Consider the following 288,358-nt stretch of genomic DNA (forward strand, 5'->3'; position numbering starts at 1 on the left):
GACCTGATGCAGGGAGATATTGGGAGAGTTTTGATGTTCTGCATTAGATTATATTGTAAATCAGTGTTTGTCCAACTTGTGGACTTTTAAAATGTGTGGACTTCAACTCCCAGAATTTCCTAGCCTTCTTAAAGTTGCCAAGTTTGGCAAACTTTTGTAAATGAAACAGAAGAACGAACAGGAATTGTAACACCCCACCACCACCACACCTCCCCAAAAAACCCATGGGCACGATCTCTTTGTCGAAAATCAGAAGGCATTTTTAACCAAATTTATTCTGTGAAGAAAAACAGTGAAGAGGTTTGATCTGAATCCCTGATTAGCCTTTACTCTGGATCTTAAGATACAGAAGCTTTTATCCAGTTGCTAATCAAAATAATCTCCCTCATCCTACAAATATTTTCAGTTTCATCTCTTATCTGAATTCTGAACCTATAAATGTGTAGGATTTATTTCAAAGACAGGATAATACAAAACTTTATCTCTCTCGAAACTAACATAGGAGAGAATGAGAAAGCTAGCTCTAACTGGAGGTAAAGAAGCAAAGGATTTGGTTAAAATTCTTCTTCAGCATTTTTGCTGTGGTCGTGCTTTAGCTGCAGTAGCCTTTCTACTGTTTCAGGCACAGTACGTTCACCGTGAATTTTGTTGTCTCTCGTACGGATATTCACAGTCCCACAGGCCTTCTCTTTCTCACCAACAACTAAAAGGCAGATAGAGAGAAAGAAAGTGAAGAAAAACGTCAGAAAAGGAGATGCAATGCATTGCTATAAAATACTCAGGAATGCTTGAGATTTTGAATTTGGACAACCTAGAACTATGGCGCCTATGGTTTGACTTAAGCATAGTTTATAAAATAATCTGCTTTAATGTGCTACCAATCAATGACTTTTCCGCCTTCAACTGCAACAATACAAGAGCACACAATAGATATAAACTTAATGTACATCACTCCAAATCTGATTGCAGGAAGTACGACTTCAGCTACAGAATGGTCAATACCTAGAATGCACTACCTGACTCTGTTTGTTACATCCTCTAACCCCTACTCCTTAAACTTCAAACTAACCACTATTGACCTCACCCCCTTCCTAAGAGGTCTGTAAGGGGCGTGCATAAGCACACGATCGTGCCTACCGTCCCTGTCCTATTGTACCCAATTATCCGATTTTCCTGTATTTATACTTATGTTTATTATCTTGTAAGCTATTGACAAATAATAAAAATAAAATGATGGTGCCTTCACTATTGTACTGAGCCACGGTGGCACAGTGGTCGGAGTGCAGTACTGCAGGCTACTTCTGCTGCCTGCTGGCTGCCTGCAATTTGGCAGTTCAAATCTCACCAGGCTCAAGGTTGGCTCAGCCTTCCATCTTTCCGAGGTGGGTAAAATGAGGACCCAGATTGTTGGGGGAAATATGCTGACTCTGTAAACCGCTTATAGAGAGGGCTGTAAAGCACTGTGAAGCAGTATATAAGTCTAAGTGCTATTGCTATTATGGGCAAAAAAGGATCCTTGTCATTACCATCATAACAGTATGGAAAAACGATAAGAGTTTCCTTCTATACAATTCTGAATATGATGTACGGAAAAAAAATCTACCAATAAAATGTACTGTTTGGGGAGGGTTTGTGCGGAAAAGAGTAAGGAATCTATCAAGATAATTCATACAAAGGAAAAATAATCTGTAAAATATTGACAATGGTCATTTGAAAAAAGCACTGAAAATCAGAAGACTAAAAGTTGAATCAGAATTAGAAGTTTCTAAATTAGAAGAGTGGAAGTTAAATGTGATCATTTAACGCAGTGTTTCTCAAAATTGACAACGATGTGGACTTCAATTCCCAGAATGCTTCAAGGCAGAATTCTAGAAGCTGCACTCCATACAGCTTAGAAATGCCAAGTTTGAGAAACACTTAATCTCATTTTAAGAGATTAAGACTGGAAATAAAATTGTTGGCTTAAGGGGACAATAAATACTTTCTGGGCATTTTATCAGGAGCAGCTTATATTAGAAATATTTGGAATTGCTGTATTACTGTTTCTCTGCCCTTCTGACTCCACTGTTCTTATGACAACTGCAGTATAGATATGTGACTCAAAAGAAATCTAAAGAACAGCATGCAGAAAATCCACTGCTGATATGCAGCTCTATGACAGAAATAGCATCAACTGGATTTCATTACCAAATTAATAGCAGGAAATCAACAATTGATTATTGTGCATTTAAAGTAGGATTTGCATGCTATTTGTATTTCAAAGCATTTACACACAAGCAAAATATATGCAAATTCATGAAGTAGGATTGGCCTATTTACACTTGCTCCCCTCTCTCAAATAAAGTCATGAGAAAGGTGTTAAAATAGAAAGGAAAAACCATATAGCATCAGAATAATAGACAGAATTGCAGAGTTGGAAGGTACCTTGTAAGGTCATCTAGTCCAACCTCCCCATCCAGCAGGAGACCATACACCATTTCTGAGGGTGTGTGTGTGTAACAATTGTGTTTGATGTTGTTTATGTACTTTGGTATGAAAACAGCATGACATTTTTGTTAGTTCTTTCATTAGCAGTGTTTCTCAACGAAGGCAACCTTAAGACAGGTGAACTCCGACTCAACAGATATGTCAACTTTTACGGAGTTTATTTAATACACACATGTTCATTTTTAATGTTTTTTTAACTGTATATTTTCTATATTTTAGCTTTAAAATTATTAATTGCATTTCACCCTTCTTATGTTGGTCTACGACAATAATAAAGATTCGATTGATGCAACTCTTAAAGTTAAATAAAGTCTACCATGGACCTCACCCCATTCTTAAGAGGTCCTTAAAAGGGCCGTGCATAAGCGCACCAGCGTGCCTACTGTCCCTGAGTTACTGTCCCCATTTATCTGTATTTACTTCCTTTGTTCATGTTTATGTTCTTACCTATACTTGTTATCTTGTACATGTTTGGCAAACAAAAACTTGACAGGTGGATTCTGGGAGTTGAAGTCCACCTGCCTTAAAATCACCACGGTCAAGAAACACCGAACTGGAGAACAGCTTCCAGTATAGCACAGCTCTCAGCATTTTCCGTCAATCTGAGAAGCCAGCGGAGCAATTGGCGAAGGTCTATTGCTACAAATGAAGACCTAGTGCAATTTAATAGCTATACAGGCCAGGAAGCTCAGATTTGTTCCAAAAGTGGCACTCATTAAAAGGAGAACTCGTGCATCTAAATAAACGTGCTTTCCTTGCATGTCAGAATGCTGCTGGCAAAACAGCAACTTCGTACATTAACATGCAGGCAACCACTAATTAGCTTCTGGATGATGCTTTAAAGTGGATATTGCTCAAATGGAGCTAGACATACACACACTGCACAGACACTTTTACCTAAAATAAAATTGTACTGAGCAAGCTGAGCGTTTCTGATCTTCTTATTCAGAGTGCAACCAGGGTCCACGTCAACATCCACCCTTAAACCAGCATCATGGAACTGTTGCTTCACCTTTGGGAGAACCAAATCAACAAAGTTTTAGGATTATGCATGAAGCAAACATCTGGAAGGAAATACATTTGGGGGCTTTGCAATTCTCCAAATCAAAATAGCAAGCTTTGTTTCCACCAATATGACATTTGAATAGTCAAGAGAGTCTGTTATCAAATTAACACTTAGAAGTTAAGCCCTACAATATTTATGTAGTAAGTATTCGCAATAGCATGTTTTTCAAAGATATTCAGATAGATGCAGACAGGAAAACAAATTGTAATTAGGATCTAGATTCATTTCTCAAGAACATAGTAATAAAGTTTTGCCATTGGAAACATTACATACATGCAGAAACACACATATAACTGCACAGTCATAAACAACGAAGTTTTCCCCCATGTCATCACTCTGCTAAACAACTAATTCCCAAAACATTGTCTTATGCTCTGGACAGGGCTGTCAAATTCCCTGCCTGCGGGCCGGATGCATCATGTGCTGGCCATGACCACACCTGGTTAGCGAAGGGGAAAAAAGTCCCGATATGTTATGACACCGTTGTGACGACGTTGAGTTGACACTCCTGCCCTAGGATATTGAGCCATGTCGTATGGCTGTATTACGATTATCCTTTTCGTCATTCCTATTGCCTACTCCTTAGGACTATCGCTTTGTTGTTTCTATCTTATGATTTATGTTGGTTGCTTTTATTTAGTATCTTATGACTATCACTGAGTGTTGTATCTTATGATTTATGATGATCGTATTATGATCATGATTTATCACTTGTTGCTTGTATGTACACTAAAGCTTATGTACTGTACTACTGTACTCTATTCCTATTCTCTATCCAAAACCCCAAGCAGAATTGCACACTTAAATAGACAAATCTCCCCAGATATCCCTCTCTATTGGACAGCTAGGAACCCACTTCTCAGTTCCCCTTTAACAGATGTTCACTTTCAAAATAGATTTGTAAGTAAGGAATTAAAACATTGGTCAAACTGTGAGCTACATACAAAATGTTCCTTTGCAATGGAAATAGTTCGCATCTGTTCTTCTGTGGATTTTGTTTACATGTCCTAAAAGGACTTCTGGATTTTAGTCTCGGACAGCATAGAATCCATCTATGCTGCTCTCAAAAAGCAAGACTTTTTCTCTCCAAGAAGTTTGCCGTTCTCTTTTTTGATATGTTCACATCTTTAGAGATTCCTAAGTTGATTTTGCGTATAGGAGAAAATAAAAATTGAAATATACCTTTTGTGCATATTCCTCACATGTTGGTCCAACTGGTATTACCATCACTTGCTGAGGAGATAACCAGAGTGGCCTTGGACAAAAGAGAAACAACAGAAGTCACTGCTATATGTTTAAAGATAACAGCAAATTCCTGCTAACTTTAGGGTGGGCTAGCAACAATGACCTTCTGCACTTATATTAATTGTATTTCTTAGAATGTGTACAAATGGGCTCCAAAACTGTGCATTTCTTACAGTATCAGAAAAAAAGAATTATTCTTCGTAATTCAGAATAGGTCAGATCCTGATTTGATATCCTAGTTACCAACTAACTGAGATTGAACAAATTTTCTAGGTCAAAACGCAACAGGTTTCTTACATGGCTTTAATAAGACAATGTCGTAAGTTACTTTTTTTAGCACTGTTGTAACTTTGAATGGGTGCTAAACAAATGGTTGTAAGTCAAGGACGACCTGTAACTCAACTATATAGAAATTTGAATAAGAGCTGCAGAGGGATTGGAAGGCCACCTGTTCTCTAATAGTTATGGCTTCCAAAGAATTAAAAATCCCCCACTGGGTGGTTGACAGATTCACAAGCTGCTTGTAGACTCAAGCAAAACCAGATCTCACTAAATCCTCCATTGCAGTCTGGCTGTAAGGCAAAAAAACTTTTCCCTCCGTTTGAGAGCAGCTGTAGCTAAATCTGCAAGCTGGAAATGTGGTTAATCTTAATCCTGGCAAATTGAAACTGCTCATGGTTTGAAGTTCACAAGCTTCCGACAACTACTGAAATCAGTTTGTTGACCAAGATGTGAGCTGTTTAGAAGTCACAGCCAAGTGCCTCTCAATAGCTGCACAGAGGAGAGGGAAAGAGGAAAGGGAAAATCCAGGAAAAAGTTATTTCCCATGTTACATTTCTCGACTCATTTCTCATCTTTCCTACTATCTCCTACTGGTTTCTTATGAATTATCAATTGTTCTTTGTAATTTATGATTAATGATTGTAACTATGTCCTATGACTTACTGTTTAGATGTACGCTGACAGCCTACGCACCGAAGACAAATTCCTTGTGTGTTCAATCACACTTGGCCAAAAAAAAGAATTCTATTCTAAAAATGTTGAATTTATTGCAATGTCTAAACGCAGCCCCTTTATTTAGGGTTGCTGTTGTGGGGAAAATAGCAAGCAGAGACATTATATACACCATCTGTAATTGTATGAGGTACGATATAAAAGTCTGTAGAGATTCTCAGTCATCCAGGTCACAATTGCCCCAAAGGTGCTTTTTCAAGAGGTAACTGGACTTTCTTTCTTTTTTTTTCTTTTGAAGACGTTTTGCTTCTCATCCAAAAAAGCTTCTTTAGCTCTGACACAGGATAGTGGGGAATGGAAGGATTTATTGTCTGCAAGGAATATAAATCTTTCCATTTCCAACTATCCTGTCAGAGCTAAGAAGCTTCTTGGATGAGAAGCGAAATATCTTCAAAAGAAAAAAAACAAGAAAGTCCAATTGTCTCTTGAAAAAGCACCTTTGGGAGTACGATATAATAATAATTATAACTGACAGTTACGGTTTCATATTTTTGTGTACAGGTAGTCCTCGACTTATGACTACAATGAAGCCCAAAATTTCTGTTGATAAGCAAGATAGTTGTTAACTGAGTTGTGCCCCATTTTACACCTTTTTTTGCCACAGTTACTTAACCCATTATGCAGTTGTTAAGTAAATCTGGGTTTCCTCCATTGACTTCGCTTGTCGGAAGCCAGTTGTGAAGGTTATGCATGATTATCACATGACCCCAGGACAGTGCCACTGTCATAAATACATCCACTCGTCAAATCATCCAAACTTTGATCACTTCCCCATCAGAATGTTGAAATGGTAAGTGCGAAAACTGGTCATGAGTCCCATTTTTTTCCAGTGCTGTTGTAACTTTGAACTAAATGAATGGTTTTAAGTCAAGGACTACCTGTACAAAATAACAATACAATACCATTTGCCTCCATAGTTTTCAGTCAGGATAGCAATCATCCTCTCCACTGATCCCAAAATGGCACGATGTATAATCACCGGTCTCGTTTTGTCATTGCCATCATGGCTAGAAGATAAAATCAGTGTAATTTTCAAAACCCAGTTAACTAGATGAGAATTATAAAATGAAGAATTAAAAAAAAAACATAGGATCTACTTACCTCATGTATGTGAGGTTAAATCTCAGAGGGAGCTGGAAATCCAACTGGATGGTGGCACATTGATGGTACCTCCCGATGGCATCTTTGATCTGGATATCAATCTTTTGGGAGGTAAAAAGGAAGAGGATTAAGACAAACAAACATGGACAGAATTCTTACAAACATTGAAGAAGTGAAGAAGCTTTGTGGATAAGAAGTGAAATATCTTCAAAAATAAAGGAAGATGAGTCATTAACTCCTTCATTTAACGGTACGGTGCCTATATCTGGCTTATTTTATTTATTTCATTTCGTTTCACAATTTTTGTAATCAGCAGCCAAGCAAAAGGTTTCCTAAGATATTTCATTAGGAATTTTTTTTTTAACTATCTTGCTTTACAATCTAGTTCATCTTGGTACGAAAATGGTAAAGAACTGTCTTTGTCTCTAAATTATACAGGAATAGGTGTGTTCCCCTCATTTTCATTTTGCAAAGTGTCAGTAGAAGACTATCAAGCACTGTACTTGTCAGGCCCGCAAAACAATGAAATGTGTTGATACTTCAAAGCTGAGTTCTTCATTGTTTTCTACAGACAGAATCTTGCCAGATGAAAGATTCTGCCATATACTCTGAGGACGATTAGGGTGGGACTGTCTTCACCCTATTTATCTCATATAAAATATCACCACATTGCATCGCACATACAAATCTGTTACATGCAATTCTTATATATACAATTCTGTTTAGCTAATACCAAACAGAATTGTATATAGAAGAGTCTAGTCTAGTGTTTGTTTTTAATATAGTTCATGTTGGAGAAGACCTGCTCACATACTTATGTAGATTCGAAACAGGCATATCTCTGATTTTCTGCACAATTTCACTCTTGTTTTTGAAGTCTGCAAATAGATGTTCTGAAATCTTAATGATTCTTTTATAATCTCCGTCTGTAAACAGCTTCCCATGCCTGACTATTTCCTGAGCAGCCACAAAACTAGCATATGTTGTTGAATTAAATGTTCTGTTTTCTTCTGAAACTTTTCTTTTCTTGGATTTATCCATGGCTGGCCTACTGAGGGTCGAAAAGCTCAATAAATAGCATGCCGGCATGTGGCACATATTGGCAATTATGACGCATATTTTGAGTGACAGGAAGCCGCAGCCGAGGTGGGCTTCAAAGATTTTAGCAAAGGGTTCTCTGCTCATTTGCTGGGTGGGTGTGGCCTAGTCGGCCTCCTGCACCACGGTAGGGGAGCATTTTTGCTCTCCCCGGGCTCCGGAGGCTTTCCTTGAGCCTCTGGGGAAGGTGAAAATGGCCTCCCCAAGCTACGGAGACTCTCTGGAAGCCAGAAACGGGCCCATTTCCAGTCTTCCTGAGCTTCTGGGAGGCCCTTTTTTCACCCTCCCTGAGCCCCCGTGCGTGCCTTGCATGTATCTGCATCCAAATGAAGCCACGTGGGGACTCCTGGGAGGGTGGGTGAGGCCAGCCAGGAGTGGGATTTGGGGGTTCTCCGAACTGCACAGAATCTTAGTGGTTCTTCTGAACTCCTGCGAGCCCCCAGCAGCCTACCCTTGGCCGCAGCAGAGGGATAAAAGAGCCACATGTGGCTCCAGAGCTGTGGGTTGCCGACCCCTGGTCTAGTCCAATATTTCTCAACCTTGGTCGCTTAAAGATGTGTGGACTTCAACTCCCAGAATTCCCCAGCCAGTGTTGCTGGCTGAAGAATTCTGGGAGTTGAAGTCCACACATTTTCAAGTGGCCAAGGTTGAGAAACACTCCATTCCTCAGATCAGCTGCCCTGATAAGCATGACTTATTCAACAGGCAAATAGGAAGGCTAAGAATACATGAGCTAGCTTGTCACACACATACACCAACCTGTCCCCATTTCATGGTACAGGAGTAAGTAGATAACTTTTTTCACCCTCCCACCTGAATATTCTGCTAAATAACCTCAGAGCCCTGAAGGGAATCATGAGATAATGAGAGTCAAGCCCAGCTAAGCAAACAGTACACAGTTTCTCTAATAAAACAAATTACAAAAACAACTTCATGGAAAATGGAACAGTGTTTTAAAATATTCTCTTAAGGTGATTTACTAACCTTTGGCCCATAGAAAGCTCCATCTCCAGGGTTCAGTTCCCATTTCTCTCCAAACTCATTCAGGCTATTTTCAAGTTGCTAGTGGAAAATGATATGCCAAATATTAATGGATTTGTTCTAAGCAAAATAATTTGTTGTTTCTCTTCTTCACAACTCAAACATTAGAGGAATTTACTTCTTACTTTTGTGAGTGTGTGTGTGTGTGTATGTTTGCATATCCAAGTCAGTGATAACCCTGGTAACTGCTTTACTTCTGTTTTACTTTGTTAACTGCCTTAAGTCTCAAGAAGCTGGCAATATATACAACTCTATATCAGTAAATACTGTATTCACCTAGCTAGGCTGAATCATAGTGCTATCCTATTATCTGGAAGCTCTCTTCCTTCCAATCTCAGAATCTCTTAAGGTGGACTAAAAATATGCTGAGCATCAGTTAACTATATACTTAACATGTGCTTTTAGACTAAACTTACTTATATTATCCACTAAAATTATTTTGCCTGGCAATGGATTCTGCAGTCTGAATTATAGCCAAGTAGGAGAACCATTTAAATCTATAGTATCCCAAAGTTCATGGCATCCTATGGCTATGATAGCCAAAGATCAGAAGGAATCACCTCCATGCTATAGTTCACAAAATTAATAAAAGTTGTCAGTCCAAAAAGTTGTGTTAGATTTATCCAGTTCACACGGTCAGTTTTTAGACCAGAGGTCTCCAAACTTGGCAACTTTAAGACTTATGGAATTCAATTCTCAGAATTCTAGGAGTTGAAGTCCACAAGTTTTAAAGTTGTCAAGTTTGGAGACCTCTGTTTTAGACCCTTCAACCTTCATTCTAACAGCTCTTTTCTTTCCTGCTGCCTTTAATCTATATGGAACTTGTGCATCTAATGTTATAGGGGAAAAATTCACATAATGTGTTCTTTTTTCATCCTCTTTGAGAAAAGTTATTTGAGGACATCAGGGGCTGCAGATTCAGCACAATTTAACCCCCAAACTACAAATTGGAAATTATATATTTGGATACAGCTTGCTTAGACTGATTTACGTAGGCCTGTTTACTACATTATTATAGGAAATAAATGAACAAACCACTATATTTAGGACACAAATATACCTTTTCAGCTTCATTCCACACTTCAATATCTCCAAGGAACTTTTCAGGACGGGTAGAGAGGTGAAGTTTGAAGGAAAAACCAAAGACATCATACACAGCGCGCAAGAATTCCAGGCAACTTTTGATCTCCCCTTCAATCTGTCCATGAAATAAAAAGACCCAATGCAGTCAATATCCATTCGTTTTTATAACACTATTTTTCCTTAAATTACCCTAGATCAGGGGTGTTAAATTCGATTTCATTGAGGGACGCATCAAGATTGTGTTTTACCTTGGGGGCGATATGGCACGGCAAGGGGGCGTGACCAGTTTGACGTCACTCATGTCAGGGGCGCCAGTGGCCCAAGCACTCCGCATCTGGCCCTCCCAAGCTCTGTTTTAGCTGGCAGACACACTGTGGGCCAGTCCTTCACTGTTTCCAGGGCAGCCCCGCGACCCAGATCTAAGCACCCCGCAGGCCGGATCCAGCCCTCAGCCCTTGAGTTTGACACCCTTGCCCTAGATCATTTCCCACCTGCTCCATGGCACAAAATATGTGAGCATCATCTTGCTGGAATCGCCTCACTCGGGTGAGACCGGTCAGCGTTCCAGACAGTTCGTTACGGTGCAGAACTCCAAAGTCAGCCAGACGCAGAGGCAGCTCCCTCCATGATCTTGGCCGATGATCGAACATAAGACTGAAGAAAGTAAGACAAATTGTTGACATTTGACTGGGATGACACTGCTGAGAATAGCCACATGAAGAATCAAAAGCAGTCTTGAAAAGCAAACGCTTTTCTACAAATCTACCAGTTTTCCCCAACTGGAAACTTTCCCTTTCCTGCTCCTTCTGCCAGCTCCCTCTCCATCTCCTCCGACTCATCTGACTCAACTGCCATCTCCTCTGGCAGTCAACAAATCACAACATCATTAAAAGAGACATCACATGACTGCAGTAGACTGATTTATAGCCTCACTTCTTCAGCAGTTAAGCGAGTCACATGTGGCCATTAAACAAGACACCACTGTCATCATGACTTGAGATTTTACCGCCAGCTTATCCATCAATTCTGTTTGTTGGAAGCCATTTGTGAAGCACGCAAACAGTGTTTGCGGGATTGCAGAAAATTGTAATGGTGGTAAATTCCTGTTGGATGGAAAGTGCCTGATTCTTGATCATGTGACCACAAGAATGTTGCAATGGTTCTAAGTGTGAGGACCAGTTCTAAAGTCCATTCTTTTCAACGCTGTTGTAATTTTAATCACTAAACAGGACAGATATTAAGACAAGTCTTTCTGTAATTTACTTTAATATTCAGAACAAAAATCTGACTTTTAAAAAAAAACATCTTTTCCCTTCTTCCCCACTCAAATTTTACCTTCTTGAATCTCTACTATCCTCACTCATCTTACTAACAGATTCTCAAGATGTTAGCTTTATCTTTCCCAACTAAACTATACTGTGTTTGTGGCAATGTATACACAGATTTATAAACAGAAAACTGGGATTGTCCCTTGTGCTGACAGTTGTGTGCTTTCCAAAGGTATCAGACAGAAGAGAAGCAGCTAGCCAAGCACCGTATCAGACGGGGAGATACATGTTTACCTAAACACAGGGGTAGGAGTCTACCAGTTCGGACCAGTTCTATAGAACCGGTTGTTATGATTCTGTGCAGTTCGGAGAACCGGCAAATTGTGCCACTGGCTGGCCCCTCCCCTCCCCTCAAATTTCTTGCTTTCTAGCTAATCTAAATCACTGTTGTACTGCTTTGCCTTCACCCAAAAGGCTTCCCTGAGGCCCCGTCAGGAGTGGTATTCAGTGGGGTTGAAGGGTGAGGGAGAAGTGACCTGAGAGCAGAGCTGAACCTTCCTGAGGGCTGAAGCTTCTATTTTTCAGTGCAGACTCAGGCAGCAGATTGCAGAAAGGTAGATCTGTGAGTGAATCTGTGGTACAAAGCAACTTAATCTGCTTTGCCTGATTTTGGATAGAAGTTGCTCTCTTTTTTATATAAAAAAATCAATATTTACATAAATATTTATAATATTTACATATAAGCCACACCCACCCAGTCACATGACCACCAAGCCACACCCACAAATTAGGCCATGCCCACAGAACCGGTTGTCAAGAAATTTGAATCCCACCCCTGCCTAAACAGACATGTGTCAGTTATTAAATTGATCGCAGCCACAGCAACGAAGCATTGCTATATGGGCTTTTGGTGACAAATATCTGCAAGCATGTTCCAAGAGTAAGGTATTAAATTCTAGACCAAAGCAGAATAGGAAGAGGTGGGGGGGAAAGAGAGCAATTAATCTAAAAGTTGGCATAAATCCAGTACCAGTGTCCAGGACAGTTCATGGGCTTCAGAGCGAAGATCTCCTTTTCCACCTCAAACGAAAACATGTTGTCGCTGTAATGCTGCCAATGGCCAGAGGTCACCCAAAGCTTGCTGTTGTAGATGTTTGGAGACACAACTTCTTGGAAGCCTCGCTTTCGATACTCGCTCTGAAAAATCAAAGAGCCAAAGCCACATTTAGCAGAGAGAATCATGCACAGGTAGTCCTACGATCACAATGAGGTCATTTTCGTTGCTAAGTGAGACAATTGTTCAGTGAGCTTTGCCCCATTTTAGGACCTTTCGTCCCACACTTGTTACGGGAATCCCTGAAGTTAAGTTAGTAGCACGGCTATTAACCGAAAATGGCTTCCCCATTGACTCAGAAGGGCGCAAAAGTTGATCACGTGATCCTGGGACATTCCATCCAGCATAAATATGAGCCGGCTGCCAACCATCAGAATTTGGACCATGTGATCACGAGGATGTTGCAATGGTCACACGTGTGAAAAATGGTCATTAAGTCAACTTTTTTCCTTGCCGACATAACTTCAAACAGTCACTAAACAAATGGGTCGTAAACCAAGGACTATCTGTGCATAATTAAAGCAATTTTCTCCTAACCAATACAGATACATTCTACATTACAATCAATAATCTATAGTCATTAACATATAAAAGAAAATGTCTTTTATTTTATGTTTTTAAAATTTGAAAACTTTTAATAAAGTTTATTTTTTTTAAAAAGAAATGTGTATTCTTTTATTGTGACCAATGAGCCATACTAAGAATTAAAACAATTAAATCCACAGGTAGTCAGTCCCTGCTTACATTACTATGTCATTTAGCGACCATTTATATTAAACCATTTTTGTGACCAATCCTTTGATTATGCCTCCTGTCACAGCATCCCATAGTTACATGATCGCTGTTTGCTTACTTTCCAACCAGTTTTGTTTTGCTTAATAGCCAAATGGGAAGTCACATCATAAGCCTCTTCCGGTCACATGATTTTCTGCTTTGTGACTGAAGCATTTAATGACAGAACTGCTACCACTTGTGGTCATTAACTGAAGACCACCTGCACTACGGTAATCAGGGATGCATTCTTTGAACACATGTCTTCACTACTGCTACAGTAAATTTGGCCACAGTCTTAATGCCCCAGTCTCACCTTTCTATAGCTTTTCTCGCCTGCCTCTGAGTTCCTTGGCTTCTCCCCACTCTCGCCCCAAACCATTTCTATCACATCCATGCTTTGGATCGGATCGCCCAGTGGTGGGATTCAAAAACTTTTGACCACCGGTTCGGTGGGCGTGGCTTAGCGGGCACACTTTGCGTGCGTGCACACACTTTATGTGCATGCGCATACCAAACACACGCTTTGCGCAGAAGCGTTCCAACTCACCTTCTGCAAGCCTGCACTCTCCCGGTCGCTTCAGCAGCAGCTGCGCAGCGCTATTCTGTGCCTTGCAAAGCATCCGCGCTTCAAAAGCAGAAGATAAAAGGAGGGCAGGTGGGCCCAACAGCAGAGCGGCAGAGAGAAACGGTTCAGTCTCTGCTGCTCATCGCCGCTACCGGTTTGGCTGAACCGGGCCAAAGCGGTAGAATGCCACCACTGGGAACGCCTCAAAAACGTTATTCCACACATGGAATAGTTCATGCACGGAATATTTTGCATATTCATAATAATACCATATTCTGCAAGTTCCGCAAGTATTACCACGAACAATTAGAGATAATTACCAGCTGTGTTCTACAATCATGAGGGGTAATAAAACGTGACGGCTGGGGGATTCTGGGAGTTGAAGTCTACCCACCTTCAAGTTGCCAAGGTTGAGAAATAGTGGTCTATAGACTGGCTAGGCATTTAATCAGCTCCAAATTAATAGAAATGTGTGTAAATGAGTGGATTCTATTGCTCACAAGCTGCCAATTGTCAAGATATTTGGGGCGCTCGCTGGAGCCCTACAGACTTGTACAATTTATGACGTATCTATTTATGACATATCATAAGTTCAGGCTTATGAAATAGCCTATGAAAATTTTTTTCCCCATCTTTAGAAGGGAATACAGGAGGCATCTTATGTTCTTTGCCTGCTGAGTAAACTGTGGCCACAAGAAGAACAGATCTATTCTGTAAGTTCATTGACCAAGACAGCATGATTTTAATAAGCCTGTACATTGTGTAGAAACCTTAATGCAGCCAGGGTCATTTCTGCTGCAGCAAAACTTCTAGAAGAAGAATTGAACCAAAAGCAATAGCATTTAGACTTATATACCGCTTTATAGTGCTTCACAGCCCTCTTTAAGCAGTTTCAGAGTCAGTCTATTGCCCCCAACAATTTGGGTCCTCATTTTACCCACCTGGGAAGGATGGAAGGCTGAGTCAACCTTGAGCCTGGTGGGATCTGAACTGCCAAATTGCAGGCAGCTGGCTGTCAGCAGAAGTAGCCTGCAGTACTGCACTCTAACCACTGCTCCACCATAGCTCAAGGAGTGCTGCTGATACCACAGAGGTGAATTGTTATGACTTACCCTGATATATTCTATCAGTGTATTATAGATGTAAGCGCCCTTCGGAAGGAAGAAACAGCTCCCAGGACTCAGTTCATGGAAGAAAAAGAGTTCTTGATCCTTTGGGATTTAAAAAAAAAAATCAGTTTTCCTATTTATTTCCTTACCACATTTGCACTATTCTTGGAGAATATTCAGATGAACAATTTCTTTCTAAGATCACATGTATTGGTTACTTAATAATCAAAGACTCTGGGTGTCCCACAAACTGCTAAAACCAAGTGCATCACAAATAATAAAATGTAATTAAGGAACAAGTAAAACCACTAAAAATCCCTTAAACCATAAATAAAGTTGGCAGCATCCCCAATACTGATATACTACACCCTAAAACCAGTCTTGCAACCTGACTGAAAGCGATGTGGAGAAATTGTTTCATGAAACAAAGAAGAATGAGAAATGTTTTTTTTTTAAAAAAAAGCATATGCACTATTTGAGCAGAAATTCCTCTTACCCGTCCAATTTTCCTGTGATCCCGGTTCTTAGCCTCTTCTTGGAACTTTTCCCATTCTTTCAGCATTTTTGCATCAGGGAAGGAGATGCCATAAACCCTTTGCAAGGTTTCCATATCAGACTTTCCTTCCCAATAAGTAGAAGAATTCTGGAATTATAGAAAAGATTCAGTAACAAATAGTATTATTACGGAGCCACTCTAATTACTGAGGTTCACATATATGCTACATATCAATCTATGTTTAAACATATATATTTGCCACAATTCAGAAAAAAAATTAGGGTATCTTATTATGTGCAAATCTAACTCTTAAATAACAGGTTGATGAAAGGGAACATGAAAACATGTAAACTAGTGTGCAACAATAAACACAGCTACCAATTCTGAAAGAACCATGGAATGAGTTTAACAAAAATTTTAAAATGAAGTACTTTCTTTATTACAGCTGCAATAAGGAAAAATGATAAAGGGGCTCAATTTATTCACGTATAAGACCCGCTGATTTCAATGAAACCAAAGTATTCCCAGGTGTTTTAACAGTTACACTGCTCTACTTCATTTCAATAAGAGACAGAACTTTTAAAAACATTTTTACACTGCAGTGATTTCAAACTAAATGCCAATGATTCTAATAAACTTGAAACCAAATGCATCTTTCCGTGGAAGTTTTGACTGGATTTTAAAAACTCAACTAGAAAATTTGCCCCAAAGCTCTCATTGTGAGGATCTAGCTGCATATATTATAATTACAGGATGAAATTTAATTTCTTACCTTATGTATTTTTAAGGCCTTTATTTTCCCAGTATGTCTGACATGGGGCCCTCTACAAAGATCAATCAAAGGGCCACACCTAAAAGATAATGATAGGATTCAGTTTCTTGAAATTGTATCATAAACACTGACTACTTATTTTTATTAAAAGGAAAGTGAATGTGCAGCAATCATCCACTAACAATATCAAGACTGACATGCTTATAAAATAAAACAGTAGATTACTGCATATCATGGTTTTCTTTGGAACTATGTCCTCCTGCCCACAGAGAAAACAGAGGAAGATAAATGGTCAGACAATATCATGAGGGATTGCAGCCATGTTTTTCAACCATAACAGCTTTAAGAGGTGTGGACTTCAAACTCCAGAATTCCCATGGCTTATCTTAGTTACCATGATTGCAAAACACTGGATTACGGTATGCAATGGAGATAAATTGTTCCAATTGACCATATGGTGGTGTTATGACTGGGAAGACATTCCATGCTAGGTATTTTGTGAAAGGGCCTCTAATATACTTTCCAAATTAAAAGTGAGACAATTTTGTTTAAAACTGGGGACCCTACAGTTAATAATAGAAAATCTAGGCTAGGTGGGATGTTTGTCTTTTATTTTACCTGTATACAGTAGTAGTTGGAGTGGTGACTTTTTCATTTAAAATCCGACACTTGAATTTGTTGTACTGTTTGAAAAGACAATTTTAAAAAATATATAGAATTAATGTTAATTTTAAGATACAATTTCTTGTGCCTGTAATTTGATGTTGAAACAAATAATCTATTTACCCGCAAGAGACATATCTGTTGTTTGAAAAATAGTCTAATGAAGGCTAGTTTTTCATGCATTTGTGCTTTCCACAAAACTTCCACTATGAATTTAATCATACATTTCCACTTGCATCGCATTCATACTAATGTATTCAAAAGGCCTGGAAACCATTAAGATTCTCACTTATCGTCTCAGAATCCTATAAGACAGCATTACAGGGGTAATCCTTGATATATCACTATAATGGACTCTGTCGATTATGGTCATATATTGCAACAATTGTAAAGAGGGTTTTTGCTATAGTTTGCTGTGGGTGTGGTTTTTCCAAAAACTGATCACATGATTGCAGGATGTTGCAAACAGCTGTAGCTGCAGCCATATTGCAAGTGGCCAAAGTTCAGTCGTGTGACTTCTGAGTGGGCCTGACCATCAGAACTTCAAATCTGGGTTCTAAGTCCCTCTTTTACAGTTGACCAAAACGTTGAACAGTTGTTAAGCATTCTACTATCCAAGTAGTTGCAACTATCAAATTGGGAGGTGGTAAGCAATAATTATTGTTGAAATGTCTTTGAATATTAGTTGCTGGGTTTGGTAGTTAGGCTGTTGATTTGAGCTCCAAGCTTGGCAATTTGGTTGCAAACGTTTCAGTGCCATTCGAGGCGACATCGTCCATGTGCTTTGAGTTGTGTCTCAAACTCAAAACACACTGACGATGTCTCCTCTAATGGTGGCAAAATGTTTGCAACCAAATTTCCAAGCTTGGAGCTCAAACCAACAGCCTAATAATTGTTGTCCAATGTTTCCTACTTCGTCATTTTACAACTTTGAAAATGAAGGGGGTTTATATACAAAGCCATACTGTAGTGTTTGCACAGAGGAGATTCATTAAGGGAAAATTCATTATGGGGAAAGACTGAATTCTGACCATATTTCCTGCTTAGATCCCTGCAGCTTTCTTGTAAAAACCAGCCCTGCGTTTACACTTAATTTCATAGCATTAAGCCATTACAAGGTTTGCAATGTAAGGATTCTAGATTTAATGGGAAAAAGGGGATGTATAAGCCAGTAAAGCAGGATTTACAACCTTGGCAACTTTAAGACACATGGCTTTCAATTTTATGTCTGGCTGGGGAATTCTGGGAGTTGAAGTCCACACATCTTAAAGTTGCCAAGATTGGAAAACCCTTCAATAAAGGAAGGCCTATTTTGCAGACATGACATCCCACATTCAACATGAGGTCCAAGTAATGGAACTAGAAATAATGTAATAGTTTAAACAGAGGAAAAGGATGGATTCAATCAGCCTCTGGTGACACTCAAGGTTACAAAAACTGAGATGCTAAAGACACCAACTGAATCATAAAAATCAGTTGAAATATGTCATATGATTAGAGAAAGTGTTGCAAAAGTACCTAAATGCTCCGCTAGTAACTAAAGTTGGCATGAGAGCGTATTTTAGTGTCTACCTTAAACATTTCAAGCAAAGTTTCCTTCTTTACTTCCAGTCGCTCAAAAAGTTGTTTCTCTTTCATGATTTTCTTGCACAAGACTTCTATGGCAGGAAAGTCATTGCTGGACACACCCCTGAAACAAACAAAGACGGATCAATATCAATTGTACTTATTGTTGTCTGACTTCTGGGTTTTTGTTTTGCTTCTTATACAGTCATCACTAAAAGCAAATTGCCAGGTCAAGAGGGCTGCCCTGCACTGAAGGAGGAGGTAGAAAGAAAATCCTATTAGTTTGGAAACCTCCATCATTAAAGCAACAAATGTGTATTTTATTTTAAATCGTTTACAGGCAGCATCTGGCGAAAAACCAGAAACAATAAACTTTGCAGATAAAAGATTTATAACCATTTGTAGGAAGAAAAATCCTTATTAAACATCCCACCCAGAAAAACACCAAACTAGTCATAAAAAATGATGCAGAGATAAAGTCACAGCTGTTCAAGGAATCTTCTTATAAGAAAGGCACAGAAAATATCTGAGTTGCTAAGTTTTTGTAAAGAGTTGCATAAGTGAATCTGAAGAACTCATGTTGGAAGCCGATGTAGGTAGTCCTTGACTTACTTTATTTAGTGACCACTTGAACTTACAACAGTGTTGAAAAAACTACTTACAACTGGTCCTCTCACTTACTACCAACATGGTGTCCCTGCAGTCATGTGATTGTAATTCAGGAGCTTGGCACCTGTCACACCCATCATCAATCGTTGCGGAGTGCTGCAATCATGTGATCGCTACCTAGAACATTCCAAGATGGCTTCTAACATGCAAAGTCAAGGGGGAAAACTGGCAGGGAAAGTCACAAGTCTTAGGCATGTGACATCTCAATGAAAAGCCACACTGCTTAACAATAAATTATATTCCCTATTGTGGTCATTAGTCAAGGACTACCTGTCATTACATCCTAATCTCAATCAGCCAGGAAAATAGGATTTACCTCTTTTTCTCCTCATTTACCTCTTTTTCACCTCACACACAGACATAAACATATACACACAGAAAGCTTACCCATCTTCAAGGAACATATCATAGTAAAATCCATTCTCTATTGGTGGGCCATAACACAAGCAACCACCGTATATTCTTTCCATGGCTTCGCCCATTATGTGAGCACTAGAATGCCAGTACACCTAACAGAAGGGAAAAGATAAAGAGAGCAGATCAGGCCTGTATTTGTAGACTCCAATTAATGCTATGCTGTCAAATTTAAGTCTGCCAATGTAATTGCCTACCACCCTGAGACATTCATGAATTATCAGATAACACAGTTTATTCTCCTTGACAAAAAACAACAACAGGAAAACCCCAGGCCAATCATGGCCACCAAATGATGACCCTTCCTTCTGCAAACTTCAATAAACCCAAAGTTCTCCTTCCTCTCTATTTGTACTAGGAACGTTGCTGTGTTGTTTATTTACTGTACAGTCAGCTGTCAATCCATTTGGGGGCTTGACTCAATATATTAAAATCAATACTTGGGGGGAGACCACACAAGTAGATGGCCATACAGAAGTATACCCTGGAAGTCTCTCCATCCAAGCACAAACTAGGCCTGGCGTAGCTTCCAATCCTGGATGGGTTAGCCATCTGTTTCCACCTGCTGAGGCTGTTCCTTTAATACAACTGAATTGATGACTTACTGCTTGAGCTTCTTCATCATCAAACTTGAGTAATTCCAAGGAACAGTCTTTCTCCAGAGGACGATCAAGATCCCAAACCATTTTATCCACTCGAGCAATAACTGTGTTGTCTGCCAAACCTTGACTAAAAGTGCGAAACAGTAGTCATGTAAGTTAACACTATTATTATTTTTTATTGCTTGTTTATTCTCAATGGCAACAGGAAAAAAAATCCCCAAACACATTTTCATTATCTAAATATTATTTTATAAGGTAGTATAATCTGATGTCAGGGAATTATTTATGTATATGTTTGTATGTATCTTTTTCCAGTGCAAAGGTATTTCTGGAACGTGCAATGAGACAAATTTTGAAAAATTATTCAAACTGAATAAGTATAATATATCATAATAGGACTACTCATCAGATGTCACAAACATGCAAGATGACATCAAAAACTTATTGATCACAACAAATGAGACACTGATACGTTCTCTAAGTCAGTGGCCCCCAACGTTTTGGGCACCAGGGACCAGTTCCATGGAGAAAGGTTTTTCCATGGGGCCAGAGGGGGCATGGTTTTGCATGTTTTGCACGGACCGGTTTCTGGCATGCCGTGGATCCAGTCCACGGACCAGGAATTGGGGACCCCTGCTCTGAGTGTCCCTGGACCTTGTAAAATGCTTTCTAATGTTTTCTTGTTCAATGCATTCTCTCAGTATTTTTCATGGCAGTGTTACCTAGTTTTCATAGGCCGTTTGTTGCCATTTCTCACTTTGCACGTTTGTGACATCCGATGAGATGAGTAGTCCTATTCTGATAAATTCCTAATAATATACTTATTATTTGACAACTTTTTAAAAATCATACTACTTCCTAAAATACAAATGACAACAAATTGCCCTGAACAAATATAATTTGATAAGTAAATTCTACTGAGACTCTACACTGGCTATGTATCTGATTTCAGATTAAATTAGAAAGGAAACTAATGCTGAAGTACAAAATAAAATACACAAATAAAAAGCAACATCTGGACCATATACTTGGGGGGGGTGACACCTGTCACACTTCTGATCTCTTCCTAACTATAACGCCAGAAATGTCCACATGACACCAACAAGATCAGAAACAACATAGCTAGATTTTTTTTTAAATTACATAATTATCTTATTTAAATGTTGTTTCCTCAAAAATACTTTCCCTGAGCTGTACAAAGTAGCACAGAATACGTAGGTCTTGTATTACCATTGACCACTGTGTTACATTTAAATAAAAAAACCATTAACATCGGTGTATTCCTGTGTACAGCATGTAGAGAAGTCATTAAGATGTTCCCTCAATACAGAAAAACGGGGTGCTATAAATGACTGAGAAGAACATGGTTAGCAAATGATTAAAAATTAAATGCAGACGTCTATGAATGATAAATGCAATACGAATTTTCTAAAGTTAAATATACCTGATTCCACAGGCAATTTGGTATGGTGTAGTCTTCCAGGATTCAGCATCAATTTGTTTGCCATCAGGTAAGGTCACTTTAATGGGCTGACTGTCTTTAGCAGCACGCTCTGCTAGAAGAGCATCGTGTTCTGCTTTAAGTTTGTGGTACATTTCCAAGCGTTGGTTAATATAGTCAGGCCATGGACTAAGCTGCATGGGATCGAGAAAGGTAAAGAAAACTAAATATTCTGGAGCCTACATTTATTAAGTACCTTCAGTTTCCCATATCTTGGCAGTCTAAAGAATTTTATATATCAATAAAGGAGAATATTGGTAGCTCGGGGTTGAAATTGGATATATAAAATTGAAGGTCCCTGGTGGTCTCTGAGCTTTGTTGTTGTCTCGAAGATGTTTTATTACCAAACTAGGTAACATCATCAGTGCATCTAGAGCTTGTGTAATGAAACGTCTGCAAGAAAACAACTAAGCTCAGAGAGCACCAAGGACCCATCCATTTTATATATCCCTCTTCCCCCCAAAAGGAGACCTTTCAGCAAGTTTGAAGGAAGTCTTGAGGTTTACGACCATAAAATAATTTGATTTGAGGTTTACAAAACTTCCAAGAAGAAATAAACCTCAAGAATGACTCCTTTCTCCACTCCAAAGCTTTATAATGACTAACCATGTCATTAAGTGCAATGGACACAGAATGCTGAAGGATTCTTAAAAGAATGGTGGGCGATTGTAACAGAAACGCCCCAATGAGCAACTTCTTGGTAATGATCTCATGCATTGTGCATAAAATGTTTCAAAAGTGTTAAATGCACTAAAGACATTGAGTATTAATATGAATACAATCACACACTGAGTTAGAATTAGCTGTTTTAACCAAATAAATTTCTTGTATTGATAAGCACAAATTGCTAAGTAGCAAATGCTGGGTGAAATCTTGAATCTGTGTGCAATATTTCTAAGTTTCTGAAAGATATTCGGTCATCTAATGATGGAAACAAACTTTGGGACTTGTTGTTCTGATCCAAGGTGGTTTTGAAATATTGTCTAATAATCCCCCAGAGACGTATATTTAGAAAAATAAAGGATCTGCATATATCCTTGCAGTGTCCAGCACATTTCAATTAAGCCACCTTTCAAAGCTATACCCATATATACAAATATGCTATAGATATATCCAAATTTTTATGTATTTTTAAAAATTACATGAGTAAACCTGTAGAAATTGGGACAGGAAGCCATCATTTAACGGCTGCCTTGTTTAATAACCATTTGCAGTTACAACAGTGGTGAAAAAGTAACTTTGAGACCAATCCTTGTCTTTGTGATGTTTACAGGTCTGTAAAACAAAGGAATCCTGAAGTAAGTTCATAGGCATAGTTGCTTTGCTTAACAATCAAGTTGCCAGTTCCAACTGTGGTTGCTAAAACCATGACTACCTGTACAGGTATCTTCTCGTAAGGTTCTTAAGATAAGTTGAGGCAGTTAGGATTGGGGAAGGGAAGAAGAAAATGGAAGGGGAAATTAACTACTTGCTTGTTTTTTATTGTTTTGAATTGAAGACAAAATCATGAGCAGAAAAAGTAGACGTGTAAGTATAATATTTAATGAATTCAGGAAATTTAATTTCCTAATAAACACATTCAAGGTCCAAATATTAGTGACTGTATAATGTTTAATGCGTATGTTAAATAAAGAAGAGACAAACCTCAGAGCGACTGCTGTCACCAGTTCCTTCCATGTTTTTCTTCTCCTTAGGAACTCTCTTCTCCTTCTCAACCAGAATCTAAAAGAACAAATGAAAGTGATCAAACCACATAATTCAAAGTGTTCATAAATCAGAACCCTGTTCAAAAACACTACGAACTTCAAGGAATTTTTTTTTTACTAATGAAATGAAGAGCACAAATGCATGCGAACTAATATAAAATCTTAGCTATTTTCATTAGCTAGGGACAGCTTTCTTAATAAATCAAAAGAAAAGATAACACATTACAGATATGAATGTGCAGCTCTCACTTTTTAAGAAGCCCAAAGAAAGTGTCCAAGTTAGTTCTAAGCATGGCATCAGTTAGAAACTCACGTAGAAAAACATTTTGTATATTGAAGTAAATGTCAGTAATAAATCTGACATGCTTAGGTTTTTGAGGGTTAAACTGTGTCCTGGTTTTTAAAATAACTTCATATAAAGATTACTAGAACGATATCTCAGCTATCACATTTGAATTTCCCTTGTTCTAACATAAATAAAAGAATATCTAGACATGGGTCTTGAAATCGTTTGAGGATTTAAGGTGATGTAAATGAGATTCAGATGAATTTAACTCTGAATCGAAGTATAAAAATGGGCAATTTTGGGGGGATATGCTGGGTTACACTTTAGAGTAATGTAATTATGACAGTAGATGTGGAATTGAGAGGTAAACCCCACTGCTTTTCTATATGTGTGTGCAACATCAGCCCATATACAAAAGGATCAGAGGTAGTATCTCAATGTTCCATCTGATTGTGATTGCAGATTTAGGCATCTTCAAGTCAAAATAATGTAAAATAAAGGAAGATATGGAAGTGAAATAGCCCCCCAAAGGAGGAACTGGATTAGACCATGATATTGCAAAAAGCTAGGGCAAGGAAAACTGAAACTGACTAACTGCAGAACTATTTTTGTGGTCTCTAACTTCATAGGAAAGTTATTGACAGGAAGTTATTGAAACTGATAACAAAAGTTGGGTTGAAAATATTTTGAAATTCAGCTAATGAAAAAAAATCAACATAACTAGATGTTGCAACTTTTCTACTGAACATGAATAATCAACTCCAACACAATTAGAAATAAATTATATGACTTAGCTGACAAGATGGCAGGAGAGTAGCTCTATTTTTAGCCACCTCTTCAAACATTTCTACTATTAAAAACTGGAAGCTATATTTGAATGATGTAGGAAATGAGATATAATTCTGATTTAATATTCTGATAATATGATTTACAAGTCATATTTTTATCCTGGAACAATCGCAGCTTGAAAACCAGTGAACTCTCATTTTTGGATGTCAATGGAATTTAAATGGGAAAGAAGAGGAGGAGGAGAAAGGTGAGAAGGTGAAGAAGAGATCAGCTTTTTCCGTTCATGTTTTAAACCATGAGTTATTACTGCAATATATTTAGCACTGCCTAAAATTGCAATTAAAACATCTCTCAATTTGATCCAGACACATTAGTGGCATCTAAAACTCTTGCATCAGTATAAATAAAATATTGGAATTATTCCAATCAGAAAAAGGAAATAAAATATATGTTGCATTGAGATACAATCTGGTCACCATGGAAATTCTACACACAATATGTGATCACATGATTTCCCCAAAAAGCTCACCACCCATTATCGAAAAAGAGAAAATGAAAGTAGGAATAAACTCACAGGAAGAAAAATAATAAAATAAAATAAAAACTATGAGTTATTACTACAATATATTTAGCACTGCCTAAAATTGCAATTAAAACATCTCTCAATTTGATCCAGATACATCAGTGGCATCTAAAACTCTTGCATCAGTATAAATAAAATATTGGAATTATTCCAATCAGAAAAAGGAAATAAAATACATGTTGCATTGAGATACAATCTGGTCACCATGGAAATTCTACACACAATATGTGACCACATGATTTCCCCAAAAAGCTCACCACCCATTATCCAAGAAGAGAAAATGAAAGTAGGAATAAACTCACAGGAAGAAAAATAATAAAATAAAATAAAAATCGAAGCCCTTTCCCTCGATTTCAATCATTTGAAATTCTGCTTGTCACTTTTAAAGCAACAAGAACAATAATAATAATAATAAATATAAGATGCCTAAAAAGCTCACGCCCCGTGACTCGGGAAGAGAAAACGAAAGCACCGTTAAGAATTAAACTCAAAGGGAGAAAAACAAAATAACATTTCTTTCAATCGATCCCATTTAGACGTGGGTTTCAGTAGGCCAGTCTCTCCCCTCCGGGATCTCCCAACCTGCCCCACCTGCCTGATCCTTCAGCAGCCTTATGGGAGTTGTAATCCAGCACCCAGAGAGGTCAGGAGCAAGGGGAGAGGCCACAAGAGAAGGCAAAAGAGTAAAGGGACCCTAGGAAAAGTCGCGCCGCCGGTCCGCTTCACCAGACCGGCGTGGTTGCCTTTTGGAGAAGCCGGCGCGGTCTGGGAACCCAAATAAGGCCGACCGCCAGAGGAGCCGGGGAACCGAAGTCGGGCCCGGGAAAGGACACTCGTGGGGGGGCTGCTGCTTACCTGCTGCTCGGCCGCCTCCATCCCTTCGTCTACGCAGAATGAACCTGTCCGCAGGACTACTACTGTCAAGCGCGCCCGGGAAGCAGCGAGGAAACGCCGTCTGATGCAATGTGCTATGCCAGATTGCGCGCAGCTCTCCGCCCCTCGGCATCCGAGAGGGACGGCCTTTCCTGGGCGGAGCTTCGGGGCGGTGCAAGCCCGGCGCCGGGTCGCTGCGACCGGCCTCAGCGGCTCGGGCCGCGCCCGGAAAGTCCCCCTACCGATTTCTCGCCTTGCAAGCGGCGCCCTCCAGATAGGAAGGAAGGAGTGGCGTTCCCAGGATCCGCCAGCGCTCAGGCAGCGCTTTTTTGGGAGGTGCGCTTCTCGCTTGTCGGGCGGGCGCCGGGGTTTGAGGCTTATCCGTGCTGAAGGTTGAGAAACAAGGCAACATGCCGATTGCAGATTGGGAAAAATGCCATTTCGACGGCAAAAGGAGGAGGTGGGAGCACAGGAAGGTCATCCTCAACTTACGACCACAACTGAGCCCAAAGTTTCTGTGGCTAAATGAGACATTTGTGAAGTGAGTTTTGCCCCACTTTACGACTTTTCTCGTCACCTTTGTGAAGTGAATCACTGCCTTGTTTACTTAATAACCCCGTTGTTAAGTGAATCCGGCTTCCCCATTGACTTTGCTTGTCAAAAGGCCCCGGGACACTGCCAACCGTCATAAATGTGAGCCAGTTGTCAAGCATCTGTTGGAAGAAATATCCATCTGGTTCAGTCCCAGGCGGGAGAGAAAGACACTGGAAACACGGAGGCTGTTTGGAAAGATGGCTTCTTGATGGACATGGGTTTGAGGTCCTGGGCAGTTGACCATATGGAGTAGACAGTGAGGGTTATTTCTACCCTCTCTTGGGCCTTGCCCTTGAGCTTCCTGTTCCTATGCAGGAATATGTATTCTATTGGCTGTAGTCGGACTCCCATGGGGCCATGTGGGGTCAGTTCGGCTGAGATAAGTTTGGTTGAAGCCTGGAGGGTGATGCAGTGTCCCAGGTGATTTCACAATGCAGTGAGCTCTGCTGCTAGATAATCCTATTATGTCCTAGAGCAGGGGTCTCCAACCTTGGCAGCTTTAAGACTTGTGGACTTCCAACTCCCAGAATTCCACAGGCAGCAAAGCTATTTCATTTTGTATTTTCTATTTCACAAGAAGGGTTCTCCACTCCTAGTTGCAGAATACCTTATGCCACCAGACTTGAAATTCTAGACCTAGACAACCTAGAACTACGATGCCCTAGGTCTGATCTTAGTACATAAAATTATATATTGCAATGTCCTACCTGTCAATGAATACTTCCGCTTCATCCATAACAATACAAGAGCACACAATGGATACAAACTGAATATAAACCGCACAAAACTTGATTGCAGGAAATACGACTTCAGCAACAGAGTGATCAACGTCTGGAATACTCTACCTGACTCTGTGGTTTCTTCCCCGAACCCCCAAAACTTTAACCTTAGCCTGTCTACTATTGACCTCACCCCTTTCCTAAGAGGTCTGTAAGGGGCGTGCATAAGCGCACCAACGTGCCTACTGCCCCTGTCCTATTGTTTCTTTTTTTTTTCTTATTCATATCCATTTCATGTATTCATAATTATGTTTATACTTATATCTGTTATCTTATAATCGCTTGACAAAATAAAATAAATAAAGTCGCCAAGGTTGGAGGCCCCTGTCCTAGAGGGTCATGTCGTAATCCCATCACCCTGGAGCTGAAGGTCTTTTGTCTTGTAGATAGGCTGGCTCAGTCCTTCTCAATGGGCACCAAATATCTGCTGAAGCTTTCTGTCTCCCTTAAGATTTCTATTTTTCCTTTAGGGGAAATATAATATTGTGCCCTTTTAAATATTTCTTTCATTCTTCTAGGAGGGCTGACTTCCCTCACATCCAAATGTAAATCATGTGATCATGGGGAATTCTACAATGGTCATAAGTGTGAAAAATGGTCATAAGTCACTTTTTTCAGTGCCGTTATGAACAGTCGCTAAGCGCATTGTTATAAGTCAAGGACTACCTATATTGACTTGTGTGTCCTAATAAATCTCTGCCAAAGCAAATCAGCTTTACAGAACCACGAAGTAAACCATTCTAAATTAAGTGAGAGGCTTAGGCAGGGATTCCCCCATTAATGTTTAACGCAACTCTGATTTCTTCTGGTTATTTTTTTAACCGCTGCACTGATTTCTAAACAGATGACTACTGGTATTCCTCGACTTACGACCACAATAAAGCCCACATTTTTTCTTGCTAAGCTATGCATTTGTAAAGCGAATTTTGTCCCATTTTATGACCTTTCCTGCTACAGTTGTTAAACGAATCAGTACAGCTATTAAATTAGTGTCCTGGTTGTTAAGTAAATCTGGCTTCTCTATTGACTTGGTTGTCATAAAAAGTGATCACAGGACCCCAGAACACTGCAACCGTCATAAATATGAATCAGTTGCCAAGTAGCTGAATTTTGATCACGGCGACAATCGTAAGTGTGAAAAACAGTCATAGTTCACTTTTTTCAGTGCTTTTGTAGCTCTGAACAGTCATTAAACAAGCTGTTGTAAGTTGAGGATTACCTGTAATGTTTTCCATAAAAGTTTGGGTAGATTGAACACAGCTGTTCAAACTTGCCCCACAATATACAGTAGAGAATTTTTTTCCCTATATATCTTTGCCTCTATCTAGTGGCTGCTGGGATTTTTGCAATCTAAAACATAATTACAGGATTAGGAATCCATAGATTTGGATTTTTTATCCTTTGCAATTTTAAGATTTGTTCATTTCAATTTCTAGAATCTAGGCAAATAAGTTATAAATGTCCAATTTGTTATCCTCATCATTTTCTGGACCACAAAGAGGTTGGCCTGCCACATCGGAAAGTAAAGATTCCCAGTGTTACCATTTAAAGCAGACTAGTGGTTTTTGAGAGCCAATTTGGTGCAGTGGCTACAGCACCATGCTAGAAACAGGGAGACTGAGAGTTCTAGTCCTGCCTTGGGCACTAAACCAGATGGGTGACATTGGACCAATCACTTTTTCTCATTTCTAGGAAGGAGGCAATGGCAAGCCACTTCTGAGAAAGATTGGTCATGATTGGTTCACGATTCAACCTTTTGATACCTTTGGCCTGGATGATTTGAGTCTTCATCAGCACGCTTTTGAGAAACCTTGCCAAGGAAACTTGGCAAGTCCAGGCAGAAAATTGGACAAGCAGGGACTTGTCTAGGCAGCCTCCAAGAATTGGCCACGATTGAATGGAAGAAAAAGAAAGTGGTGTTCAGTTAGTATAGGTATCATGTTTCCCTGAAAATATGACCTACCCTGAAAAGAAGCCTTAGCCAGATTTTCACGCCTGTGCATAATATAAATCCTACCCCCCCCAAAAAATAAGCCTTAATTAAACCCTGCCCACCATCTGGTTGTATGAGGTGGGGCAAGGCGCATGCGTAAAAATCAAGGTTGGAGCTGTCCCACACACTCTGCACATGCTTAGGATTACCACAGCCAGGCCTCCCACACCCCGACACCTGCTCCCCAACTTCTTCTGCGGCTGCTTGCAGCCAGATGCCACGTGGTGCACCCCACTGGTGTTGCCGCTCACGGCAGGGCACCCCATAGCTCATCACGCCCATGCCAAAGCTCACAGCAGGATGCCATGAGGCTTACGCCAATGCCGCCATTTGCAACGGTGCTGCTGCTTGCATGCGCAATGGCACAATGTGCCATGGCAGCCTCCTGCCACGAGCGGTGATACCGCTGCAATCAGCCATGTGGCGTCTGGCCACGAGTGCCCGCAGAAGAAGTCAGGCAGCAGTGCGACAGGTGTCGGAGCGTGGGAGGCCTAGCTGCGGTGATCCTAAGGTAAGCAGGTAAGTCATTCCCTGAAAATAAGACATGGTGCTTATTTGGGGGCCTAAAAGAAAATAAGATTGGGTCTTATTTTCAGGGAAACACAGGTAGTCCACGGCTTATGACCATAATTGAGCCGAAGCAGGTCACAGTGTGATTTTTACAACTTTTTTTTGCAACAATTGTTAAGCAAACAGGCAATTGTTAAGAAAATCCATTTTCTAGAGTAGGCATTTTTTGCCAGAAACCAGAAATAAATGTCGGTTTCTGGCAAAAAAAAAAAGTCATAAATCACAGTCACATGACTGTGGAATGCTGCAAAATGCCATAAAGATGTGGCAACTGCTGAGCACCCAAAATGTGATCACGTGACTGCAGGATTATGTGGCTGGACCGTTGGAATTTAAAATTTGGGGTCAACCTGCTGGGATCCATCATAACTTTGAACGGTCGCTAAGCAACCAATCCTAAATGGAGGTCTACCATTATTCTAAATAACCAGCCGCCTGTGCAGGGGAGGTGTTTCAAAATCTGAAAGATGCTGCATGCCCGTCACAGTACTATTTTTTTTACAAAGAAGGCGGAGCTTGGATGACAATGCCACACCCTCCTTCTTGCAGATTACTCATCCCTGGATGCTCTCAATGGCGCCTTTTTTTCTTTCCCAGCTGAACTGTGGGATTCTGCTCTTTTTCCTTCTACCTTGTGAAGAAAAGAGATTGCTTTCAAAATATGGGCAGGGAGAGGAAGAAGAATTCATAACGCTAATGTATTAGCGAGAGAGAAGGAAAAGTAAGCTGTGATGGAATAATGGCAGTTTTAAGAGAGATGGGCTACTTCTATCCGGGTATCAGAACAACAGTTGGAAGGGACCTTGGAGGCCCTTCTAATCTAACCCTCTACTGAGGCAGGAAACCCTACACCAGGGATCTCCAACCTTGGTGACTTTAAGGCTGGTGGACTACAACTCCCAGAATTCCCCAGCCAGCTGATTCTGGGAGTTGTAGTCCACCAGCCTTAAAGTCACCAAGGTTGGAGACTCCTGCCCTACACCATTTCAGACAAATTGTTGTCCAATCTCTTCCTAACAACTTCCAGTGTTGGAGCATCTACAACTTCTGGAGGCAAGTTGTTCCACTAGTTTATTGTTCTCACTCCTAAGAAATTTTTTAGTTCTAGATTAGTTCTCTCTATCTCACCCTGTACACACAGAGTGACAACTTCAGGTTGTTTCACCTATGGGCTAAAAAGTGAGATGAAGACAATATGTGCTGCTAACGAGTTGCATATAAATTTTGTAGCTATTTGATATTGCTTGCAATATCCAAGCATGTGATGAGGGGCTGGTAATAGATGCTGCTGTCTAACTCATGTAGTGAGTCACACCCAGTATGAGTTGTGAAGTAGACCATATCACAATGCATTCATCAGATGTAACCCAAAAGCAAATAGCATTGTCATTAATCCAAACTAGATTAGATGAATTATGAAGCAAGAATCAAGTTCATTTTTCACTTTAAATATTTTAAATATGAAATAGGCAGTGTTCATTAGTGTGCAAATAGATACTTAATTTTAGAAATTGCTGTTTCACTCAAAATTGCATAGTTATGATTGTGGTACAACAAAAATATAAGCATAAAAGTGATTCTGTAGATTAATCATCTACATACCGTGTTTCTCCAACAATACGGCCTCCCCCAATAGGAAATGTCAGCATGATTTATAGGCATAAAATCAAATTAAGCCCCTTCCCCCCAAAATTAAGGCCTATATTAAACATGCAAACTGGGGGGGAATGGTGGGTGGGGGCTTGCTGTTAGGAAGTACTTTGGTTACATACCCGAATATGGTGCTGCCTGTGTTGACCTCGGCGTTGGTGGGGCACTTTGTATTGGGAGACCTTCCACCACCATTGCTTTCTCTTCTCTCCATGCTGCTGTGGCGTTTAAAGCAACGCCGCGGCATTTGGCGCAGCCATGCGTGGCCAGCCAGGGCTCCTCCCTGCAACCAGAGCCCAGCGGAGACACTCGGCTTCAGGTGCTCCTGTCGCCGCCTTCCCTTCGCCTTTGAAGGCAAAGCCAATTCTTTTAAAAATGACACCCTACTACTGGTACGACAAAGACTCCCCTGCCCCAGAGGACAGCCCAACCCCACGTGGGGAGGCGAATCTCCCAGGGCCGCAGCGCAGGATCGGCCCACCCCAGGAGAAACGCCCAGCCGCCATCCCTGCCTGGCGCCAGGCAGAGTGCGAACAGCTTTGCCTGGGGCACCCAGCGCAGCTGACAGGTGGGCCCTCCTGCCCGGCAGCAGAGCTCTCACCAAGGCAGCGAGCGCCTCCCCGCCAGACTCTCTGCTCATCCCGCCAGAGCCGTGCGGACTGAGCAGAGCTGGGAAAGCGAGCCACGGGTGCACACCCACCTGCCAACCGAAAGAGCCGGGCCAACCTGAGCTTGGCTTCCTTCCCAAGTCCCTCAAAGCCCGAACCTGAAGGGGCCACTGGGAGAGGCTGCCCGAGGCAATGATAGTGCCCACCCGTCCGCGGACAGGGATGCGAGGCGACAGCAGCGCTACTTCCCTAGCCGGTGGGTCCGGCAGAGAGAGCTCAAAGCCGTCCGTCCTTTCCACCCCTCGTCCAGCCCGTCCCCATGCATCTCCAAACGTGCTGGCAGCTCCAAACGCTGCAGCGGCATGGGCATCGAGCAGAGGCGCTCACTCAGTGGGGCTCAGCTCGGAGGAGGACGCGGCGCAGGCCATCGCCTTGCCTCCCTGTCCAGGGAAAGCAATGGTGGCAGAAGGTTTCCCAATATGAAGTGCCCCACCGATGCCGAAGTCAACATCCAAGCCGTCGCTGCCCGCCCGCCCGAGGATGCAAGGGGGGGGAATTAAGTCACCCCCGAAAAGAAGGCCTAGCCGTTTTTGGGGGGGGTCAAAAAAAAATAAGGTCCGGCCTTATTTTGTGAGAAACACTGTAGTACACTCACTTTCAATGAACATCTTCATAATTATTTTCTTTTTTCTGAAATTATCTCTGTTCTGATTATATTTATGGAAATGTGATTTTATGTTTGTTGGATTTAATGATAAAAAAATCGAGTTTGTATTTTCTGTTTTTGAGTTTGTTTTTACCTTTTTCTTTTCTAATAATTCATTTTTATTGTATTTTGCAAAAGTATTTGTCTATGACAGATTAGAAATTAAGCAAAAAAAACCCCTGGTCTTTATATAGTTTCAGAAGTGCTGCTCTAGCACATTGTTGCTGAATATATTAATGAGCAACAGTAGAACACAGCACAACAGTTTTTCAGTAATTTTCTTTTTTTTGAGAAAGCAACTCATGTATAACAAAAGAAATACAAGGATCAATTAATTAAATCCTCTCTTAAATTAAATTATCTCTTTTCCATCCAGACATGAGTTCTCACATTCATAGCCAAAAATCTTTTTTTCCCCCGGCATCTATATAGGCAATAATATCTTTGTGTTACAAGAAAAAATGTTTTTTACTCAAACTCATTAATTCATATTTAATTAATTCATATTTGGACTGAAAAAGGACTCCTTCCTTCCTTCCTTCCTTCCTGATTTTAAAGAAACATTAAATGAATTAAGTGGATTTTAGAATTGAGTATATCGTAAACAAATCTGACAGAGTCAAAAGAGTATTTAGCCAGGAGATGGCAGCAAACTTACACGTTTCAGAAATAATAGTTGTTTTTTTTTTAAATGACCATGGTTATAACTGAGACATTTTCTTTTTCCATTCACAATATATCTAAAAAATAGTGACCAGGTTTGAATAAATGTATCCTTCGTTGGTAGTTTTTCAATGCTTTTTGTGGAAAGATTTGTTTTTTTTATTCAGCTATTTTCCACATATTTAAATACCAATGATTCAATAAAAATGTATTTGAATTTCCCACAGTCCTTGCGATAACAAACCTGATAAAGTAACACCAGGAGGTTACTCACTTTCTTATTTAGTTTATTTATATATCAAATTTGGAGACCATTCATCCCCCTCACACACACTGTGACAATTAAAATATAAAAACCAAATGAATAATTATATTGCAGTAGAGCTTTCAAAGCACTAATCAATCCCAAGGTTGCATACTCCTCTGCAAATAACAGAATAGGAAGGGACTTCGGAGGCTGTCTAGTCCAACCCCTTGCTCAAACAGGAAACGCTACCATTTTAGACAAATGGTTGTCCAATCTCTTCTTAAAACTTCCAGTGTTGGAGCACCTACAACTTCTGAAGGCAAGTCAGTGATTAGTTAAACTACTGATTAATTCTTCTAACTGTCAGAAAATTTCTCCTTAGTTCTAGCTTGGATCTGTCCTTGATTGGTTTCCACCCATTGATTCCTGCCCTGCCTTCAAGTGCTTTGGAGAATGGGTTGATCTCTTCTTTGTGGCAGTCTCTTAAATATTGGGACGCTGCTATCATGTCATTCCCTAGCCCTTCTTTTCATTAAACTAGACAATTCCTGCAACTGTTCTTCGTATGTTTTAGCCTCCAGTCCCATAATCATCTATGTTGCTCTTCTCTGTACTCTTTACAGAGTCTCAACATCTTTTTTATATTGTGGCGACCAAAATTGGATGCAATATTCCAAGCTGCCCAACAAGTCAGTAGAGCCAGGACTTCAGACATTTCCAGGAGTCCAGGAGAGAAAGAAGGGTTCTGTTCCTGGACCTTACCAGTCAATATTCTTTAACTGATGGAGTCCGTAAGAAACCCTCCCTGTCTGACTGGGTGGGACAGGCCAATGTACTGAGAAAAAGGTTCCATGCCATGTAGGGTTTTAAAGGTCATAACCAGAGGTGATATTCAGCAGGTTCTGACCAGTTCTAGAGAACCGGTAGCGGAAATTTTGAGTAGTTCGGAGAACCGCAAGTACCACCTCTGACTGGCCCCGCCCCCATCTATTCTCTGCCTCCCGAGTCCCAGTTGATTGGGTCTTCTTTTGTTGCCCTGCCCAGGAGAACAGAGCTGGAAAGCAGGTTAGTGGGGTGCGGAAAGAATGGGATTTTGCAGTATCCTTCCCCTGCCACGCCCACCGAGCCACGCCTACAAAACCAGTAGTAAAAAAAAATGAATCTCACCACTGATCATAACCAACACCTTGAAGTCAACCCAGAAGCAAACTGGCACCCAATGCAGCTCATACAGCAAAGGTGCTACATGCGCCAACCTTAGGGCACTCAAGATTGCTTAATTTTTGACACCAGCTGAAGCTTCCAGATACTTTTAAAGGATAGCCCAATGTGGAGTGGTTTGCAACCGATACCATTATTCTGTACCAATGTGTGTGCCTTAGAAATTATGGACTTTGGACGGTTATATTTTGACTATAAAAGATCACCTCAATGAGCAAAAAGTGATTGTGTTGAGTGCATGGATGCTATTTATTTGACAAAAATGATTTCTGTTTATTAATTTCTGAGACACACACACAAGTATGCATTTGTGCCAGTTTCTAGGCATGGCAGTGATATTTACACAATCCACCCAGTGTGTGGCACCAGGGGAATAAAAAAATAGCCCAGTTTATCCAGGAGAAACCACAGCTCGCAAGCACAGAAGGGGCAGCGTTTTGTATAGGTGAAATGTCCTGGGTCAAATCCTTGGGTACAGACTGGCACAAGTACGAGACTGTATCTGTTTCTCCTACTTGGGGATCTGGTTTGTTTGGTCTCTCGTTAAATTTACTTTAAAATTGTGGTTGGAAAAATCGACTGGAATTAGAATGTTATGGAGTTCAGATTCTTCTTAAAACCAGCTGAAAAGAAGCCAGCCATGAAAATACAATCCAAAGTAATTATGGTGTGAAAAGTAGAATTTACTGTGCCAGAAAAAGGCCAAGAACTTGAAATGAGAGTAATGAAATGTGGAAAATGGAATAAAAGATCACAAAATCAGTATGGCCTATACAGTTTTGAAGAACTCCATCCCCCAAGGAATGTCAACTATTTCCATTGTTAAATTCAATTTATACATCCTAGAAAGAAAAAGAAAAAACTCTTCTAGCAAGGGAAGACCATTTAAGCACATAAAAGCAAATTAATGTTTCCAATCGGCCTTTCCAGAATGTGGACATCATCAGGAGATTCAGAAATAGGACATGATGGCAGATGGGCTTTTCAAACCCAACGATTAGTTGATACAATTACAAGATTTTTGGCATAAGGAAATTAGTTACTTCCATGTGTATACTATCTCAACAATTTAATCAGAGATATATAAATTCTTGGTTTGGAAAGATTAGAATTAAATTGCGGGGAAGAGAGAGGTTTTAGAAAACCCACAGAGTAGTCTGAAAAATGGAGTGTATGTGTTCTAAAGGATTAGGAATCACTGTAGAAAGTTTGTTCTAAGATTAAGCACAGCTTTCTTAACTGCAGTGAAAAAGAAAAAAAGAGGAATGAAGCTATAAGCCTGGGGTATAATGTGATATATTGGATCTTAAGAACCATGATGGCGCAGTTAAGAGCCCTAGTGGTACAATGGTCAAAATTCAGTATTGCAGGCTAATTCTGCTGACTGCCAGCTGCTGGCAGTTTGATTCTCACCGGCTCAAGGTTGACTCAGCCTTCCATCCTTCTGAGGTAAAATGAGGACCCAGATTGTTGGGGGCAATATGCTGACTCTCTAAACTGCTTAGAGAGGGCTGAAAAGCACTTGAAGCGGCATATAAGTCAATGTGCTATTGCTAGGGTATCTGCCCTGTGGACTTGTGGACTTCAGCTCTCAAAATTCCCCAGCCAGCATGACTTTTCCCTACAAGGGCAACCCCAAAAGACAGAAAAAAAAATGACTGATCTAAGGTCAACAGAGAGATGTTGTCTCCTCTTTTCCCTAATCTTTTGGGAAAGATTGGGAGCGGGATGGCTCACCAATTCAAGATGTTGAGCTTATCAGCTGGAAAGCTGACTGCCTGGGTTCGAGATCTGAGTGCTGCAAGACAGGGTGAACTCCTGTTACTTGCCCCAGCTCTTGCCCACCTAGCAGTTCTAAAACATGGAAATGCAAGTAGATAAATAGGTACCACTTCAATGGGAAGGTAGCAGTGTTCTGTACCCCTTTAGCTTTTAGTCATGCTAGCCACATGATCACTGAAGTGTCTTTGGACAATGCTGGCTCCCTTGGCTAAGAAACAGACAAGTACTACCCCTTAAGAGTCAGACATGATTGTACAGGGGAAACTTTTACCTTTACCTGGGATAAATTAAAATTTCTGCATAGGCCATGCCTCATTTCTAGCTTTGAATTCTTTTACCCTCCTAGAACATGGCTCAACCAAGATCCCAAACACACAAATTCACAGGCCGTGTCATTTTGTTATGACTGTCCTCTACATAAATGCTATTATAGAAAAGAAAAACAACTGGTTGAAGAAAGGAGAAGGAATGCAGTACCCATCTTTGCCTGCTGCATTAGATTAGAGGAGGAGAGGAGAGATGATTAAGACCAAACTATATGTTATACTACACACCAATGTGTGCCATGGATTTATGTTCTAAATGAAAAGCAGCCTTAGAGGAATGCAGTTTTAAGTATATGTGTGTGTTTAGGGACGGATTCAATTCTTTCTCTCACGAACTGTTCTGCTGCTCACAATAGTCTGTGAATTGCTTTCCCTTTTAGAGGATGCCAGAAGAGCAATCACAAGCAAGTTTAAGCATCTGGAACCCCCAAAGATAAAAAAAAAATAGCTGGAAGGAAAAATCACAGTGAAAAAATAGATGCATAAATTCCACAGGCTGCTGACCAGATCTTTGTTTGTTTGTTTTTTGCTTATTTATTTAAATAAAAAAGGCCCACTGAGGCTTCATTGTACACATTTGTGCCACATATAGTTTGACTCCTTCTGTACATCCCTTGTTCTTCTTTAGCTGACCCCATTCCAAGCTTCTAAGAATGGTTGAGGAATTCTGTCCTCTGCGTCCCACACTGATGGCAGTGTGTCTTCTTATCTTCCTTTCCTTTGGCTGAACCAGCTTCTGGCAGGTCAGTTCTCAACATCCTTCCCTCCTCCAAGTGTTTCAGCTCCCATCTTAACCAGGACCAGAGACACTGAACTGCAGTGTCGGATAGGTTGATGAGACCAGGAACTTGATAAGACTTTGTCCTGATACCTGCCTTTGGTGGGTTGTCATTTCCTGATTTGTAGGAAGTCTTTAATGCAAAACTGTATAGTGGCATTGTGGGAAATGAAATAGCAGGTTTCCAGGGAAGGACTCAATTCTGCCATTTTCACAGGTAAACTAAATAGAAATCTACAAATATGTCGATGGTCACAACAGGCTAATTTTGATGCCCCCCTCAAAATTTGCACAACCCAACACCTCAACTGCCCGCTTCACAGATTGGAATCCACCTGTGAAATCTCCAAGATCCTTCCAAATATATCGTTCACAACTAATGAAAACTTCTGGTGTTCTTGGCTTCCAAAACCTAAATTGGCAATGACAGCCATGCCAGAATACTTTGAATTAATCGTCTGTCATGGTCAACAACTTCACAGGATTATTCTGAAGATCAAAGAGGATAAGATGACCACCTAGCCATTTTAATTACTCTTGAAATAGAACAGAGCAAGAATTCTGTAGATCTAGTTGAGCTTCTGTCAACATGAGTTGTTCCAGTTATAAGTCATAAATTTCCCTACTGCGTAAGAACTGCCAAAATGTTTTTATCAGATGACTGATCATATATATTATTCTCCTTTATCCCCCTCCATTTTAAAGTAGTGCCTTGTCTGTGCATTTTTGTTATAATCTATTTTTCTGAATAAAAACTCTTCTCCCCAACCCCACCACTGGGAAAACAAAAAAACCCAGCATTTTAAATTAACAAAGGAGCAATAAAAATAAAGGGAAGAAAATATTTCTTTATTGGAAAACATCTGTTTGTCTTTAATGTGGTTATAAAAATTTGCAAGGCATCACTAAGCAATGCCTTCTGCATTTACAATTCCACTTTATTTTCCATCCATCTATAGGACTTCGGGAATTCTGCTGCAAATACCACAACTGTGTTTGTAGATGAAGTTTGTTTTCCCTCTGACCTAAATTTCAGCAAGAATTAGAAAACCAAATTAAAGAAAAGCATCTACAGAATGGCACATCTGTTGAGGCTGCTTGAGGACATTTGCATGATAAATGTTTACATTTTTGGACATGGGAATTCTGCAGTGAAACTGGATGTCTACCTCTGCGTGCCAGTGCCCAGCGTGTTTTCTCAGCTTATGGCTGTTAGATTGTTGTCTTGAAACTCTGAATAAAGCAAAAGTTCAGCCTTGTTTGCTCAAGGGGGCACAGAATGCATCTCAACAGTAGAACCACTTTAAGCATTTCTTATGTGGTCACTCGTACTGAGAAGATTACCGCGAGGCAAACCATACAATTTCAAATTTTGTTTTGCTGGGTTTCACCTAAAATTCACATCATGAGACCTATAAAACAACTAAAAGACAAGGAACAAGCCATCTGTTTACATGTTCCTTCTTATTTTCATTTATGTAAATGTTTTTAGTATCTTTTTATATCACAAAGTTAAACATTAAAATACAAATTAACATAAAAGGGAAAAGGAGAAGGAAATAACAAAACAAATTTACAGGGACCAAAAATGTAATCAACAAACAAATTTATAACATTATAAAGTTGAGCTCCAACTTTCTTTTGGTGCAGAGATAATGACAATTCAACAACTTCTCTCTAAATTTAAGCAAATAATGCCAATATCTTAAAATATTAATAATCAATTTTCTAAAATGCCACAATGTCATGGAATCATCAAAGTCGTGCTTCTTAAAATCAATGAAGAAAGATGTCCTAAGTTAGTAAGTCTTCTATTTTGGGTAAGTCTTTACTGCTTACTATGGTATAATGGGAATTGCAGTATCATGACATGCATGATCAAATTCTTATGTTAGATGATAGCAATACATGTTATTCATGTTAGATTGTAGTCACCATATTATACAATGTATAAGAGATGAAATTCTTCAGATTCCAGATATTGTTTTCTTATACATTTCTTCTGCTATTCTGCTCTTTTAATCTGTCCCAGGCCTAACATTGATTGCCCAGCTCATTTAATGGTTGTAACCATTCATTTCATAGCCATTTAAATCCTAAAATCCTCTGGTGCTTAGCCAAACCTCGGCGAGATCTGATCCAGAAAAATCCCAGAATTTTCTACAGAGACTAGATGCCTGGGAATTCAATCATTAGATAATGTGATCCCCAGAAGGCTTTCTATTAAAGGCTGTTAATGCAATTTTTTAAAAAAAAATCACATCCCTTTTATCTCAGCATTCCTTACATTTCTTACTGTCTGTCTTTGAGATGAGCATTGATTTTCATTTTCATTTCTAGTGTAGCCAGAGGCATTTGCAAGAGTGGTGGAATAGGAATTGTAATGTGCATTGTGGCAGAAGCCTTCACTTTTTTTATACATACGTTGTGTGATGTACATAAGAGTAAAGTCTAAGAAGATAATAGCAATAACAATTAGACTTACTATATACTGCTTCTCAGTGTTTTTACAGCCCTCTCTAAGCAATTTACAGCATCAGCATATTTCTCCCAATAATCTGGGTCCTCATTTTATTGACCTTGGAAGGATGAAAGGATGAAAGGCTGAGTCAACTTTGAGCCGGTCAGGATCAAACTGCTGGCAGTCGGCATATTAATCTGCAATACTGCATTCTAACCACTGTGCCACCATGGCTCATCAGTGATAACCATGTGATTACTGACCAACAAACCAGATGGGTTGTAAATGTTAAGATGTCTGGGTATGTGGGTATGAATATAAGTATGGATGTATGGGTATATATGTGTCTATGCTTGCACATAGGCCCTCAAGTCAGTGTTAACTCTGGTAATTTCCTAGATAAATCCCTGCAGTTATCTTGGCAGGATTTCAGAAGTGGTTTGCCACTGTTAGCTTTTTAGGGCTGAGAGAGAGTGACTGGCCCAAAGTTGGTTTCATGCTAAAGGCAGGACTAGAAATCATGGTCTTTGTCATAGCATTATGTTTGTTGTTGATTGATTGATTGCACCCATGGGGTGCTTAGATCTGGCCCACGGGGGTGCTTAGATCTGGCCCATGGGGTGCTTAGGTCTGGCCCACAGGGTGCTTAGATCTGGCCCATGCACCACGGGGTGCTTAGATCTGGCCCACGGGGTGCTTAGATCTGGCCCATGCCCCACGGGGTGCTTAGATTTGGCCCATGTGGTGCTTAGATCTGGCCCGCAGGGTGCTTAGATCTGGCCCGCAGGGTGCTTAGATCTGGCCCACGGGGTGCTTAGATCTGGCCCATGGGACGGCCCTGGAAACAATGAAGGACCAGCCTGCCAGTGAAAATGGAGCTTGCGAGGACAACAGGCAGCCTTCCCAAGCTACGTTTTCACTGGCAGAGGGTTGCAGGAGCCCGTCGCAGATGAAAACAGAGCTTGGGAGCCCATATTTGCTGGCAGAGCACCCGGGCCATCACAGGTGCCCCCTACACGAGTGATGTTGAGCTTGCCACGCCCACCCGTCCCCTGAAGTGAAAAACAACTCTGATATGGCCCTCAATGAAATCGAGTTTGACACCCCTGTCCTAAGTCAAAGGCTACTTGTACTTCGATCTTTCGTAGTTTCACATTTCATTTCCAGAAGAATTTTTATTTCTTTCAAAATAAAATCCCCCTTTCTATTTTGACTATGGCTGTTTTGCTTTGGAACATATGTGTTCCTGACTAGAGGGAAATACAGTTAGGTATATCTTCTGTAAAAAGAGGGAATAATAGTTGCTCTTCCTCTTGGCCTTCACTTTCCTCAGCCTGTAGATGGAGCTCCATTGCAGCAAATTCTTACTTTCTTTGACATGAAAAGTAAATTCAACATCCCTTGTCATATGAAAGAATGCTATACATTCCAGGAATAAAAGGACTGGACCTCATCGCTTTGAAGCCAACGTCTGCATTCCTCTCAGTTTTAAAAGATCTGGACGACACTCAATGAACACTAGAGTAAATGTAAAGTATGTATAAAATCAGGATGCATAAAATACATTGATGTGGTGGTTAAGGCATCAGGCTACAAAGTGGGAGGGTGGGAGTTCTAATCCTTCCTTGTGCACAAAGCCAGCTGGGTAGACTTGGGCCAGTCTTTCTCTTTCTCTGTCCAAGAAAGGAGCTGATCAATTCAAGGTGGTGAACATATTGATCAGTGGTGGGATTCAATTTTTTTTTACTACCGGCTTGGTGGGAGTGGCAGGGGATGGATACTGTAAAATCTCCAGTCAGAGGTGGGATTGGCCGGTTCTCCGAACTACTCAAAATTTCCACTACCAGTTCTCCAGAAGTGGTCAGAACCTGCTGAATACCACCTTTAATATAGATACTCCTGCCTTCTTCCCCCCACCCCAACAACAACCCTGTGAGTTGGTTTGGGATGAGAAAAAATGAACGGGCCCAAAGTCAGTCAGCTGGCTTTCATGCCTAAGGCGAGACTAGAACTCATACCCTCTTGTGTTCTAGGCCAGTCACTGCAACAAACTGGTTCTCTAATGATTTCACACTCTGATTGATTGGTGGATTGACTGACTGATCAGATGCATACACTACCCAGTTCACTGTCTAAATACAGGGGTGGGATTCTTTCGGTTCGGGCGAACCCCTACCTCCGAAGATCAGCTGGGAGCGAACTGATTTGCTCTGACATTCATGTGGGCCTGCCCGCCTGCTCGTGCACTGTCCTGATGTTTATTATCCCAGCTGATCAGCACGGAGGAGTGGATTGCCGCTCCTCAGCTGTGTTACTCCCACAAAGTAACATAGCAGGTAAGGATTTTTGCATTGCTGTTCACGTGTGCGCAGCGAAAAGCGTGATCACCGAACCAGTTGTTATACCTGTAGCATCCCACCCCTGTCTAAACATATCAGCAAATGTGAAAGCTGCTAAGTGCAGGAGGTTGAACAAAAGAAGACGACGTATATGGATTTAATTTGCATCTTCTGCCTTGGAATTCAAGATGGTTCAGCTTAAAAGCATCATCAGTAAGTCAATGTCATTTCCGTCTGATTTCACTTTCCGTGACTGTTTCTCCTTCTATGTGCCTTTTTGTTCGTGACTGATTGATTATGTGCCATTGCGTCATTTTTATCTTCTATTGACCACAAAGATATTATCCATAATGACTGTTCCCAATCGGGCCTTTTAGGTCTCTCAACAGTGCAGCCATGGTCACTGTAACTGAATCCATCCACTTTGTTCTTGGTCATCAACTTATTTACTAAGCCTGTATTACTATTATTCCTCTACTATTAGATTATAATAACACTTCCTTGTACCTATCTCTTCCCACTTATGACTATAACCGTGTTGCTTGTTATCTTTACAATTTATATTGTTTTATTTGTTTCCTAGTATGATTTGATTGCTTATTAGTAACCTATGACTATCAGTAAGTGTTGTATCTTATATGATTCTTGATGAATGAATTTTTTTCCTTTATGTACACTGAGAGTATATGCACCAAAGACAAATTCATTGTGTGTCCAATCACACTTGGCCAATAAAGAATTCTATTCTATTCTATTCTATTCTATTCTATTCTATTCTATTCTATTCTATTCTATTCTATTCTATTCATCTCCTTCCTTCCACTTTTCCCAGCATTACAGCATTTTCTAGACAGCTAGGGTTGTTGCTGTTTTGGGTTGGGTTTTTTTGCATAATGTATCAAAATATCATAATTTGAGCCTGGTCATTTGTGCCTTGAGTGAGCACTCTGAATTGATTCGTTTGATGATAGCAATAGCACTTAGACTTATATACCGCTTCACAGTGCGGTTTACAGAGTCAGCCTATTGCCCCCTAACAATCTGGGTCCTCGATGATCCATTTTTGTACATGCTTTCCTCCATTTATGTCATGCTGTGCACACATCACTTTGGTCCCTACTTTTTCTGTGGTAACATTTTGTGTTGTAAACCCCACTGCAGAATTCTAACAAATGCATATTTTGGCATGGATGCAGATTTTTGGTTAGGGTTAAGATTGGATATCCAGGACAACAAATCAACAAATGTTTAGAAAATTTCAGATTAGACAAATTTCAAATTAGACAGGGTGCCTGTGCTGTCTCATCCTGTGGCTGAATCCATTCCAAGTACAAATAACATTCCTTGATAATTTCTCGTCTAGCCACTGAGTAGATTCTGAGATGCTTGATGTAAGTGAGCTCGCCATATTGGATCCATTGCTGATGACAAAAGGGGCCCATTCAATCAAATTAACACAAAAATGGAGAATATGGGTTATCCTTGACTTACAAGCATTCATTTAGCATCTGAATCTGCAACAGCATGGGGAGAAAAGTTACTTTTAACCAATATTCTCCCTTAACAACGGTTTCAGCATTCCCACAGCTAAAGGTAAAGGTTCCCCTCGCTCATATGTGCTAGTCGTTTCCGGCTCTAGAGGGCGGTGCTCATCTCTGTTACAAAACTGATGAGGCAGCGCTGTCTGAAGACTTCTCCGTGGTCATGTGGCCGGCATGACTAAATGCCAAAGGTGCACGGATCGCTGTTATCTTCCCACCAAAGTGATCCCTATTTTTCTACTTGCATTTTTACATGCTTTCGAACTGCTAGGTTGACAGAAGATGGGACAAGTAGCGGGAGCTCACTCTTACGTAGTGCTAGGGATTCAAACCGCCTAACTGCTGAACTTTCTGATCGGCAAACTCAGCGTCTTAGCCACTGGGCCACCACGTCCCACAGCTACAGAATCAAAATTTGGACGACACTTTGCAACCAGCATGTATTTCCAACTGTTGCCATGCCCCACGGTTAATGATTGTCATTGGAGACCTTCCCAGCCAGCTCCCAACAAGCAAAATCAATGTTTAGAAAATGTTGAGAAAAGCAAGACTCACTAAACGAACTTGTAACTCACTGAACAACTACAGTGATTTGCTTAACGACTGTGACAAAAGAAAGGTTGAAAAATTAGATGTGACTCCCTTATCAACAGCCTTCCTTAGGTTGGGAACTGAAATTCTAGTTCCAATTGTAGCCATAAGTTGAAGACTTAACTGTGGTTGGTGGTATTAACATTCAATTTGATACAGCGTTAAACACCAAATGCAGCAATTCCTAGAATATTGATGGGTTGAGCAGTGTACAAATGAAATAAAGATGTTAAATAAATAAGTCACATATCCACAAGTGAAGACTTGCATACTTGAGGCTTCAATCTTTTGAATCATCTTCATTGTTATTAATGCAGTAAAAGAGAGAATGCAAATTAACATCTGGGGATAATTTGTATTACAAACGAAAGCAAGAATGCATTCCAGACAAATTGCTCCCACCCGCCTTTGATAAGCAAGAGAAAGCTAATACAGTTATATTTCCCTTTGCCTTGGAATATTTCAGTTATGTGAAAAATGAAAAACAAAACCCGAAACAAAACAGCCATACAGACACATCTAAATAAAATTATTTTAAGTAGCTAAACAAGCAGTCTGGCCCTAGTTATCTAAAATCTGTCTGAAGTTACATAGGTATATGAGATAACACGAGAATGAGTAAGTAGTATTTGATAGGTAATGTCTTCCCCTTGATATACATTCAACGGTATGTGCCAAGAAAATCAAGATGGCAGCTATGATCATGTGATTGAAGGCTCCTCTACTTTCTCATATGTTTTTTTCTCTCTCTACTAAAATAATAAGGCGATTACATTCTGGTTTCTTTCCTTCGATAAGTGGCATTGTTCCTATGTATTCACAATACTGTAAGGATATTACTGTACTAACTGTTTTTTTTTTAAAAATAACCTTTCGTGTTACTGAAAAATTTGACTGCTTTGATACATAAGGGATAGGAAAAAAATTGTCAGATGTGGTTTCCTTCCAGTTCTCTTTTTGTTCATTTCATCCCATTTTGAATGTTTTCTAAAAGTTCTTGAAGAAGATGGCTTTGTAACATGCCTGTTTCGGTCCTAACCTGCACATTTTTGCAAACACTTTTCCATAATTCACATTGGAGAAACCAGTTTAGTAAATTGTTCCTGGGGTTTTTGACCATTTTTGCCACAGATGTTAACTGAGTCATTGCAGTGGTTAAATGAAACATGATGTTGTTAAGCGAATACAGCTTCCCCTTCCCATTGACTTTGCTTGTTGGAAGCCTGCTGGGAAGCTATGCATAAGGCACTTTTTTTTAGTACCAATATTACTTCGAACAGTTGCTAAACAACTGGTTGTAAGTCAAGGACTACCTGTACATCTATGATTGCTTGATGTATTTAACATGAAAGGATGAATTAAACTGAACTTCAGTAACGCATACTTTAACTGGTCTTTAGGGAAATAGGGCAAGTTTTTAACATTAGACAGCAGCTTCATTCTCATCCCAGTTAAACTGAAGTTTCTGGTTTGCAATTTTTTTCAGAGCATGTATGTACTATATGCTGCTTTAATCAAAGAAAGTAACAGGAAGGATCTCACATTGAAAGCTTGTCACAAAGATCTAGAGTGGTCATTGCTGGCCAAGTTATAGACTAACATTTCACTGATTCATACAATCAACCATCTACTGATTCATTCATGCTGAAGTGGCCTTAATTGCTCTGAAATAAGCTCAAGTAATAACATTTTAATGTGTTGTTTAGACTGTCAAATATGCATTCGTATGGAAGTAGAAACTTTAGTTTTAATTTAGACTGAAACACTGCCATTCTTTCAAGTCCACTTTGAAGTGAAGTTTTCTTACCAAATAATTAGATCAAGTTGCCCAAGAAATTTGTCTTTAGTTTTATAATTCTGTGTTTTGAGATTGAGAAACACTGCTATGATTCACAATATCTGGTTATGAAAACCAAATGTATAACTGAATCCTAGCAATTGAATGAAGAGGCTATCTTGAAGTGGGAAAACAGCACCCTTTCCAAAAATTGTTTTTCTATTCAAAACTGCCCCTTCAAACTGCTTTTCTCATGAGATTCCCAACAGTATGAATTACTGATCTGGTCATTCAATTATAATTTTCAGCCGGGCATAAGATGACAAGAAGCATTCATATTTCTAAACCATCACTTGATATTTGAAACTCTAGTACAGGGGTGTCAAATTGGCAGCCCGTGGGCCAGACGCATCACATGTAGGCCACGCCCACCCCAGCTCCATGAAGGGGGGAAATGTAGCAAAACATCACGTGATAGCAACATGATGCCACAAGTTTGATACACGTGCTCTAGTACAGTGGCCCCCAACCTTTTTTGTACCACGGACTGGTACCGGCATCACAAAATGATCCACGGACCGGTATCGGCATCAGCACGCATGACCAAGGCAAGGCGAGCTGAGTGACCAGCCAGCCAGCTGTCCCCCGCTTCTCCCCGCCACCTTCAACTCCTCCTTTGTACCTTCTTGCGGTCGATGGGCTTTTCGGGCTCTTTTTTAATCTCCTTCTGAGTAACGCAAGACTCCACCGCCATCAGGATGGCTCTTCGTTCGAAGCCGCCACCCACCTCTTCGACAAAACTAAGGTGCAAGGATTCCTTCAGCACCCAAATGCCAGCCGACAAGCTCACCCGGAAGCACTTTCTCAAGCGCCGTTGAAACAAGATGGCGGCGCCCAAGCAAAATAGGTGGCCCGGTACAAAATGGTCCACGGACCGATACCGGTCCGGGGCCCGGTGGTTGGGGACCACTGCTCTAGTAGAATTCCACTAGAATTCACACATCACATTCACTTGTAACATGGTTTGCTAGGTTGTACCTTATTCAATAAATGCTGAACGAACTGCTGTTTATTGAATATCTACATTTGGTTTGGTAAATATAGACCCTCAAAATGCACCCCCAAAATATGGTCACATTATTTATGATTATGTTTATTTACAAATAGTCCCTGACTTTGATTCAGAAGAAGCTTCTTGGATGAGAAGTGAAATGTCTTCAAAGAAAAACAAGAATGTCCAGTTGCCTTTTGAAAAAACACCTTTGGGATTAAGCTGGTCTTAATGCTTCAGCCAAGTTATAGGACACCATATGATCCTATTTTTGAAATGTTCACATTTTCATTTGCAGAGCATTATCTCTTACAGAACATTGTCAGGCACAAATGTTTGGAAATTCTGTGAGAGGCACGCCCAATGAGCAAACTGTCCTACTAGGACAATCCTAGATTACTTTATTCAGTTTCAGTGATCTTAGTCATAACTAAATCTGTAGTCTACTGTGATCACAAAGTGAAACAAATTATTCTGAATTAAGGCAATGAAAAATCTTGGAAAGTTGTTCCACTTTGAGGAAAGCGTGAACACCTCATCCTTTTTCCAAAAGGCAACTGGACTTTCTTGGTATTTTTCTTTGAAAATGGTTAGTTTCTTATCCAAGAAGCTTCTTCAGTTCTGAATGGGAAGTGAAACATTTTCAAAGAAAAATCCAGGAACGTCCAGGTGCCTTTGGGGGAAAAAAACAGCATCTTTGGGGTGTTCCACTGAGAATAGATCCCTTCTAAGATTGAACCAAAATATGGGTACTACTTTGCTTTGCTCTGCTTCTCAGCCCCTTTTCAACACAGCTTCTTTGGCTGTAGTCACCAAACTTTGATGAACAAGCATGGTGGGAGGTTCCATCTGTCTTTTCCAGTCCTATAATTTTTTGATTTACTTTCTCTACCATGCTGTCTCCAAGAAGATGTGTTTTGAGTTTAGTAAGTATGATGGAATGTACTCTGGATTCCTAGGAGAGAGGGGCTTTATTTCAATCCAGAGGACCAAGAGACAGCAAAGTTTAGATTGTTTGGTTGGGAGAAAAAGAGCTAAGGTAGCCTCTTCTTAGCAATTCTCAGAATATATCTTTGAAGATGGAAGTAGTTGTTTTACTTTGGTAAGATTTCTCTCTATCGGTGAACAATAAAGGAAAGTAATTCTACATGTCTTGGTTTTGGGGGCCTGACAGCAAGAGATTAAAAAGAGACAAGAGACTCCAATGCAACATGAATGGCTTCGTTGGTGCAAATTGTGAGGATTCTCTTTGCTTGACATCTCTTCAACACGAATCCCTTCATTAACACAACCTGGGCATGCCTTGTAAAAGTCTACTCTGAAGTCTGTCCATCTTCTCCATTGATTCACATCAGGGTTGGATACAGATATAATGCATTAATATACAACTGATGATGCAGTTCCATGTAGAATCTATTGAACAAGGGTTCAAAATGTTCCAAATGTGGAACAGCCTATCTGATTCTTTGTACCTTTATCTGAAACTCATAATATCACGGGAATTCCATTTCATGTTGTTTTGAATGTTTTATGATTGGCTTGTTCTTTTTTTTTAAACAACACCACCCAGCTATAAAAACTTAGAAAAGCACATTAGCCAATAAAACACCAGGCAAAAGATTTATTTCTACTTCCATTAACTGGAACTAGTTAAGGCAGAAGACGGATGAGAAAGAATAAAAGCACACGTTCAAAGACAATGTCATCTAAAATACTGTTTCCTGCTAGAATATGAGTTGATTGCTCCATTTAAAAATCTGTTATGAGATTGTATTCATGGGTTGTAATTTAATAGGTTTATCCATTGTGCATCTCACTTTCTGCCTGAATTACCTTTTATGGTTCTACAGTACTTAGTTTGTAAGGCACATAACTGCTCAAAAACTTCTCTCTTAAAACCCACATTGATATGGATTAGAGCTGCTGTTCCAAGATGTATCCTGGAAACGAAGGCTATTAATGTATTTTGCATGTGGTTTGAATGATACTTTTATTTCCTGCTTCTATTTTCTTGCTTTGTCCTTAACAAATATAATGTACAGCATTTGTTACACATCTGTGCTTATAGATTTTAGGTCGTGTGATTTATTTATTTAATTATATTTTTAAAAGTGAGTGAAGATTTTCACAAGTTTGTAGCCTTCACCCACAGTGTAGATCAATGTGCAGATTTCTGTATAGTGTCTAAAAATCCAAGTCCATGCATTGTGATTCTTTATAACAAGTTATTTCATTTTTCAAGGTTTTTGTAGTCTTCTAAGATGGAAGGAATCTTAGAAGCAGTGCTACAGTCTAGTCCCTTGATTTATGAACCACAATTGAGATAAGAATTTCTATTAAGCAAGGTGTTAAGTGAGTTGGCCTGATTTTACTATTTTTTTTTACTCAGGTTGTACACAAACCACTGCAGTTGCTAAGTGAATCACACGGTTGTTAAGTGAATCTGGCTTCCCCCTTGACTTTCTTTGTTGGCTGGGAAGGTTGCAAGTGGCAACCCCAGGATGCTGCAATACAAGCGCCTGAATTTTGATCAAGAGATAGTGGGAATGCTGCAACTGCCACAACTTACTTTTTCAGTGATGTAACTTCGAAACAGTCTCTAAACGAATGGTTGTAAATGGAAGACTACCTGGTATTGAAAAGTATCTCAAAAGGCCATTCTGACTGGTGCAGGAACTTTCAGACCCAACCCCTGAAGACTTCCAGAAACGGGAGATATATCTTTTTATAAGGCAAGACTTAGACTAACTTTATTGTCACTTTGAATGTACACTAATCGGCATACATTAAAACGACATTTCGTTGCATACAGCTCTCAAAGGGTCTCCATCTCCAATCTACACTATACAACCATGACAGAATAAATAAATAAATGCAAAATTATGCATATTATATGACACAGAGAAACAACACAGTCTAGTTTGGATGTATATACAGACATGCGAGAAAAACGAATCTTGCAAGTTTACCAGACGGATGACATAGGGAACAAAGCTGTTACAGAATCTGGTAGTCCTGCTAGAAATATACTTCGAAACTGGTTGACAGCTCTCTCACTACTGCCTTACTATATTTGACTGCTACAACCAAAGCCTTGCTGTCTTTCTCAACCTGTAGCTTCACCTCTCTTAGGAAGTGTCTTGTTCTTTGATCTCTACTTCCTTTCTGCAATTTTGCTTTAAGAGTCTATTCCACTGCTGGAATGGGTAGAGTTTTATATTCCTTGTCTGTTTTTTATTTTAATCCCAAACTGTTTATCAAGTCTCTCCCTCAAATGTTTTAACGCTTTAATCCGCCCAGAGCGCTTTGATTCCGCACGATGCAAAAGCAGATTCTCTACCGCAGAGAGATTCCTCGTCGCTCGCAAGGGATCCGACTCCACGTTTGGCCCAAGGCCCAGCACCTTGCCTTGTTTCCCAGGCAGGACGCTCAGGATTAGAACAGACTAGAATAGAGCTGGAAGGGGCCTGGGAGGTCTTCTAGTCCAGCCCCCTGCTCAAGCAGGATCCTCACCCCACTCCACGGGAGGATGAAGAGCGCCAATGTTGTCCCCCCCCCGCGCAAGCAGGGCCGCGCAATGCCTGGCCGTCGGAGTTCGGCGCCTGGATCCCCCGACTCCCCTCCAGCCTCCCAAGAACAAAAGCGGCGGAAAAACCCGAGGGCACAAAGGCAGCGTGTGAACGCGGGGCGGGGAGGAGCCAAGAAGGAGAGCGCGGGGGGGGGCGCGGCCAGCCAAGGCAAGGGACGTTTGGGCATGGCTCCTCCCCAGCCGCCCTCCCCCGAAGCGCAAACCCGGCCTCGCCGCGCCGCGTGTGTGGCGACCGGGCGCGCGGGCTGAAGCCGCAGTATTTAAACAGAGGCTATGAGGCCGGGAGCGGCAAGGACGGTCGACCCAGCTCGCTCGGGAGGCAGAGAGATTGGGGAGGCGGGTGGGGACGGCAGCGGAGGGGAAGAGGAGGAGGAGGAAGGCGAAGAAGCGGAGGAGGATGCTGGCGCCTCCCTTGGTTCTGATACCCCTACGGTTACATGGAGGACGGGGCGCGGGAAAGTTGTAGTGGGGCTGCAGACCGTCCCTTCCCAAAGGCGCGAAGCAAATCCACCATCCCCTATTCCTGACTAGCACCAAGAGGCGAGAGGGAGCAGGCGCCCCTCCCGAGCCAGGAGCCCTCCAAACTTTTCCGCCTCGTTCGTTCGCTCCTCGTTCGCGTTCTGAAGCGACCGTTGCGCTTGGCGCGCCTCAGGCTCTCGGCCGCTTAATTAAAGAAAGAAAGAAAGAAAAGAGAAATTAACGCCCTCTCCGCCTTGCCACCATGCCTTCTTCCTTTCCCTTCCTCAGCTGCTGCTTCTGCAGCCTGGCAGCTTGGCTGCTCTTGGCCGCCCCCGCCCCCGGCAGCGGCGCTCCGGGCGCGGAGAAGGAGGCGGCGGCGGTGGCCGAGGAAGAGACCGCGCTCCGGGTGCTGGTGCTGCTGCCCAAGGACGACGCGTACCTGTTCTCGCTGGCGCGGGTCAGGCCGGCCATCGAGTACGCGGTGCGGAGCCTGGAGGCCAACGGTTCCCTCCTGCCGGCGGGCTACAAGTTCCGCCTTTTCTACAGCGACTCGGATTGCGGCAACCGGGCGCTCTTCAGCCTGGTGGATATGATCACCTTGAAGCGGGAGTGGCCCGACCTGCTGCTGGGGCCGGTGTGCGACTACGCCGCCGCGCCGATAGCCCGGCTGGCTTCGCATTGGAACCTGCCTATGATCTCGGCCGGCGCGCTGGCCGCGGGCTTCAGCCCCAAGACGGGCGAGTACTCGCACCTGACCCGGGTGTCTCCGGGCTACGCCAAGATGGGCGAGATGTTCCTGGCGCTCTTCCGCCACCACAAGTGGAGCCGCGTCCTACTGGTTTACCACGAGGACAAGGAGCAGCGCAGCTGCTTCTTCGCCGCCGAGGGGGTCCACCTGGTCTTCCGCGAGGCCGGCTTGCACCCGGACGACTTCGCCTTCGAAGAGAGCGGCAAGTACGCGGAGGACGTGGTGCGCGCCATCCAGGGCGGCGAGAGAGGTGAGGGCTCGCGGGTTGAGGGGCGGCTGCGTGTGTGTGTGTGTGTCTCGTTCCCAGCTGGATCGCTCGCAGAGCTTTGCGCCCCGTGTCCGGTTTCTTAGCGGGGCTTCTGGGCTGCAAAACGGGGCGTCCGGTGAAACAGCGCGCAATCCAGGACGGGAGGGATCCCGGGGCCACAGTCCCACAACTCCACGCCGGATCCGTCGGTGAGGAGCGTGTGGATGGGGCTTGAATCAAGGATCGGCGCGCGGTGAATCACATGGCTTTGATCCGAATGAGCTCGGGAACCTGCCGTCCTCTCGATGGTTTCAGACCAGAACTCCCGTTCTTGATACACGCCAAATGTTTTCGGAGTTGTAGTCCAAAATATCTGGAGAGCATCGGGTTGCCTGCGGTTCATCTCCATTTTAAGCTTCGTGCTAAATTCATCCTGGGAGGGTGCCACCTCTAGCCGTATTTGCAGAGCTGGTTGCAAATATTTACTCAGAAGTAACTCGGACCGAGTTCAGTAGGTCAGACTTATTCCCAGGTAAGAGGACCCATAGCAATTGCAGCTTCTGCTGCCTCTGATCCGTCCTTGCAAATTCTCTATGGGGTAAGTCCTGTTCCTGCTGGAAGGAAGGAAGGAAGGAAGGAATTATGAATTACAGAAGGCTGAAATATGAACAGAGATGCATCTTGAACCAGATTCAAAGATCTCATTCAAATACACCTGAGAACTCATGGGATTCTCCTTTATCCTTCATCTGTTACTCTCTAGGGGTGCTGCATATGAAAAAAAAAGTTTGCTTATTAGACTTAAACACAATATGGTGTATTAATTTGAAATGTCTGTTTCAAAAAGAAGGAAAATGGAATTTATGACAAAAACAGGTAGCTGCTTTTTTTCATATAAAGGTATAAAGGTGTCTTGGTACCCAACTAAGGAGAAAACATCTAGTCAGTAGGAACATTGGTACAAAACAGGAACCCTAAAACTTCTACTATAGCAATATGCATATTATGAGAGAAGGAGCATAGCATGACCAAGTTACACCTTTCTCCCAAACAAGGCACTTTCCATTTAATTCTCATTCACTGAATTCACATAAATGCTGTCCCATGCATGGCTCAATGGGGTTCTCGATAGCTTGATGCCCTATAGCATATCAGATGATAGTATGCTGCCATAAAATACCACAAAGTATGACAGACTGTAGTAGATTTGTCCTATAACATCAAGTCCTGTGTATCAGCCCATTAAGTGTTCCTATTGGGTTGTGCATATAAATTCACTAATATGAATTCAGTGGAAAGTGCTTTGCTTGGGGAAAAGATGTAACTTGTGCACTGTAGCAACTCTGCAATTCTTATCAAGTGGAATAGTTATTCAAAAAAGGCCAGAGACTGTCAGCATGTCAAAATTTGTACTTGATATTAGTATTTGATTTACATATTTATTTTTCATTTACATTCAATTTAATGTGTGTTCTGTTAGAGTAAGTAAAGAACATGAAAAATGTCTTCAAAAGAGTTGTATAATTTGCCATAAATTACCTTGTACCTATAATTTTCAAAATCCCAATCCAGCACATTTTTGTTTTACTTATCTCCTGCATTTAATTTGTCCACGACAGAGATTGGTGGTGATCTTTCATCAATTTCTCAAGATGATTTACGAGAAAATATAAAAAGCAAAAGCATGCTGATTTTCATGCATTGCTGCCATATAGCTGCATCTAGTCCGCCCCGACACTACCCCAAATTAAGGGATTACAGGGTCATAAAATGGAAGGGGTTTTTTGTTACATATCTTTCGTGTTTACATTCTTATAAAATGAAGAGTGATCGCCAATAAGATTGACTATTTATTCACTTGCTTGAAATTAAGGGTGCAGGTGGATTATAATATTTATTCATTTATTTAAAAAAAATAACTGTTTCTGTATGTTGCTCCAATCATATAACTCTGATCCATACAAAGTTGGAATCTGTTATTATTTTTCTGGTTTATACTTTTTATAAAGTGCCTGCATATATAGGTACAATTGGTACAATTCTAACTACAAATTAAGAAGCTCAAAAACACCAATCGATGGCGATCTCAGTAAATAGTTTCAAGAAGCCAATTCTTAAGAAGCCAAGTTTAATTTTATCTTTGTAAGGAGGAAGGAAATAGTACTTTTGAGGTATTGTAAGGAATTGCAATAGGATAATATACACATGCAAGTTGCTGTAAATTACTGTGTAGATGTGTATTAACTCCTTCATATACTTTTTCCTTTATAGTGCATTTCCTAATGTTTCTGTAGCTTGGGAAATAATAGAATTGGAAATATTTGGAGCTGATCATTTAGAAAAGTGCTCTGGGGTTTATGTTAGCTTCATGTTAAACTATTACCTATGAACTGTGCTTCTCCATGACTACTATGAGTTTGATTGCACATAAGCAATGTACAAATGGATAATTGAGAATCCTAATTTAGGGAGTTATTCAAAGTGCATTCATCATTCATTTGACTGAATTCTTATTATGAATAATGTTAGGAAAACTGGTATATTTCCAATCCATTTTATAATGGATTCTGTTCATTTGTATCATTGCTCTTTTATTCGTTCATTAAACATGAGCATGCATGTTTGTTTATAGTTCTACTTAATAGCATCTAGATTGTATGAAACAAGTGGCTAAACATAAACAATTGCTATGAATTTCCACCTACAACAGAGATGGGGCAAGCCTATCATTGTCTGTAAGCTCAAATGAAACCCAGTCATTTCAGATAAAAATCAGCTCCTGCCTTTCTTTCCAAATTTTATTCATATCTATGGTATGCACTTGCTTTAGAAGTGCATAGTTTTCCCCCTTGTGACTGCTTTGTTACACAAGTGGAAATGCTTGCACATTTACAAGAAGTGCACTTAGATTATGATCTTTAAGCTCCTTTGCTCCCTGGTTTAAAACACAAGTGGTTGTTTGCAGATCCATATAGCTACATTAGCAATTTCCTAGAGATGAAATTTACCCCTATGAGACAACAAGACAGTAAAGCAGTCTATCTCGCCATGCCTCATCAAGAAGAAACCACAAAGTCCCAAGCAGAATCTTACTTTTAAAAAAAATGCTCCAGATGATCAGATAAGTCTGAGTTAACTTCAAAGTTATGTTCCTTTCCTTCCTATGTTACCACCTCAGAATTCCTGTTCCTCCCTTTGCTGTCTTCTCCTATTTCTATTTACTGTTTATATTTGTCAATGAAGAAATGAGCAGGATTTCCCTCCATTTCTTCCTGTGCTTCCGTTGGCTGTCTTCCCCCAAAGTTTAGCTCATTGTCTTGTTATTTACCTGCGTGGATGTCTTATCCAATCTGTTGCCCTCCAGATACGTTGGAGGACATCTCACCTGTAGCAGGGCTATGAACTGTGGATCATGATGATGCACAAGGATACCTTCTGGAAATTGTATTATTATTTGCTTCAAATATTTCTTTCACAATATCAGTCTTTATTTTTCTCACCCTGCCTCTGTTTTTCCTGTTTTTATTCAAAATAGGAAGTTGTTCTCTGGTAGGAGAACAAAAGTCATGGATGACTTTTGGACTCCTTTAGTTCAGTAGGACTAATAAGCAAGGAAGTCCGTGTGTTACAATAAATGGCGGGTTCTGCTGGATTGTTCGTGGCATGGACTTGTCAACCAATTGCCTGAAATAATAACAACCAGAACAGCCCTATTATTTTGTTGCAGCTGAAAACAAGGAGTAATTTGGGTTCACCAAAAGACTCAAGACATTTACTGAGGCATAAACAACCAATGAAGTGGACTGTAGTTCACAAAAACTTGTGCTGTAATAAATATGTTATTCTTTAAGCTCCCCTGGAGTCCTTGTGGTATTTATGAAATGTGGATCAAGTCACAAGGGTTGAATTCATAGCTGTCCTGATAAATACACAGTTGCCCTTAAAGAGATCCTACTCAGGAAATATGTTAAGCATTGCAGAGTAGGAGCCCATATCTGTAAAAAGAATATCCCAAACACAGGAATATAAGAAAGTTACAGTAGTATCTGACATATACCTTATGCCAGTGATGGCTAACCAGGGGTGGGATTCTACAGGTTCATACCTATTTGCTAGAACCAATTGTTAACATTCTAAGCAGTTCAGAGAACCGGTTGTTAGAAGAAATTACTGGCCTAATCCTGTAAGGAAGGCAGGAAGGAAACATTCTGGTGTTGCTTACAGAAACTGCCTCTCCATTAACCCTTATTACATTCTTGGCAGGACTAGACTTCCTGTCTCAGGAACGTCTCTGAAGTTTTTTTTCCTTCCTTTACTGGTACTTTGCTTGTGTGGAGTGACTATTCAAAGTTACAATGGCACTGAAAAAATGACTTAATGACCGTTTTTCACACTTACAACTGTTCCAGCATCCCCACAGTCATGAGAGGCCAGGCGAAGAGATGCGTGCCTCAATGTGAGTGATGTTGAGTTGGCCACACCCAGCCAATAACATGGCCATCAAGCCACGCCCACCACCTAAGCCATGCCCACAGAACCAGTTATTAAAAAATTTGAATCCCACCTCTGGTTACAACTGAAAAAAGGTAGACAAAATAGACCAAGAAAAGCTTTGAATCTTCATGCTTAAGTGTCTGGATAATTTTTTTTCATTTCTGCGAAGTTTGAAGCACAGACCATGGAATAATTGGACCACGCTTGTAAACTTTTGCAAATATGACAGCACTTGGCAGAATCAATCGTTGCCACTGTGTGGGTTCCTCCAGAGGAAGATCTAGGTGTTCAAATGACATCTGAATTTATCATAGAATCATAAAATTAAAACTGATCTCAAACATAACCTTTGTCCAATTTCTGTTTGGGGTCAGATCTGCTAAAGCATTTTTGTTAGCCGGTGTCTTTGAACACTTCCAAGGAAGAGGAACACAGCCGCTTCTGAGGCAACCAGTTCTTGCCATGAGAAAATTTCCCCTGATGGCTGTATGGAATACCTGTAATCTCAATTCATTGGTTTTGCCTGGCTTTAATGTCACTTGTATGACATTCCTTTAGATATCTGAATACTATTACTATACTGCCACACACACACACACACACACACCGGTCTTCTCTTTTGCTGGTTAAACATACCTGTATAGTTCCTTCCATTGTTCCTTATAGCAGGCGTCCCCAATCTCCAGTCCAATGGGCCACAGCCCGTTCAGAACCGTGGCATGGAAGTGGTGGGTAAGCACACACATGCACAATGCTGCATTTGCAAAAGCAACATGTGCACAAAACTATCCCCCTCTCCTCCCCTGCTCACCCAATGCCGTCTCTGCTGGTCCACCGAGCCAGAAAGATTGGAGACTGCTGTCTTATAGCAATAGCACTTAGACTTATATACGGCTATACAGTGCTTTACAGCCCTCTCTAAGTGGTTTTTACAGAATCAGCATATTGTCCCCAACAATCTAGGTCCTCATTTTACCCACATCGGAAGGATGGAAGGCTGAGTCAACCTTGATCCTGGTGAGATTCTAACTGCCAAATTTCAGGCAGTCAATAGTCAGCAGAAGTGGCCTGCACTACAGCGCTCTAACCACTGCGCCCCCGAGGCTTATAGGACTTGGTTTCCACTCCTCTTTGTTATCTTGATGGTTCCTCTCTGAACTTGCTTTGATTTGTTGATGCCCTTTTAAAGCTGCAATGCCCAGAAGGACTGATCAAGGTAGAGGAGAGTAAGACAATGTGACAATGTGCCCAATGTGTTTTGATTTATGCTCCTGCTCCTTTATCTGAAGTCTGCACTTGCCTGTTCAACTATATCCCATGGTTCAAATTGCGATGTACAGAACACAACGCCCAGACCTCTTTCACGCATATTATTGCTAAACCAGGTCTCCTCCATCCTACTTGGTTGTTTCATTTTTTTTCTCCCCAGTTTCAAGACTTCATATTTTTCCCTGTTAAATTTTAACCTGTTCATTTTGACCTTGTGTTCAAGTCTATCTGGTGGGTTTTTTTTTAATCTTCTCTTTCTCTTCTAAAACATTAGCCATTCTTCTTAAGTGATCTGCAAATCTGGTGAAAATTCCCACAACTCCTTCTATCCAGGTTCACTGCAACTTTATATATAGCCCTTGGAACAGAGTACTTTGATACTCCACTTGGGGCTATTCTGATCTTGGTGGACTGTTTGATGGAGTACTCGGTGTGATCAGTCACATAGGAGTCCATCTAATAGTTGGATCATATAGTCCATATTTTGCCATTTTATTAATGAGAATATTCACATGATGATGATAATGTTACCCATTCAGTTGTGTTCAACTATTGCAGATTCCATAGGCCAGGTCTCTCCACATCTTCCAATCTTGCATTTTTGAGTTGTTCTATGCTCTGGCTGATGTCAGCTTTGATGATGTCCAGCCACCATGTTCTTTGCTGGCTTTTCCTTTTACCACTAACTCCTCCAAAAATAATTGCTCCCTCCAGTGAATTCTCCCTCACAACATGGCCAGAATAAGCGAGATGCAGTTTTTTGCCTTCCGGGTGACATGTCTGGTGGATATTCACAACATTTTATCACATGGTTTCTGAGATCCACTATGTTGAGAGCATGTCCTAAGACAGTAACTTGTTCAAAAAAGGAGATAAGGGTAATCTGGCATGCCTTGTTGATGACAATCCTGGGCCGGTTTTATAAATAGCCATTTTACCAAGTGCTCACAAATATGCAGTTTAATAAACTGCTGGAGGATTTTAGACATCATACCACCGAGGCCTATCATTTCCTGGGTCCTCCTCCTTCCCTTTTCTGCAGGCAGGGACAATAGTCTTCGGGGACCTCATCAGTTCTCCAGAAAGAAGTTCTCAGAGATTACAGTTAGTAGTTTTGCAATCGTCTCAAATAGTTTCGTTGATACCCTAAGATATAATTCTTCTGGCCCTAGAGACTTGACTTAGTTGAAGTTAGCAAAATATTCTTTTGCCCACCACTTTTGTAAATAGCATAAAGGTAAATACAGATAATACAGTGCCCACCAATTAAAGCAGGTATTTTTAATGTGAGCAGTTAATTATTCTTGGGGTTTTTTTATCATCTGAATCAAATACAGCAGTGATGTTGATGCTGAGGAAACCTCATTCCCAGCACCTCTTTACTTAAAAGTATAGAGGTAGTCCTCACCGTAGGATCACAATTTTGCCCCAAATTTATATTGCTAAGTGAGAAATTTGTAAAGTGAGTTTTGCCCCATTTTTATGACTATTCTTGCCACGTTTGTTAAGTGAATCACTGCAGTTGCTAAATTAGTAACTTGGTTGTTGAGAGAACCTGGTTTCCCCGTTGACTTGGGTTGTCCGAAGGTTGCAAAAGGAGATCACATGATCCCAGGACACGACAACCATTGTAAATGTGAGTCAGGTTGTCAGGCATCTGAATGTAAACCATGTGACTATGGGGATGCTACAATAGTCATAAGTGTGAAAAAATGGCCATGTTGCTTTTTTTCAGTGCCATTATACTTAATGGTGACAAAGCAAACCGTTGTAATTTGAGGACTACCTGTATCGTACATTATACATGCCTGTAGTTCAAGATGGGAGAGAGGATTTGATGGTGAACATGTGTCAGTTTGACAGGGGAATCTCTGGGTGCAATTCAAGGTGCTAGTTATCACTTTTAAAGCCCTACGTGGCATAGGGCTAGATTATTTGTGGAACGATCTTTGCATGAGGGTATCTGCCTGTCCCTTTAGACAGATAAGTAAAAACTCTCCAGATCCTTCTCTTAGGTGTTGCCATTTTGAAGGACCTAGGAAGTGTATTTTTTCTGTTAAAAAGACCTATGAAATATTATTCCCCTTAGAGACTCAGAAAGCCTCTACCCTTTTAACTTTCTGAAAAGCGCTTAAGAGCTGGCTTTTTAATTTATTTGTACCCGACCTTTTAGGGACGCAGTGGCTCAGTGGTTAAGATGCTGAGCTTGTCGATCGAAAGATTGGCAGTTCAGCGGTTTGAATCCCTAGCGCCATGTAACAGAGTGAGCTCCCATTACTTGTCCCAGCTTCTGCCAACCTAGCAGTTCGAAAGCATGTAAAAAATGCAAGTAGAAAAATAGGGACCTCCTTTGGTGGGAAGGTAACAGCGTTACATGCACCTTTGGCGTTTACTCATGCCAGCCACATGACCACGGAGACGTCTTCAGACAGCGCTGGCTCTTCAGCTTTGAAACGAAGATGAGCACCACTCTCTAGAGTCGGGAACAACTACCACATATGTGCAAAGGGAGCCTTTACCTTTTATCCCACCTTTATTATTTTTACAGTGAACAGTATTTTACAGTATTCAACACAACTTTCTCCTATTTCCCCCACAACAAACACCCTATGAGGTGGATTAAGCTAAGAGAGAGTGACTAGCCCAAAGTTTCCCAGCTGGCTTTCACGGCTAAGATGGGATTTGAACTCATGGCTTCTTTCTTTCTAGCCTAGGGTCTTACCACTAGGCCAAACTAGCTCTCCTTCCCACAAGCATTGGGCTAACTGGAGTTGGAAGCGAGTGTTGTGGTCTGCATTGGGGAAGTTTGGTTGTGGCACTGGGTTTTTCTGTTTTCTTGTATTGTTTATACATATTGTTTTATCCTTTGGCTGTAAGCCCCCTAGAGTTTGATTTTAAGATAGGTGGCTATAAAATGCTGTAAATAAATAAATTTGCAAACTGGAAGTTGCAGGGAGATAGTTAATTTCCTTTGCTCACACTGATGTTGCTGCCTCTCTTACCAGAGCTTACAAAATATTTCCTTGGCGTGAAGAGAAATGTAGGCATAGACAAGAAGATACAGAATTGTAATAAACCATGACTGACCTCAGAACCACTCTGTATCTCTCTATGCACGTAGATAATGAAATGGAGATTTCCCATTATGGGTGGACCTCTAGTTAGGACCACAATGAAGCCCAACATTCATGTTGCTAAGTGAAACACTTGTTTTCCCCCCATTTTTATGACTTTTCTTACCACAGTTGTTAAGTGAATCATTACAGTTGTTAAATTAGTAACCTAGTTGTTAAGTGAATCTGGTTTCCTCATTGACTTTGCTTGTCTGAAGGTCACAAAAGTGATCACATGACCCCAGGACACTGCAACTGTCATAAATATGAAGCCTCTGAATTTTGATCACATGATCCTGGAGAATGCTGCAAGGGTTGTAAGTGTGAAAACTGGTTCATAAGTCACTTTTTTCAGTGTCATCGTAACTTTGAGTGGTCACTAAATGAACTGTTGTAAATCAAGGTCTACCTGTATAATCTTCAGTTCCATCCCAAGATATTGTAGCATATTAAGTGGAATAATCTGGGGAAAGTGGGGGTTTTTATTGTTGTTTTTCAAACTAAGGACAGCTTCTTCTTGACCTAAACTGTTCCTTTTGTTGATCTACTTTCACATTTCTTAGGAATCAGCCTCCTTTTTAAGGGATTTTGGTTCTAGGAATGTTAAAACTCTAGGCGACTACCCAAAAGGAAATGTTGGAGGGACAGCAAAAAAATCTGATGCTTAACCTTTCATTCTTTTATAATGATGTTGTGCAGGGTAAGCGTCTGAGTGATGCTTCCTTTTGGCCCTTCTAAATAGGGATTTTCTCCCCTCCCTGTCAGTCTGCAAGATCCCACAAAGTATTAATAAATAACAAAAGCATTTTGAGGAAACTTGAGTGGTGACATGGTGCACATTTAGGAAAACAAACCAGCAAGAGAGGGGACAAACAGCATTTTACTGCTTCATATATACCAAAATAAAATATGTGCACTTAAGGTTAATGACAACATCTGCAAATCAAGTTGCAGGTGCTGATAGCAGATCTGTTAGGTTAAGCAAGCATCTGCCTTGCTTAATACTTCTTTTATATATTTCTTTTACAGTACTGCCCCAATCAAAATGGGACAGTGGAATGGGTACAGCAAAACAAAAACACAACGTGAAAACAAGATACAAATGAACCAATAAACTAGGGGTGTCAAAATTCGTTTTCATTGAGGGCCACATCAGGGTTGTGTTTGACCTCGGGGAGGCATGGCCACGGTGGGCATGCCAGCTCAACATCACTTGTGTCAGGGGCACCAGTAGTGGCCCGAGCGCTCTGCCAGCGGAAACGGGCTCCTGAGCTCCATTTTCAACTGTGACGGCCTCCTGCAACCCTCTGCCAGTGGAAACAGACTTCAGGAGGGCTGCCCGCGGCCCTCACGAGCTCCATTTTTACTGGCAGAAGCACCGTGGGCTGATCCTTCACTTTTTCCAGGGCGGCACCATGGGCCAGATCTAAGCACCCCATGGGCCGGATCTGCCCCCCGGGCCTTGAGTTTGACACCCTTGCAATAAACCATCTGGTTAACCAGGATTTCTGTTAATGACCAGGCCAGATGGACAGAATTGGGTTCAGCAAGCCATTGCCCAATTTATCCTGGTGCTGAACATCAGAGGGCTCCCAAAGGAATAGCCATCACTTTCAGGTCGTGTCTCTTAGCGCCCAATGCAGCAATTTCAAAATTAGGGTCCTTCTGGCTTGGTGGCATTGTTTTATGAAGGATTTAGCCACTGCTTTTGTACCAGTTGTAGCTTCCATGTTGCCTCCAGTGGCATTCCTATATCTAGGACACTTGCTCTACTCTAGTCCAACTAGATATGACTCTTATTGTCAGGTAGGATCATAAATTGCTGCACCAGCAAAGTCAGAGAAAGCCTTTCCTTGCTGTTGCTTCTACTTGTTGCTTAAACAAGTGAGAGTCCAGGAGAATTCCAAGTCACTAATTCACTATTTTACTATTCATAGTAACTATGGAGACTAATATTAATAGATCTTTTTGATGTTTGTTGACAACAAGCAACTTCATATTGGCTTCATATTTATTCTGGGGTTGTTTTGCCTCAGCAAGATTCTCACAGCTTCAGACTCAGCAGATCCTTCAGACTAGTAGGCTGTTCAATCTAAATGTTATGAAAATCCTCATCTTTATAACAGATAAATTGTCATGTAGTTAACCATGTTAAAGCCAAGCAATTGGGAGTCATTGAGCTGACAAGTCCCCAAAGTTTTTACTCAGGAGAAAACAAGTTCTAACAACCTATTTGGAGATCTAGTTCGTTTTTTTCCCAAAACCTACTTTTCCTTTGTCAATACCTTTAATCGTGGATATGAAAACTGAACAAAGCAGATTATAGTAGTGTTGATGTCTATATATCAAGGAGGTCCTAGATTGCAATATATTAAAATCTTAAAATAAAATACCTGCTTAACTCTTTTTTTCTTTTTGACTTCCTCGAAAAAGAAATACAGTAATAGGAAAATATTCTCTCTCCTATTGCAAAACAACAACAACAACATACGACCTTGAGTTTAAACATTACTCAGGAAGTCTCAGCAATATGCAGCAATGGTGATAGCATTTGTTCATAAATTGTCTGGATAAATAGATATCTAGACATCCAAATAAAGAGTTTTTAGAGATGATCTGCCAGTGATCTTGATATGGGTAACTATTTCAAACCTATCTTGGAGGTACATAGAAAAGGAGCTGCTAAAGAATTATTATCTAGGAAGACTTGTGTATGAATAAATGGAAACATCATCTAAAGAAAATGAAAATATTCTTTGAGGCAATATTATAACGCATGAAAATACGTGTTGAACAAATAATGGCTGGCTTCACACTCTCCTTTAAAAATCGTTCCCAAGTACCCAGTTGGCGGGTATGGCCAAAAATGTTTTTGTCCACTTTAAGGCTAAGTAAATTTCTGGGAACAGATTATGACAGTTTGAATCTGTTTTGAATCTGTCAGTTTAAAGTCTATTTTTTTAGAGCGAGGAAGAGGAATCATTTTCTGTGTTCCTTAAAACTGATGTAGTCTGATACCAGCAACATTTATATGGATTTTTTTCAGTCCATTATCTTTAACTCTTTTAATAAATTGGAAGTGCAAATTTCATGCTTTGAATACCTTATCCGAGCTTTGAATCTTCTTCCTCCTTTGTTTTTATTTCTGTCACATTTTGTCAAGTTTTGGAGAACTTGAAAGATCATGCATTATTTGTGTTCCTTTGGTTTACCCTAATATAGATTTATATATTGTTAGATTTACAATGTATTCTACCTTTTGTTTATAAATTCAAGGCAGCATATATAATATTTCTATTCATTGTTTACCACAATAATCTTATAAATTACTCTGAGAGAAGAGAAGGAAGTTGGCCCAAGTCATCAGTAAGCTTTCATGATTAAAGACCGTTTAGAAACCTGGATCATCCCAGTGTCAAATCTATTAGTTTCATCATTACACTGGATTTTAAGATATACATCATCAAGCAATTGTGCACTTAAAGATTAAATTGGAAAAGAGAAATTCTGAAAGAAGGCAATGGAAGAGCATTTCTGTACAGATATCAAAACAATCTACATACTGTGACAGGAATCAAGGTGAATTTCACAAAGTTGACCTTTCTAATAAAATTATTTATTATTATTTAGTTATTGTTGTACCTTATTGTTTTTCCTTTCCCCCACACCTCACCTTTCATCTCCCAAGATCTTGATTATTTCTGCCTAGCTGGGAAACAGCCTTTTCTGTCTGAAACCCCAGAGAGTCGCTGCTGGCTGGGTTATACTGGGCAAGGGAGGCTAAGTCGGGTCAAATAGCTGGTTGTGGTTACTGTTGGAATCCTAAATCCTTGGCAGATTTAAGAGGCATGGACTTCAACTCCCAGAATTCTCCAGCCAGTCCTCCTTTAAGCGTATAGCTAGATTTCATAAAATATGACATGTATATACAATAAATGTAAATTAAATATGATGTATAATATCCCTTATATATATTTGTGTGTGAATTCAGGAAAAAAAATTGTTCCCAATTGTTTATTTCTTTTAAGTAGATGAGTTTACCATAATTATTATGAGACTTTTTCTGAATCTTGTTAAGCATTATCTAGCCCACTAATGATGAACCTTTTGGGAAATCCCTAACAGGACTCTGTTGGCATATCACACCCTTGCCCCCCCAAAAGAGAAACAATTCTTTATCTCCCCTCCCCCTCATCAAGGCCACCCGAACAGCGGCACTCAGTGACAATGATGAGGCCAGCCCTAGATTTGAGGCCCAGGCCTCAACTTCAGCCCTAGCACAACCATTGCTACACAAAAAGGCCACTTCATTGCTGTTCCCAAGGAGCATAAGCTTCAGGGAACAACACAATTGCCCCAGTTGCCCAGTGCTCCCCAGAATATGTCATTCAACACTTATTTTCAGGTTGTGTTATCTCTCTGTTGAAGGCCCCTTCAGCCTACCAAAGGCTGCTTCAGGTTGCACAAGGCCTTCGTTCTTGAAGCAGCTTTAGAGAATGCTCTTCCATAGCCTCTGCAGCCTCCACAAACCACATGAAAGCATGCCTCATTCTCATGCAATTTTTGCAGGCTCCATAAGCCACACAAAAGCACCCTCCATTCTCTTGTGGCCTCCACAGCCTCCAAAATCACATGAGAATGGAATGTACTTTCAAGAATAGTTGGTGCCAGGTGATGGTAAATGCTGGCATATCACACAAAATGCTGTGACATGTTGCTTTTGACACATGTATCATGGGTTTACCATCACGGCTCTAGTCAGTGCTAAGCATTTTAAATGCTTTTAATTAACTAGTCAGATTGCATGCTGGTCACTATAAGGACAAGTGACATCCTTTGGATCTGCCCTTGGTAATCCACAGCTCCTTTAAGGAGATTCCACTGAGAATCCTTTGAGAGGCTTCAGGGCCTTCAACAGAGAGATAATACAACCTGAAAAAAAGTGGTGCATGGCAGATCCTGGGGAGCATTTGGCCATGGTGAGAAACGTATCATTCCCCAAGGCTTGTGCTCCTTGGGAATGACAATGAAGTGGCCTTTGTGTGTGGCAATGATAGTGCTTGGGTTGAAGCTGAGGTTTGGGCCTCAATTTTAGGGTTAGCCTCATTGCCACCAAGTGCTGCTATTCAGGGTGGCGTTGATGAAGGGATGAGAAGTATTTGTCTTTTATTTGTTTTGTGTGTGTGTGTGTGTGTGTGAGAGAGAGAGAGAGACAGACAGACAGACAGAGAGGCATACCAGCAGAGTCTATCCACCTTATTCATGGCCTTTCCTTCTTCTTACCCAACTTTGCCAAACATGTTTGTTTTTTTCTAGTCCCTCATCTGCTCATTTCACAGGTCCAAAGTATGCAGATTTCTGGAACAGTTCATCTTTATTAGTATTTATTTTATTTTGATGCTTGCATAAAATCAGGAACTTAATGTTGGTTAACTTAGGAACCGCTATCCTGTAAAAGTGTTGGTGAAAGTTGGCCTTTCATTGACTGTTTTTCACACTGAATACCCTGGTGTTGTGGATGTCCTTTGTATAGCCATGAATTAAAAACAAAAACAAAGCAACCAGAGGACCGTCTGTCATTGTCTCCAGCTTTTCAGAAATTTGACAGTCTGTTCCTGGTCTTTGAGGAATGGCTTCTTATCTCTGTTTTCCATTTATTTCCACCAGTTGTGATCATGTGTGCCAGCAGTGACGCAATACGGAACATCATGCTGGCTGCACATCGGCAAGGAATGACTAGCGGAGATCATGCTTTCTTCAATATTGAACTTTTCAACAGTTCATCATATGGTAATGTAATTTCTGTCTTCCACTGGATTGCAAGATTTTACTATAAACACGCTAACATTTTAGGGATGGTGTTAGTTTTTAAGCAAGTAATTGTAACCTTTCAAACAAGCATTTGAATTATGACATTTGGCAAAAAAAAAAGTAAGCAGATCCATGGTTAATACAGTGGAAGTTAATTTCGTTCATGGTTGCTTCCCATGCTGTTTTCAAAAAAATTAGCTATTCTGTAAAATGATTTACTTTGAGAAACACTTGTTTCTCTGAATCTTCTGTGAGTTCTTACAGCTGAGCCAGTCTGGTTTTGAATGTGCATTATTATGATGTAAGACTGCATCACACCCTGATTGGCTAGGCATCATTTGGTCTTCTTAAACTATAAGATGTTATAAAAGGCCCACCAGATGAATTTAACTCCTAGTTAACCGGCACAACTTTTCAATTTGCTTGGTAGCAAAATGTAAATGATTTGTGATTGTCTTTCAAGTTTTCAATTTAGCCTGTACTCCTGGACTTTCATAGTGGCCCGCTCCAGATGCTAACTAAGCCTGATCCTGCTTAGTTTCCAAGCCAAGAGAAAGGCAGGTGATGTCATCTGCTGAGACCTAAATTAGTATTGATTGATTGGTTAATTAAGTGCCATCAAATCAATGTTGTTTATTAGCAACCACATTGATTGTCTCCAACCTGCCCAAGATTTTCCAGTGGGGTGCTCTCATAGCATGTCCAAACTTTATTACCATAGTCTGGGCTTGTCATTTGTGCGTCAAGGGATAGCTCTGGGTTTGTTGTGGCAGCAGCCAGCAGAGCTGGCGGCAGACTCAAGACAGTGAGGAGGCTGGGGAGGAACATGGGCCACTCCTGGAAGGCTCTGATGAGTGCTCTGCGTCGGAGGCAGAGAAAGGGCCAGGGCCATCTGACAGATCAGCTGCCTTCAGAATCGGAGATCAGTGGGGCAGAAGAGCAGCTGGAGCCTGTTCCCAATGTGTGCATGCGCAAAGCTACCAGAAGAAGGGAACAGTTAAGGAACAAGGGTCAACTTGGCAGTAAAGGCTTAGGTGGATGGTGAATGGCCCCTCCCATAGGGAATAAAGAGGAGTGAAAGGGGAGTGGTGTTTGCAGGAAACAATTAGTTCAATTTATTAGGATGAAGATCTGTTTCTGACTTCTTGCCAAGTAATTTCTGCTATAGCGTGGCATTTGGAAGATATCAGCTTGGCAACTCTCCAAGCCTGATAAAGGTCTGTAGTTGTGAAATCTCATGAAAGACTGTTTGCCGGGACTTTGCTGGAGAGGAATTCTCTTTAACCTAAATAAAGGGTTTTATCAGGATGAAGAGGTCAGCAGCTGAGCCTACAGAAGGAAAGGCAACATGGCAAATGTCTCAGAAGGGATCCCCCCTAGTTTTATGCAGGGGTGGGATTCTACCGGTTCGGACTGGTTCGGGCGATTTGGATGTTAAAGTTATATCTGTTCGCCGAACTGGTATTTCAGTCGACCAGCTGGCCTGTGCCGCCCCTCCCAAGAGTCTCCACGTAGCCCTTTTTCAATGGAAGTAAGTGCAGAGTCCGAGCAGAGGCTCTGGGAGAGGGAAAAACGGGCCCTCCGGAAGTTGGGAAACACGTCTGTTTCTGGCTTCCGGGGGGCCTCCAGAGCCCGGGGGAGGCAGTTTTCGCCCTCCCAGAGGCCCGGAGAAAACCTCTGGACCCTTGGGAAGCAAAAAATGGCCCTCCCAGAAAAACCGGAAGTCACAAAACGGGCCTGTTTCTGGCTTCTGGAGTGCCTCCAGAGCCCAGGGGAGGCTGGTTTTGCCCTTCCAAAGGCCCGGGGGAAAACCTCTGGACCCTTGGGAGGGCGAAAACAGCCTTCCCCGAGCTCTAGAGGCCCACCGGAAGCCGGACACAGGAAGTTCTGGTAGGCCACACCCACTCAGCAAGCAGGCAGCAAATCTTTTGCTAAGATTTTTTTAATCCCACCCCTGGTTTTATGGAATATAAAGAGGAGAGGGAGCAAATATATTTTCAGATTTTCAAGATTAATACAACCTTGGGATAAAGATAGAGCTAGTACTTCTGGGTAGGTCTCTTGTCTGGACTACCTTGCAAGGCTGACATTTCCAGAAGTGTTTTAATTTACTTCCTTTCATTTCAGCCGGCATGGCTAATGGACATAAATCCCAGAAATAATTGGAAACATAATCAAACACATCTGGAGAACACTTAAGTTAGGGAAGACTGTATTTGTATGTAATAAGGCAAATTTTGAAAGTCACACCGGCTACTCATAAATACCCTGATCAGAACAGCACCATTTATTCTTTGCTATTTGCTGACCTCAGGCTGAGAATTACAGCTATTGTGCCCTTCAATATCGTGTTTGGGTTATACTTCTTAACTTGCATTACCGGAAATTAGCTGAGTGTTTAGCGAAAAAAATAGTTTAAATATTTGAGTTCTGTTTCATTTTTATTAGTTCCTTCTTTTAGTAGTAAGTTTCAGTGGAGTAATATCCATGGTGCAGTTTGAGAAGAGAGGTCATTTAACAAATAAAACTTCACTTGAAATAGCATTCTTGCACAGGAATCCCCCAAGGTAGCATGTTTAGATGCAGGAAGAACTTGCCATCTAAGCAAGTGTGTGTGCGGTTTGTGGGTCTTGCAAATTATTTAATGGACAATGTCCAAGGCTTGACTTTAGTGTTTAGCTTCATTGAAAGTTATTTCTAGGAAGTGAGCTTGTTTGCTTATGTATTTATTTATTTATTTATACCGTATTTATAAATTACCCTTCATTAAAATATATCACAAGTGTTTGTGTGTGTGTGTGTGTGCGTGTGCGTGTCTATGTGTACTTGCACATATATAAATAAATTGCATACCTATGTGACGCTATTACTTTGAGTACTTTGCAAAATAAATACCTTAGCAAAAATAATCATAAAATTAAAAGGCAGTGAAAATACAGTTTGGCATAAACTTACTGTCTTAAAATGTCCAGACAAATAATAACAAATTGATCAAAGCTGAAATGCTTGAAAAGACTGCTTTAGTTATGCTTCTGTAGGACAGGTGTTCTATTAACATTATGTCACAACCAAGAGAGCTCTCTTCTTGTCACATAATATGTACCAGCTGAACCATTTTTGGTTAGTGGTTAAGGCAGCAGGTTAGAAACTAGGAACCTGGGAGTTGCAGTCTTGCCTTAGATAACAAGCTAGCTGGGTGACCTTGGGCTACACTCTCAGCCCTAGGAAGGGGACAGTGGCAAACCATTTTGAGAAAACTGCAGATACTTGTCCAGACAGTTGCCAGGAGTCAAAAATAAACTTGATACCTCCAAATTGGCTTAAATAAGCTTTATCAAGGTATGCGATGTGTTCTACATGCCATGTGTTCTTGCTGTCTAATCCAAAAACTACTAGGTCACTGAGTGGTTTTTTTTTTTTTTGTCAGGTCAACCTGGTCTACCAAATTATGGGACAGAGCACACTGCTTCCGTTTTTGCCTTTCGGCCCAATCAAGCAGTGTTTACAGGCAGTCGCTTTTGCGACAAACTATTTTTGAACTGAATTTATGTTTTAGAGGTTAATACATCTACCTAATATACAAGTAGCCCAGGTTCAAATCCCAGAAGGCTAGTTGATGAGAGCTAAATAGCTTGAAATAGATCTGTACTAGTCTCCCTTTACTTCTTTGTTTGTAAAGCATAAATTCAATACTAGGTCACAGAATACTATGGCCATACTATTCCTATGGATCAGGCTGAACAGTTGTCCTGGAGAAAAACTATGTAGTGCTGCCCAAATTACCTGGCGACATTGGCTCCAGGAGTATTCCCAAGTTACACAGCTGATATTTTTCAACTTAATGGTCTCTTTTGCCTCAGCCAAATGATTAAAAAGTGCTATTTTTCTTTTGGACCAAATAAGCTTGGATTTTTAAAACAATGCTAAGTTAACATGGAGAATCCTTGACTTACAACCACAGTTAGGTCCACAATGTATGTGTCAACTCATAAAATATTTCTATGGTCTTTTTAGAGTTGCCAACAGAAAGGGAGAAGGGAGCATTGCAACCAAAAGTGCATTCCATAAATAGTTTTCAAAGATAGTAATTAGGGACTGAAGTTTCTGCCACGCAAAATTCTAACTGGAGAGCTTGATTGATGACTCTTGGCTAGGGATGTGTCCCATTGGAGAATATGAATTACGATACACCCAGGGGGTGGGGGGAAACCAGAATCAAGGGTGACAATGAATTATGTGTCTCAGAGTCGGCTATACCCAGGCAGTGCCGGACATGTTAACTCCCAATAAATCCTTTTGGAAGTTTGGCTCGAGACCCATGATTTAAATGGGGGTAACTGCCAGGATCTTAACAGTATGTTGTTAAGCAAAGTGGCTGCGGAGTGAGTTATCCCTATTTTTTTGACCTTTTATTGCTGCAGTTGTTAAGTGAATCATGTGTTCATTAAGCAAATCCAGCTTTCCTCATTGACTTTATTTATCAGAAGCTGGCTGGGGAAAGTCATACATGATAAATCACATGATCATAGGAGGCTGCAACAATCAGAAACACAGGTTGGTTGCCAAGCACCCAAATTTTGATCATGTGACCAGGGGATGCTGGTCACGTGATGTTGTAAGTGTGCAGATTGGTTGTAACTTACTTTTTATTTAGTGCTGTTGTAACTTCAAACGGTCACTAAAAGAGTGGTTGTAAGTTAAGGGCTGCCTCTAAATTGCAATGCCTTGGGTATTACATGTTAACAAGCCATAAACTAGTTGGGTTTACACATTTATTTTACTCCAAAAAGAGCAAACCATATAATGATTTAGCATGATATAAATCCAGAAATGAATTGTCTAAAATGCTTCTCCTTACAGTATATACAAATTGAATTGTTGAGTTTACAGATGTTTCTGGATATAGTCTTGCAAGCTTTGGAGTGCATGCCTTTTTTTTTTGAGTGACTGAACAGACAGAAATAAATAAGAATAGTAGCAGAATGGCAGTGTTGCAATATGGTTAACCATGTTGTCAGCATTAGCTTATGATTCTGTAACTAACAAGTAGTGTAATTAGTTCAGGCGGACATTATTTCAGCAATAGTGCATCTATGCATTAATTTAACATTTATTTGTATACCTTCGTCTCTAAGTGGTATCTCATAGTCATTCACAATCTTACTCTTTTACAAAAAAACCCAATAAATTAAAAAAGAAAAGTTTAAAGCATCAGGACAAGAAAACAAGATGAAAAAATTCATACAGCAATATGGTAGTGAAATTATGCTTTCTGTATAACTGCAGCTTTATTTCTCACATGGCTGGCAAGGTTTCCATGTCTAGATTAAAGTTATACATAATAAACTAAGAACAAGCATATAGTCCTGTAATACTAAGACCCTATCGATTTGTTGTGAGCTTTGCTGCCTGCTTATATGGTCCACTGTCTTAACAGAAAATAGCTCACATCAAAGAATTTTTGCAATAGCTGCATTGGATCTGCCCATTTCTGGCAGTTGATGTAAGAAACAACTCTTTACCACATGACAGACCTTGCTGGTGAGAATTATTTTAATTATGTATTTGATGGATTGTTGAGCCACCCAAGTCAAACAATGTGACTCTGGGTGGCGTAGAGCGAAAAGCAAACAATAAACCAAAGAAATAACCACATAACTTTCAAAACCCTAGCCAAAATATAAATTGATGGCCAAACATGATAATTAAACAACCCAAAGGGGATTCTATTCAACTGGATCCAAACATCTAAAGAAAAAGCCAGGTCTTAATAGCTTTTCTGAAAGCAAACACAGGTGGAGCTTTTGATGTGTTGGAGGCAAGATCATGCCAGAATACAGGAACAGCCACCAACAAAGCAACATTATAAATTCCATGAGATGACAAAATCTAAAAGAGAGATGGGTGTCAAACCCGATCATATCGCGGCCTGTTTCATGGCGTATCGGGATATTTTTTGCCCTTGCGGAGCCGGGGTGGGAGTGGCCTGCACAGGCTGTATGTGGCCTGTGGGCCATCAGTTTGACATGCCTGCTGTAGCATATTCTTCCTAGGGAGCGGATGTTCTTGGGAGAAGGAAGTTTCACAGGTAACCTATTCCTATGCTGTGTGAGCTTTAAAGGTGACAACCAGCAGCTTCGGTTGCATCCAAAAGCCTGCTGGAAGCTGATACAGCTTGTAGAGTAGCTGTTCCACAGGGGTATAAATGAACTATGCCCATATCTAGTTTACCACTGCTTTCTGGACCAACTATAGCAGTGGTGGCTAACCTTTTCGGCACCAAGTGCCAAAATGGGAGCGTGTGCGCATGTGCCAGGAACTGGAAGAACAGCACCCTGACATGCGTGTGGGAGCACCAGAAACCAGAAGCTTAGCTTCCCGGCACGCGCATGCGTGTTGGCCACCTGGTCTTCTGGTTTCTAACATGCATATGCATGCAAAGACCAGCTGGCCAGTGCACGCATGCACTCCAGGGAGCTGTTCTTCCAGTTTTCGGCACTCCCACGCGCACAAAAACCAGCTGGCCGGCACACATGTGTATGCCAGAACCCGCAAGAGCAACAGGCAGTGGCTGGCGTGCCTAGACAGGTGGGTCTGTGTGCCACTTCCAGCACGCATGGCATAGGTTCGCCATCATGGAACTATAGCTTCTGGATGTGGTCTTCAGGGACAGGGAACCCACCTCAAAGAAAGGAGGAGAACCAATGTCCTCCACTTCCAGCTCCCTCAACCAGTCCAGAAGGATGCCATGGTTGGTGGTATTGAAGGCCATAGAGAGATCAAGGAGAGCCAGGATGGACAGAGGCACAGCTGTCTATAAAACATGGCACACTGTATTTAGGAGGACCATTAAACCTTTTTGAACTTTCCAATTCAAAGAATGTTGAGATTCTGCCATGGCCAGTAGAAACGGTGTGGTAAAATTTAAGCATTGTGGATGGATCAGAGACCCAACTTTTTTTTTTTTCAGCTTGAATGGAATACGGTTTAATGGTTTTCAGAAGTACAGTGAGGCTATTAGGAAAAATCTTAATTTTCTCCCCAACTGTGTATTTGAAATTAGGAAGAAAGCAAGGGATTATCCTTGACTTCATAATAGAAGAAGTACTCAATTATCCAGATATTCTCTCTCATATTTACCCTCACTTGACCTGGATGGGATAATACTTTGGCAATAGGAACAAATGGCTGTTTTTCATACCTGGCCTCAATTGATTACAGCCTCAATTCATTCTGTTTTGACATTTGAATCTTGATATTTTTAGGCGTGTCTGGAGTTTTATGTCCAAAGGTATTAAAGAGACAGTGTGACCTTTTCTTTTAATTTTTTTTAAAGGACACTTTATCCCCATATTAAACTCAAAGCCTCTTCTCTGTTTGTTTCTGATTTTTTTTTTTTTTTGCAATGCATGGCCATCCACTGTCAATCCTGTGTTTTATTTTGCTTAATGTAGGAAATAATACACAAGGATTTTCCACTACTGAAGATAAAAAGATAGAATCGTTTCCTGTTTTTTTCCTCTATTTTTTCTTCTTAATCAGAGCAATTTAACCTTATAACCACCCAGAGTCGCCTTTTGGCAAGATGGGCAGCAATTAAATTAATAATAAATAAAATTTACAAGGTTAAAAAAAAACAGGTCACAAGTTTTGTTCTGGAATTCTCACAGCACATAATATTAAATTATCCCATCATTTGTCACTTTTTTTTAATTCTTTACTCGTCCCAAAGGATAGGTATGCTCCTTTCCATGCATGTTGTTTTTTCATCCTGAATTTTCTGCAAATAATTATCTTTCTCTTTTGAGGTCTTTACACAATTCCTTTTTAATGTAACTCTTTATTTCAAGAATCCGTATGAATTTATCTCATAAGAGGTAATTACAATTAAGGAACATTTAAGAGCTTAATGTCAATTCATAAAACATTTCTATGCCCATTTTATAGTTGCCAGCAGAAAGTGGGGGGGAGGAGTTTGAAAGAGCAGTGCTGTAGTTTGGAATCGAAAGTGCATTCCATTCATATTTTGCAGAGATTGCACCTAGGTGACTGAAGTTTCTGCCATGCAAATCTCTAATTGGAGAACATGATTGATGACTCTTGGCTATGGACATGTTTTGTTGGAGAATATGAATTATGATACACCCAGAGGGATGGGGAAAAACCAGGGTCAAGGGTGACAGTGAATTACATGTCTCAGAGTTAGCTATATCCAGAACATGCCAACATGTTAACTCCCAATAAATCCTTTGAAAGTTTGGCTCGCGACTCATGATTTAATTACGGTAACTGCTAGAATCCTGACGCTTTAATTGCACTGAGATGGACTGAAGATGCACCAACTCAAGTTAATACAATTAAAGTATATTTAGATGTTCATGGATTCTTTTCCTAGAGCAAGAAGGAGGAATCTATGGCCCACAGGCTACAGGCCATACAACGGAGTTCCCCATCTAGGTACTTCTTGGTTCATCTTTGCTAAATCAATGCAAAGCAACACATGGGAAAATACAGCCAAAGGAAAAGAGGAAAACAAGCTCTTTATAGTCCATAGTTTGGAACTGTAAATATTTTTATTTCTCCCTTAGGGAATGGTTCATGGAGGAGAGGAGACAAATATGATCTTGAAGCAAAGCAAGCATACTCATCCCTCCAGACAGTTACACTACTGAGGACAGTGAAACCCGAGTTTGAAAAGTTTTCTATGGAAGTAAAAAGTTCTGTTCAAAAACAAGGAATCTATCATGACGATTATGTAAGTACCTGACCAAGAGGATCGAGCTTTTAGCATCTCTAAAATACTATTTAAATTAAATCAGGGGTGACAGTGTGGTCTTTTCAAACTGAATCAAAATATCTTGAGTGTTCTCAGAATCTTCTATTAGTATCCTTGCTGTTGAAAATTGCTATTTGCTTGTTCACAGTCATTTTTAATAGTCGCTGTTATCAGTGAGATGGGGTGGCATAGAAATTTAATAAATAAATAAACTTTCTTTTCATTTATTTTCTAGAAATGGGACTTCTAAGGTATGACGTCATGAAAGGATAGAGCCCATAACCCATAGTGCTTTTCTAGTTCCATTTTGTTCTTTGTTTCTTTTTAATTTCAGGGTTACCAAATTTACTTGGGACATGTGTCTCCAGATACATCTTCAAACTTCTCAGTGGTCACTGAAGAACCTGTGCCAGAACATAAATCATAGGGGAGAAACTTATCTCAAATGCACTAGGTTCAAGGGAGATGTATGGGATGGTTTGTAATAGGTTGACAGAGATTTATGACTTCTGGTGCTTTTTCAAGAGAAGCAACAAAATGTTTCCTCTTCGTTTACACTATCATTATAATGTATGTATGTTTGTTTGTTTAAAAAAACTTTTTAAAGTATCCATTAATGGGTTTTTATGAAAATGAAACATGAGTTCCAATTAGTTTTGATCTTCTATACATAGATTTAAATCAAAAACTTAAAGAGTGTGCCTTTAGGATCAGGCATTCGTTGATGGATCTCAGCAATATGTAAAATAACAATAAAGTAGATTCCATAACTGTCTAGTAGTATGAGAGAACCGTTCTACTGTCCAAGAAGACACCGGTGAGTTCAGGCATTATGCTAAGTTACAGTGTGATTTGCTTGTTTGTGTTTTAATGATGTAAAGTGGTGTAAAGCAACTGGACTTCCTTTGTTTTGCTTCTCATCCAAAAAGCTTTATTGGTTCTGGATGAAGCTTTTTGAATGAGAAGTGAAATGTCTTCAAGAAAAAAGAAACGAAGAAAGTCCAGTTGCCTTTTAAAAAAGCACCTTTGGGGCAACCATGACCTGAATGACTGAGAATCTCCATAGATATGTTAACCATGCCCTAACTTCAGTGGGGGAATTCAATTTTTTTTTACGACAGGTTCTGTGGGCATGGCTTGGTGGGCATGGCAAGGGAAGGATACTGTAAAATCTCCAGTCAGAGGTGTATTTGCCAGTTCTCCAAACTACTCAAAATTTCCGCTACCGGTTCTCCAGAACTGGTCAGAACCTGCTGAATACCTCCTCTGCTTAACTTAATACAATATGTGAGCCAGGTCAGTAGGGGCTAGCTATTAGGAACTCAAGGCAAAAGATTGGAAAGTCAAGTGCATAGATTTAGAATCACTTACTTAAGAGTACCATGCGGGATATGCAGTGGAGCCATAGAAGGAAATTAGAGCTTGAAGAAAATGAAAGAATTAAGTTATAGGCTTAAGTGGAAAAGAGATTCTTACAGAAGAGAAATGGTCATTTCAGGTGAATAGAAATAAGATTTTAACAAATAAATATTGCAGTGTGATGTAAAATTATTTTAGTAGATGGCATATGCTTCTCATGGCAGATTAGTAGACAATGTATGATGTGAAAAAGGGAAATCCACTTGAAGTCAAGCTGAATTCCAGGTGATGTGATGGACACATCTACATAGTTTTCTTAGCAACAATATGGAAATTACCGTATTTATTATTTCCTTCTTTGGGGATATTTCTGTCAATACTCAGCCTAGCTTACAACCTTAGAATTACTTGGAAGTTCTTATGCAAGTTTTATGCAAGCTTTACTTGATATAGAAGGGTTACTGGCTAAGGAATTCTGGGAGTTGAAGTCCACAAGTCTTAAAGTTGCCAAGATTGGAGACCCCGAACTAGATGTTTCCACCATTTAATAGTTTCTACAGGTTCTATACATTATTGGAGCTCCTCTTGTGTTCATGAAAATAGAGCATTATATATTGGGTAAGTGTTTGATTTGCTTTGTGAAGTTATATGCCTTCATATCCTTCACACGTTGGACTATAATCTTAGCTCCTATGGCTTAAATTTAATCAGATACAAGGATAAGGATGGTAGGTTCATATTTGTGGATTTAAATGTATTTTTATTATTACTCGGTAATGAAGTGCAATAAAAATATAATAAGGGACATCCATATATGATACATATTTTAGATAATCATTTAGTAGAAAATTGACTCAATTACAGTGACAATAGGTGCATCGTTTGAAGATCTGAAGGATCACATTAGGAAGAGATTGTCCTGAACCAACTCTATTAATATGGTTCCTATGAGGTAACATTGACTTGATGTCACATAATCAGTAAACAAATGGTTTAAAGAATACTTCAATAAATAAAAATAAATAAATCTAATCAGTTGTGTGTTGCAATTAACATTGTTTTATCTCAGCCTTGTATTTTATCTCCCAAATATGCTGAATGACAGAGAAGATGGCTAAGATTTTAAAACAATATCCATATCAGAGTTTTTGCCTGTTTCAAGATGTATCCCTGTTAATTTCACATTCCCCATGAAAATAACCTCTTTGGGGCTTCTTCAGGTGTAAAGTTTTATGTCAGCCATGGGATGTCTTCCTTGAAAGTCTTTCATTTGCAGATAGTAGAGGAAATTGCTTGGAAGTTAAAACCACTTTATGTAGACTACACAAAAGATTACTCTGACACAATATATCTGTGAATTTCTGATGCTCCTCAAAATGCAAAATCACTTTCACTTGTAACCTTTCAAATCCGTCCCCTCCCTTTCTTTTGCAATAAAACAATCTGTGTTTAAATTAGCATAGCATCCAAAGAGAATTTAAAAGCTGTCCCAGGAACTGTGACTCTTTCTCCTGAGTCTTTCTTAGTAATCAAGAAAAATAGTTTTTCCTGCCTCTCAGCCAGAGACATTAGTATTTGTATAGAGACAGAACTGGCCACTTGGGACGTGCTTCTTTAAAAAGGGGGTTCAGTTAGATCTTGTTTTTCTAGCTGACTGGAAGATTGACTCAGCCTTCCATCCTTCCAAGGTTGGTAAAATGGGGACCCAGATTGTTGGGGCACAATATGCTGACTCCGTAAACTGCTTAGAAAGGGCTGTAAGGCACTGTGAAGCGGTATATAAGTGTAATTGCTATTCCTACCAGGATCTAATATAAATACACAAACTGGTAGAGAAAGGAAGCTAGAAATGAATCTACCTATAATTTTTACAGAAAGAAAAATATGGTACTTTGGAATCACATGTCTAACAATCCTAGGACACATATATTTACCTTCATTCATAAATCAGTAAAAGCCATTTACTGTACAATGCTGTAGATATATTGATACTACAGATAGGCCTCAATCTATGACTGTAATGGAGCCTGCCCATCAGGGCCATAAGTCATGATGGTTGTAAAATGGGCCATCCCTGAAACAACCCAATTTTGCAGACCTTCTCACAGCAATTGTTAAACAAAGGTTACAATCATTAAGCACAAGCCACAATCACCACAGTCATTAAGCAGACCAGTGGTTCACTATGACCTGGTTTTGCTGAAAAACAGAAGTAAATGCTGGTGTTCAGCAAAGAGGTAAAATTTTCGGACCACAAGGTGCTGTAAATGGCTGAAAATGCCAAGCACCTAAAATGTAATCATGTGACCACAGGAGGGGATGGGGTGCTGGAAGTTAGGAACTCAGTATAAGTACCCGTGGTCACAAGCCGAGGATTTACCTGCGTAGCTCCACTAGCATTAAAATTGTTTATTTTTATTTTGTTATATTAAATTTAAAAAGTGTCTTACATTATTATATTTTTTGTGATGCTGGTGTATGTTGAATACCACTTTGTTTCTGGCTCCATTGTGCTAAGTGGTAGGTCCACAGTGAATAAAATAACTATTATGAGTAAACTACAGGCATGTCAGTAACTATGTTAATACTTTAGATATCTGCACTGCCACATTCCTTCACTTGAAGTCTTCCAGGTGTGTTAGAACCAAAATTCTCAGAAATCCTACCCAAGTTATTCTTTGACTTTCCAGGAGGTTAAAGTTTCAAGACATCTGATGTAAGACCAGGTTGGGGAAAGGCAGAATTTACTTATTTATGTATTTATTGAATTTATTTGCCATCTATCTCATAAGGAAATGACTCTGGGCTGGAATACAGTCCCTTGGTCTCCAAGTTACAGCCCTTAAGGGCACATGAAACAAGGAATGAAAGTCGTTAGGTAAAGGCAGGACACAAACAAATTACTATGGCACAGACAAATAATTAACAAGCCTCGCCTTGATTCTAAAAACAGTTTGTACAAACTGTGATTCAAATAAGTGTGATTAGAAGGCTTGGTGTCAGATTTAAACTGTTTGATTTGGAACACTGAGGTCAATTTAACTGAGATCCCTAAGAGGACATGCTTGCCAATTGCCACTGTGCCTTCTAAAGAAAAATCAAGGGTCCCCCCCCCTCCCCCCAAATATAGCCATTTGGCTAATACCTTATTATTACTCTTTCATCAGACCACAGATTGTGGGGTAGTCAAATCTTGACATTAACATGTTTTTCTGACTGGCACAGTTCTCAGAACGTCCTTTGCTTCTATGCAGAATAGGAACACTGTATTCCTATGTTAAGCAAATGCAAATCTCAGCTGCAATTAGAGTAGATACCTGTTTTTAGCTCCTAGTGAAGGAGGCTACTTGTATCAGTCTCCCCATGTTATCCCCTGCTTTGTCAGTCAGCTAACAGTAGACAGAAGATGAACGTTGAACATTATTCATGTTATAAATATTTGCTGGGGGTCTTTATCTCCATCCGGATCTCCAGAGTTTATGACAGACAACACCCGTCTCATAAGGCGAATCCCATTTCCTCATTCTGCTCACATGGTTGAAACTATGAACTTTATTTTCATTTTTCATTTGAAGAATTGGAACATTTGATGGCAGAAATATTGGCTGAATGGCTAGGAAAGGAAAAAGATGATCTAATTAAAGAGTTTGATGAGGTATATAGGGTTAGCACAAGCTACGCCAGGCGTAACAACTGTCCAAGAGAAATTCATATCCGCTTCTCTAGGAGATGTCTGAGGGATTTAATTTTGAAAATGTCTAGGGAGGAAACAATATCATATAAAGGCAGAGAAATTAGGATTTTAAAACAAATTCCAAAGAGAGTGAGTATGATAAGACAAGATTATAAATTTTTAGCTAATGATTTAAATAAAGAAGGAATCCATTTTAAATAGTTAATCCCGGAAGGGATGTTAATTACATGGAAAGAGAGGAAAATCAAAATAGAATCGATAGAACAGGCCCAAGTTTTTCATCAACAGCTCACAGATAAGAATAGTCAACCCACCAAAGAAGAACCTAAAACAAGACCACAGGAGGTCCGATATTATCACAGAACCCAAAAGGAACGACTTTCTCCAATTTCAGGAAGAGAGAACATGGGAGAGAAGAGCAAATCCCACAACAACAACAACAACAAGAGAACCGAATCATTACTAGGCAAAAATCTAAGCAGAAGTAGATAAATGGTGGAGGGGAAGAAGTTGCTCTCCATCAATATAAACGGATTAAATTCATTATCAAAAAGAAAAAGGATATTCTCAAAACTTATTCAACATAACGCAGATATAATATGTCTTCAAGAGACACATATTTCGAAAAATGACGAAAGACATCTAATTTGTCCAAAATTAGGTAAACTTTTTACAGCACCGGCCGACAAACACAAGAAAAAAGGAATTGCAATTTATGTAAAACAAGATGTAAAGGCAGAATTAATCTGGTCGGATCCCGAAGGAAGAACTCTGATTATACAAGTTTGGATAAACCACATCACATTTTTACTTGTAGCAATCTATGCCCCAAATGATGACCAGGGGAAATTTTTTTAAACACCTTCACCAAAAAATAGTAGGCTTTGAAAAAAGAAACATTTGCTTGATTGGCGATTTTAACTCCATTGCAGACTACCAGAAAGACCATAGTAATATGGGGAAAAACAAGAAGGGGAAAAGGGAACTTTCTGCGGCATGTAAGGAAATGTTGAGAGAGCTAAATTTAAAAGATCTATGGAGGGAACGGAATCTTGAAGGAAAACAATTTACATACTATTCTAACCCACATAAGACTTGGACCAGAATAGATATGGCTTGGATGGATTTGGACTTGGCTAATGAAATAAAAGAAATCAAAATTTTACCGAATGAATGGGCTGATCATAACCCAATACAGCTAATTTGGAGAGATAGGAGACGAAGAAAAAAAAGATGGACACTAAACAACCAAATTGTAAACGAAGAAGAGTATATTAATAAACTGAAAGAGGAGCTAAACTATTTTCTAAAAGATAATAATAATGAAACAACTTCAAAACAGAACATTTGGGATACTATGAAAGCAATTATAAGAGGCACAACAATTTCCTATAATGCTATGAGAAACAAGAGAATTTATGCCCAACAAAATGTGTTACAACAACAAATCCAAGACTTAGAAATACAATTACAAAAAACCCCTAAGATCCAAGGACTACAAAATCAGTTAATACTAGCCAAACATAAGCTGAATTTAATTGAACAAGATAAAATAGAAGTTAGCTTGAGAAGGTCCAAACAAAATTATTTTGAACACGCCAATAAATCAGGAAGATGGCTATCTTATAAACTTAAAAAAGAAAAAGAAAAGAGATTGATACACCAATTAATAGACGAGAAAGGCATCCCACAACATGAGATTGAGAAGAAAAAGGATATTATATTAAACTATTTTCAAAGATTATATAAAAAAAGAAGAAATCAATGAGGATAAAATAAGAACTTATCTGGAGAATACGAATGATAAAACAATAGGGGAAGGAGACAAAGAATTACTAAATAAGGATATTACATGGTCTGAGTTAAAATCTGCAATGGAAAATCAATGTAATAATAAATCCCCTGGTCCAGATGGGATTCCAGTAGAATTGTATAAAGCCACAATAGATTTAGTAGGGCCTTTGATGCTGGAAGTGTTTAACGAAGTACTTTTGGCTGCCAAAATGCCAGACTCATGGAGGGAGGCGTTGATTGCGTTAATTCAAGGAGGATGTGGATGCCAGATATATCAACAATTATAGACCAATCTCACTTTTAAACGCCGATTATAAATTATTTACCTCAATTATAGCGAATAGAGTAAAACAAGTTTTAAATTTATACATTCATGAAGACCAAAATGGTTTCCTTCCATTCCACCAAATTAAAAACAATTTAAGAACCGTTATTGACGGCTTAGAATATTATGAAGCTCATCCAGAGAAACAATTTACACTCATGTTTCTAGATGCGGAGAAAGCATTCGATAACTTACATTGGCACTTTTTAATACAAAAAATCTATAACATGAATCTGGGCACTAAATTCGAGAATATTATCACAACAATTTACAATACCCAACAAGCCAATATACTAATTAATGGTGAACAAACAGGCCCACTAAGCATTGAAAAGGGCGTTAGACAGGGTTGCCCTCTCTCACCCTCTTATTTATATTTGCTTTAGAATCATTGTTAACGCGGATAAGACAAAATTCTGAAATCCAAGGAGTTAGGGTCAAAGCAGAGGAATATAAATTACAGGCGTTTGCAGACGATATGGTTTTCTTCCTAGAGGATCCCATGGAAAAAGGACATAATCTAATAAAAGAACTAGAACAATATGGCTCAGTAGCAGGATTAAAGATTAACAGAAATAAGACGAAATTACTGACTAAAAATCTAACAGAGAACCAGAGGAAAGAATTAGAAAAACCATGGGGATACAGGCAACAAAAAGGTCAAATATTTAGGCATATGGTTAACACCACATAGTAAATCACTCAAAGAGAATAATTATGATAAACTGTTACAGCAAATTAAGAAAGATCTAGAATCTTGGAATAAGTTGCAGCTTTCTCTACTGGGCAGGATTGCCACAATCAAAATGAACATCCTACCAAAACTCCTTTACTTATTCCAGACAATCCCAATAAAATTACCAAAAATTTTTTTTGATGATATAAATAAGGTAACTCTTAAATTTATTTGGCAAGGGAAAAAAGCTAGAATCAGTATTAAGGCCTTACAAGATGCAAAAAGTAGAGGTGGGCTAGCGCTTCCAAACTGGGAATTATATTATTGGGCAGCCAATTTATTATGGTTAAAAGACTGGGTCAATTTACGGAACAAAAGAACTCTAGTCTTGGAAGGGCACGACCTTCAGAGAGGATGGCACGCATTTCTATGGGATGTGGGGAAAACTAAACAGGCGTACTTTCATAGACATCTTATTAGAGATTCACTATTAACTAATTGGAAAAAATATGTAAAAACATTATTTAAAAATTCGATTTGGCTTTCAACAATGGAGGCAATGGTTCATCCCAACAATTTGGATATAACAAAAACGACTAAATATAAAGATTTATTAGACCCTTTAGGAAAATTAAGAACTCGACAGGACTTACAGGAACAGGGATTTAAAATTGATCAGTGGTTATATATACAAATCCATAGTAGATACAAACAAGATATCAAAGAGTTTGGAATCTATAGCAAATTACAACACTTAGATAAAATCTTATTAGGATCAAATAAAAAGAATATCTCTAAATTTTATAAATATTTATTGGAGGTAGAATTAGAGCAAGAGATAGTGAAAGGGAACATGATAATGTGGAGTAGGAATATTGGAAGAAGCATTACATTAACAGAATGGGAAAAGATCTGGAATAGAATCATTAAGATTATGAAATCTGCGGCGTACAAAGAAAATATGTATAAAATGTTATATAGATGGCACTTATCCCCTTCGAGGTTAGCGAAAATGAACCCAAACTCTAGTCCAAAATGTTGGAAATGTAAAAATATAGATGGAACCTACTTTCATATGTGGTGGACCTGTAAAGAAGCCCAGAAATACTGGCAAAAAATTAAAAAATGGCTGGAGGAGATAACCAAAGAACAAATCGAATACAAACCAGAGTTCTTCCTACTAGGGATCTCTGATAAACATTTTCCTAAAAAGACGAAATATATAATAATTCATATTCTAACTGCGGCCAGATTAGCATTTGCCCAGTGCTGGAAATCATCCTGTTTACCTACAGATCAATTGGTCATTCAGAAAATATGTGACTGCGCAGAAATGGACAATTTAACCATAGCTCTTAAAAATAAAGAGTCTTCAGCATTTGATAATAATTGGAATGCGTGGTATAATTGGTTATATCAGAGATAAACTGTTCAAGGAATAATGGGTAATTTAAGCATAAATAGTGATAAGATGTGTATATTTAAAGTAAGGTAGGAGAATTGGATCTTGCAGACTGTCAGAAAGAATATCTGTTTGGTTTTAACGTATTTTCTTTTTTCTTCCGTCTCTTTGTTTTTTTTTTTTCTCTTTTATATTTCTTTTTCTCCTTTTTCGGTCGCAAGACCGAGCGTTGTTTTTTTTTTCTTTTCCTCTCTCTTTCTCTTCTTTTTTTCTCTCTGTTGCATATGTAATGTTGTTATGTTATTTTTTAATTGTAAATTCAATAAAATTTATATATATATATAAAAAAAAAGAAACTATGAACTTTATCTTGCTCTGTCTCCAAACTTAATAGCAGCTCCTGTGAGACCTAGCCAGTAGCAACGGAACGGTGGCCCCAAACCCCTGAAGAGCATCTACAAGTAGATAATGGAATTTTTGCACATAGATGTGTATAGTAGACTTGCATAACTGACTGGATGTATGCAAAACTGAAATGGATTATACTAGACTACAAGTAGACCTTGACTTATGATTGGTCATTTAGCTACTGGTCAAAGTTACGATGGACCTACCTGGGCTTACTTATCACCTGGATTTGAAGTTTTGACAGTCAGACCTTCCCTCCCTACAAGAGAATTTTGGATGCTTCGCAACTGACTTGCATTTACAGCCATTTGCAGCATCTCTGGTCACATGACTCTTTATGACAGTTTTTGGCTGAAAACTGACATTTACTTTTGGTAGTCAACACAACTGACCAGTAGCGAACCATGGGTTTGCTTTATGATTTGCTTAACAAACCCTGCAAAAAAGGTGATAAAAGGTTGTATTAGTTATGTGACTGATTTGCTTTACTACCATCACACCTTACTACAATTACAACTGTAATGTGTAGACTCCATTACAATCACAGCTCAAGGGCTACTTTGAGTTAATTTCTTGATTAGGCATCAATGCATTCCAAGAATGCTGCCAAAAATGGCCCTTCCTTTTGAGGTAGGATTTGCTCACAAGTGCCTCAGAATAAATTGCACTTCTGAGTTTGATTTCCAAATCAGATAATTTCAAAACAGGAAAAATATTAAAGCGAAACATTGTTGGTGCATTTAGCCACACTGTGTTCTATTATTACGTCTTACATCCTGAGAAAAGAGTCGTGGGAAATCGATTTATGGCACTTCTTCCGTGACTTGGTGCCTACATTTTGGAAGGGTTTTTTTCCCTCCAAAGCTCTGCTTAACAACCCACATGATTATTTAATGATCACATCTGGGAGAGCTAGAATTGCAATTGTTGAGATTCCTGGCTTTTATTATCTCTGCTTATGTCCCTACTTCATCTTTAGATGATGGCAGCTTCACCATAGTCTCATATATGGTTAAGATTTAGGTAAAGATAAACCAGGAATTAGGATTGCTGTCCTGTAGCTGATGCACCCCTCACTATTGGCCGCACTAGAAACTGCTCTTCACAAAACCATGAGCTGTGACACAGCCTGTCTTGTTCTGGCAAATTGATTACCGATGTGATAAGACGTGTACACTTCGTTTCGTTCATGAGAAAGAAAACAGGTAACTCACAACTGCCCATTCCAGTCACAAGTCATGACAGTCATAAAACAGTTCCTCTTCATGACTGACCTGATTTTACAAACTATTTTGCAATGGTCATTAAGTAAATGCCACGGTCATAAAACCAATGCTGAGTCATTAAGTGAACCGATTATGATTCACTATGGGCCAGTTTTGTTGAAAACCAGAAAGAAATGCCATTTTTTGGCAAAACGGTAATAAAATGTGGTCAGGTGACCATGGGATGCTGAAAAGAGCCGTAAATGTGGGCCAGGTGCCTGACATGCAGTCATGTGACCAGGGGGAGTGGTCATTGGAACTTTGGAACCAATTTGTAAGTACCTCCAAGGAGATACAAGGTAACTTTGAATGGTCAGTTGTAAATCAAGGACTGTCTATCAGAGGTCTCCAAACTTGGCAACTTTAAGACTTGTGGACCAACTCCCAGAATTCTCTAGCCAGCTATGCTATGCTAGTTGAACAGGTGTATGATTGTCTCATGTTCTGGATGATATTAATTCCTATAACAGTGTTGTTTCCTTTGCTTAATTTACTTATTCAAAGGTATATTGGATTAAGAGCCTGTCTAGCTAACAACTAGGTCTACATTTCATCAGTTAACCATTGTTTTACCCACTCTAGTCTTTGCTCCTAAAATTGCTCTCTATTTTAAAAAGTAAGCACCAAATGTTATATATAGTGCAGTGCAATAGTTAATTCCCAAGAAGGCAGTTTCATAATAAAGATTTCATTTATTTAAAGAAATCTGGCCAAAGTCACATCTTGTGTTTTAGAAGGTCTTATTGTGTTGCTGAGAAATGGAACCATAACAAAACTAATCTGATTTCCTCCAGATTATTTGTACCAATTGTGCCATTACAATTTGAGAGGTTTTTAATCTACAGATTTAAAGAGCCGTCTGAATAGAAGACAACCAGCAGATTTTCCTTGAAACAGAAGTAGCCAATTGTTTTTCTTCCTACATTACAGATTTAGAAGGACCATTTTTTAATCTTCCTTCCTTCTCTTCCTTTCTTTCTTTCCTCTTTCTTCTTTTTCTGTCTTGCTTGCTTGCACATTAAGAAAGATGGATATATTTACTGCTGATAAAGTGCAGTACCTCCTGCAAGTGAAATAAAACTTTGGAAAGATATTTGAATCTCACCAAATATTGGTTAGATCCATTAAGTGTGATAACCTGGTGACTTAAAGCTCTCTCAGTTGTTTCTGCATAACATGTTGAGTCCAGTGGAGTTTACATATTATATGAACCCTGTCCATTTGATAAATATGGGTCATTATGTTGTGTGAACACAGAAAATGGGTTGATTTGATGAATTAAAAATGTTATATGAACCCAACCAATGAGTTACACTGTTGGGAAGTGAAAGTACTTCCCCACATTTGTTCTTCATTACATAGCACTACTATTTAACGCAGGGGTCTTCAAACTTGACAGCTTTAAGACTTGTGGACTTCAACTCCCAGAATTCTTCCTCCAGTCGTGTTAGCTCAGGAATTCTGGGAGTTGGTCCACAAGTCTTAAATTTGCCAAGTTTGAAGATCCTTGATTTAAGGCTTCAGGAGGCTTCAGCTGATATGTTAAATATTGAAAAAGGGGGAAACTTTTCTCCCTTAATTATGTTATTCCTAACACAATTAAATTGTATACAATAACAAGTGTAGACAGTCTTCTTTGGAATATTTAGAACTTTGAGAAAATGCTGTCACAAAATGGATACCTGGAAGGATAATCAAGAGAACCAACTTGAACTAAGGAGAAATTTGCGGACAGTGAGAACAATCAGTGGAATGGCTTGCCTTCAGAACTTGTAAGTGCTCCAACACTGAAGGTTTTTAAGAAGAGATTAGACAACCACTTGTCTGAAATGGTATAGGGTTTCCTGCCTCAGCACAGAGTTGGACTAGAAGAACTCCCAGGTCCCTTCCAACCTGTTATTCTTAAGTTATTCTGTTATAATTATTTACAGAATGGTTGCCATGATTGCCAAGCCAACCCATTATCCACAAAGTAAACAAACACCTTATTCTCAGGAAGCTTCTTATCATTGGAATTATTAATAGTTTCTCTTCAGAGGCCAATAAAGTGCTGGCTGTAACCACTGGCCATTTATTGTTTTCTATGAATGCCGGTGGGGCCAATACCAGATCCAGAAAAAAGTATTGTACATACATTTCATGCAACCTGCCAGCTCTCCCTTTTGAAAATTAAAAGTATTTTTACAATGGGTATCCAGAATGTGATAAATAGCAAAGGAACAGTTTATGGGGATCTTGTTGTCTGTTTTTATTTTACAATGAACAATGTGCATAAAAAGTAAAGTGGTCCCAGGGCAAAAACAGATGCTGTCATATCTGATTGGCCAAAATTGTTTTTCAGCTAAGGTTCAGGCACAGACTGCTTTTTATTAAATAATTCTGAACTTTTGCATAAAATTGGCTTAGGCTTTACTTTTCAAAGTTTTTAATGCTACCTCTGTTAATAGTTGCAGGGGGTTGGGCTTAATAAATGGCCCTTTTATTTATGACTCAGTATTCTGAGCTGGGATGGTTTTATAACCTTGGCTATTTGGCCTTCTGAGGTTAGCAGGCAATCCATAGCTTGTTTTCCCTCCTCATTTAAAGCTAATGGGATTAATTAATTTAACACTGTTTTGGGGATGGAGAAATAAGTCACTTGTTAAGATCAATTCTTATTCCTCAGTGCCGAGGACAATCAGCAGCATCCTTTTATTAAATTACTTTATTCTCTCAAATAGCGAGTCAAAATAATGAGAATGTTATGTTTTATTTTTAAAAATGAACCAACTATTCCTCAATGAAAAAGGACATTTTTCTGAGATTAACTGCCTAAAACAGCTGGATGGATGAGTACCAAAATTAGCAAGCCCCTGAGCTGATCAATGATTTTTCACGCCAAACTCTCCACTTCCTCTGTCTTTTGTTTTCCTCTCTAGCTATCTATCTCTTTCCCATGTACAGAAAGAGAGTTTGGCATTATTGGAATTTGATTGGCCTACAGATGGGAGTTGCAAAATAAGGGTGAAATTGCATCTGTAAAACCACCGAAAGAGAACACTAAAACATAACGTGTTCACTGGGGTGTGCTGCACTAGCCTTTCCCCCAAAAGTCTGAGTTCATGACAGGCAGGCCTTTGTGTCCTCATTTGAATGCATCAGAAGTGAAAAGAAAGAAAATTTAAAAAGACTGTTGCTAGGGGATAATTTGTCCAAGTGAATAGGTCCATTCAGTATCTGGAGTGTTTTTTTTCTAATTGTCTCTCAGTGGGAGGAAGAGAAGGGGGAGGAAGCAAGTCAAAATGAGCTTTAAACTCATGAAGAAAAGAAGATTTTTTTTCATGGTAATTTACGTATTGCTGAGTGAACCAATCTGCTGATAATTATAAATTTGAGATTTGACCCCTACAGTCATTAAAATCCACAGAGTTTTCTTTGTTGACATCTTTAGAACAGTTAAGCCAGAGGTATTGCATGTTTTTCAACAATGAAGATAATAATGTGGCTCTGGGGTTTTTTTGTATTCTGCTATAAAGCTGTTGGTGTTTCTTTGTCCTTTGATATTTTGTTTATTTTAAAACAAAAAGTGGCTTATCCACACTAGCCAGTTGCCTTCTCACGGGAATAGACTGATGAATGTTTCTGCAGTACATCATTATCTACCAGTCACCAGTCCCTCAACTGCCATCAAAGTGACTTTAAAAGCTTGCTTTTGTGCTCCACCGAAAAGTACACTTTCCCATGTTACATTGTGGTGTGCCTGTCTACTTTGGAATACATGTTTTAGTTTGTTGCAGGTTAACCCCAGCAATTCATCAGCGACTCTGCAAGGGTAGAATTCAATTCAATCAGCGCTGACCACAGTCTTTAATACCTTTCAGAGCCAGCTTTACTATGAATCCTGTAATAGCATGGTTGGCACAGGTAGTCCTCGACTTACGACCACAATTGAGCCCAAAATAAAATTTCTGTTGCTAAGTGGAACAGTCGTTAAGTGAATCTTTCACCATTTTACAATCTTTCTTGCCACCGTTGTTAAATGAATCACTACAGTCACTAAGTTGTTGAGTGAATCTGGCTTCCCCATTGACTTTGCTTATCAGAAGGTCACAAAAGTTAATCAGGTGACCCCGGGACACAGCAACCGTCATAAATCTGAACCAGTTGCCAAGCGTCTGAATTTTGATCACGTGACCATGATGTTGCTTCAACAGTTGTAAGTGGGAAACGGTCATAAGTTACTTTTTTCAGTGCCGTTGCAACTTTGAACGCTCACTAAATGAACTGTTGTAAGTTTAGTTCTATATATAGAAAGTTGCTGGTTCATACCTGAAAGACATACCATTGTTTTTAATTTCATTTTTTCCCCTTATACTTAAAAAAAAAAAAGGAGTAGTAGTTGAACCACTCTGTATCAGTCTGTGCTTGAACCCAATCTATTCAGGATTATAAAACGTGTGCATCTTTGCAGCATTGGGACCCTGCCCACACGTATTCTGCAGCGTAATCTACCACTTAGGGAAGCGGCAAGATGGGCAATGCAATACAACGAAATGGTGCCTTTTGTAGTACTAGACATTAGAAGAGACAGAAGCATGTTACTTTCCGTGGCATTCATGCATTTAATTCCTGCAGCGTTTACTTCTGACCTAGTTGGAAATTTGCACTTAGCCAAGTGGTCCTGGATTCATTTCTCTTCTTGGAAAGAAGCCCTGCAGTGAGATTTTTTTCGGTACTGTATGAACTTTGCTTACAATCCACTGAAAAATACTGTAATGAGTGAGAGGTCAAAGCATGCCAGAATGTTCCAGCTGAAATTACGACAAAGCAAAAGGAAAAGATTCATGCAGTCATTGGGTCATAAAGTCCAGGATTCTTAGGGTAAATTTTCATTTCAGAATAAGGATCTTTGCCCGTTCTTGAGAGATAGAATCAAAGGTTACTTCATTCGTCTTGAAGAAAAATTGAAAACAAAGAAATCAGGATGCACACAATCATTTGATAAACTTATTAGGACTGTGCAGAGAGATCAAAATCGGATGCACGTGAAGATCTGTATGGAGCACCTGCACCTTTTCCTGGGTTTGTGTACCTCCTCTCTAGCTGGCATATGATCATCATAAAAGGCATGGCATTTAAAGTACATGTGGCAGGAGCTACAGGCATGTCCACCCATGTGCTGAATCTTCTTTGTCCTTCCAATCCAGATCCCTCCACAGTCACAGGAATTATCACCTTAAATTGCCTGAGTTCAAGGAAAAGATAGGGAAGTCTATCACTGGAATAGAGAGGTGGAAAAAAAATCCCATGCCTAGCTCTAAGATAAACAAACAATTTAAGATCTTTCAATGTCTTGTTCTAGAATAAAATATAGAGTTCTGACATCGAATCAAATATATCTGTCAGACTGCCTGGCTGCCCTTGAAAGAAATTCCAGGAGACTTGATGTCATATAACTTAGTTTGGTTTGAACCTACCTGCAGCCTCTTTGATGTACAACATGGCACCGCTAGGATAATAACCTCTAATATATATGGGAATGAAGCCGTCAGAGTGAAGGTGGCAATTCCCTCATGTAACGTTGGTTAGTTCAAACCCCTTGCCTCTCTTCGGTAGATCCTTTCTCTGAATTCCTTGTCCTTGAAATTGAGCAGTTGTGGATTATTTCTATACCTGGCGTCTTTATGTTGGGAATTGATGACTCTCAGCTGGACTATCACAGATTCTGTATATGTCCAAATCCAGATATGTGCTGAACAGGATGCGGAAAATTCATTCATTTATGGCCCTCTGTTCCTTTTAAAGCTGGCAGTCAATTAATGTGCCTAAAGGAATGAGAGATGCAAATATCAACTCCCTTCACTAAATGGTTATCAATAGATATATTTAATCCATTGGCAAGCAGGGTTAGTAGCTTCAAGCTTAGGAGGATGCAATGAATAGGGAAGGGTGTCACCTATTACAAAAAGCTCTTTCGGCCACTGTAAAACATCATGCTGTGCCCTGGTCATATGATAGCATTTTGGGCACTTGGGCAACCAACTTACATTTATGACTGGTTGCCAAGTGCCTCATGATCATGTGATTGCCATTTGCAACTTTTTCCGCCAGCTTTCCCAGAAAGTCAGCGGGGAAGCCATCAGGAAAGAATGCAAGCAGAGCGAAGCCGTAATATTTCAGCTGGCAACTCTTTTGCTCCATCCACTTAATGACCTAGGGAACTGCTTAAAGACCACAACTAGGAGTGCTAGGATTGCAGTCATTGAATAAAACAGTGATGTGGGCATTTTGCTTAATGACTGAGATTCTGGTCCCAATTTTGGTCACAAGTTGAGGACTACCAGTCTGATGTCCAAATTAGCCTGGAGGTTTTGTACATTTGTATATGTCCGTGATGATAAACCTATGGCATGCGTGCCAGAAGTGGCACGCTGAGCCATTTCTGCCAGCAAGTGAGAGGTTGCCTGGAAGAGCCCTACTGCTCATGTGTGCGCGCTGCACGTCCGACAGCTGATTGTCAGGTATCTGGCGGGGGCAGGGGAGGCACGCATGCACAGAGGTGTTCGGGCCGTGCAGGGGGGTCGCATGCGCAGAGGGTTCCCCCCCCCATGCGCATTGCCTTCTGGGTGCTGGCACACGAGTGCATAATTTTCGGCATGGGAGCCCAAAAAGGTTAGCCACCACTGGTATATATCACATGTAAAAATGATGCTCTGTATTGTAATTTAGACATAGCTTGCTTTATCTCACTTTATAGTCATTTACTTTGTAGTGAAATGTTGTTTTTTAAGCCACACCAAGCATTAGGCTCCAACCTCCTATCTCATTTTGTAAAAATAGAAACACGAATAATTTCTGTGCAGGCCCTGTGTCACCGAGAGCTATTCTTGTAACTAAGATGATGCTAAAGACTCTTTGTTTATCTTTTAAGTAATTTTTAAAGAAAGTTGTGGCAGGGAACATAGCACACACCGAGAGACATCAAGCAGCTCTGTGGACGTAGTGATTTCCCTGTGCACCATTGATGGCTTATGAAACTACCATGTGATCATTCAAAAATATGTGGGGGATGTTACTGATAAGACTGGATAAGATGCTGATTGATCTGGTGGCAGTAGAAGGAAGAACAGGGATAAGGAATTGAATTCACCTAAAGTTCAGATGCCTCTCCCTCCCCATACTCAAATCTCTTTGATCAGGAAGAGCAATGAGGCCTGATGTGAAGGAAGTGAGCCATTGCTTCCATGTTCCTCTTCTCCACAGAGAAGGGGCTGACTATTATTGATAGAAGGGTATGAGCTTTGTCTCTCTATCATGCCAGCTTTAGAGAAAGAGAAGCGAAATGGGGAGCCCAAAAGTTTAATTACCTTTCATTGACTTTGTAGCTGGCCCTAAATCTGATGAAGAGGCCACTCAGGTTTCATCAGCAAGACAATAGAAAGAATTTGGAGTGGAGAATTAAATTTACTGGTTGTTTGGTAAGTTGGCAGGACAACTGTTGCCAGGATTTTACAGACATTTACGGTTGTCTGATCCTTTTGAAAAGAATGTAGCAGTTTGACCAAAAGGATTCAATGAAAGGGGGCTGCTAATAAGAACTGCTGTTTGTTCAGAAGGGAATTTGCATCCTTGTTTGTAAGCCGTTTGTCTCAGTGATATATGCTCCACATTTATCCTGCACAGTACTATTATTGATGAGAAGCAAGAGGAATGCCTATTGTTATCTGCATAAAAAAGACAGACAGGAGTAAATCTGAATTTGTCTGGTTCTTCCCACTGGAGATGCACAATCACAGAACATAGAATAATAGAGTGGGAAGGGCCCTCCAAGGTCTTCCAGCCCAACCCCCTACTTGAGCAGGAGACCCTATACCAATGGTGGCTAACCTTTTTGGGCTCCTGTGCCAAAAATTGCCAGCACGCACGCACTCACATGCCAGCACCCAGAATGTAATGTGCGTCTCCTCTCCCCACGATCCCTGCGCATGCGTGTGCAATTTCCCCCCACCCCAGCCCCTTACCTGCTGTGCGCCTCACAGCTGGTTTTTCAGCCGGTTTGAGGCCTTTTTTGGCCTCCCAGAGGCATAGAAAAAGCCTCTGCAAGGCTTTTGAGGCTGAATTATAGGCCCGTTTTGTCACTTCCGGTATTACAGGAAATGAGCCTATAATTTGACCTGAAAAGCCTTGCAGAGGCTTTTCCCAAGCCTCTGGGAGGCCGAAAAAGGCCTCAAACCAAGCAAAAAAAAAAAATCACCTGTGAGGCGCACGCATGCGCAGTGAGATAAGTTTGCCTGTGGCTCGCGTGCCAGCAAAAATGGCTCTGTGTGCCACTTGTGGTACGCGTGCCATAGGTTCGCCATCACAGCCCTATGCCATTTCAGACAAATGGTTGTCCAGTCTCTTTTTGAAAACTTTCAGTGATGGAGCATCCACAACTTCTAAAGGCAAGCTATTCCACTGGTTAATTTCTCTCACCGTTTGAAAAATTCTCCTTAGTTCTGCTTCTCTCCTTGGTTAGTTTCCAACCATTGTCTTATCTTTGGGGAAATAATTTTATTCCTTTGTCTTTGTAGGAGCCTCTAAACTATTGGAAACACCACTGTCATGTCTCCCTCTGTCATTAGACTAGACACACTCAATTCCTGTAACTGTTCTTCAGACAACACTTTGGGTGTTTTTTCCTGTAACCCCTTGATCATCTGTCCTCCCTTCTTCCTCTCCTCTGTGCAGAGCAAGGGGGGAGGAAATAGATGCCTATCCTGGACATTTCAAAAGACTTTTGAAGTCCGCCTGGGGGTTGCAGTGTTGGAAGAAATATCCTTCTGGGTTCAGTTCCAAGTGGGGAAAACAGACACTGGAATCGTGGAAGATGCTGGGAAAGAAGGTTTATTGATGAACAGGATCACATGCCTTGGAGCTCTTGGACGAAGAAAAGGGGAAGGGATGCTGAGAGTCCCTGGGTTTTATACCCTCTCGGGCTTTGAACTTCCTGGGGCACAGGAAGAGTATCCTGATTGGTTGCTGTCAGAGGTCATAGCTAGCTTTGTAGGTTGTCTGTTTGCTAAATTTGGTTGAAACTTGGTGGGTGGTGCAATGAAGGGCAATGAAATGGCTCTGCCTAAAGGAGGTAGATCTTTGTTATGTATGTTATGTAATGGCCCAGGCCTTAAAGGCCCATTAACCAAGGTGTGTGTGTGGGGGGCTGAGTTTGTGCCTCTCTGAGTTTCTACTTCTCTTTTAGGGGAAATATTCCGCCTTTTTAGTATGTCTTAAAATATTTCATTTGTCTAGGAGAGGGGTGGGTTTTCACTTCCAACAGCACGAAATTGGGCGTTTGCATTTGTTGAAGTTAAAAAAACCTTGATCTTTTGTCTGTTTATAGGTAGTTCTCGACCTATGACCACAATTGAGCCCAAAATTTATGTTTCAAGCAAGACAGTTGTTAAATGAATTTTGCCCCATTTTATGACCTTTCTGTTAACCGCTATTAGTTAGTAACATAGTTGTTACTGGCTTCCTCATTGGTTTTGCTTGTCAGGTAACAGATAATCAGAGTTGGAAGGGACCTTATAGGTCATCTAGTCCAACCCCCCACCCAAGCAGGAGACCCTACACTATGTCTGACAAATGACAGTCCAATCTCTTCTTGAAGGTCTTAAGTGATGACGCTCCCACAATTTCTGAGGGCAACTTCTGTTTCATTGGTTGATTGTTCTCACTGTCAGAAAGTTCCTATTTCCAGGTTGAATCTCTCCTTGTTCAGTTTCCATCCATTATTCCTTGTCTGGCGTACAGGTGCTTTGGAAAATAGCTTGAGTCCCTCCTCTCTGTAGCAACCCCTCAAATATTGGAAGACTGCTATCATGTCTCCCCTGGTCCTTCTCTTCACTAGACTAGCCATGCCCAGTTACATTGGTTACCATGTAACCATTCTTCATAGGTTTTAGTCTCCAATCCCCTAATCATCCTGGTTGCTCTTCTCTGCACTCTTTCTAGAGTCTCAACATCTTTTTTATAGTGTGGTGGCCAAACCTGGATGCAGTACTCTGGTGTGGTCTTACTAAGGCTTTATAGAGTGGTATTAATACCTCACTTGATCTCAATCGTATCCCTCTGTTAATGCAACTTAGGATTGCATTAACTTTTTGGGCTGCTGCTGCACACTGCTGGCTCCTATTTAGCTGGTTGTCCACTAAGACTCCAAGATCCCTCTCACAGTTACTGCTATTGAGCCTGGTTTCACCCAGTCTATATGGGTACTTTTGGTTTTTCTTGCCTAACTTCTTTTGATATATAGGCCCCCAAATGCTCTCTTGATCTCAAGATTGGCTTTAGAAAAGGGGAAAGGCATATTAACAGAACAACAGCGTTGGAAGCAGTGTTGGGATTCAAATTAGTTTATTACCAGTTCTGTGAGCATAGCTTGGTTGTTGTGGCAGGGAGAAGGATACTGTAAAATCTCCAGTCAGAGGTGGTATTTTCTGGTTCTCCAAACTCTTCAAAATTTCCACTATCAGTTCTCCAGAACTGGTCAGAACTGCTGAATACCACCTCTGGTTGGAAGCAATGTTGGATGTCTTCTAGCCTAAAACCCTACTCAAGTAGGAGATTCTATACTAATCAAGGAGAGAACCAACCTAGAACTTTGGAGAACTTTAAATATGTATTAGAGATTATAACTATTGGGGAGAATGGAATTAAAAACCCATCAAGAGATAACTACATATACAGTTGATGTACATAAAGTTTTGGATGCTTGCAACTGTATCTTGGTCATTTATTCATTCAAAACATAATTCATGCCTTTCAAATTAATAATGGAGTATTTGTACATTCTGTGACTATATTTTTTGCCCTTTGGGGATCCATAATATAAATATGCTGGATTTAAACAGATGTTAGGTATTTTAATGATGTAGTTTACTTAAATTCAAACATTGATTTGGATTTTCTATAAAGTATGGAGAATGCAGATGGCAAAAATCATTGAAGGAGATGGGCAGTATAGAAACATAAATAAATAAAATTAAAAATTAGTAATGCAATTATATTAGTCCATTTATTGAAATCAGACTAATTCTATCAGTTTTTCATCATAATAGCAGTATAAGAATCAGAACAGTATTCTATTCTTAAAAGTATATTTCTTGTTGAACATTTACTAAATATCATCCTCCCACTCTGTTGTTTTAATGTTACAAGTGGATTTTATTTTTACTTTGTTTTATTTGTATGGTTACTGACACAGCATGCAACTCTTGGTGGCAGAATTATCATATGCTAAAAGAAATTGCAGGTATCCTATGAGTTACAATCCTGGGAGCCTGCCCATTATGGTTGTAATTCATGCCTGTCATAAATTGGGTCATCAAGCTGATTTTAACCATCTTTTTTGCAGTGGTCTTTAAGTGAACCAATGGTTTGCCATAGGCCAGTTTTAGCAATAGCAATAGCACTTATATACCACTTCACAGTGCTTTCACAGCCCTCTCTAAACAGTTTACAGAGTCAGCCTATTGCCCCCAACGGTCCTCATTTTACCGACCTCACAAGGAGGGAAGGCTGAGTCAACCTTGAGCTGTGAGAATCAAACTGCAGGCAGCCGGCAGGTAGCAGAAGTCGCCTGCAGTACTGCACTCTAACCACTGCACCACCGCAGTTCAGTTTTGCCAAAAATCTGAGGTAAACGCCATTTTCAGCAAAACTGCCATAAAATGTGGTCATGTATCTGTGGGACACTACAAATGTCCATACATGTGGCCCAATTGCCAAGCATCCAAAGTGCAGCCATGTGATGGGAAGGCACATGACTGCTGAATGCAAGTTGTAAATAGCTCTAGGAAGGTCTGTCATATGTAAGTCAAGGACTACCTATGGTTCATCTAATTCAGAAACTTGTCATTTTAGTTTAGTAGCACATCTCCAAGATCTTGGACAAGCCATTTTATCTACCCATGCCAGTACATACAAATCTGGGTACAGGTTTGTAGGCTTCCGCCTTGTCTATGGAGATTCTTAGTCATTCAGGTCATGGTTGTCCCAAAGGTTCTTTTATCCCCCCCTCAAGAATGAAAATGCCCAGTTGTCTGCAAGGAGTATAAATCCTTCCATTCCTCACCATCCAGTCAGAGCTGAAGAAGCTTCTTGGATGAGAAGCGAAATGTCTTCAAAGAAAAACAAGGAAGTCCAGTTGCCTCTTGAGGGGAAAAACCCCCTTCCTCCTTGTAGATCAGTGTTTTTCAGCCCAATATGTGGCCTTCAACTCCCAGAATTCCTCAGCTAGGGGTGAGAAATACCGCTATAGATGGAATTTCCGAGAGTAACCTCAGCTCACCCACTGGAAATCTTGAAAACAAACTGCTAGAGGAAGTGCCTCTGATCTTTAGATGAGATAAGGCTCACCAACCCGCATGGATAATGCCAGGTCATCTTGAAATTACCACAGAAATGATGCTGTTAACATCACAAACTGTATTTCCTTAAAGTGTGTCTTAATGCATAACTCTTCTGTCATAAAACAGTAACTGCGTTTGTGCTTGGATTAACCTATTCGAAAATGCAGATTTTCTGTTCTGAGTGGTCCTTCAATTAAACAACAGCAACAACCAATCCCATGAAATTAAATATCACTAGGAGGCCTTGTTTGGGCTTTCTTTCTTTGATGTTGATTTTCTATATGGAGCTTTTTTGATGGGGGAGGGGTAGTAAAGCCAGACATTTGGCCCAAGCCAAACGTTTCCAGGAGAGGAAGATTGTCATTCAGAGATTTGCATGATGCAAAGACAGCTTACAACTGTTTTCCGTTGTTTTCCCTTCACTCAACACCCTGGTGTTCCTGCTGTCTGGAGAGATTGGCAGCCATTAAACCATGCTTTAAAAAGGCATGCGAACTGTTTTACTCAGTCATATAGCTTCCTAAAGGCTTTTCTCATTCTCTCTGTCCCAGTTTTCAAAATGCACATCTGGGGCAACAGCTGAGTTTCAACCTGCTAAAGGTGTGAAAGACACACGCCTTGGCATGGATGTAAGAACATCCCTTAACATCCCTTAGCACAGATTGCTTAATTTGAAATGGCATACATTTCATGTTAGACTTTGGCAGCTTCTTCAACTGAAAGTAATTCTTCCAACAAGATTTACTGAGCTAGGAAAGAGGAGTATTATTGGAATTTCATCAGCTAAATGATTACTTACTCAGAATTTAATCTAACTCTGAAATATTCTTACAGTGGAGATTTACAGCATTTCTTCTTAATATGTTTCTTGTAAAGTTGTAATAAAGTAGTTTTCTTTGCATGTAATGAAAAATCTTGCTGCTGTTTGGTAAGCTGTCTTTAGAACCTTTATCAATCTGAATTATCTTGTACAATTTGCTGGTGTTCGCTCATGGTGAGAAGGGTTTTACTGCCTAGCTAAAAGTGGTCTCTTGTTGCATGGGATAACATCACAGAATAAGGATCTTATAAAAAGGAACTGCAGCTTCGTAATCCTTTAGCCCTTCTGTAATATCAAACTGCTACAATTACACAACAGCACCAACAGAATTCCACATAACGTTACCTCTTATTATCTACTTGCACCTGTTTTATTACTATAAAGATAAAGGTTCCCCCACACATGCGTGCTAGTCGTTTCTGGCTCTAGGAGGCGGTGCTCATCACCATTTCTAAGCCGAAGAGCTAGTGCTGTCCGAAGACATCTCCGTGGTCATGTGACTGGCATGACTAAACGTTGAAGGCACATGGAACGCTGTTACCTTCCCACATGCTTTCGAACTGCTAGCTTGGCAGAAGCTGGGACAAGTAACGAAGCTCACTCCATTACGTGGCGTTAGGGATTCGAACTCTCCCCCGATATATATAGAGAAGAGGATTAGTAGCAGGGTATTTATTGACTTATAAATTATATTTCTATGGCTACTCAATTCTATTACTTTCAAAAGTCTTGTCTCTGAATTGGTTATGGTGCAACGTTTTATAGTGGCACATTCTATTGGGATCTTTCCACTCTGCATTTGGAGATGATTCTGGATCACCTTAGCTGATGGTGATTAGCTGTATGCACATCTGTGCAAGAGAGATGCTAATGCTACCAAGCATGTGCTTTCAATGATTTTTTTTTGTAGGTTTGATATAAAAGAAAGAACCAACAATAACAGCTGTTGAAAAAGAAGAAATAAATTATAAATGTGACCAGAGAAGTCAGAAGTACTGTACAGGTGTAAATCTTTTCAAAAGTTTCATGGACTTACTATAATAATAGAATTAACAGAGTTGGAAGGAACCTTGGAGGTCTTCTAGTCCAACCCCCTGCTCAGACAGGAAACCCTATACTATTTCAGACAAATGGTTGCCCAATCTCTTCTCAAAAACTTCCAGTGTTGGAGCATTCTCAACTTCTGGAGGCAAGTCGTTCCACTCATTAATTGATTGCTCTAACTCTCGGGAAATTTCTGCTTAGTTCTAGGTTGCTTCATTCCTTGATTAGTCCTTCTTGTCCTGCCTTCAGGTGCTTTGGAGAAATAGGTAAACCCCTTTTCCTTGTGGCCTCTTAGATATTGGAACACTGCTATCACGTCATAATAATAGATGTATTTGAATAAATATACAATTAAGCGTTCAGGAAGGAAGGAAGGAAGGAAGGAAGGAATCTGATTAAATCTTTCTTTGCAGATGTCTAGCTTGGATTAGTTACTAGAGCGATTGGCTTTGAAAGACAGTCAATAGCAGCACAGGTCATAAGTGTCTCAGAGTCCAGAGATCACTTGGTTGTGTTTGTTCTAGGAAACAGGACAAGGTCTCTTTCATAATCGGCACAATTCTCTGATCTTTTTTTTTTAAAAAACTTTTGCAACAAATGAATGCTTCAAATTCTTGACTATTGAGAATACTTGATCAAACACCAATTGTTGCTAGAGGAATTCTGGATAGACAGCAGTGATGTCTTGGCAGATGTTTTCTTTCCATCCCTGTTGCTTTCCATGATCCTGGTTCAGATTTAACATAGCTTGAAGATGGACTCATTTATTTCTTTTATCTGACAATGAAAAAAAAAAGGAGCACTTCTTGACTTACTGAAAGTAAAAGTTGAAACTGACTTGCATTTTTAGCAAAATGATGAATGTTTTAATGAACAGCAGTGATGTACATCCTAGAATTGCAGCCAAAGAACCCTTAATAGTTGTATAGAAGAAAGAATTGCAGTGGGCATAACTCTTGTGCAAGCAACATTTGCTGAAATTCCATCTTTTATAATAGAGTTAAGAAATGTCAAGGACGGTGCCTCCTTTTTGCACCTGGCCTGCTACTTTTTCCTGCTGAAGTAGATAAACACAGTTATTTAAAGCTGAAAGTAGACACAACAATTGATTGATGTCTCTTTTAAAAGTAAACTGCACCAAGCAAATAACTAATCAGACAATTTAATTCCTTTCATGCCACATTCCTGAAGAAATCCCTCTTCTGAACTTGATTCTTCTATTTGGCAGTCTCTTCTTTCTTGCTCCAGAGGACTTCAGCCAAAAATATTGTTTGTCAGTGATGAAAAGCTTGCTGTTCTTTTGAAAAAAAAAATGAATTCAAGTTGCTCTATCCAACTTTGAAAATTGATCAGTGGGTTGTGCTGCCTCCTATTGAGGGGATGAAATTGCTTACATAATGCTTTTTTTATACCTGCTCCTCCATGAAATTGCTTACATTATTGCTTTTTTTTATACCTACTCCTCCATCTGATTTGATAATAATAGTATTTTCAAATCATTTCCTCATTTTTCTTGGGGAATTAATTAATTATTAATTAATCTAAAAGAATTAATATTCATTAAGAGATTGGTGTGCAGTGAGTATTTTCCTAATAGCCAGTTACCTATTAATTTTTAAAAGGATTTGCAACTAAGGAAGAGGATAAATTCTATGTACATTATTGCTCTGTTTCCTTCCTTCCTTCCTTCCTTCCTTCCTTCCTTCCTTCCTTCCTTCCTTCCTTCCTTCCTTTTTTGCCAACTTCTCTCCACTTAATGGAATTTTCCTTTTTAAAATTTAATCTAGTCCTTAAAGATTAACTATAAAGTCTTTCCACATGAAGAATGGGTGCCAAATAGGAGTTGCATTAGACGTCAATAAGTCCCCAAAATCAACAATGTTATTAGAGTTCAAGTGTTGTTGTTGTTGTTGTTGTTGTTGTTGTCGTTGCTTAGCTGCAAAGCTAAAACTTTTGCAAGGCTACTTTTTCAAAATAAGCCTTTTCTTTTTTTTTGTCTCTCAAATATTTGAGCTTTAGGTACTCTCAGGAGAATGTTTCCTTGACTGTGAGGACACTCTTCCATTCTGAAATCTAAAGCTTAGATCACACTGTTATGGCCGTCTCAACTTGTTTGACTTCACCTTGTGGACAACTTTTGCTTGCTTTTTTGCTTTGCATTCCCTGTTAGCAGCCCAGAGAAGAAAAGAGAAGCATTAAACTGAAAACCCATCTTTTCTTCAATGCAAACCATATTTTAGGGCACAGAGGTTGGTTATCTGAGGTCTGCCTGTCTCTGAGGACCTCTGCTCATCCCACTATATTCATCAGGATGGATGCACTCCAGGCCCCTTCGGTTAATCAGTGTCATCTATTGGAACCTAGGAAATCTCTCTCTCACAGCATCTTTCCTCTGGAACAGCAGCAGTGGTGGTATGCCACCGGTTCGGCCTGGTTCAGCCGAACCGGTAGCAAAATTTCCTACCGGTTCGGCCTAACTGGTAGTAAAAAAAGCCTCCGATGATCAGCTGAGAGGCGGGAAAAAAGCCAGTTGAGAGGAGAAAGAAGAGAAAAGTACAGGATCGGCCGTCCTGCCCACCCCTGCACTTTTCTCTTCTTTATCCTCTCAGCTAATTGGTGCTGCAGACCTCAGCTGGTATGTGGAAAGCTGCGCGTGCATGTGTGTGCGATCACCAAACCAGTAGTGGGATAGGTAGGATCCCACTGCTGAACAGCATTGTAAGATCCATACGGTTATCACCATGGAGGGTATTCTGTAAATCCTTGAAAACTTGGCTTTGCTTCAGGCCTGGGGGGTGGGGTAGAGTGGTTGCTGAGTCCCTGTGAGGTTTGGGGGGCATTGTGTTATTCCCGATGTTCATTGTCTTTTTCTTGTTCAAGATTTTTAATGAGTAAGCTACCCAGAGGTGACTGAAATCAGGTAGGCTCCAAATCAAATCAATGAATGAATGTTAGATTTCTGTTTCCCCTTTTGTATGGAACTTTGTAATGTTTGTTCTTAGCAGAATTTAAGGCCACTAATCACCTCCCAACTGTTTCTGAAGGTTTGGGAAATGGAAAAGCCCTAAAATAGTCATTTATTGCAGATAAGGGCATTGGTACACTTTTGGTGTAATTGTACACTTTATACTATAAGGGCTCATCCCAACAATATCTATTCTAAGTCGCTCACTCGCTCTCATATTGGAAGTACCAAAGCACTTGTGGTTGAAGGATTAGCTGGTGAAATCACAGTTGCCCAGGGGATTCCCAGTTATGGGTTCTTTTCATGTCCCCCATTAAGTTGCCCACCAAAGTGGTACCCATCTCACTACTTGCAGTTGCCAGCTTTCAAATTGCTGGGTGATCAGGAGCTGGACCGAATGGTGGGAGCTCGCTCATCATTCGGGTCTTGAATGTGTACTTGTTGGTTGTCAAGCCAGCATCTTAACCACATGAGCTACCACACTCCTGTTCTAAGTTACATTCTAGGAAGGGAGGAGCCAGTGCTGGAAATGCTATTCCCCAGCAGGTGAGCTTCAGGTGCACCACAACAAAGCCTCTTACATTGATACATAGTGTGTTGAGACCATAGAGGGCCAGAGTGGAGCGCAGTGGTCATCAATCGGTGGGCCGTGGCCTACTGGTGGTCTGCAGGAAAATGTTGGTAGTCTGCAGAGAAATGTCACCCCCAGAGCACCCCCCAAAGCAACTAATACAGGCTGCGCGGGAACACAAGGCTGTACCGCCCACATGGCCCACAGGAATCCTCCCCGCCCACTCACTCCTTACCTGGCAAATTTGCCTGCTAAGTTGCTATTTTTCCTTTTTCTGACCATCAGCTGTTCTGCTGTGCTGGGAGTTTTAGATTAGCTAGAAAGCAGGAAACTGTTGGACTTCTTGCTTTCTAGCTAATCTTTAGATCTTCAGCTTTGCTTTTAAGCAGAGCCGAACCTTCCTTAGGACTGAAGCAGTGCAGACTCAACCAGCCAATAGCAGAAACACAGATCTCTAAGTGAGCAACTGTGAGCAACTCAATCTGTCTGCCTGCTTTGCCTGATTTTGAGTAGAAGTTGCTCTTTTTTAAATAAAAAATTAAATATTTATAATATTTACATACAAGCCATGCCCAGCCAGTCACATGACCACCAAGCCATACCCACAAATTAGGCCACGCCCAAGAACTTTGAATCCCACCCCTGCCTCTGTGTGTTTGTGTGTGTGAGTGTGTGTGTGTGTGAGAGAGAGAGAGAGAGGAAAAGAGAGAAGTTAGATCAGATCTCTCTCTCTCTCCCACCAATGTCAGCAAGCCACTGTCAATCAAAATTCATATTAGTGGTCCCCGGGATTTAAAATTATGAGTTTGATGGTCCCTGAGGTCCAAAAGGTTGGCGACCTCTGGTGACCTCCTGAAAAGAAATTGCTGTTAAAAAGAAGTAAGGAGCCAGGTCTTCCCTATGAAGCTCTACATGCAGACTATAAAACCTTTCAATTACATCAGGGATGGGTTAGTCAATTTCAAGACTTTACATTGTGCAGATCATTGGTAGGCCAGCCTCTTTCAGATATTAAAAAAGAGGAGGTGGCTGGGGGAAAAAAATCACTACAGTAAGCACACTTTGCAGATGAGCCCAAAGTCTATTCCTAAATGTTTTAAAATCATAAACTGGTGTTGCCTTGGTTTAGTAGAACTTTGGACATTTCCTCTACTTAAGAAATCTTCTGCCTTAATTTATAAATCACTTGTTAATCATTTGTTCAACTTTGCTGCATTCATATTATAACAAACTCAAGAGACTGGTTTCTGGAATTAATGTGGGTGAAACTGTAAAGCTCCCATTAATGTGTTCCTTTGTCCATCCAAGTCATTCAGCTTTCTTTTCCTCCTATTCAGATATATGAACTATGCATGCATGCATGCTTTTATTTCTGTTGCTCAGGGAAGTCAGTCTCATTAGCCTTTCTGTTTTTAATTGCCCAAAGAATACAGCAATTAGCTTTTTTTAAATGCAACTTTCTCTTTCTCTTGGGGTTGCTCCGAAATTTGAAAAGAGGGGCAGAAAAGAATTCTGTAAAAAAGCAAGCGGAAGTGAAAAGGGTACCCACCAGTTTGGCATAGAAGACAAGCCTATTCATATAAACTGGCTGCTCCCATTCTCTCTGAATCTACAGATGGCCAGCAAACAGGACAAAGCCCATTGCAACCCAGGGAGAGCAGCTACACAGCTGGATTCCTTGTAGCACAGCATTGGCGGGATTTCTCAAAAACACTAGGCTATTTATAGGCTTTTTTGCACTTGGATTGGAAAGGGACATTTCATTTAGCTCATGCCATTGACTGAAAGAGCCACAAAATGTGGAGATACATGCGTGCACACAGGGCACTCTTTAGAAAATAAGCTACAGGATGGAATCGTTCTTCCATTCAAAATCCTGCCAACTTAGTTATGCCAAGAATAGGTTCCTAGCATCTGTAGGAGGGTAGAGAACTAGGGGAAGCCAACCAAACTCAGGGGACAAAAACACTTATCTCTTCTCCACTTACAAAAGCCTAAGGACTTCTGTTTATGGTAAAACCTGTTTAAAACAGTTTAATAAATATTTGTTATTTCTGAGTCATGGGCAACGACAGAGTATTTGGATAGCATTTTCTCAGATCCTCAACAGGAAAAGGGATACAGTGAGTTGGTGGATTATGTATATACAGTGTATATAAAGAGTAATTATTATAGAAAAAGAGAAAGGAAACATCTCAGATTGTCCTGTCTGTTCTAGGCCAGACCATAGCTTCTGCCATATTAAATTTTGTATGACTTTGCTGACAGAAATATATATTCCCCTTTAGTATAAACTGAGTAGCTATGTTGGTTTATTGTTGAGGACGATCAGCAGAATAGTAACTTCCTATTCATGGGTTCTGTTTATCAGCCAGTATCTGCTGCTGAATTCAAACATTTTAATCCAAGCTGCTGTTGATTTAATATTTTAGCTGCTTTTATGTCTTTTTCACATGTATGTACCACACAGCGTCCACTTGAGTCGGACAGCTAATAAACTTAAATGAACGAACATATGAATAAATGAATAAATAAATAAATGCCATCATGCAAATTTTGGGGTATCTATACAAGTACACAGGTCGTGTCATTTCAGGCTGATCTCATAACATGCATATTATCATTTGCCCCCCTTGCTACTTCTAGGGATGTCTATGAAGATACATAAAATTATGATTTTGCTGACCTTACAGGCCAAATCATCAACAAAATGTTGTTTTGCTTTTAGGTGAACATGTTTGTTGAAGGTTTCCATGATGCCTTGGTCCTCTATGTTCTGGCTTTACGGGAAGTTCTGAAGAATGGCTTCACAAAGAAAGATGGAGATAAGATTGTTCATCAGTCATGGAACAGGACATACGAAGGTACATCAAGTCACATATTCCATGCTTTTTTATAAATAGTTTTGTTTTAGTAAAAGCTGCCACTTTTTATCCTTGTTTCTTCATAATAGAGATTATGATTCCTGGGTTTTGTTGATCAACCCTTCTAGATAATTGATATGAAAAGCCAATTGTTTCTGCTAATATTATGAAAGAAGATTTTGTGATTGGTTGGTTGATTCATTGATTTTGTTAACTATTTTTAAAACATTTGTGTCATGCAAAATCTTATGCTAGCAGCATAAAGTACAGGACCAGCGCAGGAGCTTAGTTCAGTTCAGTTCAGGAGCTTCAAGTACCAACAAAGTCACGGGGCTTATGGGGAGAACAAAAGAGGTCAGACTGAAGTGGTTATCAGAGGAAAAATTCTAGATAACCTTAAGACAACAATTGGTTTCTATGGAAGGAAGTTTCTATGAGAAGAAAACACTCTGTTGGATTACACAGATTGAAACCAACCCTTTGAATTGGCGATCGAAACAACCAAAAAACTCCGAGAGAGTTAAAACGGAGCACTTTAAAGAATAAAGCATAAGGATCTCTGAATGCTTTGTTTTAATCAATGTTTTTCAAACTTGGGAACTTGAAGATGTGCTGACTTCATGCTGGCTGGGGAATTCTGGGTGCTGAAGTCCACAAATCAAATGCAGCTTTTAAATACTTAATTTGCTTAGTTCCCTGTGGTATCCATGTTAATAGAACCAATATAAAATACCAATGACAAGCAGCAATATGTCCTTATTACAGAGATTTAGAAACTCTGGATTCCCCCTTTCAAGTTTTTTCCTGTATTTCAACTGTTTTCCTGTTTTTTTATTAGCTCACCTCATTGCATTTGTTCCTTTTTTAATGTAGTTTTTTAAACTTAAAAGCTAGATTCATTGCCTATTTACCTCTTTAGCTTCAGTGTTACTTTTTTGTATTAGGCTTCAAAAATTTCATTGTACATTTGGAAAGTAAGGCTTCCATATTTTTTTTTTCATTTCTAGTGTTTGTGCCTGATTATTTAAAAAAACCATCTTAAGTCCTACATGTACACAAACCTTAATGCGGACATCCACATAGAGCTAAACTTTATAAAATAAGCAGGACATTCCTGGTAAGACCAGCAGCTCTTGTCAAATTCACCCGTCATTATGTGCTGGGCAAAATTATCAAGCTTTTCCTAAGAAGTGCTTAAAGAAACGGAAATGTTTCCTTTAGATAAGAACCCAACAATGAGTTCAGAAACTGGAATGGCTTTGAAAAACATCATCAGCCATTTTCTCAGCGGCTGTTACTTTTTCTTTAGGAAGAGAGCATTAAAGGAAATGCTTTAGGAGAAGGGAAATATTAGATTGACAGTAGAATTGCAGTGAAATATCATTTCATCTGGTATGCATTTTGAAATGAACTTCCGATTCCACATTTCCTGGATGAGCAATTATGTAGACTGTGCTCCTCTCAAAATTGGATAATGGGCTTTTTTGGAACCCAAGTTATGCAAAGAAATATGTATTTTGGGAGAAATGGTCCATGAAAATGATTTTTCTTTTTTACATGCAAAGAAGAGCAGAATGTATATACAATTAAGCACATAGAAGTTTGGCATAGACTAAATCTGTCTGTCTTTTTTTCTGGAAGAGAAAAGAAAATATCTCTTCTAAATCTTTAACTCAACATTCCTCATTCTGGCATCTTCTGGATATGCTTGGAACTCTCATAATCCTCAGCAAGGAATTAAGAGGCATTTTAGTATGATGATATCTGGTAAATATCAGGTTACAAGTCAAGCCCAAAACTTGCATGTATTTTCTTCGTAAACAAGTTCAACTAATTCAGTGCCTCATTTTACAAAGATTATATAGCACAGAGCAGATCATTGATTTCACTGAAAACTGCAATAGACGGACACCTCACTAGCATATGCACTACTTCAGGAATCAGTTAGGGATACAACCAGTGGTATTAGTACAACTAGTTCGGGGTGGGCTTCAAAAATGTTAGCAACGGGTTCTCTGCCCCTTTGCTGGGTGCGCGTGGCATAGTCAGCCTCTTGCACCACAGTGGGGCGGGACACATCTCCCCGTGCTCCAGAGGCTTTCCTTGAGCCTCCGGGAGGGTGAAAACAGACTCCCCAGGCTCCGGAGGCTCTCTGGAAGGAGGCTTTCAGGAAGACCCGTTTTTCACCCTCCCCGAACCTCCATGCGTGCCCTGTACTTACCTGCATCCAAAATGGACCGCATGGGGACTCCTGGGAGGGGAGGGGCAGGATGGGTGGGGCCAGCCAGGAGTGGGATTTGGGGGTTCTCCAAACTGCACAGAATCTTAGCTAGGGGTTCTCCCCAGCAGCCTCCCCGCAACTAGTGTAGAAGATTGGGTTGTGGGAGAAAGAGGGAACTGTTTAGTCAAATGTTTCTGGATATTTGCTATCTCTACCTATTTCTTGACAGAATTTCTGCAAGGAAAGAAGAGAGAAAAGACTATTTCCTGTTATATCTACCATATTTTTTTTTTTAATATGCCTTCAAGTCAGTATAAATTCTTGGTGACTGGCTGGATTAGTCCCTGGAATTTTCTTAGCAGCATTTTTCAGAAGTGTTTTGCCATTGCCTCCATCTGAGGGCTAAGAGTGTGTCCTGGTTTCATGTTTAAGGTGGGACTAGAACTCCTGAGCCCCTGGGTTTCCAGCCTGGGGCATTAACTATTGTCCCAGATTGGGTCTCTAGTTCTACAGATAGGGATCCTTAAAATTGATTTGACTTCAAGTAAGCAACAGTGAGCATCCTGTGAGAAATTAGATTTTTCAGAGCAAGACTTTTCATTGTAAATTAATTTCTAACATAATTTTGTAGAGCTTTCATGGATTTTTTTTAAATGGTTAGTAAGACAACAAAGCCAAAATTCGACGAGTACATTTGCTTTCCAATACGATCCCTCTGTGTAAGCTATTCAAAGCCATTTACTTCTTGCTTCTTTTAACCCAGGGCAAGGGTTTTAAGGGCAAGGGAGCCAGTTTCTATTAGGGAGTGTCAAAAAAGACTTGGTTACTTTCATTTCTACTAATAAGATGAAATAATTTATCCTCTTGAGAAGGAAATGTTACGTATTCTAAGAATGTAGGCACAATTGCAGTCTCTTGGAATGCCATCAGAAGGCTGCTAGAATTCCTTATCATATCAGTCTGTAAAAATTTTTCCCCCCTTTTTATTTTTCTTGGAAACGTTCAATGTTTTCAACTTAAAACACACACCACACACACATAATACATATATATATATATATATATATATATTGTTCTTCAGGCATTGCAGGGCCAGTATCTATTGATGCCTCTGGAGAAAGATTTGGGGATTTTTCTGTGGTTGCCATGACTGATCCTGAAACTGGAGCACAGCAGGTGAGTAAATGCTTCTAAATCAGCTTTGACCATGCTAAGACGCTGAGCTTGCCGATCAGAATGGTTGGCAATTCAGCGGTTCGAATCCCTAGCGCTGCGTAACGGAGTGAGCTCCCGTTACTTACTGCCAACCTAGTAGTTTGAAAGCACGTAAAAAATGCAAGTAGAAGAATAGGGACCACTTTGGTGGGAAGGTAACAGTATTCCGTGAGCCTTCGGCATTTAGACATGCCGGCCACATGACCACAGAGACGTCTTCAGACAGCACTGGTTCTTCAGCTTTTTAACGGAGTTGAACACTGCCCCCTAGAGCTGGAAACAACTAGCACATATGTGCAAGGGGAACCTTTACCTTTTATTCTCCTCTGGGTATGTTGAACAAACTCTTTGCACGGATAGCAAAAGGCCCAGGCCTGAGAACTGAAGACCAACACCTTTGGAGTCCATCAACTTCAGGAAAGCTGTTCTAAATTATAAATTGGATTGAAATATATACTTGTCTTGTTTCAATTTTTGAATGGCATTTAGGTTCTAGAAATCTTAGGTATAACAATAATTCTCCCTACTGAACAGAAATTTGAACTATTCCTTTCCTGCACTAAGTCCAATACTCTAATCATGTCCCAAAGGTGCATCAGTTTTATGTTTGGCTACTCATAGAAATCTGCTAGGAATTTAGAAAAAAATTAAGGATAGCAATTATGAACGTGAGAAAGGTTAAGGGAGTTAATTAATTTAGCTTTTATCTAGCACAACCAAATTTACAATTAAATTAAGCATAATTCAAACAGAACCACTTGCCTGCAAGCAAGAACTGGTGGAACCACAAAATAGAAAAAATAATAGGAAATGAAGAAGCTAAAGTGCACATGACCACATGAATTTGGACTTAAAACTGTGTGATTAACTTTACAACTGTCATAAAAACAGTCATAAAATTGGGTGCATGCCTGGACATAATGACTGTCCCAACTTACAGCTGAAATTCCGGTACCAATTGCAGTCATGAGTCAAGGAGTATTGGTATGAAGAGTTCATACAGTGTAACTCACTGGCACCTTGAAAAGGTTGGGGAGAAGAATAGGTTGGCATAACCACAAGACACCAAACTAACCATAATAATTAGCTATCTGTATATACCAATTGGCATTGTGAAACGACAATGCTTGCAAGGATGAATACAAAATCCTAAATACAAAATACCACAAATATTGTATTCAGTAAAAATAGACGCACCATTTTGATAACACATGATAGAAAACTGAACCAAAATACATGCATGACATGTATTTCTCATACAATTCCATATTTTGCCACTTAAGAGCTAATAATTAATAATAATTTGGGAAGATGAAGAGAAATAGAGAAGGGCAATCTGCTCACTTCCTCATGCTTTGAATTACCCTTGCTGTCTCTTGCAAGTAATGAGCAATCAAGCTGTAATTTAAATTACAAGTTCCTTTCTTTTTTCCCCCCCAAAGGGAAAGATTAGAATCAGTTTACCAAAGATCAGCATTAGGAGAAGCTTCTGAATAGTAAAAGTGGTTCAGCAGTGCATGCAGTTTGTTTAACAAGGTGGTGAGCACTATTATCCTGCCAATATTTCATCAGAAGGAAGAAGGCCACCTGAGAGGGGTGTTGTACTTGCAAGATTCTTTCCAATATTGCAATCAGTTTCTCCTTTCATACTCTTAGTATTTGAGGTCCTCCTAAAGTCAAATGCAGATTCCTGTTTCCTGTTAATTTACTAAGCAGGCTTTGAAACAAAAAAATCTGCAGTTATAGAGCCTAGCAAATCAGGTAACTATTTCCTGTTTTCAACATAATGGGGAAATATTTTCTTTAATCAGGACTGCAATACTCTCAGAGAGGGGAAGTAAGTGCTTTTCTGGGTTCATGACACAACTGTCATTACATCCGAACTGTCAAGAGTCTAAGAATCTAGAAAAGATGCCATTCTGTTGAGCTTCTATTGGGGAAACGGCCCCCATTAACACAATGGAAGTCATTACTTTCGGGTGATTATAAACTGATGCTCAAGAATTGGGGAAATCATTATGTCACCTTGCTGAACCTCAAGTTCAGTGAATTGGTTTGATTCGGCATGGATGAGCCTCTTTGTGCTATTATACTATTCATATAACCTTTTTGACAGCATTTATGATATTTTGAGGTATATATGATGCCATATATTGAAATTTTATCCTCTGAGCCTCTGGAGATTTGGTTTGTTACGTAAATTTATATACAGCCCATCTCGCTGTTTGGGGCAGCTTATAAAATATCACAAAAATAGAGATATAAAAGCCATTATCAATATAAAAACAGATTAAAATTCACAAAAGATTAAATGGTGCCTTCTCTGTCCCTGCACCAACCACCTCCAGGCTACAATTTCTCCATCAGGGCCTCACACCAACTAACAGAGCCAGGCTGTAAGGCTCTTCCTAAAGACCGGAAGGGTGAGGGCAAATCTCACCTCCGGTGACAAGATATTCCAGAGGGTGAAGGCCATGCCAGAAAAGGCTCTTCTCTAGATCCTGCTAGCCAAAATTCCTTGGCTGATGGGGTCTACAGTAGGTGGGGTGTGTAGTAGGCCCTTTCTGTCAGAACAAGTGGGATGGGCCAATCCCACGGGGCAAGATGATTCCTCAGGTTTCCTGGACCCATGCCAGAAAGAATTTTCTGTAGAAAAGATTTGTGCTTTTATATCTCATTATCAAGGTCCTATGGAAGTATTTCTTATTTTACTTTATAGCCGCAAGGATTTTTTTTTTTTGTTAGATATTTCTTTATCACAAAGGAGCACAGTGGCTTGTGTGGTTAGGGCGCTGAGCTGGAAGTTAGCAAGCCTGTGCTCAAGACCCAAGTACTGCCATGGGGCAGGATTGAACTCCCGTTCTTCACTCCAGCTCCTGCTGGGGACATGAAAGGAGTCCCCAACTGGGCGTCTCCCAGGCAATGGTGATGTCACCAGCTCCTTTCAAACCAGAAGTGCCTTGGCACGTCTGAAAGGAGTGCTGTATCATGGGTCCCCAGCCCCACAGACTTCAGAGGATAATTAGGAGTACAGAAAAAACAATTACTACCAACCTGCCTTCAATTGAGGACCTGTATACTGCACGTGTCAAAAAGAGGGCTGTGAAAATATCTGCAGACCCCTCACATCCTGGACATAAGCTGTTTCAACTCCTTCCCAGTTTTTTCCCAAACGCCATCACTCTGCTAAACAAATAATTCCCTCAACGCTGTCCAACTATTTACAAAGTCTGCACAACTATTACTATTAATCTTCTCATCACTCTTTATCACCCATCCCGTTTCCTAGTATGATTTGACTGTAGGATTCTAACTTTGTTGTTTGTATCCTTACAATTTATGTGGACTGTTTCCTAGTATGATTCGATTGCTTATTGTACCCTATGACTATTATTAAGTGTTGTACCTGATGATTCTTGACTCTTGACGAATGTATTTTTTTCTTTTATGTACACAGAAACCATTTGCACCAAGACAAATTCCTTATGTGTCCAATCACACATGGGCAATAAAAGAATTATAATTCTAGTGGGCCACAGCCTGTTTGAAACTGGGCTGCGAGAGAAATAGGCAAGCGTGTGTGTCTGGAACTCCACTCAGGCAAGTGGAGGGCATTCACGCTTACACGCAAAGCTCCACTGATGCAAATGGAGCTTTGCATGCGAACACAAGCGCCCTCCGCTCCAACACCCTGTGCTCACGCGAGTGGAGCTTTGCACGCAAGTGCAAGGGCCTGCCGCTTGCGTGAGTAGAGCTTCACCCATGAGCTCAAGCACTGTCTGCTCACATGCAAAGCTTCATTTGTGCAAGTGGAGGGCATACACATGTACCCCCCCACACAAATGGAGCTGCACATGTGTGCCTGCAACTCCCACACACCACCCAGTGCTGAGCCAGGCTGCCAAGCTGGGAAGGTTAGGAACTGCTGTGCTATGTTATGCTATTTCTCTATCACACGCCAGCCTTCCTGGCTGTCCCCACTTCCTGATTGAAAGAAATCCTAGATAAGAGTTCCTTCACTGATTATTTCTCCAGGGCTTCACTGGAAACGGAAAGTTTGCACAGGAGAGAGATGTTTGACCAGTGAAAGACAGATACCCTTAATTCCTAACATAATCCAAATCCTGCCCCAAATTTAAGAGAATTTTGCCTCTGCTTTGTCAAGTGAGCAAACCTTTTCCATCGAGTTGATGGAGAAATGTTAACAAAACAACTGAGTAATACAATATTAAAATGGAAGATGTCAGAAGAGAAACTATAAAGGTAATAAAAAGTCCAGAGGTCATCTGAGGAAAGACCAAAGGATTCAGCATCTTAAGCCAAAGCTTAGGGGGGAAAAATATCCGTGAAAAAAAAAAGGATTTATATTGATTCTATTATCTACAGATGTTCCTGTTAAGCTCTTGTCTCAGGCAGAAACAATCAGTGCAGAGCTAGGAACCATTTGTTAACTTTCTGTTTGCCTGTACAAACATCTCTTTTCAGATCCTAATTACTTTCCCTTTTGGTTGACATAATTCATTTTACTATGTTTGTTCCAGCCCTGTTTTATAATATTCTCTTTTTTTTGATGATGCTAGTGGCAGTGTTTATTTACTTGGGAGATTCCTTCCCATCACTCATGAAAAGTTTATTTCCTAAGTGGAACAATGCCAAAGGAACTTAAGTCTTTGTCTGATCACTTGGTGTTTACAACAAGGTTACTCTGGCTTCTTGTAAAATAAAATAAAATAAAAAATAGCCAAGGCACATCATAGAAAATCTTGACAACTATACACAAATGGCAAAAATGTCTCAGATTGTAATGATACCCTGACAGTTCCTCTGCTATAGCTGCAGGAAGCTACTTTGTATGTGTATCCACAAACACAGATGGGCTGGAAATGTGATTTATTCTCAAGGTCTGTATAATTTCTGCAACTCAGTTTTGTACCAAACAAATCTTAGGAGTTTTGGAACAGACTAGAATTGTTGTTGTTGCTATCATTGTTTTTACCATTGTTAGTTTCTTAATAATTCCAGTTTTCTTGGGGTAATTTTTTCCATTAAAAGATAAAGCGAAGAGAATTATATGGTCCACCATCTCTTTCCTCAATTGGTAAATCTTAGAATCATTAATGTTCTTTACTAGACTTCTGATGTAGATGTGCAATGGGATGGGTGGATGGATGGATGGAGAGAGAGAGAGAGAGAAGAGTAGGATATATATATATATATATATATATATATATATATATATATATATATATATATATATATATATATACACACACACACACACACACACACACACACACACACACACACACTATTCTATCTTTACACAGCATATATTATTGCTATATTATTTTTATATACAGGTAATTGGAAACTATTATGGAAAACAGGGACGACTTGAAATAATTCCAAGTGCAAATTACCTCTGGGAACAAAGACTGAAAATAGATGATAGTCGGGGATTGGAGCACACGAACAATGCAGCCTGCAAATCATGTAAGTTAAGTGAGGTTAATGTATGAGTTTTAGGCCTATTCAAACTAAGCTGATAATCTATGCTTTTATCTCTGTATTCATATATATATGAATCCCCAAGAAACATTTTCCACAGACATCCTCATTACACAGTTGTTACATCATGAAACAAATTGTGTAGAAGGCAAATGACCACTTATTAGTAGTTTTTTCTTCCCTGATATTCCAATAACTGGAGGTCAGACCATGAAAAATAAAGCAAGTTGTGCAGTAGAACAATGCCAGAGGCGAAGGCAAGGCTATTCTTGATCTGAGTCTAGTCAAGTCCTGAGTTCATCAGGCAGAAGTGCATCTTATCTGCTTAAGGCTGGGTTTACTCAGGCACAGCTAGCAGAGGGCAGCTAAATAGAACTAAAGTGATAGAACTGCCTTTTATCATTTTAGACAAGCAAACCCTTCCCTTCTGATAGAAATAGCAGGAATAAGGGCAGATCTCTCTAAAGCAGGGGTGTCAAACTTGCAGCCCGCGGGCCGGATGCATCACATACTGGCCCCACCCCGCCCCATTTAGCAAAGAGGAAAAAAGACCCGATATGTCACGTGATACCGCGAGTTTGACATCTCTGCTCTAAAGGGATGACCTACTATGGTATTCATAAATTTAGGTAGGTTAACTGTTTCGTTTAATAGGTATATATGTGAGCTAGTGGAACTGTACAAGATATTCTGTGGATGCAAAAAATGTCGCAAATCATCCTGAAATAATTTCACCAAGGCTTACAATCTACATATTTCAGAATAGGAAATATGCTTATGTTAAAATAAGTAATTTCTCTATTAGAGTAGTCAGGGAGTTTCATTGTTTTGGGAAGGGGATTGCGTGTTAACAATGAATCTGAAATAAACATAATTCATAAAAGAAGAGTGTGAAGCTAAAGAAAAAAGAACCTTTCAACCTCAGCTAAAAAACTAGCCTTCAAACTAATCTGTCCATTCAATTGCAGATAGAATCTGTAATTCAATCATTCTGCAAGATTTTGTTGTTAATGGATTCCTTTGGTTGATTTCTTCCTTTGCTTGATTTTTCAAGCAGGTGGCGTAGGAGAATCAGCAGTTACTGGAATAGTTGTAGGTGCCTTACTAGGAGCAGGATTGTTGATGGCCTTCTACATTTTCAGGTGAGTTTAATTTTAACACCCAGCATCTTTGAACGTCTGTCTCATTTCTCCTCCCAACAAAAGAAATAGGAGAAAGTCTGCAGTCTGGCAGGTTGGGTTCCATCAGATACAGAAGGTTCATTCATTGATCCAAACACTCTCAAAAAGAATGGTAATTAAAAAGACTTTTATCCAAAGTCAGCCTTGTTAAAAAAAAAAAAAAAGAAACTCAGTAGTTGGAAACGAGAAATGAAATCAACATAGCAGTCAAGCCTTTCATGGCTTGGAACCAGGTACTGTCTTTTACCAGTTGTTTTTACCTGTCCAATTCTACCAGGCAGGTTGGACACTGGTTGAAGGCTCCATCAGCCAAGAAATGGTAACTGGAGGGGACCAGGAGGAACGCTTTCACTGCCATAGTGCCTTGTCCTCTTGAACATTTTCCCTCCAGAGATTAGGATGGCCCCAATATTGTTGATCTTTTGGAAGGTCTCGAAGACCTGACGCATGGGCCTCAAATCCTGAATATATGAAGAGCCCCATTCCCTGGTTATGCTAATATTTATGGACTATAATAATTCTCTGTTTCTGTATGCATTTAATTCTTATTGTGTTGTGGTTGCAATTAAATTTTAATCAATTCAATGATTGTTCGCTGGCCAGAGTCACTTGGTTGAAATGGATAGTCAAACAAAGTAAAGGAATGAATGAATAAATACAATTTATTGGCTGCCCATCTTACCATGCGGTTACTCTGGGCAGCTTATAGTTACATATAAGCTAAAACATGTAAAATTAAAAACAAACTTTAAAACCAAAGACACACGGAGAGAAGTGAAGGAGAGATGGGATCTGTTATTACTCAAGTCTACCAGCTCCATTGCATTGATCCTCCACTAGCGTCCCAAGCCAACTGGCCCAGCCTGTCTTTATACCCTTATGAAAAGATAGGAGGGTTGGGGCCAACTTCACACCAGGGGGCAAGATGTTCCCCAGGGCAGGGGCAACAGCAGAGACTTCCACACCAGCTGTAGCTTCGAAATGCTCTTCAGGGGTAGCCCTATGTACGGCGCATTACAGTAGTCCTGTCGTGAGATGACTAGGGACCAGAGGTAGTATTCAGCAGGTTCTGACCAGTTCTGGAGAACCGGTAGCGGAAAGTTTGAGTAGTTCAGAATACCACCTCTGACTGGCCCCGCCCCCATCTATTCTCCGCCTCCCGAGTCCCAGCTGATCGGCTGGGTCTTCTTTGGTTGCCCTGCACAGGAGAACGGAGCTGGAAAGCAGGTTAGTGGGATGGGGAGGGAATGGGATTTTGCAATAACCTTCCCCCTGGAGTGGGGTGGGAATGGAGATTTTTTAGTATCCTTCCCCTGCCATGCCCACCAAGCCACACCCACCAAGTCATGCCATGCCCACAGAACCGCTAATAAAAAAATTTGAATCCCACCATTTCTAGGGACTGAATGATTGAGCACAGGGATCATAATTCCAATCCAGAGGAAGTCTTAAGAATTCTACTCCTTTTATATATGGGGGTCATATGCTGCTTCTTAGCAGAAATAAATTTTCCATCAAGGTGCAACTCACACATGCAGACAAATATTTAAATCAGATTAAACTGTCTTAAAACCAGTGAGATTGACAACAAAATCTTACAGTATTGTTGTTAATGCCTTCTTTCTTTCCAGCTTCTCTACTCCCCTACTTTTCATCCCACTGCAAATAATTAGCATTCTGTAGCAAGTTAGCAAACAATGTCCTCATTTTTCTTGTTTTATGAGAGGTTTGCCGTGTTAGGGTTTCTTTTTCTAAAAAGCACTTTTCTGCTTCTGCATACTGCTGACCCTCCTCTTGCTTAGTAGGGTTATTCTGGTGATTCCATTTTCATCATTTATCATTTGAATTTCTTGTAAAAATGATACCAACCACAAGAAACAGGGTTGCACAATATATTGATTTAATTAACAGAATGGACAAACAATTTAAATTTAACTGGCTCGCAGATAGACTTTTAATGCAGATACTATTTTAATTCTCACTGGATATAAAGAATCCTCTTGCATATGTATGTATGGATGTATGTATTATTGTACATTTTTCATTATTATTCATCACATTTCCAATTTCTCAATGTCAGTGTACTGGCTATATCAAGTCCTTTTTTTAAAAAACTACACCATAGTATACATCCTGGTTATAACAAGAATCCTCTTGTTTTTAGGGTCATTTTGTTTCATATTTGTAAATAAAGCAAACAGCTTATCTGAAAACTTTAAACCTACCTTAACTTGTATGTGAGACAAAAATGATGCGAGGCACATCCCTTTAATCTTTTGGCAGTGATACTCATTCATGCAACTGATTATGCCAAACCCAGATGTTCTGGGGGAGTTTTCTTTCTTATCTCAAATTGCTGAAGGAATTATTCTTGCTTTCTGCCACTCAGGAAAAAGTACAAAATAACCATTGAAAGAAGAAATCAGCTGGAAGAATACAACATCGGCAAGCACCGACAGCTACGAGAAGACTCCATCAGGTCTCACTTTTCTGCTGCATGAAATAGAAAAGAATTGCTCTAGCGGGGAATCTCTGTAGACAAATGGACGCTACCAAAGACTGCCACTGAAAAAAAAGAAGTGTGTTAATGACTCCACCTTTTAAAAGTAGAGTCGCTTGTCTGAATTTTTTTTTTTTCAGAAACTCAGGAATGATTTACTAGCCACATTATGCCACATGGCCTTTTTTATCTCATGGAAAGATGAATGATTAAAAGAAAAGATAACCCTGTTTTCTCATGACAAGACATTATTGATACTTTGTAGATATCCCAAGGCAGATTTGGGGTCTTGATGATGTAAACATTCCTTCATGATGCCTTGTGAATGTCAGGTGGTTCTTCGCTACATCACACACCAGATGCTTAAGTGCTTTCATAGACCAGGGGTCTGCAACCTGCAGCTCTGGAGCCGCATGCGGCTCTTTCAGCCCTCTCCTGCGGCTCCCTCTCGGCTGATTCCACCACTGGCTGGCCCATCCCTTCCCTATCACTCTTCGCCTGGCCTGAAAAGAAGGTAAGGGTGATGGCGGGGGATGGAGACTTGCTCCATATTTCCAGAGCAGGAGGTGGCTGGGTGGGAGTGAGTGACATCGAGTTGGCCACGCCCACCCAGTCACACCAGTTGTTAAATTATTGGCTCCCCTGTGTTTTCTTTTCTGTGAGAAATGGGCCCAAATGGCTCTAAGGTTGCAGACCCCTGTCATAGACAAAGGGGCAGCTTCACAAAATATGTTCTGAATTGGATTGTGGAGATGGGATGGGGTGGGTGGGAAAGAGTGTGTAGCTTGTTCAGTGCAATATAATTTTGGAAAACGAACAATCATGCATCTCATCAACAGTGGAAGAAAATGAGGTTTTAATACAGAACACCACTTTACATCTCACATTCGTTTTGAAATTGCTCTGTAGTGATTCCTGGCAATATTCTCTGATGACTCTATTATTAATCTAAGAAAGGGAGCTGTATCCATGGGAAGGGAAAATTCTTTTTCAAATGAATTCCACTTTACCCTGAATTTTTATTTTGAGGAAGTTTCCCCACCCACATTATTTCCACATCCAGGAGGAAATGCTTCCTGACTTTAGATCCATCATCTCTAACTTGTTGCCCTCCAGATCTTTGAGGCTGTAGCTTCCTAAATTTTTAGCATTGCTGTTAGGAATCTGATCAATGTCAATCATACTTTAAGAACCAGCATAGAACAATGGTTTAGACATGGCCTAGGATCTGGGAGACTCTAGTTCAAGTCCATCACTGGACTTCTTTGAATAACTTCACACAATTTTGTCTCAGTCCAACCTGCCCCATAAAAAATTTGCCATATGGATAAAATTAGGGGAATCAATATTAAAATCACCAACATCTGACAAATGATAAATTCATAATCTGTCTAGACAGTGATGTGTATTTTAGAATTTGGAATATGATTAACACAAAAGGGTTTTGGAGGAAAGAGATGCAGTTATTAAGCCAGGGTATACATAAGTTAGCATAAAGTGGAATCCTGAAGTTCGGGTTTTCTTGTTCAGAATGCAAGATAGTTCTAGCTCAGAGGTGTCAAAATCAAGGCCCAGGATCCGGCCCATGGGATGCTTAGATCTGGTCTGCGGGGGGCCGCACTGGAAACAGCGAAGGACCGGCCTGCTGTGCCTCTGACAGTGAAAACGGAGCTCGGGAGGGCTATGCGTGGACCTCCCAGATTCTGTTTTCAGATGCGATGGCCTCCTATAGCCCTCTGCCAGTAAAAACGGAGCTCAGGGGGCCACATGCGCCCCCAAAGCTATTTTTCCGCTGGCAGAGGGCTGCAGGAGGCTGTCACGGCCAAAAATGGAACTCGGGAGCCTGTTTTTGCTGGCAGAGTGCTCAGGCCGCTACACATGCCCCTCCCCCCGACAAGAGTGACATCAAGCTGGCCATGTCCCCCCCCGATCAAATGCAACCCTGATGCAGCCCTCAATGAAATCAGGTTTGACACCCCGTTCTAGCTAATCCTCTCAGTGGTGGATAAGCAGGCGTGAACAGGATTTCTATAAAGCATTGAAAGAGTCCAGCAGGTTCTACCATCTGGATGCCAATCTCTGCCTCTAATCAAAGCGCATGCTCCTCTCTACACAAATAGTTCTTGACTTACGACCGTTCGTTTAGTGATCATTTGAAGTTACAGTGGCAGTGAAAACACTGACTTATCACCATTTTTCAGATAACTGTTGCAGCATGCCCAGAGTCACCTGATCAAAATTCAGATGCCTGGCATGATGGTTGCAAATCCCTTTTTGCAACTTTCTGACTAGCAAAGGCAATGGAGAAGTCAGATTTAATTAACAACCATTGTTTACTAACTTGACTGTAATGATCCACTTAACAACTGTGACAAGACTGTAAATGGGGCAAAAGTCACTTAACAACTCTTGCTCGGCAATGGAAATTTTGGCCCCAGTTGTAGTCATAAACTGAGGGTTTCCTGTATGGGCATGCTTAATTTAAATGGATAAACATATGCACACACCATTAGAAATTCAAATGAAATTCTCCTCTGAATGGTGCCCTCTTGGTCCTTAAGTCTATAATTGCCACTACTGAAATTTAAACTAATGAGAAGACAGGCCCTCGGTGAATGTAAAATGACAGCAAACCCCTTACTAGCACTGATGATGTTCCCTAGTGTGGTGAATGAAACATCTGCAAGAAAACAAGCTCAGAGAGCACCAGCAACTCCTCCTTTCAGCCTTGAGCTACAAATATTTTCCTCTAGTGCAACTAATGAGATGCTCAGCCCTCACAGTGGTGTACTGTGTGTCAGGTTCCAAGTAACATCCCACAGCAAACAAAACTCTGAGGCAGGTAGATTCCTCAAAGAATAAATTTATTTGATATGTCATATTGGCATGGGCTTGTGAAAACTGACTCTGAAGGTTCCTGTGGTTTTCTCCAAATTAAAAGTTTTTCTACCTTCCCAAACAATCAGAGACATGGTCCAATCAAGGTGCTATCTGATTGCCTGGTGACATCACTCCTCCTTCCTCTGACCAGGTGTGAGAATGTCCTTGGTTCCCAAGGGAAAGAATTTTATTTTGACTACAAAATGCCAGCTATCTGTAATCCCCACCTCCCTATCTCTCAGCTCCAGTGTGGAAACACTGAAGCTCCAAGATAGCTCTGGTCAGCTCAGCTCCAGGGTTGACACTGTGCAGCTGTGAGAATCCTGATGTCCCTCCTTCCCCAAAGCAGAGGTGGTATTCAGCTGGTTCGGACCGGTTCTGGCATACCAACAGCAGAAATTTTTGACTAGTTTGGAGAACTGGCAAATACCACCTCTGGTTGGCCCCACCCCCCACCATTACCTCTCCTATATTCCCTTGTTTTTTAGCTCAGCTGATTCACAGCAGAGTGGATTGCCGCACCTCAGCTGAGCTAAAAAGCCTCAGCTTACCAGCGTTGACAGGTTGGTCTTTGAGCCTTCTGCGCATGCACAAAATGGGTGTTAGGCACGTAGCACGCACACATAGAACTATGCATAGAACCGGTAGAAAACAATTTGGAAAACCACCACTGCCCCCAAACAACTGGTTTTCAAAACCAGGCTGTTACTCAAATGTTCCATTTTGAAAGCTGGTACGAGAAAAAAATGTGTAGAATCAGGTTACAATACAGCATGTACCCTCTACAGTTTTTCGTAGGATTCAAATACCCAACTGCCAACTTGGGGCCTTGGGTACAACCCAGACTTTGTAAATATCACGTGGCAGAATAGTTTTGTACAGCAATGGAAGTCACAAGTATTTGGTTGTATAAAAATGATGTTCTGGTTTAATATTTTATGTTTAGATATTCCTATATTTTTCTATTAGAAAAATGGTTATCTATTTGAGATATCTGTTCCACTTTAGAAAAGATATCTGCTTGGGATCTCTGCTTATGTTGGAAAATCAAATGAAGAGCATGTTTGAAAAAAAATTATTTTGAAGTCTGAATATTCATGAGCAGAGAACTTAGATTCAATATAAGTTGAATCTTTTATATCAGTATGGTCATAGGCTGATCTTCCTCCCTTTCCCTTCTTTCTGTCCACAGTGGCAACATATTAGAATTGAAAGTTGATGTTCATATCATGAACAGAAAAGAAGATCTGGCTTACACAGGAATATGTTTGCCTTTATTTACAAAAACACACAGAGAGAAACAATAAATTATGTTTTTTAATATCATCTGGATTAGGTTTTCTGTCTACTGCTCTAAAATTTCAATTTTTGTGCTTCAGTTCAATTGAACATTGAGAAAATTCTTTTATCCAGTTGAAATGAAAATGATCCTGAATGTGTATTACATTGTAGTCCAAATAATGCATACAGTGCTCAGACAAGTATACTAAAAAATAATTTAAGAATTAAATAATTACCTAATAGTTGCATGGTTCAAGGGAAAAACAAGACAGTAAGTCACTTTTGGTGCACATGTTACTGAACCAGTAGCTTTCGATGAAAATTGTTCCCAATTTCATGCAAATTTCCAGAATATTGGGCCAGTTTTGCTAGTAGACATTGGATTAATCCAATGTAATCCATGCAGAACTCTTACCAAAGTTAAGAAAATTGATTTCTGAGGAAATATGCATTGAATTGCACTATTAAATACTGTGTATATTATTTTCCTCTTTGGTATTCCTTAGAACCAACTGTGAGACATGAAATTCAAGGGAATCCTTCCCAAAATAGTGAACTGGGATGTTTCCATTTCCAATCAGTGCCTATACTTTGCCCATAATGTTCAAGCCAACACTAAGTTTGAAAGTGATTTAATTACTGTATATTACAACATGCAAAAAGACTTTTTAAGCTGTGTAGTTTTTGAGGTATGCCCAATGTAACTGTGGTAAATACGAAAATACAATTCTGCTTTGAAAAAAATGTTTGTATTTAATAATGATAAAATTCAGATATTTATTCCTACTTGTTGACTTGGATCCCAATATACTCAGAGGGGCTTTAGAGAAATCTAACTGAAGTTACTCTGATTTCAGAGACCTGTTCTAAATCTGGCATAACTTAGTTTTGAGATCCAGATTTCAGTAAACTCTAACAAGAAAGTAAGACCGAATGAAAGGCTATGGGAGGAAGGACCGTTGAAAAAAATTAACAATATTTCACAATTGTTCTACAATAATTGTATACAAATATGAACCCTTACAAAGTTGATCCTGGAATGTGGATGTCATAAGGAGAAGACCTGTGGATTTAGCTCTGAAAAACAAAAATAATAAACATAGGTTTGTTAAGAATTCACTGCAGCTTCTTTACAGTAGTAAATAATTAACATGAAGCTTTCTAAAACCAGTAACTTGGTTTTCTAATACAACATTCAATTAATACTATTTAATTGATGCATGCATTATAGAGCACTATGAATAATGTTTAAAGCTGTTCCTTGCACATTTTACATTAACCACTATTGTTAATGCTATTCACCAAAGATAAAATTTCCAAACCAGCAAGAAAAATGATAGGTTATATTGTAGGTTTACTAAACAAATACAGACACAAAATACCCTCATAATTTTGATATTGCTCAGTCACATATTAATCCATAGTACCTGTACTAGGCAGAATGTGTTATGTGAATAAAATGATTTCTTAGTGTATTTACTGTGTTATTTTTCTAAAAATACACTTAAGCCTGTTTTTAAAAATGAATGAAATTTTCTTTTTTAGAAAAGCTGTTCTAATTTTTTTAAAAAAACTAAACTGACATAGACATGGAATTATATTAAGACATACACAATGTCACATATACAGTGCACAACATACAATACATATTTTTAACTAAAAGTTCTTATTACATCTTGTAGTGACACTATGACATGGAATCCAAGTGCAGTATTAAATGTTGAGAACTACTTTCCCAAAACTGTTACCTCCAGAGATATTAAAGTTGGATTAAAATGGGCATCTTTGTTCATATACTTCTGGAGAAGACTAAATAATTCTGTTCTGGGAAGACTAAATAATTATACCATCTGAAGTGTTGTTTTAACAAATTACAGTTCTCAAACATTATTTATTCCAGAACAATTTGAATAGCTAGCGAGAGTTATTTGATTGTACGATATATCAGCAAACACAAAAATTCATCCCAAAAGAAGAAGCAAATGGGAGCTTCCATGGTCCAGCATATCTTTTAGGCCAGTGGTTCTTAACCTATGGTCCGTGGAGTGCTAGGGAGCCACAATGTCATCACAGGAAGTCCACGAAAGCTTGAAAAGCTGATTTAAATCTTGAATTAAGTCTTGGGGAGCTGTGGTCATCGTCCATGGACACAAAATGTATTTAAAAGAGATCCGTGGTCAAGAAAAACTTGAGAACCACGGTCCTAAGGCTATTAGAGGAAAGCACTACATTTTCACCTCTGCTTCAGTGGCAACAAATAGAGAAAGCAGAGAAGAAATCACAGTTGAAATGAGGAGACATCTTTCTCGATACGGTTAAAAATAGTTATTTTTCTAGAAAACCTCTGTACATTCCGAGTCAAACCAGAAAGCCTCATTCTGTGTATTTACGTGCAGTTTTCACAGTGGCTTAATCATAAGTGGACAAGTGCAAAAATCTGTTCTCAATGTTTTGCTATACCTTGAAAAACATTGGTCAAAGCAAGAGAAATGGTAAACTAGAAGCAACCCTCAAAATGTAATCCATGCACTTCTTAAAGTTCTGTTTATCCTGTCAGTTATGGCATAGGAAGACAATGAAAAATACAAGGCCAGTCTTACAATCTCACTATACATCAAGTAAGTCCAGTTTCAAACCTAAGTGACGTCTATCTTCACAACAGATCTCTCTTGGGTATTACTAAATGTTTTCCTAAAGGAAATATGAACTATTAAGAACTTTTATTGTTTGTTAGGTTAGAAAACAGCTGGATTTGAATCATGAAATGGTTTTGATTGATCCGTGATGCAGATTAGGCAATTTATCACAACACCTGAGGAAATCAAAATTCAAGACTGGAAATTTCAATTTGCCCATATTATGATTGTAAAAATATATATGCAGTATAAGCAGGGTGGTTTTAAAAAAAAGATGGAAAAACAAAACGAGATCTGCACAGTATATTGTACTGATGTAAGAACTATGTGCATATGATGTGATTTTTATTTATTGTATTTCTGTAGAAACGGAATTTACAGCTGTGGATATAACCTCATTGTTATGTTGCTCATTTGTTTTACAAGTTGCTCATTTAAATTTTTATTGATGTCCATTGACAATTAAATGTGTTTATTTTCTTGTAAACATTTTAGGTAGGTCAGGTCATCATACTCTCACATAACTAAAAAGACTTCTATTAAAAAGAGAAATTATACATTCATACCATTTGATATGATTTCATGATGTTCACAAAATTCTTCACTCTTTTCTGCTGCCAAAGAGCCAAGGGATAGTTCCATGAAGTTCATTCATTTTGGGGTTACTATATAAAAGTGACATATAAACATTTACTTTCTTTCAGAACATATAATTACAGGTTTAGCATAAGTCCAGTGTTTACTCCCAGTTCCAGAGGTAGTATTCAGCAGGTTCTGACCAGTTCTGGAGAACCAGTAGCAGAAATTCTAAGTAGTTCGGAAAACCGGCAAATACCACCTCTGACTGGAGATTTTATAATATCCTTGCCCTGCCATGCCCACCCAGCCACACCCACAGAACTGGTAGTAAAAAAAATTGAATCCCACCACTGGCCAGTTCTACTATCCAACTGTTCAGTCTCATCAGATGCACAGTTAAAAATTGTTTAGAAATTGGATATTTCTCAAACTACAATCGCCACCAATGAAGTAAAACAACCCAGGTCAATAGTAACAGACAGATTATGATGAATAATAAATGAAGAAGAATATTTGTTATCACCTACAGTACAGTAAAAATTATCACAGTATGATTTTCTCTCCTGAAGACACTGTGTGGTAGAGACATACTTATTGCTAACTATTGTTATCCTATGAAAATTCCCATTGTTTCTTACTTAAATTTTATCTTCAATTTGGTTCACTCCCTTCAGATTTTCCTTCTTTCTATCTCCCCCAACCAACAATTTAATGTAGATAAACTTATTTTAGAACAGTACATTCCATGGTGCAGTACAAAATCTTATGCAATGATTTTGTTGTTAATAGGCTCCAAATTTGTTTGTTGGTTTTTCTATGACAGGGTACCTCCCTAGGAGTCTCTAAATGCATACAAGACAGGGGTGAAATTCAACCACCTCACACCACCTCGGGAGAGGTGGTAGGGACGATTTGAATCGGTTGGCCCCGCCCATGACTACCCGCCTTCTTCCTTTTAGAGACTTGAGTCCCACCAAGCCACACCCACAGAGCCGGTAGGAAAAAATTTTGAATTTCACCCCGATACAAGATATTCCACTTACTGTATTCCACAAGATATGTTTCTAACTTCTGGATATCTATTCATCCATCCATTCACCTCAGCAATACAAAGATAGGTTTCAAGTGAACAACATCACAGAGGGGGTGGGGAGAGGAAGAGAGAGATTCAGTCTTCGATCCTATTTAATGCTGTTGGAAGTCAGGCAGCATATAAATTTATGTCATCATCAGTATCTGGATTTTCTAATTCAGGCAGAGTTGTCCTAGCAAAGAGGGCCAGTGTAGAGAGAGAGAGAGAGAGAGAGAGAGAGTGTGTGTGTGTGTGTGTGTGTGTGTGTGTTGGGGACCTGTAATTTTAGCTGCAATAAAAATGGTCTGTCCACCATGACAATGAGATTAGGAATAATAAGAGACAGAAAGATATTGTCATAAATCTACTATAGGCTCAATCCAGTTTCGACCATGCTTGAGTGATTATGGCTTTAGCAGCAAAACCTTTCCATCCCAGTGGGAAGAAGGCAGCTGTACACAAACAAACATAGATTGCAGTCAGTGGAATTCTTACTATTTTTTGGCTAAAATTATGTTATCACACCCTAATTATTGCATTATTAGTTGAAAAGATTTTTAAGTTTAAAGCATGTTGCAAGCTGTGTTTTGGTAGAACTTCCTGTTTACTTGAAGAATACTCTTTTTTTTTTAGCTTCCTAGTCCACTTTTATTTATATTATAGGTTGCGTATGCATGAAAGTTTTACATCTTTCTCCTGCTTTTAAACTTTTATTTTTAAGAGAAAGTTCAGATAATTGTTTAAACTGCCCTGGTCATATTTTATAAAGGAAACACTCCATATAAGTATTTAAAGTAAACATACTTTACAGAACTGAAATACATAAAAATGCTCTTAACACTTGAAATTAAAAACCAGATTGGGATGCAGGAAAGATGGTATCAGAATTTTGTTTGCTGTGGAGAAATATCACTTCCATTGCATTGTACAGACCTAAGAGCTTAACAAAAGTTTCGTAGCTAAAAAGCCATCTCAAATGAGATTTAGAACAACTTGCAAATTGGTGCAATTGTTTTTCAGCAAGGTCTACTATGTCTCTCTTTGCTTTCTGCTTTTGTTCATAGGAAAATTCATCTTCTGAATACTTTTAATCTCATGAAATGTACCCAAGTGCAGACTTTGATTTAAAGCATAGCAACAGCCCAGAATAGTGGCACAAAACATAGGGAGAATGGTTTCCAAAGACTTAAGCAATCGCATGCAAATGGAAGGCTATTTTATGCATTCTTTAATGAATGGTACTTTTTAGAAAGGCTCTGTTCATTTAATTCAACAATAAGATTCAATAGAATGGACTTTTCGCCAAATCCACAGATTTCTAGATAAAATCCAAAGCTCACATAAATGATGTATAGATCATTTTTATGAAATGGTTACAAAGTTTTGAATTGCCAAGAACAACTTAATAGGAAAGCTGGTCAAAAACTAGAAAAAACTGTGTCACTGTGAGAACCAAAAAGAGAGAGAAAATAAAGTTTGAACCAACCATGGTTGTATTTTGAATAGAGTGAGGGCTTAGTATACAACAGGGCTGTCAAACTCCCGGCCCACAGGCTGGATGCATTACCAGAGGTGGTATTCAGCAGGTTCTGACCAGTTCTGGAGAACCGGTAGCGGAAAGTGTGAGTAGTTCGGAGAACCGGCCAATCCCACCTCTGACTGGCCCCGTCCCTATCTATTCTCTGCCTCCCAAGTCCCAGCTGATCGGCTGGGTCTTCTTTTGTTGCCCTGCACAGGAGAATAGAGCTGGAAATCAGGTTAGTGGGGTGGGGAGGGAATGGGGATTTTGCAGTATCCTTCTCCTCACCCACCAAGCCATGCCCACAGAACCGGCAGTAAAAATTTGTGAATCCCACCACTGTGTGTCATGTGCTGGCCACACCCACTTTAGCCCAGTTCCAATATGTCACGTGATGCTGCCCTGATGGTGTCAGTTTGATACCCCTGGTATAGAACAAATCAGCAGTGCAGAAGAAGATATAATTAATGCAAGTCTTGAGCAATAGTTCTCCTAATGCCTTGCAAACAACTTGCTTCATCCAAACAAAATACCCAAGTATACACAATCCTGGAGTCAGTAAAAATAAAACAAAACTAAAACTCCTACAGCTGCCCTTTAAAGATGCCAGACCCAAAAGGAACGACTTGAAAGATAGATGAGGACAGGTGATATTTTTCTATCATCAACTGAGTTTGCTTCCAAGGATGTATGCTACAGAATGGAGAAAGAAAATATTGAATCATAAAATGCACACTCATAATTAAACTACAAAGTACAAACAAATCAGCAACAACTTGTCCTTGTACTGTTGCTCAGGTCTTCATCTTTCGGTTTTCTGCAGCTGTTTTGGATGAAAAAACTCCTTGGTTGCCAGTGGAAATTCCTTGCTGAACATTTTGACAAACAAAGCTTATGAACAAGACTTTGCTTCATTTTTCTTTTGTTTTTCTCCCACAAGCTAGTTAGTGTGATGAGAACTCTGAGTATTTTAACAGAATAAGGCCACTTACTCTTTTTTTACTGATATTTTCATTGGCAACAGATGGATCAATGTCCAGTTGTGGTGCCTTGATCTGTAATGTGGATTTTTGTTTAAGGATCACAAAAGAGATTTGGTCAAGCCACCACTGCTGTCCATTCAAGATAAACTGGAGCTACTAAAAGAAGAAATAAATATAGTTCCAATTAAATATTTTTGATAGACTCTAGATCCACTCTGAAGCATTCCTAAGTGGTCCATTTTTCCTTGTTACTAATAACGCCCAGATTACTTATGCCCCCAGAATCCACCAGAATAAGTGGAACAACCAACCTCAGAGAGACATGGTTCTTACAAATATTTTGCAATATCTAACTTCAGGAAATTTTAAAGAGTTTAAAGTATTAATTTTTGCGTGATAGAGAACAGAGAGAGAGAAAAATCGAAGTTTCACTGATACTGTTTTATGTACATAGGAAGGACAACAGTGGTGGGATTCAAATTTTTTTACTACCAGTTCTGTGGGTGTACCTTGGTGGGCATGGTGTGGCATGGTGGGTGTGGCTTGGTGGGCATGGCATGGGAAGGACACCATAAAATCTCCATTCCCACCCCACTCCTGGGGGGAAGTTATTGCAAAATCCCATTCTCTCCCCACCCCACTAACCTGCTTTCCAGCTCTGTTTTCCTGTGCAGACAACAAAAGAAGACCCAGCCAATCAGCTGGGACTCAGGAGGCAGAAAATAGATGTGGGCGAGGCCAGTCAGAGGTTGTATTTGCCGGTTCTCCAAACTACTCAAAATTTCCGCTACCAGTTCTCCAGAACTGGTCAGAACCTTCTGAATACCACCTCTGAAGAACACTAAATCTGATTTTACATTCATCTTTAAGGTTGTCTTTTTCTTTTCCACTAAATGGAGTCAAATGCTAAAAGAGGTGCTTTTAAAATACAGGAATTCTGACCTTAGGAATTCACTTTAAGATTGTGAAATAACCCCTTCCTAATTGCCCTGTTTTCTTGATTTCAGCAATGTGTTAGGATAAGAAGAACATTTTATATACTCTGATTATTAAATGAGTAGGAATCAAAAAGACTTGACAAACTACTACAAAGTATCCCTGACGCAGAAACTACTTCTGCTCTTTGTTCTCAGCCTCTTTTCATTGGCCATGACTCTTCCTCATCTCAAGGACCCCTCTTGCCCAAGTGGTGTCCTCCAGATGTTGGAACTTCAGTTTCCAGAATCCTATTGGCCATCTGGCTAGAGATCAGAAAAGCATTAAGTAGATATCATTACACCCAAAAAGATGGGTGAATAAAGAGAGTTGGAACAAAAAGAGTACAAAAGAGAGAGAAAGAGAGAAGTTTACTTAGATGCGTGGGTATGTTTTTCTCTTGGCAATAATACAGAAATAGTTGCCATTGCATTCTTTCAGAATGTTTATTTAATTACCCAGAGCTAGGACTGATATATTAAAACAAGTATTTTAATTTGCCCTTCATTTTATCCTCAATTTGTTGGGACTGGAACTGCTATTTTCTTATTTCTTTCATAGTTTGCAAGACTCCCTTATTATTAATAAACCTCCATCTATTATTATCTTCTCCTGTTTTAACTCTGCCATTTTAATTTCTCATTATTTTACTAATTATTATATAATGGTTTTTACTACTGCTTGTCTTATTTACTGGATTATTACACATGTCCAAAGTCACTTTCTGTGAGATGGGCAGCCATATAAATTTGATAAATACATTTTTTTAAAAAGAAAAAGAAATAGGTAGATGATGGATGGATGGATGGATGGATGGATGGATGGATGGACGGACAGATAGAGCTATACAAATCGTTAATTTTTACTCTAGGAAAAAATGGCAGTCTGTGTAGGGCAAGCAAAATGCAAACACTGTCAAAGCTTCCTTGTTAGAAGTAAAGTCGTATGTAACTATGGCATAATGCCATGTTTCTCTTGATGAGGAAGATTAAATCTGAGTTACTTTTTCAAAACAGGAAAGCATGGCAAAAATTTTCTTTCAATTAAATAGTTCCCATATAAACACAGGAATTCCACTGCCATCAACCTCAGGAATCTCAGACTGGCAAACAAGCTGGGTAAAAGATCTGTTTTTAACAAGCACATCATAAACATGAGCCCGACACATATCCTCACAACCTGTTTTTACATTGTTCAGATCTTCTGCTTTCTCTACTCAGTCACAGATGTCAGATACCTTTGATGCTATAATACAGATGTTTGACTGATGATATCAAAGCAGCAGCATGTTATAGGCACAAGCATGTAGATTTCCTATTAAAGTGAATGAATAAAACCTTGCTAATGCAATTCAGAATGGCATAAATTGTTTTTTTTGAAATTGTAGAACTGAAGAGTTGAATTGGGACTCTAACTAGGGAAAGAGGTATTATGACTCATTGTGTTCCCCCTTCCTTGCTGTTCTAATTTGGGTCAGTTACCCTCAAAATCGAATGCATTCAAATTTAAGATACATTCTGGAGAGCTACATAAATGCAATAAAACTGTTTTTATTGTGGTTTTAATTCTCAAGCCACTTTATTAATCAAAATTCTTTCCACTGGAAAGAAAGATTGTCTGGTGTGGTTATTCAGATCATTGAGTCTGAGTAGATATGAAATCAGCTCAGACCTCCCCGAAAACATGCTGAATTTGAATCTGTAGATTCCCAAAATGTTGCTTGAGATATGGAAGGACATAAAACACCTGGAGTTTTCCCCCTGGTTATTCTTTTTTTAATTCACAAAATTTCACAAAATGCTTAAACAACATTGTCTTCCCCTTTCTAAGTTTTTAAAACTTTTGTCAGTTTGTTGATTGCCACTTTTGACTTCTTCCACTGTAACCTTTAAAAAGTCTATTAAGGAGAGAAGAAAGAAGTACTAGAACCAAGCATGAAAAAAAACATCAATTTCTCCTCATGCTTTCTCTATAAGGAAAATAACACGATGGGAAGAGGGAGGAAGGAATGATAGACTATTGTTTTATGTTTCGTAGATCTGGCTACTATTCACACTAATGGGTTCTACAAAGCCACAGCAAATGTGTAAAACTAATACATCTCAGGACCATATCTAAGCAACCATCTTACACCAGTGGGATTGGGCTACCCCCCTCGTTCTGGCATCAGTCAAGGAATTCTGGCTGGCAGGATCCAGGAGAAGGGTCTTTTCTGCTGTGGCCTCCACCCTCTGGAAGATTGTGCCCCTCTAGGTGAGATCTGCCTCCATCATCTTGGCTTTATGAAAGAGCCTCAAAACCTGGTTCTGCCAACTGATCTGGTGCCCCCATGGGGCCACTTCCATGTAGGGAGTGGTTATTGGACTAAGAAAAATATCCACCTCCAACCCATGGTATTGTTTTTTTAATTATTTTAGCTCTGTTTATTTAATCTTTAAATGTTTTATGCCTTTGTTTTTTAATTATTGTAAATCACCAAGGGTCATTTGTCAGTGAGATAGGTGGCATTTAGATTTAATAAAGAAATAGACATTAGGCCTCTTAAAACCTGCATTGGTGGAAATTGTAGAACTTCAGTGGTTATTGTGCTGCAAGAAGGTTGGAAGAAAACTGCATCTTCAGTTGTTTCATAGCACAATCTTCATATTTATTATATCTTTCAGCCCAAACTAAGAAAATAGGTTGACAAAATGTCTCAAACAAGCCCAGCCTGGTTCACCTGAACATAAGAGAAGGGAAGTCCATTCAGACTGCTACTCTAGCACAGGGGTGTCAAACTCGCATCATCACAGTGATGTCACTTGACTTTTTCCCCCTTTGCTGAATCGTGCATGGGCGTCAGAGGTGGTATTCAGTAGGTTCTGACCAGTTCTGGAGAACCTGTAGCCGAAATTTTGAGGAATTCAGAGAACGGGCAAATACCACCTCTGACTGGATATTTTACAGTCTCCTTCCCCTGCCACGCCCACCAAGCCACACCCACAGAACTGGTAGTAAAAAAAATGAATCCTCCCACTAGTGGGCGTGGCCAGTGTGTGACGCATCCGGCCCGCAGGCCATGAGTTTGACAGCCCTGATCTAGCAGTTAAACTAAAAGTAATCCTGAGATGATGTTATTGATTTCCAGCTTGGCTTAACTTGTGGAGCTCACACACATACACACACAGGCCTTTAAGTTATTCATTTTCATTCCTTACAGCACCTCAGGTTGTGTGTCCTTAAGGTTTCTTGCTCTGTTTATGACAGATTCCACTTTCACGCTAATTGTGGATAGAGAAAGTGTGAATGGGGAACTCTTGTTTCCACATTTGAAAATTCCCCTTCTGAAACTATGCTTCTTTCTCAGATTTTGCAGGTTTCTCAAATATAGGGCATTACATAAGGTTCTGTATTATTTTCTTAACAACTGTCCACAAAGAACCCCCACAGGGAGATAAATGAATCCTTTTTTTTCATCCCTCAGAACCACCCATTAAACGTGGGTGGAGAACAAAATTGGGCCAGATGAGGTAATCTGGAAAAGCATCATCCCTTTGTAAAGGCCTACTAAGGAGATTCTATATTTCATTCATATCTATTCTGTTTAAGACAAAAAAAATATCCTACTCATCTATTGATTTTAGTGATATCAGTCAAAGGCATGAAGCTCTCTAGGGACATGCAGCCTCTGAAATTATTTAAGCCAGATTGGTTTCAAATGACTGATTTTGGGAAGTGTGTCAAATCTTTTGATCATTCACAGCCCTAGTAATGGGTGCATTCAGATCTCAGACAGTTTATCTGAGAGTTAAAAGGAAGAAGGAATTGCAGATAATGCTAAATTTGACAGTGATGCCAGTTCACAGAAGCCCTACCACAGCTGAGAAGAATCTTATGATTGCTCATAGTTACTAACATTGTCTGGGTTCTAAACATTTGATTTAATCAAGGAGAACAGCAACTTGGAACCAAGGAGAAATTTCTTGACAGTTAGAACAATTAATTAGTGGAACAACTTGCCTCCAGAAGTTGTGAATGCTCCAGCACTGGAAGTTTTTAAAAAGATGTTGGATAATCATTTGTCTGAAGTGGTGAAGGGTTTCCTGCCTAGGCAAGGGGTTGGACTATAAGACCTCCAAGGTCCCTTCCAACTCTGCTGTTCTATTCTATTCAATTGAAGAAGTAGGAGCTTAAGTGACTGCAGATGGTCTGCAAAACTGGTTCATAGTAATCAGATCGACCCTTTCTGAGGTCTTTCTCCACTCAAGGGTGATCTACATTTTCAACAGGACTCAAGACAAAACAGAGTAATGCAATATCTATATTCCTTATGGACTGCATGTGTTTTGCTGAAGGGGAAGAAGGAATACAATCATCTAAATTAAACTATCACAAATTATGTCTGTGATGTTAGGAATATCTCTCAAAGGACAGTTAGGCAAAGGAACTGTCCATGTTCCTTTATAAACAGTGTTGGAGAAGGATTATGCATGATTGATTTGCTGAAATGACTTCCTCTGATGTCATGAAATGTTTAAGAACCAGCCTTTCCCTTTGCAAAATAAACAAACACACCATTTGCATCAAGGTAATTTGCGTCAGTGAATTCTTTGTAGACTTTTTTTTTTTTTTGGAATGTGAAAATGTGATCCTAGCACTAAAGAGTTGACATATCTTCAGCATCACATTTGGCACGGAACATCACATTGGGGAAGAATGTGTAAACAGAAATCATTCATAAATAGATAGTATCACTAGACTGCCTGTCTAGTGGAATAAATAATAATAATTTGCCCCCAAAGGCACATCTCTCTTTATATGGAACATACTGTATGTTTCACTTCTTCCTCCCATCTCTCTCAGCTAGCGCTGCTAACATTGATGGGGAGTGGTATCTATTGCTGATGAACCTGTCTAGTTGTTCTTTCTACTGAACAAGCAGAGACTGCCTCAGACACTGTAGGTAGAAAATGAGGCAACCAATTTCCTGGAAATGAGCTCATTGAGGAGGCAAACAGCCAGAGCCAGCAAAAGTTGGTCAATGAAATTCTTCAGGAAGAATAGAGAAAACAAAGAGAAAGAGCTGATCAAAAAGGCCTGGGATGACCTGGGGCGTGGCACAAAGGCAACACAGTCCCATAAGTAAGAAAAGTCCCTTTAATACCTCTAATTTTGTCCTCAATGTCCAGTTACCTTGGTTGGAGAAAAAAATTCTCCCAAGAATAGTCTTTAAGTGGAGGAAATTCAATCCAAAAACAAAGTACATATAAATATAAAAAAGTACATATAAAAATCCATATAAACCACGCTGCAGCAATTAACTGGACAGGGCAGGATAAGGAACTGCAGACTTCAAAGGCCAACAAAACACACACAGTTGGGAAGACACCAGGAACCCAGATAAGCCTCGACAAAACAAGATAATACACAATTTGTTTCCAACAAGTTGCTGTGTGCAAACTCCCTGTTTAAACGCTGTGTTCCCAGCTGCAGCTAATGAAGGGAATCAGGGTTCTTTCCTCCTCCATAAGCCATGCAACTCACATTGCTCCCTTCTCCATTCCTCCCTGCATCCCCTAGGATGAAGAGGGGGGTGGGCCTGGATCTTCCTCTGAATCCCCTCTGCCTTGCTCTACCTCTCCCCTGCTCTGCCCAGCCGGTCTGTGCCCTTCCCTAGTTTCTTCCACAGCCAATGGAACCACACTCCCACTCCCATTGCCTGTCAGCTGCTCGGCCTCCCCCTCAGAATCAGATTCCGACAGGGGCATGACAAGACCTTTTTGTCTTGAGGAAATGAGTCCTCCAGAAGAACAGTTAATTCTTGAAATTATATGGGTGTTCAATATATACACCAATACAACAGTTTATACCATGTCTGTTTATAAACAACACACTTTCATTCAGATTTAGAGAAGAGCAATAAGGATTGTTCTATATTAGCATACTCCAAACCCTGAATCCTGATTGGTCTACATGGACCGCAACCTGATTGGACAACTAAACGGCCGTGATTGGCGTGCTAAGAATCAACCGCAATGGGCTGAGCCGATCACGGGAGATTCAAAGCCCTGTCATTGGCCGCCGAGCCGCGAGCAGTTCCTATATGAAGGGCTGCCACGGATCGCAGGTCTTGTACAGAACTGTATACTGAATAAAGAGCTGAATGTTCACTTTTGGTCTCCCGTCTCTGTGGGGACCGATCTACCTGATCTAACAAGGATGATTAGGGAATTAGAAACAAAGGTCTTAGACCAGAAATTGAAAGATATGTTTAGTCTTGAAAACAGAAGTCTGAGAGGAAATATAATAGCATTCTTCAAATAGCTACAAAGATGTCACAACATAAAACAGCCAAGATCTGTATTCTACTTCCTAGACAGCAGGATTCTGACTACTGGACTTAAATTACTGGAAATCATATTTTGTTTGAGAGTTAGGGTGGAAAATTCTAATAATAAGAGCATTTGACAATGAAATCAGTTTCCAAGAGAGATATTGTGCTCCCAATCATTGACCAGGGACTGAATAGTTATCTGTCAGGGATGCTTTGACCTGGTTACAGCACAAAGTAGGGGATTGTACAGGATATACTTACATGACTTCTTCCAAAACTATAACTCTAGTATTTTGATTATTCTATGATGCCAGCACAGCAGTTGGCACATGTTTCAGAAAGTTTATCTTAAATTAATTGCAGTACAAGTACTTTATATAGATGTATGTGTTTCCAAATTTTTGAATGCTGATATACTATTGATATAACTGTATTTGTGCTTCACTGCAAGAAAAAATGTAATGCTTTTGGAGCTCAGTTCAAATTGAAATTTTCTATCTATGTCTTCTGCACCATAATTTTCATAGTTCATAGATAGTCAAGGCCTGTGAGAGTTGTAATCTAAAATATTTAAGTTCAACTCCCTGCTCAATGCAGGAACTCTGTTTAAAGCATCTATTCAAGAGATGGTTCTTTTAGTTCTACTTGGAGATATTCATGGAACATTTGTTGAACATATTGTTGAAGGGAAAATAGGAATATGAGATATGTTCACTGCCTTCAGCTGTTTATAAAAATAATTAAAAGGTGGGATATAAAAGAAAGAAAGAGAGAGGAAGGAAGGAAGGAAGGAAGGAAGGAAGGAAGGAAGGAAGGAAGGAAGGAAGGAAGGAAGGAAGGAAGGAAGGAAGGAAGGAAAGAAAGAAAGAAAGAAAGAAAGAAAAGAAGCCCATTAGATATCAGTAACTAGTTACAATGTGAAACTGCTTTTAACGTTTTACAAATGTAATAATGGCTTTTGCTGTTTTTCAGTTTTTTTTTTTCCAAGGGATGTTAGATATCTTTAAAAAAAAAACAACCAAGAGGTTCCATTTGTTGCCACTTTGTTCTGATTCAATGTTTATAAAACAAATGCTCAGTACTTTGTATTCCCTATTTGTGACTGCCTCTCTGTTGAATCATCATTCACAACTGATGCCAGCTATGGCACATTTAGGTATTTCAACTATGTTGAAATCAACATAGGAAGCTGCATATGGCATAGATTTTATATTTATTTCCTTTGTCAAAATTATAGTGCACTATTTCTCTTAGCAAATTTATGCCTTTGGTATGTCAGTCAATTATCAAAGACCTCACACAGATTGGGAGTAGAAATATGCCACCCACGTGGTTCTGAGGTTATGACCAGGGCAATAATAATAACCTTTGTTCATGTCTAAGGTCATGGGAAATGCTGTCAGATCAAGTTCCTAGACTTAAGGAAGCAATGTTAGAAAACACGATCGCTACTGTTTCTTTGTTAATCAATGACTCTCCTTCAAGAGCACCAACTGGGATGCAGGAAGTCTCAATTATCTTTCTTACTTTTCCTGTTCTCTCTAGGAGCCCCATTCAGTCCTCTGGAAATAGGCTTCTGTTCCTTGTTCATTCCATCAAACTGATTTTTGCCAACAGCAAAAATTGGCATTTCAACTGTATATTAAATTAGTCTGAAACAGTTGCATTCAGAACTTTAGGTCCAATCATGGCTTATCAATGCCAGTGGAATAACTTAAGATGAATCAAGGCAGAAGAACTGATCTGAGAAATGTAAGCACAAAAGTCAATATCTGTGTGAAGTTCTAAGAACATCATTCTTAATGAAAATAGTTTACCATCTGAGCTACAGTATCTCTTGAGAAGAGTCTGTATTCTGAAGCAAATTTAGCAGACTGAATGTCTAGGTTATGCCTTCAATCGGAGAACTCTAGTTTGAAATCTCCTTGTTCAACAGTAGGAATGGATGATGTAATTCAAATACTTAAAACAACGGTAACTGGGAATTGAATGTTTGAACTAATATAGACACTTGGGTATGCTATACATGTCAGACAAACACACAGCCATATCAATTTCTCTATTTTTGCAACATTATGCAGAATGGAAAATAGGAATATGAAATAGTAAGCCAAACAGTACACTTTAAAATGTACTATACACTTTCTCATCTTGATACATTTTGATGTCTTCCTCAAAAGGGGAAAAAAACTCAGCTATACAACCCTCTATTTAGCATAAAACCTCACCGGATTTCACACAATTTATTTATTGTAGCTTCTTATACCTTTTTAATCATCATCATTCCACGATATCCTTTCCCAACCACCCAATTAATGTTCCCTCTACTTTGTGGTTGCATTCCCTCTTCTATTTCCCCTTTTATAGGGGAACAATCATAGCATTCTTCTCATAATCAGGTGCAGGTGGTGTCTTCATGGATTCATTTAGCAAGTTGTATGGCCAGTCCATAAGGAAACAACATCAACATTTGAACATTTCTCCAGTTAGTATTTCTGCATCTGCACCCTTCCCATTTTTCAAAGTTCTCACAGCATTTGTGACTTACTTTTCAACAACTTATTTTTGACTTATAGCTCTTGTTTCAATTCCAGTTTTATATCACTATCATTCTGAATACAAACCTCTAAAATAACTTTGTCCAGCATTCCCTCACTTCAGTTTCCTTGCAAATCATTTCCCCACTTTTATGGCAGTGCAGCAGCTTAATGGTATTGGAACTGCCAGCCAGAAATGGTCTGCACTCCAACGGTTTGAGCCCGGCTCCATGAGATGGGGTGAGTTTCTGCCACTTGCTCCCCAGATCATGCCCATCCAGCAGATCAAAAGCATGGAATATTGCGAATAGATAAATGGGTATCACCGCTGGAGAAAACCTAACTGTGTTTGTGTGTGAGACGAGTGGAAGCCGGTGTTTTATCTGGGCTTCCAGTCTTTGCATGCATGAGGCAACCAGGGGTGGGATTCAAATTTCTTAACAACTGTTTCTGTGGGCATGGCCTAATTTGTGGGTGTGGCTTGGTGGTCATGTGACTTGGTGGTCATGGCTTGCTGACTGGGCATGGCTTGGTGGTCATGTGACTGGCTGGGCATGGCTTGTATGTAAATATTGTAAATATTTGTGTAAATATTGAATTTTTTATTTTTAAAAAAGAGCAACTTTTACCCAAAATCAGGCAAAGCAGGCAGGCAGATTGAGTTGCTCACAGAATCACAGATTCACTTAGAGATCTATCTATCTGCAATTGGCTACCTGAGTCTGCACCAAAAAATAGAAGCTTCAGTCCTAAGGAAGGTTTGACTCTGCTTTTAGATTAGCTAGAAAGCAAGAAATCCAACAATTTCCTGCTTTCTAGCTAATCTAAATCTCCCAGCAGAACAGAACAGCTGATGGTTGGGGGAGGGAAAAAAGGAAAAATAGTAGTTTACCAAACCAGGCAAGTTGGATGGCTCGCATGCCAGGTAAGGAGTGAGTGGGCGGGGAGGGACGGAGCCAGCCAGTGGAATGATTTGCCAGTTCTCTGAACTGTGGACAATCATAACCTGCGTATGTGCAATGTTTGCAAGAAATCATCAGCTGTGCCACCTGGATAGCTGACAAGCACTGTGCACGGGTGCGCAGCGTTTGAAAATCCTCTTGTTTCCTGCTTTTTCAACCTCAGCTGTGCCACACAAAGCAGCTGAGGAGGGAAAAGCAGGGAATAAAGGACAGCCTAGAGTCTGGGCAGGCGGATGGGCCAAACACCAAACCGGTTCGGTGTCAGCTGCTCTTTGCAACTACCGGTTCTGTAGAACCGGGCCAAACCGGTAGCATCCCACCTCTGCCAGCAACCCTAATGTTGCTAGTCAAATGGTATAAACTAATTCTCCCCCTGAAGTGCACCAAGGATAGGCACGCAAGCACCAAACAGAATGAACTAGCAATTTAGATTATCAGGACTGCATTATGTCTAGCAGTTGTAGATTTTCCTGACATTGTATGCCATACGCTTTTCTTTCGAATTATATTTACTCTTCTGGAAGCCCCTTGTTTATAGTCCTGTTCACCTACTCCCCAAATAATGTTTAACTTCCTCTTTAGTTTTAAACACACCACATACCTACTTTTCTTTACTTCATTTATTTCACTTATTAATTCATGTTCTTTATCCTTCACAGCATTCCTTTTCCATTCAAAATCTCAGTAAGAGAATAACAGATCTGGAAAGGCAGATGTAGACATAGAATAATGGAGTTGGACCTTAGAGGTCTTCTCATCCAGCCCCCTGCACGACCAGGAGGAGAACCTAGACCATTTCAGATATAAAACTCATGGTCTCCTGCTTTCCAGCTTGGTACCTTGCTGCTCAGGCAATCACAAATTCCCGTTCAAAGTTTTTCATACAGATCTATTTCTGAAAAAAGGACTAAGTCCACAAAAATCCTCCAGATGCATCATCTGTAACACAAAAAATGTTTCTTTTTCTCCTGTTTTAAATGATTACAACCTTTATGTTCCTAGCCACTGGCACCACCTATTGATTTGTATGGGCATCTGCAAGGAGAGTAGAAGAACAAGGGGCACCCCAAATGTCATGGCATCATTTTCCAAATAACGCAACTTGTACCATGGGTGTGATAATGTCATGACATAAGTGGCATTTGTTGTATCTATCGGGTGCCTGGGTTGGTCTGCCTCTACAAAATAAGCAGGTTAACGCCTTTGAGGTTCAAAGCCAATCTTTTTTTTTTAAAAAAAAAATTAAAATCCCCGGGAGTGACAGAATGCAGTAAAATAATGCAAGGAAGTTGCAAGAGGTTGGAAAATGGCATTTTTGTCTTTGTTTTTATTATTTTGTGTGTCATTTTTAAAATTAATAATTATGTTGAGCATGCTGGAGTCTTAGTTACCTAGGTTTTCACGTTAAAACCTGAGGCAAACATGCATAGAGTCTTTCATTTTTCTGCCAGAGTTAATAACATAAATCTAGCCCACTCAGGAGCCATGAAACAGGATTCCTTCCTCATCTACAATCTTCTTTCAAGGAATTCTCTGCAATAATAAATGAACCGTGTCAGCTGAATTAGCTTTGCTGGCCTCAGACGGCATCAACATAGAAATACAAACACACCTATTTGAGTCACAAATGAAACATCAGGAGGGGATCACATCCTCCAGATCACAAATCCTGCCTAGCAATCAACAAGAATGCACTCCATTATTTTGGAAGCCAAGAGGAAAAAAAGAACATTTATTACTGCCATGCTACAGTATTTTGGTCAGCACAGTGGTGTAATCATTTAAACAGAGTCGTGGTTAGAATGCACTATTGCAGAGGTGTCAAAAGTTGATTTCATTGAGGGCTGCACCGGAGTTGTGTTTGACCTTGGGGGCCCAGAGTGGGTGTGGCTAGCTTGACATCACTCTTGTCGGGGGTACCTGTGGCAGCCCGAGTGCTCTGCCAGCAAAAATGGGCTCCCAATCTCTGTTTTCAGCCACGAGGGCCTCCTGCAGCCCTCTGCCAGCAAAAATGGATCCCGGGGGGGCACATGTGCTCCCCCGGTCCCCATTTTCAGCTGCAACGGGCTCCTGCAGCCCTCTGCCAGTGAAAAGAGAGCTCTGTTTTTGCTGGCAGAGGGCTGCAGGAGGCTGCCACGGCCAAAAATGGGGCCTAGAAGGGCTGCACACGACTCTCCCAAGCAGAGGTGATATTCAGTAGGTTCTGACCAGTTCTGGAGACCCGGTAGTGGAAATTTTGACTAGTTCAGAGAACCAGCAAATACCACCTCTGACTGGAGATTTTACACTATCCTTCCCCTGCCATGCCCACCAAGCCACGCCCTCAGAATCAGTAGTAAAAAAAAATTTGAGTCCCACCACTGCTCCCAACCTCCGTTTTTGCTGGCAGAGGCACTGTGGGCCAGTCCTTTGCTGTTTCCAGGAGAGCCCTGTGGGCCAGATCTAAGCACCCTGTGGGTTGGATCCGTCCCTCAGGCCTTGAGTTTGACATCCCTGCACTATTGCAAGCTTACTCTGCCCTCAGCTCAGAGTTTGATCCTGAACGGCTCCAGGTTGACTCCGCCTCCCATCCTTCCAAGGCCAGTAAAATGAGGACCCAGATTGCTGGGGGCAATAGGCTGACTCTATAAACCACTTAGAGAGGGCTGTAAAGCAGGATGAAGGATATATAAGTCTAAGTACTATTGCTACTATCATATGCTCTGAGATTTAATCCCTGGACAATACCTTCGCAAAAGTAGTTTGGAGCAAAAGTGTGGAGCAATTTGGAGCAATATTCATAGTGTGAATGTTATATGTGAACATATACTACTTACTCCTGGACAGCAGATTTGTTTTTGTTCTAGATTTCAGTGAAAACCAAGCAAAACAAAGGCAAAATAATATCCACTCACCCATATCTCTAAATACTCATTTTTTCAACATTCAAAAACTTACTTTAATTAATTCAAACATTTGCCTCAATTGCTACTATTCTAGAGGTTTTACTGGCTTTGTTGGATAGATAGCTGGATTATGATAAGACTTTATGAGACAAATTTAAGGCACAGGGTGGAGTTGACACAATAGCTAAATTTAAGAGGACATGTGCCATATTCCTACAGAACAAATAATGTTTTGCAATTATGTGTGCATCCATATATATAAGAAGCCTGAGGGTCTGTGAAATTTCAGATAGAAACGTAATACTAAAAAAAAATTAACATTTTTTTCATTCAATCTCTTTTAATTATAAAGGAGTACAGCCATACAGAATCTGTTTTGTAAGTGAATTTTGGACTGGTGGTGGGTATCTAGGAGATCACTGATAAGATTAATTAACATGATGACACACAATTTGACAGATATTATCAACCAATCAATGGTTGAACAATATAAAATGGTGATGATTATAGATGCGATAGACTTGCTTTACACATACATATAGAAAGTCTCCATGAGATTTTACAATCCTGTTTCCCAGGTTCTAGATTCTTGTTAAAAATCTTCACAGATGGGAAGGTTTTTCTTGTCAATAGTCATTTTTTTACAAGGCAGTAGCCATAAGAATGACACGGGAAATATTGGGTTAAGATGCCCATCTCAGCTTTCCCTTCTGGTGTGTAAACCTTTCCACCAAGAAAAACAAATGAACAGGGTTATATATAATGAATGCACTTATTTTCTTTAAAGAGCTGTTCAGTTCCATTTTGGAAACTAACTAACTTACTTAAACTTAACTTATCTTTTGTAAATTTTGGTAAACGTTTAAAGTGATAATTCTAAATTTGTAATAAGAAAGTACACTGGGCATATAATTGGAATTATTAAATTTTCTGCAGGAAATCTTTTCTCTTTAAGTAAACTCTGGAACTAACACTTTCTTTTCAGTGCAACCTTTAGCTTCAAGTATTACAGGGAATCTACAGTCTGATTCATTATGAAGGCTATTATTCCAAGCAAACTAAACCTACCCTTCAAAACGTCTCTGTTTTGGAAGTCTTGTATCTTCAATAGAAAAATGTAAAAAGTGGTCCAACTCTGACTTTTTTTGGATTGATTTATTCCACATGATCCAGTTAAAAATTACACATGACATATTCCATATGTGATGGTTCCAAAAAGTTAGCAAATTCTTCCAAATATGGGGGCTTGGGGAGTGCCTGTGGTTTCCATCAGGAAATGGATACAAAAACTGTTTTGAATCATAAGAACATATCAGTGCTGGATTAGATCAAAGGCAATTCAGTCCAACATTCTGTTCCACAGTGGCCATCCAAATGTCTTTGGGAGATCTGCAAACAAGATATAGTGCAACACTGACTTTCTATTTGTGCTATCAGTTACTGGTCCTAAGAGATAGTCCATCTTTAATCTGGAGATAATCCATAGGTATCACAATTAGGAGCAGAAAAGCTCTAGTTCTCTATGAAAAAAAATCTAAACCCTGTACAAAACAGACAATCTCCCGAACTTTTCCTGTTAAAATTATGTGGTAGGTGGAGAAAGACTGTTTTTGTATGTTCTGATTCTCCCATAATTCTGTTTCATTCTTCCATGGAATGAGGCTGAATTAGCAACGAAAGGAAGACATCCTTATAGATACACTGGACAATATAACCCACTGGATGATCATTTCAATTGGACCATCATTTCAGAGATATTTCCTTACCTAAACAGATCAACAGAAGAGCACCAAAGCAGGGAGAACAGATGATTTTTGACTTCCTGCGGTCTTCCCCGTTGAATTTGGTTGTGAGATGCTTGCAGGAAAATGATCAGTGGGAAAGCCAACAGGGAAGATTGCAAGCTGCTCAGGGAAGTCTCTTCCACCACATACCCTACTACAGTCCTTCTGTAGTATTTTACATGAGTATTTTAACTTACTGCACCTGTGTATGGTTTGCCAATTGCACAATGGCAGATAGGACAGCGCTCCAGAGGGTTAACGGCATTGCCCAGAAGATCATTGGTTGCCCTCTCCCCTCTTTGGAAGAGCTTTATAACTCTCGCTGCCTTAAAACAGTTAAAAACATTATTAAAGACCCATCTCAACCTGAGCACCCTATTACCATCTGGCAGACGTACAGGATAATAAAAACAAGGACACGTAGGTTGAAAAACAGCTTCTTATCCCAGAGCAATAGCTATATTGAATTCTACTGTATAGTGTGATATTAATGCAATTCAACTGTATAGAATGTAAAAGATGTGTGTTTGTGTTTTATTTTATAGTTATAATGTACACTGAAGATGGCATTTAATTTCATTGTATGAGGTCCAATGACAATAAAGTAAACTAACTAACGAACTAACCATGCTTGTGCTGTGCTGGCCACTCAAGGACCCCTGTGCAACCTCCCCAATCCACATCACACCTTACCAGGGGTGGGATTCTGCTGCTTCAGACTGGTTTGGGCGAACCCCTAGCTCCAAAGATCAGCTGGGAGCAAACCGGTTCACTCCAACGACCATATGGGCCTGTCCACCTGCCCCTATGCTGTACTGACCTTTATCGTCCCAGCTGATTGCGCGAAGTGTACGATCACCGAACCAGTTGTTATACTGGCAGCATCCAACAACTCATGTGTTCCCTGCACCTCCCCCCCCCCAACTCATGTGTTCTGATGCAAATCTTGTTCCAAGGAAACAAACACGAAACAGAGGTAACAGCAAACCTTTTAATGATTCTTTATGAATTCCGTTCCTTCACAGTTATAAGGCTGTTTCAAATTAACTATCTCTGATAAGAATGAGCCTTTCTGAGGTTGTACAAAACTGCCGAGAATACTAGATAAAGTTACTAAGAAATATTTCAAACACAAAGAGTCTCCAAACACCAACCAAGATATTCCGAATGTCCACAAGGCTTGAGTGCAAAAACTTCTTTGCTTCCTGCAAAGAACTCCGGTTTCTCAGCTGGCTTTTGTCTCTTAAGGGAGTGGCCATTACCTTGCAGCCTTACTCCCGAGTTGTCTGTGCTGTGCACATGCGCACTGGGCACAGGCTCCTCGAGGACCTCTTCATCACTGCTGCCAGCCTCCACAATCTCCAAAGGCAGCATTCTACTCCTCGATAGTCCTGGCCCCATCCATGCATCACACGCAGGCCCCTCATCTGAGTCCTCGCTCTCCAAGACCTCAGCTGCCTGCACCTGCTGCCAGCAAACCACAACACCATGCCACATGCTGCATCTTCCCTGACCCACCTCCTCTATGACCTGCACTGCACCCTCACATACACCCGCTGACTTTCGACAAACTGTTCACGTCATGTGATTGCAATTCCGATGCTTGGTAACTGGTGCACAAACAATCATGGCATCCGCATTCACATGGTTGCCTCCACAGCTGACTTCTAATATGCAAAGTCACTGGGGAGAGCAGCAAGATGTCACAAATCATGGTCACATGGCATCACACTTAATACTGCAAGTGATTTGCTTCACAATTGGAACCCAAACTGATATTGTTAGTTGCCCCAATCACACCCTGTTGTGCTTAACAACTATACTGCTTAGCAACATAGTCACCAGTCCCTACTGTCGTTGGTAAATGAGAACTACCTCTACACTGTTTTTCTGCAACTAAAATGTGATTGCAAAAAACGGAAATAAGCACCGTAGTATTTTTATGTCAAAAACCTTTTTTATATAGTTTTTCCTGAAAACAATTACAGTGTTCCCAGAAGACTTAAAGGTTAGCCTAAAAACAAGAGTTTTATTTTCCTCCTGTTCATATAAGTATCGTGTCAACTGAATTGCTTGCTTGCTATAAGTATCATGTTAACGGAATAATATAGAGTCATCTTTAGCTATAAAATAAATGGTAAAAATGGATGTAGTGAATGAAGAGAAAGTATTTGAAAATTCAGAACAGATGGTTTTCAGAAGTTGCCTTGCTATTGCAAACAAGGGCCAGGACTTCTTTTGAGATAACTAAAAGAAAGGCTAAGTAAACCTTGTAATCCAGCTTTGATCCTGCAGACAATTAACCACAAATCTGTGAAACTGAATTTTCTTGTTAGCATTCGCGGATCAGAAAGCAACTCGAAAGACCTTGATTAACAGAAACAACACTATGGAGACGTGTGCTGGTCTTTAACGGTGCCCAATTGCAAACTGCTTTATTTATCTTTAGAATACTGTTAGGCAGAAAAAGTAGAACGGGATATGTGCTTTTAGCCAATGTCTTCTCTTAAAATAATCAAAGGGCAACATTTGGACCTGCATCCCACTTCTATTGTGATGGGATGGGATTCTACAGATGTCACCTTTTGACGTCAGGCACTGGCTCAAATCACAAAGGAGAACATGTGACATTAGGCCCTCCTGTCCTATTTTGGTTTGTTTTTTTTTTCATTTGTCTCCCTGTCTATTCCTTTCTCAGTGTTCACACTTCAGTGTGGGTAAAGTTGAGAAGGCTGGTTATGGTGTGCTGCGAGGAATAAACCAAGAGGAATAAACCAGGGAAAATGAGCACTGCTTAAATATTTTCTTCCCAACAAATAAAATATGATCAGGAAAAGGATGGACACAAAATAGGAACAAGCAGATTCAAGAAGTACTGTTTTTGTTTTGGCTGATACTTCATAGCAGTCTTTTTCTCTGTGAAGTAGAAAGCTAAAAGCTTGGTTCAGAAAATGCAAGGGTCAATTTCTAAAATGTTCTTGATATGAACCAGTCCTTTGAAAACTGCCTAAAAATATGCCATCTTAGTTGCATTGGATTTTGGTTTGTATCTGGGTACGACTTAAGGTGTGGCACGGTGTGTATAAAACCAAGAAAATAGACCCAGTTCTGTTCTCATTTAATTCTCCATAAAAGTACAAGTTTCAAGATATACTATGTTTATATTGCAAATATAGTATTTATATTTATGAGCTGTGGTGGTGCAGTGGTTAGAATGCAGTACTGCAGGGCTCACTCACTGCCCACGGTTCAATTCTGAATGGCTCAAGGCAGTGGCGGGATTCAATTTTTTTTTACTACCGATTCTGTGGGCGTGGCTTGGTGGGTGTGGCAGAGGAAGAATACTGTAAAATCTCCAGTCAGAGGTGGTATTTGCCGGTTCTCCGAACTACCCAAAATTTCTTCTACCAGTTCTCCAGAACTGGTCAGAACCTGCTGAATACCACCTCTGGCTCAAAGTTGACTCAGCTTTCCATCCTTCCAAGGTTGGTAAAATGAGGACCTTGATTGTTGGGGGCCATAGGCTGACTCTGTAAACCACTTTACAGAGAGGGCTATAAAGCACTGGGAAGCAGTATATAAGTCTAAGTGCATTTGCTATATTCATTTTTTTTATTTATCAAACTTAAGTACAACCATCTCACTCTCAGAAAATGACTCTGTAGAGTAGTCCCACTCTGCAACCACTGAAGTTTCTCATCACTGTTCTCAAAGCATGAAAGGGGATCTCAGGTAACCTTTCTCACCTGAGTCTGGATTACATGGTGAGACAAGGTTAATGTAGGTAAATCAGTTTAGTGTAAAGTTGGGAATGTTTTGTAGAACTCAGCCTGGTTCTTCCATTATCACCATTCATGGAATTATAGCATAAAAGCAACTACAAGTTTCTAGTTTCAGATGTACCCACAGCAATCTAGAAGATGACCCTTTGTAACATATGTTTAGCTCTTCACTTATATAAAAATGGCCATTTCATTTTGCTGTATATATTCATCACCTTCATTCTGCAAGTCAGTAGTCTCACAGACATACAGCGTATCTATATTTCTATTATTTCATTCATTCAGATAACAGATAACAGATAATCAGAGTTGGAAGGAAGGTCCAACTTGTAGATCATCTCGTCCAACTCCCCACCCAAGCGGGAGACCCTACACCATTTCTGACAAATGACAGTCCAATCTCTTCTTGAAAGTCTCAAGTGATGGCGTTCCCATAACTTTCAAGGGCAAGCTGTTCCATGGGTTGATTGTTCTCACTGTCAGAAAGTTTCTCCTTATTTCCAGGTTAAGTTTCTCCTTGTTCAGTTTCCATCCATTATTCCTTGTCTGGCCTACAGGCGCTTTAGAAAATAGCTTGACCCCTTCCTCCCTGTGGCAGCCCCTCAAATATTGGAAGACTGCTATCATGTCTCCCCTGGTCCTTCTCTTCACTAGACCACCCATGCCCAATTCCTGCAACTGTTCTTCATAAGTTTTAGTCTCCAGTCCCCATTCATTCATTCATTCATTCATTCATTCATTCATTCATCCTCTTTGCTGTTTACTGTTTTTACATTCCAAATCAAAATCTTCCATATCTCACGATTGTCACCAGATGGCCCATTATTCAGACCAAATCAAGTCTTAAAGGTCAGATGGAACAATTGATACTCACTTCTGCTGCCCATCATTCTTTTTGTATATTAAAACAGCACAGCATAATGTGTTGTACTCAATTATATGTTGGCTTCAGAGGTGGAATTCAGTAGATTCTGACCAGTTCTGGAGAACCGGTTGTGGAAATTTTGAGTAGTTCAGAGAACCAGTGGTAACCTTCCCCCAGGAGTGGGGTGGGAATGGAGATTTTTCAGTATCCTTCCCTTGCCACACCCACCAAGCCACACCCACCAAGCCACACCCACCAAGCCACACCCACAGAACTGGTAGTAAAAAAATTTGAATCCCACCACTGGTTGGCTTCATTATTTCATAGTTTCCTGGGCAACACTTTGGCATGCGATGGTATAAAAATATAAATAAACCAAAGATAGCAAAACAGTTCACATCCAAACATTACCAGGAGCTGAGAGTAATTTCTTTCAGGAAGTAATTTCCAGAAGTACAGTTACAGTATATTGATATGTTCTTGCAAACAGAGGAAACTGGGTAACTTTCCGATGCTTCAAACTTCAAATCCCAACATTCCGGATCATTACAGAGGGCAAAAATGCTTGACTAAAATGTTTGGAGCTAGGTGGCCTATCCTTGTGATATAGAAAATGTATCAAAGCATTCACAATATATTTTTTTTTTAAAAAACCAGAAGTTTGGACTAGAAACACCTTTCCCAAAGCCTAGTATTTCTGGAATCTGTGGTCCCGCCACACCAGGTTTAAGAAGGCGACTCGGTTATATGAGTAAGACATAACAAATCTCTTTTTCTCTAAGCTGAGCCAATGCGCTCCTTTCAAAGTCTAATAACGTTTTCCTGCTAGTAATGTAAATGAAATGCCATTATATTAAATCTACATCTCAGAAATCAGAATGTTAACACTAACCAGACTGCAAAGATATGTAGGTTTCTGCTTTTTATAAACAAGGACTTTTCCCCTCACCCTCTCTCTCTCTCTCTCTCTCTCTCTCTCTCTCTCTCTCTTTTTGTTTCATTAAAATTGTGCCGGGTGCTTCTAATTGCAGTGATGTTTATGGATTAATTGACCTTTTGGGTTTTCTGAGAGCTGCCATGGAATGAAAAATCCTCCTGAAACCAAAAAAAAAAAAAACGTACAGGAAAAATAAAGAAGGCCCAATTAAGCTATGTTAATGGAAGGCAGGGCCAACTCACAGATGGCCCAAGCATTTTGATTCTGCTTGCAAGAAGCTGTGGAGGTGAACCTGAGGGCCATTCATTCATAGACCCCTTAATGAGAGCCATATGCACAAAACTGCCGACTCAGCAGCCACGGACTGCTTAAACAGTCCAAGGATATGACAGTCAATTCATGCAAACTACAGATTACAGATTAACAGAGTTGGAAGGGACCTTGCAGGTCATCTAGTCCAACCTCCTGCTTGTATTCCTGTAGCTGCTGGAATAAGGGACACCATGATGGAGCCATTTTTAAGATCCTGCAGTGGCCTGAAATTGGCTTTGGTCATTTGTCATGAAGTAATATAGATCAGGGGTGTCGAACTCGCGTCGTCACATTGTCGTCACGTGACATAGCGCAACTTTCCCCCCTTTACTAAACGGGGCGTGGCCGTGGCCAGCACATGATGCATCCGGCCCACAGGCTGTGAGTTTGACACCCCTGATACAGATAATTTGTCTATGTTTATTGCATGAGCTAGACTGTGTTGTTTCTCTGTGTCATATAATATATGTGGGTATATGCATATTTTTTATTTATTGGTTTATTTATTTTGTCATGTTTTTGCAGTGTATATTGGAGGTGGTGACCCTTTGAGAGCTGTAATGCAGTGAAATTCCATTTTAATGCATGGCAATTACTGTACATTTAAAATAACAATAAAGTTATCCTAAATCTAAGTCTTATTTACGTTTATTGCATGAACTATGGTGGATTGGGTTTGCCCAATATTCTAAGCTAGAAGCACACAGCTTCCATTGTGAGAGATTTTGGGTGGAACTCTCAGAGCCCTTCCAAAACTTGCCACTGAACTGGAATTCTTAATATAACCAAAGGTCAGATGATTAAAGACATGGGTAATAATCCTGTGAATTAAGAACATTTAATGTAAAGCAGTTAGGATGTTTGCTTGGCCTTCTTCACTTCCTTATCCTTATTCTCCTTTTTCCTTTATGGGAACAAGTGGCGTTATGTGTGTCAAGTTGCCATTGTATAAACACAAATACTGTATGTCACTTGCATGAGTTGCATCACACGCATTTTGCATGCTGACCTCACCATGATGGAGCTAGTTTTGGGTGAGCATGCCCTTCAAAAAGTAAGTCAGTTCCCCTGTACTAAACCTATATTGGTATAGGACCGTGCTACATAATAAGCCAAAATCAAAAGAGATACATGGTTTGGGACAATGTTTAAATTCAACCAAGCACAGCATTCTACGTTGCTCAAAGAAATGTTCAAAGGTAGGTTTTGCTACAGATCATAGTGATGCCATTATTACCATGTGATAATCTTACCAACATCTAGGATCCTTTGTCAAAGATTATCTTGAAGGCAGCATCAACCTAGCACACAATGCATTTTAAAAGCACCCAAAATAGTCTGCGACATATATCTTCTACCTATAGCTTAGCTATCAGAACTTGAAGATACGTTGTAGAAACAGAAGCTAAATTCATACTTTAATGTTAAAACTAGAGAGAGAAAGGAGGGATAATTGGAAAGCTTCTCTCCTTCCCCAGACTACTTATGAGCAAGAGAAGGCATGCAGCTTTGTGTCTGGAACATTAATGTCATGATTGGCAACAAGTCAATGTGTGTGGAGAGCTAGACATTTTATTGTATGGAGCTGAAAATCTGTTTGGAGATCTGATCCTAGAGAAGAAAGGTACTAGAATAAAAGAAGAGCAAATGAGATTGAGGACCTGATCAGAGAACAGCTGGCTACAGTTGAGAGGATCTCAAACCATTTGACTCACTGAGTAATGCCTGAGGCAGGCAAACAAATTAAACCTTCTCTGAGGGTCCAGCAAGGGTCAGAAATGACTACCTGTCCTTATCTAGCTATGTTTCTGTCCTCCTGCCGCTTTCAGGAGAAGGACAGTGGAAGAACTGAAATTTAGAAGATGAGCAAACTAGTTGACTAGGGAAGAGGCAAGAAGGAGAGGCCAAAAGGCTTTGTGGGTCTCCTCTATCAATGTATTACCATACCAAATACAACTGTATCTTTGTGAATTGATTTGCAGCAGGAGTGACAAACTCAAGGCCCGGGGCCCGGATCCAGCCCATGGGGTGCTTAGATCTGGCCCATGGGGCTGCCATGGAAACAGCAAAGGATCGGCCCGTGGTGCCTCTGCCAGCAAAAATGGAGCTCAGGAAGGCCACAGCCAATGAATATTTGCAGGGTCACTTAACCTAATTACGTTAATATCCATTGTTTCTCTACTCCCACCCATCTTTTTTGTGGCTGCTGTTCATAATTGTTGAAAGGATCTTATAATAAGCATATATTCGCCGGCAAAGGGTTTCAGCTGAAAACAGAGTTTGTGAGGGCCGCGGGTGGCCCTCCTGAGCTCTGTTTTTGCTGGCAGCAGGTTGCAGGATGCCGTTGCAGCCAAAAACAGAGCTTGGGAGCCCATTTTTGCTGGCAGAGTGCTTGGGCCACCACAGGTGCCCCCGACATGAGTGACATCGAGCTGGCCTCTACCTACCAAGCCATGCCCACCCTGGCCCCTTGAGGTCAAACACAACCCTGATGTGGCTCTCAATGAAATCAAGTTTGACACTCCTGATTGACAACAATTTGCCCTACCAAATACAACTGCACCTTTGTGAATTACCACTTGCTCTTGTTTCTCAAAATATGAATGTGGAACTAACCACGGTATATATTTTTGCAAATTAGTGGGCTCCAGATGTGAGTTGGTCTGGTGATCTCCAGATAGACCTCACTCCCTGGGGACTGAATCCTTTATGATGTTATTTTATTTAAACACTGTGGAAGTGACAGGGCACATTTCTCTTTCGGTAGTAAGTCCCATTTCTCTGCGGGAGACTGAAGGCAATGGAATATCAGTTAAAAGGTCACTAATTGGTACACTTCCATCTGTACAACCCCACTGAGTGCGTAGGAGTAGAGTAATAGCAAAGATATTCTCATCCTTTCTTCAAAGGTATGTGCAGTCTGGCTAACATGGACTTCCCCTCTATGCAAAACTCACGCTTTGGATTCTTCGTCTCCATCATTTTCCATCGCACAATCTTTGCTTGCTGTCCTTACCACAAATATTAATAACCTGGAAAAAACACCAGAAGGAATTTGTTTTGCCTCCTTGTTTAATGTAAGATAACTTACGTTGTAGAAGTGGAATATTTGCTTTATTTAATCATTTTTGCCTGAGGGAAGAATAAATAAATTGCAGACATAAATCCATGAAATATAATCCAAACCTTCAAAAGAGAATGTGAATTTCAGGCACACTGTAACAGCTGTATAATGCATGCTCATTAATTCAAGACACAAAATGTCAGTCCCATGTAGCATTTGCCTTATTAACATCCAACCTCTTCGGTTGGAGAAGCATTCATTTCACTATTAGCAATAATTTTAATTTAATTTGATTTAATTCAATTTGATTTAATTTAATTTAGGCACTGTCCAACTCCAAACAAATCAGGGTGGCTCACAATATGATACAGATATACAACACAATCAGAACCAGCAAAAAACAAATAAACACAGATATATAAAAAAAATAACAAAGTGAATCTGGCCAGCAACAGAACTTATAATGGCTCCAGCAATTACAGAAATGAAAAGCCAAATCTTTAAGGTCCTCCAGAGGTGGAAACCACCCAGCTTGTGGGAAGAATGGAAAGGGTCATGAACTTGTGAACGGAGAATAACATGAGGAGTGAAGATGCACATCATATCCAGTTAGGGTCATGACCAGGTATCTGTTATCACCTGTGGTGTGTTTACTTTTTAGAATAGAATAGAATAGAATACTTTATTGTCCAAATGTGATTGGACACACAAGGAATTTATCTTGGTGTAAATACTCTCAGTATACATAAAAGAAATACGTTTGTCAGGAGTTGAGAATCATAAGATAAGACACTTAGTGTTAGTCATAGGGTACAATAAGCAATCAATCATATTAGGAAACAGTCAATATAAATTGTAAGTATACAAGCGACAAAGTTACAGCCATATAGTCAAAAGTGAGAGGGGATGGGTGATAAAGAGTGATGAGAAGATCAACAATAATAGTAGTGCAGACTTTGTAAATCATTGAATAGGGTTGAGGGAATTATTTGTTTAGCAGAGTGATGGCGTTCGGGGAAAAAACTGTTCTTATGTCCAGTTGTTCTGGTGTGCAATGCTCTATAGCGTCATTTTGAGGGAAGGAGTTGAAACAGTTTATGTCCAGGATGTGAGGGGTTTGTAAATATTTTCACAGCCCTCTTTTTGACTCGCACAATATACAGGTCCTCGACTGAAGGCAGGTGGGTAGCAATTGTTTTTTCTGCAGTCCTAATTACTTTCTGAAGTCTGTGTCTGTCCTGTTGGGTTGCAGAACCAAACCAGACAGTTATAGAGGTGCAGATGACAGACTCAATAATTCCTTTGTAGAACTGTATCAGCAGCCCCTTGGGCAGTTAGAGCTTTCTGAGTTGGCACAGAAAGAATATTCTTTCTTGTGCTTTTTTGATGACGTTTTTGATGCTAGGTTTCTATTTTAGGTCATGTGATACAGTAGAACCTAGAAATTTAAAGGTCTCTACTGTTGATACGGTGTTGTCTGGTATTGTAAGAGGTGGTAGTATGGGAGGGTTTCTTCTAAAGTCTACCACCATTTCTACGGTTTTGAGTGTGTTCAGATCCAGATTGTTTCGGTTACACCACAAGGCAAGTTGTATAACCTCCTGTCTGTATGCGGATTCATCATCTTGAATGAGACCAATCACTGTTGTGTTTGATGGCATTGCTGATCATTAAACAGATAAGCACTATTAATACTATCCATAATCCAGAACTAAGATAATGTCCTCCTTACTAGAAGCAACTCTAGAAGTAGAAACTAAAGCACTGAAAATATCATCATCTTCTGTCTCCTTAACTGCTACAGTAAGTGATGCCCACCAAATCCATTTGAATCTGGTGGCCTTGAATTGATCAACTATAACAAAGGATGCCAGAAGCACTGAACGTGATGAGGACTTACTGATTCAGCAGACCAATCCTGTCTGCCCCTGTCAGGAACAGAAACCCACTGTCAGGATTCCGGCAATTGCCCCAATTAAATAATGAGTCTCGAGCCAAACTTCCAAAACTTCAAAGGATTTATTGGGAGTTAACATGTCTGGCACTGCCTGGATGTAGCTGACTCTGAGACACATAATTCATTGTCACCCTTGATCCTGGTTTTTCTCCAGTCCCTGGGTGTGTCATAATTTATATTCTCCAATGAGATAAATCCACAGCCAAGAGTCATCAATCATGTTCTCCAGTTAGATTTTTTCACAGCAGAAACTTCAGCCACCTAGTTACTATCTCTGAAAAACTATGCATGGAATGCACTTTCACTTTCCAAGCTGCCGCACTGCTCTTTCAAACCCCTTCCCCCCTCCCTTTCTGTTGGCAACTCTAAAACAACCATAGAAATATTTTATGAGTAGACACCCACTTTAACTTGTGATCTAAAGGGGAGTACTATTTAAACATCTGGTGGCGCAGTGGTTCAAATGCAGTATTGCATTGCTTAACTCTGCCCCCAGCCTGGAGTTCGATCTTGACTGGCTCAAGGTTGCCTCAGCCTTCCAACCTTCCAAGGTTGGTAAAATTTCAGATTGTTGGGGGCAATATGTGGACATTGTAAACTGGTCAGAGAGTGCTGTAAAGCCCTGTGGGCCTTTTTATAAGTCTAAATGCTATTTTTAAGTGCCTCAGATATAGAAGAAGACCAGAGGAATGAGGAAGAAGTATTTCAAAAGCTATATACAATCTTTTCAGATCTAGCAATTACACTAAGCCAGTCACAAACACCAGTGTTTCTGTCATGGACTCAGCAGATCCTCTCCTAAATCTGGAGTCTCCTCTTTCCAGCCCTTGAAAACACTCTTATCTGAGGTAGATCTACAAAGGATAGAGAAATGTAAGAATGTTCAGCTATATCAAAAGTAAAGGAAACAAGGCCTGATGAGGAACAATTGTGTTCAGGCTTCTGGTCCTTAAGGGAAAAACTGGATATGATAAATTCCCTGGAATAAAGATAATCCTTGAGGCTCACTTTCCAGCTTGTCAACCTCTTTGTTATGAAAAAAAAAAAACCCTCTTCTAGCATGAGGCTTTAATCCACCATCTGACCCTTCCATTTATTTACTCCATTTATTTACTCTGTAGAACTTTTGTTTCTCAGTGAGCTTGCTTCTAGCAGTCTGAATCCAATTATAAATCAACTCCGCAGACAGCAGCGGAGTTGGACAGTGAGGAAGAAAGGGAACCAGTCAGGAGTCTGGAGAGGACTCGGACAAGGGTCCTGCTTCCGATGCAGGGATGGGGCCAGGACCATCTGGGAGTGGAGTGCTGCCTTCAGAGCCTTTGAGTCTGGTAGCAGCAAAGCAGAGGACCCAGGGGAGCCTGTTCCCAGTGCGTGTGTGCACAGAGCTGCTAGAAGGTGAGAGCAGCTGAAGCAGAAGGAGCGATTCAGGAGTAAGGCTGGGAGGTGATTGCCCCTCCTGTAAGGGATAAAAGTCAGTCCTCCATGATGAAAGCTTTGCAGGAAGCAAAGCAGTTCAATAGATTCCAAGTCCTCGAAGCTCTGTGTACTCTGGTTGGTTTTTTCTGGTACTTTGGTAGGTTTCTGTTATAACTGAAGATTTCTGTTTTTGGCAGCATTCCACAGCACTGAAAGACGTGTGCTTATCTTGGGGAACTGTTTATAATTAGTTCTGGCTGGGAATGAAAGTAATTCCCAGCGTTGCAATAAAATAGATTTTGCTTTTATAACAAGTTTGTGTTTAAGTATGTTTGACGAAGCCTGGGTCAGAATAATCCCAAAGGTGCTTTTTCAAGAGGCAATTGGACTTTCTGTTTTTTCTTTGAAGACATTTTACTTCTCATCCAAGAAGCTTCTTCAGCTGAAGAATAGGCAAACTGAAGAAGCTTCTTGGATGAGAAGCAAAACACCTTCAAAGAAAAACCAGAAAGTCCAGTTGCCTCTTGAAAAAGCACCTTTGGGACAACCATGACCTGGATGATTGAGAATCTCCATATACATCTCACTTAGAACTCCTATTTTGGTCCATAAAGATGCAGGTGACCACTAGATGGAAGCAAAGAGACACAGGAAACTCTTTGCTGGCATCCAGTGGTAATCTGGAGCCTATTGTCCCTATCAAAATCCAGGAGATTGTCTGTCTGACATTAGAGTCTCAAAGGACTTTAAAGATTCCTAAACTGAAGAGATCTAGACAGAGAGAGGTGAATTGTCCAGTCAAATTTGGAGCCACCTAATAGCTACTGTAAATTGCAAATAAAAAGGTTAAGCAGAGGGGCCATGAGCCTCCTACATATCATGAAGTTTGCCCAGCTAGGTCCTTGGAGATTTCAATTTTCATTTTTTTTTTCTTTTTAGAGGCACCCAGGCTCTTCCTTTTTTTTGTCAAACCATAGCTCTTTCTCTCAAGTGGGAGCATATCATCCTAACTTTTAACACGAAGTAATATTTCATAGTTAACATGGAGAAGAAGGTCCATAATCTCCTTGTATATCTTTTTTTAAAAATGGAACTGTGGCCAGATGCAATTCATCTTTAAGTGTCTCTGTGGGGCTGTAATGTCCATTGATTTATCTCTCAAATTATAATACATTTTTTCCACAGACTTCACAGTCATAAATCAAAGAAACTTAGAGAATTGTTGCAGGGTTTTGCACACGAGTTTTCAAACAAGGCAATCCAAACAACAAGAATAATAATGCCAAGGACATTCTACATTTGTGGTGTTCCAAGCCTTTCCATTTAGACCAATTTCCGATATCTTAAAATTTGCAAAGTTTTTTAAAAAATTAATTATACCAGTTTGATCATTAGATTTATGCATCAATGCAAAGCAGTTCATTACTAACTGCCAAGGGGGAAAAATGAGAAAACTACAAGAAGCTTCTTCAGTTCTGACTTTTGGGACAACCATGACCTGAGAATCTCCATAGACCCAGGATGGGGAGTCATGCTCCTCTAATCAACTTCCCAGGCCATATTTTAATTCAAGATTATAACAGGGGTGGGATTCTAACAGTTCGTATCTATTCGCTAGAACTGGTTGTTAACATTCTAAGCAGTTCGGGGAACTGGTTGTTAGAAGAAATTACTGACCTAATCCTGTAAGGAAGGCAGGAAGGAAACATTCTGGTGTTGCTTACAGAAACTGCCTCTCCATTAACCCTTATTACATTCTTGGCAGGACTAGACTTTCTGTCTCAGGAACGTCTCTGGAGTTTTTTTCCCCTCCTTTGCTGGTACTTTGCTTGTGTGGAATGACCATTCAAAGGTACAATGGCACTGAAAAAAGTGACATGACCATTTTTCACACTTACAACTGTTGCAGAATCCCCACAGTCATGAGGGGCCAGGAAAAGAGATGTGTGCCTCGATGTGAGTGATATTGAGTTGGCCATACCCAGCCAATAACATGACCACCAAGCCACATCTACTAACTAAACCATGCCCATAGAACTGGTTGTTAAAAAATTTGAATCCCACCCCTGATTATGAAGTATGAAAACATTCATACTGTGCATGATACGAGCATGATTAGAGGTTTCTTTGATTAATCTGTCCAAAATGATTTTTGGCCTTGGCAGGATGCATTACATTTGGGTAAAATTCTGCTTATGTCAAAAAGTGTGTCTAGTTGTACCAGAATGGCTCATAGTGTAAGAACGAATAGAAGGCTTCGATATTTAGATTTTAGGAGGGAGAAAAATGCTTAACGCTTCCAAAGCTCTTTAGCTGATATTTCTAATCAGGCTTCTTTCATTAACTATCATGTATATTGTTCTAATATGGTGACTTGATAAGCTTATAAGTCAGGGGTGTCAAACTCGCGGCCCACAGTCACACACTGGCCATGCCCACTCCTGTTTTAGCAAAGGGAGGGAAAGTTGCAATATATCATGTGATGTGTCATTGTGAGTTTGACACTCCTGTTCTAAGTAAAGACAAAGCATGAACTTCACAGTCTGATCTCTGTGCCTAATTAATTAATTCGGTGGTGGATTGTGGCTTCTTTCAGGTACTGGATACTTTCCACAACAAACCACATTACTCACAACTAAAGATGCACGATGTTAAATTCAAATTTTTTTGCTACTGTTGTGTGGGCGTGACTTGGTGGGCATGACAGGGGAGGGATACTGTAAGATCCCCATTCCCTCCCCACCCCACTAACCTGCTTTCCAGCTCCGTTCTCCTATGCAGGGCAACAAGAGAAGGCCCAGCCGATCAGCTGGGATTCGGGAGGCAGAGAATAGATGGGGGTGGGGCCACTCAGAGGTGGGATTTGCCAATTCTCTGAACTACACAAAATTTCCGCTACCGGTTCTCCAGAACTGGTTAAGAACCTGCTGAATGCCACCTCTGCAACAGTTCCTTAATTATGGTGGTTCTAGTTCTTTTTTGAATCAGAGATAGAAAGAATCCATTTTCTGGAGAACAATAGCAAATCAAGGCGATTTCTGTTAGAAGTGGTCCTTGTGAAAAATATGCCATGGAAAAGGAAAAATAAGCCAGGCATCAATGGCAGATCTAATGGCCAGTGTGAAGGCATTTCACCGGTCTACAAGGATACACAGTCCATCCCTGGAATTTTTTCCTGGGAATTTGCTAATTTCAAGGTATGGAATTTCTTTGACCAATCAGGTGAAGACCTGAAGTTTGTCACTCTATTGGCTGCCCCACTGCCTTGTGATATCCTGTGCCAATGCTGGCTGTGGAATTCTGGGAGTTGAAGTCTTAAAATGTTTTAAGGTAGGGAAGCACCGATCTAAAGAGATTTCGGCATTAATAGCAAAACTTGCGCGGTCTTTTGCAGGACAGTGATCTGAATCCAAAAATATATTTAAAAAAAAAACATATCTGTGTCCTTGCACAGATCATTTCTTGGCAGGCTCAGAGCAGCTGCAACTCAGGACTGCAATATTTCATACCTAAATGTCACGTCACCTTAATTTGCACATGACAGACATTCAGTAAATATTGATAAAGTTGAAGAACTGCAATTAAAATGATAAACATTGATCTCTGGGGGAAAATTCTCCTTGTTTGAACTTCAGGGCATCATGAATGAATGAATCAACCAAAATAGAAACAGGGAATAAATCCAACACCAGGAATTCTGACCTCCATGAATATTATCTTCTGACAGCTCTGTAAAAATAGGAAAGAGACTTTCCAATTTTTTTAAAAAACAAACAAAATGACAATTGCATAGATTTTCCTGCCATTTGTTACTAAGTACAGCTGTAATTAAACTAATACTACTAGAGGAATGCATTCAAGAATAGATTGCAGGTAGTTTTTGACTTACAACTACAACTGAGCCCAAAATTTTCATCACTAAGCAGGGCAGTTGTTAAATGAGTTGTGCCTCATTTTGCAACTTTTTTGTCGTGGTTGTTAAGCAAATCACTGCAGTTGTTAAGTGAATCATGGTATTTTAAAGCCAATCCTGTTTTCTCCATTGACTTTGCTTGTCGGAGGCCAGCTGGGAAGGTCTGTTCTGACCAAGCCTTCCTGAGACACCAACAAACCACACGTTAAATCCAAAACCCTTTTATTTTAGTTCAATGGCTGTGAATTATCGTCATTTACAGCCTGTAATGAGTCTCAACCAATTATAAATAGCCCCATGGAAGTCTGCCAAAGTTCTTCAGAAGAAGTCTGATAAGAATGCACCTTTATCTTACTTGAAGTGCTGCCAACAACTGAAGTACTAATTAGTCTTTCAAAACCAAACAGAGCACAAATTCACCACGGAGCTTTCAGGTTCCAAAGTGACCAGAACAAACAATGTTGCTTCCTGCAAAGGTTCCTGTCCCTTTGCACTTCCTTTATACCTTGTGGGAGGGGCAATCACCTCACCCCTTTTGTCTTAACTGCTCTTGCCTTCTGGCAGCTCTGCACACATGAACACTGGGAACAGGCTCCCCTTGTTCCTCTACCTCGCTGCTGTCAGATTCTGGAGGCTCTGGAGTCAGCACATAACTCCCAGGTGTCCCTGACCGCATCTCTGAATCGGATGCAGGACTCCCCAGACTCCCAGACTTGCCCATGTTCTTCCCCACTGTCTGATTCTGGTGCTATCTCCGCAGGCTGACAGCAGACCACAACAAGGTCTACAAATGGTGATCACATGACTCCCAAGACAATGTAACTGTCATAAATAAAATGCCAGTTGCCAATAGCCTGAATTTTGATAATGTGACTACGGGGCTGCTACAGTGGGTCATGGGTGTGAAAAGCAGTCATAAGTCACTTTTTTCAATGCTGATGTAACTTTGAGTGGTCATGAGAGACAAATGGTTATAAGTCAAGGATTATCCATATTTCTTTCTTCCAAAAATATGTCTTTGGAGATTCTCAATCATCCAGGTCATGGTTGTCCCAAAGGTTCATTTTCAAGAGGCAACTGGATTTCCTGGTTTTTCTTTGATGTCATTTTGCTTCTCACCCAAGAAGCTTTTTCAGCTTTGGGCTGGATGGTAGGGAAAGGGAGGATTTATACTTCTTGCAGACAGCTGGTCATTTGCATTCTTTTAGAGTGTTGTTGAGGCCACCTGGAAGTTTATCTGTGTCCTCAAGGTCACCTGAGTAGTGAAAATGGGTATGGAGTCTTCTTGGAACTGCTGAAAGACTGGAGATAGATGATGTCATATCCCTCGAGAGGGCTGCGAGAGGGCTGTTCAGTTTTGTCATAGATGGCCTCTTTGACCCATGTTTCCAACCAGCCATCTTCTCTGTCCAAAATGTGAACTTTGCTGTCTTCCAAAAATTGTTCTTTACCAAAAAATGCAACTATTTAAAAAAAAACTGCAGACAAGTGTTATTCCACAAGATTATGTTGGAATCAAAATTGAAACATTGCTCAACCCTACTATTTAGCTAAATCCATGGAGGGCCTAGATATAAACATTTCAGTCCTAATGATACAATATGAGCAGGTTAATTCCATGGAAAGCTTTGGAAGACGGGAAATAGGCTCTTGGCAAGGAGCACATCTAACATGGAAATCCCCCCACTGATTGGAAGTAATAAAAGAATAAAATACAAAAAAGCAATGGGGAAGAGAAAAATTCCTTGCCAGTCACACACAATTGCCTGGTCCAATTTTAGTAAATAATCTAAGGAAATGACTTGGAAATGGCAGACAATCTGTTCACACACTTTGCCCTATTTAGAATTGCACTACTATTTATTCCATAAATAGGAATCAGCAAGCAGGTTTGGCAAGCCCCATGATAAAAAAAAAACCTACAGAAGAAGGAGAAATGGGAGGAGGAGGAGGAGGAGGAGGAGGAGGAGGAGGAGGAGGAGGAGGAGGAGGAGGAGGAAGAAGAAGAAGAAGAAAAGGGAAAGGAGAAAAAATAAATACCAATAGATAGTTATGGTATTGCTTATAAGTGTTACAATATTAGCCCAAAATTCGCCAGACAAGTGGGATCAGATTTTCCACTCTTAAAGTGTAGGGTCTTGTTATGTCCCTGGAACTGAAAGAAGTTCCCACCCAGGTCCGTTCGCGCTGCGGGGGCAGTTGCCCCCTCTCATTGGCTGGTTCTCCCCAGCAGCCAGCTATAAAAGCAGGCTGCGGGGTCCAACCAGTCGCTGATCGCTGCGAGCCAGTTCCAGGCTTGGCTAGCACGTTCAGTCCTTTATTACTCTAATAAAGTATTGTTGCACCCATGCCCTGGTTCAGCCTCTCATTTTCCGAACTTAACACTGGCGACGAAGGTGGGATGGCGACCAGAGGCAAAACGCAACCGCTGAATCACTAGCCGCTGATCCACAGCCAGAGAGAGAGGTCAGCAGGCAACGAGAGCGAACGCTGATCCGCAGCCAGAGAAAGCAGTCAGCAGGCAACGAGAGCGAACGCTGGTCCGCAGCCAGAGAGAGCGGCCAGCAAACAGTGAGAGTGAGAAGCGTCTGTAGCCGCTAGTTAGCCAGCTACAGGGAAAGTGTAGCGCTGCGAGCCGCAGCCGCTCGTTTCCTTAGGCGCGAAATTCAAACGGCTGTCATTTGAATTTCCGCCCTAGAATACAGCGCGGTGCTGTATTGCGAAGTCACTGACGCCCACACAGGCGCGAATTTCAAAACGCTGCCAACAGCCGTTGCAGCCTACCTCGTGTTAATCCAGAGAGAGGGAGAGAGTTGTGAAAACCTCTCCCAGAGCTGAAGTCACTTGCCTTCCAGAGGCACAAAAACCCTCCTGCTGCCGCCCCAGAGAGATTTTCTCAACAGATTATCCAACGAGATTCTCATCATGAACTCCAACCCAGTTTTCCCAGCGTTCAAGCCGGATGAGGAGAAGTGGGAGTCATACAAGAATCGTTTTAACCACTACATCGATGCCATAGGGCTGGCTGATGCAGGGGAGCACCGGAAAAAGTCATATTTCCTGATCTACTGTGGCGCCATCGTCTTTGATACTGCCACAGCACTCGTGGCTCCACGTGAGTTAAAAAACGTTCCCTGGACAGAACTGTTAGAAATCCTTACTAACCACTATTCTCCTAGACCCTCACAGATTGCCAGGCGGTTCACCTTCCGAATGAGGAAGCAATCAGACAAAGAGACCATCAACCAGTACGTGGCTGCCCTCAGAACAGCAGCACTCCATTGTGGGTTTGGGACCTACTTGGATGACATGCTCCTCGATCAGCTAGTCTGCGGGGTCAAGGATCTTCACCTCCAAAGGCGCCTACTCGCCAAGAAGGACCTCAACCTCGCTCAAGCCGTCGAGGAAGCCCTGGCAGCGGAGCTGGCAGCACACTCAGCCACCGAGATCCAAGGTCCTGTCTCCAAACAAATTGCAGTTTCCGTCCACTCTGAAGAGGTAGTCATCGAGGAGGACCCCAGTGCTGCGGCCGACATCCACCGCCTAGCCCACACCAGGCACCCGCAGGTAGGAGCCAAGCAAGAAAGCGTCAGTCCATCCAAGCACATCACTCTGTGCCTATCCTGTGGTGGATCTCACCTGAGGACCACCTGCAAATTCAAGGGAGCCACCTGCAACAATTGTCACAAAAAGGGGCACATCGCCAGAGTCTGTCAAGCCACTCACAACTCGGCACAACGGGTCCCTTCCTTTTCACATTCCGGACCCTAAAGGCAAGTATTGAACTGTCGCACCCGCCACCACGCTAAGCACGCTTGCCATACCATTAGTAAAATCTCTCTCTCCGTTTTATTAGAAGGTAAACCTTGCCACATGGAGGTTGACACGGGTCAGCGCTCTCAATTATCTCTTGGAGCACCCTCAAGAAGCTACAGCCCAGTCTATCCAGAAACCGGCTCCAGAAGTGCCAGCTTAGCCTGAAAGACTACCAGGGGAAGATCATTCCTGTAATCGGCAGAGGCAAGTTTCTTGTTAATTTTAAAACTTTTGAAGGCCACCTACCTCTAGTGGTAGTTAGCGGCAACCTCCCTACACTTTTGGGACTTGATTGGTTCCCCCACCTCGGCCTGGGGTTAACAGGAGTCCATGCGGTCTCAACCTCTGACACTGACTCCCTATTCGCTGAATACTCAGACGTATTCAGCAATGAGCTGGGGTGTTATAACGGTACCCCTATCTCATTCTCAGTCGACCCCCAAGCAGTCCCAATCCGGTTGAAACCTCGTAGAGTTCCATTCGCAATTCGGCCTAAATTAGATGCAGAACTGGATAAATTATTAAAACAAGGGGTCATTGAGCCAACAGATTTCGCCAAATGGGAGACGCCCATTGTCACACCCCTCAAAAAAGACGGTAGCCTGAGAATTTGCTCGGACTATAAAACCACAATTAATAAGTTTTTACAAGTTAGTGCTTACCCAGTGCCCGTCATTCAGCATTTATTACACACTTTTGAACCTGGCAGCATTTTTGCCAAATTGGACATGTCTCAAGTGTATCAACAGTTCCCTGTTGACAACCAAACAGCGGAACTCCAGACCATTGTCACACACAGGGGTGCTTTCCGGTGCAAGCGTCTCCAATTTGGCGTAAGTGTTGCCCGGGCATTTTCAATCCCTCATGGAGCGGATTTTGCAGGGCCTCCCTGGAGTAGTACCCTACTTGACGACATCTTAGTCTCGGCCAGGGACAGACCCCAACTCTTCCAGAGAGTTCGAGCAGTGTTAGAGAGGTTCAGACAGCATGGCCTCAAATTAAAAAAGAAAAATGTGCCATTGCCACTAGACAGGTGGACTTTCTGGGTTATAAAATTGACGCCTCAGGCATTCACCCCCTGGAGTCCAAGGTTAAGGCAATTCACGAGGCACCCACTCCAACCTCCAAAGCGGAACTGCAGGCCTTCTTGGGGCTATTGAATTTTTACGCATCTTTCCTGCCCCATAAAGCATCTGTGGCGGAACCCCTGCACAGACTTTTGGATAAAAATCGCCTTGGCATTGGGGACACAAGGAAGACTCCGCTTGCAGCAGTCAAATCACTACTCACGTCGGAGGCGGTCCTTATTCAGTTTGACCCCAACCTCCCATTAGTGCTAGCAGCGGACGCATCCCCTTTTGGAATTGGGGCAGTGTTAAGCCACAGGCTCCCCAATGGCTCCGAGGCACCCATCGCTTTTTTTTCCAGGACGCTCTCTGCAACAGAGCGCAATTATAGCCAAATCGATAAGGAAGCTTTAGCAGCTGTCGCAGCAGTGAAGAAATTTCATGAATTTCTTTTTGGCCACTTCTTCGAGCTGGTCACAGATCATAAGCCTCTCCTGGGTCTACTAGCAGATGACAAACAGACTCCTCAAGTCCTGTCTCCTAGAATGACGAGGTGGACTCTTTTCCTAGCAGCATACTCATATAGACTCATACACCGTCCAGGTAAAACATTGTCCCACGCAGACGCCCTCAGCCGCTGCCCCCTGCCTGCTCCAGCTGAGGATCCGGCCCCGGTCCATGCTATCTTTGAGGTCACTCAACTGGACCTCCCCATCACTGCCCTTGACATTGCCGCCAAATCCAAGGCAGACAAAACGATCGCCCAGGTACTGGACTGGGTGAGGAGGGGGTGGCCGGGCAGTGATGTTGAAACCAAATTCACGCCTTTTAAGACCCGCCTACAGGAGTTATCCAGTTTGCAGGGCTGTTTGCTGTGGGGCACACGAGTGGTCATCCCGACCTCACTGCGTACCCGAGTTTTGGAGGCGTTGCATGAGGGCCACCCTGGCATCATCAGGATGAAGGCATTAGCACGCAGCTACGTATGGTGGCCTGGCCTCGACGAGGACATCATCAGATGAGTAAGCTCCTGCCATCCCTGCCAGGAATCTCGTCCATCCCCTCCAATTGCCACCCCCACTAAGTGGGAAAGCGCCAGCGCACCTTGGTCCAGGATTCACATCAACCTAGCGGGCCCGATCCACGGCAAAATGTTCCTGGTGGTCGTGGACTCTTACTCTAAATGGATTGACGCGGCGCAACTATCCACAACCACCACGCAAGCGGTTACCAAGGTATTGACTCGCCTGTTCGTAACACACGGGCTACCAGACTCTATAGTTTCCGACAATGGCCCCCAGTTCGCATCGGCCGAGTTCAGTCGCTTCGCTGCCAATCTGGGCATCCGCCACATCTTCACGGCTCCCTTTCATCCGGCCAGCAACGGATTGGCAGAAAGAGCCGTTAGGACCACTAAAGAAGCTCTAGCTAGGTTCAGCAAGGAAGACTGGCACCACAGACTCTCCCGTTTCTTGCTGAGCCAGCACTCAACCCCGTGCACAGTCACTAATAAGTCCCCGGCTGAACTCCTGATGGGTAGACGCCTGCGGACTGTATTGGACAGGCTTCACCCACATTACTGCCCTGACTCTCCCCTCGCTTCCACATCGGAGGTTAGGCATTTTGTCTTACAGGAAACGGTGTTCACGAGGAACTTCGCTGGAGACCCCTTGTGGATCCCGGGCGAGATCGTGGCCATCACCGGACCCAGGTCATATCGAGTCAGACTGGAGGATGGCCAAATCTGGAGAAGGCACCTGGATCAGCTGCGGAGGCGCCAAGGCACTCTCGTCAGCAGTGACTCATGGCTGCAGACCGGTGCGAGGCTACAGCATCTACCCCACAGCAGCACCAATTCCGGTGACCTGTTTACACCTGCGGCAGAGCCGGAAAGCCCGAACTCGAACCGTGACCACCAGACGGTTGACCAGTCCGGACCAGTCAACGGGAGCACATCCCCAGTGACCAGCCCTACGAGTCCCGAACCAGCACTGACCAAGGAACGCGTTCGTGACACCCCACCGGTCCGACCTTCCCCTGCAGACTCTGAACTACCAGACAATTCACCAGAGTTGCGCCGTTCTGGGCGCCAACATAAGCCTCCCACGTACCTTAAAGACTATGCGTGTTCGCATCTGGGGGGAAGGGGTGTTATGTCCCTGGAACTTAAAGAAGTTCCCACCCAGGTCCGTCCTGCGCTGCGGGGGCGGTTGCCCCCTCTCATTGGCTGGTTCTCCCCAGCAGCCAGCTATAAAAGCAGGCTGCGGGGTCCAACCAGTCGCTGATCGCTGCGAGCCAGTTCCAGGCTTGGCTAGCACGTTCAGTCCTTTATTACTCTAATAAAGTATTGTTGCACCCATGCCCTGGTTCAGCCTCTCATTTTCTGAACTTAACAGGTCTCCTACTTGGGTGGGAGTGGGGGGGTTGGACTAGATGACCTATAATGTTCCTTCCAACTCTGTTAATCTAATCAAGCCTTTTCAAGTTATTGCCTGAATTGATATGCAGAGTTGGCAACTGACATTGCACTATCTGGTCTCTGGGTGTGTGACTGTGTTACAAGGCAGTATTGCTAGAGTTCCTGGTTTTAAACTAGAGGGTTTTGCCCCCCCCCCCAAGATATTGGCATCTCCACATCATTATTTTCTTCCTTTGACACTCTTACAAACATGTACCATGCTTTAAACACTGGACACATGTACCATGAGCCAGTCAGTATTTCATCCAGATGACCAACAGGGAAAGAAAAGGCATAACATTCAGTCAATGCTCTTCCCCAAACTACCACCAGCCTTAAACCTATAAAAATCCCCTCACCTTACTTCCCACAAAAAAAGGGATAACATGAACTACCCCACCCATGCCCCGTGCCTGTTTGTTTGTTGTTCAAATGTCTTCTTTTCCCAGGAGAGGACAACCATGAGCTTCCATGATGTCCTCTTTGATTCATGGTTGGCTCTGGGATAGAAAGATGTGGTTAGACCCTTATCTCTTCCACATTCTATGGCACTGACCAAATGGCATTGGTTCATCTGCTTTTAGATGAGTTTTCTCTGGAGCAAAATCTGCAGCAAAAATAAGACATTTCAAACCAACACATACAGAGCCAAGCAAATGGAGTCAATTTTTCAAACTTCCTGACTTGTGAGATTAGACAGTCCAGAGATGATTCTGAACAGCAACAAAACCCTCCTGTAGATGTGTCCTAAGATGCACCTTCCAAGCCCTGTGAGAAGAAAACAGCATCAGCAGGATGTGTTTATTGGACCAGTTGTGCTTGATGACAACTGATGATCTCTTTGATTGCACAATCTGAATTGCACTAATCAGTTCTATGTAAAATCCATGATGTAATCTTCTTTCCCTATTCTTCCCAAAGATTAGGACATGCTTTTATTCTGTTTACCAGAGAATTAGTTAAGAAACCGTAATAAGGCCAGTTTTTGCAGTCTCCTTTATTCCTCTCTGTGGTGAAAGTATAGATGTGAAAGATGAAAATAAACTTTAAATAAATAATTAAAAAGTTACATATTTTGACTAAATATTATAGGATTTCACATCTCTTTAAAAAGTGGAACATATTGCTGAAATCCAGATTTTCTCTTCTTTGTACTTGTAAAGCTGTATGATTTTGTTTTATTTGCAACTGGTAGAAATACAGATATTTACAAAGTTTATTGTCTTTTGCTTTAATTAGTGAATGAAGAAAAAAATATTTTCATTTTAGGAGAGCATACAACAGCAATACTCCTCTCCTGTCCAATTCCATCTTTATTGAATTATTACATCATAAATACATTTAATATGGACAGTATTTCATGCATCAATATATAGAAAATGTATATTATTGGCCCAAACCTTTATAAAAGATCTTTGGTATCTAAGTATACTTTCTACCAAAATGTCAATAGACATATATGTCTCTCTGAGTAATACATGAGATTGCATTATAATAGCCTTGTAAATATTGGGCTATCAAACTACAAAGAGAATACAAATTTGTGTGTGTGTGTGTGTGTGTGTGTGTGTGTGTGTGTTAGCAGACTTACTTAACATAAGCAATTTAACAAGGGCCAAATTAAAACTTTCCGTTTTTGTTAAATGTGCATATTATGTATTCATGAAGATCTCTCTCTCTCTCTCTCTCTCTCTCTCTCTCTCTCTCTCTCTCTCTCTCCACACACACATATATACACACACACACACACACACACAAGTTTCCCTTCAATCATAAAAGCACTGTCTGCTTCAGAGCATTAAAATTTGGTCTCTTGTGCTATCATGATAAAATTAATCATGTCTCTTTCAAATTCGAGGGCATTTCCTCATGGCTGAATTAAGGTGTTAACCACTCATCCTTTAGTCAACAGAAGCAGGAGTAGGATGTGATTTCAAAGAAGGCAAATGCATTTTTAAGCCATATCAACAGAAGCATAACTGCCAAATCATTGGGAGGGGTAATTTTGCTCAAAACCTACCTTGGATACTGTGTCCGGTCTGGGTACAGAGCTTTAAGAAGGATTCAGGAAAAGTGGAGAAGATTTGGAGAGGGGCAATAAGAGGAGTAGAAACAAAGTTTTATGAAAATAAAGTACATTTAGTCTGAAGGGAAGATGGAGTAGCTCTCTTCAAATTACTGAAATGATGTCATTTAAAAAAAAGAGGTTCACTCCATTCTTTCACATTCCAGAATATAAATTATGGAATAAGGAATCTATATATTATTAAAACTCTAATCGTTATGACTTTCAACTAGGTGAAACGGTGTATCTTAGAGCAACATTTTTTTGAAACAAAGTATCTCAAATGCTTTAACTTACAGAATGTGCCCCAAATCCATGGTACATAACTCCCAAGGGGATGCAATTTGAGAAAGCTGTGGCTATTTCAGTGCTATTGACTACTCCTGTGGTCACGTGATCTTCATCTTCAATGTTCCATGACAGTTTCCCAGCCAGTCTTGCAATCCCTTGCACTCTCCCCAACCTAGCAGCAGTCACTGATGAAAAACAAAGCAAAGCAAAGGGAAAGAAGGAATGCTCCCTGCCAGATTTCCAGAAGAAAACCCATTGAGGAAGCTAGCAGGAAGTGGGGAGTTGCTCCTGCTCCCACTGCTTTTTGGGCTGCCTTTGGTCATTCTGTTCCTCTGTTTAGGTAAGGAAATATCTCTGAAACCATGACCCGACGGGACACAGGTTACCTAGTTTAATTTAAAGAAAGGCAGAGTCCAGCTGACCCCTTTTAAAGAGCTTCTCAACACTTTAAAAAAACTTTTCATATTCAAAGCATTTTGATAGGGCAACAAATCACCCAGAAAAAAATATATGTGTATTTTAAGTGATACCAAGACAGCTATCTGTCTAGAATGTTTTTATTTATAAAATAAATAAATAATAAATACATGTGCTACAAAAAGGGGTTGGTTTCGAGGACCTCAATGCCTGTTTTTTATACGTGTTGAAGAAGATTAATGAAATCATTTAATAATTCAAGCGATGTTATTACTAGGCTGAGAATGGTGTTTATGCTTCACCATTTTATAATTTTTTTGTGGTTTAAAATTAACTCCCCAAACTCAATGTGTCAACTTCTCTACTGGCTGCTTGAAATTACAGCTGGGGCCATGTCACTCCCCCACCCTTACAGGCACATCTGGAAGCAGCAGTCATTGTTGAAGCATTCCAGAAATATCTTATTTCCCAACACTTCTATCCGTGCACAAGGAAAGGGTGCTTTTTAAATAACCACCACCACCACCACCACCACCACGTTTTTGAAGAATGTTATTTCCATTCCATTCTTCGTGGTTTCACACAGGCCTTTCAAAGCCAGGCTATCAAAGTTAGAAGATGCTTTATGACCTCTAAGAATGGATGCAGCCTAGCTTGTTTTCATGGATGGTTTACTTTAGGAACAAGAAAGGAGAATATCAAAGCCTTGGTCTTTCCCAGTTTTTCCAGATTTCTTTTAAACTGACCCCTTTAAACAGACCACTTGTACGTAAAGTAGAAATTCTCAGGGCTAGAATTCTGGAAAATCTTGGCTCCTAAATCTACGTGTTAGAATGAACATCTGGGGAACCACAACGAATCATTTTAGCACCACAAATTGTACTGCTCTCCCCAATAGCTGTCAAACTTGATTAATCTAGCGAAGCATTTCATTCCTTGGCTCGGATTTTGTAAAATAATTGCTATCTCAAATATTATTCTTTTTTTTTCCTTTTGTAATTCCCTCCTGCCTTGCTTGATGACCTTGCTATCGAGGCAAGAGCCTTGAGTGAGAGGAGAAGAGAATTCCCAAGGCCAGCTTCTTCAGAGCCCAGATCATGTCTGGATTTTCTCATTCCCTCTCCTGCCAAACAATCAGACCCAGAGCCAGAAGTGGACAAGATCCAGCTGCTGTAAACTTCTTGGATGAACCAATTTGTGTGCCTTGTGGTGGAGAGAAGAAGTGCTGTTTAACTGAGGAAAAGGCAACGCAAAGAGAGCTATTGGAGAGGCTGAATTGCCTTGCTTTGGGCCAGATGTCCAGGAAGTGCATTGGAGTAACCCCCCGGAGTTTCCTGTCTAAAATATAAGGTAATTCTCAATTTACAACCAGAAGTGGTATTCAGCAGGTTCTGATCAGTTCTGGAGAACCAGTAGCGGAAATTTTGAGTAGTTCAGAGAACCAGTGGTAACCTTCCCCCAGGACTGGGGAGGGAATGGAGATTTTACAGTATCCTTCCCCTGCCACGCCCACCAAGCCACACCTACCAAGCCATGCCACGCCCACCAAGTCAGTAAAAAAATTTGAATCCCACCACTGCTTACAACCATTGGAGTAAACGACCGTTCAAAGTTACGATGGTGCTGAAAAAATGATTTATGATTGGTCCTTGTATTTATGACTGTCACAGCATCCCCACAGTCATGTGATCAAAATTGTGACTCTTGGCAACCAGCGTGTATGTGTAATAGTTGCAGCATCCTGCTGCAACTGTTGAGGGTTGCTGTCTTTTATGGGGGAAGGGTGTGTTGGAGTAGAAAAATTATACAAAATTATATAAAATGCTCAGTTATCAAATGTGGTCTTAAATATACCTTGGCCCTGAAGGGCTTTCTGTTCTGTATTAGCATACTCCAAACCCTGAATCCTGATTGGTCCACACGGACCGCAACCTGATTGGACAACTGAACGGCCGTGATTGGCGTGCTAAGAATCTACCGCGATTGGCTGAGCCGATCGCAGGAGATTCAAAGCCCTGTCATTGGCCGCCGCGCCGCGAACAGCTCCTATACGAAGGGCTGCCACAAAGCGCAGGTCTTGTACAGAACTGTATACTGAATAAAGAGCTGAATGTTCACTTTTGGTCTCGCATCTCTATGGGGACCGATCTACCCGATCTAACACTTTCAGCGCCTTGAATTGCCCACAGAGGTTGACTGTGAGTATTAAACTATTATATCCAGGGGTGGGGCTGGTGGGGGTTCGCAAGGGTTCGGAAGAGCCCCTAGCTAAGATTCTGTGCAGTTTGTGGGAACCCCCAAATCCCACTCTTGGCTGGCCCTGCCCACCCCTTCCAGCCCAGGAATCCTCATGCGGCCCGTTTTGGATGCAGGTAAGTGCAGGGCGCGCGTGGAGGCTCAGGGAGGCTGAAAAACAGGCCTCCTGGAAGTTCAGGAAGGCTGGAAATGGGCCCGTTTCTGGTTTCCAGAGACCCCCCAGAGCCCGGGGAGGCTGATATTGCCCTCCTGGAGGCTCAAGGAAAGCAAAAATGGCCTCTCCGCCATGATGCAGGAGGCCAACTAGGCCATGCCCACCACAGCCATGCTCACCCAGCAACTGAACTTCAATTTTTGAAGCCCAACCCGGATTATATACAAATTATTTATTAATCTAGGACAGGGGCCCCCAATTTGTGGGCTGCAACCGACTATGGAGCCGTGGCTTGTTGGGCACAAGGCTGCGTGAGAGGCTGGCCAGTACATGCCCATGCATGCGCATGTGCACCCCCCCCCCCACTCATGCTAGCATTGCTACTGACGGCCTCATTTGCATCGAGTGTGCACACAGCCCCATTCACACATGCACACATAAAGGCACCTGCCCCTCCACCCCTTCTGGATTGGGCAGCCAATCCAGAAAGGTTGGGGAACTCCGATCTAGGGGGAAGAGGTTGATGGACCAACATGAGACAACTTGTCAGTCAAAAATTGCATTGTCAAGACTACTTTGCTTGTATTATTTTGCAGATGACTGTTGATATTTTAATTTGCCTTTTCTGAAGGGCAGCCCAAGGCTCTTGTTTGTTTGGCTTGCCAAAAAGAAAATTGCTTGCCATTGAATGCCCTACATCAATCAGTTGGGTCTGCTTATTTCAGTTACCTCACATGTCCCCTCCCTGCCACTCCTAGATGGCTTAGGGTTAAAGTAAGGACTACTGTATTGTTCAGTGGTTGACAGTTTCCTCTTCAAATTTATGTGCTCAGCTCAAAATCACAACAAAGCTATTGCACCAATCAATTATGTTTGCTATTGGTAAAAACTTTTCAGACATGAAATTTTTAAACTAGCGGTAAGGAACAAGAAGCCAACCTAGCCTAAATCTGATTTCCAGACATATTGCCATGTTTAAAGGGGATCTAGTCAATCAACATCTAACGTCTGAAAAGCCACAGAGAGGCCATTGTTAATAGTCAGGAAGGAAGGAAGGAAGGAAGGAAGGAAGGAAGGAAGGAAGGAAGGAAGGAAGGAAGGAAGGAAGGAAGGAAGGAAGATTTCCAATACATCCTGCCAGCTTCCCACAAGGAAACTCAATGGGGAAGACAGCAGGAAATCAAAAGTTGACTCCCCATTGCTTTTTTTTGTCCATCTACTGCTATTCTGTTTCTCTGCTTAGTAAGAAAGTATTTCTGAAATGATGCCCCAAGGGAACAAGGATTGTCTAATATTTTTTTTATATATAAAATTAGAATGATTCTAATAAAGGAGAATATTTTTAGCCCAGGGATCAATGTACTGGTTAATGGTTGGGCTGTTTACTGGTGGCTCTTTAGCAGTTTCTGGATTGGAGTATTCCTCACTTGATTGTTGGTCTGAAGTTTACCTTGGAGTTCATTTATGCTGGTCTGAGTGCTGATTACTGGTGGAGAGGTGCTGGAGTCTTTTTTCTCTTTTGGGCTAGTTGATTGTTTCTTTTGCATAGTCTATAGATGTTGTTAATATCTACCATACTGTAGGTCTCTATTGATGGCTGATTTGTCAGAGTGCCAGGCTTCTAGAAATTCCCTGGCAGAGAACAACAAGGACCCCTCATTAGAATGATCCTATATTGTCCCACCTATATGGCAGCATTGAGCCAACCTGATTGATTGATTGATTGATTGATTGAGCTATCCAGTTGTTTTTGACTCCTAGTAATCATAGGTAGAGTTTTTTTCCATGAAAATCTGTCCTTCAGGTTTTTCCACAGTTTCAGACACCACTTACCAAATCCATCCACCACTGATACCAAAAGGCTACTGTAAGTGGGTTTGATCAGGGTAGGCAGGGCTTGGAGTTCATAGGAAAAAGTGGAGATGTAGACCAGACCAGGAAATCTATTCTTCTCTCTTATGTTCTCTCAATCTCATTTCTGCCCCTCACAAATACAAGAATATATTATTTTCTTGTTTTCAATGTTTCATTTTCCTGTATGTTCAATTTTGATTGCCTCTCTTCAGTTTACTCACTGTAATCTGCTCCCTCTTTGTTCTTTCATGATAGACATATGTCTGCAATTGTCTTGACTTGCTATTGTTCTCCAGAAACAGGAGTCTTTCTATCTCTGATTCAAGAAAGAACAAGAACCACCATAACTAAGGAACTGTTGCTATAATATCTACTATACTTTTGATCTAATTTTCCTTTTAATGAAAAATGGATTCTAGATTACCTAATTTAACAATGCATTGTATAAAAAGTATTTCCTTTTGTCTTCTTTAAAATATCCCCCACTCATTGGAAGGTCCCAAGGAGCAATACTATTTAACAGGAAAAATATCTCTTTCAGTCTAAATTTTCCATATCATGTGTAATATTTTAAACCTCTCTATGAAATTCCTCCTTCCTCAGCACATTCAAAACTAAAAAAATGGACATCATTATTTAGGTGAAATAATGATTAGTAAACTCCCAAAGGTAGAAACATCATTATTTAGGTGAAATAATGGGAGTTTACTAAATTTTGTTTCCTTTCCTTTCTTGTCTTAAACTTTTTCCAACTCTATGTTACCTCTTTTTTTTAGGTGTGGCAGCTGGGGCTGTACAAAGGAATCCAAGCATGACCACTTCATAAATGTCTAGTAGCATTGTATTGGCAGGATAATTTTCAATTTTCTTCCAAATAATACCTAAAATGAAGCTTGCTTCTTTCTCTCCATGATATCTGTATTTAATTGATCCCAAGGTCCAGATCCTGGCAACTAGTCACTGACAACTAAGTCCAGGATTCAGTTGGTGTGTTGAATCACCAACTCAAAAGCCAGCATACAAAGAATGGAAAGAACATGTAGTGATTTTATAAGGTTTAATGTAAGTCAAGAACTTGCTGATACAGTGTCTGAAATAAAATAAGTGATAATTAGCTAATATGCAGCATATGTACTAGAATGCCATTATCACTACCCTCCTCTTTTGGCCACTTATTTCAGAGCAGGTTTCTCATCTTTAAGAATGTGGATCTATTTATTTTATCCCAGAGAAATGGAAGAAATCACAGACCAACAAGGCTAAATAAGAACATAAATGTGTCAGACATTTTTATTGATTGATTGATAGGCTGTTCATTTTATTTCGTGTATTAGAATTTAACATAATAATTGGAACCTCACAGTGGCCTTGAGTATTTTCTGTCTTCTCTTTCCAACGGCCATTTCTCTTCCATATCCTAAATTATACCCACCTCAAATTTCTATTTATCAACAGATTTCCAGCCTCCTGTCCAAACCAACCAAACAGATGTACTATTTTTTTTTAAAAAAAAGTATCAATGGGTATCAATGATTTAAAATAGTTTTTTTGTCATAACTCTATCAAAGGTATTTAAAACATCAGAATATTGATACAATATTCTGATTGTGAGATAACTTATCAAGATTCTGCTTTGTTCTTTCCTTTCATTGAGTTCAAACATTTCTTCAAATACAGTATTATGGCCTATTGTGTGTCTTCCCCACTTTCCTTCTCTGTTCTGTGGAAAGTAAATTTTATTTTCTCATGCATATACTGTATAACTTTATCCCATGGGTACATTCTATACTTTATACATAAAACCAGGCTTCACTCTGCAAATCTATAGCTTTAAGCAACATCTCTCTTCCCGCAATTTACTTAAAATAATGAGGATTGATGACCTTAAGCTCTGTAGGCTAAATTCCAACCTCAAATACATACAAATGACGTAAATGGAGTTATTTAAAGTAACTGAGGGCAACAAGTGGCCCCAACTCAGACTCTTCTCTTTAAAATGATTGCAGAGGTCGCTATTATCTTATCATCAACAGGCCAGCCAACAGGCATAATGAGGAATCTGTGGCTCCTTCAAAATTTAAAAATTTAGGAGTCATTGAACAAGGCAAGAAGAGAAAATGTCACTTAATTATAGCAGAATAGCTTGTGATGGAAAGCTCCTTCATCTGTTCAGTGACTTTTTTTAAGGAAAAAAAAAAAGAAAATAATTCTTGGAATATAATATGGCCCCTGAGAAATACGAACATCCATATGCAAGTATGAAAGAGCCTTATAGACAATATTATTTTGTCCCAAAGAAAACAACATAATTTTATATCACGCACACAAAAAATTGATTAATCAGTTTAGACTGGACAGAAAACACAGAGTTTCTGACAATTGACATTCCTGCACAGCTTGCTTGAGTTGGGCAATAAAAACCCGGGGTTACAAAAAATCTTAAAGAAACAATTCCTAGTTTTAGAGCGTATAATCCTGCTTTTCTCCCCAATTAAAATTCCTCTGCGGAACAAAAGCTTAACCAGTTCATCAAATAAAGTAACTACGTGAAGTGTTCCATGTACTATTATTAAAATCAGTGTGTCTTGCATTTTGCGGGAAGCATACAAAAACTTCCAGTTGACTGAACTGCAAAATATTATCGCAGATAAAGTAAAAATTTGCTTTCTGCTCACATCATCTTTTAAAATTCCTTTAAGGGTGAATTGAATGTAGCAGAGGCAAATACAGGTTAAAGGATGGAGCCATTATGCCTGAACTTCAATGAGGATTTATTTTCATATTTTATTTTCCCTTTTCATGAAAATAAAAATATGCATCTGAGTAAATGAACCAACCAAAGACATAACACAAAATCAATGTTTTCTTGGGGATATTACAAAACATGAGCATTATCAGAAAAAGGAATTTTCTAGCTGAAAAACATGAGGGCTTTTTTTTAGCTTAACCAATACATTTCTCCTCTTTGATAACAACTGAGCCATTTTAGTTTATATTATTTTTGCTGTGATGGCATGAAGACCAGATGTGAAGAGCCTATAGAAATTGTTGAATAAAGTGAAGCGAGTTGCAGAGGTTGTGACACAGGAGTCAAAGAAAGATGGCAGCTACTATACCATGTGATGGGAATTGGTTGTCAAGTTGAGTTTTTTGACTCTCTCTCCCTGGAGATACCCCATGAGTCCTGAGAAGATTCCAATTCTTGGACTTCCCTTTCAGCAGTAAGGCAGAGCAGCTACATTTGTTGTGGTGATGAGAGTTCATGAAGAGCAAAGACTCTGGAGCAACCCTCTAGGGTGGCAGTCATCATTCGTCCTAACTATGGATTAGGGCTGCACCTGGACCAACAGGTAAACCAGTTGAGGAGCAGCGCAGTAGTGGGATCCTACCCAGTGGTGGGCTTCAAAAAAATTTTCTACTGGTTCTGTGGGCGTGGCTTGGTGGGTGTGGCAGGGGAAGGATATTGTAAAATCTCCAGTCAGAGGTGGTATTTTCTGGTTCTCTGAACTACTCAAAATTTCCGCTACCGGTTCTCCAGAACTGGTCAGAACCTGCTGAATAGCACTTCTGCTCCTCATCCCACTAACCTGCTTTCCAGCTCCGTTCTCCTTGGCAGGGCAACAAAAAAAGACCCAACCGATCTGAGCTGGGACTCAGGAGGCAGAAAATAGATGGGGGCAGGGCCAGTCAGAGGTGGTGTTTGCCGGTTCTCCGAACTCCTCAAAATTTCCGCTACCGATTCTCCAGAACTGGTCAGAACCTGCTGAATACCACTTTTGATCCTACCTTAGTCACTACCTGTTTGGTGGATGATTGTATGTGTGTGCACGCATGCATCCCTAACACACACACACACACACACACCTAACAAGCCAATCAGCTGAGTGGATGAAGAAAGGAAAAGCTAAGAGCGAAGGAGCGGCCCTCCCGCCCATCCCCCCATACACTTTCTGGCCTTTTATCCTCTCAGCTGAATGTTGGAGGCTTTTTCCCCCCTCCTCTCAGCTGATTAGAGGCTTTTTTTTAAACTACTGGTTCAGTGATTTTTACTACCAGTTTGGCTGAACCGGTTAGGATAGCACCACCGGAGCAGCAGTAGCTAAAGCACCTCTGATTATCTATCTCAAAGGTATTTTTTCAGGAGGCAACTGAAATTTCTTGTTTTTTCTTGTGAAGACGCTTCGCTTCTCACCCAAGAAGCTTCTTCAGCTCTGACAGGATAGTGGGGGATGGAAGGATTTATGTTCATTGCAGACAGTCGGTCATTTGCATCCTTTTAGAGGATCGTTCCAAAAACTAACTGAGAATAGAACTAGTGAACATTGATAAGTGAGGATTGGTTGAGGAGCTATTTTTAGCAGGTTGGTGTAATGCAGAGGTGGCATTCAGCAGGTTCTGACCAGTTCTGAAGAACCGGTGGCGGAAATTTTGAGTAGTTCAGAGAACTGGCAAATACCACCTCTGACTGGAGATTTTGCAGTATCCTCCCTCTGCCACGCCCACCAAGCCATGCCCACAGAACCGGTAATAAAAATTTTTGAATCCCACCACTGGTGTAATGGTAAGGCATCAGGCTAGAAGTCTAATTATAGTCATGCCTTGGGCACCGCACCAGCTGGGTGACCTTGAGCCAGTCACTTTCTCTCAGCCCTATTAAGGAAGCAATGGCAAACCAGTTCTAAAAATACCCATCAAAGAAAATGGCAAACACTTGTCCAGCCAGTCTCTGAGAATTAGACCCAGTTGAACAGAAAAAGTAAAATAAAATAAAAGATATCCTTAAGATGAACTCAGTTCTTTATATATACAGTAAATACAGCTAGTCCTGGCCTTACGATTGAGCCAAAACTTTTGTTATTAAGCAAGACAGTTGTTATGTGAAGTTTGCCTCATTTTACGACCTTTCTTGCCATTGTTGTAAAGTGAATCACTGCCGTTGTTAAGTTAGCAACATGGTTGTTAAGTGAATCTGGCTCCCCCATTGATTTTGCTTGTCAGAAGGACGCAAAAGGTGATTACATGACCCTGGGACACTGTAATCGTCAAAAATATGAGTCAGTTGTCAAGCATATGAATGTTGATCATGTGACTAACAGGGATTCTTCAATGGTCATGTGAAAAATGGTCACAAGTCACTTTTTGCAGTGCCATTTTAACTTTGAATAGTCACTAAATGAATTGCTGTAAGTCGAGGACACAGAATCATGTCATTTTCTTGGCAATACTATTTACTATTGTCTTTTCCTGGGTTTTCTTTTTCTCTTTTTTAATTCACATTGTTAAAGTAAAACCTTGACATTTTTTTTAACCGTTCTTCAGTCCAAAAAGTAACCTACTCTGACCCTACTTAGGGTCTGAATTTATACAAGGTTAGCTACATACACAAGTGTTAGGAATAACCTTCAACTTGGATGGCATAGAAAAGATGAAAAAAAATTAATGGGTCGTTTTAAAAAAAGCAAAACCTGGCTATCGAGACTTCCACGACTTATCTGCAACGGGGTATTTGTGGAAAATATGAGAGGGATGGTGCTATTATACTCAAAGCTTCTTTCCAGCCATCCCAGACAGATTCCTTTCCGCTGTGAAAAGAAAATGTTGGGGAAATGGATGTGTGTTTGGCTCTAGCAAGACTGTTTCTGTGTCTTGGAAAATCTCACTGCAGGTACTGTCCATCCAGAAAGAATTGTGTAATTATTAAACACTGATGACAAGGTTTGGTTAAAAGCCCAATGGAGGACTTCGGAGACAGCGTGCTTTGATTTGGAGTGAATTACAGCCTGACTAGTTGATTTCAGACATGAGTTTTGGCTAGATTCGTGCCTCCCTCTGACTAACTTAGGAAAAACAAAAGACTTGTAGGAAGAAGTAGACAATTATGGAGAAAATAAATTCCTCAGACTGTAGAGCTGGAAAAAGCTCAGTTAGGCCATCAAGTCCAAACCTGCTCAGGGTAAGAATTCAATTATCTCTTACAGACGCTGGACTGGCACTCATGACCAGCGAACCAGAGGTGGGATTCAATATTTTTTTACTACCAGTTCTGTGGGTGTGGCTTGGTGGGCGTGGCTTGTGGGCTTGGCAAGAAAAGGAAACTGCAAAATCCCATTCTCTCCCCACCCCACTAACCTGCTTTCCAGTTCCATTCTCCTGTGCAGGGCAACAAAAGAAGACCCAGCTGGTCAGCTGAGACTCGGGAGGCAGAGAATAGATGGGGGGGCAGGGCCAGTCAGAGGTGGCAATAGCTAGTTCTCCGAACTACTCAAAATTTCCTCTACCGGTTCTCCAGAACTGGTCAGAACCTGCTGAATACCACCTCTTGCAGGGGACCCCTTGTCAACGAATGTGCAGTTTGGAACATAAGTTGTTCTCTAGACTCGTCAAACCCAAATCCTGCAATTGTTCTTCATATGTTTTTGCTTCTAGGCCTTTAATCATTTTAGTTGATCTTCTTTGCACTGTTCAATTTTCATATAAATAGCCTCCTTAACTCTCCTTGAAACCAATAATCTGCTCTGTCCAGGAGGTGAATCTGAATAGAATACACATCTTTTGAAGGGGGAAAAAAGCGCATTTGGGACAACCATGACTTGGATGGTTGAGAATCTCCATAGACATTTAGCCATATTCTTTTTAAACAGATTTCTCTAATATTCTGCTTTTTCTTCCAATCCATAACTTATTCTGAGTCTTGTATCTTTGTTGACTGAGAACAATTGCTGAGTTTTCTGCAGGTGATGCTCATTCTATGTTTGAAACATACAGAACTATCAGATTCCTGTTTAGTTGTTTTTAACCTTCAAATGGATGCACAACTCCCATCATTTGTTCTACTGAAATATGAATGTACGTCCTCCATAAGGATTTGGGTTGTCTTCAATTTGTAGTTTCTTCATTAGCCTATCGACCATCAGTTTTGAAGGTCCATCTCTTGGCTGTTTCAGGATCTACTGCTTTCAGAAAGGATGAAAGAAGACAAGCTGTTTTTGACAGACTGTAGTTGGGGAACACAAGACTTCATGGAGGGAATGGACACTGTTGTTGCCAAATTTCCAGTATTTTTGTTTGTTTGTTTCTGGGTTTTAATTACACCTTTCGGGATAATGGTTATCCAAAGTGGCTTCCAAACAATTTTAAATCAAAATACACAATAAATATTTTAAAACAAAGACATATCTAGATTTTTTTTTGGTAGGAAATTGATGCCAGTGATTGAAGGTGTCAGTGGATAAGTCCAGCTGAGCAGGATTTTATGGCTTTTGACCTCTTTCACCTCTCTGCAGGATTCTCCTGCTGAACTGTTGGAGGTAATATTTCAGAAATTCTTACTTGCTGGTTCCAAGATAGGAGACTTTCCATGGGATCAGATTTCTTTGTATGAGTGTAGATAGCTAAACTAGTACAGAATAACTGCATTGTTTTCTCCGAATGCTCTCTCTGTGCTGAAAATGTGAATTTAATTGTCACTGTAAGCTGGAGAACTTGATAGTCAGCACCATTTCTCAGCCATCACATTTTCTGAAATGACTTGCCGGCCCAAACTACAATGGGATTCTAAGTTGTTTTTAAAATGCTGCAACGTAATGTAATTTATTCTAAGGTTAAGCCTGTTTGAGCCTGGACTTGCTGATTGTATTACTTTTTTACTCTTTCTGCAGAATCAAAATGGTGGCGTTTGAAACCTGTTAGAGTTTGGGAAGGGAAACCTACTTCCAGATAGACATAAGTAATTTCGTGTTTCCTGGTGATCATCCCAGTTGCCAAGTCATGTCCGATTTTGTGACCCCATGGGTCACAGCATATCCGGAGGTCTCCCTGACCATCTCTGCCTCCCAGAGTTTGCCCAAATCATTGCATCAATGACATTTTCTAACCATCTCATCCTCTCCCAACCCCTTCTCCTTCTGCCTTCAATCTTTTTCAACATCAGGGTCTTTCTTCAATGAGTCCTCTCTTCTCATCTGGTGGCCAAAGTATTTGAGCTTCAGCTTCGGTACCAGTCCTTCCAAAGAACAATAGGGTTGATTTTCTTTAGGATTGACTGTTCTGATCCCCACCAATCCAAGGGAATCTCAAGAGTTCTCTCCAACATCACAATTTGAGAGCATCTATTCTTCAGTGCTCAGCCTTCCATATGGCCCAACTCTCACAGCCATTTGTTATTTCTGGGAAAACTGTAGCTTTGACTAAAGATCATCCTTTGCCTTCCTTAAATTAAGATGATGTCATGACAATGAAAATTTATGCTGACACCAGTGAAATAGTTAGGATCGGGGCATTATACTCTTTGGGGGTATATTTTCCCCTTCCCAAAAGGCACAATTTCTGGATCTACTTTGTTTCTGGTTATTACAGTAATTTTGTCTCTCCTCTCCTTTCTCACCATTCTCTTTTCTGTTTCCCTCATCACAGTTTCTGGGTCAGGGGTGGAATTCTACCAGTTCACACCTATTCGCTAGAACTCTAACACTCTAAGCAGTTCGGAGAACTGGTTGTTAGAAGAAATTACTGGTCTAATCCTGTAAGGAAGGCAAGAAGGAAACATTCTGGTGTCACTTACAGAAACTGTCTCTTCGTTAATCCTTATTACATTCTTGGCAGGACTAGACTTCCTGTCTCAGGAACCTCTCTGGAGTTTTTTTTCCCCCTCCTTTGCTGGTACTTTGCTTGTGTGGAGTGAGCATTCAAAGTTACAATGGCACTGAAAAAAGTGACTTATGACCATTTTTCACACTTACGACTGTTGCAGCATCCTCACAGTCATAAGAGGCCAGGCGAGAAGATACGTGCCTTGATGTGAGTGATATTGAGTTGGCCACGCCCAGCCAATAACTTGACCACCAAACCATGTCCACCCAGTCACATGACCACCAAGCCACTCCCACCACCTAAGCCACACCCACAGAACCGGTTGTTAAAAATTTGAATCCCACCCCTGATCTGGATGTATACATAAAATGCCTCTTTTCTCTTAGTAAGAAGTACAGAGAAGAGCAACCAGGATGATTAGGAGACTGGAGACCAAAACCTATGAAGAACAGTTACAGGAACTGGACCTGGCTAGTCTAGTGAAGAGAAGGACCAGGGGAGACAGGATAGCAGTCTTCCAATATTTGAGGGGCTGCCACAGAGCGGAAGGGATCAATCTATTTTCTAAAGCACCCCAAGGCCAGACAAGGAATATTGGATGGAATCTGAACAAGGAGAGATTTAACCTGGAAATAAGGAGAAACTTTCTGACAGTGAGAACAATCAACCAATGGAACAGAAGTTGCCCTCAGAAGTTGTGGGAGCACCATCACTTGATACCTTCAAGAAGAGATTGGACTGCCATTTGTCAGAAATGGTGTAGGGTCTCCCACTTGGTCGAGGGGTTGGACGAGATGACCTACAAGATCCCTTCCAACTCTGATTATCTGTTATCTCTTAGTATCATGGCCTATGCATCTGATCTATGAAAACTTACAAGATAATAAATTCATTGTTTTTTAAGACCCCCAAAGTCTCTTTTCTGCATTTTTAACTTAGACTGAGGACTGCAAGCTTAGCAGGGTGCCGTTGTCTCAACATTTTCATAACCATCAGATTGTGCAGAAGAGTATTTAATTTGAGATATTAAATAAATAGGTAATAGAAATGCCATCTCACATTTACTTATTTTTTTTAAGCTGCCATTAATAAGATTTATAGAAAGAACAAAATGTAAAAGGTAAATATTGTTGTAGACAAAACATTCCATAAATGTGAAATATTAGCATTTGCTATAGTAGAGAAGATTTTGCACAATGGCAATTCATTTGGAACAGTTTGGACCCCCAGAAAAAAAGACTATGGGGTGTCCAATAATTCTAAGAGAAAGACTATGGAAATTCACTCTGGAAAATAACTCATTAGATCAGAGGTGACCATCATATGCATCTCCTTTGACAAGTTCTGATTTCAGTTTGTTTTGGATTAGTTGGAATTACCACACTATATTTAAGGCTCAACTACACGTTATATGCAGAGGTGGTATTCAGCAGGTTCTGACCAGTGCTGGAGAACTGGTAGCGGAAATTTTGAGTAGTTTGGAGAACCGGCAAATGCCACCTCTGACTGGAGATTTTACAATATCCTTCCCCTGCCACGCCCACCAAGCCACAGCCACAGAACTGGTAGTAAAAAAATTTAAATCCCGCCACTGGTTATATGAAATTTCAAACCATTTCTTTCCAATGCTTTAAAAATACTTTTAAAAAGGAGCTAGACTCTAGTTAATACAGGTAGTTCTTGACTTACCACCACAATTGAGGTCAAAATGTATTTTGTGAATGGAGACATTTTTAAAGTGAATTTTGCCCATTTTACAAACTTCCTTGCCACCGTTGTTAAGTGAAACATTGCATTGTTAACTTGTAATGTGATTGTCACATGAATCTGCTTCCCTTGTTGACTTTGCTTGTCGGAAAGTCTCACAAGGGGATCACATGGTCACAGGACATTGCAACCAGGAGTGGGATCCCACTGGCATAACAACAACCGGTTTGGTGAGCACGCACTTTGTGCGCACTGTGCATGCAAGTAAATCAACTTCTGCAAGCGATAACCTCCTCCTGCTGACACGCGGCACTCAGCTGTGCCGCGCAAAGCAACGAAGATTGCTTTAGCAGGGAATAAAGGACAGCCTACAGTACCAATAGCAATAGCACTTAGACTTATATACTGCTTTACAGTGCTTTACAGCCCTCTCTAAGCAGTTTACAGAGTCAGCCTATGGCTCCCAACAATTTTGGGTCCGCATTTTATCCACCTCGGAAGGATGGAAGCTGAGTCAACCTTGAGCCTGGTGGGATTTGATCTGCCAAATTGCAGTGGGAGTAGCTTGCAGTACTGCACTCTAACCACTGGTAGGCCCAAACAAAGCAAAGAAGATCTTTGGAGTGAACCAGTTTGGTGTCAGCTGCTCTTTGGAGCTACCGGTTCTATAGAACTAGGCCGAACCAATAGAAAACCACCCCTGATTGCAACCGTCATAAGTATGATGACGTAGTTCCAAGTAATGAGCCCAAATCGAATCAGGACTCTGAGGCTTCAGTCAGGCTCAAGGACCTTTTATTGAGTACATCATATTGATACATAGATAGGTGAAGCTAGTTCTAAATACAGATACAGATTAACCACTGGTGGGAATCAAATTTTTTTACTACCGGTTCTGTGGGTGTGGCTTGGTGGGTGTGGCTTGGTGGGTGTGGGAGGGGAAGGATACTGCAAAATCTCTCCCCACCCCACTAACCTGCTTTCCAGCTCTGTTCTCCTGTGCAAGGCAACAAAAGAAGACCCAGCCAATCACCTGGGACTCGGGAGGCAGAGAATAGATAGGGGCGGGGCCAATCAGAGGTGGTATTTGCCAGTTCTCTGAACTACTCAAAATTTCCGCTACTGGTTCTCCAAAACCTGCTGAATACCACCTCTGAGATTAACAGAGTTGGAAGGGATCTTGTAGGTCATCTAGTCTAACCTTCCTGCCCAGCAGGCCCTACACCATTTTTGACAGATGGCAATCCAGTCTCTTCTTGAAAGCTTCCAGTGATGAAGCTCCCACAACTTCCAAAGGCAAAACTTTTCCATTGGTTGATTGCTCTGTCAGAAAGTTTCTCCTTATTTCCAGGTTGAATCTCTCCTTGTTCAGTTTCCATCCATTATTTCTTGTCTGGCCTACAGGTGCTTTGGAAAATAGCTTAACCCCTTCCTCCTTTCTGTGGCAGCCGCTCAAATATCGGAAAACTGCTATCATGTCTCCCCTGGTCCTTCTCTTCACTAGACTAGCCATGCCCAGTTCCTGTAACCATTCTTCATTTTTCCTGCACATTCGGGTAGTTAAAAGAACAGAAACTTCCCACCCCCTTAGATGTCCTAGATCAGGGGTCGCCAACCTTTTGGACCTCAGGGACCACCAAACTCATAATTTTAGATCTCAGGGACCACTAACTGATTCTGTGGGTGTGGCCTAATTTGTGGGTGTGTCTTGGTGGTCATGTGACTGGCTGGGCATGGCTTGTATGTAAACATTATAAATATTTATATAAATATTGAATGTTTTATAAAAAAAGAGCAACTTTTACCCAAAATCAGGCAAAGCAGGCAGGATCACAGAATCACAGATTCATTCAGAAGTCTATCTATCTGCCATTGGCTAACTCTGTCACATAAAATTTGCTTGCAAGCAAACTCACAAAATTAACTCACAATACACCATGCATGTAAATATTGATCTTTTTATTTTAAAAAGAGCAACTTTCACTCAAAATCAGGCAAAGCAGGCAGATTGAGTTGCTCTCAGAATCATTCAGTGATCTATCTATCTGCCATCAGCTAGCTCAGTCCCTCAAATTCGCTTGCCGTGAGTCTGCACTGAATTTGCTTGCAAGCAAACCTTCAGTCCTAAGGGAGGTTCGCTGTACTTAAAAGCAGAGCCGAAGATCTAACGACCAGGTAGAAAGCAAGAAATCCAACCATTTCCTGCTTCCTAGCTAAACTAAATCTCCCAGCACAGCAGAACAGATGATGGTCGGAAAAAGGAAAAATAGAAATTTAGCAGGCAAGTTTGCAAGGTAGGGAGTGAGTGGGCGGGGAGGATTCCCGCGGGCCATGTGGGTGGCGCAACCTTGTGTTTTTGTGCAGCCTGGATTAATTGCTTTGGAAGGGTGCTCTGGGGGTGAGATTTCTCTGCGGCCCACCAAAATTTTCTCATGGCCCACCAGTGAGCCATGGCCCACCGGTTGGCGACCGCTGTCCTAGATCACATTAACCAATCCGTCTGGTAGCAGAGCTTCCCCCTCGGTCTCAGCAGATGTTGGTTGCCATGACCTTGGTTTCACGCTGAGTTTGCTCAACGTTTTGTCTAGCAGGTTAAGGCACCACATTCCAATACCTTCTGGCTCCCTCCTCCCCACCCAAGAGTGGCAAGGTGAGAAACGAAACAAAAGTAAGCATGGCTTCTGCCCAAGTCATTTCGAAAATTAACATATGAATCTGTTGCCAGGCATCTGAATTTTGATGTGACCATGGGAATGCTGCGATGGTCATAAATATGAAAAATGGACATCAGTCCTTGTTTTCAGTGCCATGGTAACGTTGGACAGTCACTAAAGGAACTGTTGTAAGTCGAGGACTACTTGTAATGTAGGAAAGAAAAATGAAAAAAGAAAAAAAAATCTTCTTTTCTTCTTCTTCTTTTGCACCAAGACAAATTCCTCACGTGTCCAATCACACTTGGCCAATAGAGAATTCTATTCTATTCTATTCTATTCTATTCTATTCTATTCTATTCTATTCTATTCTACTCTACTCTACTCTATTCTAGATAGAACATCTGGATGGCACCCACCCATCTGAAAAAGGCTGGACTAGAACTTGATTTTGTCTAATTTATTGGCAAAACAAAACAAAGCAGGGAACTTGCATGAAGTGCTTTGCATAAAGATATGGACCTGATTTCTTCATTAGTGACATTTCTGAAACAATTTTTAACACAATCCTGGAGTTTAATCAATTATTTGCTGTATCTGGTTTATGCCTTGCTGTAATGAATCTGGTTCTGGTTTTATGATTCTAATCTATGTTTGGTTGCAAGCTGATTTGAGTAATGTAAATATTCATCTCCCAGACTAAAGCTTGCTAATGTACCATTTATCGGTGCTTTTGAATACCTTGGTATTGTATTCTGCCCTCTACTGGTCTCTTCTTTTCTTGCTGTTTTAGGAGTCCAGTGTGATAGGTTTCTTTGTCTGAGACTGAGCTGGAAACAATAGAGAAGTATAGAAAAGGCAGAGAGATTTGTAAAACATCCTGGAAATATTTGGCAGTATTTTGCCCCATTTCCTGCTACTGTATATTAGCAGAACAAACCGGGTACATGATGCCGAGAGATAAAATTCTTCATTAACTAAGTCTTCTGGAATGCACAGCCTTCTGCAAACAGTGGATCACAAATAGTAGAATTCTAAATAAAACTTAGGAATTCATTAAAATCAAAAAAATTGTTCTTACACATTTTAAACAAATTCATTTAAAGGAAAGTGAGAAAATTTATTAATCAGCTACAATTTAGAAAATATAATGTCCAGACGTCTCAATTTTGTTCATGTCTCTAACTATTGCTATTGCTGTAGCTTTGGGTCATAATTTTTCAAATATTCATGCAAAAGTATAAATTGTAGATATGGTACAAAACCTTATCTTGTCAAAAAAAAGGGCAGGGGGATTTTGTTTTGTTTGGCTTTTTATATAACACTTATAAAAGGTACCTATAGATGAAATTGTTTGTAAATACTATTTCATGTTTTAGAAAAATATAATAATACACATGTTAGGAAGTATTTATTGATTAGATTAGAATAAATGGTACATTAGCAAGCCCTAGAAGATAATATTTACACTACACAGACCAACTTACAATCAAACACCAATTAGAACCATCAAATCAACAGGTTCTTTAAGCAAGGCATAAGCCAGATACAGCAAATAATTGATTAAACTCCAGGATTGTGTTAAAAATTGTTTCAGAAATATCACTCATGAAGAAATCAGGTCCATATCTTTATGCAAAGTACTTCATGCAAGTTCCCTGTTTTGTTTTGTTTTGCCAATAAATTAGACAAAATCAAGTTCTAGTCCAGCCTTTTTTAGATGGGTGGGTGCCATCCAGATGTTCTATCTAGAATAGAATAGAATTCTTTATTGGCCAAGTGTGATCGGACACACAAGGAATTTGTCTTGGTGCAAATGCTCTCAGTGTACATAAAAGAAAAGATAACATTCGTCAAGAGTCAAGAATCATAAGGTACAACACTTAATAATAGTCATAGGGTACAATAAGCAATCAAATCATACTAGGAAACAGTCAGTATAAATCGTAAGCATACAAGTGACAAAGTTACAGTCATACAATCACAAGTGGGAGGGGATGGGTGATAAGGAGTGATGAGAAGATTAATAGTAATAGTAATGCAGACTTCGTAAATAATTGGACAGTGTTGAGGAAATTATTGGTTTAGCAGAGTGATGGTGTTTGGGAAAAAACTGTCCTTGTGTATGGTTGTTCTGGTGCAGTGCTCTATAGTGTTGAAAACAGTTTATGTCCAGGATGTGAGGGGTCTATAAATATTTTCACAGCCCTCTTTTTGACTCGTGCAGTATACAGGTCCTCGATGGAAGGCAGGTTGGTAGTAATTGTTTTTTTCTGCCGTCCTAATTATCCTCTGAAGTCTGTGTCTATCCTGTTGGGTTGCAGAACCAAACCAGACAGTTACAGAGGTGCAGATGACAGACTCAATAATTCCTCTGTAGAACTGTATCAGCATTTCCTAGTTGGAATGATGTTCTACCTGGTGGTGAAAAATAAAGATGTTCCCTAAAATCTCATTGCAGCTGCTATAATCTTCACAGTCCTGATTAGAATTGCCAAATCTCTAGCTTCTAGGCTCCAATTTTGGGGTGATTATTGTGGCCTCTTGTTTCTTTAAACTTGTGGTAGGTCACTGCCAGGGGCAAGTAGACCTTGTTATTTAAAAAAAAAATTAATTGTGTTTCCCAGAAATGGTATCATGTACTATTTTTATACACCTCCCTTTCCCAACTTGGTATCCTCCGGATATGTTGGTCTCCTATTCCCCTCCAGACATTGACATTAATGGTAGCCTGGTGCTTCAGCTTGTGCCAAGAAACTTGTGGTCTTCCTGCAAGTCAAGAGCGATGGTTTCCTGAAACAAAGTCCACACAGAGGATGAATCCTCTGTGAATCATATCTGGTATGTGTTGGAGCAATGAATCATATCTGGTATGTGTTGGAGCAATGTCCTTATTAGACTCTCAATGGTTATAAAAGCATGTAAACCTTTGGTATCGTTTTCTATGCCGATTTAAGGATAGAAACTTAATAACCTTGGGGCAGGATTTATGAAAACGTAAGTCATCCTGATGGACATTTATAGCAATAATTAAATAGGAAGTTAATTTTTGAATTCTGGAATTTCAGGAGCTTTTATTACTCAGGTTATCATTCTTTTGTTCTGAGAGTGATTGGTGAGACTGGTTAAAATTGGGGCTTGAACTGGCATCCTTCAGTCTCAAGAAACTGTGATATCGTGCTATGAAACTGGTAACTGCCACCTCCCATGTTGTTTCAATGCTGTATGCAAAGCTGGGGTGTCCTCTCCAGAGCACGAGGCCTGGGTAATTTAATATGGAGGATAAACTGTTACTCAAGCGGCAGATTCACCCCTCTCCACCTCACTGAAATAGTCTAATGGAATGGCAGAGCCAATACGATGAGTTTCAGCTGCATCGCAGGAGTTACCAGAACGTGATTGTACACAGTCAGGACTCTGGCTCTGGATTTTGCTTCGAGGTTGACTCCTGAAGCCTTTTCCAATAATAGATATAGCCACAAGGCAGTGGAGGTTTGAAATCAGAGTTTCTCTTCTCCTAGAAGATGGTTCTACCGTTTTATCTGCCGTTGGGGCATAAAGCCCTCTTCCGTCTTCAAACCTTTGACGATCTTCTCCTGTAACCCTGGAAAGGGGCCCTTACGAGGTGCTACCAAGGGGACTTGGTACCAAGATATTTACTGGTTTTATTCCTACATACAGGTAGGTTACAGAAACTGATAATGAAGAAATGCTTCATTAATCTGCAAGATCCTTGGATTTCTGGAAGTTTTTTTTTTTTTTTTTGAGGTGGATATGCTATTTATATCTACTTTAAAAAGTAAAATTTTCTTAAACTTCTGAAATGAATGGTCAACAATCATTAGACGCCATCCGCTCTGCCATGGAAATTCACAGGCCAGTCACATAATTATTGGGAAGAGAAAATGAAGGGAAATCCCTATGAACCCCAGTTTGAATTTCTGAAAAGAAAGCAGACTATAAATATAATAAATTCTTTTTTTTTTTCATTCATAGCCACTGAAGAAAGATAGATTTTGAATTAGTGGTGGAATAAGTGAAGGCTGGGTATGAACTAATGCACTGAAAAATATATAGACAAGAACGAGATGTTACTTGTTGTTATAAATGCCACTTGTTCAAAGCCTAGGTATGCTCAGAATCTGATTTTGTTCTTGGACAATTTGGTGGAAGTCTAGCCATATCAGTTACTTTCAAATCACATCAGAGTTGAATCCAAAACCAAAAATTGATATGGAATGCAGCTTTCCAGTTTATTCCAATCTCTTTAGATTTTATCATTCCACAAATTGTTTGCCAGCCTTGCCTGAAAATACTACCCCTTAAGGCATCAGAATCACCAAGCCAGAGGTGGCTTGCCTTTGCTACTGTCAGACTGGCCACAGCTTGCTCTCTAGGAAAGAACAACCCTTGACTCCAAAGGTGTTATAGAGAAAGTACTTTTACTAGAGATGCTGAGTGCAGCGTGAGTGAGGCAAGCTCTGGAAAAACCCGCGCAAAAATCATATATTGAAAGCAACCACCCCAATGTCCAAAACCCTTGCCCTTGTGAGAGTAGTCCAATCATGCTCCGTTCTGATGTTTTGGGAACCCGATGCCTCAGGCGCCACTGTAAATTCCTTTCCTGGGGTTGGTGTCCTTGAAAGAAGGAAGGTGACTCTGTTTGGCACCTCTGGCTCCTGTTAGTGTCCATCCTCCCAAATTCTCACAGCCTTCTTTCACATCCCAGCAGTCTTTCCCACCCAAATGCCCCTCCCTCTTAGTTATGGCAGTTCCTAGCAAGTTTCAAAGAAAGTGAAGATAGGCATCTGGCAGCTGCACTACTTAAACTTGAAAGAACACTTAAGAGTGCATTTCCCACTACTTTTGTATTATACTGTAAGAGCCTCAAGAATTGGTCTTTTAAGAGTATTCTCCCTCAAAGATGGAAATCCAATAAAAGGACCTAGATCAGCCAGCCTTCTGCTTAGGGGGCTCAGAAGTCCTTCGCACTGTGCTAAGGCAATTGCTCCAACCAGCATTTTCTATAGAGCTCTGTCCAGGGTCCTGATGTGAGTTTGTCCTGTGAAAAAGCAAGACCTCACTTAGTTTCCCCTCAGCTTTGACTTGTAATGGGACAGGACTGAACTGTATTTGTTATTCAAACTGTGGTTTCTTATTGGTTGCTGGTCCTTATTTAAAACCCATTTGATTAGGGCAGGCGTCTTCACACTTGACAGCTTTAAGATTTGTGGACTTCAACTCCCAGAATTCCTCCTCCAGTCATGTTAGCTCAGGATTTCTGGGAGTTGAAGTCTACAAGTCTTAAACTTGCCAAGTTTAAGTTTGAAGACCCTTGGATTAGAGCAAAGCGGGTGTTTTTTGTCTTCTTGAAACATGGTCTGAAGTTTAGTGATGTTTCAAGGAGGATAAACATTTTTTCAATCAATAAATATTGTGCTCCATTTTAATGTCCTTCTATGGACACTAAAGAAAACAGAGGCAGGAATATCATCTCTGCATTTGGCAGGTGATATTAAGGTGCTGGATGGCAAAATGGCTAAGATTGTCATCTGATCAGGAAATGATATCTTAATCATCCTGTTGCTTTTCGGGCTTCACCTCTGGATACTTGAATAACACTCTTTCTGTAACAGAATAACAGAAGAGTTGGAAGGGATTTTTGAGGTCTTCATCCAATCACTTGTTCAAGAAGGAAATCCTATCCCATTTACGATAAGTGGTTGTCCAATCTCTTCTTAAAAGGTGCTCCTGGGTTAGAGCACCCACAGATTCTGGAAGGAAGTTGTAGAATCCTCTAATCCATCGGATTGTGTTGCAAATCATGTGGTCTAAATAGAGGTAGAGTTTGGCATTGTCTAGTCTAACTAAAGTAGAGTTTGACATTTTGGTTAGTTAGTTAGATGTCATCTGGAGATTATATAGAAAATGCCACTTTGACCTTTTTCCCAGTGGTAGTGTTTCCAAGAACAATCTTAGATCAGGAAGCCTTGCTCACGGTCACACACAACTCCCAGTTGGATTGCTGCAATGTGCTCTACTTGGGGCCAACCTTGAAGATCGCCCCAAAATTATGATCCCATATGTGCAGTTCTGGTTGCATGTGTAGATCATATTGTATCAGTGCACTGGCTTTCAACTTCTTTCCAGGTCTAATTCATTTCTTAAAAAGCTTTGAATGGCATAAGATCAGGTTATTTACACCTCTCCCCAAGATTGTCAGCTCTTTCCACCTGATCAAATACAGTGGACATATTGGAAGTCCCTTCCCTTAAATGGAATTCTTGGTAGACCACAGATTAAACATGAACCAACAATATGCCACAGTGGGCAGAAGAGCAATTCCAGTTTTGGACTGCATCAACAGAGGTATAGTCAAGACCACAAGAAATGATAGGACCACTCTATGTTGAACTGGTGAGACCACATTTGAAATACTGTGTCTGGTTCTGGTTGCCACCACACAAAAAGGAAACCAAGGAACTAGAACCAGTGTAGAGAATAGCAACAAAGATGATTCAGAACTTGGAAGTTAAGTCCTATAAAGAATTATTATAGGAACTGAATAGGTTTAATCAAAGAAAGAGAAATTCAAGGGAAGATATGATTCCAGTATTCTAATGCATGAAAGGATATTAAAGAGCAGAGGTGTGTATATATTCTTTATAGCACCTGAGTAAGATAAGAACCAATGATGGAAGCTTAACAGAGAAATATCCAGGCTTGAAATAAATAAGGGGTTTTGTAATACTTCAATACCTGTGAGAGGTATTACGTCGGTTGTCTCGAGTCCTATATGCTTCAAAGGTCTTAAAAGGAAAGTTTGGCAACCATTTGTCCAGGATGATATGAAGATTACTACACTGGGCCAAATAATCTCTAAAGTGCCTTCCAATCTAATGGGTCTCTGATTCTGACATTCAAGATTTGGGGCATATAGCAATAGCAATAGCACTTAGATTTATATACTACTTCATAGTGCTTTACAACCCTGTCTAAGTGGTTTACAGAGTCAGCCTATTGTCCCCAACAATCTGGGTCCTCATTTTACCAACCACAGAAGAATGGATGGCTGAGTCAATCTTGCGCCGATCAGGATCGAACTGCTGGGCTCTGTTAGCAGAGTTAGCCTGCAGTACTGCATTCTAACCACTGTGCTATCACGGCTCCTATTCTGTTACGTTCTCTCCTAGTGGAACGTACATGCACAATTGAGTTATTTTAAAAGTAATATTTTATCAGGTTTTCATGGGGGCGGGATATTAGAACTTCTCTATGGCACATTCCTTTTCTCATTCCTTGCAGCTGTGCCTCTCTCAGATGAAGAAACTGGACTGGTGTCATTTAGTTGTCTCTGAAAGTAACAATATGGCTCCTTTATCATGTGGCTCTGTGATGTTGCAAACAGAATGCGCCCCCCCTGCAACTCCCAACAAGATATGAACAATGAAAAACTCAGCTGCTGCAGAAATGACATATACTGAGATATATTAGCCAAACCATTCCTTCTAGTACTTTCGGGTGAGGGGGTGCAGCAAATATCCTCACCAAGCAGACAAGAGTAATCTTACTCTCTTTAAAGCGAGAAGAAACATTTGAGATTATAATTCTCCAAATTCCATGCTAGTGAGTTTACTGGTAGGATTTATAGTAGTTGCATTTCAAAAACATCTGGAGGGCATCATGTTCACATTTCAACCTCTCTAAAACCCTGTCAACACATTTCCAGCAGCTTAGAAAAAGGAAGAAAAATGTAGAAATTCAGGTGATGGGACAGGCATATTTATTCATACAGTGTAGTGGTACATGGGAGAGATGATGTGGTGATGGAGTGATGGGGCAAAGAGATTCTAACTATGAAACAGTTAGGAAAGAGACAGCATAGCCCTCAGATGCATAAGGGGTCTAGTCTAACTAAAGTAGAGTTTGACATTTTGGTTAGTTAGTTAGATGTTATCTGGAGATTATATAGAAAATGCCACTTTGACCTTTTTCCAGTGGTAGTGTTTCCAAGAACAATCCTAGACCAGGAAGCCTTGCTCATAGTCACTCAACTTTCAGTTGGATTGCTGCAATGTGCTCTACTTGGGGCTGATTTTGAAGATCACCCCAAAATTATGATCCCATATGTGCAGTTCTGGTTGTTCCGTGTGTGGACCATATTGTACCAGTGCACTGGCTTTCAACTTCTTTCCAGCTCTAATTCATTTCTTTAAAAGCTTTGAATGGCATAAGATGAGGTTTTTTTGTAGGGTGATGGGGCAAAGAGATTCTAACTATGAAACAGAGACAGCATAGCCCACAGATGCATAAGGGGTGAAACAAGAGGTTAAAAATGGACTTTCCCATATAGAGGGAGAATTTTACCTTCAGACCTGCTAGATTCAGCTAATGTAGCTTTCCAATAAAGTAGAATGAGATTATCTGGATATATTTCCTGTTTGGTCTACCTGTTAAGGCCAACATGCACGGACGTTTCAGATGCAAGGACTCCTTTCTTCTTATTTTTAGCTTCAAAGATGCAATCAGGACTTGTTTACACATTCAGCAGGCTTTTGTCCATTTAAAACTGGAACTTGAAATGTCATTGGAAATAAAGCTACATGATGACTGCAGCACAATTTCTGGGGAAATTTTTGGTTCCAGCTTCAAAAACATCAGGGCCCCACGCAAAGCATTAAAAAAACCTTCTGTCTTCACTACTTAGTGATAACTTCCCTCGGCACCTAAAGAAGGCAATCCAGTTATTTTTCCCTTTCACCTTCTCCACAACTAATATTCCACAAAGATGGTAGTGAGAATAATGCCTTGACACAGCAGTGGCCTCTCCAGCCCTTTCTATTCCCTATTCTATTCCAGCCATTTGAATTAGGCATCAAATGGCTGGAATAGAGTATAAAATAGCTCAGTTGAAATGTTGAGAGAAATGGAAAGGAAAGGCAGGGAAAGTGGACAAGGAAATGTTTTATTCAAGCAGGTGACAACCATTGTTTCTCTTTAGCCAGCACAGAAACCAATAATAAACTGGGGCTATCAATCAAAATTAATCCCTCCCTTTGCTCCAGCTCAGCTATTTCCTAATCAATTAAGCAGAAGACGATTGCACCAAGGGGAAGTTTAAAACTCTCCTATTTCACCCCTTCCAAGCTGGGAAACTAGTACCACAAGCGATAGCAATAGCACCTAGACTTATATACCACTCCATAGTGCTTTATGAAACTCTCAAAGTGGTCTACAGAGTCAGCCTATTGCCCCCAACAATCTGGGTCTTCATTTTACTGACCTCAGAAGGATGGAAGGCTAAATCAACCTTAAGCTAGTTAGGATCGAACTCCTGGCTGTAGGCAGAGTTAACTGAAACATGTACTGCATTCTAACCACTGTGCCACCAGGGCTCTTTGTGTGTTAAATTCATCTCTCGGGAATCTCTTTAAAGGCAGGGATCTTCAAGCAGTGATACTCAATGGAATCAGTTTTCACCACCTTTCATTCACCCCGTCTGGAGTAACAGTTTTAGAAAGTAAATTTTAATAATCTTAGATAGAAAGCTTCACTAGCTAGAAACGGCCCTAAGCCAGCAATTGAGCCACCCAGAGTCACTCAGGTGAGGTGGACAGCTATACAAACCATATCAAACCAAAATCCCCATTTCTGAACTGCTGTGTAATATATTAGATTTCAATTTAAAGTATCACAGTGGTGATAGCATGAATTCAGCCCTGACTTAGTTGAAAAAGGTGAGTAGGGTTGGATCCAATCAGTACCAGGATTACCCCCAAAATTCTGGGATGGCAAACTGGTTTGAAGAAAGAAAGAAAGAAAGAAAGAAAGAAAGAAAGAAAGAAAGAAAGAAAGAAAGAAAGAAAGAAAGAAAGAAAGAAAGAAAGAAAGAAAGAAAGAAAGAAAGAAAGAAAAACAGGCAAGAACAAACCTGTACTGCTGCTAAGAAGAAAATACGGATATCTTTTGTTAGTCAAAGGAGGGAGTGAAATTATTTCTCCATTCTAAATTAGTGTGTTCTATAACTTCACTCTTTTTCCTCCTTGAAAGGAAAACTGCCTCTCCCCGCCCCAGAAAATCAACCTTAGTGACATTTCAGAAAACTGTAAAAAAAAAACAACTCAAGTTCATCTTTATCCCATATTAGCCGTTCTTTAAGATGGTACTTTGCTGGATATTTGCAGCTGTAGCTACAATGAAGAAACAAATGATAGAAGAATCCTTTAAAAGTTGGTTTGGGGTTCATGTTTTTCCCCTGACTGCCCAGGTGCTGTGGCAGAGCAATTAATTATGGCTTTGGCCAAGATGCCCCATTCAACGGTTATTGCTCCTGAGAGTTTTCCTTTGATGTAATAAGAAGTCTCAATGTTGCCTGTGAAATGATGATGGTTGCAAATAGAGATTACTCATTAATAAACAAACTATGAATGAGAGCGTACAGTTCCAGGAACACTTCTGCTGTTAGTAAAAGGCTGAGGATATGTGGAAATAGGATGTCCTACGGAAAGTGTCCATTAAGCTTTCCCAGATTAGGGGTGGTTGTTGTTGGTTTTTGTAGAGTGTGCATTTTCTTTGAAAAATGACTAATTAGAAGTCACCAGAGGAAACTGTATTCATTTCTTAATGTTAGTACTCTGAAAATAACCTAAAACAAAAGCACCGGGGAAGACAGTTGAAAGAGAAATGTGAGAAACTTCTTACCAACTCTCAGTGGGTATCATCAATTATTAAATTCTAAGATACATTAGAACATCGCTAGGGAGCAAGATTTAGGTCAAGAACTTAGCAGGAAAGTTTTGGCAACTCCTAAGTCAACAGCAATCAGAACTGAAAAACTAACTTGCTTGTGACCAATTTAAGGAAGCTCATTGTGCCTCAAAGAGAGCAAAAAGTTTAATAGAAAAGTAGACATCTTTACAACCTGGATTTACAGCATGGCTTACAAACATCTTATTATTTAGAATCCAGTCTGCCGTCCTGGAAACCAGGAATGTCACTTCGTTGAGAAGATGGATTTGTTCACATAGATGCCTTGATGAAGTTTGCTATTTTGGTCGACCAAAATGCGACAAAGTAAATGCAAGCTTTGCAGGGGAATTTGAATGTAACTAAGTTTAATTCTGTGAGATAGACGGGATTAATATACAGCATATAACATGGTAAAGAATTCTTTGCTAGATTGAACTTTTAAGTCACGGATGATTCCAGCTGAAGGAGAATGTGATTTTTAAGATTTAAGATCAGGAAACTTCATTCACAGGCATCCTCTACAAGGTTGGGGAAAAAATGAGCATTGCTAGTATTGCATAGAGCTAGTATTTTCACACTGAAGTAAAAAAAAACTATGTCTATGGAGACTCTCAGGCATATCAATGTTCCATATCAATGATGCTTGGGACTTCAGAGTGATTCCTGATGCTTTCCTTGAAAAGGGCAATGCATTCTCATGGATATACATAGAGCTGTGATGGCGCAGTGTTTAGAACGCAGTATTGCAGGCTAACTTACTGATCACTGTCAGGAGTTCAGTTCTGACCAGGTAAAGGTTGATTCAGCCTTTCATCCTTCTGAAGTTGGTAAAATGAGGACCCAGATTTTTGGGGGGCACAGGCTGACTCTGTAAAGCACTTAGAGAGGGCTGTAAAGCACCATGAAGTGGTGTATAAGTCTAAGTGCTATTGCTAAGATCTTATTATGGCTTTTTTTCTGGCACTTTAACATGAGTTGGAACTGTTCCAGTGTAAGCCCTGGCCATGCCTTTGCTGTTATAACTGACTTCTTCCATTTCCATGTACCAATAATATTTCCATCCTTGCCATTCCAACCTCCAGCCACAAGCAGCACAACTTGTTTGCATGTTCTATTAATTTTGGATTGAACTTGACCATAAAACTGGTCAAACTTCCTCTTCCTCTGCATCAGTGGTCAAAGCATAAACTTGGACAACCAGCACATTAAAGGGTTATCCGTGAAATTTAATTGATATTATTTGACCACTGACTACAAGATACCCAAGTGCAATCTTTGCTATTTCCTTCCTGACTAAGTAAACAGAAACACCACTCCTTCTTTGTTTTTATAATCTGAGTAGAAAACAGTATGATCTTCTGAGTGAAAGCGTCCAATTCCAGCCCATTTGAATTCACTGATGCCTGTAGTGTTAATGTACAGTCCATTCACTTCACCTTTCACTGAGTTAAGCTTTCCCATACTCATACTCTTTAAGTTCCACATTCCCACTGTAATTTGAAATTTGGGTTTTTCTTTTCTTTTCCTGCGTGGCAACCTTTATTTACTTATTAATCTATTCAACTTAGATGCTGCCCATCTTATTTGGTGGCAACTCAAGGCAGCTTACAGTCAGAAAAAAAAAGGTTTAACATTGAAATATCAAACCGATGATTTGCAACATTAGCTTAAAATTATCGAAGATGGAGGGAAGAGAGCCAGTTGCACGTGGAGGGGACGTAGGGTCTGCGGTTAGGCTGTTAACCACCACCAGAATGGTGCACTGCCATTGGGTGCTCACCAGTAATTAGATATCCTGAAAGTTTTAACCTAGTCACGTCATAAATAGCATGGCTCCTCTGAAAGTTCCACGGGTCTTCTTCAATAATACATTGAGTGTCATCCAACCTCATCTGGCACTATCTTGTCAATAATGTCTTCTATCCAGGTGGTAGAAATGGTAAAAATGTTGGAGTCATTTGCGGTGTTTTCTCCCATGCAATGCCTTTGTCATTGTCATTAAAGTGATAATCTGCCTCCCACATTTTCCTAGTTTAACATTTTTATTGAGTTATAAAGTATTATAAAATACAAAGTAAATAGAAAATTATTTGAATCCCACCATTGTGTATACTGGAAGTGGTGACCCTTTGAGACCTCTATGCAATGAAACTTCATTTTAATGTATGCTGATTAGTGTACATTTAAAGTAACAATAAAATTATTCTAAGTTCTATAACTTCTCCATAAATGCATTGAACAACTAAAGGGGCATCATACAACTTGTCTTACTCCATGCTTCGTGCTCAATTTATTATGCATCCCAATTAATCTCATGCATGTTCTATCCATTATATCTTCCTAAAAAAATGTTAAGTGAAATTCCCTGCAATAATATCTTGTTACCAAGTGGATTGTATTCACATATCTTTCTCCGTTCTTTTGGCACATACATATATAGCACAAAAATGTAAAGCTTGCTGACCTGGGTATGTTATCAAAGGAAACAGTTTTACTTAAAATCTTGTTTTTGCCAACATATTTTGCAAAGTATTTGGAGCAAAGTCAAACCACTGTGGTTCTCAGCTGTGTTTCCTCTTACTATTTCCCCAGGTAGTTTCAGCATAGCACTCTGAAACAGAATATTCTTTTAGGGAATTTAAAAAGAAGACAAGGCGTTCAGAAGACGGTTTATAGTTATAAAAATACTCCTAAGGATACTAAGCCACAAATGTAACAGCCCTCAACTGCCATTTCTAAATTTCCAGTGATTGCAAACTGTTCCCAGAGGCAAAAAGAAAAAAGAAAGAAACAAAATTAAAAAAAAAAATCCTGCATGAAAAACATCAGTCACAAAATATTTAAAACATTGTTACAAAATGTGATTTTGTCTATTTTTTCCTCTCTCTCTAGAATTTTACTAAATAAGTTTTAGCTAACTCGGCAACAGTGCCCATTTGGGAACATTTTAAACGTTGAAACGTTCCCAGTGTTGTAACCTTAAATATGAACCACCAACATGCCCAATCAAAACCAAATCAGATCACAATATAAGATGAATTAGAGGTCTTCATTTACCACCACAATCTCTGTCATCATCAATTTATTTGTGCTATGAAGCTGCAAGCTTTAATAATAGAGGTTTGTCATCATCCGAATACAATCTCTTATTATGAAATTTGGTTAATGCTCCCAAACTCTGTTTAATCTTGCCAGGCTAATATCTCAAAAACGCATTTCCCATTTTAAATATTAAGATTGCAAACATATGAATACCATTGCTTTGGCCCTGGTAGCGTTGAATTCCTTCCTTCATTGCTTGCAATAAAATTCCCTTTAAAGATTCTAGGGAGACAGCTTAAAGTGAAATTTGGAATGCAGAACTAATCTCCTTTTCGTTTTTAGTGGGGATTTATTGTAGCCCTTCTTAGCATTGAACAATTCATTACTGAACTCTTATAGTATAATAAAAATTAAATGGACCATGCTCAATAAACAATATGAAATGTTGACAGCATAGCTTCTTTTTTTAATAAAAAGAAAAATAGTTTCTGGGTCTATAAAGTATTTCTCTCTCACATATAGGAACAGCCTCTGGTTATATTAAGCAACAGGTTGTCAAAATAAAATCTTTATATTCAGTTAGGCCATTTAGGAAAGATGTGTTGACAAACAGAAACCCCGTAAGGCATCAGTGCAATCTCAAGTAAAATTTGAAATTCACATACCAGCTTTCAGCTGTTTGTTCACTCAACTGAAATATTTTTAAAGAATAAAACTTGGTGGAATCTGTTGGTTACTGAAAAGGTGCACAGAGTGGTCACTGTTTGGTTCGCTAGTAGCAGTGCCTCAAATAGAAGACCCATACAGAGAGTGGTAAGGACAACTGAGAATAGAATAGAATAGAATAGAATAGAATAGAATAGAATAGAATAGAATAGAATAGAATAGAATAGAATAGAATAGAATAGAATAGAATAGTTGGAAGGGACCTAGAGGACCTTAGTTCAACCCATCCTCCAGCTCCGCCCCACATGCGGGACAAGCGTCCCACAATGACCAACCTGATCCTGGGTGAATCGGTTGTTAAATTACCACAGCCCCCACTATCAAAGTGGATCCTGGGTGCTGCGCTGCAATGGAGAAATGGGCAATGGAGTGGCAGGCACAAGGGAAGGAGGAGGAACAGGGAGAAGAGGGAAATCGGTCTCCTCCTTCTCATGCGCTGGCCGCTTCGTTGCCCATTTCTCCATTGCAGCACCGTGCCCATGAGCCACTTTGATAGCACGGGGTGGTGGTGGTGGTAATGTAACAAGCAGTTCACTTGAACCAGTGTAAACCGGCTGAATCCCACCACCAATGTGCCCTCACCAAAGTGGTCCCTGCCCTTTGGAACGCTTTCCAAACACATTTACTTACAATAGCAGAGGAGCTTCTGTTTTCTCCAGTATTTCCTGGAAAGACCAAGAAATACTGATGCCAAGTCAGTTCAAGAAGTGCTAAAGAATCAGAAGCTTCTCTAGCAAAATAACATGTGACATGTGGGGCATTTTATACAATTTGAAAACAGGATGAAAGAGTCTCCGTCATCTTATACAATAACAGCAACTGCATACGCTTATCCAACCCCTAAATGACTACGCATCTTTTCCATTTTTAATTTTTATTTCAGAGTATCTGTGGAAAATATCTGCTCCAAAAATATGTGGTGCTTATCTTTACATGCTTATACCTGTTCATCTCATGGTCCTCATAGAGTCTGTCTCTCATCCTTAATATTCTCTCATCAATTTTTTCTATTATTTAGACAGGAAATATAAGTTAGTGACCCTTACTTATGTTTAGCTTTAGGGGGGGGAAAGACTGGGTTCCAAAGTAAATAAAAATGTAAAGTATTTCAAATAAACTTTGAGTACATCCACCATTTACCACCCACAGCTGAGTTCATTTCTAAGATGAAATCATGGTCTGTTAAAAACATGTTAAAAGAAGTAAGAACAACACACCCACAAAATGGAATGTTCAAAATTTTACCAGCTATTCCAAAAGGCAAAAGTGGGTATGATAAGTTATCTTACATGGAATAATTGTCATCTCCAGATAAAGTTTGTACATATTCAGTAGCTAAATAAAACATTTAAAGTCACACCCATCTAAGATAATTAATTATGTTATCATCTTGGAATATTTTTGAGAAGTAAATTCAGGGTAAGTTTCATGTTCCATAATTTTTTGGAACGGAAATCTTAGACATCTCAACTAATAGATGTTTCCTTATTTCTTATAAAATAAAAATTATGGAGGCTTCAAAGACTCCTGGTCTTCTAATAGCACGTAGCAGTAACACTTAGATTTATATACCTCTGTACAGTGCTTTACAGCCCATTCTGAGTGGTTTACAGAGTCAGCATATTGCCGCTCAACAATATGGGCCCTCGTTTTACCAATCTTGAAAGGATGAAAGCAGTGATGAGATTCAAAATTTGTTACTAACGGTTCTGTGGGCATGGCTTGGTGGGTGGTTTTGTTTTGATTGGGGTGGGCAAGTCTGCTTTCTTCATGTTTTGGTTTTCCTGCAAATTTGTGGTTCCCCAAGTCATGCAATAACTACTCAGAGAAGGCTGTGAAGCACTGTGAAGCGGTATATAAGTCTAAGAGCTATTGCTATTGTACAAGAGGGATTAAACCAGGTATCCTTATGATTTATATTGATTGTTTCCTGGTACGATGTGATTGTTTTTGTACCCTATGACTTTATTAAGTGTTGTATCTTATGATTCTTGACGAATGTATATTTTCTGCACCCCTATATCTGTTTGGTTTGGTTCTGCAACCGAACAAGTTGGACACAGACTTCAGAGAGTAATTAGGACTGCAGAAAAAACAATTACTACCAACCTGCCTTCCATCGAGGACCTGTATACTGCACGAGTCAAAAAAAAGGGCTGTGAAAATAATTACAGACCCCTCACATCCTGGATATAAACTGTTTCAACTCCTACCCTCAAAACGACGCGATAGAGCACTGCACACCAGAACAACTAGAATGTCAGATGGTGTTCCATTCAAAATCCAGGAAAGACACTGTTAGACTCCATTGTTACAGAGAAAAAGAACTTTTACTGTAAATCAAGTGGTAGCATCGAAGGAATTCTCGATCTGAGGATTTACACGCGAAAAAACACATATACCAAGTGATGGCAACATTCCCACCCACCATAGTTCAAATGCCCCATCCAATCGAAGATGTGTATAATGTCATATGGGACATCTTCAGGTGGTGATGCAGACATCTGGCCATTGGCCTTGGCCTAGTTTGATAAAGAGCTACAGTTGCGCAGTAAGCAAGCAAGTAGGCATAAACAATAACGTTTTCCCGAAATTATACAGTTCATTCTCTAAAACCTCCAGCACATTCCCACGCTCACAAAGCCCAATTATTTCACCCTCACCCTGTTACTATGGCAGCCGAAAGAAGCAAGAGAAAGGAAAGGAATCTTGAAGGCTGACATTGACACAAGGACGGTTTTTTTCCCAAACGCCATCACTCTGCTAAACAAATAATTCCCTCAACACTGTCCAACTATTTACAAACTCTGCATTACTATTACTATTACTATATTTTCTCTGGTAATATTAGCTCATACAAAACATTTGCTAGACTAATATTCGAATACAGCTCATCAGTCGGGGACCCACATTATGTATCTGATATCAACACAGTTGAGAAAGTCCAGAAATATTTCACAAGAAGAGTTCTCCACTCCTCTATTCGTTGCAGAATACCTTATGCCACCAGACTCGAAATTCTAGAACTAGTAAACCTTGAATTACGCCGTCTTCGGTCTGATCTAAGCATGGTATATAAAATCATACATTGCAATGTCCTACCTGTCAATGAATACTTCAGCTTCAACCATAACAACACAAGAGCGCACAACAGATACAAACTCAAGGTTAACCGCACCAAGCTTGATTGCAGGAAATACAACTTCAGCAACAGAGTGATCAATGTCTGGAATACTCTACCCGACTCTGTAGTTTTTTCCCCAAACCCCAAAAACTTTAACCTTAGACTGTCTACTATTGACCTCAGCCCTTTCCTAAGAGGTCTCTAGGGGGCGTGCATAAGCGCACCAACGTGCCTACCGTCCCTGTCCTATTGTTTCTTTTATTTTTTTTATTTTTCTTATATGTACCCATTTCATGTATTCATAACTATGTATACACTTATACTTATTATCTTGTAAACAATTGACAAATAAAATAAAATAAAATAAAGAATATGAAATGACCAGTGATAATTATCTTACTGTTGATCATGTCCAATCTCTAGAAGTGAGAATTGCCAAAAAAAAGAAAATCCTCCAAAGGTGCTTTTTCAAGAGACAACTGGACTTTTGGGGTTTTTTTTGAAGATGTTTGGCTTCTCATCCAAGAAGTTTCTTCAGCTCTCAGTTCTTCATTTCACTTCTTGGATGAAGAAGTAAAACCAGAAAGTCCAGTTGCCTCTTGAAAAAGCGGATGACTAAGAATCTTCATAGACATCCTCCTAGGTAGCCCCAATTTGTAGAAACAATCCTATCCTTTGACATTTAAAAAAAACTAAGTTAAAATAAAATGCTATTTAATAAGTCAAGGAATTAAAGCACCCTAGTTGTTCTTGTGAGATAGATAGATCTGAAATATTTCTCATACTTTTGTAAGGAACACATAGGGTTTGTAAAATGTCACTGATAGATTCCAAAGCCATCAGTTTAATACTGGAAAAATGTCTTGAAAAGATTATTTAGGACAGGGGTATATATAGGAGGAAGTAGTCTACCACAATAAGAAGCCCAGACGTATAAAAGAGATTGAGTTCTTATCACTGGTGCCAAAGACAACTGTTAGTTTAAGCAGAAATATGTCATGCGCTTCACTTCACTCCATTCAAGGGCCAGATATGAGGCCCAGAATCTTTGGGGTGTGGTAGGGGGAACACAGCCCACATCTAATCATGAACAGATTTTTTTTTAATGTTCCATTTGTACAATATCTAAATGTTAACAGGCCTACAATATTTCAGAAATATTTCATTTTACGTATTTCCTTAACAGACACATTCATTGTCAGGAAATAGCTATTATTTAGCTTTTTTTAAAATTTAAAAAATCATCTGTCTCTAACTCTTTTTTACTCTCCTTTCAGGTTAGAAGGATTATCCAGAATAAAGAGGGAGTGTGAAAAGGAAGCCAAGAGCCAAACGTCCTTAAAGTTGACAGTTATGTAAACACTCAAGTGCCACTCAGCTTCAAAGGCCTCAAGTGCTGTATCAAAGAATTTAAAAAACCATTAATTCATGGGGTGGGGGGGAGAAGGAGGAGGAGGAGGAGAAGGAAGAGGAAGAAGTGTACCAGTAGTAGTAATAGAAGTAGAAGTAGTAGTAGTAGTAGTAGTAATTTGGAGATCCCTGCCATAGAAGAACAGCCGTCTGTGCTTTACATACAAATCCTGATCAGCGTGAGCTCTCAAGAGTGATTGAATCGTAATGCCTGGGTCAGCAATTCCATCATAGGATTCCTCAAAGTGATTACAAAAAAGGTCAAAATGGCAGCCATGACTGCACAACTGAATTCTCCTCTTTTTTGAGGGCATTATACACAAAAAGAGAGACAAAATAGTATGTTTGTGACTAACATCTGGATGTTTTATGCTCCCCAAAGCAGATACCTTTGGAAAACATTAATGGAAAACAATGCCCAGCATCATGTGTGAGTGACCAACTGAAAACATTGAAATGATAAGTAAATCATGAAATATAAATCAATCATTTCATTTCTTCTCTGGAATGGTGTCCTTGTTCTAATCAGCAAGTATGGTGTGCTGTATACAAAAAAAAGAGCAACCATTAACTGGTTCTTCCTTCACATTTCTCCCACTTTTAATATGTTAATGAACAATTACATGTTAATTGGATTTTCCAGAGGCAAGGTTAATAATGTTAACTGATTTTAATAGAATAAATTGGCTTGAGTTCATATACTGGAGTTGTAGTGTGTTTGACAGAATACGAAACACAGAGTTAAAATTTCTGGATGGCTGAGCATGTCCACCACTTTATGTAAAAGATCTCTCATACACTGCATGGCTTCTAGCTTTGAGGAAATAGATATTAATAGGTATTATTTGTACATCATCACCCAGAGTCTTTCTGTGAGGGAGATTGCTGGTTTTAAAATTTGACAAATAAATAAATAAAATTAATCTGGTATAACTTTGCTGGCTTGAGATGCCCACCCTCAAATCTCAACGCCTGTGTTTGTAATTTTAATTACAGTCCTCAGCCAGGGAAATCTGTCAAGTGATCATTCTCTCCCAGGCCACCCAATGTGCACAAACATTGCTAAAATGTAGAGTTCCCTGAGAAAAAATGGAATCTATCTATCTATCTATCTATCCATCCATCCATCCATCCATCCATCCATCCATCCATCTATCTATCTATCTATCTATCTATCTATCTATCTATCTATCTATCTATCTATCATCTATCCATCCATCCATCCATCCATCCACCTGCCTACCTACCTACCTATCTATATAGAGAGAAACAAATTATTAATATCTATTGATAAGTGGGGGATCTATCCCATCTAAGTGGGGGATCACTATCATCCTAAGATATTTTAAAAAGATATTTCAATTTATCTGAGGTGTTTGCATAATTGGTTTTCAGAAATGATCAGTTAGATTTCCTACATTCCCTGTAGGCACTAGTAATTTTGGAAACTCAGTGTTGGAGGAGGAGGAGGAGGAAGAGGAAGAGGAGGAGGAGGGCGGCAGCTAATTCTTCATGATTTCCATTTCTTTAAAGTTTTTCAGTCTCTCTCAAAAGGATGATCCAGCTCTCCCAAATAGAGAAAAATTGGTCTATCAAAAGCAACATATTTTCATATTACTGGAAGTAATTGCTTTTTTTAACACATCATAATGTGTGTTTTATTTGGGAAAACCGAAATCACCCTCTTGTGAGTATCTGTGTAAATAATGTTTTTTCTTGTACTCAGCTATTCATTTTCTGCATTACACAAGTCCAGCATTTATTCCTTTTACTGGAACAATAACTGGAAGATACTGAAAATTAAAAACAAATTTAGGGAGGACCAGTTTTTAATTAGATATAATATGTTCAAATATGTCCAACAGCAAAATTCATATTTTGCTTGTCCAATGAAAAAATATAATTTTGTTCCCTTGTGATTCTTCTTCTGATATATTTTAAATTGATGATTTCATATTAGTCTTGACATTTCTTGGAATATTTTCTTGCAATGCTATTTAGACTGTGACTTGTAGGCTTTAATTTTAAGCCAGCTCTTTCTCAAAAATTATGTGGACCATTTTTCGATTTGGCAATAACTTTAGAAAGAAATTATTACATCAATAGAATATAATGTGCAAATAAATGTTTTCAGTGAGCATGCCCATACAAATCCTTACATGACTGAGTCCATCTAAACTGCTACAGGGAGTACATCCGTTACAATAGCAAACAGAACTAAACGTATATTTGATTGTTTCAATTAATAACATAATTTTCAAAAATTTAACTAAAACTCTTTTTAAGGGGAAAAGTATGTTAGCATATCAAGTACTATGAAAGTCTGTAGGGACAGCAATTCACTGATATTTAAATAAGGATTATTGTGTAGACTTTTATTTCTAATATAATTAATAGGGGAGGGAAGGAGAGGGAGGGAAGGAGAGAGAGAGGGAGGGAGAGAGAGGAAGGGAGGGAGGGAGCCATTTAGATGTTGTTTGGAAAGATATACTGTAGATTTTCTCCAAGTTGTTCAAATTCAATCCTGTCTCTTTAAAGTCTCCTATTGTGATTGTAATGGAGTGCATCCACCTTCTTATTGGTCATTCTTTTTCCCTGGATGTGTCAGCATTCCAAGTAATGCACCCATTGAAAGTAAAACTCCGAGGCAGGTAGATTCCTCAAATAACAGTTTATTGGATACATCATATTGGCACAACTGGTGAAAACCGACTCTGAAAGTTTCTGCGGTTTTCACCTAATTGAAAAGTGAAAGTTTTCCCCTTCCCTCAAGTCATCAATCACATTGTCCAATAAGGTTGCTGGCCAGTTGCTTAGTTACTTCACTCCTCCTCTCCCAGCCACCTGTTGGAATGACCTTGGTTCCCACAAGAAAATGTGTTGTTGTTTAAAGATAAATCAGCCAAATGCTGGAAATATCACCAGACCCGACAGAACATATTACCATATGTGGTGGACATGTGTAGAAGCTAAAAGATATTGGACTAAAATATACACATGCAGGGGTGGAATTCAAAATTTATAATAACCAGTTGTGTGGGTGTGGCTGGGGGGGGACGTGGCTTTTGGGGGGCAGGGATCCCCCCCATTTGGGGGGCCTTCTGGGCCTCAGGGAAGCCTCCTGGGGAGACATTTTTGCTCCCAGAAGGCTTCCCTGCAGCTCAGGAAGGAAAAAAATGGAGCAGGGGGCCTGCAGCACCCCCCAGTGTTCTGTTTTGGGGCCTCCTGGACCTCAGGGGGGCCACCTGGGTGAAACAGTAACTAAGCGAGGGAATCCAGGCACAGCTGATCATTGGAACAGCTGATCGACAAGGTGGGGGAGAAATACCTTAAGGAGTGACTGGATGGGAAAGAATGCAGTCAGCGATGTTGGGTGTGTGTGCAATGTTGCACATGTGTGATAAGGACTGACTGGCGGAGAGGGGAGGGGCAGGTGGAGAGGACCAGGGCCAGCCAGGGGCATGATTTGCCGATTCTCCGAACTGTGCAGAATCATAACAACTGGTTCTATAGAACCGGTGTGAACCAGTAGAATCCCACCCCTGTACACATGGTTGGAAAAGATGATAAAGCAACACATAGATTTAAAACCTGAAATATTTCTCTTGGGGATGATACCCAAAACTTACAGTAAAGAAAACACATATTTAATTATTCATGTATTAACTGCAGCTAGAATAGTATTTGCTCAAAATTGGAAAGCAAAAAGATTCCGATAGAAGAAAACTTAATGAAGAAAATATGAGAGTGTGCAGAAATGGATAAATTTAATTTTGGCAATCAAATAAAAAGAACAAACAGAACATTATATGATATGGGATTTATTTTATCAATGATTGCAAAACAAAGATGGATAAAGATGAGATATATTAGGTGTAGTAGTATAAAATAAGAATATAGTTACTGATACGTAGTAAGAAATTTGGATTAATTACAATTGTAATGATTATTGCACAAGATGTTTGTCCCTAGTTGACACATTGATTAAATGGAAGATGGATTTGTTGTAAAAATAAAATAAAAAATTAATAAAAAGAAAAAAGAAAACTTTTTATTATGACTACAAAGCCCCAGTTTACTATTCCCTCCTCCCTTCTCGTTTTCTGCCTTGTAGCAACCCTGAAGCCACAAAGATGGCCTCAGCCAGGTTCAGGGTTGATGGTTGACAGGATGGTGATGGACGATGATGATGATGATGATATCCATTCAGTCACATCTGATTCTTGGAGATTCTATGGGCCTCTCTATATCTTCTGATCTTGTGTTGCTTCTTTGAGTTGTTCTATGCTCTTATATACTGAATTATACGCATTCAGAGCTCATAATGAGTCCCAAAAAGTTTATGGATAGTCCAGCAGAAGTCTGCCACAGTCTTTCAGGATAAGGCTAATAAGCACCCACCTTTATCTCCTTTGAAATGCTGCCAACAACTAAATTGCCAATTAGCTGTACAAGGCCAAATGGAGCACAAAGTCAACACGGAGCTTCAGATTTTAAACCAACCAGAATGAACAAAGTTGCTTCCTGCAAAGGCTCATGTCCCTTTGCTCCTCCTTTATATCTTATGGGAGGAGCCAATCATCTCCAAGCGTTACTTCCGAGTCGCCCCTTTTGTTTTACCTGTTCTTGCCTTCTGGCAGCTCTGTGCAAGCATGCACTGGGAACAGGCTCCCCCTGTTCCTCTGCCTCGCTGTCAAATTCTGAAGGCTTCGGAGTCAGCACATAATTCCCAGATGGCCCTGGCCCCATCTCTGTGTTGGACACAGATCCCTTGTCTGAGTCCTCCCCAGACTTCCGGACTGGCCCATGTTCCTTCCCACTGTCCGACTCTGCTGCCAGCTCCGCAGGTTGTTGCCGGACCACAACAGCTCTGTCTTATGTCAGTTTTAATAAAGTCCAGCCACCATCTTCTTTGGTGGCCTGGTTTCCTTTTACCGCGATCTCTTCTAAACATAATTGTTTTCTGCAGTGAATTTCTCCACATGACGTGGCCAAAATAAGGAAGAAGTTTTGTGAGTTTTTTTTTCCCTGGATGATAAACTTCTCAGAAGAGCTAGATCTTCACATAATGTCTCCAAAATACAATTTTAGCCTGCCCATTTGTGCCTTAGGTGAAAACTCTTGGTTGGTGTGTTCAATGATCTATTTGTTTTTTTCATGACTATTCATAGTATTCCAATAAATCTAACAGAGTCTGCTATTCAGCAATGAGGTCTATTCGATCTACAGATAATAGAGTAGGACATTTTCCTTAGATCCTTTCAACATCAACATCTTTCTCTATAATACACTGTATTTTAATCAGCAATCTCTGTGGTTCATAATACCTGCAGTTTAAAAAAAAACATACAACACAAAAGTTTATTATTTGGGGGTCCTAGGTTTCTGCCACAGGTTGAGATCTCATCAAAGTTTGTAGCATTTCAGTTTCTTGAAACTTCTATTCTTTTTCACACAGTATTGAGGACGGTAGCCAATATTTCATTGTCTTCAACTTCACTTGAGGGTTTTTCTTTCTTTCTGATGTTCTGTCTTTGTTGGCGCTCTTTGATGTCTTTGACAGGCTCCGAACAAATGTGAGTTATCTTTTCTGTGTGTGAATCCCTCAAGGGAACCAGAGTTGCTTGTGAAAAATAAGATCAGAGCTTTCTGTCTTAACTAACTAAGGCTTCTCTTTTAGCCATTTATACAATTGATTTATCACTGGTTCAGCATTCTATAAGCATCAGCATTTACATTAGAAGTGAAAAAGATCAGGTAGCTGATATTATTTAACCACCATCTTGCCTGACTCTAATTATGTCTTTTATAGTTTTCTATGGGACCTTCCCATGCCCATAAATTGGGTATATATGTAGCATATATATGTATACACAAACACACATATCCATCTGGGTGGAGATGAGACTTGCAAATAAGTCAAGAAAAAACATTAAGGAGGAAATTATTAGAAAGGATTCATGAGTCTATTTAGACAACACGAACTCACTGCAGAAATCTGGAGCATCAAGAAAAGGAAACAGGTAATCTATACAACATCTTCCATTAAAATGGATACTCATGCAACTTTACCAAAGTGCCAAACAACTCAATGTACTGCAGTACAACTAACACTGCTATACATCAAAAACATATCAGAAACAACCAACAGTCTGTCACATTCACATGGCATCCCCATAGCACTAAACATAACACTAAAGCACTCCAAAACATTTTAAGTAAACCAAAAACCCCATAGTCCAAGAAGAAAAAGCAGGAGTCATTTACAACATAAGGACATAAGGACTATAACATCCCTTTTGGAGGACAAACAGGGAAAAGACTAGCTGAGTTCACCATGAACACCAACTAGCAATCAGAAGACATTATGAAAACTCCTTATGCACAACACAGGGACACGCTTAACTATAGTTTCAACTGAGAAATTGGGAGCATCCTAGACCAAGCTAAACCCCAAAACACTAGAGAATTCCTGAAAGCCTGGCACTCAGACAAATCCATCATTGACAGGCACATAAAGATATACGACATCTACAAACCATTAAAAAGAGAAAGTCAAAAAGCTAGAAAGTGAACAGATCAAAACACCTCATCGCCAGCAATCAACACTCAGATAAGCAGAGATTAACATCAAGATTAATATTAGACTAATAATCAAACAGTAAATAATACCAATCAAGGAACTGCCAGCTCAGACAAACATTCAAACAATAGCCAACAGTTTAATCAAGGAACCATCAAGAACACTCCCACCAACTTTGATAGGGCAAGTACTCCCTGATGATGTTACCTAGTTTGGTGATGAAATGTCTGCAAGAAAGGGAGGGAGGAAGGGAGGGAGGAATGAATTTGCAATTCTGTGCAGATGCCAGGATCAGGGGCCACTAAATTAAATCACATTTTGTACATAGATTAAATTGACTGAGTCCAGGCTTTTCATTTGGCAAAACCAATCCTAGTACATCTCGTTTGCAAATAATCTACAAAAATAGGGTTGCTAATGGCATGCATCCTGAACAGCTACTGCTAGTCAGAAGAAACCGGGGTACAAAAAAACCAACAACTCAGCAACTGAATTGCTTACGACTCCACAGATATTTCTCTATTTTTCTGTCAGCATTAATTCCAACCCAGATTGAACCAAATACAACCGGGAGAATCCCTGCATGGCCAAGTGACTCAGCACTCTGGAAAGAGTTCAGGTCTCTTTTGCTAAAAAAAAAAAAAAAAACACTGTGTTTTTAAAGTATTTGAAATATTTGTTTTTGGAAATGTTATGTCTCCAAATTTCAAAGTGGGTGTTCTCTGCCCACATGTCTATGGATGAAATGTGTTCCTCTTCCAACACATACACATACACTTCCTCCCAATTGCACTCTATGAGTCAAGGTTCTTGCTGGGCTGATTTATATCAGACATAGAGTGGCAGAAACGCGGGAGTTGGATATTGTTGACAAAGTGCAGGTTAACACAAACATATAGACCCAGATTCTTTCCAAATCATAGCCTGAATCCAAATTCCTTTCAAAATGCAACAGAGTGATTTAATACACACTTCTGCAAATAAGAATACTTGGTTCTTCATAGTTTGTTGCTATCCTTTCTTTCTTTTCACAGAGGTGAAAAACTACAACACCTTGAATCTCCAAATACCTACGCAAGGATCCTCTTTGTAGACTTCAGTTCATCATTCAATACCATCATTCCAGACATTCTTCTAACTAAACTAATCCAGCTAGCGGTACTTGAACACAGTTGTAAGTGGATCATAAGCTTCCTAACAAACAGGAAGCAGCAGGTGAAGCTAGGCAGAATCACATCTGATACCTGTACAATTAGCACAGGGCCCCCCCAAGGCTGTGTACTTTCTCCACTTCTCCTTATATATCAATGACTGCATCTCAAACAACCCGTCTGTTAAAATACTGAAGTTTGCATGGTACAACTGTCTAATTCAAGACAACAACGAATCCGCATATAGACAAGAGGTTGTACAACTTGCCTCGTGGTGTAATCAGAACAATCTGGAACTGAATATACTCAAAACTGTAGAAATGGTGGTAGACTTTAGAAGAAACCCTCCCATACTACCACCTCTTACAATATTAGACAACACAGTATCAATAGTAGAGACTTTCAAATTTCTAGGTTCTACTATATCACATGACCTAAAATAGACACCTAACATCAAAAACGTCATCAAAGAACAGTTCTACAGAGGAATTATTGAGTCTGTCATCTGCATTTCTATAACTGTCTGGTTCGGTTCTGCAACCCAACAAGACAGACACAGACTTCAGAGAGTAATTAGGACTGCAGAAAAAACAATTACTACCAACTTGCCTTCAATCAAGGACCTGTACACTGCACGAGTCAAAAAAAGGGCTGTGAAAATATTTACAGACCAGTGGTGGAATTCAATTTTTTTTTTACTACTGGTTCTATGGGTGTGGCTTGGTGGGCATGGCAAGGGAAGGATACTGTAAAATCTCCAGTCAGAGGTGGTATTTGCCGGTTCTCTGAACTGCTCAAAATTTCGGCTACTGGTTCTCCAGAACTGGTCAGAACCTGCTGAATACCACCTCTGTTACAGAACCCTCACATCACAGACATAAACTGTTTGAACTCCTTCCCTCAAAATGATGCTATAGAGAACTGCACATCAGAACAACTAGACACAAGGACAGTTTTTTCCCAAATGCCATCACTCCGCTAGACAAATAATTCCCTCAACACTATCCAACTATTTACAAAGTCTGCATTATTATTACTATTAATCTTCTCATCACTCCTTATCACCCATCCCCTCCCACTTGTGACAGTATGTCTGGAACTTTGCCTCTTGTATCCTTACAATTTATATGGACTGTTTCCTAGTATGATTTGATTGCTTATTGTATCCTATGACTATTATTAAGCATTGTACCTTATGATTCTTCACTCTTGACGAAAGTATCTTTTCTTTTATGTACACTGAGAGCATTGGGCACCAAGACAAATTCCTTGTGTGTCCAATCACACTTGGCCAATAAAGAATTCTATTCTATTCTATTCTATTCTATTCTATTCTATTCTATTCTATTCTATTCTATTCTATTCTATTCTATTCTATTCTATGTATCTGTGATCTAACAACGATGTGTTCAGATTAAGATACATAGAGGACCCAGGTAGATAATCAATGCTATCAAATGTAATGATAGCAGTATTTATTTCAAGATTTAGAGAAAATCAAACATAGTGGTCAATGAAATTCTTTCAGAATCAGAGTGGTTTATTCATTCAAAACAGAAGCAAATGTTTACTGACCAGAGGCATATGTCCCTTAATCTTCTAATCTTGCATAAATCCCATTGTGTAAAATACTCATGAAAAAAATGTCCATTGCAATGAAAAATGGGAAACTTGTGGTTGAATGCTTAAATCTTTATTTTTCAGCTTTATGTAGATCTAAATGGTTCTGTTTCATGCACAACATTTAAAATGCACTTTTCCTTTTTCATGTTTGTAATAGCAATAGCAATTAGATTTATATACCGCTTCATAGAGCTTTACAGCCCTCTCTAAGAGGTTTGCAGAGTCAGCATAGTGCCCCTTAACAATCTGGGTCCTCATTTTACCCACCCTGGAAGGATGGAGAGCTGAGTCAACCTTGAGCCTGGTGAGAATCGAACTGCTGACAGTCAGCAGAAGTAGCCAGCAGTATGGCTTTCTAACCACTACATCACCACAGCTCATCCAAATATTGACCCCACATAACTCAAAATATGTATTTATCATCTTCTTGTAGCCATGCTTATTTTCTCACACAAATGATATTCAGAGATATTATGTTATGATCAATGCCTTAAGGCTGCATTTTGAAGCATGATGTGATGGAATCTCCAGCTAGACTGGAGGGAAGTGTTAAGAGGGGGTGAAGCTTAGAGTCCTTGCACTGCAGAAATTGTGAATAGTTATGGTTAGTGCTGCAACCATCACAAGCATGGGTCATATTGCTAACTGTTGTCCTAAAGATATTGATCAACAAACAGTGCTGTTTTGTTTTGGGGTGTCTAATGAAATTCATTACTCACCCACTGGGCCAAAAAAATGGAATCCACTGGGATAATTCAATCAATTGCATCCATTCTTAAGATTGATGACTTATACAAAAGGCTGTGAAATAGCATTTAAATGCCACAAAAATGAAGACGGGTTTGGGGTTTTTTTGGCCTTCCTGGTTTCTTCCTAACTGTCTGGATGACCCAACCCAGAGTCGATTTCAAGATGATTGAAATCAACTTCCAAAACAACTTAAACAGATCGGATCTAAGAATGCTTTATGTCTGGGAGTAACGTGGCAACTTTTGTAAATTTGCATTTGCCAACAATGTGGTTTCGTCTTTGGAAATTATGCTGGGGAAAGTGATTCTTGGAATAAAACCTATGAACCTGGCAGTAAGCACTGGACCTGAGTGCATCTACCAAGAATCTGTTCAATTCTATTTACAGATCAGGAAAAAAAATGCAAAGAAAGAATTCATATTTACCCCATACATGGCATAGTGTTGCCTTCGTGGTTTTGGTTAATCACTGCAATATTCAGGTTGAGTCTCCAAAGTTCACAGGCAGAATTCTTTGGAATATGAGATGCTGATAATAAACAAAGGTGTTCAATGGCCCTGAGCTAAATAACCCTTGAGGATATTCCTGTGCTTATATCCGTGTTACCCTGAAAATGAGACCCGGTCTTATTTTCTTTTGGGCCCCCGAATAAGCACTAGGGCTTATTTTCAGGGAAACACAATTTCAGGGTGATCACCATGTCTGGGCGTCCTGCCCCTGCCCCGCATGCACACAACAGCTGGCAAGCGCGTGGGGATCAACAGTATCCAGCAGCAGCTGCAACCCACCAGTCCCTTGGTCAGTGCACTCTGAGGCTGCGCAGAGCGGAAGGAAGGCAGGTGATCCCGACATGCAGCTGCTTGCTCAGATACTCAACTCACCTGTGCTGCATGGGTTGACGAACACAATACAGAAGCCTGATGATGACAGATGAGATTCTGCCAAAACGTTGCTACAACTTTAAAAGCACAACTACAATGACATGGGAAAATACCCGAACAAAGCTTAATATATATATATATATATATATATATATATATATATATATATATATATATATATATATGTGGATCTTTGATTGTTCGGGTTTTTCCCGCGTAAGATTCAGTATCTAGGCAACGTTTGATGAAGTCTCATTCATCATCTTCAGGCTTCTGTCTCCGGCTCTGTGCTTTTCAGAGTAATGTGAGATTGCAGCTGCTTTCTCCTTTTAACTGCCAGTGGGGGTGGGACTTGATTGGGTGGGGGCTTGGCTGTGTTCTGATTGGGTGGGGGTGTGTTCTCATTGGTAGGGGGTTTGGTTGTGTTCTGATTGGTTGGGGGTTAGCCGTGTTCTGATTGGTTGGAGCGTGTTCTGTTCAGGTGGGGCTTGGCTGTGCTCCGTTAGTCTTAGTTGCTGGGGATTTGAGCTGGTGAGTTGTGATCTTGCTGTTTGGCTTCTAGTTCGTGGTCCTGTTGCATCTTCATAGTGGGTGTCGGTTTGCTTCATGTATGGCTCGGAGGGGTTTGAAGTGGGTAGTGATGCAGCTGTAGTGCAGCTTATGGTCCATGGTCGTGTCTCATCTTCTGAGTGGGTGAGAGTCTGTTTTCTACATGGAAGTGTGGTGGTGGCATCTTGTGTGGCTCTCATGGGTGTGGGTCTGGTGTCCTTCTTCATGTTAGGTACTCGTCTGTTCATGAGGGCGGGTTTCCAAATGGCTGGAAGGCGGGAAGTGTCATCTCGTTTGTTCATGCTGTGTGGGCGTTTTTCTATCTCTATGGCTTCTCTGATTATTCTGCTGTTGAAGTGTTCGGTTTTGGCGATAGTTCTGGTGTTTTTAAAATCAATTTCATGTCCTGTGGCTTTGAGGTGTTGGACCAGGGAAGAGGTCGTTTCTTCTTTTTGATTGAGTTCTTATGTTCTTCAATGCGTGCATTTATTCTTCTGTTAGTTTGTCCAATGTATGTGGTAGGGCAGGCAGTGCAGGGGATTTCGTATACTCCTTGGTTTTCTAATTCGATTTTGTCTTTGGGGTTTCTTAGGATGGTGGATATTTTTCTGTTTGTGCAGAATGCTGTTTTGATGTTGTGTTTTTGGAGGATCTTGCTGATTTTGTCTGTAGTGCCTTTTATATATGGGAGGAGGGCTTTGCCGTTTTCTTGTTCTCTGTCTTGGATTTTGGTTGGGGTTTCTTTTTTTTCCTACACCCCAAAATACAATTCACCATGGAAACAGAAGCCAACAACCAACTTCCCTTCCTAGATGTCTTGGTATACAAAAGATCCAATGGCTCCCTAGGACACACCATCTACCAGAAGAAAACACACACTAACCGCTATCTACATGCACTCTCACACCACCACCCAGCACAGATCAATTCCGTAGCCAAGACACTCATCTCCAGAACAAAATGCTTAGCCGATGAACAACACCAAAAAACCGAACTACACACTCTCACCAACGTACTTACAGCCAATGGATTCCAAAGAAAGAAGATTACCCACCTAATCCAAAAAGAAACCCCAACCAAAATCCAAGACAGAGAACAAGAAAACGGCAAAGCCCTCCTCCCATATATAAAAGGCACTACAGACAAAATCAGCAAGATCCTCCAAAACACAACATCAAAACAGCATTCTGCACAAACAGAAAAATATCCACCATCCTAAGAAACCCCAAAGACAAAATCGAATTAGAAAACCAAGGAGTATACGAAATCCCCTGCACTGCCTGCCCTACCACATACATTGGACAAACTAACAGAAGAATAAATGCACGCATTGAAGAACATAAGAACTCAATCAAAAAAGAAGAAACGACCTCTTCCCTGGTCCAACACCTCAAAGCCACAGGACATGAAATTGATTTTAAAAACACCAGAACTATCGCCAAAACCGAACACTTCAACAGCAGAATAATCAGAGAAGCCATAGAGATAGAAAAACGCCCACACAGCATGAACAAACGAGATGACACTTCCCGCCTTCCAGCCATTTGGAAACCCGCCCTCATGAACAGACGAGTACCTAACATGAAGAAGGACACCAGACCCACACCCATGAGAGCCACACAAGATGCCACCACCACACTTCCATGTAGAAAACAGACTCTCACCCACTCAGAAGATGAGACACGACCATGGACCATAAGCTGCACTACAGCTGCATCACTACCCACTTCAAACCCCTCCGAGCCATACATGAAGCAAACCGACACCCACTATGAAGATGCAACAGGACCACGAACTAGAAGCCAAACAGCAAGATCACAACTCACCAGCTCAAATCCCCCAGCAACTAAGACTAACCGGAGCACAGCCAAGCCCCCACCTGAACAGAACACGCCTCCAACCAATCAGAACACGGCTAACCCCCAACCAATCAGAACACAACCAAACCCCTACCAATGAGAACACACCCCCACCCAATCAGAACACAGCCAAGCCCCCACCCAATCAAGTCCCACCCCCACTGGCAGTTAAAAGGAGAAAGCAGCTGCAATCTCACATTACTCTGAAAAGCACAGAGCCGGAGACAGAAGCCTGAAGATGATGAATGAGACTTCATCGAACGCGTTGCCTAGATACTTGAATCTTACGCGGGAGAAAACCCGAACAATCAAAGATCCACATATAAATACCGCGAGAACCTCAGAAAACAAATATATATAATATATATATATATATATATATATATATATATATATATATATATATTCTTAAGTTTTTGGTACTTACATGTATGGTATTCAGCTTTGTTCAGGTATTTTCCCACGTCATTATAGTAACATTTTTTTTCCTATATTCAGAAGACTCCATGTGAGGGAAGGGTGTCCAAAAAATACAAACTAGCAGGTGTTTGAAGCTGGTCATGGCTATCATCTTGAGATTTTTCACCCCTCTACAGATGCCTTGGCAACTAATTGAAGCATTTAGATGACTTAATTGACCAATGACTTCCCCATGTTTACACTTCATTTTTGCCTATTGTGTTTTTTCTCTTGTTTTGAATATTTTTATATGTAGTCTCCCTAAGGCATTAGGAGTTGGGCAACATATAAATACATAACAACACACATATAAATGACAACATATAAATAAATAATAACAATGCACCATCTCAATACCACTGTCATTGACAAAACTATCAGTCATTTGCAAAACACAGCTTAACTTGGAACAGCTTACATCCTGCAACAAAACTGTCAACACCATCAAACAGCAACATCTGCCTATCTGCCTTGGGAAGGATTAAAATGCCAAACCCAGTCTAAACATCTGTCTGATTATGTGATGAATTGTCATATTGCATTATATTTAGTAACACAATCACCTCTGCTATCATGGTCTCTATTTGAGGGATCATCTCATGCTACTGGGACTGTCCTATCTTTCTTGTGTCAGCAGGGGATGCATGCTGTGGGACCCATCAGCCCAATTATTCTGGCTGCTTGGGTCCAGAAGGAGGCCCTTCTCTGCTGTTGCTCCTGCTCTCTGGAACATCTTGCTCCTCCCGTGTGAAGTTAGCCCCAACCTTCCTATTTTTCCATAAGGACCTAAAGACATGGCTGTGCCAGTTGGTCTGAGGTCCCAGTGAGAAAACAGTGCAGTGAAGGTAGTTGATCAACAACAGATCCCACCTCCCTCCACCCACCCCCGCTTTCCCCACCTATTATTAGATGTTAAGAGATTCTCAGTCATCCAGGTCATGGTTGTCCCAAAGGTGCTTTTCAAGAGGCAACTGGACTCCAGACCTGAAGAAGCTTCTCGGATGAGAAGCGAAATGTCTTCAAAGAAAAACCAGGAAGTCCAGTTGCCTCTTGAAAAAAACACCTTTGGGATACCTGTCTTTAGATTTTATTGTTTGGTTTTAATTTATTTATGTTTTAATGTACAGCTATAAATAAATTTTTATGACCGTAAACTGCTCCTACACCTCTGTATGGTTTGCCAATTGCACAGTGGCAGATAGGACAGCACTCCAGAGGGTTAACGTCATTGCCCAGAAGATCACTGGTTGCCCTCTCCCCTCTTTGGAAGAGCTTTATAGCTCCCGCTGCCCTAAGAAAGTTCAAAACATCCTCAAAGATCCATCTCATCCTGGGCACCCTTTTTTTGAACTATTACCATCTGGCAGACGGTACAGAATAATAAAAACAAGGACAAATAGGCTGAAAAACAGCTTCTATCCCAGGGCAGTAGCTTTTTTGAATTCTGCTGTATAGTACAATATTAATGCAACATCAGGGGTTTTCAATTCAATGTATAGAATGTGAAGGATGCGTGTTTGTGTTTGTTTTCATAGTCATAATGTACACTGAAGATGGTATTTAATTTCATTGTACAAGGTGCAATGACAATAAAGTAAACTAAACTAAACTCAGAGTTAAGATGGGTGGCCAACAAATTTTATAAATAAATAATAATGTCATCTCTGTATTAGGCATGGAAAGAGGAAGCTATGATGATAATGGCATGCATAAGCTGATCTAGAACAGCTTTCCAAAAACTTGGAAAGGGTTTGGAGAGATATGGTCCCAAACAGGTTGAGACAGTAGACAGGGAATGAACGTACTGTAACAATTTTAGTAATGAGTAGGTTGAATTTTGCTGAAACCCCAGGTCTCTGTGCCAGTGGCCATAACACTGAATTGACAAGAGAGAACTCAAGTGTTCTACATTCAAAGATACAATTTACCACACAAGCAGCTTTTATGAGCCTCAAACCCACTACATGTTCAGCCATCAAAACCAACTTCATTTCGAGGCCAAGACCTACCCTGTTTTCTGGGCTGATTTATACTGTGGTCAAAACAGAGGAAAAGATCTACATTTTCATATCAATAATATATTTACCAATGCTCCATTTTCTTTTCTTTCCAGATATGTTATGAGAGATGTTTTGACAGTTGTCATGTTTTACTATTTAGAAATGTCTTCACCAAAATGGACTGAAGAGATTAACAAGGATCTTAGGCATCAGATTACTAACTTTTTGACTCTATCCTTAATTGTGATGGGGTTTTTTGTTTTGGTGAGGAAAATGAAAGCACACAGAGATTAGTAAACAGGAAAAAATTTCTGAGCAAACCTACTGATGATTCAGATTAACAGAGTTTGAAGGGACCTTGTAGGTCATCTAGTCCAACCCCCCCACAAGCGGGAGACCATATACTATTTCTGACAAATGGCAGTCCAATCTCTTCTTGAAAGTCTCAAGTGATGCAGCTCCCACAACTTCCAAGAGCAAGCTGTTCCATTGGTTGATCGTTCTCACTGTCAGAAAGTTTCTCCTTATTTCCAGGTTGAATCTCTCCTTGTTCAGTTTCCATCCATTGTTCCTTGTCTGGCCTACAGGTGCTTTGGAAAATAGCTTGACCCCCCTCCTCCCTGTGGCAACCCCTCAAATATTGGAAGACTGCTATCATGTCTCCCCTGGTCCTTGTCTTCACTAGACTAGCCAAGCCCAGTTCCTGTAATGTTCATCATATGTTTTAGTCTCCAGTCCCCTAACCATCCTGGTTGCTCTTCTCTGTACTTTTTCTAGAGTCTCAACATCTTTTTTATAGTGTGGTGACCAAACCAGGATGCAGTACTCTAGGTATGGTCTTACTAAGGCTTTATAGAGTGGTATTAGTACCTCACTTGATCTTGATTGTATCCCTCTGTTAATGCAGCTTAGGATTGTGTTGGCTTTTTTGGTTTCCGCTGCACACTGCTGGCTCCTATTTAGCTGGTTGTCTACTAAGGCTCCAAGATCCCTCTCACAATTACTGCTATTAAGCCTGGTTTCACCCAGTCTATATTTGTACTTTTGGTTTTTCTTGCCTAAGTGTAGGACTTTACTTTTCTCTACACTGAATTTCATTTTGTTAGATAGCCCAGTGTTCCAGTCTGTCAAGATCAGAGGTGGTATTCAGCAGGTTCTGACCAGTTCTGGAGAACCGGTAGCAGAAATTTTGAGAACTGGCAAATACCACCTCTGACTGGAGATTTTACAGTATCCTTCCCCTGCCGTTAACAACAGGGCAGTAACTCTATTGAGTTCTACTGTATAGTGCAATATTAATACAATGTCAGGAGGTTTCAGTTCAATGTGTAGAATGTGAAGGATGTGTGTTTGTGCTTATTTTCATGGTCATGATGCTCACTGAAGATGGTGTTGATTTCATTGTACGAGGTGCAATCACAATAAAGTAAACTAAACTAACTAAAACTAACACAAATTGTTAAACGAATCTGGCTTCCCCCGTTGATTTTGATTGACATAAGGTCACAAAAGGTTGTTATCACATGATCCCAGGACATTGCAACAGTCCTAAATATGAGTCAGTTGCCAAAATTTGTCAATTCTGATCCTGTGATCCTGGGGATGCTGCAAAATTGTCATAAGTCTCTTTTTTCAGTGATGGTGTAACTTTGAATGGTCACTAAGCAAACTCTTGTAAGTTGAGGACTACCTGTACTTACATGATGTAATCTAGGGCACATGAGAATGGTTTGAAAATCAAAAAGAAACATTCCATGGCCTATAAAAATACTGTATGGCCATCTATCTGATCACAATTGTAGTTGCTGGGCCAGAGAGCTGTTTAAAATAAAAGAATTTGTCAAAATATGAAGAGCAGGTTTAGAAAAGCAATGAAACAGCCATGTGCCTTTCTCAGGCCCTTTTTGCTCATGTGCCTTGGAAGGTGTTCTGTGATAAGTTGAGTTTCCTGCTACTTGCATGTTTTATTATTATAAATGAGGTTTAGAGCCCTCTAATGTCATCTAATGAGCACTTCTTACATTGTGCAAATATAGTCAGGATTCCAGTGCCTAAGTTGTTTTCCAAAAACAAATAAAATTAAGTCAGTCAGTTGTTCAGAGGCCAAAATCCTCATAAAAGAGCCAGACTTACAAACAGGTGGTGTTCCTTCATTTCTATTTAATTTTAAAATTCCTCTGTCTAAATTTTGCAAAGATTCCAAGAAGAAATCATTCAAAGAAAAACATCCTAAGATCATAAGAGAAGAGGGGGGGAAAACAGCTACAAATGGTTTCATTCTGTCCATTCCATATTCTCTTTGATATTCATCCCTTTTAGTAAATCCAGATGATGTGTGTTCTTTACAGCTAAACTTCAAACGGAAAATACTTTCAGGCATCTTTGCTGTCTATTTATCCATCTATATTCACATTTTTTTTCACTTTCAATTTATTTATTTATTTATGTAGAAAGAGTGCTACTAAGGACAACTAGCTTCTTATACCATTCGTCATGCAAATTTTTCAAACCCTATCCCTTGTGTCTTGCAAACTTTGCAAAAACAATACAACGTTAACGTCCATCTAAATAAACCCTTGGCACAATTGGCAATGATTGCATAATTTAACTGCCGTAGGACAAACGTAATAACACAATGTTGTTGTTTTTCCCCATGTAAGCCATCTATTTATTTATATTAACAAACACAATTTTAAAAAAACAATATTTAAAGACCTTTTTGATTAAAACATAAATGCAAAGTAAGAAGAAAAGAAGGGGGGAAAATTTATATTTCTCCATAGTCGCTGATTCATTAATGAATTCATTACTATTATATGACTAAAATACCACTAAAATGTAATATCTTAGTTAATGGGCCCTTTTCTGTAGGATTTCCACGCACGATGACCGCTATAGTTCAGTAAAAGGATTATTTTTACAGAAGACCCTTTTCCCCCAGAGATACCTTTATCTTCCTTTTCAATTTGGAGTGACGATAGCAGTGACGTAGATCAGGCCTTCAGTGCTGGAGAGCAGCTGTTAGCAAGACAAGCAAAATCTTTGCATGTTGATTCAAAAGTCCTGCAGCCCACATTCATTTCCTCAGTGACGGCAAAACTGCATGGAGACATCACATTAAGAGAAAAAGGAAAGAAAAACAGACATAAAGGCCAGATAAGGAGGTGACATTTGTATGTTTGATGCTGTCAACCGGAAAAGAAGAAAAAGATATATATTTTTTAATCTCTCTTGCTACCGCCCTTAGAACAGGAGAACAACGAAAACCATCTCGCTTCAGAATAGCTCTTTGGGCCCAGAATTTCGGTTGCTAAGCAAGGCAGTGGCTAAGTGAGTCGTATCCAATTTTATAACCTTTTTGTCACGGCTGTTAACCAAATCATTGCAGTCTTTAAGTGAATCACACAGTCACTAAGCAAATTCGGTTCCCTTGTTGACTTTGCTTATTGGAAGCTTGCTAGAAAAGTTGCAAATGGGGACTATGTGACCCCAGGATTATGCAAATGTTGCAAATATTTTGCAAAAATTGCCAAATTTTCATCCAGTGACTACAGGGATGATGTGAATGGGTGTAAGTGTGAAGACTGGTCATAAGTCACTTTTTTTCCATGTTGTCACAACCTCAGACAATTGCTGAACAAATGGTTGTAAGTCAGGGACTAATTTTAGACAATTCTGCCTACATTTAAACAATTTTATTGCCAATAAGACTGAATAATTTGTATGCGGGGCTGTAGCACAAAAGACAGACCAGGAATAAAACTGAAAAACTGGCTCAGTATATTAATTAGATGCATCTCATCCTTTTTAATTAAAAAAACTATTGACTATTCAGATTTTGCAAATTTTCAAAAAAACTAATTGCGATGCATGCCTTAGAACATGCACATATCTTACAGGGGGACACATTCCAGTAAGTAGGGGTTTTGTCATGACATGGACATTTCCTCTTTTTTTTCCATCTCTGTAGTTTGTACAAGACATCAATAATAGTAGCGTTAACCTCACAAAAATTAAACCACCCAATACATTTGAGGTCCTTATATTTCTATGAATATATTAGTTCTCTTTGAACATCCACTAAATATAAAGGTGGAGGCGGAAGAGCCAAAAAGGAAAAACATTCTTTCCTATAAACATTAAGCTTTATAATACCAATCGCTTTCTGTTCTGAAATTAAGCTGCAGCCCACATTTCAAATATTATGTTTTCAAATGGTCTGCAGTAACAAAACCTCCACAGTTTTTGAGAAGCACATACAGAAGATAAAACACAACCAGGACTGAACTGTTTGTTTTTATTTTAACAGAACAATAATCCAATCTGAAAAATAAGAGAATTTGACTTGTGGAGTTCAAAAAAGACTGAATGTACCTTTGTTTGTGGTAACACTGTCATGCTTCCAGATGGAGAGAGACCCTAATGCAAGGATGGGCAACTATGTCCCTTTTATGACCTCTGGACTTCAACTTCCAGAATTCCTGAGCCAGTCATGGCAGCTATTTCATTCCCTGTCCCACTTCCTAAGGTGGTACAATTCAGAGCTATCTTGTCCAAAAAGACTCACAAAATAATTTATTTCCAATAAAACATTCTGAGGGACTTAATTTGGTGACTGAGGAGCATTGATTTAGGACAAAGGAGGATTCTGGAAAGTTTAGCCCATACGATCCCTAGCTTCCCATCAGACTCTGGAAGACTGTGAGTATTCTATAAAATTGCTGGAAATCAATGGAAGACTAAATGTGGGTCAAAATATTTTAGCTTAATCAGACAAGGTAGAGATATTATTGAGTACTGATCCAGGATTTAGAGAAATTCCAGCCCATTCTGCATGGTTTGAACTTCTGCTTAAAGATGGTGTCTAGGGTTTGATAATGTTCCTGGATTCTCATTATAGTGTGTCCTTCTTACCTGCCCACCAACCATCGTGGCCATTATAATCTCAGTTTTCATTGCCTATTTCATGAGAAGAGGATAGTCTTCCAAATAGCCCTGGGAAGTAGCTGCATTTCATTTTTTGTCTTCTAACAAGTATCTTCAATGTCCTGTTCATTATTCTAACCCTCTGAAAGTTCCAATACTATCAACAAAGATCTTTCTTTAGACTACCTGGCATCTCTGGGCCTTGAAGACACTGATTAATCCTTACTAGCACATTGAGTCCAGAAGGCAGTCCTAGCAGATATTGTCAGATGCAGATAACCAGGAGCATTCACTGAGTTCAAAACACAGAAGAATTTACTCTTGCTACCTATACACAAGATTCTGGTCAACTAAAGGTCAAAGTTAATTTATTGCTAGATAAGGGTCAACATAATTCATGGGGGCTGGACTTGGGTGTCTCATGGCAATGCAATGACTCCAAAATGATGACATGTTTAACTCCACCTTCCAGCTCAGCCTGCTCATCTCCTACAGATATGCAATAGATACACAGTAGAAGAACCAAGGAAGCCAAAATGGTGGTGCAGCAGCAGATCAGAGCCCTCCTTGTTTGAATATTCATTCATCATTGTCATGGATAGAAAGGCTTCAAGCAATGCTTACACTTGCCATTTTGGTCCCCTTCCAGTCCCCTCTGAGTGGTAGGGTAGTTGGATACCTAGACCATTGACCTATTATGTCCCAGGTGTTCATCTTGTATCCCCTACTCACTCACATTCATCAAGACCATCCAGAGCTTTGGAGTGAGGTGCCGTAATTATGTGGATGGTACCCAACTCTCCTGCTCCTTACTCCACGAAAGCTGAATGTTGTCTAAAGCCAATAATGGACTGGATGAGAGAAAACAAGCAGAAATGAAATTGAGACAAGTCAGGGGACTATTGGTAAATAGGAAAATTCACCCAGGAGTGAAGATTCAGCCTATTTTGAGCAGGGTTGTCTATGCAGATGCTCAGGGTTTGATCAGGGTTGTATTCTCTCAGGAAGAACAAGTACACAATATGGAAATGTTCCTCCTTTGTGCATTATGCATTGTTCATCTACGTGTGTGTGTGTGTTGCTTTTAGAGTAAGTTAAAAAAAAATTAGAGCTGGAAGTCCAAGAAAACTGTTCTTCATACTAGAGAAACAACTGTGCAACTTCTCTGTGTCCTTGGAGGAAGATCAGTGATCAATGGGCCTTTTGTAGTTTGAAGCCCGACAACCTAAAATTATTTTTTTCATTGGGAAACTGTCTTGATATTTAAATCCTTTTGGCTTATATTTCCAGTCTTGGTTGCAAAGGACATTCCATTCCTCCTCATCCTGCCCGCCCCCAGCCCCAATGCGATGTGATGATATTACCAGCATAATATCCATATAAAACTCATAGGCAGGTTCTATCTCACTGTGCTGCGTGTTATTGTTTGTGTATCCAACTTCTTTTTATGCAACATACCCAGAACTTAGATTTATGCTGACATATAGGAGAGGTTGAAGGAATGCTTTATAGTTTGGGAGTTTGGTTGAAGCTAAGGCAAGCACCAGCATGAGCCAAGGTCAAGGTTAAAGAATGGGGCAATGTAGCTCATAGATTGACAACTACAGATGTACTTTGGACACACTGAAAGATGTGAGCAGGATGCCAGCTCCCCAGTAAGCTTGTACAGGTAGTCCTTGACTTACAACAGTTCATTTAGTGACTGCTTGAAGTTACAACCAGGGGTGGGCTGCTGGGGGTTTGCAGGGGTTCAGGAGAGCCCCTAGCTAAGATTCTGTGTAGTTTGGAGAACCCCCAAATCCCACTCCTGGCTGGCCCTGCCCACTCTACTCTGCCCCGCCCAGGAATCCCCATGTGGCCCATTTTGGATACTGGTAAGTGCAAACACGCACAGAGGCTTGGGGAGGGCGAAAAATGGGCCTCCCAGAAATTCAGGAAGGCTGGAAATGGGCCCACTTCCGGCTTCCAGAGAGCCTCCGGAGCCCTCCCAGAACCCTTCCAGAGGCTCAAGGAAAGCCTCCAGAGCTCGGGGAGAGTAAAAATGGCCCCTCCCACCATGGTATAGGAGGCTGACTAGGCCACACTAACCATGGCCACATCCACCCAGCAACTGGGCTGAGAACCCTTTGCTAAAATTTTTGAAGCCCATCCCTGGTTATAACGGCACTGAAAAAAGTGACTTGTGACACTTTTTCACACTTACAATCAATTGCAGCATCTGCAGGGTCCCATGATCAAAATTCAGACTTTTAGCTGGCTAGTTTATATTATTATGAAAAAGTAATAAGTTGAGGGTAGATGTTAATGCCTTATTTTACTGCACCAAAGGAGTCGGAAGCTAACACCTTTTTTGTTTCTTTTTCCCTTGCTTTCCCCCACTATCCACTTCCCCTTTTCCTTCCCTAATGTTTACTTTTGTATTCTCTTTGCATGTCATATTACACATTAATAAAAAAAAAACTATATTTAAAAAATCCAAACATTGAGCAATTGACTGATATTTATGATGATTGCAAGGTCCTAGGGTCATGTGTTCACCTTTTTTTGCAACCCTCTAACAAAGTCAATGGGGAAGCCAGATTCGTTTTGTCCTCCTGGAACCTGCACGGTATATCAGACATTAACACAATTGAGAGGATTCAGAGGTATTTCTCAAGAAAAGTACTCCGCTCCTCCACTCACAATAGAATTCCCTATGCCTCCAGGCTCGAAATTCTGGGCCTGGAAAATCTGGCACTGCAGTCTGATCTAAGCATAGTTCACAAAATTGTGTGCTATAACATCTTGCCTGTCAACAACTTCTTCAGCTTCAATCACAATAACACACGGGAAAACAACCGATAGAAATGCAAAGTAAACCGCTCCAAACTCAATTGCAGAAAATATGACTTCAGCAACAGACTGGTCAATGCCTGGAATGCCCTACCAGACTCTGTTATAGCCTCAAATCCTCACAGCTTCAATCTCAAACTGTCTACCGTGAACGTCACCCCATTCCTAAGAGGTCCTTAAAGCACACCAGCTGCCTACCATCCCTGTCTTCCTGTCCCCATTTATCTGTATTTACTTCCCTCATTCTTATTTATGTTCATACTTATGCTTGTTATCTTGTACAAGTTTGACAAACAAACAAATAAAAAAAGTAAACAATGGTGTTACTAATTTAACAACTGAATTGAACTTAGGGCTGGTTTGTATGAACAAGAAACCTAGCTCACAAATCCAGAAATGTAATCAACAAGATCTCTTCTCTCCAGAAATAATTTTAAGAATAATTATTTTAATAATTTTAATTTTTAACAGGAAACCACATGCATTAATGAAAGTGATAAAGCAACTAAAGGGAAAAAATGTGGACTCCGTCTAAATCTGTGTTTAACACAATCAGCTTCTCCTGATCCATTCATTAGAAGAAGAAATTAATCTCACTTTGATGGTGACAGTATTCTTGCACTTTCATCTCATATACAAATCATGGTGAACTAATAGCTACAGAGCCATGCAGCAAAGCTGCAGAGCCAACAGCATGACCAAAGAACTTTTGGAAGAAATATCCATCTGGTTCAGTTCCAAGCTGGGAGAAAGACACTGGAAACATGGAGGCTGATTGGAAAGATGGTTTAATGATGAAGCAAAACCACATGGGTGGTTCTGGGCAGCCGACCACATGGAGTTGAGAGTGGGTGGCTTTTATACCTTCTCTTGGGCTTTGCACTTGAGCTTCCTGTTCCTGTGCAAGAACATATTTTCTATTGGCTGTTGTCAGACTCCCATGGGGCCATGTACAAATCCTAGGAGTTTGTCTGAGCTAAGTTTGGTTGAAGTTTGCTGTGGATGATGCAATCTCCTTAGCAGATTGTGCAATGGGGTGAGCTCTGTGTTTTAGTGGGTTAATCCTATTATGTCCTGAAGGGTCATTTTTTTTAATCCCTTTACCCTAGAGCTGAAGGTCTTTTGTTTTGGCCCAGCCTTTCTTTATGGGCACAAAATATCTGCTGGGGACTATTGAAGAAGGTGGGGGCTGCTTTCCAAGAGCATGTTTCTCCATTTCGCATCCAGAGAAATACAATATTCTGCCTTTTTAAAATTTCTCAAAATATTTCATTCTTCTAGGAGAGCGGTGGGTGCTAACCTTCTACAGAAGCAAAATCTGAAACTCTTACATATACTTTTTCTTAATTAATAATTGAATTTGATGGTTGACAATTCTAACTCTTGGAGTTGACCGGTTCGTTTCTTCTCACAGAGAGTCAATAAAACACGTCATTGCACAAAACATTTTTGTCATAAAGATAAGGGTTTTGATTCTGAACACAAGTTCACTTTAACGATCTATTTACAACCTGGTGGAGTGAATCACTATGTTAATATTAATCTTGATGCCAGCAAAAGGGAGGCATAAATTTGGCAGACAGACCTTTGAAGCTTAGTTATCCAAATATTAGCGCAATGGCCATCGAAAAAAGGTGACCTCTTGGCTCAGGCACTTCATGGATAGCTAGCCGCTAATACTTCAGGTGCTAATGGACCTTCAGGCCATGAGAATGAATTACAGGTATTTCTTGACTTATGACCACAATTGAGCCCAAAATTTATGTTGTTAAGTGAGATATTTGTTAAGTGAGTTTTGCCATATTTTATAACCTTTCTTGCCATGGTTGTTAAGTGAATCACTGCAGCGGAAAAGCTAGTAACCTGGTTGTTAAGTGAATCTCCATTGACTTGGCTTGTCAGAAGGTCGGAAAAGGGGATCACATGACCTTGGGACAGATAACAGATCATCAGAGTTGGAAGGGATCGTGTAGGTCATCTAGTCCAACCCCCCACCCAAGCAGGAGACCCTACACCATTTCTGACAAATGGGAGTCCAATCTCTTCTTGAAAGTCTCAAGTGATGATGCTCCCACAACTTCCGAGGGCAACTTCTGTTCCATTGGTTGATTGTTCTCACTGTCAGAAAGTTTCTCCTTATTTCCAGATTGAATCTCTCCTTGTTCAGTTTCCATCCATTATTCCTTGTCTGGCCTTCAGGTGCCTTAGAAAATAGCTTGACCCCTTCCTCCTTGTGGCAGCCCCTCAAATATTGGAAGATTGCTATTATGTCTCCTCTGGCCCTTCTCTTTACTAGACTAGCCAAGCCCAGTTCCTGTAACTGTTCTTCATATGTTTTAGTCTCCAGTCCCCTAATCATCCTGGTTGCTCTTCTCTGTACACTTTCTAGAGTCTCAACATCTTTTTTATAGTGTGGTGACCAAAACTGGATGCAGTACTCTAGGTGTGGTCTTACTAAGGCTTTATAGAGTGGTATTAGTACCTCACTTGATCTTGAATGTATCCTTCTGTTAATGCAACTTAGGATTGCATTAGCTTTTTTGGCTGCTGCTGCATACTGCTGGCTCCTATTTAGCTGGTTGTCCACTAAGACTCCAAGATCCCTCTCACAGTTTCTCTGCCACCATCATAAATATGAACCAGTAGCCAAACATCTGAATTTTGATCACGTGACTATGGGGACACTACAAAGGTCACAACTGTGAAAAAAGATCATAACTCACTTTTTTCAGTGCCATTGTAACTTTGAATGGTCACTATAAAAACTTTTGTAAACCGAGGACTACCTGTATAGGTATATCAAACTAAGGGAAAAAGAAATAATGATTCAAGTATATTACAGGCTTAATTTCAGGAAATGCCAAGAGTAATATCTTCTTTCATCTTAGTTAGAGGGAATAATTCAATTTAAAAAAGGCACATAAAAATCTCATTTCAGAATTTTAAGGTTTATAAAGACGTAGGATCAGTTTTAGCTTGCTTGCACGGTGGCTCATATATTTATTCAGCCCCAAACAAGTGTTAAAATCTTTGCCTTTTTATTAACCTTCCCTGACAAACATTAATAATGCTCTATTCATTTCTCTATTGATGTCATTTTATGTCTTCTTAATTGGGTTAGAAAGATTTTTGCCACAAGATTCTATTTACAAGAATAACAGAATATGAGGCCGTAGACAGTAATTATGCTGAAAAAGTCCATGGCAAAATGTTCTTGTGAAAATCCCATGGAAGTAAACGGAAACCGCTATGAGCAAAAAAATAAAAAAACCTGGAGGTTTTTAAAGAAGAAATTGGACAACCATTTGTCTGAAATGGGATCTAGGGCAACCTGGCATGGCCAGCTTGGTGCAGTCAGCTCGCCACCGCCAAGTTGCCTCTGCCAACTCATCGTTGCCAAATTATCACAGGACAACTCAACACAGCCAATTTGCTGCCGGGACAACTCACTATGGGCAACTGATGGGAGAACTGGATTGGTGGGCTGGCAAGCGAGCGAGCAAGTGAGTGGGCAGAGCCAGAGTGGTGGTGGCAGCCAGGGGCTTCTCATTTTCACATGCCCCTCCAGTGCCACATGCCATTTAGCCATAGTGGCAGTATTCAGGATGTTTTGTGGGGGGGAAGTAGCAGGTGATGCTGATGGTGGAAAGGTAGTGGCGTCTGGGTGTGTCACATTCTCACACTGCTACCGCCACCGCTGCGGGCTGTTTGGCAGTAGGGTTGGTGTTTGGGGGTTCAGGGACTGTGCCAGTGGGCAGAGTGACCAGCGGGGAGTTGGTGCATCCCATTTTCACACATCCTACTGCCACCACCACAGAGGTGGTATTAAGCAGGTTCTGATCAGTTTTGGAGAACTGGTAGTGGAAATTTTGAGTAATTCGGAGAACCGGAAAATACCACCTCTGACTGGCCCCACCCCCATCTATTCTCTGCCTCCCATCGGCTGTTGTCGCCTGCCCACCCGAGGATGCAAGGGGGGGGAATTAAGTCACTCCCAAAAAGACGGCCTAGCCGTTTTCTCGGGGGTCAAAAAAAAAATAAGGCCCGGCCTTATTTTGTAAGAAACACAGTATATCTATATCTATATTTGTTTTCGTAGATTTTCAGCTATCCAGAATCACATATGCTTGGTGGTTCTGCTTCACCATTAAACTGTCTTTCCAATCATTCTCCATGTTTCCAGTGTCTTTCTCCCAGCTTGGAACTGAACCAGATGGATATTTCTTCCAACAATGGCATATAAATTTAATAAATGAATAGGATAGAAAATACATACATTTTTAAAAGGACTAGGACTTTGTGTTGGAGATTGTTATGAAGGTGCCCCTAAAGATACAAAACGAAAGGCCTGATTCTCTTTGCATGCTGAACATTAGACCAGTTAAGTCAATTTAAAATAGGCCGGGTTTTGCTTGTTTGAAATGGAATGCATTTGTGGTTTAGTAAAATTCAAATTTGGCCAGTTTTATGACATGGTGCTAGCTGTCTCTGATTTTACATGGATCTGCAATAACATCTGGGTGGTCATTTTAGCTCAAACAGCATGATCAAATATTTTTAGTGGTAAAAGTTTTCTTGTGGCCATGTAAACATTCTGGTTACTTTCACACATCTGCTAAGAGAATACTGTACTCTCATTTGTCACAACTAGCCTAAGAATAACATATCATTTATGGATGGTGGAGGAAGTGAATATTGGGTGGCTACTTACAAAGGGAATTCCTCTCTTTGAAACGCAGACCAATCTATGTCTCAACAACAAACTTTATTATGGTCAAATAACAAAAAAAGAAGTATAATCACAGACAAAGAAGAAAAGTTTGTTTTCAGAGTAAGAAGCCTTGATGTTGCCCATCAATCTTTCCTACTTAAGCAGACAAAAGATTGTGCAGACAAAAAAATGATATTGCCATAGACTTTTGATCTCCAGTGAAGTCTTCAGTATTTTTATATCCAACTGTTTGGGCAAGGATTAAGCAAATTCTTGCTCTTTTTTATCAATGTAATTCTTCCAGTAGGGTGATGAGTCAAAAGCCACTATCTGTGATAATGATTTTGATTTGGGGGCTCTGGGTTAAGTGATGAAGTTCTCATATAGAAGCTTTCTCAAATCCACAAAAACCTAAAAATCTATTTTTTCATCCTCCCATACAACAAATCAGGATAACTTCACTGTTAATAGTTGAAAAGAAAAGATAATCAGGAAAACTACTCTTGATTCTTCTCTTTATCTGCCTTCTACTTGTAAAACAGAGCCTTTGAATCCCATCCTAATCATTTTACAATTGCCAGACTCTTTCAGTGATAAAAGTTGTTGTTCCCTGTCCTATAACTCTCCTAATTTCTCTGAATTACCTACCATAGCTTCACACATTGGATTGGTTGACTGATTGATTGTAGGCTATCAATTCACTGTTGAGTCCTAACATAGATGTTCTCCATGATGTTTTGTTCCTAACCTGATTCTTTCAATGGTGCATCCATTGCCAATGTAACTGGAACATTGTCCTTCCACCTTGTGCTAGTCATCTTCTTCTCTTTCTTTCCACCTTCGTCACCCTTGGAGCCTTCTCCAGAGAGCTGGATTTTCTTAGAATATGTCCAAAATAGGATCATTTGAGTTTGGTCATTTATGCCTCAAACGAAAATGCTCAGTTGATTTATTTGATGATCTATTTGTTTGTTTTCTTGTCTGTCCATGTAGAGTCTTCTACAACACCAAATGACAAGTGTCATTACTCTTCTTATCCTACTTCTTCAAAATCCAGCTTTCACTTCCATACAGTATCACAAGGAATACCATGGTTTGGCCTGATCCTGATGTTAGTTAGTACACAAATAGTCTTCGACTTACAACTGTTCAAAGAAGAAACTTATGTCTTGGCTTTATAGATCTGGTAATCAGACTCCCTCTGAAGTCATATGACTAAACTTTGGATGCTTGGCAACACAGCTGTTGTGGTTCACCGGCAGCTGGTGCAGACGGCAGAAGAATTGGACAGTGGGGAAGAAAAGGAACCAGTCAAGAGTCTGGAGAGGACTCGGACAAGGGTCCTGCTTCCAATGCAGGGATGGGGCCAGGACCATGTGGGACTGGGGTGCTGCCTTTGGAGCCTTTGGAGTCTGGCAGCAGCGAAGCGGAGGACCCAGTGTGCATGTGCACAAAGTTGCTAGAAGGCAAGAGCAGCTGAAACAAAAGGGGCAACTTGGGAGTAAGGCTGGGAGGTGATTGCCCCTCCCGTAAGGGATAAAAGTCAGGCCTAAATGACAAAACCTTTGCAGGAAGCAAAGTAGCTTGATCCGTTCTGAATCATCCACGAAGGTCAGTGTCATTGGTGGGATTCAAATTTTTTTTACTACCGCTTGGTGGGCGTGGCAGGGGAAGGATACTGTAAAGTCTCCAGTCAGAGGTGGGATTTATTGGTTTTCTGAACTACTCAAAATTTCCACTACCGGTTCTCCAGAACTGGTCCAAACCTGCTGAATAGCACCTCTGGTCTGTGTACTTTGGTTGGTTTTTTCTTGTACTTCAGTTGGTTTCTTTTATAGTTAATTTGATACTTCTGTTTTTGGCAGCATTCCACAGAACTGAAAGGTGTGTGCTTATCTTGGGGGAATGTTTAAGATTAGTTCTGGCTGGGAATGAAAACAATTCCCTGAGGTGCAATAAAATAGGTTTTGCTTTTAAAACAAGTTTGTGATTAATTATGATTGACAAAGCCTGGGTCAGATCAACGGCCACATTTACAGGTCTTAGCAGCATTCCGAACTCACATGTTCATGATTTACAATAGTTTTCCAAAATGCCAGCATTTCTAGTTTTTAACAAAACTAGCCCCAATGGCAAAGAATTGGTTCACTTAACAACTGTTACATTTGCTTAACAGCCACAGATTAATGTAACGACTACAACAATTAACGTAATCTTCTCCAAAAAACCATCATAAAATCAATGTTTACTACCACTTACACCCATCACACATATGAACTTAATGGGCAGGTCCCATTACAATCATATGTTGAGGACTATCTATAATGACATCATGGTATTTATACCTACATTCCTACATTTTTCAACTTTTAAGAGTGTAGTGTATTTAAATAAAGACTTCTAGGGCAATGTTCCTATTGGTTAACAGAAGCCATGATATGATTGGTTAGTAATGTTAGTACCTGATTGGCCGCCAATAACTAAATGTCATTGGTTGCGAGCCATAGAGCAACCGCTATAAAAGGGGCTGCTGCGGTTCGACTGCAGTTGAAGTTACTGTTATTATTAAAGAGCTGAATTCAACTCCGGTCTGCGAGTCTCTTTACTGGTGACAGAACAAAGAGCAACTGGGAGCCAGCAATGTCAATTCCACTAAATCGCCAGCAAGTATTTTAGCAGATAACAGTTCTTTTGCTTTTTTCTCTCCACCTTCTTAAAAAGAGTTGAGTTTTTCTACCCACTCAATAAACTCTTGTTTAGAGACTGCACATAACAACCTCTCTTGGCTAAAGGCAGGGGGGTGGACTGCTACGGGTTCGCCCGGGTTCAGGCAAACCCATAGCTAAAGTTATGGCCAGAATCACCAAATCCCACCATAGCTGGCCCCACCCACCCTGCCCCGACCCTCCCAAGACTCTCCACATGGTCTGTTTTGGATGCAAGGTAAGTACAGGGCCCGCATGGAGGCTCGGGGAGGGCAAAAAACAGGCCTCCTGGAGGCTCCGCAAGGCTGGAAACTGACCCATTTCTAGCTTCCAGAGGGCCTCCGGAGCCTGCAGGAGGCCATTTTTGCCCTCCCAGAGGCTCGAGGAAAACCTCTGGAGCCTGGGGAAGGCGAACACCCCCCGCCGTGATGCAAAAGGCCGACTAGGCCACGCCCACTAGGCCATGCCCACCCAGCAACCAGGCAGAGAACCAGTTGCTGAAATTTTTGAAGGCCACCCCTGGCTAGAGGTAGAGTAGTAAAAACATGTTGTGTAGCGAAATCACCAGCTTGAGAAACGGAAGGCCTGGCTAGCAGCTTTGCACAATCATCCCTTATGCCATGCAGCCAGGCGGTGCAATATGCTTTCTTTGAAAAGCCGCCTGTTAGATCAGGTGTTTTGCAGCTGTTTCCTCACAGTGATTCACGGCAGCCGTTAAAAAATCTCTTCTCCACAAGGAACACATCTAAAGCCACAGAGAGTTACATCTCCGCGAGAGATCTCTTCCTAAAATGTACCACAGTGGCAACAGCTACCCTGTTGCTTCTGGGTGGGTCTTGACAGAGGGTTTTAAAAGGAAAAAAAAAAAACCTTGGGTCTTTACCAGCAGCCACTAATGAACACTGAAAAATGAGCCAATCTTCCTGAGGTTGTTCCAGAATTGCCATTAAACTATTTCCCACCCAGCTTGTGGGGATATTTTACTGTCTTTCATGAGAAAAGTTAGTAAATTTAATTTAAACGATTAGCAGTTGTGGTTTTTCAATTCATTTAAACTACATATTGCGATGCCGGCCAATTAAAATGTAGGCGACAAGTTGGACTGATTCAGAAGGAATGCTTTTAAAAGAGTGAATTGACATTCGCAACTGAAAATGAAAAATAATGCCACAGGGATTTCTTTTTCCTAAGCCCATAGAAGGAGACTCGTCTGCAGTATTGTTAAACTAAGATAAGGTAAGTTAAGCTTTATAAGATAAGACAACCTTTATTGTCATTTTCCTGTATACACAATGGCACGTATTAAAATGAACGGACGATGCCCACTCTCGAAAGAAAAAACTGCACCCCCACCAAATAATGTCACCGTCCCAAGGATAACAATAATAATAGCAGCAGCGGCATCCAAAAGTGCCAATTCATACAAAAATGACACCAAAACTTACACACACACAAATATTTTTAAAAAACTATTTTTGTGGCCAACAGAATTCAGAATAATTTATTGTGTTAACTTTGGAAGAGCCAGCTGAAGATTAACACCAATAGATTTAAGGAATAGTTATACATTATAAAATAGTTAATTGGTTCGGTACCTGGTAGATTCCCATATGCATCCAGGGCTGATAATCACAAGTGTAGAAAACAACTTTGCTGAAATCCCCTAACAAATAACATCTGTCAATCCTTGATGATAAACAGCAGTGCAAAGAGGAAGAGAAAAATACAATCCCTATATTTTATCAGCTATCAACTGACACTCTGTGGAAACAGCAGCTGAACTTTGAAGCAGCAGAGAATACTGAAGCTTTTGAACTTTGGTGTTGGAGAGGACTCCTGAAAATATTATAGATAGGTATTTATTTATTTATTTATTTGGGGAAATTTATAATGCCGCCTATTTGCACATGGCAACTCAAGGCAGCTTACAAGAATATAAAAACCCCATATATAAAACAATAAAACTAATGAAAGAGAGAATCATATAATAAATTAATAAAATAATATAATAAAATAACCACCACCACCCGCCCCAGCGACAGCACATCACATGAGCTATTTAACGGGTTCCATCCCACTCTGCGTTCCCCAGGTGCAATGGCAGAACTGTTATGTCGCGGGAAAGATCGACTCGAGACCAGTGTGACTTTCAGCTCTTTTATTAGTCTCTTGCAAAACTCAACAAACCGGAGTCGCAGCAGCCTCTTTTATAGCAGCTGCTCGCGGCCAATGACGGCTCCTTGAATTTTCCCGCCGTCAGACGGACCAATCAAAGGATAGTATTACAAGTATTCAAAGGACCAATCAGAGGTTGTATTGACGGGCCAATCAAAAGGCAGTATTGACGGACCAATCACAAGGCAGTATTTCAAGTATGCAATATATGTATATAACACCAACCAGTTCTTCAGTGCCTTCCGGAAGAGTATTATTGTGGGGGCCATTCTAATCTCTGGGGGAATGATGTTCCAGAGAGAGGGAGCCACCACAGACAAGGCCCTTCTTCTGGGTCCCACCAGGTGTATTTCCCTAGGGGATGGGACCCACAACATCCCTTGCCTCCCTGCTCTAGTGGGTTGAGTAGATGTGACCAGCAAGAGACGGTCCTTCAAATAACCTGGTCCCAAGCCATGAAGGGCTTTAAAGCTGACAACCAGCACTTTGAATTGCACCCAGAAGCAAATCAGCAACCAATGCAGCTCCCGCAGGAGAGGTGATACATGTGCACAGCAAGGTCTGCACAAAACTATGCGGGCCGCTTTATTTTGCACCAACTGAAACTTCCAGATGCTCTTCAAGGAGCACATTGCAGAGCACATTGCAATAATCAGAGAAATGATCAGAAATTTAAGAGTCGAGGATGTTGAGAGTGTGAACATCCTATCCTGCCACAAAAGTTAGTATTTACTGAAATAATCCTGTAAAAAGATCATCAATCAAAGCAAATATTACCGCTTTTGCTTTCATTTCTCATTCCTTCTATTTTCTAAGTTTGTGTTGCCTCTTTCTTGGACTGATATTCCTGGTACCAAGTAGGATTTGGCTTCAAAATCCTTCACGCAGGCACAGGAATTCAAGAGTGTTTGATAGTTTGCATGAACTCTGCACAGTGTCACTGGTCCTGTCTTTACTTTTTCTTTTTTTGACAGCCAAAAATTCTAAGTGGAGTTGCCTGAAATCTGCCAATGTTGAACTAGGCTCCCACAGAGGCCCCTTCACTTGAACCTGAACAATCCCTAAAGCCATTTCAGTTCCTCACCCAAACACCCCATCCTCTAACATCAGCATCATGGAGCAGTTCCCAGCAGTGGTGGTATTAAAAATAAATTTTTCCACTGGTTCTGGGGGCATGGCTTGGTGGGCATGGTGTGGCTTGATGGGTGTGGCACAGCTTGGGGGGGTGTGGCTTGGGGGCATGGCAAGGGAAGGATACTGTAAAATCTCCATTCCCTCCCCACTCCAGAGGAAGGTTACTGCAAAATCCCCATTCCCTCCCCACCCCACTAACCTGCTTTCCAGCTCCGTTCTCCTGGGCAGGGCAACAAAAGAAGACCCAGCCAATCAGCTGGGACTCGGGCGGCAGAGAATAGATGGGGGCGGGGCCAGTCAGAGGTGGCATTTGCCGGTTCTCCGAACTACTCAAAATTTCCACTGCCTGTTCTCCAGAACCTGTCAGAACTGACTGAATACCACCGCTGGTTCCCAGTGATGAAATGGTTTACGTTGAGAGGCATCTTGTTCTTTGTATTTTTATTTATTTATTTAATCACAGTGACTCTAGGCAGCTTAGGAACAATAAAAAAACACAGCATGGAAAAAAAAATAGGAAAAAAAAAAACAATACCCCCCACCGGCACCAATACATGGTTACGTTAAACAAGCCATTTGATGGGCTCCATCACACTCTGGGTTCCCCAGGAGAGCTGACAAAATTAAGTCTTCCGGGCCTCATGAAAGACTGTCAAAGCAGCGGCCAGTCTAATTTCTGCAGGGGGGGGGGGGGGGGGGGGGGGGGGGGGGGGGGGGGGGGGGGGGGGGGGGGGGGGGGGGGGGGGGGGGGGGGGGGGGGGGGGGGGGGGGGGGGGGGGGGGGGGGGGGGGGGGGGGGGGGGGGGGGGGGGGGGGGGGGGGGGGGGGGGGGGGGGGGGGGGGGGGGGGGGGGGGGGGGGGGGGGGGGGGGGGGGGGGGGGGGGGGGGGGGGGGGGGGGGGGGGGGGGGGGGGGGGGGGGGGGGGGGGGGGGGGGGGGGGGGGGGGGGGGGGGGGGGGGGGGGGGGGGGGGGGGGGGGGGGGGGGGGGGGGGGGGGGGGGGGGGGGGGGGGGGGGGGGGGGGGGGGGGGGGGGGGGGGGGGGGGGGGGGGGGGGGGGGGGGGGGGGGGGGGGGGGGGGGGGGGGGGGGGGGGGGGGGGGGGGGGGGGGGGGGGGGGGGGGGGGGGGGGGGGGGGGGGGGGGGGGGGGGGGGGGGGGGGGGGGGGGGGGGGGGGGGGGGGGGGGGGGGGGGGGGGGGGGGGGGGGGGGGGGGGGGGGGGGGGGGGGGGGGGGGGGGGGGGGGGGGGGGGGGGGGGGGGGGGGGGGGGGGGGGGGGGGGGGGGGGGGGGGGGGGGGGGGGGGGGGGGGGGGGGGGGGGGGGGGGGGGGGGGGGGGGGGGGGGGGGGGGGGGGGGGGGGGGGGGGGGGGGGGGGGGGGGGGGGGGGGGGGGGGGGGGGGGGGGGGGGGGGGGGGGGGGGGGGGGGGGGGGGGGGGGGGGGGGGGGGGGGGGGGGGGGGGGGGGGGGGGGGGGGGGGGGGGGGGGGGGGGGGGGGGGGGGGGGGGGGGGGGGGGGGGGGGGGGGGGGGGGGGGGGGGGGGGGGGGGGGGGGGGGGGGGGGGGGGGGGGGGGGGGGGGGGGGGGGGGGGGGGGGGGGGGGGGGGGGGGGGGGGGGGGGGGGGGGGGGGGGGGGGGGGGGGGGGGGGGGGGGGGGGGGGGGGGGGGGGGGGGGGGGGGGGGGGGGGGGGGGGGGGGGGGGGGGGGGGGGGGGGGGGGGGGGGGGGGGGGGGGGGGGGGGGGGGGGGGGGGGGGGGGGGGGGGGGGGGGGGGGGGGGGGGGGGGGGGGGGGGGGGGGGGGGGGGGGGGGGGGGGGGGGGGGGGGGGGGGGGGGGGGGGGGGGGGGGGGGGGGGGGGGGGGGGGGGGGGGGGGGGGGGGGGGGGGGGGGGGGGGGGGGGGGGGGGGGGGGGGGGGGGGGGGGGGGGGGGGGGGGGGGGGGGGGGGGGGGGGGGGGGGGGGGGGGGGGGGGGGGGGGGGGGGGGGGGGGGGGGGGGGGGGGGGGGGGGGGGGGGGGGGGGGGGGGGGGGGGGGGGGGGGGGGGGGGGGGGGGGGGGGGGGGGGGGGGGGGGGGGGGGGGGGGGGGGGGGGGGGGGGGGGGGGGGGGGGGGGGGGGGGGGGGGGGGGGGGGGGGGGGGGGGGGGGGGGGGGGGGGGGGGGGGGGGGGGGGGGGGGGGGGGGGGGGGGGGGGGGGGGGGGGGGGGGGGGGGGGGGGGGGGGGGGGGGGGGGGGGGGGGGGGGGGGGGGGGGGGGGGGGGGGGGGGGGGGGGGGGGGGGGCGGGGGGGGGGGGGGGGGGGGGGGGGGGGGGGGGGCGGGGGGGGGGGGGGGGGGGGGGGGGGGGGGGGGGGGGGGGGGCGGGGGGGGGGGGGGGGGGGGGGGGGGGGGGGGGGGGGGGGGGGGGGGGGGGGGGGGGGGGGGGGGGGGGGGGGGGGGGGGGGGGGGGGGGGGGGGGGGGGGGGGGGGGGGGGGGGGGGGGGGGGGGGGGGGGGGGGGGGGGGGGGGGGGGGGGGGGGGGGGGGGGGGGGGGGGGGGGGGGGGGGGGGGGGGGGGGGGGGGGGGGGGGGGGGGGGGGGGGGGGGGGGGGGGGGGGGGGGGGGGGGGGGGGGGGGGGGGGGGGGGGGGGGGGGGGGGGGGGGGGGGGGGGGGGGGGGGGGGGGGGGGGGGGGGGGGGGGGGGGGGGGGGGGGGGGGGGGGGGGGGGGGGGGGGGGGGGGGGGGGGGGGGGGGGGGGGGGGGGGGGGGGGGGGGGGGGGGGGGGGGGGGGGGGGGGGGGGGGGGGGGGGGGGGGGGGGGGGGGGGGGGGGGGGGGGGGGGGGGGGGGGGGGGGGGGGGGGGGGGGGGGGGGGGGGGGGGGGGGGGGGGGGGGGGGGGGGGGGGGGGGGGGGGGGGGGGGGGGGGGGGGGGGGGGGGGGGGGGGGGGGGGGGGGGGGGGGGGGGGGGGGGGGGGGGGGGGGGGGGGGGGGGGGGGGGGGGGGGGGGGGGGGGGGGGGGGGGGGGGGGGGGGGGGGGGGGGGGGGGGGGGGGGGGGGGGGGGGGGGGGGGGGGGGGGGGGGGGGGGGGGGGGGGGGGGGGGGGGGGGGGGGGGGGGGGGGGGGGGGGGGGGGGGGGGGGGGGGGGGGGGGGGGGGGGGGGGGGGGGGGGGGGGGGGGGGGGGGGGGGGGGGGGGGGGGGGGGGGGGGGGGGGGGGGGGGGGGGGGGGGGGGGGGGGGGGGGGGGGGGGGGGGGGGGGGGGGGGGGGGGGGGGGGGGGGGGGGGGGGGGGGGGGGGGGGGGGGGGGGGGGGGGGGGGGGGGGGGGGGGGGGGGGGGGGGGGGGGGGGGGGGGGGGGGGGGGGGGGGGGGGGGGGGGGGGGGGGGGGGGGGGGGGGGGGGGGGGGGGGGGGGGGGGGGGGGGGGGGGGGGGGGGGGGGGGGGGGGGGGGGGGGGGGGGGGGGGGGGGGGGGGGGGGGGGGGGGGGGGGGGGGGGGGGGGGGGGGGGGGGGGGGGGGGGGGGGGGGGGGGGGGGGGGGGGGGGGGGGGGGGGGGGGGGGGGGGGGGGGGGGGGGGGGGGGGGGGGGGGGGGGGGGGGGGGGGGGGGGGGGGGGGGGGGGGGGGGGGGGGGGGGGGGGGGGGGGGGGGGGGGGGGGGGGGGGGGGGGGGGGGGGGGGGGGGGGGGGGGGGGGGGGGGGGGGGGGGGGGGGGCGGGGGGGGGGGGGGGGGGGGGGGGGGGGGGGGGGGGGGGGGGGGGGGGGGGGGGGGGGGGGGGGGGGGGGGGGGGGGGGGGGGGGGGGGGGGGGGGGGGGGGGGGGGGGGGGGGGGGGGGGGGGGGGGGGGGGGGGGGGGGGGGGGGGGGGGGGGGGGGGGGGGGGGGGGGGGGGGGGGGGGGGGGGGGGGGGGGGGGGGGGGGGGGGGGGGGGGGGGGGGCGGGGGGGGGGGGGGGGGGGGGGGGGGGGGGGGGGGGGGGGGGGGGGGGGGGGGGGGGGGGGGGGGGGGGGGGGATGATGTTTCAAATGGAGGGAACCACCAGGAAAAGGCCCTTTCTTCTGGGTCCTGCCAGATGGACCTTCTTAGGGGACGAGACCTGCCACATTCCTTGCCTCCCTGCTGTAGTGGGTCAGGTGGATGAGACCAGCAAGAGATAGTCCTTCTTGGTCCCAAGCCCTATAGGGCTTTAAACATGATACCCAGCTTCTTGAATTGCACCCAAAAGCAAATCAGCAACTAATGCAAATCCTGCAGGAGAGGTAACACTTGTGCACGCCGAGGTCTACACAGTAGTGGCGGTGTTCAGCCCAGTTCAGCTGGTATAAATGGTCGGATTTCTTGATTTCTAGCTAATCTAAACCATGTGGCACAGCTGATTTCCCCCCCCACCAGCTTCAAAATGTATCTTTTTTCAGCGCTTCTCTGAGGCCCGCTAGGCCAAAAACAGGGCGCAAAGGAGTGCTGCAAAAGAAAAAAAGAAAGAGAAAGAAAGAGGGAGGAAGGGGAGCAAGAAAGGGAGGGAGGGGAGAAAGAAAGAGAAAGAGAAAGGAAAAAGGAAAATGAAAGAGAGAGGAGGGAGAGGGAGAGAGGGAGGGGAAAAGGAGAGGAAGGAAGGACCACAAACCTTGCCACTAGACTAGACACAGCTTCACAGGATGCTTTGAAACATCACAGCAATCCAGGACTGGAAGATACCTGGGGGTCATCTAGTCCAACCCCCTGCTCCAGAAAGTGAGTTTCTGTCTTTTTACCCTGTCACATGACCGCATAGCCACTCCCACCAAGCCACACTCACCAAGCCATGCCCACAGAACCGGTAGTAAACATTTTTGAATCCCACCACTGCTACACAGGACTGCATAGAACCATTCAGGCTGCTTTTCAAGGGCAGCCCCACGTAGAGCGCATTGCAATAGTCAAGACGGGAGGTGATTAGGTCATGAGTGACCTTGAGTAGGGTCCAGGAAAGGGACCAAAGAACAGGAAGCTCTTCTCCTAAGGGGAAAAATCACTCACATTACAAGAAAAGGTATTATATGGCTCTACTTGCCTAATAGGCCAAAACAAGAATAGATCCCCATGTTCCCAACATTATCAGTTCAAGGCAATAAACACAATATGGAAAGAATCTGTCCAGAAGGGAGTCACAGAGTTTATCGTGATTGCTTCCCGGTGGGAAGCTGGAATAAACAAAAAGTTTCCAAAGCCAATTTTAAAAGAAAAAAGCTGGAAAGCTCCCCCCCACCCTCCTTGTTGCTGTAGGTACAAAATAAGAAGTAAACAGTTTAGAAAAGTACTGAAAATCACAGCAAGGAAGTTCAATTTTCTTTCAGTGCACTTGTTCAGCCTGATGTTCTTTTTTGTTTCCCTTAGTAGGAGATCTTTTAGAAACATTGGACACCCACAATTCCCTATCTGAACTCTGTTAGCTGAGAATTCTGGGGCTTGTGTGGTCCAGCACAACTGGAGGCCGGTAAGTTACAGGAGGCTTTCTTTGATTTCCAAAGCCTTTCTCAAAACCCTGCAAAGTCTCCAACAGATATGCCTTTTCAGAAAGAAGGCCTGGACTCAATTCTATTTGTTTCATTTAAGAACTAAAACAATCTCTTTGAGTTTATCCAAGGTTTAGATAAAACTGCAATGTTCCTAAATAAAATTGATTTCGTCCTGGAACTATTCCTCTTAGGAATGATTAAAAGAAACTATAACAGGAAGATAAAATATCTTATATTACATGTAATAACAGCAGCTAGAATTCCCTATGCACAGTACTAGAAAAAAAGTGCTATACCTCCCAAAGGTTTGATAATTTACAAAAACTTTGAGTGCTTGGAAATGGACAAATTAACTATGGAATCAAAAGGGAAAGCTGACATGGAGTACAATGCAGTATGGGAAACATGGTATATCTGGATTGACAATAGACATAAGAATAGAAAATGTAAATAATGTATATAATAGTTATGAGGGTATGGAAGTAGTGTGTATTGAAAGATTGGATAGGGTGTATATATATGGTATTCAGCTTTGTTCGGGTATTTTCCCACATCATTATAGTTGTGCTTTTAAAGTTGTAGCAACAATTTGGCAGAATCTCATCTGCCATCATCAGGCTTCTGTATTGGGTTCGTCTGTGAGTCAGACTTTCACAGCCGTTTCTGTTTTAAATTTGGGGCTAGCCTACTGCTGTGCCAGAATGGTTTTTTTCTTCATCCTGATTGGTTGGGAGTCTTGGTCTGTGTTTATTGGTCTTGGAGTTTGCTGTGTTCTGCTTGATTGGTGTTTCTAATATTTTCTGTCTGTTTTGTAGCTTTTTTTGGTCTTGATTGGCTGGCAACATTGTGTTTCCTGTATTGGAGGCTTTTAGTGAGGCTTGGCTCCGAGTAAACGGATGGCACACTAGGACACACCATATACCAGAAGAAAACACACACCAACCGCTACCTCAACGCCCAATCCCACCACCACCCAGCACAGATAAACTCCGTGGCCAAAACACTAATTGCTAGAACCAAACGCCTGGCAGACAAGACACACATAAAGACTGAACTATGCATCCTGACTAAAGTACTGACAGCCAATGGCTTCCACAAAAGCAAAATCACTGGCTTGATCCACAAAAACACACTGAGACATAATGGAGACCTAGAAGATGAACTGACCTATGGAACAGCTGTCCTGCCCTACATAAGAGGTACTACAGACAAAATCAGTAAGATACTACACAGGCATCACATCAAGACTGCCTTCAAAACAAACAGAAAAATAGCAGCCATCCTTAGAAACCCCAAAGATAAAATTGACCTGGAAAACCAAGCCATATATGAAGTCCCCTGTGCATCATGCCCTGCCACATACATTGGACAGACCAATAGAAGAATAAGTACCCTCCTGGATGAACACAAAAATGCAGTAAAAAAGCTGGAACACACTTCCTCACTAGTCCAACACATGAAAGCAACAGGTCATAGCATTGACTTCAATGGCACCAAAACCCTAGCCACTATAGAAAACCCCAGCTACAGAATTATTAGAGAAGCCATAGAGATTGAAAAAAGACCTGAAAGCATGAATAGAAGAGATGATTCCACCAGACTGTCAATAATTTGGAAGCCTGCACTCACAAACAAAAAAAATCTCCACACCACAAGCCAGGCAAATACCTGGGCACAAACAGATCCTCCCTGATACCTCCAGCTCAAACACACCCCAACCAGGCACCCAGATGAAACCTAGCTTCCTAATAAATGATAGCCATCCATTTACTCGGAGCCAAGCCGCACTAAAAGCCTCCAATACAGGAAACACAATGTTGCCAGCCAATCAAGACAAAAAAAGCCACAAAACAGACAGAAGATATTAGAAACACCAATCAAGCAGAACACAGCAAACTCCAAGACCAATAAACACAGACCAAGACTCCCAACCAATCAGGATGAAGAAAAAACCATTCTGGCACAGCAGTAGGCTAGCCCCAAATTTAGAACAGAAATGGCTGTGAAAGTCTGCCTCACAGACGAATACAATACAGAAGCCTGATGATGGCAGAAGCCTGATGATGGCAGATGAGATTCTGCCGAAACGTTGCTACAACTTTAAAAGCACAACAGTGTTTGAAAAGCCTCTTTTTTCCTGCTTTTTCAACCTCAGCTGTGCTGTGCAAAGCAGCTGAGGTTGAAAAAGCAGGAAATAAAGGGCAGATAAGAGCCCGGGCAGGCGGGTGGGCCAAACAGCAGCAAAAACAGAACGAGTTCAGTGTCTGCTGCTCTTCAGAGCTAACAGTTCTTTAGAACCGGGTAGAACTGATAGCATCCCACCTCTTCAGCACCTGCACACCCTCTCCAGCCTGGCACTAGACACACTGCCACACTGATACACACCAGCCGCCTGCACACTCCCACCCCTCCCAAAGCAGCCACTTGCTTGCCTGCGACTTGCTTAACAATTTGTGATCCTCACTTAACAACAACAACAACAAAGAGTGCCAGGATTGCCGCTGCTAAGTGATGTGATCATGCTTAGCGATAGGTAAGTTCCAATTGCCATCATTAAACAAGGCCTGCCTGAAATATAGCTGTGTTGTCAGACTGGGCCAGGGGTGGGCTTCAAAATTTCTAGAATGGATTCTCTGCCCAGTTACTGGGTGGGCGTGGCCATGGTGGGCGTGGCCTAGTTGGTCTTCTGCGCCATGGCAGGAGGGGGGACGTTTTTTGCCCTCCCCAGGCTCCAGAGGCTTTCCTTGAGCCTCCAGGAGGGTGAAAATGGCCTCCCTGAGCTCTGGAGGTTCTCTGGAAGCCAGAAATGGGCCCATTTCCAGCCTTCTTGAACTTCTGGGAGGCCCATTTGTCAATCCTCCCTGGGCCTCCACATGCACCCTGCACTTACCTGCATCCAAAACGGGCCACGTGGGGACTCCTGAGAGGGGTGGGGTGGGTGGGGCCGCCAGGAGTGAGATTTGGGGGTTCTCCGAACTGCTAGGGGCTCTCTCGAAGCCCTGTAAACCCTGGACTGGGCCCATTACTTATTTGAAAGAAGTAACAAACCTGAGTTGATTTTTGTGTGATTCATGATCAGCACATCTAATTTATATAAGGGTCGTTTTCAGGCTTCTTGTTATGTATCAATCTTCACATAATCGCAACACATAGTACAAAATGAGCCTAATTTCCAAAGTCAGATTGAAAGATGGCATTACCAGCCTAATAATTTTATGCAACGGTCTTCTGATACCTCGCTATATTTGTTCTTAAGGTCTGAAAATCCAGTGCCTATCGTTCTTAAATTGTGAGGTGTTCCTTTCCAAGAAAGTGTATCTTGAATTTATAACTCCCAGCCAAACAGAAAGGTAGGGAATGTGTCACACTCATAGTAAACTTCTAAATTTGTGAGTACAGTGTGAACTTGAATCACTGGTTCTACATAGCATGAATAGCAACACAAATCCTGTATCTCTGGCGCAGCCACTAAGATATGGTACCAGTTAGGGCCACTCAGCCACAGAAATACTTCAGTAGTATGAGTTATGTATGACAGAGAAGGACAGACAGTGCAAGAGGGAGGGAGAGAGGGAGAGGGAGGGAGGGAGACCGATTATGTGCCATCAAGATATTTTTGAGTTTTAGAGATAACATAAGTTAATAAACATTGAGAGTGGTACAGTAGCCTAGAGAGAGTGGTACAGTGGCAGCTCTCACCTCACAATCTGAGTTCAATCTTAGGTAGGGCACACTGAGAATATATCTGCTGGGGGAAAAAACTCTGCACTGGCAACAGGAAGGGCATCCAGCCAGTAAACACTTCGCTCCATTTTGTTGCCCAGACTTCACCCTGCAAGGGATTATGGGGTCATTAAATCAGGATGATAAGTTCATAAATATTGAATAATGAAGATCAAATACAGTACATGATATACTGCTGTAAAATACATGCAAATGCCCACATTTTGACCTTGTGACTATGGGGATGCTTTAATGGTTGTAAGTGTAAGGAATGGTTGTAAGTCACTTTTTTCAGTGCCATTGCAATTCCAAACAGCCCCTAAATGAATGGTTCCAAGTTGAGGATTACGTGTATTGCATGGCTGTTCCTGTTATGTTCTCAGCAACGATTCAAATCCTCGACAGAGATCCAGAGTCATTAACTCTGATTTGGAAATCCAGTAGCTATGTTCTCCTAACTTTCTGTTCTATGTACATTAAAATATGATTCAGTTCTTTGTAATTCAGCATGCTGTAGGAACCCACACTTAATATATTATGTGATGTTTACTTTTTAAAAATAATAATAAGTGTTAATCCAGGTTTAGGGTTTATGTGTGTAAACCCAGCCAGGGCTTTAGAATATAAACATTCTAGACAAGCAGGCAAGATCATCTTTATCATTAGGAAGACTGAAATGACCACATCAGATAACTAATTAGGAGTGTAATAAAAGAAAAAAACTACAATATTATTTATTTAATTTAGTATTTTGATTCTACTGTCAGGTGTTAGGAGAAGTGTTCGTAAAAATCTTTTGCGACTGAGGTCAAACTGACGGTGGTCAGCAGTAGGGAAATAAAACAGTCTCATTAATCCCTATTACAAAAGAAAGAATCAACAACTTGGAGGAAAGCTCAAAAACAGTGCAGGATTTGTAACCATGTTTTTAAAAATGGAAAAATCTGTCTTTTGTGTTGAAAACACAAAGACAATATTTACTTCTGTTCTGCAGTTCTAACTGCATTTGCCAATAAAAGAGAAAGAGGAATTATTAGCAATGTGTACATTTAAGTAGACCTCACTTTAGAAGACATCATGACAAGGTTATAATGAACACGGTCCCCGTTGGTTATGAAACAAACACAATTATTAATGAACGTAGCCAAGATTTATGCAGCCATGTCCATTAGTCTTTGTTCTTCACAGAAGACAAGCTAACATTCTAATGTTTAATTATTTTGCACACAAAGGTGGTGTGCAAAAGCACATGCTCCATGTTTTTGTCCAAAAAAACACCTTTTTAAATTAAAATTTGAGGTTGTTGTGTTGTACATCCACACCAGTCTTTATGTGATCTAGAAGTCCCACAAAAAGCACTTTTTTGCAAAATAAAATGTTTTTTTTAAGTTTTTTTTATTTTTACAAACATATCAATGCATGAACAGTGTGACATCAGAGTGTCATGCATTTGCAAAATAAAATGTTTTGTAGGATAAGAGGAGAGGAAAATAGAACATAGGCTACGTAATTACATCCCCAGTATGACTTTAAAAAAAAAAAAAGCCCATTGGCATTCCAGTTTTGAGGATCACAGACAATTTGTGAAAGATGTACGGGTCATCCTTGACTTAAGTTCACAGCTGAGCCCAAAATTTCTGTTGCTAAGCAAGACAGTTGTTAAGTGAGTTTTCTCCCATCTCACAACATAGTTGTGAACTGAATCACTGCAGTTTTTAAGTTGTTAACACAGTTGTTAAATGAATCTGGTTTCTCCATTGACCTTGCTTGTCAGAAGGTCACAAAAGGTGATCACGTAACCCTGGGACACTGAAACAGTCATAAGTACATGTCAGTTGCCAAGCATCTGAATTTTGGCCAGGTTGACTATGGGGATGCTGCAACAGTTATAAATGTGAAAAAAGTCATAAGTCACTTTTTTCAGCGCCATTGCAACTTTGAACAGTGATAAATGAATGGTTTTAAGTTAAGGATTACATATATTGTAAGTCCCTCTCAGTGATGTTTCCTGGCATGTACCCTTAGGTTTTCAGGTTCTTTGGAACATACCCTGAAGCCAAGCACTAAGGTAATAATAGTATCTATTAATTTTGTAGGTCTAGATACTGTTAAGACACAGATGTGGTTTTAAAAAGTTAGCAAACCTAAACACAATTCTGTAGTATAGGATGTAATGCCAGGTCATTCATCGGGTGAGTCATATTTTTGAGGTTCTGTCCTTAAAAAAGAAGGGGTGGTCCAATGCCAATTTAAGTCAATAATCTCAAAAAAGGAAATGGAGCTGCTGGATAGTATACTAAGGACAGAGTTTTTTGAAACAGAATAACAGAATTGGAAGGGACCTTGTAGGTCATCTAGTCCAACCCCCTGCCCAGGCAAGAGATCCCACACCAGGGGTGTCCAAACTTTTTGCAAAGAAGGCCAGATTTGGTGAGGTAAAAATGTGTGGGGCCGAACTGCTGTGCAGTGAAGGGAAAAACGCTGGCCGGTGGAGATGAGTGACAGGCTGAGCTGGTGGGAAGAAGAGCCTGTGAGCCGCTCGAAATTTAAAAATGGGCCGCAATTGGCCCCCGGGTGAGACTTTGGACATACCTGCCCTACACCATTTCTGACAGATGGCAGTCCAATCTCTTCTTGAAAGTCTCAACTGATGGCGCTCCCACAACTTCCGAGGACAAGCTGTTCCATTGGTTGATTGTTCCCACTGTCAGAAAGTTTTTCCATATTTGCAGGTTGAATCTCTCCTTGTTCACTTTCCATCCATTATTCATTGTCTGGCCTTCAGGTGCTTTAGAAAATAGCTTGACCCCCTCCTCCCCGTGGCAGCCCCTTAAATATTGGAAGACAGCTATTATGTCTTCCCTGGTCCTTCTCTTCATTAGACTAGCCATGGCCAGTTCCTAAGCTAACCCTAACCCAGTTATTTGGTAGTATGTGAAAAAACGACATTCATTCTGGGCTCACGATGTTCAGTTGCGGAAGTGAAAACTAAAACACATTAATTTCAATAGTGACTGAACCGGCCGGTGAACACTGAACAGACCTAAGCACTAAAGCGCCTTATGGTGGAAAGAGTTGTCCATCAATCTCCAGGTGAGCAAATACAGGTATTCCTCGTCTTACAAACTTTTGTTCAGATGTTTACAATGGCGCTGAAAAAAGAGACTTACAGCCATTGCTCACATTTACAACTATTGTAGCAACCCCACGGTAAGGTGATCAAACTTTGGTGCTTGGTAACAGGCATTTATCTATGACCATTACAGCCTCCCAGCGGTTGGGTGATCTCCCTTTGTGATGTTTCTAGCTGGCTTCAGACAAGCAATGGAGGAAAACGGATCGCTTAATAATTCACATTACAACTGCAATAATTGGCTTAACAACTGTGGTTTTAAAAAAAGATTATAAAATCAGGCATGATTCACTTAACAACTACCTTGATCCCAACTGCAATAGTAAGTCGGGGACTGTGTATGTTGAGTTTTTTACTCTCCCTCCCTCTCCCTTCCTCCCTCCCTCCCTCTCCACCTCTCTATGTCTTTCTCTTGCTCACTCATTAGCTCTGTTTCTGTCTCTGTTTTTCTCTCTCTCTCTTTCTTTTTGTCTCTCTTTCTGTCTCTCTCACTCTGTCTCTGTCTCTCTCTTTCTCTCTCTGTCTTTCTCTCTGTCTCTCCCTCTTTCACTCTCTCTTCCTCCCTCTCTCCCTCCCTCTCTCTTTCTCTGTCTCTCACCCTCTCTCTGTCTTTCTGTCTTTCTCTGTCTCTCCCTCTTTTTCCCTCTCTCTCTCTTTCTGTCTCTCTCTCTGTGTCTTTCTCTGTCTCTCCCGCTCTCCCCCCCTCTCTCTTTCTCTCTCTCCCCCTCTCTTTCTCTCTCTCTTTTGTCTTTCCCTCTCTCCCCCTCTTTCTCTCTCTATCTCTTTTCCTCTCTCTTTTCCTCTCTCTCTCTCTTTCCCCCTCTCTCTTTCTATCTCTGTCGCTGTCTCTCTCTCACTTTCTCTCTCCATCCCTCCCTCCCCCTCCCTGTCTCTCTCTGAAGCAGTATAGTTACACTGGAAAATAACAAGAACCCCTTACTGGAAACATAAGAAGAAAGCAAATGAAGCTTGACCCCTGGAAAGTCCAGTTTCTTGTATAAACTCCAGCACTCTGCTATATGCAAGCTATTGAAACGTTTTCTTTTGAATTCTCTCGAGAGATAGGCAGAGCTGAATAACCATCCCTCTTTCTAACTTTCCAGTTTTGTCCATTGTTTTTTGGCTGCTGAGATGTTCCAGGAGGAATGTTCTGGTCCATTGGTTATAAACTCAGACGAGAGGAAAATGAAGGGAATTTTAAAAATGGAAAATATCCCCTCACATGCCTCTTGCACACCTGACATGTGGGTTCTTCGTACTGAACTTTTGAACATTTCCTGTTCAGATGTCCCTTTGAAAGCAAAAGGGAGATGCCTTTTTTATTAACTGCAGGTTTTAAAGGGGGTGAGTTTAATGCTGGGAAACCTGGCTAGGAAGCTTAATGAATAGTTTGAGCTTTATGTTTGGAGGATTATATGTATACGGGGTGCGGGGGGGAACCCTAACAAATTACATCTCAAGAAAAACTGCTGGTTGTTGCCTGCCAAAATTCCCTCCACTGCAAGACTGTGTTTATTTTGCATAATTTCTCCATCTAATTATATCAAATCAAATCTTTATTACAGCATATGGAAGGTGGGATAGGAACAGTAATCCTCAGTATATGGCTAGCTAAATGGATTACAATGTAATCTTAACTAACAATTTGAATACGTATTAAATACACATTCAGGCTAGCTGAACACACAAGTCATCATCCGATGGGTTTTAAGCACTGCTAGGTAGCACACTGATTATAAAGAGAACTAAACGAAAGGATGGGCAATTTTGTTTAGTCAAATTTTACATTTCCTTACATAGTGTAGAAACATTTAAGGAATCATGTAATCTACGGTCTAAGTGATTATAGATTTGAAGGGGCTGGATTGAAACCAATTGCTGGAATTGGGAAGTAAATGAAATAATGTAAATCTAGGCTGTTAGGGATGGATGTGGAGAAGAAAGAAGTAGACAATTTACAAGTTCACAGTACACAAAAGTTTCAATGACTACTGTCATCAAAACAGTCCATTAAAAAAAAATAGCTAGCAAATATTTAATTTTAAGACTATGCCTGCCAAACAGAGAACATCAGGGTGAAAAGAAGGACATATCCTTTAGTTAGATTTTTAGTGGCCCTACCTCAGAATCAACTTTTATTTATTGTGAATCTATCAAAGCAAACATCTATCACTCAAACTTTATTGCATAATCATACAGCACTAAACTTCTATATGTCTTCACAGTGCTTTCCAGCCCTCTCTAAGTGGTTTACAGAGTCAACATATTGCTCCCAACAATCTGGGTCCTCTTTTTACTGAAGAATGGAAGGCTGAGTCAACCTTGAGCCAGTCAGGATCAAACTGCTAGCAGTCAGTAGAATTAGCTTGCAACACTGCATTCTCACCACTGCACCATCATATATTGTCTTAAAAATGACAACCAGGCCCAGAGCTTTTGTGTTCATGTTTGAAATATAATTGGACAAAACATTTCCTAAAGAGAATCACTAAAATATTCTAAATTACATGCCAAAGCTCATCCTTTTCACATTTTTTCATAGTCTAATAAAGCAGCATCAAATAGAAAACATCACTAAATATGCTTGATTTTTTAAAAATGCACTTTTCATTTTTCCTTTTTTGGTTGGTATTCATCTTACATCAGGGGTGAGCCAGAAAAAAAGAAATTTCTTCGGTATTTAATATAATAACTCAGATTTATGGGTTACATTTCAATTAAAAGTAAAGCCTTGAGCAAAAAGGATAGCTCACAAAAACAGTCAAACTTTCCAAGTGATGCTGTTTTGAAATAAACTTTAGCATGAAAGTATTATAGCTAGTGGAGCCATCTAGCTGCTTCACAAGCAATTGTAATATTCTAATCATGGGGTTTCGAACTCTGGAATGATGCTCCTCAATTTAGAACCACATCTGGGACCAAAATTTCCACCGTCAAGCAAGGCTGTTGTTGAGTTCATCCCCAATTTTACAATCTTTTTGTCAGTAGTTATGTGAATCACATAACTTATGTGAAGTTGTTCAGTGGTCAATAAAAAAAAACAATATCACCCCCAGCCCCACAAAATAATCCCAAGAATTCCCAATCAGCTTGGCCAAATTGAAGGAAAGAATAATTTACACATTCTTGGTCTCATAATGGGGAAGCAAATACTTTCAGGAAAATCATAAGCCCAACAACCCTCCAAGAATTGGTCCAATCCCCTTTAAAATTATGTAATTTGAGGAGAGCCATCATCACCTGTCCTTTAGACAACATAACAAAAATAAATATTTTGGGAAACCATCAGCCCATGTGGTAGATACAGTAGAAACATGACAAATATTTATTATAGCACAGCCTATATACCCAGGCAGATAAATAAAAAAGGGAAAGGAAGTGCAGAAAAGAGCCACAAGAATGATTAAAGGCCTGGAGACTAAAACAAATGAAGAATGGTTGCAGGAATTGGGTAGATCTAGTCTAGTGAAGAGAAGGACCAGGGGAGACAGGATAACAGTGTTCAATATTTGAGGGGCTGCCACAAAGAAGAGGGTGTCAAGAAATTTGAAACCTAGAAAACCTAGAACTACGCCGCCTTCGGTCCAATCTAAATATAAAATCATACATTGCAATGTCCTACCTGTCAATGGATACTTCAGCTTCAACCATAACAACACAAGAGCACACAATAGATACAAACTCAAGGTAAACAGCACCAAACTTGATTGCAGGAAATACGACTTCAGCAACAGAGTGGTCAATGTCTGGAATACTCTACCTGAGTCTGTGGTTTCTTCCCCAAACCCCAAAAACCTTAACCTTAGACTGTCTACTATTGACCTCACCCCTTTCCTAAGAGGTCTGTAGGGGGTGTGCATAAGCGCACCAATGTGCCTACCGTCCCTGTCCTATTGTTTCTTTTATTTTTTCTTATATGTATCCATGTATTCATAACTATGTTTTTACTTATACCTATTATCTTGTAAGCAATTGACAAACCAAATAAATAAAATAAAAAATAAATATTCTCCAAAGCACCTGAAGGCAGGACAAGAAGCAATGGATGGAAACTGTGTTTTGACTTTCACTTCCGCTGCTGAATATCATGAGCCCAGAATGGGTGCTGCTTTTGCACATACTACCAAATAACTGGTTTAAGGTTAGAGGTAGGAACTGGGCATGGCTAGTCTAGTGAAGAGAAGGACCAGGAGAGAGAGGATAGCAGTCTTCTAATATCTCAGGGGCTGCCACAAAAAAGAGGGAGTCAAGTTATTCTCCAAAGTACCTGAAGGCAGGACAAGAAGCAGTGGATAAAAACTAATCAAGGAGAGAAGCAACCTAGAACTAAGGAGAAATTTCCTGATAGAACAATTAATCAGTGGAATGACTTGCCTGCAGAAGCTGTAAATACTCCAACACTGGAAGTTTTTAAGAAGGAATTGGGTAACAAATGGTTTGAGTAGGGGCTTGGATTAGAAGACCTCCAAGACCTCCTTTCAACTCTGTTATTCTGTCAGACTATGCTGCTGGACTGAGTAGGTAGAACACGAACATATCAATGTGTTCTGACCCAAACTTTGTTCCAAGGAAACAAACACGAAACAGAGGTAACAGCAAAACCTTTTAATGATTCTTTACGAATTCCGTTCCTTCCCAGTTAAAAGGCTGTTTCAAACTAATTGTTTCTGATAAGAACGAGCTTTCCGAGGTTGTGCAAGGTTACCAAGAGCATAAGATAAAGTTGCCAATAAATAGTTCAAACACAAAGAATCTCCAAACACAAACTAAGAGAGTCCGAACATCCACAAGGCTTGAGTGCAAAAACTTCTTTGCTTCCTGCAAAGAACTCCGGTTTCTCGGCTGGCTTTTATCTCTTAAGGGAGGGGCCATTACCTTTCAGCCTTACTCCTGAGTTGCCCATGCTGCTGCAGCTGCTCTTTCCTTTGAGCAGCCATGTGTGTACGCACACTGGGCACAGGTTCCTTGGGGGCCTCTTCATCACGGCTGCCAGCCTCCACAATCTCCAAAGGCAGCATTCCACTCCCTGATGGTCCTGGCCCCATCTCTGCATCACACGCAGGCTCCTCATCTGAGTCCTCCTTCTCTGAGGAGACCTCAGCCATCCACACCTGCTGCCGGCAAACCACAACAGAATGTCTGAAAAATTCCACACATTCCTAACATTCACATCCTTCTCTCTTTAGCAGTGGGATGCCCAAGGACTGTTTAGCAAATGTGTCCAAAAACAAAGAAACGTGAGGAGACTTGTGATCAGCATTTTACTTAGAATTTATGTGAAGAACTCAGCAGGGAAGCCCCAGAATCAATAGTTTGGTATTATCTTTTAAGTAAAAGAACTCAACTGGTGCACATACTATTCTGTATATCTATATATTTTTTTTCCTTTACTTGAAGTGGTGATAAAGAATACGAGGGCTGCCTTTCAAGATAATTTGGAAACATGCTACAAAAAAAAGATGAATTTGTGGTTATCTTATTACATTAAGTATTGAAAAGTGAGAAGCAAAATAATGCAACTGCTAATAAATAAGGCGTCTTATTAAAAAATAACTACAATAGCTGTGGTTAAGTTCACATAACTTCAGGGCTCACTTCATTATGTGGTAGATAGCATCCAAGGTGTTTGCAATGTCTGTTTCTGTATAAATATACAATTAAGAGTAGGCAGACACACTGACAAATAATGTTAACCCCAAACAACCACAGCAATAATTTGTCAACTGATTCAAAGAATTATGTTTTTTTAAAACTATTTTAATATATTTGGTTAATTCTTGTATCCAAAGCCGATATAAATCAATATATACATAGAGCATGTGTATTATTGTTGTTAGGAGCGGTGCAGTGGTCTAGAGGTGGAGCTCTCATCTCATAATCAGGAGGCTGTGAGTTCGATCCTAGGTAGAGGCAGATATCTCCCTCTCTGGGCACAATGAGAATATACCTGCTGAACAAAACTCCACATTGGTGACAGGAAGGGCATTCAGCCATTAAAACACTCTGCTTGCTTCTTTCAGTTACCTAGACCCACTCTGCAAGGGGATTATGGAGTCATTAAATGAAGATGGTGGTGGTGGTGCTGGTGATGATGATGATGATCATGAAGGAGGAGGAGGAGGGTTGCTGTTTCTGGTAAAACGACTTCCAGGTAACTAAATGCATATTCACATTGGTATATTATTTATTCAAAAATTAAGATAGATGGAGAAATGATATCACAAGTTGATTTAAAACCACAATTTGGACCAGAATTTCTGTTGTTAATCAAAGTGGTTGCTAAGTGAGTCATGCCTGATTTTACAACCTTTATCGCTGTGACTGTTAAGCAAATCACTCCCTTAAATGAATCACATGGTCATTAAGAAAAACTATTCTACCCCTGTTGACTTTGCTTATCAGAAACTGGCTGGGAAAGTCATGAATGATAATTACATGACCCTGGGATGCTGCAACAATAATAAATACATGTCAATTCCAAAGCACCTGAATTTTGATCATATATCCATGGGGATGCTGCAGTGGTTGTGAGAGAACCAGCTGTAACTTTTTTCAGTGCTGTTGTAACTTTGGATTTTCACTGAACAAATGCTTGTAACTTGAGGACTATCTGAAATCTATTTCTATGTCTCTCATACCAGCTCTGGAAATTTAAATGCTTAGAACCTAAGTTTATATACAGTACATGAGCATTTTTGTTATGATGACACACGGAAATAGAGCTTCCAGTTCAGTGGTGGGATTCCTATATTTTTTTTACTACCAGTTCTGTGGGCGTGGCTTGGTGGGCGTGGCAGGGGAAGGATACTGTAAAATCTCCAGCCAGAGGTGGGATTTGCCGGTTCTCCGAATTATTCAAAATTTCCGCTACCGGTTCTCCAGAACTGGTCAGAACCTGCTGAATACCACCTCTGTTCCAGTTGCCTTCCCAGGGGTGGGCTTCAAAAATTTTACCAAAGGGTACTCTGCCTGGTTGCTGGGTGGGCGTGGCCATGGTGGGCGTGGCTTAGTCAGCCTCCTGCACCATGGCGGAGGAGGTGTTTTTGCCCTCCCCAGGCTCCGGAGGCTTTCCTCAAGCCTCCGGGAGGGCAAAAAGAGCCTGTTTTTCACCCTCCCCGAGCCTCCGTGCACGCCCTTCAATTACCCACATCCAAAACGGGCCACGTGGGGACTCCTGGGAGGGAGGGATGCGGTGGGCAGGGCCAGCCAGGAATGGGATTTGGAGGTTCTGCAAAGAATCTTAGCTAGGGGCTCTCCCGAACTCCTGCAAACTTCCAGCAGCCCACCCCCTGTGCCTTCCCCAACCTGTGGCTCTCCAGCTATGTTGCACTTCAGTTCCCAAATTCGCTACCAGACAGACAGAGGTTAGGATTGGTCAAAATATCAACAACAGGCAAAGGAAGGAAAGTCCAGTCTCTGATTAGGGTGATGGTAATGTTGGAGAAAGAATTTTGCCTTCACAAGAATGATGATTCTAGGATGAACAGCTAAGGAGAGATCACACACCCCTCCGTATAAAAAGTACACTAGCAAAGACAGACAAAGGATGGTATTTTTCTTAATTTTTAAAGCAATACAGTATTCAAGTTTCTTAGTTACTGGTTTTTTTCCCTGCTGATGAGGTTTGGGACTCAGAGAGCACCAAAGATCCCTCATTTCAACCAGTGGTGGGATTCAAACTTTTTTACTACTGGTTCTGTGAGCGTGACTTGGTGGCAGGAGGAGGACACTGTAAAATCTCCAGTCAGAGGTGGGATTTGCCGGTTCTCCAAACTACTCAAAATTTCTGCTACCGGTTCTCCAGAACTGGTCAGCTCTGATTTCAACCCTGAGCTGCAGATAATTCTCCTTCCAAATAGAATAGGCCTGTTATGTTCTGAGAACCCTAGGAGTTCTCACTCAGGTCCATTCACTTTGCGGGGGCGTTCTTCCCCTTCAGTCATTGGTTGGTTCTCTCCCCAGCAGCCAGCTATAAAAGCAGGCTGCGGGGTCCAACCAGTTGCTGATCGCTGCGAGCCAGTTCCCGGCTTGGCAAGCACGGTCAGCCCTTTATTGTTATAATAAAGTATTGTTGCACTCATGCTCTGGTTCAGCCTCTCCTTTCCCAAACTTAACACTGGCGACGAAGGTGGGATGGCTACCAGAAGCACCTTGCAACCGCTGAGTCACTAGCCGCCGATCCGCAGCCAGAGAGCGATCGGCCGGCGATAGAGCAATGCTGATCCGCAGCCAGATAGAGCGGTCAGCAAGCAAAAAGCGAACGCTGATCCGCTGACAGAGAAAGCGGTCAGCAAGCACTAAGAAGCGAACACTGATCCGCAGCCAGAGAGAGCGGTCAGAATCGAAAAGTTAGAAGCGTCTGTAGCCGCTTGTTAGCCCAGCTACAGGGAAAGTGAAGCGCTGCGAGCCGCAGCCGCTGCGTTTTGTTTAGGCGCGAAATTCAAACGGCTGTCATTTGAATTTCAAACCTAAAAGGTACAGCACGGTGCTGTAGTCAAGTCACTGACGCCACGCAGGCGCGAATTCAACGCTGCCAACGGCTGACAGCCAAACTATGTGCTAACCCAGAGAGAAAGAGAGGATTGCAAAAGCCTCTCCAGAGCTGAAATCATTTGCCTGCCACAGGCACTAGAACCTTTGCGCTGCCCCAGAAAGATTTTGTCCAAAGGTTGTTCCACCGGTCCCATCACCATGAATTCCAATCCAGTCTTCCCAGCGTTCAAACCGGACGAGGAGAAGTGGGAATCATACAAGAACCGCTTCAACCATTATATCGATGCAATCGGGCTGGCTGATTATGGGAGCATCGGAAAAAATCGTATTTCCTGATCTACTGTGGAGCCATCGTTATCGATACTGCCACAGCCCTCGTGGCTCCACGTGAGTTGAAAAACGTTCCTTGGTCTGAACTACTTGAAATCCTCACTAACCACTATTCTCCCAGGCCCTCACAGATTGCCAGGAGATTCACCTTCCGTATGAGGAAGCAATCGGACAAGGAGACCATCAATCAGTACATGGCCGCCCTCAGGACAGCAGCACTGCATTGTGGGTTTGGAACCTACCTGGAGGACATGCTCCTCGATCAACTAGTCTGCGGGGTCAAGGACCTCCACCTTCAGAGGCGCCTTCTTGCTAAAAAGGACCTCAACCTAGCGCAAGCCGTCGAGGAGGCCTTGGCAGCAGAACTGGCAGCGCACTCAGCCACCGAAATCCATGGCCCGACTGCAAAGCTAACGACAGTTCCAGTCCACTCCGAGGAGGTGGTAGCAGAGGTAGCCCCTAGTGACGAAAATGACGTCCACCGCCTCTCCACCGCCAGACGGCCGCAGGTAGGAGCCAAACAAGAAAACGTCGGGCCGCCCAAGCACATCACCCTGTGCCTAGCCTGTGGTGGATCTCATCTGAGGGCCACCTGCAAGTTCAAAGGAGCCACCTGCAATAACTGCCATAAAAGGGGCACATCGTGAGAGTCTGCCAAGCCCCTCAAAACTCAGCTCAAAGCCCCCCCTTCTCACACTCTGGACCGCAGAGGCAAGTATTGAACTGTCGCACTCACCACCATGCCAAGCACACTTGCCACACTGTTAGTAAAATCTCTCTCTCCGTTTCCTTAGAAGGTAAACCGTGCCGCATGGAGGTTGACACAGGGTCAGCGCTCTCAATTATCTCGTGGAACACCCTCAAGAGGCTCCAGCCCAGCCTATCAACTAGCCGGCTCCAGAAGTGCCAGTTTAGCCTGAAGGACTACCAGGGGAGGACCATTCCTGTAATCGGCAGAGGCAAGTTCCTTGTCAATTTTAGAGCTTTTAAAGGTCACCTACCTCTAGTGGTAGTTAACGGCAATCTCCCTACTTTATTGGGGCTCGATTGGTTTCCCCATCTCGGCCTAGGGCTAACAGGAGTCCATGCTGTCTCAACCTCTGACACTGACTCCTTATTCGCTGATTACTCAGATGTATTCAGCGATGAGCTGGGGTGTTATAACGGTACCCCTATCTCATTCTCAGTCGACCCCCAGGCAGTCCCAATCAGACTAAAACCGCGGAGGGTCCCGTTCGCTATTCAGCCAAAACTAGATGCGGAATTGGATAAACTGTTAAAACAAGGGGTCATTGAGCCAACAGATTTCGCCAAATGGGAGACGCCCATTGTCACACCCCTCAAAAAAGACGGTAGCCTGAGAATCTGCTCGGACTACAAGACCACAATCAATAAGTTTCTACAAGTCAGCGCTTACCCAGTGCCCGTCATTCAGCATTTATTACACACTTTTGAACCCGGCAGCATTTTTGCCAAATTGGACATGTCTCAAGCGTATCAACAGTTCCCTGTTGACAACCAAACAGCGGAACTCCAGACCATTGTCACTCACAGGGGTGCTTTCCGATGCAAGCGTCTCCAATTTGGCGTAAGTGTTGCCCCAGGTATTTTTCAATCCCTCATGGAGCAGATTTTGCAGGGCCTCCTGGTGTAGTACCCTACTTCGACGACATCTTAGTCTCGGCCAGGGACAGACCCCAACTCTTCCAGAGAGTCAGAGCAGTGTTAGAGAGGTTCAGACAGCATGGCCTCAAATTGAAAAAAAGAAAAATGCGCCATTGCCACTAGACAGGTGGACTTTCTGGGTTATAAAATTGACGCCTCAGGCATTCACCCCCTGGAGTCCAAGGTTAAGGCAATTCACGAGGCACCCACTCCAACCTCCAAAACTGAACTACAGGCCTTCTTGGGGCTATTGAACTTTACGCCTCCTTCTTGCCCCATAAAGCATCAGTAGCTGAACCCCTACACAGATTACTGGATAAAAATCGCCTTGGCACTGGGGGCACAAAGAAGCGCTGCTTTTCATGCCGTCAAATCACTACTCACGTCAGAGGCGGTACTTATTCAATTCGACCCCAACCTTCCATTAGTGCTGGCAGCAGACGCATCTCCCTTTGGAATCGGGGCAGTATTAAGTCACAGGCTTCCCAATGGCACCGAGGCTCCCATTGCTTTTTTCTCCAGGACGCTCTCTACAACAGAGCGCAATTACAGCCAGATCGATAAGGAAGCTCTAGCAGCTGTTGCAGCAGTGAAAAATTTCACGAGTTTCTCTTTGGCCATTTTTTCGAGCTGGTCACGGACCACAAGCCCCTCCTGGGTCTACTAGCTGGGGACAAACAGACCCCTCAGGTCCTTTCTCCTAGAATGATGAGATGGACCCTCTTCCTTGCAGCCTACTCCTACAGACTCATACACCGCCCAGGTAAAACATTGTCCCACACTGACGCTCTCAGCCACTGTCCCTTGCCGGCTCCAGCTGAAGACCCTGCTCCTGTCCACGCTATTTTTGAGGTCACCCAACTGGACCTCCCCGTCACTGCCCTTGACATTGCTGCTAAAACCAAGGCAGACAAAACGCTCGCCCAGGTGCTCGACTGGGTGAGGAGGGGGTGGCCGGGTTGTAATGTTGAAAACAAATTCACACCTTTCAAGACCCACATGCAGGAATTGTCCAGTTTGCAGGGCTGTCTACTGTGGGGCACTCGAGTGGTCATCCCGACCTCCCTGCGTACCCGAGTTCTGGAGGCGTTGCACGAGGGACACCCTGGCATCGTTAGAATGAAGGCATTAGAACGCAGCTACGTATGGTGGCCGGGCCTCGACGAGGACATCGCGAGATGGGTAAGCTCCTGCAACCCCTGCCAGGAATCCCGTCCAGCTCCTCCTATTGCCACCCCTACTAAATGGGAGAGCGCCAGTGCTCCGTGGTCCAGAATTCACATCGACCTGGCTGGCCCTTTGCATGGGAAAATGTTCCTAGTGATCGTGGACTCCTATTCTAAATGGATTGACGTAGCACAGCTATCCACGACCACCACACAAGCAATTACCAAAGTATTAACTCGCCTGTTTGTAACACACGGGCTACCCGACTCCATTGTCTCCGACAATGGCCCACAGTTCGCATCAACCGAGTTCAGCCGTTTTGCTGCTAACCTAGGTATCCGCCACATTTTCACAGCCCCATTTCATCCTGCCAGTAACGGATTGGCTGAACGGGCCGTCAGGACCACTAAAGAAGCCCTGGCGAGGTTCAGCAGGGATGATTGGCACCACAAACTCGCACGTTTCCTGATGACCCAGCACTCAACTCCATGTTCAGTCACCAATAAGTCCCCAGCTGAACTCCTGATGGGCAGGCGCCTGAGGACTGTATTGGACAGACTGCACCCACAATACTGCCCTGACTCTCCCCTCGCTTCCACATCGGGGTTAGACATTTTATCTTACAGGAGCCAGTATTCGCGAGGAACTTCGCTGGAGACCCCCTGTGGATCCCGGGCGAGATCGTGGCCATCACCGGACCCAGGTCGTATCGAGTCAGACTGGAGGACGGTCGTGTCTGGAGAAGGCACCTGGACCAGCTGCGTAGGCGTCTCAGCTCCTCGCTAGCAGGGACCCAGAATTACAAAACGAAGGGAGGCCTCAACATCAACCCCACATCCACATCCTTCCCGGCGATCAGGTTACACCAGCAACCATTCCAGAAAGCCCGAACATGGACAGCGGCGTCCAGACGGCTGACCAGTCCGACCCAGTCTACGGGAGCACGTTCCCAGTGACCAACCCTACGAGTCCCGGACCTGCCCGAACCGAGGGGCATGTTGGTGACACTTTACCAGCTCTGCCTTCCCAGGCAGACCCTGAACGGACAGACAGCGTTCCAGAGCTGCGCCGTTCCGGGCGCCAGCATAAACCTCCTGCCTACCTCAAAGACTATGCGTGTTTGCATCTGGGGGGAAGGGGTGTTATGTTCTGAGAACCCTAGGAGTTCTCACTCAGGTCCATTCACTTTGCGGGGGCGTTCTTCCCCTTCACTCATTGGTTGGTTCTCCCCAGCAGCCAGCTATAAAAGCAGGCTGCGGGGTCCAACCAGTTGCTGATCGCTGCGAGCCAGTTCTCGGCTTGGCAAGCACGGTCAGCCCTTTATTGTTATAATAAAGTATTGTTGCACTCATGCTCTGGTTCAGCCTCTCCTTTCCCAAACTTAACAAGGCCCTAACTCAGAAAGACAGACTTTAATTGAAAGAGAAAAAGAAAAAAGAAAGCAGGCAGCTTTTTTTGGTTCAGTAGAAGTAGCTACTGCAGAGCAAATAAATGGCTTTACTTCCTTCCTTGCGGCAAAGTCAGAAATGGATTTCAAAGCTACATAAAAAGCAAAAAAACTCAAAGCAGAGGAAGTGACAGAAAACAATCTCTAATCAGGCTGAACTTTGGGTTTGCTTTTGGCATTCAAAGCCCTGGGGCTCTTCCAAAACCTACTTGAAGTAGACAAATTTCCTGGATTTATAAAACTGGGCAGAATGTTTTATGGGAGCAAGATTCCACATTTCTAGCATTTCCTCTGCTCATTAGGAGACAACCGCAGGGCCATCTGTCTTGGTGCCACCCGCATCTAAAACCCAGAGAGCGTAAAGGTATCATTACTGCAGACACAGGTAGTTTTTAAATCATTAGGGCTTGGCTCCAAGGTACATTTGCACTGGCAGCCTTTTGCATGCTATTTGGCCAATAGGAGATTCTTCCAGGACTGGATACAGAATTTTATTATGGAAACGCATCCTGCCATTCCAGCAGGAAGATAGGAACTAAATATGATAAATGTAAATATCTAGGCTAATCTCTCCTGAGCTACAGCACTCTTTGTTTCAGAACTTAAAGAATAAACTATTCTGACCTAGGCTTCCCAAGATCATGAAGCAGATTCCTCATCCTAGTAAAACCCCTTTTATTTAGGTTAAAGTGAATTCCTCTCCGGCAAAGTCCTGGCAAAGGAGTCTTTCATGAGATTTCACAACTACACACGTTTATCAGGCTTGGGGAGTTGCCAGTCCGATATCTTCCAAATACCACACTGTAGCAGAAATTGCTTGGCATGAAATCAGGAAGAGATCTTCACCCTAATGAATTGAACTAATTGTCTCCTGCAAACACCACTCCCTTTTGGCTCCTCTTTATTCCCTATGGGAGGGGCCATTCACCATCCACCTGTGCTCTTACTCCCAAGTTGATCCTTGTTCCTTAACTGTTCCCTTCTCCTGGCAGCTCTGCACATGTGCACACTGGGAACAGGCTCCAGCTGTTCTTCTGCCCCACTGATCTCCAACTCTGAAGGCAGCTGATAACTGCCAGATGGCTCTGGCCCATCTCTGCCTCCAATGCAGAGTACTCATCAGAGCATTCCCCAGACTCAAGGACTAGCCCTTGTTCCTCCCCAACCTCCTTACTGTCCGACTCTGCCACCAGCTCCACTGGCCGCTGGCAGGCCACAACATAAGCAGTTTAGAAGTACAGGTAGTTGTTGACTTGCACCAGTTCCTTTAGCGACCATTCAAAGTTACAACAGCCCTGAAAAAAGTGACCTAAGAGACTGGTTTCCACACTTATGACTGTTGCAGCATCCCCACAGTCACGTGATCAAAATTCAGACACGTAGCAACCGATTCATATTTGTTGGAAGAAAAAACCAGTCTGGGTCCAAGTCGGGAGAAAAGCACTAGAAATAACATGGCGGCTGATTGGAAAGAAAGGTTCTGTTTATTGGTGAGCAGAATCATCATCAGCATGTGGTTCTGGGACAGCTGACAAATTAGCTTGTTGAGTGCAGGGATTTTTATACAGTTTATAGTATTTTGTAATTTTGTGGTTTGCTTTGTGTGCTTTTACTATTTGATTGGTTTTACTTGTTTTGCAAAGGCTCGTGATGGGTCTTAATTATCAGCTTACTTGGCCCTAATCCTGTCAGGCATGTGTAATTGATTTTATCCTGTTACCTACTGCCTCTATCCTGCCTTTCCTAATGGACAGGTACTGTTTCTATCCTGTCCTACTTAATCCCATCACCTGGAGCTGAAGATGTTTTGTTTATGAATTAGATTGGCCCAGATTTCTTTTTTTTTAAATATATTTTTATTATACGTATTCTTTAATATACATAACTATTCATAATTATACAGCATCATTGTGTACTGGATACATCAAATCCCGTTTTTCCCTTTCCATCATGTTATACATCCTAGCTAGAACTATCATATCGTATACTCTCTCCATCATATATTATACATCCACATTACATCTATTATTTGTTTGCTTCCACTATACTATACTATTCCAATCCTCACTTTATGCATTTCGTGTTGTATCCATGTACAATTCAAAGATATACTTTTTTACATTATTTATTCTTTATTCTTAAACCTTCCTTTATCCCTGTATAAATGTAATTTTGTTAATCTTCTTTCCTTATTTAACACTAATCTCTGCTTCTATTATTTATTGGCCCAAATTTCTTAATAGGCACAAAATATCCATCTCTAAAGACTTCGGGCATCTGCTGGAGTCTGTTGGGGGCCTCTTTCTGCCTCTATTAAGATTTTTCTCCATTTCTCCTTCGGGGGAAATATAATATTCTGCTTCTTTTAATATCCCTCAAAATCTGAGGTGGTATTCAGCAGGTTCTGACCAGTTCTGGAGAACCGGTAGTGGAAATTTTGAGTAATTTGGAGAACCGGAAAATACCACCCTCTGACTGGCCCTGCCCCCATCTATTCTCTGCCTCCCGAGTCCCAGCTGATTGTCTGGGTCTTCTTTTGTTGCCCTGCCCAGGAGAACAGAGCTGGAAAGCAGGTTAGTGGGGTGTGGGGAGGGAATGGGGATTTTGCAGTATCCTTTCCCTGCCACGCCCACCAAGCCACGCCACAGCCACCACAGAATCCCACCACTGCTCAAAATATTTCATTCTACTGAGTGGAAGGGAGCTCCCCACATATTTATGACAGTTGCTGTGTCCCCAGGCCATGCGATCCACTTTGTTGACCTTCTGACAAGCAAATTCAAGGGGGAAGCCAGATTCATTGAACAACTGTGCTGCTAACTTTACAACTGCAATGATTCACTTAACCATTGTGGCAAGAAAGGTCATAAAATGAGGCAAAACTCCCTTAAATGCAGGGGTGGGGCTGCTGTGGATTTGCAGGGGTTTGGGAGAGCCCCTAGCTAAGATTCTGTGCAGTTTGTGGGAACCCCCAAATCCCACTCTTGGCTGGCCCTGCCCACCCCTTCCAGCCCAGGAGTCCTCATGCGGCCCGTTTTGGATGCAGGTAGGTACAGGGTACGCACAAAGGCTCGGGTTGGGTGAAAAATGGACCTCCTGGAAGTTCAAGAAGGCCGGAAATGGGCCTGTGTCCGGTTTCCAGAGAGCCTCCGGAGCACAGGAAGGCCATTTTTGCCCTCCTGGAGGCTCAAGGAGCCCAGGGAGAGCAAAAACTCTTTCCCCCACCACCATGTGGTGCAGGAGGCTGATTAGGCCTCACCCACCATGTCCACACCCACCTAGCAACCGGACAGAGAACGCTTTGTTAACATGTTTGTAGCCCACCCCTGCTTAAATGTCTCATGTAGCAATAGAAATGTTGGGCTCAAGTGTGGTTGTAAGTCAAGGACTACCTGTATACCTTATCCATTACTTTAATGAGGGGAGCCCAGGAATGTAAACACCATGGTAGACTTCCATAACCATCAATAATTTCGATATCATATCTTCCTCCACGAAAGTTATTTGCTAACTATTCCATGAGTGTTGAAAGATGCTTCTTTTAATAGTTTTGGCCAGGAGACAGGGATGCATGCCTGCTATTAAACGGCCTGATTCAGTATTTTGTGAACCCTTCCTTCGTGATCCTGGTTGTAAGCAGGAAGCCATGAAGATCCTGTGGCTGTTCCCTCAAGATATGAATGTTGGGTTGTGAAAAGAACTGCAAATTCTTTTCATTGTGGTCCTGCCTTTCATGTGGTTGCAATGTGATTGGGAGCTACTGTCCAGTACTGATAGGTACCATTCCTCTGCTGCAGCTTTGCTGAAGCGACCCTGGTAGTCTTACCTGACTGGATCCCCTCATTCTTTGGGATTTTGGAAGGATCTGTGTCTTCCACACAACTCTGAAAATGCACCTGAAAATGCACAAGAGCTCTTGACAACGGCCCTTGCTCCCTAAACTTTCAATTGCAGTCCAAGACACAAAGTTGGGCCCAGGCAGAAGTGTGAAGGCAGTCCCACACCATTGCACAAGATCAAGAACTCAGGAATTACACAGATTTTAGGAAACTCTTATTAAGGATAGTCTTGAGATAAACAGAGAATCTGGGAAACCGCAAGAGGGATTTCCCACCCTCATTTATTCTGCATTCATTAAGGCAAAGTCTGTTTGAATGAGTACAAACACTCTATCCAGCTTCTATCCAGCTTTCTTGGTACCAGCTCTACAAATCACATTCATGAAGGACAGCAGGCTGTTCTGCTGCATGACCATCCTATATAGGCCTTGTGGTACCATCCCAGAAGCAGGTGCCATTTTAAAGTAGCCACCGTTCGTTTCAGCCTCTCCCACGATGTCACCCACTTCTGGGACAGCGCCACACAGCATCCACTGTGTAGAGTAGCTGCTTCCAGAAGGACATAGACTGAATAAGTGACCAAACTGTGACAGGTGGTGGTGAGGAGGTTATCAGATACAGTGGGGTGGGAAATAGGCAGAGGTGGTATTCAGCATGTTCTGACCAGTTCTGGAGAATCGGTAGTGGAAATTTTGAGTAGTTTGGAAAACCGACAAATACCACCTCTGACTGGCCCCTTCCCTATCTATTTTCTGCCTCCCGTTGAGTCCCAGTCGACCAGCTGGGTCTTCTTTGGTTGCCCTGCACAGGAGAACGGAGCTGGAAATCAGGTTAGTGGGGTGGGGAAAGAATGGGATTTTGTAGTAACCTTCCCCCAGGAGTGGGGAGGGAATGGAGATTTTACAGTATCTTTCCCCTGCCACGCCCATCAAGCCACGCCCACAGAACCGGTAGTAAAAAAATTTGAATGCCACCACTGGAAACAGGATCAAACCCTATGGACACCCAGTGGGGAGGGAAAGCAGGACTAAGGTCAATAGGAACTTGTGGGGTTGGAAACTGAGCATGGGTACCTCTGGGGTGGGGGATGCCATGGGAGACATGGGACAGGCCATGTGGGAGCTGTGGAGGTGCCACACTATGGGTCTGGGGCTATGCAAGGCTTCTCATGGTCTCCCCCACTCCTGAGAGACCTCATGCTTTGCTTAATGACCGCAAAGGGGAGAGAAGGGACTGGGTGTTTTAAGCAGGGTGATCATGTGGGTGCCTCACTTAATGAACCTCACAACTTGTGACCACAATGGGCAGGCTCCATTACTGTCATATGTCAAGGACACCTGTATGAGACAAGTTATCAATGAATTCAGTCCCCTTCATCCATCTTCCATTATTTTCCCAGTCTCCCCACAATCTTTTACAACAAGGACAGTCAATAGAGCAAGCGAACTAGGCTGGTGTAGATTTTAAAAAAGTATTTATTTCTTTGTTATTTGATTTGTGTTCTGCCCTTCTTATCTAGAGATGGCTCTAGAAGATGGCTTACAAACATTGAAAACCATAAACATGAAAACGGTAAAATGGTAAATGGCAATAAATCTTTCTGCTACCTCAAGGAAAGGTTGAACATTCTTGGACAGAACAGAAAGGAAAATATGCTGTTTGGCTGAAGCTCTAGCTGCCAATTGGATGCTGCGCTTGAGACTATTCCTGGAGACACATAGTACAATAAAATATTTATTTATTTGAAGAATTTATATAGCCATCCTCATCACAAAACAAGGGACTCTGGGCAGCACACACACAGTAAATAATGTGATTTGCTTAATCCTGGTGTATTGCAACTGCAATGTCAGGGCAGCTATCCCCATTTAAATCATGTGTCTCAAGCCAAGCTTCCAAAACTTAAAAAGGATTTATTGGGAGTTAACATGCCGACACTGCCTGGATATAGCCGACTCTGAGATACATAATTCATTGTCACCCTTGACCCTGGTTTTCCCCCACCCCCTGGGTGTATTGTAATTCATATTCTCCAATGAGACATATCCATAGCCAAGAGTCCTCAATTATGTTCTCCAGTTAGAATTTTGCATGGCAGAAACTTCCATCACCTAGTTACTATCTTTGAAAACATTTATGGAATGCAAGCTTCCGTACTGCTCCCCCCTCCCTTTCTGTTGGCAACTCTAAAAGACCATAGAAAGATTTTATGAGTTGACATGCAGTTTGTCCTACAGTTTATAAATAGGCCATTTGTTGAACAAATCTTCTTCTTCTTCTTCTTTTTCTTCAGCGTTTGTCTCGCTCGGGCGAGAGTCCGCTAATGTCCTTGAGTACTGCTTCCACACCTCTCTGTCTGCCACGTGTGTCGGGTCTGCCTTCGCGATCTCTAGATCGGCCTTGATCGTGTCCATCCAGCGTTGTTTAGGTCTACCATGCGGTCTCGCTCCTCCGACAGTCACCTTCATTACAGATTTGTTGAACAAATCATAATTAAAATAATGGAAGGCTAGCACAGTGGGTGAACTGGACCTCTGGGTGATCCTCCACCTCTCGTTGGAATCTGATCCTGCTGGCAACCTCTGTGCCTGGTTGGCTTGATACCTAGACAGGAAATAGTTATACTCTGGAGCTATTTATCAGCTTTTTCCTTGCCTGCTTGTCTTGTATATTTGTGAATAGCTTGTATTGCCAAATAATGCCCCAATGACACATAAAGTAATAATTATCCAAAAGAAAACCCTCTTTGTTTGTTATTGCCTGGTGTGTAAAGTATTTTTGATGGAGTAAAACGACCCCATAATAGGAGGCAAGAGCAAACTGATTCTATACTATTGCCAAGGAAACTACTTGCGTGTGTTTGTGAAAACCCTAGGGGTCAAGCTTGACTTGCAGAATCGTTATTTTAAAACACAAAAAGTGGCTTTTGAACACTGAGCTCCTAAGTTCATGTTACTCTTTGGTAAGGGAAGGCATTTACTCAACGTGTTTAACAGGGCCATTGCTAAATCCAAGACATTGTGTGAACCTGGTAAATTTAAGGTCAGAAAGAGGTCAGGCTAACTCCAAAAAGTTCTGAGTCAATTGTTAGTGAATCCTCTTTCTCCACTTAAGGCAAATTGTGTGAATCTCACAAGAGGTTTGTATGGAAATGTTGTGCAGCTGAAAATATAACAGATCATAGCCTAATTCTGTAATAGGCAGCAGTTATGAGAGAGGCTTTGGTTTGAAAGAGCCTGAATAGATTGATTGATTAGAAATGAACTAAAAAAACTACTTCCAATCTTTCATAGGAAATTGGCTACTTTCTGGATTTGTTCACTCACTGATTCATTAAACTTGATTTTAGCTTCCAGACTGTCTTTTGAAGCTAATCGATTGGGATTTATTGTATAAGGGATAATTAAGCTAATTTCAACAGAGTGCAAGGTGCATCTAATTATCAACTTGATAACATAAAACAAATATTAAATACAAAAAGTTCCCATATAATACTGGGAACATTGATCTGAATCTCTTCTTAATTAGAGATTCCTGATGGTAATAATGAGTAAGCCAGAATAATTATCTAGATCAAGGATCTTCAAACTTGGCAAGTTTAAGACTTGTGGACTTCAACTCCCAGAATTCCTGAGCTAACATGACTGGAGGAAGAATTCTAGGAATTGAAGTCCACAAGTCTTAAAGCTGTCAAGTTTGAAGACCCCTGATCTAGATCTTATTTAGAATTGCACTGTGGATGTTAAATTAAGATCTGCTCTGAACATTGAATTAAACATTATCTTTTTTTTAATGACATTGACAAATGACATAGCAGTTGCAGAAAGTTAGTACTCACCCCTCTCCTAGAAGAATTAAATATTTTAGGAAATATTAAAAAGGCAGAATATTTCCCCTAAAAGAGAAATAGAAATCCTAAGGGACATAGAAACTCAACCTCAGACCCCTGCCACCAGCAGACATTTTGTTGTCAGCCTATATCTACAAAACAAAAGACCTTCAGCTCCAGGATGATCAGATTATTCTTCAGGGCAAAGCCATTCAGTCACAATAGATACTGCACAACAAAGCCCCTTCACTACATCAGCCCAAGGTTCAACCAAATTTGATTCAGACAAACATGAATCCACATGGGAATCTGACTACAACCAATAGAATACATGCCCTTGCCACAGGAACAGGAAGCTCACATTCAAAGCCCAAGAGAGGGCATAAATAACACTCACTCTCCACTCCATGTGTTCAGCTATCCAGAATCACATATGCTTGGTGGTTCCGCTTCACCGTTAAACCGTCTTTCCAATCAGCCTCCATGTTTCCACTGTCTTTCTCCCTACTTGGAACTGAATCCAGATGGATATTTCTTCCAACACAGCAAAGGATGCTTCTGCTTTTGCCGCTGCTGTCTTAATCAATGTCCCACTGTAAAATATTCATAAAACCTAAACCAGCCATTATTCTTTGAAAGGTTGGTCTCATCAGGAGGCCTTAGTACAGGTTCAAAGCTCTTTAGAGATTAATTAAGAAGGTGAGGTGAGGTGAGGTGAGGCAGAAGAAACCTTCTCTTCAGTCCTTGTATCTCTAAGGTTTTGAAGTGGTGGATGTGTCCCAGGCTACTTTGTCACAATGCGTTGATTACCCTTTGTAAACTGGCCCATCAGCCTCGGGTAATTTTCACTGACGTGTGTTCCCAAAAAACATATTTCACATCACAGTTTTTGCAAATGGCTCTGGATTTTCCATTGTGTGCCCCATCTTCCAGGTGCTGCCAGCAAAACTAAAGGTAAACTAACTCTAAGTTTACCTGTATTTTGCTAAAGCCTGTGGTTGCAAATAAATGTTTAAATAAAAATAATAAGCTGCATTTGTATTTGTGCCAAGAAGCTACGGTATATTTAGTGTCCATGGAGTTACCAGGAGATCAGCTTCACTGAAGAGCATGATTACATTGACAAAAAAAAAAAACCCACAACCCTCTAAATTGGCTTAATGTGGTTAAAAAAAACACACCAGAGAATCTCTCTCGAAGTGGAAAACTCCTGTCCCATTCTTATGCATCATATAGTCTTACTCATGTCACCACCTACCTTATTTTCAGCCTATGACCCTTGGCCACCGAAAATCATGTCATACTTTGTAACATCTACAAGAACATCCTGATATTAGATAAAGATAAGATGATAAGATAACCTTTATTGTCATTTTTTTACTATAAGTACACTGGCATACATTAAAAACAAAATTATGTTGCTTACCCTCAAAAGAAAGTATATATCCACCCATGCACATACATAACATACATATACACATGCTATGTACGTACATATCTACAGCCGTACATATTCATGCTGATGCTCTATGTTTGTGCTACATGGTTGATGCTGTATATTGATACTATCATGTTGATGCTATAGGGAATAAAACTGTAGTGAATCTAGATGTTCTTCTTCAGATACCACAAAGCCTCCTCCCAGAAGGTAACAAAGGTCATGGAGAAGACATGTAATTTCCCTGACAATACTGCAGATCCTACTCAAGCATCACTTATATGCTATGTCCCGGATAAAAGGAAGTGAACTACCAATAATATTTTCTGCAATCTTCATCATTTGTATGTGTGTATATTCATAGATATTGTACTCTCAAATTGCAAATGGAGACGTGGGTACTCTATCTTTCTTATCTTCATTTTTAAGTGCTTTGGTTTTATTGTATTGCAAACAATTGCTGGGGTGCATCCACAGATTTGTTGTACTTGTACAATGACAAGAAAGTTCTTCTAATCTAATCATTCTCTGACCAACTTCCTGTCCAAAGCAGTAATGCTTTCAAACCAGACAGTAATGCAATATGACAGGATGCTCTCAATCACCCCTCTATAGAAAGCGGTAAGGACAGTGTTAAAGGTAATGGGACTCTATGTGCTTTGAAAATGATTTGATAGATGTGTTTGCATAGCACCTCTTGAAAGTAGCTGTGTCATTTTTTTACACATGCTTTAGTCGATGTAGTGAAACCACCGACTAAAAAAGAGGGGGGAATAAGGAAGCATTCCAACATGAAGTTGCTTAGTAGAAAGAACAACACAAGCCAGACTAGTGAAGCCTTTATCTACGAAGAGTTCCTAAGAGTATGTATGCAGTCAGTGGTGATCAACAATAAAGAAATTGCTTCCATCTACTCATGGAGTTGTTCTGGTTCCTCGAGCCTGGCAGCTATTGAACTTAAATTCCTGTTCCTTCTGAAGCACCTGTTCTCCATAATTTCTCAGGTGTGCTAGTCCCGAAGCAGCAGAACCTCCTTCCATAACTGCAATATTTCTTCGCTCTTTTCCTTCCTCCATTCATGAAGAAGAAAAAAGACTGATAATTTGAAAGGCACTGAGTCATTTATGAATTGGTATAAATGTTGCAAGTCCCACAAAGCCAAGAAGGGAACTTATGGCCTTTGGAGCCTCAACATTTTTGGGTATCATCTTGCAAGAGGAAGCAAGTCAAGCCAAACCTCAGGAGTGACACCAGACCAGCAGGAACCAGAGGTTTGCCGCACCTCAAATATTATACTAGCATCTGCAGAGACACTTACTCAAAGCATATCAACCTCAAAAGGATATGTTAAATTTATGCATGATGCGATGGGGCAGCAGTAAAGGCCAGATGTCAGTGGGAAGCCAAATGCTTGCAACATCTGGCTTCTAGGTTTTACCCTGTTCAATGATTGCAACATTTTACACATTATGTTAGGTGGACAAATCAGACAGACTCATAATGAAATGATTCCAATTTTCCTCTGATGAATCCTGAAGTACGATTTCAAATCAAGTGAGGTACTAATATGACCCATAAAGCCTTAGTAAGACCACACTTAGAGTACTGCATCCAGTTTTGATCACCACACTATAAAAAGATGTTAAGACTAGAAAAAGTACAGACAAGAGCAACCAGAATAATGAAGGGACTGGAGACTAAAACATGTGAAGAATGGTTACAGGAACTGGGCATGGCTAGTTTAGTGAAGAGAAGGACCAGAGGAGACAGGATAGCAGTCTTCCAATATTTGAGGGGCTGCCACAGAGAAGAAAGGGGTCAAGCTATTTTCCACAGCACTTTCTCAGGTGGAAACCATATATAGTAGAGCTCTTGGGGATGCTGTTTCAATGGGCAGGAGTTGCATGAGACCAGAAGGGGTGAGATTATATATATTCACATGTTAAAATAACTTCAACTAAATGCAGAGATACGAATGAATAGATTTATGAGTGAATACCTGAGAATCCTTTCCAAGGAACCACTTCATTCCAGGTATTATTAAACATTTACTCATTAAAAACTCTGTAAAAATTACCTTTCATCTTGTGGATAACTTAGTAAAATACAAACATGATGAAAATGCCAATGAAAAGTTGCTGTAACAGTGAGGTGACTGTTATAGCAACTCTTCATTGGTATTAGATATAAATTGGATGAATAAATAAGAAAAACTGAGACCCCCTCGTGTGGGTTTAAATAGGGAAGGTAGAAATACAATTTAAAAATGCAACAATGTAAAATATGAAGACAAACAACAAAAAATGCTGCGAACGGTACCAGCCACATTTTTATGACAAGAGTTTTCTTTTAATAAATTAGAAAAACAACTCTACAGATGTTTGATTCCACATCAGGAGTGTCCAACCTTGGTAGCTTGAAGACTTGTGAAATACAACTCCCCAAATTCCCCGATTGGCATGACCAGCTGGGGAATTCTGAAAGTTGAAATCCACAAGTCTTAAAATTGCCAAAGGTTGGATACTCCCTTGTTCTATATTATTAAGATTTAAGACTAAAAACCAAAAGTGAGGATGGAGGAAATAAACAGCAAATGCAGTACTTCAAGAGCTGATGTACTCTTGGTGGTAACACATTCTTCCCTGGCTAAAATTTCAAAGGGAAACCCCAAATAAAGCCCCTTACAATCACCCAGTCAATAGGCAACATTATCAGGAGGTTCTGAAATATTATATGGAAGTGTCACTATCTCAAAGGAGTCATTATTGTAAAACCAGCCAAAGATATTCTTAACCCTCTGCCACATAAGCCTCAAGTGATTAAGCTGCATAAAGAGTACCACTTACATGATGGGAGAAATAAGAATATGAACGGTGCTAAATAAATATTGTTAAGTCCTCCAAGAGAACTGAAATATTTCACACCAGACCTTTATAAGACTAGTGGAGCCTGCTGAAAAACACACTGGTACCAAAACGACTGTACATGTGGCCATCTTTTAGACAGCTTTTTAATTCTTCCCTCCCCCCAATATTTTTAATTTTAGTTTAGTTTATGGAGTTGCTTGACAGTGAGATGGGCAGCATATACATTTAATGAATAAAACTTTTTGGATATTTTTTTCTAAAAATACAAGCTGCTGTTGGATTATGAATTGATAATATGAATTCGATATGCTTCATTGGGAAGCTGTCCATACCAGCATAGTCCAGTCATTTCTAAAGTGATATATCTCTAATATCATAGATTGCTACTATAGAAAATTCAACCGGAGTACAAAAATATCACCCCAGGAATATAGTCACAGGATTGAACAATGAAAGCAGAACGTTTAATCAGGCAAAGTTACTCAGGAAAAAAAATGGATTGTTTTTCTGGACAGAGGTGTCAAGAAAGGAATTCACCTGGAATCATTGCATTTCCACAAGCAATTCAAGTCCAGCCCCCAACCCCCTCCTGAACTCTGTTAACTCTCATCTAGCACCAATTTAGTGCTGACCATTAGTTAATTAGATTCTTGTGTATAGATATGAGTAATAAATCAGTTTAACGGGAACTAAACTCCAGTTGATCCTGATTTTTCGTCCCTGACACTTTTCAGTAAAGCTTGGTGGTTTCTCTCAGAAAGAGAATGATGGAGCTTTCATATCATACAAATTTGTTTGTTTGGGTTATTAATATGAGGAAATCTTATTTTTCCCATCTCAGTTACAACAGGCTTCATATGCAACAGCCAGGTTTTTCTCCGGCAATTTACTTCATTACATAACAATATCATTATGCAAACAATGCAACTATTGTCATTTACATAAATTCCTGTCTTCAGTATAATATGTAAATCCTCAAAAATCCTGCTCTTCAATTTAAGATTTCTCGAAATAATATAGCCCCCTCCCTTCAATTAGTCCATTAAAACTAGCCTTCACTGTAATGGAAACCTAGCCCCTGCGGCTTATAAATCATCAATGATGGCTTAGCATGTTATATGAAGTCCATCAATTGTGAACTGTTTAATAAATTAGACCTAAACAACTATGGTGTGATATGACCTGTATACCAAATCATAATTTCCCCAGCACATACATGTATTCCTCATGAGCTAACCTAGAATATGAAAGAGAACCACCATATTCTATATCAACACCCCCTATTTCCCTGAAAATAAGACCCAACCAGAAAGTAAGCCCTAGCATGATTTTTTTCAGGATGCTGGTAATGTAAGCCCTACCTCCCAAAATAAGTCCCAATTAAGATTGTCAGCCAGATGGCCACATTTATTACCATATTTCCCCCAAATAAGGCCTAACTGGAAAATAAGCCCTAATACATCTTTTGGAGCAAAAATTAATATGAAATCCGGTCTTATTTTTGAGAAAACATGGCATATTTTACATTAAGAGTCCTCCAGAAGATGGAAGTAGGAATTAATAATGGGATGCTTTGATTATGATTGTGTCCCCAAAGAATTTTATTCACTGCCATTGTGTTTTTTTTTATTTATACCACTGACTGTAGAGTTTTACACATGGTCTGCCATGCCCCTGTTGGAATCTGATTCAGAAGGAAAGGCCGAACAGCTGACAGGGAGTAGGAGTGTAGCTCCATTGGTTGTGGAAGAAACTGTGGAAGGGCAAAGTCCGGCTGGGCAGAGTGGGGGAGAGGTAGAGCAAGGCAGAGGGAATTCAGAGGAAGACCCAGGCCCACCCCCTCTTCATCCTAGGGCACGCAGGGAGGACAGAGAAGGGAGCAACGTGGGTTGTGTGGCTTATGGGGGAAGAAAGGGCCCTGATTCCCTTCATTAGCTACCGCTGGAACACAGGGTTTAAAAAGGGAAATTGCGCACAGTAAGTTGTTGGGAGCAAATCATGAATTTATCTGGTATTTTCGTGGCTTATCTGTGTTCCTGGCACCTTCCCAACTGTGTGAGTGTTGCTGTGCTTTCAAGTCTGAAAGTCTTTCTCCTGCCCTGTCAAATTAATTACTGTAGCTTTGTTTGTTTGGATTTTTAGTTGCAGTCTGTATGTACCTTGTTTTGGACTGAATTTTCTCCAGTTAAAGGCTGTTCCTGGGAGAGTTTTTCTCCAGCCGAAGGTAACCTGGATATTGGGGGCAAAGTTGGAGATAATAAAGGGACTCTTCTTGCTTATTTGACTGTGTTGCCTTTGTGCCATGCCCCGGGTCATCACATGGTCTTCAAACCAACCTTTCTCTATGCAGTTTTTATGTATATGTGAAGAACTGTCATTAATTCTTCCAGAATTATTTGGAGGCCTTCCCCCATTTGTTATGTGTTTTATTGCACTTACCAGCACTTACTAGCATCATGTTATCCAGGTTGGATAATGAAACATCTGCAAGAAAACAAGCAAGCTCAGAGAGCACCAAGGACTCCTCATTGCACTTACTGCCTAACCAAGAATAAAACGATTCTTCAACTTAGCATCCACAATTGCTATAAATTACTGCTGCAGCATATCCTCTCCAGACTGAATTGTTAGAGACCTCCTGAGAACTCAAGCAGAGCAGGAAATGTGTATCCAGATAAGAGATTGTGCAAGAAGGAAGATATGATTCATATGGGATTTTAATCTCTACTATAGCAAATTGGATAACAAGCGTACCATCAGAAGAACAGAGAATGCCGCTCATTATTGCCAGATCTCATATTTTGACTTACTGCCCATAGCAAGGTTTTGTGTATGTTCTTAATCAGAACTGATAGCACAACTTCTTTTAACAGCAGGCCTTTCTATCAGTTTGGGTTGTTGCAAGATTGCCCCTAGGACATGACCTGACCCAATTTGTAGTTGCACATGTAGACTGATAATTGTTGTCAATCTTCTCGGTCATAGTGCCCTCCAGGTACCATGGTACAACAACTTCCAGAATGGCCAGAGGATGCCTTTTGCATTTGAACATCATCAGTTCATTTGTCATGCCCCTGTTGGAATCTGATTCCTAGGAGGAGGACGAGCAGCTGACAGAGAGTGGGAGTGTGGCTCCAGTAGCTGTGGAAGAAACTGGGGAAGGGCACAGTCCAGCTGGGCATTCAGAGGAAGAACCAGGGCCACTCACTCTTCATCCTAGGACACGCAGGGAGGAACGGAGAACATGAGTTACATGGATTACGGGGGAGAAAAGGGCCCTGATTCCCTTCATTAGCTGCAGCTGGGAAAATAGGATTTAAAAAGGGCATTTGCACGTAGCACCTTGCTGGAAGCAAAGCGTGAATTATCTTGGTCTGTCAAGTCTTATCTGGGTTCCAGCACCCTCCCAACTGTGTGTGTTTCATTATCTTTTGAAGTCTGAAATTCCTTATCCTGCCCTGTCTTGTTAATTGCTGCAGCGGTGGTTTGTGTTGGTTTTTATTTATAATCTATATGTACTTTGGGTTCGGACGGAATTTCTTCCCTTTAAAAACTGTTCTTGGGAAAACTTTTTTCTCCAGCTGATGATAACTGGACATTGGGGGCCAAGTTGGAGGTATTAAAGGGACTTTACCTACTTTTGTGATTTTGTTGCTTTTGTGCCACGCCCCGGGTTATCACATCATTAAATAGCTATTTTAAGATGTGTGACAGCAGATACTTCCATACAAGGAGGATACAGATAGTCCTCGACTGACAGTTTGTTTAGTGACTCTTCAGGGTTACAATTTTTTTAAAATCTTTTAATGATCCCATAATCCCTTGAGGGGTGGAGTCGGGGGCAAATGAATGGAGCTGAGTGTTTACTGGCCGGATGCCCTTCCTGTCACCAATGTAAGAGTGTGCCCTCACCGCGCTCCATTTTTTGCCTCCCTGGGCCCCAGGGAAGTCCTTTGGGAGCAAAAACACCCCCCCCCAGGCTTCCCTGAGGCCCAGGAGGCAAAAAAATGGGGAGGGGCATTTTTGCTGCAAAAAAGCCACACCCACCCAGTCACCTGGCCATGCCCACCCAGTCACGCCTACCTAGGCATGCCCACAGAACCGGTTGTTTAAAAATTTGAATCCCACCCCTGAAGCAGGCAGTGTCTCTTCCTGTTTTGGGGAGATAAAAGTTGACATCTTTCACCACTTGCATGCCCTCTTGTTTAGTTTACTTTACTTTATTGTCATTGCACCTCGTACAAACAAAATCAAACACCATCTTCAGTGAACATCATGACCATGAAAATAAACACAAACCCACATGCTTCACATTCCACACATTGAATTGAAAACCCCTGACACCGCACCAACACTGCGCTGTACAGTAGAATTCAACAGAGCTACTGTCCTGGGATAGAAGCTGTTTTTCAGCCTATTTGTCCTTGTTTTTATTATTCTGTATCGTCTGCCGGATGGTAATAGTTCAAAAAAAAGGGTGCCCAGGATGAGATGGATCTTTGAGAATGTTTTGAACTTTCTTAAGGCAGCGGGAACTATAAAGCTCTTCCAAAGAGGGGAGAGGGCAACCAATGATCTTCTGGGCAATGACATTAACCCTCTGGAGTGCTTTCCTATCTGCTACTATGCAATTGGCAAACCATACAGAGGTGCAGTAAGTTAAGATACTCTCTATGGTGTAGCGGTAGAAGGTCACCAGCAGTTTTTCATTCAGTTGTTGTTTCCTGAGAAGCCTCAGGTAGTATAATCTCCGCTGGGCCCTTTTGACCAGGTCTGCAATGTGAGCAACCCAGGTCAGGTCCTCTTTTATGGTAACACCCAGAAACTTAAAACTGGCCACTTGCTCCACTCGGTCTCCATTGATAAGCAAGGACTGGATGTCTGATCTGTTCCTTCTATAGTCCACTATAAGCTCCTTGGTCTTTATTGCTGTTGAGAACCAAGTTTTAATCCTAGAAGCAGGAAGGGGCATTTTGGGAGAACCACCATACCCTAATAGGTGTGAAGATGATCCCCTGCTAGAAAATCTAACAATAGCACCAAAGAGAGCATTTTGCAGTCTCATTTTGATTTCTCAATTAAAACAAGAGAAAAGAAAAAAGAACTATTACTGCTGCTTGTCCTGGGAATTTCTCAAGCACTTCATTAATAGCCTAGTTAAGGATTTGGAAAGAAGTGCTGGCTGTTTGAAACATCAGCTGGTTAATAAAATGCTGATCTCTGACGTCTGGCAGCAGAAATTTCTCAAAAACCAAAGCCATGTTCTCCTGTCCATTAATATAATTCAGTCAGAAGATGCCACGCCGTTCATAAAGGAATTCATACATGGAAGCTATTAGCAGCGCCCCATCCATGATACCCAAGTTGGAAGCAGCTTGAAAAGCCAGGGGAATTGACTCACTCCGATCCTCTGCTATGACGGGAAGTTGGTTAGGCAGAAATTAGACAGCTGAAGTTTGTTAGAACATTCCCTTCAAGGGAATCTCTCCCCTGGTATAGCTGACAAAGCAAGGAGAGCCCCTGGCTTAGAGGTTAATGCATCTACCTAATAGATTTTAAAAAAAGGTACTACTGGTTGTATGAGCATGGCTTGGTGGGCGTGGCTTGATGGGCGTGGCAGGGGAAGGATACTGCAAAATCCCCATTCCCTCCCCACCCCACTAACCTGCTTTCCAGCTCTGTTCTCCTGTGCAGGGTAACCAAAGAAGACCCAGCCAATCAGCTGGGACTTGGGAAGCAGAGAATAGATGGGGGCGGGGCCAGTCAGAGGTGGCATTTGCCGGTTCTCCGAACTACTCAAAATTTCCGCTACAGGTTCTCCAGCTGAATTCCACCTCTGCCTAATATGTAAGGGTTCAAATCCCAGAAGGGTATGGCTGGCTGACAAGAGCTAAATTGCTTGAAATAGATCTGTACTAGTCTCCCTTTAATTTTTTTGTCGGTAAATATAAATTCAACACAAAAATAGTTTGTCATGAAACTGGATTGTGGCTGAAAGGCAAACCAGTATACTCCATCCAGTAATTGGGTAGACTAGGTCCCTTCAAGGCCAACTAGTAGGGCCAACTTGAAGTCAAATTAGATGCCTCCCCAATGGAGAAAGGGCAGTTTTACAGGCCACTGAATTTGCGTGGAAAGATTGTCCCTAAAATGAGAGGCACATGAATCGTGGCAAACACACCAATATTTGACTTCTGCAGTGAAACAATCAGCTTACAAAGGAAGTGTCCACATTTTCCATGTATGCTCAGCAAAGCTGCACTCAGACTTAAAAGGCTTGTGAGGATATCAGAATTTAGACTCGGTAGCAGCTGAGTCCGGAACAGCCAACGGGGGAGTATAATTCTGGAAATAAAGATCTGCAAAATAGGTTCACCAGGAAGGGTTTAATACGCAGGTGTTTCATAATGACATGCAGGGAGTGATAATGGCTGAGTGGGAGAGACTCTGAGGCAGATTACAGCTGCAGACCTAGATTGTGCTTCCTTGCACGTATTCCGGAAAGGGAGAGCCTCTTAGCATAATGGAGTATTTTAAAAATGGCCTCCAAGGGATGTGAACTCCCTCAACCTGCTCTGCCAGAGGTCTGTCTCTTTGCTGGATTCAGATATTGTAGCTCTCTAATCAACACTGCTGGGTGCAGTTGAGCTTGACTATCGGCGACTAGAGGGACATATCCATACGGTATTGTTTCTTGGCAACAATCTAGAACTGATTTGTTGTCTTCTTCTGCATTGAGCCGTGGTGGCACAGTGGTTAGAGTGAAGTACTGCAAGCTACTTCGGCTGCCTGCAACTCAGCAGTTCAGTTCCTACCAGGCTCATGCTTGACCCAGCCTTCCATCCTTCTGAGGATGGTAAAATGAAGACCTGGGGGGCAATAGGCTGCCTCTGTAAAACGCTTAGAGAAGGCTATAAAGTACTGTGAAGAGATGTCAAGGTTCATAAACTATGGCCTCAGTTTCTTGCTAGGGAGTTTTAATCTCAGATATTTTGTTGGAGAGGTAAACCTTCTCCCCCAACTAGAATAGCAGTTGTGGAGCTCAGTGTTTGTCTGTTTCTTATAGGTTTGTGCAGGGGTGGGATTCAAATTTTTAATAACTGGTTCTGTGGGCGTGGCTTAGGTGATTGGCGTGGCTTGGTGGTCATGTGACTGGGTGGGCATGGCTTGGTGGTCATGTTATTGGTTGGGTGTGGCCAACTCAATATCACTCACATCGAGGCATGCATCGCCTCGCCTGGCCTCTCATGACTGTGGGGATGCTGCAACAGTCTTAAGTGTGAAAAATGGTCATAAGTCACTTTTTTCAGTGCCATTGTAACTTTGAATGGTCACTCCACACAAAGTACCAGCAAAGGAGT

At 41.4% G+C, this 288,358-nt stretch overlaps 2 protein-coding genes and 1 long non-coding RNA gene across 7 annotated transcripts; 2 read left to right on the forward strand and 1 right to left on the reverse strand.

Annotated features, from left to right (window-relative positions):
* Nucleotides 1-238: 238 nt before the first annotated feature.
* Nucleotides 239-25,982, reverse strand: TARS1 (threonyl-tRNA synthetase 1). The gene is made up of 19 exons (XM_026715585.2): nt 25,868-25,982; nt 23,293-23,370; nt 21,592-21,782; nt 20,151-20,274; nt 19,519-19,640; nt 18,469-18,586; nt 16,852-16,916; nt 16,234-16,312; nt 15,462-15,608; nt 14,969-15,067; nt 12,434-12,600; nt 10,627-10,789; nt 10,113-10,250; nt 8,996-9,073; nt 6,914-7,014; nt 6,715-6,819; nt 4,736-4,808; nt 3,385-3,499; nt 239-703 (listed from the first exon to the last, which is right to left on the reverse strand). Exons 1-19 carry the CDS (start codon nt 25,886-25,888, stop codon nt 555-557), a joined length of 2,133 nt encoding a protein of 710 aa, XP_026571370.2. The 5' UTR covers nt 25,889-25,982; the 3' UTR covers nt 239-554.
* Nucleotides 25,983-26,239: 257 nt separating this feature from the next.
* On the forward strand, nt 26,240-39,060 carry LOC148127432 (uncharacterized). The gene is made up of 3 exons (XR_015742397.1): nt 26,240-26,426; nt 37,653-37,767; nt 38,762-39,060. It is a non-coding gene; the product is annotated as an uncharacterized LOC148127432 (long non-coding RNA).
* Nucleotides 39,061-51,352: 12,292 nt separating this feature from the next.
* NPR3 (natriuretic peptide receptor 3) lies at nt 51,353-125,890 on the forward strand. 5 transcript variants are annotated; one of them, XM_087927395.1, is made up of 9 exons: nt 51,353-52,608; nt 67,149-67,271; nt 75,881-76,047; nt 107,494-107,629; nt 110,932-111,026; nt 116,426-116,558; nt 117,628-117,715; nt 120,144-120,233; nt 124,327-125,890. In XM_087927395.1, the coding sequence occupies exons 1-9, from the start codon at nt 51,873-51,875 to the stop codon at nt 124,439-124,441; spliced, it is 1,683 nt and encodes a 560-aa protein (XP_087783521.1). In that variant the 5' UTR covers nt 51,353-51,872; the 3' UTR covers nt 124,442-125,890. The 5 variants fall into 5 exon arrangements, with proteins under 5 accessions (XP_087783521.1, XP_026571348.1, XP_087783522.1 ...); XM_087927396.1 differs by having other exon boundaries at nt 51,360-52,608; nt 117,631-117,715; XM_087927398.1 differs by lacking the exon at nt 124,327-125,890 and adding an exon at nt 123,377-123,585 and having other exon boundaries at nt 51,360-52,608; nt 117,631-117,715.
* Nucleotides 125,891-288,358: the final 162,468 nt, after the last annotated feature.

Source organism: Pseudonaja textilis, chromosome 2, assembly GCF_049901715.1.
Source record: "Pseudonaja textilis isolate UNSWEBS1 chromosome 2, rPseTex1.2, whole genome shotgun sequence".
NCBI lineage: Eukaryota > Metazoa > Chordata > Lepidosauria > Squamata > Elapidae > Pseudonaja > Pseudonaja textilis.

Bases quoted from the DNA above. Each gene is read 5' to 3' on its own strand.
- NPR3 (XM_087927395.1), top strand. From the start codon at position 51,873: ATGCCTTCTTCCTTTCCCTTCCTCAGCTGCTGCTTCTGCAGCCTGGCA. The intron at 52,609-67,148 runs GTGAGGGCTCGC...TATTTCCACCAG, and splicing joins CATCCAGGGCGGCGAGAGAG to TTGTGATCATGTGTGCCAGC. The intron at 111,027-116,425 runs GTGAGTAAATGC...TTTTATATACAG, and splicing joins CTGAAACTGGAGCACAGCAG to GTAATTGGAAACTATTATGG.
- TARS1 (XM_026715585.2), bottom strand. From the start codon at position 25,888: ATGGAGGCGGCCGAGCAGCAG. The intron at 16,313-16,851 runs GTAAAATAAAAG...ATTATCTTTTAG, and splicing joins CCAACTACTACTGTATACAG to GTGTGGCCCTTTGATTGATC. The intron at 15,609-16,233 runs GTAAGAAATTAA...CTATAATTCCAG, and splicing joins AGGCCTTAAAAATACATAAG to AATTCTTCTACTTATTGGGA.